The 241,251-nt window shown below is 37.4% G+C and overlaps 2 protein-coding genes and 1 long non-coding RNA gene across 5 annotated transcripts; 1 reads left to right on the top strand and 2 right to left on the bottom strand.

Annotated features, from left to right (window-relative positions):
* Positions 1-22,027: 22,027 nt before the first annotated feature.
* On the bottom strand, positions 22,028-176,263 carry BIRC6 (baculoviral IAP repeat containing 6). Of its 2 annotated transcripts, none has more exons than XM_030448725.1 (74): positions 175,935-176,263; positions 161,757-161,938; positions 158,797-158,934; positions 158,278-158,471; positions 156,245-156,356; positions 154,854-154,936; positions 153,481-153,703; positions 153,218-153,378; positions 152,243-152,301; positions 149,834-151,228; positions 141,174-141,323; positions 138,184-138,409; positions 135,988-136,148; positions 132,918-133,049; positions 131,504-131,635; positions 131,050-131,228; positions 130,545-130,675; positions 129,526-129,687; positions 129,280-129,411; positions 128,923-129,020; positions 127,552-127,699; positions 124,313-124,446; positions 123,030-123,176; positions 122,379-122,566; positions 121,424-121,738; positions 120,906-121,005; positions 120,231-120,445; positions 119,855-120,063; positions 119,182-119,528; positions 118,035-118,254; positions 117,368-117,501; positions 114,779-114,916; positions 113,913-114,040; positions 113,341-113,472; positions 111,843-112,058; positions 111,307-111,490; positions 110,724-110,879; positions 110,397-110,530; positions 108,799-108,952; positions 108,010-108,126; positions 106,921-107,075; positions 105,674-105,800; positions 104,751-104,861; positions 103,301-103,434; positions 102,133-102,260; positions 99,369-99,931; positions 96,823-96,998; positions 96,181-96,277; positions 95,802-95,996; positions 93,966-94,166; positions 93,087-93,366; positions 91,564-91,820; positions 90,251-90,359; positions 89,554-89,775; positions 86,279-87,059; positions 85,239-85,382; positions 83,354-83,483; positions 79,685-79,816; positions 77,375-77,542; positions 75,587-75,760; positions 74,313-74,509; positions 72,237-72,537; positions 69,389-69,606; positions 67,120-67,284; positions 64,308-64,476; positions 37,527-37,737; positions 31,519-31,664; positions 30,563-30,673; positions 29,152-29,369; positions 28,318-28,479; positions 26,422-26,499; positions 25,890-26,078; positions 23,799-23,933; positions 22,028-22,780 (listed from the first exon to the last, which is right to left on the bottom strand). In XM_030448725.1, the coding sequence occupies exons 1-74, from the start codon at positions 176,179-176,181 to the stop codon at positions 22,604-22,606; spliced, it is 14,574 nt and encodes a 4,857-aa protein (XP_030304585.1). In that variant the 5' UTR covers positions 176,182-176,263; the 3' UTR covers positions 22,028-22,603. The 2 variants fall into 2 exon arrangements, with proteins under 2 accessions (XP_030304585.1, XP_030304586.1); XM_030448726.1 differs by having other exon boundaries at positions 123,042-123,176.
* Positions 176,264-177,902: 1,639 nt separating this feature from the next.
* YIPF4 (Yip1 domain family member 4) lies at positions 177,903-192,526 on the bottom strand. 2 transcript variants are annotated; one of them, XM_030447710.1, is made up of 6 exons: positions 192,232-192,526; positions 188,947-189,100; positions 186,148-186,319; positions 183,872-183,949; positions 182,120-182,233; positions 177,903-180,493 (listed from the first exon to the last, which is right to left on the bottom strand). In XM_030447710.1, exons 1-6 carry the CDS (start codon positions 192,320-192,322, stop codon positions 180,356-180,358), a joined length of 747 nt encoding a protein of 248 aa, XP_030303570.1. In that variant the 5' UTR covers positions 192,323-192,526; the 3' UTR covers positions 177,903-180,355. The 2 variants fall into 2 exon arrangements, with proteins under 2 accessions (XP_030303570.1, XP_030303572.1); XM_030447712.1 differs by lacking the exon at positions 183,872-183,949 and having other exon boundaries at positions 192,232-192,426.
* Positions 192,527-201,295: 8,769 nt separating this feature from the next.
* Positions 201,296-204,615, top strand: LOC115598111. Its single transcript, XR_003987391.1, has 2 exons — positions 201,296-201,498; positions 204,226-204,615. It is a non-coding gene; the product is annotated as an uncharacterized LOC115598111 (long non-coding RNA).
* Positions 204,616-241,251: the final 36,636 nt, after the last annotated feature.

The following is a 241,251-nucleotide window of genomic DNA, read 5'->3' as shown; positions in this document are numbered from 1 at the left end:
GAAGGTGTCAGAAACAAGAAGGCCATCACTGCAGAGAGCAAATTTCTGATATGAAAAGACAAATGTTCTGAAGATTACTTTATGGTAAAGATGGTAATTAATTTTGATAGGTGCAGTGTGTAGTGTAATGAACTAGAGTATCAGTCAATCTTCACTGGTTACTCTTCTAAAATTAGCTGTCTTCAACATACTTCCAGATCTAACATAATCATTAAGATTTGAAGAGTACATTTTTTAATTTAAGTGATTGTAATAGGTTATTGCCTGTTTGGGCTTCAATGTACAGGTGGTTAATTTAAAATTTCATTTTAATCTGATTTATAAGACCAAAGTGCTATTAAATAAAAATGTTGCTTTACAACTTGTTTTCTGACCTGAAACAATCTACTCATATCAATTTTTACAAGAATATTGATAGAAATTTATATAAATTAATATTTGCCATCAGCTTGCTGTCAGTTCCAGAAACTGCTAACTAAAAATTAATGTTCATGCTGGAAGTAATGTGTTACAGAAAATCTTAAAACAGATTTTTCCAGGGAAAACTGGTAAAGTATAATTTTCTGGGAATAAATAGTTGGTAAATATAATTACTTAATAATTAACAATTACAAAATATTTCCTATTTTTATTATTTCCCCTTATGTGTCAATTTTTTTACCCTTATAATTCAGTTCTAGAGGCATCTGATCTAGGAACTATAGCAGGTATGTAAGCAGGAATATCACGAGCAGGAATTAGTGTGCTCTTGACTGACAGTAGACTAACTACTGAAGTAAAAGATGTTTTCAATTGTTTATCATTTGGTGTTTGCACAGACCTACTGAAGTCTACTGTTTAAGCTTGCTTCCCTGAATGATTTGAAGAGTATACATTTATTTCTTGAAGAACAGTCAACAGGTTTTGTTGGCTTTTGAGGATTACTTCTGCCAGTTGGTTCAAAGGGAAGCAAGCTTTTTGCAATAGTGTGTAGTGCAGATTCAAGATTTTTAGTGTAGTGTTTCTTGCCATTTCTAAGCAGGGAGCAGATAATTCCCAAAATTTTCAGAGGATAACCTTCATCTTCAGCTTTTTCCAAGAGTGTAAGAAAATTATCCATACAAAGCATTGTGCTACTGTGGTATCTGAACTAGCATGTTTGAAGTCACCTTGCAAGGTACCTGTGCTTCTGTTTTGATGTGGTATTTATCTTCTGTTGCAGGTTTTTTTTTCCTAAAGCCTCTTGGAATAGATGATCTCATTGTGGACTACCAGAAAACTACTACCTGTAAAAAAAGGAGTTGGTGAGTTTAAAATAATTATTATTAGCATAGACATTTATTATGACACTTTTAGCAATGAGCTGCTGCTTGTAAAAGCTGTTTTTACAGAAACTTAATCCTCAATTCTGTGTGCCAGGTCTCTGCTACTGGTGAAGAATGAAGCAATTGTGTTGTATGCTATTTTTGAACAATAGTTAATTTGCCATTTGAGGAATGAGGAAAGGGGAGAAACTGTTAGGGAGAAAACACAGTCATTGGTATAGCAAGATGAAAACTTGCAGGACTGTGCAACCAAATTTCTGCAATTTTAAAGGGAATTTTTGATGTATCTGGTGTGAGGAGGGGAATGCAAGGCTTCTGTTGGGGAATTCTATTGGCTTCTCTTACTTTGGCTCTGTTAGTTCAGGGAAGCTTAGGCCCAGAAACCAGTTAGGTTTTGTGATTCACCGTATTTAGATTACATCATCTTGAGTTACAGCATCAGAAACATACTTGGAGCTTGTTAGAAGCTTAGTGGCCCCGAAAGACATGGGCTAAATATTCAAACTATATTCTTCAGTTTTGCTGAGTTAATGACAGGCCCACCCTCAGAAAGCTTCAAGAAACAGCTTTTCCAGTTTTATTTGGTATGTAAAAATAAATTAAGACTTAGTTTTGACAAAAGGCAAAAGCATGACAATTATTATACAGCTCTTCCCACCTACCAGTAGTATACCTCATAGAATACCTTGGTTTGGAAGTGACCTCAAAAGGTCATCTAGCCCAAGCCCCCTGCAGTAAGCGGGGACACAATCACAGGGACTGATGTTTTGCTTGACATGGATTTGCTTCACTGCGTTCACCAACTTGCATTGATTCTCTCAGGTCTGACCTGACCAGACCCTGAATAACACAATCACTGCTCTGTGAGGTGGAAGAAGAAAAGCTACACTCCTGATCTGCTGAAGTAATAGAAATAAGAATATTTTTTTCTTCCTAACAAGTTTATAAAGCAGTAGCAGGGAATGGCAGCATAGGTCACTGCACAAAAGAAGAAAGGGTGATTAAAACCACTCTTCAAGAATGTACAAGAAAGAACATGGCCAGTTTCAAATAGGCCTAGACAGCTCATCTCTGGTACTGTGGTGACCCTTTTAAAAGAATTGACATTAATTAGATAATTAATAATTAGAAAATATTATATATGAATTTACTGTATCTCTTTTGTATGATAGCCAAGACCAGTAACTCACTAGACAAAGATGAAATAGGTCTGGAGTAAATATATATTTTGTAACACAACATTGTAAGATCTGAGGCGCGGTCTTCCCGTTCTTGACAGGTTAGGATTTCTTAAATTTGTCCATTCCTTTGCTATTGCCTTTCCTCATATCCAGAAATGCATATTAGCTGTTCATTTAGCAAATGTTTCTCTGTTGCTTTTTTCCTTTTTTTCTATCACATCATAACTTACCTCATCTGAACTTTTATGAACTAGTTTTTGTCTGTTAAATTAATTAGTAGAAATTTGTTCTACCTCAACTCCATACTATGTGAGTTTTCAGATGAAGAAATCAAAGCTTACATGAAAAGAATTCAATTTACTTTTCAACAAAAGAAGAATTCAGAAATTACTGTTCCATTAAATAAGCCTGTCATATCATGCCTGAGTTCAGAAATGGTTCGATGCCTTCTCAAGTGAGCTCACATTGAATCATTATCTCATTACATTTTCACTTTTGATTCAGCAACATTGTCTGTATTTCTCTGCTAGCTTCAAAAAGAGAGAGGATTTAAAATGAGAATTTTTTTTTTGTTTTGTTGTTGGGGTTTTTTTATATTAAAGAATTTTAACTGGTTGGATTCGCTTTGTTGGTCTGGAGAAAGAAAGCTGAAATAAATTGGTTTCAATCACTCCACTTCAAACAGAAATTTTAGCTGGAATATATAGAATTTTGTATTTAAGCTGCATGATAACTGTAATCTTTTCTGTGCACTTGGCAATAGGATAATCTTTTTGAACAAAAAGTGTGAAAAGTGCATTGTCAGCTGTACGCAGAAATTTGGTTTTGAGATTACCTCACATTCTAACAAAAGAATGTGATAGCTCTGATTCATAGTATGCATTTGAGTCATAGTGAGTTCAGGGTGGCTACCATGAGAGACAGGAACATTCTGCCTGATGAGAATTATGCTGTCCTGCAAAACTTCCAGCTCCTTACTGTTTTGCGAGACACGGAGCATCACCGAGGCTGATGTTTGTCTTCCAAAGTTTGAGATAGGCCAAACTGACTGCAGATGTCAGAAACTGCAAAGAGGATTCTAGCAAAAGTAACAACTACATTAAAGTGTAGGGAAGTGGACAGGGAGAATATTAATTATTAAAACATCATTAGGTCTGTCTGGCCTTTACAAACCTTAAATCTGCTCTAAAATAAGTGTTTGTATTCTCCATAATGAGTTTCTCCTTAAATCTTTGAAACTGCTGTCTCTTTTGAGGATTGCCTATCCTGGGAAGAACAAAACCAAGATGAATGTTACTTTTCACAACCTGCCTCAAAATACTTGCCAATATTTACTATAAATTTATGACTTGACACAGTGACAGATTGATGAGGTCATTACCAGTGGACTGGGATGACTCATTTCCCTTTCCTTCATGACTGCTTCTGCTGAGCTCTTTACTTCTCCTGGCTGCCCAAAGGAGAAATTCTGACATGTTCTGAGCAGGCTTTCAGAGAGTTGGAGGAAAACAACCCATCCCTTTGAAGTCCCTGAAGAGATCAAAAGATTCTTCTGACAAATTTTCTCTGTACTGCCAGCACCTGTGATGCCCTCAAGAGATTTTTTTGTTAATTTTGCACAGTTATTTATCATTTGATTAACAAACATCAGGAAATCTGTTGGTGTCATTCACAATCCTCTCCACAGGCACAGTATTTCACAATAATTTCCATGGGCAAAACTCAGGCAAAGAGCAGGATTTTACTTTAATGCATCTTCTCTTAGAAGTTCCAAGTAACAGCATTTGGGTTTTTGCTACCTGTGTCTGTCTAATATTCTTAGGTCATCTTGTCCAGGTTTTTGCTTTTTCTCTTACTCTCTCTTCTCTTTTTTCTTTTTAACCTGATGAACCTGTGCCTTGCCTTTTCTTATCCAGGAAATTGAAGCTTAGGTTATTTGATTCAAAATTTTATTTGGAGTTTGCAGTAATTCTGAGACTGAGGGCCAAGTCATCATTCCCATGCGGGATGCTTGCATGCCATTTCTATCTTGAATGCTGTTAAACTTTGTGAAACTGTTTATCTAGGTTTCTACCTTACTGTCTAACAGTTCTTCTTGGAATACATTCACAAATTCTTTTTTCAGCAAGATCTGTTAGGAGTGGTGAAAGTGCATTTATACATCTATGCTTACATTTTAATGAGGTTTTTTTCATTACAGAAATCAAGTATGATAACTTTAATGTTTCCTCATTAAGTAAACATCTCATTCATTGTGTCTCAAATGCTCATACATTCATTACGATTTCTTGAACGTTAGGACCAGTTGTTGTTTGTTTGGGGTTTTTTTTCCCCCTCACAATAGCTAAAGAATTATGGAACTAGAGAGTTTAATTTTAATTTCTTGGCTTTATTTTTCCTATTAGTGGTAATTCTTAATTTCTCTCTGCTTTCTCAAATTCTGCTCTTGTTGAACTAACCTATGCAAAAAGACTTAAGTTGGCATTTAGTAAAAAATAAGAGAAGCTTTTGGAGAGTTCATGATAGTCTTCCCATTTGTAATTGTTGCTATAAAGAGGACATAGAGGATGTGCAGCACACACATTCAGACTTTCTGTGGTCATCTGAGTGTAGGAATTTGCCTAAGTGATCTCCTGACTTCCCTGATGTAGCTTTTCCCTCATGATTTTGTCCTTTATGTTTTTCTTGGAACTTTGAATTTCCTTGATGACAGAAGGCTGCATTCACATTTGGTGGCTATGAAATACACTTTGCAGCTGTGCTGGCATAGACCCAACTTTCATCAGAGTAGAGCTCTGCTGGTTTGCTCTGTTGAAGGTGTGGTCAAGAGAAGAGAGATGAGATCTTTCCATAGATAGTTGTGATCAGATAAATAAGCATGTGTTGTTTGAAACTATTTATTACATTTGCAGTGCTGCTCTATCATACTTTAATACTTTTTAGTCTAGTTATTTTAAACAAATTCAAAGTACTTAATAAAATGCTTCCCAAAAAAAAAAAAAAAAAAAAAAAAAAAAAAAAAAAAATTAAAAAAAGAGCTTTCCCATCTCTTCTTCCTCTTCTCTTTTAGCTAGTTTTCTCAGGCCAGCCAGCCAATGTCTAAGAGTCATTGTGGACATGACATTTGCATGACCTTGGAAAGAATAGTTAGAATTGCAGCTTTGATTGGAAATTGCTGCCACTCTTTTATTAGAGTTTTTTAAAGTTACATATATTTTCAGTAAACTTAGAAAGGTTATCAACAACTGTGTGCTGCTTTCCTTCTTTTCTACAGATATTTTTAATAGCTGAATTTAGATTGTAGAGGCAAGATTGACACTGACTGAGATGGAGATAGATTCAAGTAGCATCACAGTGTGCTATAGGTCAAGACGTAATTTAGTTTGTCATCTAGGTGTGAAAATACTCTCCTCTAATTCATCTCTTTGCACCAGACATAAAATAATAGCTATTGTTCTTTACATTTAATTTTCAAGCCATAAAATTTCTATGTCATTACTAAAAAGGGAAGAAATGTCCTGGAGAGTGAGTGTCCTTGCTATAGCTGAATTGTTTCTGAAAAAATAAGACTGGTGCTGGGGACTTGAGTTTTGTCCTTCTCTCAAAAATGAATAAAGGTAAGATAAGCCTTATATCTTTAAGTCACCTAGTTAGTGTAGCAGTATATATTTATGGTTTATGTTGTGAAGCCCTCCATTTTCTAACTTACATGAATCTGCTGAAGGGATTTAGTATTTGCAGGGACTCTAGGTCCTTGTTACAGAAGTTACACTTATCAGTAATGTTTCTTGAACTTTTTGTTTTAAAATATGTAATAGAGTTACAAACACATTTTTCCATCTTCTAGTTGTTTTATATCTCCTTGCAACAATATACTTCTTACAGTCCCTCTTGACAAAGTATCAAATTTTATTCTCTTTTAAATAAGCCCTACTGTCTTCCATTTTTGGCAAATATCTGGTCTTTCTAGGTTTTCAGTCAGTTATGTGGTTGCTTTGCTGCTGGGTTTTTTTTTGTTTGTTCTTTTTTGTTTGTTTTTTTAGTATTTGTATCATCCTCTTATTGCTTACTGGAATTTGAGTTTTATATGCATGGGATCTTTAATCACCATATTTTGGCATTTTAACATCTTGAATTAATTTAAGCAGATGAAAGAGATCAATAGGTAAGATCTTAAATAATCCTGATAGCCAGATGCTCTTATATTTTGCATGCACAAATCTTCCAGCTGCTGTCAGGTTGACAAATGAACTGAGTTTTGAATGTGTCCCCTGTTTACTTTAATGGCTGAGTGCTCAGGTATTCCAAAGCCCATGTTCTCTCTGCATCAAAGTGCATAGTCTAATAGCAAGGAAGCTTCAAATTCGTTAGTTCAGTATATTTCTGTTTTAGTGCAGTCAGGAATAGTTAATTTTAAATATTTGTGAGTGTTTTCAGACTTAAACTCCAAACATGATCAATTAGTCTTAGATATCTATTAGATTAGATATCTATCTATTAGTCTGAGATATCTATTTCAAGTAGTCTTAGATATTGTTGCATTATTCCAACCATTGCAAACAACCTTAAAAAAAAAAATCTATAGAAGTTACTGTATTCCCTACGAAAACCTTGAGATTGTTGACATATAAGTTGTAAGGTAATGCAGCATACAGGAGCAAAATTTAAAAGACATTATAAACTATGTTATCATCATACTACTAGAACAATTGTTGTAGAATTCCAGACATCAGATACCATAAAGATTTTATTGTTGCTTAATGACTTGGAAATACAAAAAGAGGGAAACCCCAAGGGTCTAAGCACAGACAAAGTCTCTGCCAAGGTGCAATTTGGAAATCTGCCATTTATCCTCCAGAAAAAATGCTGCCAGAATCTTGCACTAATAACGGTGTTCAGACTCATTGTCTAAATAAATAGACTTTAGAGTCTATTGGATGATGAGACATAAAAATGTATTAACAAATACTAATAATGCAATAATACCAACATCTCAGTCCTACATATGACTGAAAATAAACAGAGCAATTAACATAAAGGAACAGGAAGAAATTATATGGCCCCTGTATTACTGTCCTTGCAGCCTAATTTCCTAGGGAAAACAGATCTATGCGGTCTTACTTGCTGACTTTCTTCATTTAATTAATTCAGAACTCTCTGGCCACATTCAGCCAAATTTTAACAGGGACATAACTTGCCTCAAAGATTATTAATTTTTTTCTAGGTTTGTGAAAAATTTGGACAGTTAAGGAGAAGAGAAATGTAACAGCTGTAGTTTGTGTCTCCTGCATGAAAACTTTTATATTATTATGTAATAGAGAACTCAGCCTTGGGGGTGGGAGGTGTGGGCGTGGAAGAGGGACCCACTAAAGTGCCCTGACAGCAGAAAATGGTTCAGTTGCAGCTTGAAGGCAGCTGAAACACAGATCAGTTGGAATGCAGGCTCACTGTGTATGCAGAATTCCTGATTTAGTTGTGTCACCATAATGCTTAGGCTTCTACTTACAGCAAAACAATTTGGAAACTGTTTGCTTTTCCCAGTAAAAATCTCTTAATTTCTCTTTGTAATAACGTAGGTTGTATAATGTCCCATAAAATACCCACAACGCACCTACCCTTGCAAATAGCAGCTGAATGCTGCCATTAGGTTCTGTATACTTCAATGAAATGGAAAGTTGATGTTTTCACCTGCAGCAGCATTGGCTACTTTGGTTTCACATTTAATGCTTTGTCTGGACCCAGGAAAACAGCTATGGTTTTTTTTAGCAGTTTCTTTAAGGAAGGGATTCCTGTTTCTCACTATGGAAGAGGTTATTATTCAGAGGTACAATTCTAGACATGCTGGAGGGGAAGGGTTAGGGCTCTAGATAAGGCCTGAATTTTCTTTTTTTGAAGTTAAATTTATTTTCAGATCACATTTTAATTTTAAAAAAAGTTATTAATTTGCAGTAGTGTTGCCAGATTAAAGTCAATCAAAAATAACCAGTTTTAAAGGAGTTTCCTTTGAACATTTATTTACAAAACTTACTGACAGGCATCAGAGCTATGCTGACAGTGAAAGTCAAGTATAAAACACTGTCTTGTTGCTTTTCTGTAAAAAAACCTAAAGCAAATCAGTACCCGTAAATGTTACTGCTAGTTTATTTATATGCTTAATTTATAGGACTTCATAATCAGTTTGTAACTGGCTTCACATTTTAACCAAAGAGAATGTGAAATCCAGCTTTCAAGTGACTGTGACATTCAGAACTTCTCTTCTGAAGGAACCCACCAAAAGCTTGGAGCCAGCCATGCTGTTATCCTACTTGTCCTTCATAAAGCAAAAAGCATCAGCCATGGCCAAAAGTAACTGCTGAAAATGATATGCTGTGGATACCTCCAAGCTCTTGAGGTTTCATAGAAGAATTAGGTGCTGCATATCACTAGAAGATGAGTTAGCTGTCTTGTTGTTTCTTTAAAAAATAAACAACCAACAGCTATACCTGTTTTAATGCTTTTTTTCATCCTAATGATCTTTAGCTATACACTAGAACTAAAAATCTGTTCCCCAAAATAATTATATCCTAGTACTTGTACAGTCTTCCTAATTTCCCTAGACATGAATAAGTTCACATCTTCTGTAATGTGTAACTTTTTGGAGATGAAAGAAAACAGAATTGAAATTTAAATTAATGCTAAAGCTTACTGCTTTGTGTGCTATTGCAGCAGCAGTCTTTTTTCTTTTTGCAGCACAAACTTCAGTGCTATTGTAGTCAGGTATCTGTCTTTGGAAAATATTACACATTTCTCAAGTGGAATGTCTACTTTTATGTTTTCATATAGTATTTGTAAATGAACCTCATGCCTATTATTCAAATGACTGGGTCAGAAGTGAAATAGATGTCTCATTGATTAATACTGCTGTGTGGTGTGAGGCATTGGTTTTATGTGTAATTCTGGCACCTGGTAAGCTTCAAATGTGAGAAACTAGGCAAATTCAGCACAGGGTAATTTTCAAGCTGCAGGTAGCTTGGATGAAGCTACAGAATGAAGTTAAAAGAAGAATGACTTCTCTTAAAAGCTATTCATCTGCATTCACCAACTGTAAGAAGACAGTGACAGATTTTTATCTGATGGTGACAGTGCAGTTTAGTGACAACAGCTAGAGATTTGCTTACAAATAGAGGGCTTACATAATAGAGCTCTTTCAGTTTTTCCTAGTCATAAATACGGTATTTTAAATAAAGAATATTTCACTAATGGTTTTCAAGCTCACCTAAATGAAGAATGGGGTCCTTTCTTTTTGAATTTCCAAAGTTGTGCTGTTGTTTATCCATACTAGGGTAGCGCCTCACATAGGCCCTGCTGTGACAGTCACTGTACAAACCCAGTTTAAGTAGTTTGTCCATTTCCTGAGAAATAAGTTATTACAGCAATGGAACTGCTTTGCTTACTATAATTTGCTTATTATTTTTAATAAAATGTATTAAAATAGAGCCTAGAAATCTTAATCACAGTAGAAATGGGTAACAGTCCATGTTATAGGGCTGTCAGGATACAGTGAGCGCTAGCTACTTCTCAAGGCCAGCCAGCTGGGGTGAGGGTCACACAGCTGGCAGGGCAGGGTCCCCACCAGCCAGGATACACTGCCCACAGTCCCTTGACCAAGACAAAGTCATAGGTCAGGTTCAACCACAACCAGAGCCCCACACAAACTCACCATGAGGAGTCAGCTCCAAGGTCAAGCCAGTCCAGAGGTTGGGATCAAAAAGGTCCAGAGCTGTGACAGAGCCAGAGATCAACATTGTAACCACCCAAGCTCAAGCAGAGACTGATGGCCCTGGGCTGGGCTGGGTTTATATAGAGCTTCTGGACCTATGGATGTGTGGAGGCCCCAGGTGAGGCTGGTCAGGGCTGTTAAAGCCTATCAGTGCACTAGGGCCCCTGACAAGAACTCTTTCAAGTGTTTAAGATGGGAAGATGTACTTGGAGATTTCATGGAGAGCTTATGTAGTAAAAGGCAGAGAAAATAAAGTTTTCATAAGCCAGCTTTAATAAAGAGATCTGAATGCTATGTAAATAATGAAAATGGCTGCAAACCCTCCATGTAAATGTGATCAGTACATTGCAGGAGCTGTCATGGTAGATTCTGATAAAGAATGAGAAAGAGTGGCGAGAAGTGGCGTTGCAGACAAGCCTGGAAGGTTTTGGGGTTTTTAAAATTTTGTCCATAATGCAGAGTGAAAGCATGAATGTGTGTGTGAAGGAAGGGGTAATAGGCAATGGAAATGGATGTTGCTAGCTGAGTGAGGGATCAGGCTGTACTGATTTACATCCATGTATGTTAGGAGCCCTAGTATCTTGTCGAGGTGATGAATAAGGGCAGTGGGTGGATGTGTAAGAGGTTTGATACATTATTGTTACTGACAAGGAAAATAATTATTAATGGTAGCATTTTATGCTGAGAGTTTTGTTCTGGAAGAACTGCCTGGTAGGTCATGGCAGCATTGCTGGTAGATGTTAAGCATCTGAACAAGAGGCTCAGTGGTTGACTAAGACGGTTTTGAAGTCCACTTTGGTTCTTTGAAGTGCAGCAGATTTTCCAAGCAAATGAAACCTAGTCCATGTTCTTTCCTCCCCCAATGAAATGTACATCTTTCTCTTCAAAAGACCTCTTGGTTGTCAGCAAATAAAAAGCATTTCAGCCTCATAGCTCAAATATAAAGCAGATGGTGCCCTTACAGAATTTAAATAAGATACCAGCATGCTGTCACCTGTAAGTGCAGTGGTTAGACTAGTTCTGCAGTGCAGTCACTGGGATGTCAAAAAAAGAGGACAGATTTTACTTTAGCAAATGTTTTGTACAACCATTTTGCAAATTGGTTCTATTGGTTCTATTCTTTGTCTTGCTGCAGTGCACCTGGCAGAAAATTATTAGAGTGAGACACATAAGCACACTGAAGTACTTTGAATTTAAATAAGAAGGCAGTTGGTTTCAGCATGTAGTAGGTTGAGTGAATTAGAGGGAACTTAACATATCAATAACTGGCAGGCTTAACTTACCTGCTTTTAGCTTGGCTTTAGATGGTAATGGGTCCTAGTATGAACTTTAAGAATATACCACCTTTATCAACATCAAGGACTACAAAAAAAAAGTCATCAGTTTTCTTGAAGTAAAAGGACAAGGCTTTCAGCTGCAGTCTGTTCCTAAGTTAAATGCCATTTGAATGTCTAAGTTGAATAGGGCCAAAGTGTGCATATATTTCCCTTCTCATTTATATTATTATTGTCATTACCATTTTAGCATTACATTAATATATTGCTCAAGTGAATCATCTTTTCAATTACTGAACTCCATTTTAAATTTTCTTCTTAAAAGGGGCAGAAGGGTGAAGAGCTTGAAATATAATTTAAATGAAACAGGATTATTTAGGCTCCATTTAAGGAAAAACTGTAATTTTTACTGTTAACCTAGAAAATACTGTACAAGGTAAGAGAATTAGGCATCCAGGTATGAGGTAAGTACTAAACACTACTTAATGAGAAGGACCTTACAGTACCAGAAGAGACCATCTTTTAAAGAAAGAAGTCAAGCTTTGCATGAGCAAGGAAAATATAGAAGGGAAAGAACAATGCAAACACTGGAAAAGCTTTAATAGTTTTTTCAGTGAGAACGGTAAGTGAATAGAAAAAAAAATCTATAGACTGATAAAGGGAGTCACACAGGGAAATAGCACTCAAGAAGACAAGTGTTTGAGTTTAAAAAGTTTTACTGAGAGGAAGTCATCCTTGTTTTAGTGTTTTTCAGATCTGATTCTGTGTTGCATCTCTTGAGATTCAACAATAAAGATTCCATTTTGGGTTAGACCATCCCAGATTCTGACCGGGTTGTTCTTATTTAAGGTGGCATCCTTCAAGATGCCACTGAACCAATGCACACCTATAGATAGTCCAAAGCACTTGGTATTGCACATTAATTTATTTCCTTCCTCTTCTCCCTTATCAGTATTGACAAATTAATCAGGCTTATCAAACGCATCAGAAAGAAAGAGACCATGTCATCCCTGTCAGAACAAAGCAGAGTATTTTATTTGATTTTGCTTTTCTGTCGTAATCAGTGGGCTTCACATACAGATACAGCTACAGAAATACATGAAAGATAAGAGCAGATGGGGGGGGGGGAAGATTTATTGTCCCTGAGGTGGTTGTTTTTTATTTTGATGTGTCATGTGAAAGGCAGAAGTACAGATGTATGGAAAAAGAAAGATTTCTGTTTGTTTTCTGTGTGTATTCAGGAGGATAGTTTTTTGTTTGTTTGCTGTTTGTTTTTCTTTGTTGTTTTTGTGTTTTTTTCAGTTTTTCTCCTGTGCTATGTATAAGATGTGATATGTCTCACCCTAAAAATATACTTCAGAGCACGTCTAGAGGAATTTTAAAATGGGTGAGCTAATCAAGATGAATAAAAATGAAAAAACATCACTGTAGAAAGGATTAAATTGAATTCACCAGGAAGTTATCCTGTTGTAATGAATCCAGTTACTTTAAGGATCTATTAAAAACTATAAATAGTTTTTTTCAATTGCCTTTTGTCAGAGATGGAACCTGACAGTTATAGGGTAATTTTAAAAATCAGCAAGATAGAAGAGCTGAGGCTATACTTGCATGAGCAGGTGAGCTGGCCAAGCAGCTTACTGCCTCTAAAAATGAGGTCTCCCCACTCTGCTCTCCTGTCTTGCTGCCATCCACACTGCCTTACTCTGTCCTTGAAGGTTGCTCTGATATCTGGGTGCCCTTTCCCTTGGCAGCACCCAGTTCCTAACAAGTTCCTTTTTATCACATTGAGGATGACACTTTCACAGTGATGGCAGTGATCAGTTGAGCACTGGAGCTCAACTCTCAGCTGCATAAGGGCAGCTCTGAAGTGGGAAAAGTGAACCATTCTCGTTCCCCCAGCAGCAATGTTTGATCACATTATGCTGTCCCCCATGGCTGCATACTGCTCTGAAGGGTGAAATAGATAATTAAAGCATTCGTGTTAAATATCAAACCCACTTAACTCTTACACAGAAATAAAATTGCTTCTCCTTTGGAGTCAGGAGTTGGAAGTATAATTTGAACCTGAAAATAAACAAATACTGAACCAATCCATATTTTTAAGTGTTAGTCTCTTTTGGCCCTAGTAGGTGTTCTGCAAGATGGTGTTTGTTTCTTTAGAGTGTCCAATTTGTAAGTGAATATGTAAAAGTCTTATGTGTAAAAAGCTGGCTTTAAAGGAACCGATCAGGAAGAGCTACAGCCCTGCAGCCACAGTGCTCATTAGAGGCTGAGAAACCCATTTTAAAAGCTGGATAAATGCTGAGGGGATATCCACCTTTCCATTTTATTTGTATTTGGAATAGCTGCTTTAAAGGGACTTGCTTCTTTCATTGCAGCTGGTCTGTGTGGGCTGTAGCACACCTCTGACTGGATCAACTGTCTGGAACCAGGACTGCTATGCCTTACCCAGCAGGGCTGTGGTTACTGAGTATACCCAATGCTGCAGTAAGGAGTAGGAATTTAAAGCTATGTGAAGCAGGTTTTGGTCTATTTTCACCAGTTTTCTTGTACCCAAAATGAAAAAAAAGAGTAAATAAAAAAAAAAATCAATTTGAATCAAACCAAAGTCAGTAATTTATTGCAGAGCTTGACATGGAGAGATCTTTCACAAAGAAAGAGGGAGTAACAGCTTTGACTTACAGGTTTTCTCACAGTCCTTCCATTTTTCATGATTCAGTATATGTATTTGTTCTACCTTGCTGCTGTAGGATTTCAGTAAATAGTTACATTTTGGTTAAGCTACAGACTGCACTTCAGACAAGGTTGGTTGCCTGGTTCTGCTGCAGTACTGCTTCATTGTGTGAGAATTCTTACATACCCTGCCAAATTAGATGTTAAGCTAATTTCAGTTAAAAGACTTTATGTACAAGTGATTAACACAAAAAGTGGCCTTAAAAAGAGGAATGCAATGATAAAATTTGGGAAGTTAAATTTTATTTTAATGTTTTATAAATTTCAGAAAATCTCACAATTAGCTGGACTTTTATTCTAGGAAGGTCGTGGGTTCTTACTGCTTGAGTATTGAGTTATCTGTATATTTGCTCATTCTGTAAAAGTCTGTGTCAATACAGTATTTAGTCTATCTTATGAAAAGTAAATCCAAATTTTTCTTACCAGCAGCTGACACCAGTCATGCCCTCACCCCCCCTCCTGTAACCTTTGCTGCTAAACAGTGTTCCAGAAGATTTATTAGATTACCTATTTAGAGTCTCTGACATCATTCTGTCATGGCAATGAAGTGATTTACATGGAAAAATGTATTACCTCTGCTTTAAGACAAAATGAGCTTATGATGATTAATGGTTTTACTGCAAATATGAGATCAATTGGAAAGGACCAGCATTTCTAAATTGAAACAACTAGTGTTCAGTTTTCCTCCTTATTTTCTTCACCTATTGGTTTGGACTAAACTAAAAATGCACAAATTATGTCTTGTAACTGAAATAAGCTATATATGCAGGGTATCCATGGTAACATCACTACATAAATGGAAGTAGAGACAAAAGGGAGAAGATAATTGGAGCACAGAGTCTAAACTATCATGATGGTGGGGGACCAAGATAACATATTCCATGAGGAGTCACAGTTGTAGGCACTGAGGGAGCTGGGTGTTCTGCTTAGGGAAAAGCAGGGGAAAGGTTGATCACCTCCAGCTGTCCCTCTTGGTCAGCATCTCTGCGATTCTGTGATGTAACTGGCTCTGTGCAGAGATCTGAGTATACAGAATGGTCACATGAATGGCAAAATAGTATTTTAACAAGAAAGCAGAAAGCAAATGAATTTTATATGACATCTAAGGAAAAAGACAGCTCTTATGAAGTGAAAGGAAATGTTTCAAGTGTCATTTTAAGGCATGTATCAGAAAACATTAAGTCATACGTGAAGGCCTAAACTAGGAAGATGATGATGAATAAGAACTCTGAAATATTTTCCACAGGTATGCTTACTCAACTAAAACCCAAAGGCCATTAAGGTAAAAGCTGAATACAGAATAATACAGCTGAATACAGAATAATTTCTGTATGACAGATCACAGCTTTGCTGTGGGACCCCAGATATGACCAGTAGGATGCTTAGTGGCAGGCTGTGATGACTGCTGGGGCACAGAGAACTGTTCTGCTGCCTCAGTGGAGCTGTAACAGGATGTGGAGGTCAGTGTGCTGAAATGTAGAAAATGAACTATCAAGAGAAGATGAAAATTGTATGAATTTTGAGTAATGGTTTGTCCTTAGTGACATTTACTGGACGACTGTCTTTTGAGGGCACACATGGCAATTGAAAATCACTTGCTGCTGGATTTTGTGCCTGAAAACACATTTACAAGTAAAAGCAAAAGTATATTTAAAGTAGTAATTAAAAATAGACTTACATGTGTCATACGTACATTTCCAGGAAGCAGCAGTATCCCAGCAAGCATTTTAACTGTGTTATTTTTATTCAGATGATCAATCCATGTCTTGCATTGACACACATTGAATTTAGCATTCTACTGCTGTTCTTTATATGCAATCTTGAAATTCCAGTGCTGTCCTTCATTGATTTCTGGTAGCAGTACAGACTCTTGAGACCTCTTCAAGATAGAACCATCTTTCCTGAATTACAAAATTGTTTATCAGGAACCACGTACTGTTGCTCCCCCATGCTTTGTTTAAATGGCTTGGCTTCTCCTCTGATACAGGTTATTGATGTTCAGTTCCCTGCTGTGTGTCATTTCTTCATCTGGCTACTTGTTTTCTATCAAATTATTTCCTTGGAGGAACAGCTAGAAAAAAGCAGAATAATGTTTAACACATCAGTAGGTAGTGCAGATACAAAAGGATATTTTGTCCTCTGGAGTACCTCTGCTTCAGTCTTCATTTGCTGTCATCAACAGCAATTGTTTGTGATTGAGTGTATATTTCTATTGTTGTTTGGCTGTGGTTTGGGTTTTTTTTCTAAACTAGAGTGAAATCTGTATTGAGTTAAATCATCACTTGGATGTAATTTCCACCCTCATCTTCCCTGTTCTGTCATATGGATCAGATGGTCTCTATTAGACCCTTCATGTTTAAAGCCTCCCAGGGAGCTATATGACAGCAGGTGTTCCAGTGCCTGTGTGACCTGCCTGCATACTCTGTTGCCTTTAGTAACCATCAGGCAGACAGGAGATGTGTTGAATTGAATCTGGAAGAAATTTTTTTCCCTAGGTTTAGGCTTTTGTAATGCTCTGGGACAGAATCTCACATGTTATGGCAAAATTCAGCCAGTCAGATGGTCGCATGATTTGTCTTGCGACTGCTGCTGAGCTGGAGGTCAGCCCCTGTGAATTTCACATATCACACCAAGTTTCACTGGTTGAAACTGCCTCAAAATCCAGTTGAGATTTGCCCAGTGACAACTTGGTAGTTGAGAGGATGAGTCCTGTTGGCAGACATGTAATTTCCTTTCCAGCAATCCTGCTGTTGGCTATTAGTTTTTGATCTGCCATGTCACTTCTGTTTCCTCTTGAGTCATTGCCACAGTATGTTGCCAGCAAACACTTGTAAACTTTTCAGGACAGCCTGAACTGCAGCTATAGCCAGGATGGAAGCTGGGACTGGAATCCCACCAGACAGTTCCCAGTTGGCATACACAGAGATCTGGCATCCTGGCTTTCCTCATGTCAGACTGCTGGTGCTTGGCTGGGCTGTCTGTGCATATGTAATGATGATGATGGCCTTGTTACCTTCTGAATTAACATCAGCTAAGACTGCTGTACAGCTGTGTGGCATCCAGCTCATTGCCACTTCTTTACAAGCTCATAAAAATAATCGTACAAATAAACATTATTATTACCAGAGAAGGTTTTTTGACTGACAAAGACCAGGAAGTTTGCATTAATGTGTTTATTGCTGATTTAGGTATGGGCAAAGTTTTTATGTGGTTGAAAACTTACAGTTTCAAGGTGAGAGAACAGGACTTCTGGAGATATCCAACCCCATTGTTTAGGAGTAGGTAGCAAGAGATTTTCTGTTGGTATTCCTTCTCTGGATGACATTCTTGTTTAATACCTGAAAGAAAACAGAAAAGATGGAAACACCCCCCCCCCACACACACACACATTCTGCTTTTCCCATTTGCTCTCCCAGTAAATGAGAAAATGCTAAACAAAGCAACAGAGGAAATGTTTAGTAATGGCAAATTGGATTTTTTTTATGATGAGATTTTAGATTGCTTTAATTTCTGGTTGTGGGGGTTGCTTTTTTAATTTGTGTTCATATGTTTGCTGTTGGGGGAATTGGATGCAGTTGCTTTCTACCCACCCATCTTTATGAACTACTGAAGACTTTGTCCATGTTTTTGGATGTGGGAGTGTGAGTGATGAACAATGAATTTAAGGGCAGAACAAATAAATGAAATAATAAATGGAGTAAGTGATCAGGCTGGAACTACGTTGCAAATCAGCAGCAAGGTTTTTTAATGCAGTGATGTGGTATTTTTGAGAAGCATGTTCCTCATGTGAAACCCTATCTGACTCATTGCTCTGGCAACATGAGTACATCAGCCTGCTCATTATTTTTCCAAATACATTTGGTTCCAGCATAATTTTGGACATTACTCTGAAGGTTTAATAAGTTGTGTGCAGATCTCACTACTTACCTCATTTCTTTATGTCTTTAAGTGGGACAATAAATTTCTTTTTCTTATTCATAGGAGACTTTCTTAGGGCTCTATCTCCACTGGCTCCCAAAATTAACTTGGCTGTCTTCCCATCAGAAGCAGGGCTGCTAAACACCCTGCATGGTCTCTGATAAAGAAATTGCTTCCTTCCATTCTGGACTTTAACTAAACACCACAAAATACAAAATTTTGCTATCTGGATTACAGAAATTACAGCTATGTTGATACCACTAGACATCTGAGTATGACCCTGTATTTTTCAATAGCAAAGATATAGGCACTCAATGTAAAGTAGCATAGTACAGCTGGAAAACTAAATGGACCGAATTATCGCTTTGTAAGAGCAAAAAAGCTCTGAGGCAAGAAGAGATTGCAGCCTTCAGAGATGACAGGTCACAATATGCAGAACTCTCTCAATCAAGATGAAGCATCGTGGTTTGGGATTTGTTTTCTCTGCTCCTTTATTAAAAATATAGGCAGTGGAGAGATCATCTTAGAGCTATACTACAGTAATTCACTGGGTAAATCTTTTTTCTGCACTCATATTCTAGGAGAATAAAACAGTAGCAAAATCTTAAGAGAATTAAATGTGTTTACCCATGGTTCATTATAGTAACTGTAGAACTTTTAACTCCCATTTGGCCAACTGTATTTGAGAAAGCTCATGTGCCTTTATAAATGCCTGCACCATCCAAATATCTATGGAAAAGGGAAGGAAAATAAAACTCAGAAAACTGTTTTTCAAAGACAAATAACTGCCAGATCTTATGTGTTTATAAATATAAATATGAATGTATGTATGTGTGTATATACAGTAAAGAAAAATTAAAATTTGATACCATACATCTTCCTCACAGGAAGAAAAGTGTAAATCTGTTTCTCCTTTCCATTGAAGAATGCTTCTAATTTCTGTTTCTTAACTACAGAAAGTTGACAGTCAAGCGAGGTGAGTCCACTTGATGGTGACTGGCTTCTGAAGACACAAATAAGGAAACAAGAAAAGAACACTACTAAACCACACTAATACAAAGGCAGCGTGGAGGTAAAAAAATTAAGATGATGTGCCTGAGAAATCCAACTAAAAATCTAAGACTAACTAATTCTGCTTCACAGGGGTCAGACTAATACAGTATATTCCCATCTTAAATGTAGGTCATCTGGATTTGTGTTCAGATATTCATGGATATATAAGATAAATTAGTAATTGTTGTTTGCTTATCAAGATGTTTGCGTCAGGATGTAAAACAGAATGTTTATGTAGCACCAGAAACATTTTTAGGACGAAAAGCTGCCCTAATTAACATTGTATGTGGTTTTTATTAAGAATTCAAGCTCTACTGCTGCTTAACAGGTCATTATCCAACCACAGTAATGATGACAGACCCACAATGAAGTTCTTTAGAGGCTGTCAGTAGTCCAGTGCCTTACCTGTGTTGGCTTAGTTTTACCTGTTGCAAATTTTCTTGAGAGGCCAACAAACATGCACCATCTTGGCCTTAAAAGACTGGGAAAAGAAAAGCCAGTAATAAAACCCAAGCAACAATGCCAAAACAGTCAATCTATAGTCACACATACTTTACTCTGCCAATATCTAAATAGGTAATTACTGGAGTGAAATTTGAGATTATGTTTAAAATTTTCTTTTTTTCCCCTCCCCCTGTATAGTGGTGGTAGGATTACAGAGGAGCATTAATCCATACTTTCATGATACATTCATGCAAATCTTTTACCCAAGAGATTCTGGAAGAAACCAGTAAATCTTGCAGCAGTTATCATTCATGTCTCTATACCAAGAGTACTCTACAACTGCAAAACAGAAGAGTTGCTTATGCATAGGAGCACAAGGTCTCATAGATGGCTGAGCTGTTCCCTCCCCAGTAGGTAGAGCAGACTGAATCAGTCACAGAAAGCTTTGCTGTGAAGCCTCAGCAAACCTGCTGACTGACTGACAGACTGACTGTCTGACAATGTGGTACACTCTTCCTCTGGCAGAGTGACTACAGTGATGCCCAAGGCAGTGTCTCAGTGTCATGGGTTTTGTCAGAACCAGAAATTCCATACTGATCTAATAAATGGTTTGCTGCCCTTTGTGCTTTTGAAAGTAATCTCTATGGACTTCTAAAACATTTTCTACAAAAGCAGCATTTAGAACACAGGACTACAGTGTGATGGTTAGAAACTAATTTATGGAGGGTCCTGTTCAGTTTGATAAAATGGTAAAAGATGGGGGGAATTAGTTAAAAAATACTCAGTCGTCTACATACTTCCTAGAATTTACTGTGATTTTACTGCAAAGTGACAGCTACCTTGTGAATTATGCCTAAAAAACCCTGAAAATACATATCTGTATCTGTTGTAAAGTTCAGTTTCCTTACTAGAGAGTGTAACATAGTTGCAAGTTACTAGGGACTGAATCTCTGCATTAATTTGGTACAATATCATTCTAGCTCAGGTTTGAGCAAAAATAAATAATTGGTACGTGGATACAAATTACAAGTTTAATATCCCATGCAGCCGTTTACATCTGCTTAATTAAGCAGCAGTGACTTCACATTAGCATTGCTATGATACCAAGAATACACACTAGAGAAAAAATACAATTATGTTATTCACCTTGTTAATGTCAAACCAATGCAAGTTACCTACGTTTTTATTTCAGTGGTGTTTGTTAATGTAGAAAGAAATCTTCACATGTAAGGGGGATCTTCAGGTCTGATACATTTGGTTTTGGTACAAGTGCCAGGATTTTATGAAAAAAACTATGCTCCTGTAGGAAGACAGCTTAAGCACTAAGAGCTGTGATGGAAACAGCAAACTTAAATATAGTTGGAAGTCAGCAGGTAATTTTGCTTTTGGAGCATTTACAAGAGTCATTTTGTACAGTAACAGGAGATAAATAAATAGGCATCTAGAAAAATGCAGAGCTGTTTTAACGCTGGTGAAGTTTTAATACTTTGAATACGTGGCATAAACTCCTTGTATTTACCAGCAGCTGTGGCACAGAACTGCTTGCTGTGATTTTTGATTAAGGATTCCCTGATGTAATGCAGGTGTGCCCAAGTGGTTTTTGAGAGGTATATGCACTCAGGACAGGCCTTGGATTCATATAACATACCCATGTAACAGAAAAATTGTCCTTTGGTCAGAACTATTAAAATCCACTAATCATCAGCATAAGAACACAACCTCAGTAGGTGCCATTTTTAATTATTAGAAAGAATACATTGTAAAACAAAAGCTGAAAAAATTCCAGCGTGATACTTATAAACAAAGAACAAATAGAAAACAAAAAAGCTTCAGTTTTGCCTGCTTTATAGTATTTATAATACAATAGATCATTAGTCTGAGGTAATACTAGTAATAAATACCAGTAATTTTTTGTCCTTCAAGGACTGCTCAGAAATTAAGAACACTGACAGTAATGCATGGTACGTTAGAAGCAAGACTTGATTATTAAATCAAGCAAATCCTTTTTAGTTAGGGATCTGTGGTTGCAAGTATAAAATTGGGAAGAAATGTATACAGTAGGAACTACAGAACCTTAGAGTCCTGTGTAGCATTGTCATTAGCCCCTGTCAGTACTTAAGAGCACAGTTGATGTAAAAGTCAGACATTTCAACAGATAAAAGACTTTGTTCTGGAATAGCCCTTAAGAAATTTAGAATACTGTTACTTTTCATGAAAGAGCCAAACAGAAGATTAATTCAGAAGTCCCAAATTTTGGCACGAGGTAAAACCATCTGCATTTATTTAATCCGCATTCTAGAATTAGTAAGGATAAAATTATATATGCTGACTGTAATGAATTCAGTCATACAAGTGCAAGTCTTTAGCTAGAATGTATTTTATGGCAGTTTATTTAAAAAATGTACCAGTAAATCATAAAAGAGGGATCATGTCCATTTAACGTTTATTGAAGTATACAGGAGGTTTTCTTTAGAATCAAATATGAGCATGAATATATGGCCAAACGTAAAATCTATCAAATTCAGTGAAAATTTTCTGACTTTAAATAGTAGCTGTAAGAATGACCAATATATATTCTTTGTTACAACCGCCCTCACTCTACAAGTTAAAAAAACAAAACAAAACAAAAAAACATTCAGTAAACATTCTTTCCTAAGGTAGTTTCCCTTATATAGCAGTGATTTATCCATTTCTTGTATACATAACTTTTTAAACATACCAATCAGTGGTTCTCACAATTGAAAAATAAAAGCACAAAAAAGTTTACACTCTTGTACAGGTAAATAAAAGATCTTGAATTAAACTGTATATCCTTAAGGGCATAGTATAGTTTCAATTTCATTACCTATTACATAATTAGCTTCTTACATACAAATATTGACATATTTGGCTTGTGCTTCAAAGCCTTTGTGTCTAGAAAGTCCATGTCAATGCAACTCATAACTTGAAATCAGTGGGGATATCTTTACTGCTGCTGGGTTTAACCTGTTCGTGCAACATGGTCTCTTCTGAACTTGTGGCACCGCATTTTTCTGTGGAGTCATCGGTGTCTGGATCCAATCCCTCAGGACAGGGAAGCTTCAGGAGCTCTTCCCGCAACTGAGCTGTATGGCGCTGAATATACAAAAAGGAGTCATGGGGACTTTGTGCAAAGTATCATTTTAATTGTGTTCTTAATGTCAGAGAACACAAGGCAAAAAAAAGAGTAAGTAGCAAAGGTCTAAACATACTTTTCCAATGACCAGATAAACTTTTACCCTGAGTTTAAGGATTGTTGCTTTCTTTTACTGATAGAATAATTGGCAAATGCTGCTAGGGACAAATTAAAGGCAGTAAATAGAATGCAGCAAACACATGAATCAATATAAATGCCTATTTGTCTGTATTTGAGTTGTATCTGTGTTCTGTGATACCAGCAGAAGCTGGCTTGGACTAGTTAGGCCTCCAGTCAGAACACAGAAGTATAAAAAGAGTTCACGGATGTCTCAGTGACATCTGTTGCAGTAAGAGATAGATGTTTACACTGACCATAGTGACTAACAGTAACTTCATACTGACTATGTCACAATGACAGAATGCAATTCTAGCCAAAGAAAAAAGAAGCCTTTAAAATTATTTTTTCTTTTTGCTTCTCAGGGAAAGAAAAAAATCGAATATAAAAATAATAGAGGTCTGTTTTCTGTGTAGACACAAAACCCAGAAATTATAATGCTTGGCTAGGAATGAAGAAAACACTATAATGGTTATAACTGTGGATATAAGTTTAACAGAGGACAGAAGTACTTCATTTTCTATTCAAGAAATTTGTTTTCTGTCAAGGAATTGGTTGTGATACAAGTTTATCATAAACCCCCAACCACCCTCAGAAAGAGGTAAATATCTCACAAGTATTTATAGAAAAATTGGCAGGGCAAGCACTAAAGGAAAATGTAACTTGCAGAAAAAAAATCTTGGAAAAAGGGAGTAAACATACATTTTATCTCTTGAGAGCTGTGAAACTTATGTTTCTTTAAATGTGCTAAAGTTGCTGAGTGTTTCTTTTTTGGTATTATAAAACTCAGCTGCTGATCAGTTTTGCTGCCATTTGACATAATTGGGTTCAAGAACATAAAATTATAAAAGCAAATCTCACCTTTAGAGCTGCTGCATGATGGGACATAGTCCTGCCTACCCGTTTGTCACTGCTGTACTGCTGTATGTCAGCTATCCACTCCTCACACTGAGCCATGATCTCCACTCTTTTCAAGTAAAAATGTTTGTGGATAACCTGCAAGAAAATATTCCAAATGAAAGAGCAATGTTCCTCTTTTATAGGAACCACATACTTTAACAATACACAATTTATAAGAACCCTATGAATCCTGTGAGTAACCACTTGCTGCATGATCAGAAAACAGATAAACAGAAATAGTGTCCACAGTGGGAGCACAGGAACATCCCATAAGCAGAGAGAGCACCACTGGGGGCAACTACAATGCCCAGGCAATAGTAATTGAGCTGCCCACAGTTCATGTGGAAACCAGTATTTTATCACAGTAATTTTGGTATTTCTGTACATGAGTTTCAAAAAACCAACCAATCAATCCTCAGACCAAGTTGTGAAACTGCTTAGTGGTGGCTTTGTCCTTAACAAAGAGTTTTAAAACCCTTCCTCATAAAACAAACAATAAAATCAAAGAAATTCTAGTGAGCAGAGTTCTTGGCAATGTTGCATTATAATTAACAAAATCATCCTTCCTTCTAGAGGTAAGAGAATATAGCTTTCTGTCTAAAGAAAATCTGCATATTGAAAGCATAACTGATTTCAATTCTGGATGCATTCCTTATATCCATAGTGGAGCTTGGAAGAACTCCCTAGGAGCAGCAGTTCAGGTCTCCTGAGCCTACCTGACATTTAATAAGACACGGAAGGAAAGACAGTTCATGATTTGTGAAGACAAGAGATTTTAGACCTGAAGGATGTCTGCTTTTAGACCTAAGTTTTCAGGATGCCTTTGAATTTGTGTTACTGAACAAATCATCATTGCTAAAGTTTCTAATACAACCCTACAATAAACCTGAAGGTCTTAACAATGAGCTCCTCTCAGAGAAATGCTCAGATAATCTATGCTAGAGACACATTTCCATTTGGATGGGGCTGCAGATGGAATCTGGCATTCTTCCAAAACTCAGCAATTGCATCAGAGAAAAATGCAGTGTTCTCCATTGCATAATTTCAATGTCTTGATATGTAAAGAAAGATATATGGCATTTTACATAATGAGAGGGAAAGATGCAGAGAGTGCTCATGTTGCACAAATCAATATAAAAAAAAGTATGCTCCTGTAAGAAGGCAGCTTACGCACTAAATGAAGAGCTGTAATGGAAACCACTAACTTAAATATAGTTGGAAGTCAGCAGGTATTTTTGCTTTTGGAGCCTGGGTAGAAGCCCAAGCTTAAGCAACTGTAGTATCTTTTTAACAAAAAAGGAAGCTATCTTAGCATCAGCCTTCTCAAAGAAGCAGGCTGTTGTAGCTTCAAATGTCTCAGAATCTTGAGGATTTCCATCATACTGTCCCCAGTCGGGACTGTCACCCACTGGCGATGCTCAAAGCCCCAACCAACTTGGCCTTGAATACTTTCAGGGATGGGGCACACACAGCTTCCCTGGGCAGCCTGTGTCTCACCAGCCCTAGGGAAGAATTTCTTCCTATTATCTAACCTAAACCTTCCCTCTTCCAGTTTAAAGCCATTAAAGTATTTTAATATATTTTTCAAATTTTCATTGTTTTGCTGTGTACCACGTGTGTCCTAATACTTGCTTCAAATTCACATCTCTTAGAAAAATGCTTCCTACTTGCCCTGCGTGCCCATTTGTAGGGTGGATCAACAGTTTCCACATGGAATGTAAAAGGTACCACCTGGCAGTAAGAAGGAGCCAAGCTGTATGAACCATGCTTTATCAAACTGTGCACCAGGCCTTCTTACAGGTCAGTCCCAATTTGTGCACATTGCCCTCTCCCAGAAAAAAGCCCTGTGAAGTCAGTTGCATCCTATTAATTTCAGTCTGTAGACTCAATTTCTTCAGGGAATGAAGAGACTAAACCAGATACCTCCTGCATGGCATTTCAAAATCTTTGAATTATTCTTAACACTATAATATAAATACAATAAATAATCAAGATAAATAAATAATCAAGATATTTACTGTATTCATATTTATTGTGTTGCACAAAACCTACCTCCTTAAAACATGGTGATGGATTTCTGATTTGTTCAAGCATTGCCCACTTGACCGTTGCCTGCCGGATATTCCCATCATACTCTCGGGAGCTCTGGGTACCACTTGGAGTTCCTCTTGATCGTTCATAACCCGGTTCATTAAAATATGGTTCTGCTACCAGTATTAGAGATTGGACAGACACTAACACCTGTTTAAGGGAAGAAACTACATGTTAAAATTGTGCCACCCACTTGGTTTTATAAATATATATAGTTTTGCTTACCTTATATGCAAAACCACTTCTATGGCAAAGTCCTGTCATTTGTAATAAAAGCTACTTGCAGGTAGGGAATGTCCCCACTTTTAAACTGAAACTGTTACTATCCATAAAACCCTTTTCTGGTGTTCCAAGGAACTTTTCTGGATTTTTGTCTTGTTTATACATTTAAGAAAATTCTGGTTTAAAAGCACTAGAAAAAGAATCCTTAGGACTGACTGATCGCTTACTACTCCTAAATGACATCTGCTGAAGAGAAATAAGAAATGCTCACCTGCAAAAAACTTGATGTTTGCGGATTCCATTTCTCTTCTGGCCTCCCATGCCATGTGTTAAGTATGCTTAAGCACACCTGAAAATATGACATTATTAGAACCACAGACAATAGGAATATACAATTGTAATGCTTGGGCAGAGAAGAACTAACATTATATTTAATTTTTTTTAGCAAACTTTTATATAACTGCTTTCTAAAAGACAAATCTGTTACCTGTGAAACTAATCTGAAATGAAAGCAGATAAAAATAATGTAGATAAGCAAGAATAGCATGCCAAGAAATGAATAAGGCAAGGTAGGTAACTTTTCTTCAATGAAAATCTATGGATTATAGTAGCTCCAGAAAGAAAGTAATTATGAATACTATCTGATTCTTTACTTTCCTCTTTAAATACTGTTCTAACACTAATTATTGTGGTTTTAAAGAGAATCATTCTGGTTAAGCACATCAAAAGTGGTTTCTGCCACACAGACTCTCAAGGAATTAAAAATATTCCTTAGATTTTATGACTGATCTGGACTTCAGGGGTGTGGAGTTATTGAACCTTATCACAAAAATGGAACAGTAAAATACAGGGAACACTTTGGCAAAACTTAATGCTAGACAAAGAAAAAAGGAGATGGAAAGTATGGAAAAAGGAGATGGAAGTCTCCAGTATGAATTATTCTCTATCAATGTTAAGAGAAAATTGTGTCTACTCCTGGAAAGGAGTATTATAGTTTGTGAATACAAGGAGCATGGGGAACCCATAACTAACATTGGGATAAGGGAAAAACATTACCTGTCATGGATTAAATGCTTGCACACACACACACACACACACAGACACAGACACACAAAAAGCTGAAGGAGTGCCATAGTGCTACAGCCAAAGCTATTTTGTGGGTCTGTACTTTGGTGGAGACATACACACAACCATCTCTATAGCTCTGTGGAGAATTTCATGTGTGCCACTTTTTAATATAATCAGAAGCTGCATCTCCCTGATACACACTTAACTTTTTGTTAGGTATTTGGAGCCATTAGAATGAGCCACAATGTACCAAGGGTACATAATATAATCAGAAGCTGCATCTCCCTGATACACACTTAACTTTTTGTTAGGTATTTGGAGCCATTAGAATGAGCCACAATGTACCAAGGGTGTGGATGGAGCATAAAGGGAGAGGTTGCTTGTTTTAATACTACATTCAAAAGATTTGCTCTTTTTGAGAAAACTGTCAGTAGGTCTGTATTTTAGAGGTATGTTTTCTTTTATAAAGGATACCAAGGTTAAGGAAAGTCTTTATCTTCCCTCAAGGAAAAGCCCTTTTGCATGGGAGAGAAAAGGCACTTGGGAAACACATTCAGTTGCAGTTGACATGAAGCCTACTTACTCCATGGCAAGGAGTGTGGGTATTTCAGTTAGACAAAACATTTTTGCATGGTTAAGTGAGCAAAGAAGATGGAAAATAACATTTTTCTAGGTCAGAATTCATACAATCATAGAACAGTTTGCGTTGGATGGGACCTGAAAAGATCATCTAGTTCCAACCCCTGCCTGCCATGGGCAGGGATTACCTTTCACTAGGACCAGGTTGCTCAAAGTGACATCCAGCCTGGCCTTGAACACTTCCATGGAGGGGGCATCCACAACTTCCCTGGAAGTGTTCAAGTGTTCAAAGTACTTGCTTTTAAGTCCAATCCAGCTCATTAAAAAAATATCCATGACTATTCAGAAAGATCATTCCCATTTGAAACTGTTAAGTCACTTCTTTTCAGTCTGAAGAACAGCTTTAATCAAACAGGTTCCTCCCGTATGTTAGCAGCACCCCATCATTTGATTGGCAAAAGAAAGTTTCATCCTTTTCAGTTCTTTGTTACATCTATACACAAGTGCAAAGCTGACCTACCTTGCCGTCATTGTAGAGGTTTGGATTAAATCTCACACTGTGGCCTCCAGTTGTTTCCAGGTTCACAAGTGGAGGGGAATTAGGATAGTCTTGTGGAAAATACACATCAAATTCAAAGCAACCATTTGCATAAGGGGTGTCTGCAGGACCAGTAATTAGAACCTACCATTGTGGGGAAAAAAAAAAAAGACAACAGTTTTAAAAACCCCTTTTATTTATCATGCAGCTGAGATTTTCATATGAAGCAATTTCTTTCCACATACTACTTATCAGAAGATACCACCAGACATCATCATAATATGCAGGCTATTTGTCCGTTCATTGTGATACTTGGGGTAAGAGAAGCCCTCAGCTAATGTTCATTCCTCCAGATCACAAATGGAAAGCTAAACAGAAGGAGCTAAAACTGTTCCCCTACCTGCTGGATGTTATTAACAACAATTTTCTTTAAACTTGAGGTCCAGATCCTCAGGGTACTTCTCTGTACCTATTGCTTTTATTCAACTTAAATGTTTATATGCAATTTGAGCATCACAGAGCAACAAAATTAACTTTTCTCTTCCAAGCAGCTGAAGAAGAGTGAACCTTGCTCTGCAAAGTCTCTTTGGCTAACAGAGCAACACCCCGTAGCTATACGGACAGATTCACCCTGTCCCCCACCAAGTTATCAATAAATCAGGATCAGACTCCAAAATACTACTATTTAAGCTAAAGTTTGGGCAGCAAATAAAGGGTACATTTACTACTTCTGGTTTTAATTAAGATTTAAGCACCTTCTTGAACATTTACATACCAAGCTGAAAGAGGGAAATAAAAATTACTTTGCTTCTTTACCTTCATGATGTCAAGACGCTCCTCATCACAGCGTACGAACACGCTGGATGAAGATGAGAGAGGCAGTGATGTTGACAGAGTCACAGCTTCTTGAGCAAGACGTCGGGCTCTGGCAGCACTGTTGGCGTCACTTGCATTTTTTACCTGAGACATGTAGTGGTAATTTACTTTAAAAACCAATTTTCCATCATCATCTTCAGAAACCATTTCGAACGTATCTAGAAGAGAAGAAAATTTTAATGCATCACAAAAACAGTGAAGTAAATAATAGGTCAGCCCTGGATAAAGAGTCTTGAGTATTAAAAACAGAAGACTTTAGTTTGCATTATACTAAAGCAAAAAATATGTATTTTTTCAGCTAACAGTTATCACAGAAAACAGATTATTGGCAGTCCCAGATCGAATTAATTTCTGCAGCAAATGTACAAGCTTTCATGTATAACTTGTCAGATGGACATAATTTCTTATTTGGAAAGCTACCAGCTACTCCAGACCAGGAATATAACGATACTTATGAATACATAATAATGCTAATAAAGGAACTGGCATGAAGCAAAATGCCAACTGTATTGTGGCGTGGCTGCAATGTTATTAAAGAATCATAAAAAATTACAGTGGATTTGGTTTTCTTCAATCACTCACTATGCAAAATCTGCAGCATGGTCACCAGGCTGAAAAGCTGTCAAGACAAACTTCCCTCCTTCCTAATCTTGGCATGCATGCCATAAACATTTGTAAGGAAAATCTCTTGCAAAAATGACAGCAAAGAATGTGATTGCAAATGCTTTCACTGCAACTCAAAAAAATTCTTACAGAAGATGTTTTTGCAATAATTTTGAAGTGCTTTTTTGATGAGATACTTTTCATTCTTCATGTATTTTTTTATAACACATTCCCTTAGCCAAAATAAGCACAGATTTCCATCGCATTTCTCAAATGCAACACACTGCACTCCATAAAAAGACACAATGAAGGTTATGACAGTTTAATTAAAAAAAAAAAACATATTTTGATCTGAATTCTCTTCCACCTAAAAGTGAATGCTACATTAACAAACATACATCTACAGTCATAGATGAGCTTTAAAAATATCTACTAACACTTCAATATAATTTAAAGACTGAAATACTCAGAAATTGTTAGTGGAATGAAAGCATGAACACCATAATTCAGTTAATCTGGTCCCCTGAATTAATCTAGTGTATGATTAAAATATTTCTTATTAGTTCAAAGAATACATTATTTGGTAATCTGAAAATATGGATTTATATAATTTTCCGTATGTGAAAAGTATCAGTGGTCACACATGAACAAAATTTAACTTTGTAAAATAATCAGGGATTTGGTGCAACAGACTGTATTTCTTAGATATCTGCTTTTAAAGACACAAGTATTCACACTTTCAACCTACCAAACTGGAGTTTTTTCATGACAGCCACATACTTTTCTTCAAGAGACCGTAAAACAGACAAAGGCTTGGGCTTCACAGCAGACTTTCTGGAGTATTCAGCCATCTTCTTTTCTGTTATATAAATTGTGATGGTTATTTGTAGTTAACCATGTAATTTTGAGACAAATACAGCAAGTGCTTGGGAGCTATTTAACTTAAAATGAATTTTAGAGTCACATCATTTGCAGAGAAATCTGAAAACTGAGTATCACTCATTACATACCAGTCTGTTTTTCTCACTACCATTTACTTCATTATCTGAACAACTCAAAGTTAATAAAGATCATTATCTCAGCTGAGAAACAATTCATAATTACTGCTGCTATGAATATTCTTCTATTGTTTCTTCTAATATCTTTTTTAATTATTGAAAGTAGGAAGTATGACATATGCTTGTGAGGATGACATTCACACATGTACTCTTGATGCCCTCTCCAGAATCAGGAGCTGATTAAACACAAATGCCTTTTTAAAATCCACTCCCCTGATTAAGCTGGTTAACCTTTCGTTTTCTGAACTAGTCAACCAAATGGTTCTTGGAATTTCTGCAGGTTCAATCTGCAGATTTTTGTTCTGCATTCATCTAATAAAGACTTAATCTGATTCATAAGATTTAGTTTTAACAGCAAAGGTGTTTTTCTTTTATTAAAGGTCATGTATGTTGTCTTTTGCCAAGAAAATAAGAAGAAGGTACTACATAACAGAGCAGGTCTTATGACTTGCAGCACAAACTTCAATTACTCTGCTTCCAGACTGAACCAATTAGGACTGCCACAAAGTTCCAGCTGCCACTGAAAATGCAAGGAGGCAGGAGGGAAGTCTATTTTCTTTCTTTCAAACTAATCTGTAAGTTACCTGTTAATGACTGTATTACAAGCAAACACTAAATGTTACTTACACAAGTATTTCTATTTTACCTTGGTTTGCTTGGCGCAAACTGGTGGTAGCAGCGTACACAATCTCTGCAGTCTTCTGGATGTCTGGTACCAAGAGTGTCAGTCCCTCTGGTTCCTGATCAGATGCATCTGGTTTCACTCCTGCTTTAGCTTTGTCTTTTTTAGACCTGTTTGGTTGTTGGTTTGTTTTGTTATTGTTTGGTTTTTTTTTTGTCAGAGAAACAGGATATAACAAGAGGAATATTTTTCAATCAGTCAGACAGTAGTCAGCATATTTGTCAACAGGGAAAAATGCCAAAGATAAAACAAGTCTTCTGAAACAGACTGTCTCTATGTATCACTGCATGCAGCAATCAACTGTGACAATCCTGAACATACAGTCTTGACTTGACAAACAGAAACACATCTGACATGAAGATTTAAGATGAACACAGAGCCAGTGACACTGGCATACGAGTTTATGCTTTGACCATTTACTGTGTTTGGTTGCTACACTGCATGCAGACCTCATGTCTGCACTTTCAAAAATATTAGAAAAGTGTAGAGAAACAAGATAAACCAGGTGCCTCGAGTTGCCAAAGAGTGGGTATGAGTCCACCTGTGCCTGGTTAGGACAGGCCCCTATTACCAGGGGGCCAATAAAGGTGGAACACACACCCACAGAGAGAAGCTCACTCTGGTGCGAGGCAATGGAGAGGCCGCAGCTCGTCGAGCCTCAGGAGCAAGAAAGGCTCTTCCCGCTACAGAAAAGCTTCCAAAGTCAGTGGAGAAAGATCACATCATGAATGAGCACTTCATCCCCCTATATAGATCCTGGTGCAAAATCAAGTCCTATGTAGGTATTACAGAACTCTTTTCTATTCCACAACATACAAGTGATTCCTTAAAATACACTAATGGTAAAACCATTTTACCTCTAGTAAAAATTCACAGCATGTCTATGAACTAGAGAGTAGGTCAAAAATGTTTTTCTCTCTCGCCAGTTCTCTTCTGGACTATGAAAGTCAAGATCTTTTCTTTCAAATAACATTTTTGGAGTCTTGCAAATGCATCTATTATACACTGGATGTTTATAACCAATGTATTACGAATGAAAATTTAAATACCTGAAATTTTATAATGAAATAATTTGAAAAGACAATATATACAATGAAAACTATTTGCCTAGTAATTTAAGATATGTTGAAACTTTAATTTTGATTGTGATAACCTTATCTCTACTAGCATGTATGTATATTCAACTGCTGAAATGAAGACATGGTATTTGGTAACACTGTAATCTAAATGTGCATATTTAAAAGCCTCTGTGTTTTAGGAGCTATCATCAATATACACTGTTATCCTGCAAAACCAATGAGATTTTAATGCTAATGGTTCCCAAATTATTTTCCTGCAATTTCTGTAATTTTTTTTCTTTTAATAACACTTGTTCTATGAAGATCCACACAAGTTAATAGACAAGCAGCACTGATTTCCTCCTTCCCACTATCATACCTGGAAGCACAACAGAAGGCTACTGACACAAGAAAAATCAGCAATTTCATGCTTTGATGTCCCAAGCATATTTTAGCAACCACCAAATACTATATCCTTTCTGTATTTTCATCTAGACTGAAATAATGCATAAAGAATGAGTCTCTGAACTATTCAGTAGAGGTAATTACAGTAATACTGAAAGACTTTACACTGTACTTAATCAAATGAGAACATCCCTAGAGTGCATTAATAATGAAATTCATTACTGCAGCATAGTATATTTTCCCTGATCCAAATTTAATCCAAAAGGCCATTAACCTGTTGTTGACTTCAAACAATACTGAGTTTTCAGGTGCTCAAAGCCAGGAAGAAAGTGTCAGAGTTGAACCATTGTTCAGCATTTGAGGTTTTAACAGTTCTTTTTGAACAGTTTTCAAACAAAGAAGCAGCTGCTGTGTCTCCCACTCACACCTCAAAAAAATTTCTCCTCCCTGCCTTTTCCCTTGTGGAAAGCTAAGCCAGTATTTTTAGAATAACCTAAAAATGTGGCTTTAAGCCTACCAAACCTCAGTGACACCTGTTTTAACATCACAGCCATGCTAGCAGCCACAAGTCTCAAGGATGATGTACAGATTCAGAACAGCTTGCTGCTGATGTAGACTGCATAAGCTATTTGCTACAAAATGCATTTAACTAAAATGAAACATTGATGTGTTTATCCAAGACAGATACATGAAAAATAATGAAAATGTGATCGGTGAAGATATGGAAAGTGAAAATAATTCTTACAAATGAATCTTAGTTTCAAGACAGTCATAGAGGCTTTTACCTTCCATGTGGTTTTACAATTTAGATACTACCAGCATTTTCTTCCTACTTGGTCTTAAAGTAAAGTAAAAATTAAAGTGCTTGCTTCATTAGACAACAAGCTTAACCACATGATTAGGACCTCCTTTTAGACATGTAAATGCCTGCATTAAACTGTACATTTCTTTCACCAAGATTCTGCTTGTCAAGCAAAATTTAATGCAGGCCAAACCTTTATCTAAATTTTGAGATTACAATTACAGGCTACAATTTTCAGAGTACAGGAGGAACCAAATATTTAATTTAGACTTAAAAACTTCCCCACTGTTTTTTCAACCACTGAAGAAAAAGCAGACAAATTCATGTCAGCTCCTATTTAAAGGGATGACAGTCACTAATATATTTGCTGGAAGAGACAGCAGTGTACATGCTAATAATTTAAGCCATTAATTTAGCTTGGCTAGAAGATGACAGCCTTCTCTTCACGCTGTGCTAAATGAATAATGAATGATACACTCCCAAGGCAACCTAAATTTTTAAAGCCAATACTAATACTTCCTCATCCGTGCCATACTTAGAAGTAAATGTGATGATGTGGAATGATACCTTTATCAAAGTGTTCACAAAATAAAACCAATGAACCATTCAGCCCCTGTGTACCACTGGGACAGAGATTATAGCAGAATTCTACTCAGTTTTATACTGACATTCGCTGTCTTGGGATAAAACTACCATAGGTTTCTAACCATGGTATCACTCAGCCCCTGTGGTTTCCACAGGTACCGAGTAGAATCTTCCTCCTTCCAGTAATTCACAGATTGTTAAACCAATTTCCTGAAACTATGCAAAACAAGCAAGAGACTGTGTCTTTACAAGTAAATACTGGTGAAAGCTAGAAACAGCCTCCAAGATGACTCCACATCCTCCTCCTTAGGGCTCTGAGCACTGCATTTACAGACACTACACTGAAGCATTCCAAGCCAGCAGGGGCAGCAGCAGCTCTGTTCCCTACAGCCAACCATCAGCTCCCAGTCTGAGCTTGACAGTGCACCAAAAGAAACTGACAGTTGTTTTGTCTTTTGAAGAAAAATGAATTAAACAAATGAAGCCTCTATTCTTGGAACTTGATAATAAGGGAAATCTTATTTTTTAATTTATTTTGGAACCTGATTATAAAGGAAACCTGATTGTAAAGGAAAATTTTTCTGCACCATTTGACATAGAAGTTCTGCAAAGTAACACTGAAGACAATTAAAAGCCATAGCAGGCAATTTGTCTCAGGCCTACCTGGCTGTATCCCAGTATCCCCATTCAACAGAAAAACACCCAGGTCACAACATAATGTGATAGGCAGGATTAAACCTTAGTAGCAGTGTGACAAGCAACAGAAGTAAGAAGATAACAGAATTCAGGTCTTCCTCTAGCAGTTATCATGGGGGCTACCGGGGTGATAGGACAAGGAAGGCATAGTTAGGAATTTTAGACGTGGGCTTGCTGTATTCCACATTACACAAATAAGCCATCAGCTTATTTTGCCAAATTTAACAATTTGCCATGAAGCTCACCTAGCAGATGGTGGTTCAGATGTGCCTGCTTTGCTGCACAGCAGTTCTCTGCAGCAGGGGGCTCAGCCAGCACAGCAAGCAAATCTCTCCAACTCAGCCTTTGTGGCAACCCATTACACCAGACCACTCTCAAATTAGTGATGGCTTACTCACTGTCCAACAAATGGTCTTTAGAAATCATCTCATTGAGCTAAATGTATTCTCCACTCTCCAGAAATTTTCAAATTTTCTAACAGAATATTATGGTATTTGAAAGCAAGTCAAATCAAATGATAACTAGAGTTCAAACCCAAAACTGTTCCCCTTAAATTCTGGATCCAAGTGGACACTCCTGCTCCAACATGAATATGACATCTGGTAGACATGAAAGTAGGACTGCTGGTTCAGATAAAGGAACAGTTCTGTCTTTGAAAGCAGATCCCATAATTATGTTGTTGTTCTGGCATTTGACCTAAAAGGGGCAGCAGATTATACCATTTAAGAAATTCATGCCAACTCTTGCTTATGCTGTTGGCACAGCTTCAACCATAATGCTGAGAATTAAAACCTTCCACCTCAGTGACTCCAGGCTGCTCAGGCTACTGGCGTTTTCATCCTTGTCTCTATACTGCTTTAAAGACAAACAGTATTATGCTTAAAGCAACCAGTGAAAGACAAGACTTATTTTTATGTTAAAACATAACAGTAGGAAAATTGTACAGATAATGTAACTGGATCAAATTTTTATCAAATTTGTCAATTACTAAAGTAATACTGATTGTGCTTCTAAAATTATTCTTTGTTTTCAGATGCTACAATGACCCTGAGGTACCAGTCATACCATATTTTATTTTATTAAATTAAGAATTTAAGAGTAGGAGTCATGTGCACTGTGCCATTCTCACAATGAAACTTTTTGGAGTTCAGCCTGGGGAAATAACCTGAGAAGATAGAGGTTCCTGTGCCTATAAAATCTGAGGCTAACAGTTGACCACACTAGTGGGAAAAAAAAGAAAGAAGAAATGTTGACAAGAATTTGATACATGCATTTATACTGGAAATAGATTACACGGAAGCCAAGTATATTTTCCTTTCTATTTAGGAAGATGATATATACTGTGACCTACATAGTATTGCCAGCAAGTACAAGCTGATCTTTTCAGATGGGTATCCAACATAAAGAACTGTTGTTTGTCCTTCCTACTTCTGTTTCTTTTGCATTAAGCCAGCAGAAAAATCCCACCACAGGCACACTACATGCTTGATATGCAAGACAAGCAATCTCAGTCAAGAAGGACGAGAGAAATTCACAGGTAAAGTCCAGTCCATCAGGAGTTACTAGGAAGAGCTCATAATAATGGGATTCTTGCTCAGAAAATCTCTCACATACTGGCTGGTAAATACTCTCTGTTTATAGTGGGAAGAAGATCATTGTACACACACCTTTTCCTGATGCCTATTCTATACATGCCTGTTTGCCCTCTTCCCATGATGTTTAACCATATGGTGAGTGACAGTATTAAATTTTATAGGGAAGGACAAGCATTATTTCTTAACAAGCTGTTGTTAATTTAGAAGCAAGCAAACATAATCAATAAACCAAATAAACCAACAATGCACTCAGAAGTGCTCTGAGGTGGTTTGATCTTTGGAACATTCACAAATGGCTAAAGAAACATCAGGAAGGCAGAAGTAACTGGTTTTGGCTGCTAAAAAACCATGAAGCAGCATTGTATTTATTAATAACACACCATTCTTCTTTGTCAAAGGAAAATATTTAGAGGGAAAACTAATTTAGCAAGAATGATCCTGCCTTCAGACTGACAGCAGAAATGTAGTCTAGCAAAATAAAGATTCACCTCATCAAAGAGGAAGGTAATTTAAGAAAGATTTGCAGCTCCTAGATACTTGAGCAGCATTCCTCTTTCTGATCAGTGGATGTCAACCAATGAAGCGAAAAGAGTAAGCAAACCTACCAAATTCTTTGTGTTATACAAAACAATTCCTTGTGAACACTACAATAAATCAGAATATAGACATATAAACATGAAACTAGACCAAACAGATGGTACAGTCCAAACTCTGGACTGCAGCACCCATTCGGATAAATATACAGAACTTAATCTTCTTTCACTTCAGTATTCCTAATATTTAAATACAAAATCCAGTTTAAATAAAATTAGTGATGATAAAAGTGATTACCTCAGTCGGTTGGTGTAAGTGTCTACACAAGTCTTCATTTTAGCCAACAAAGTCCCAACAGAAGCTTGTGACTCCAACTGTTCTTCCTCCTCTTCACTGTTTTCTCCCGACAGAGGGAGCAGTAATGGTACCATGGATGTGCAGGAGGCAATAGCACGGAGTAATTCCAGCAGGGCTCGGTAAAGGGGAACATGTCGAGCCATATCCAGAACTAAGAAAGGAAAACAATTTACAAAATTTAGTAAAACTGAATACTCCTGCAGTCTTAGTACAGATGTTTGAAATGTAAAAGCTAAATTTTATTAAAGTATTAATGACATCTAATGACAAAATACAGTATTTTGTAACAGCCATTTACAATTTGTGTTTTAATAGACTTATCCAGAAAAAACCTGACAAGATACCTGGAAAACAAAGGTTAGCAAAAGACAGAAGATTACAGAAGTGGTAAGGAGGTATGGAACAGGGTTACCACGTGCTACGTTAATTTCTAGTAGCTTAACATGATACAATCCTGCCTCAACTTTCTATGGAGGTTTCTATGGAGGAAAAATCGTAACCTATGGTGTAGCAAGGTAGCATCTGCTGATTCTAATAACGTAAGTGTAAAGACAGCTTTACATATCACCCTTTTTATTTATAGTTATGTCCTCCTTTGGCAAAATTTGTCTGCATTATTGCAGGAATATTTATGGTCTCAGGAAATAAATTAATCTATCTACCAAAAAGTGTAGCTTTGCTTTTAATGGAGAAAGTATAATTTGAAAAACCATTATGCATTCTTCAGAGTATGCAAAGGCTGTGAAGAAAATGAAAATTTTATCTGCATACATATGAACCACAAAACAGTAAAGGAGTAAGAATACATATTAGGTAGGAAACCTCACTTAGTGCTGCTCAATGTGATGTATTTGTATTAGAAGTAGCTGTGGGTAAAATACAGGTATCAGCTCCTCTGACTAGGAAACACAGGCAGGGACACAATTCTAATGGACTCACTAGCACCACATAGTTTGTTTATTTTTCTTTTCTACTTGCTTGGATAAATAAGTAATGGATGTCATTTCAACTGACTTTGTATCATTAATAGAAATCCTGAAAATGTAGCAATACACAGATACTTTAACACAGCTGCTTCCTCTGTCCCTAGGACATGCTATTTTTAACCTAACTGAAGAAAAATAGCTATAGTTTAAAGTATTTACAAAGGACTGACTTTATAACAAAGTAAATTTGTTTTTTTCAGCAAAAAACCCTCAACAAACAAAAAGCCTCTGACAACTTGCATTAGGACAGAATAAAGCGTAGAAGAACTCTGTAATGTTTCATTTAGCAAATCACCCTCCAAGCTAAAGCAAATCACAAACTTTCATCTCCCCTCACTAAACCCTTAGCTCTAAATAAAGCATGAAGGGAACAGTATAAATAACCAAGCAAAATTCAACTAGCTGGTTTATCCAAGTTTAGAGATGGATTTCTCTTTACTAAATGTTCTTTGATCAACAGTTATTATTCGTATTTTTGAAATAGTATCATGGCTCTAAAACTGTCCTGTGTCAAAATATTCCATATATTTTAAGCAACCTCCATTAAATTAATACATAAGCATTAACAAAATCTATTTCAATTATGTTGATTCTTACATTTTATTTTTTTTAATATACATGTATCTCCATTCCTTATGCTCAGTCTCTAGAGAATCATAGAATCATAGAATTAGCCGGGTTGGAAGGGACCTCAGAGATCATCGAGTCCAACCCTTGAACCACCGGAGCAGTTGCTAGACCATGGCACTGAGTGCCACATCCAGTCTTTTTTTAAATGTCTCCAGGGACGGAGAATCTACCACCTCTCCGGGCAGTCCATTCCATAGCCTAATCACCCTCTCCGTGAAGAAATTCTTTCTAATATCTAACCTAAACCTCCCCTGGCACAACTTAAGACTGTGTCCTCTTGTCTTGTTGAAGGTCGTCTGTGAAAAGAGTCCAGTTCCCACCTCACTACAGCCTCCTTTCAGGTAGTTGTAGACAGCAATGAGGTCTCCCCTGAGCCTCCTCTTCTTCAGGCTGAACAGCCCCAGCTCTCTCAGCCTCTCCTCATAGGGCCTGTGCTCGAGTCCCTTCACCAGCCTCGTTGCCCTCCTTTGGACCTGTTCCAGGACCTCTACATCCTTCTTAAACTGAGGGGCCCAATGATTTCCAACAGAAAACCCCCCTCAATGGGTAAAATGGCCTTAAAATAAAGATGATACAATGGTGTGTGAATTTAAAAAGAGGGAAAAAAAAAGAAAGAAGAAAAAGAGTGAGAGAAGGAGAGAGGGAAAAAATAAAATTAAAGGGTGGATAAGGAAAGAAGCAAAAGGGCAAAAGAAAAGGAGTAAAGGAGACCACAAAACCCCACGGTGTAGCCCTTTCCAGAAACCACCTATCACCTGTGGTGCTAAAGATTAGGCAGCTCCTCAATTTAATCAATAGCTGTTTATTATGAAGATGGTGAGTGGAGAGGTACAACTTCTTACATAATGACAGCATTGAACTTCTGGAAAGCTGTATTTATTTATTTTAACACTTGAATTTTCATGAGGCCAGAATGTATTTCAAATCCTTCAATGCCTGCTAAATGGATAGTTAAAATTACTATAATGAGGGAAACTGAACTGACATTACATAATGTTTTCCAGAAGGATACAAGAGTATTTCTGGTTTAGCAGACTGAACGCACTTGCAATTGTTCCCATGTGAAACAAATGAAATGCATTCACTTGGTTTCAATGTCAACAATCTTTCACAGAAGAACTACCAATTTCTTTTACCATAAGGCCAGACTTCTAAACTTAATTTCTTGATACCATTATGTCTCTTGCACTACTTTTGTCCAAGATCTTTATTATACTTACTAAGGATTACGATCCATGGAAGTCTATTTGTCTGTCCAAAGTGCCAGAATACCCACCTGACCCAAACAGAATCCTAAAAAATTTATGAATACTGGATATCTGGATAACTATCAGAAAAGCCTGCTATAAAGATCTCAAAACTGGCAAATTACTGTTTGTTGCCTTCCTGTCTGAGGGCATTGGGCACTGCAGGGGTAGTGTTTTACTCAAGTTAAATAAGGTGGCTTCTTAAACAGGAAATAAAATCCAACACATCACAAAATAGAAACAAATACTCTTGCTTATAGCAGAGCTGTAATTTGAATAGCATTAGCACATCTTAGTTATATGAGAAGCTGTGAGGCAGCAGGGACAGCCCAGGGTGAAGGAGTGGGGCCATGAGGTGACAGCAGCAGGGCACCACCACCACGAGGTGGGTGGCAAGACAAGGGCATGAGTGCTCTTGAAGGTTGGAATTGCATTAATATCACAGACAGCTGATTCAAAGGCTTGTAACAGCAGCATCTTTACTACTACCACCTTTGTTTTATTCATTGCAGGAGTTACAACTTCTAGCAGGCCAGTATCTTATTGCCACTGATAACTAGCAAGAAGTTCACTGTAGCCTTCCTGGACACTAGGTTGCATGCATATATACTCAACAATTCACATCAAAGAAGTGTCTCAGCTCTAAATTTATTCTGATGCATTTATGAAAAGCAGAAATCTCAGCACGATCACTGCCATTTACTAGGATAGGTAGGGATGGCAAACATCTGGAAAACATCTCATGGCTTAGTGGGATAACATCCTTCCCTCCCATTTCCTTGTGTAATAAAGGTCAAGTTTTACTGGAATTACTACAGTTCCATTAACATCACTTTGAAATTTAGAAAGACACAGAAGGCTAAATAGGTAGAAAAAAATATAGACATGTCATAAAAGTAAATCTCCCTTACATGCTAATAACAGTCTGCTTTGGGGGTTGGCATGGAGGGAAGAAGAGTTAGACTAAAATTATTTTACGAAGTCTTGACTTCCAGAAACTGTTGACCTTGACCATCCTGTTGTTTGAACTCTGCATTCTTGCATTCTGGCACAAATGCCTAAAGGTTGTGAGATATTAAGGCTCTGATCACGTTTATGAAAACATCCAGACACAGCTTACTGATTCCTGGGAAGCAACTGATTACTATTCAAAGCTTGGGCATGTGATTTCAAAACATTTCAATTGCTCTCCACACATCTCTTTATTCATCACCAATATAGAGCTATCTCTTACAAAGACCTAAGACTGCCCATATGCAATTACAGCCTTAATACAATGAAAGAGGGCAAGTAGTTTCATAGATTCAGGGAGATGGAGTTAGGCTTTTCTCAGTGGTGACCAGTGATAGGACAAGGGGTAATGGGTGTAAATTGGAGCATAGGAGGTTCAAGTTGAATATTCGAAAAAATTTTTTTACTGTAAGGGTGACAGAGCCCTGGAACAGGCTGCCCAGGGAGGTTGTGGAGTCTCCTTCACTGGAGACATTCAAAACCCGTCTGGACACGTTCCTATGTGATGTACTCTAGGTGGCCCTGCTCTGGCAGGGGGGGTTGGACTAGATGATCTTTCGAGGTCCCTTCCAACCCCTAGGATTCTATGATTCTATGATCAAGGTATCATCTCACACTGCATTTAGATCTGTAACAAGATAATGGCCCAACTGAGTCTAATATTCCTTTGCTTTTTTTAATATTATACAATATTCAAACAAAGAACAGCCAGGCCTAATGGCCCATTAAATAGATACTACTGAACAGCAATAAAATTTTTTTGCAATTCGTTTAACATCCTCTGTACAACTTAACTGGCTGAATAAGATTATAAAACTTACTTCTCTTGCAAAGGATATTTAAAACATATCACTAAGAATATTCACATTTAAAATCAAGGAAATACAACATATCCAATATGTAGAAAATCTTTACACTTTATAGAAGATTAAAGAAACAAGTAGAGAAAAATCATTTGGAAGAAAGTGGTGAAAAATTCTGCTTTGCTTGCATCCAATGTGAAGGCCTTCCCATTGGGAGCTCCTGACATGAAATGTGAAACAAAACCAGACACCTCAGTGAAGAAAACAAACACCTTTAGCAGTTTTAAATACACCACACTGCCAGATGCATACCCTCCTTGCTTCTGTGTTATAAGAAAAGCTGTGTGGGTGCATGTACATAGGTGTGTATATACATATATAATATGCTCTCAATCTCCTGTAAATCATTTCTCATTTACTAGACTCATATAATTTAAAGATTGACTGAATAAATTTCAGAGGCCCACTCAAGTATAGCTATTTTTAACTATATACAATTTATTTTTACTTCTGACCAATATACATGACTGACTTTCTGCCTTTATTGAAGGAAAGAAGGGTGTGTTGGTAGCCACAGCAGAAGGCACTATGGGAAACTCTTTCCAAACTACATCCCTTTTATTTGTTTCCTCAAAGAGATCTGCCACTGCAAACATGAGAGGGATGGTCATGAACGGACAATTAAAAGGAAAAAAAAATGAAAAGAAAAAGGTACTAGAGAGTAAGGACATCTAAAACCTGGAAATGTAAATTTAAGCCAAAAAAAATCTTACAAATTGCTACAGGTGTGGCTTACATGTAACAGATTAGAAGAGGGAAAAAACACATTAAAACTTCAAATTAACAAATTGACCCTTATTATAAAATAAATAAATTAAAAAAGGTGAATTCTGATTCTGTAATTATGCTCTCATCTTCCATGCAGAGGCTTTCTTCTTGCACGGGGGTAGAGTTTCCAGTAACCAAGAGACGCTTTCAAGTCTAATTCCTTATTTTGCTTTGGATTTATTTTTCTCCTATTTCAATAAGACTATGTAGCTTCCTGGAAAGGTGAATGATATTATTTTGTTAAATCTTTGTCCTGAAGTAGCCAGTTAATCCTGCCTCCATTTTAAGCAATGTCAAAGAGAACCCCTGAGAGTTATGTGCAGCAGCTATATTAGAAAAATCTTGTATTCACATCATGCACAAATGCTCAAAATTTGCTACAGTGTATCCAAAGCTCCCCTGCAAAAACCCAAGAAAATACCTTTGTATTCCAAGACACCTAGATTTTGTTGTATGGTAACAGCATTTAAAGAATATTGTTCTCATCTATTTAAGAAGCTAAAATGAAAATAAGACACTCATTGCCATGCTGCTTACTAAAAAGCTAAAGTCCAGTGTTAAGATCACAACTGCAGTACCACACAGATCTGCCACTATATTTTTCTATTTTATTGTACCTCTTTTTACCTCTGAAAAACTTAAAAATAAGATCTTAGAGTTCTGTCATTTTTACACAATTTCTATAACATGCTTAGTAATTACTGATGATGTAATTTTGATGTCTCAGAATGTTGTTCACAAACCTAAAACCCATAGCCATGATTAATTTTAAGACTTTGGGATCTCATGATCATATCAGAGACTCACAGTAGCTATAAACACTCCTGTTCAAAAGAGCCACACAAAGCAAACACTCATTTCACAATTTTAATTAAAACCATCAGTCACAGTCTTGAGGCCACAGAGAGTGACAAGCATGAGTGGGACCCACTGTCCAATCGGGCCACACGACCTTTTGCTAAATACTTCAAAACCAGAGCTGTTTCTCAGCCCCCCTTTACTGCACCTTTGCAAACATATGATCTATGAATGCAGTCCATGCTGCAGGCAATAGTGTCAGTTCCAAATACGTCATGCTCTGCTGCCTCTTGATTTTCTGTTTCAGAATCAACCCAGGGCAAGCCTCTTTTATAATAGGCCCAATTAACACCCTGTGTTCTGCTCCATTTTGATAGGAAAAAAAAAAAAAGCCTGCAGAGTACTTAAAAGTCAGATCTTTTCAAGAAAATATTAGCTTCTGGGAATAAATAAAACAAAAGCTTTCTAAATATTTTCCTCTTCTAATGTACTTTTTCTTCCCTTTTTTTTAAATAGGAATAAGACAGGCATTTTCACTGTGCCATTTTGAGTATCAGAAAAAAATGACATCAGAAAACACTAGCCTCTGTGCAGAATGAAGCAAGAAAAGGAGGGGTTAAGCCCCCTTATAGGTCTCGAGTCACAAATCCTGTGATAAAACAGCAAAGCTGCAAGAATTTACTCCCCCTGAATTTAATGTAGCAGTGTCAGGCTCCACGGCGATTATTATTTATTATTATCCAGCTATAGCCTCAAATGTTGCTATTCTCATGTCAGCTCTGAGCCCATTCACAGAAAAAAATTAGATCAAATGCTAGAGAAGTTGATGAGAAACTAGAGATTACTTGATGAGATTGTATTCAATCATTAGTACCACTTGAACACCATGTGCACCCTTTTCCCTTTCTCAAAGAGACAAGACAGAACTAGAAAAGAGATGTGAGCAAAGTGACTAAACAACCCAATGGCACAGAATTAACTCTGCACTGCCTAAAATGAAATAAACTAAGACTCTGCAGCCTCAGGGACTAATGAAGGGTGTCATAAGGTGTTTTTTAAAAATATGAGTGGTAAAAAAAAAGCAAATAGAATTGGACTGACCAATACAATCACAGAAACGGGTGCACCATCAGCAGAAATGGGGACACTTGTAGAAGCACAGACACCACAGAACACATCACTGTTAAAATGTGGAAAAGCTCAGGACTAAATGCTGGGCACTAAATGCTGTAGTGCTCAGAACTAAATATTGTTAGAGTTTCAAAAGTAACCAGGTAAATTCATGGAGAACAGCCATCAAGAGCCAGTAAAGGAGCAGAAATCACCCTTGGCTACATACCAGCATCTGTGTGCCAGCCCCATCCTTATACTCCCCCAAAGGCATGTTATAAACTATTGGTGATAAAGTAATGGGCTAACAACCTTGGTCTGTCTTGGCATTCCTGCTCTTACAAGTGCACTCTAGGAAACATGGAAAAAATAATTGCAATATAAAAGGGAAAGTGTTCAATAATAGAAAGGAAATGCATTGCTCAAGTTATTTGGTCAGTCATCTGGAGTTAGTGTAGCAATGTGGCTCAAGAGAGCAGAGCACTGCTCTGAACTACCGCAGGCTCGCTTACTTTTAAAGAATATTCGACTTCAGTAAAGTTAAGTATTTTCAGGAAAGTTTTGTTGACAAGTCAAACAACACTTAAAAACCTGTCACAAATGTAACCATGAATCCAGAAAAAAAATGCCAAAAAAGCACAAGGCATTATTTCATTAGGTCAGTATGTACAGTTGAGTAAACAGACACAATTCCCCGTATTTCAAAAAAGAAAAAAAAAACAAAAAAAAAGAAAGGAAAAAGAAACCTAAATTATACAAAAGGCATTGCCACAAGAAGTTCATTAATATTACTCTTTACTACGGCACTTACAAAAAGGACTAATAATTTCTATTTGAGGTAGACAAAATAAATATATTATTAAAAGCAAGCAACAGAGATCACATTAATCTCCCATGTAGACAAGAAATTAAGAAAAATACTTTCTCTAGAAAGGAAAAATATTCCAGACAAAACCTTTCTGGAGAAGTAAAAATAAGGCCAAACTGAATTAGATGCAATATTGCCCACCACCTCCTGTTAAGTGTCTCCAGTGCAGGCATTCCACAAGATGAAACAAAAGGTAACACTACACTGAAAAACTGAAAGCAGAATTTTCAGGGCAGTTAATCTGGCGTTCATCATCGCCCGACTGGAGGAGGGAACAGTGATTTCCCTATTTTTGGCAGATGTGTTGGCAAGCAGCCACCTTGAAATGGTCCTCAGTCTGAGTGTTACCACTTCCAGCCCATACAACAGTCACTTGCATTTTAGAATGAGATGGGTATTGAAAATAAGATGGAAACCTGCCATCACATTGCACATGTTGCAGAAATCGATGTGGAAATCCAAAATTAGATAATGAAGTTGTGGGGTGTTTTCAAACCATTACTTCAGCAGATGGAAAAAAGCCAAGACGTGGGTCTTGTTCTAGACTGTCAGCAGAGGACACCAACAATGTTACTGGAATGAAAGGACACGTGGTTCCTGTGCCTTATGTGTGAGCACATCTACAAGATCCTGTCCTCAGGAGACAGAATGGAGATTATTCAGGAATATCCTTCTGCCTTAAATATCTAATAATTTAATTTGGCAAAGACAGGAGAACCCCTGTGCACACAGAAAACAGAACTTTTACAATTTCAATGTATTTTCTAGAGAATACTTTTTTTTTTTTAAGTTTGAAGATGGGCTTTTGGTACATGTGCAGAATGAAGACAGGAGAGAAATTCATGGTTAATAGCCTCTCTAAATTAATGCACACAGTGCATATTCAAAGCACCTTAGGAGTGCAAAAAGCTATGTAGTAAACTTGTCAACTAGTTAACTGAGCAACACTAATGATTGGAAGAATCAAGTCTGTTCCCAGACTTGTGGAATAGAATAATTTGCACCTTCTGTGCAATCTCATGCAAACTCTTGCATTACTTACGAAAATGGATTGTCCTCCATTATGTCACAGTAAAGCAATAAGACTAACTCAAAAAGAAAAAAAATTCTTGTGTTAATGCAGAGTACTATCTTGAAGTCTCTAGAGAGTACAAGAAGTAAAAATACTATTAAGAACAGAATGTGTGTTGGGTAAATCTGCCACAGATTAACTCTTTCTAGACTAACTCCTTCAGCTGCAGAGCTGTTTCCTTTGAGTTGTACTCAGTATTATGAATACCCTCAGAGAACAGAAAAGAAGAAAATACTGTCAATAGGAAGCGTCTGCATAAGAGTATGGGAAATGCCAGATACAATTACAATATTTGTTTTTCAAAACCACAAGAGAAAGCACAACACCAAATAAATAAAAGACAAGTGAGACTGTAACTGCCCAGAATAATGAACAACTATCTATCACTTGCCCAACCAAATGAGACTTTCAGCTGCTGAAAACAAGGGCTGGCACTCACCTCAATGTTCTATTAAGTTCCTCTTCAAATGCTTAAAAGCTGCATTCCTCAGCTGAAAAAACTCTTCCTTGAAAGTACATTCTGCTTGCTTTTAGAAAAGGCAAAGTGAAAATGTCTAGAAGATTGTACATTTCTGTGGTTCAGTTTGTTACTGTAGGGCATTTAATACAGTGTCACATTCTCCTCTGATGTCAATATTCTCTTTTTAGAAAAAACTGAGTGTTGGTAATGAGAAGCATAATTTTCAAAATGAATTCTTACTGCCTCCAGTAAAATCCGTGAATATTTGTAGCACATGGTGCTGCAAAGCAATCTGTTCCTGAGAACCAGCACTTATATTCCCAACCATGATTACAAAGTCTACACAAAACCACTTGAGAGGTACCATCTGACTAAAGTGAAATAAGAAAAAATGTGAGGCCCACTAGTATTTATTCTGGAAATTCTGGAAGATGCAATGTGGTAATAAATTTTAAAGAGCCTTCCAAATGTCTTTACCAACTACTCGCAGAGGGAAAACCAGTCTAGTACTTGTAGATTCCCAATCTTATCCTACAAGCAGGGATATAGCTACCAGTTTTGGCTTCCAACTAATGAAGGGGAAAAAACTCCTGGATGAAATGCTCATGGGCCTTAGTAACAAGATAAATGGACCAAGAAAGGCTAAGGAGAGGTGCCCTCTGCTTTAAACAAGGCAGAAGCTTTACCACCTTGTGCCTTGAACAGTCACATACATGAACTGTACCATTTTCTGGTGACAGACTACTGGCAGAAAGAATTTCATGGAACACTTCTGTCCAAAACCAAACAGTTCTGAAGACAACATCCCCTACCTGTTAATTCTCAATTCTTAATTCAAAATAAACATACAGAAATTAACTCGAGTAATGAACTGAACGCCAGCTGCATCTCATGTTTGATTTCTTAGCTTCTACAAATTCTTGTTTATAAAGAATCAGCATCAAACTACATTTCTCCTGAAAGCTTATTAAAAAAGATAACTAATCTGCAGGAGACAGGAAGGCAAACACCACAGTGTAGTTTCCTTTTCCAGAAAATATATTATGCAGTGGAGTGCAAGGCATCAAGGTCTTTCAAAAGAGTGCCCCTTATCTTAGTACTAGAAGAGTGATGTCTAAGGGGATCCAAAGGGAAGCAGTAAAAAAAAAATTCAAGATAGTTATACTATCCTTTAACTACACAGGTCCAGAACTTCAGAGGAGCCTTTTTTTACTTACACTTTCAGAATCATTTGTAAAGCACCTTGAGTGGCTTAGTCATTATTTGGAAAAAACTCTGTGATTTACGGCTCATAAGAACAAACTGACACACCCTCCCAATTCCATAATAGTGTTTTTCTGAAAAGTGCTCTGCATTGTTAAGGCACAAATAAGTGGGTGAGAAGCAGGAGAAGCAATAAGAAGGTGAGATATGAGAAGCCAAACTGAAATCTAGCCTTCAGCCATCCTGTTTCCTACCTGATAAATTCCTGACAGTCTTTCCCACAGAACTCCCTACCTTCTAGAAAATCCAACATGCACTTTAATTCACTGCCATCCAGTGAGCGGGGCCAGAGGTTGCAAACCAGCCTGAAGTATGCTCTGTACATGCAGCTGGAAAATCCACCACCAGCTGTGTAAATCAATGAAGAGCTCTCCAGTTAATGGTATTATGTTTTAAAGCCATATAAAACAATACACAGTACAGAAACAGATAAAGATTGAAACAGACTTAGAATCTTGCAATGATATTTGCTAAAAGAAAACCATATATTTCCATTAGCTCTTTCAGGTCAGTAAAATTCAGTCCTTGAAGGACTAAGTGCTTTATATGTCAGGCAATCCAGTATCCAGTTACAAACCAAATCTAAGAAGCTTTGCTCTTTGTGACACAGGGCTTTAATTCTCAAAGTTCTCAAAGCTTTGATGTTTTAATATATACTTCATTATTACTTGCTACAACACAGCAGAGCAAGAAGTACAAATTTACAATTTGTTTCTTTCATAAATATTTTGTTAATCTCTCATATATAATTGGTTTTGATATTTAAGAAAAATTAAAATTAAAAGTTCTAGGTCAAAAGCACTATCTACTAGGAAAGTCTGATACTTTAAATGTCTCGAAAAACATAATTAACATATATTCATATTCTTTTGTAAAGAGAAAATGAGATTTCATGATACAGTAATTTCATCTTCTTATTCCAAAACTATTCCCAAGTAAAGAAAACAAATCAGACAAAAATCACCTTCGCAAAAGGTGCTAAGATGATGGTATCTTCTATGCTTGTTTGTTTTGAAGATCAGCCACGCAGAAACTAATATGGACAAGATTTCTTCTCTGTCACAAGTTAAGATGCTTTAAGGGCTTTGGAGAAAGAGAAACTTGTTTTTGTACTATTGTTCTCTGAAAGCCACCCTACTGAATAAGTTTTCATTACTCTGCTTATTATATTCACTTAATGGACTCCTCTGACACAACAAAATTTATGAATATGACAGCTCAAAAACCTGATGCTTGAAAGCCTTAATACTCCTCCAAAGCATGCAGCCTACAGTCAAATCTATGTGAAAAAAAAGTCCTGGATACCTGCTGTCTTTGACAAAAATCCTCTTGAGCTGAAGAGAAAAGCACTGAATTATGACTGAAGCACTGTTAAAGTTACTAACTGCTTTTTAAAGGTGCAATGCCCATACAAGGGATTCTTTTTGAAAACACTGAGGAAGAACAAAATGAGAATTGCCTGATGTCCCATCTCTGACTAGAACACAAAGATGAGAAAAATGCCTGATGTTTAGAAGATCTGGTACTAATTTGTCCAATTGATTTCTTAACACAGAACTACTTTTGGAAACAAACCAGAGGAACTTCTGTAGTTATTTATGAGAGAATTCTGGAATTTTCCAAGGCTACTCTGGGTCAGTAACAAAGTTACAAAATGAGGAAAACCACTCAGACAATAGCCAAAGGCTTTGAAGTTTATCAGTGAGAATGAAACCAAGATGTAGATACATAGCTCAAGTGTCAAAATCCTCCAGTCAGTGCTGAGATAAAACACATGAAAAAAAAATGAATGAGAAGGTTAAAAAAAAATCTAAAAGCAACTTGTGTTGCTACAGATGAAGGCTCTGATTTCTTCCTCTTTTTCAACAGAATAAAAAAATGCTTTTAAACCTGGCTCAACCTGGCCATGCCCATCAATGCTGACTCAAGGGCATCACACATCAATGTATGTAATAAAAAAGGGGCTAACACAGTTCTCTCCTACAAAGGAAACAGTTGCTGTGTTTAGTTCTCAGGAGAGAGAGAGAGAGAAAAAAAAAAACCCAAACCAAACAAAAAAGAGTAAGGTAGAAGAAAGGATTGTGTACATCCCCTTCCTGCTTATGCTAAGTGAACCAGTTCATCTTAATTCGTGCAAGTAATTGTAGCTCAACAGCCATGGATTTGCTCTGTTGTTCTGCAGTTTACCTCAAAGTGTCAGAACTCATGAAGAGAAGTTTGTGGAGCTTGCCAGAGAAGAAAACTAGAACTTATTACCTACAGGATGTATGTGCTGCTGCATTTCAAGTAGTTTCCTGAATCTTAGGGAAAAAATAAAACAACTAGAAGGGAAAACAGTCTTCATGGACAACTGATGTATGAATGATCTTCTGGATTTCATTACAGCATTTTAGCCTGAATATATTTAAGTCTAGACAGCTCTTCATATTTTTCTTTCCATTTCCTCCTTCAAATCTTCCCTTACATTCTGCTTTGACTTGCCATCTTCAGAGCATTTGCTCTCCTATACTGGCAAACAATAACTGACTGCAAACAAGCTATTTTAATGAAAAAATACAGCATATAGAATGATCTTAGAGTACATGAATTTAAAAACTATATAAATCCACTTTGTTGAATAGCACTTGTTCCTTTTGTAAATGTGATGTTATGGGTGTGCTGTATTATTCATAGCAGTAGCATAGAGCAGGATAATGATCAGCTAAGGATCAAGACTGTAAATCACTGAATTTATATCACTGCGTTTTCATAAGGTAGCCTAGCAATTCCCTCTTGAAGTATGAATATCTTTAAAATATGACATATATTTGTATTGCCTAAGGTCTATCCCCGTGCAATACAAATGCTCAAACATCAGCAATAATGAACAGACTGACCTCTAATCAACATCATTTGCTCTGCTCTTGGGATGCTACATAAATCGGACACCAATGAGTTGCCAAAGTCTTACTAAGTGACTGAAAGCTCTGCCTAGATGGAAGTAACAGGATTAAATTTAGAACATTTTGGACTTGTGTCCAAACCCAAATACTATGTAACCATATAATGTTCACATCAAACTGGGTGGTTTTATTACCTATTGTCTAAAAAATAAGCCCAGACTACAATGTTATTTTACACAAAATGTAAAATATCTCCCCATCTTCCCCAGTATCATAAAAAATCACGGATAACTTGAGGCCTTTTCAAATCATGTATTATTCATGTGAGAAATGTGAGAAATCTTGCATGAAATTTTCTCCTCACACTCAAGATGCACTGTAGGTATAAGGAAGTTATTTGTCAATACCAGCTTCCACCCAACATGGATGGATTCCTCAAGTTTCCTATAGCTGAGAAATGTTCTGCCAGAAATAACAACCTTTGCTTTCTTGCCCCTACACCTCTATCAGCCAACACTGGCAACTGAAGCAGCTACTACCCCATCCTTCTCACTGTGCTGTACTACAGGTTTATTTCTGGCTGGGTCTGTTTTCCAAAACAGTTCACAGCACATCCACACACATGCTCATATCAATACAGTGGAAGAAGAGGAGGGAAGAATTCCCATCAAACCAAGGTCCATGGCAAACGCTGAAGCTGAATTGCTTTGCTCCCCCCTGACTGCACAGAGAGAGCCCACAGAAATTTGTTTCCCTGGGTTCACTTTAGCCACTGAAGTGCCAGCTGCATTACAACTATGTCACTGGCAGCTCACCATGAGACTTCAACCCCAGCCATAGCCAGGCCAATAAATATTTTGTTAATCTTTTGTTGCTCTCTGTGGATACAACTTAATTAGCTGCCATTTGCAGTGGAGCTCCTAATTTGGTTTATGGTCACTACTTACACGTGACAATATTGCATGAATATTTTCTACTGACCTTGAGTCTTTATACCTGCTTATACTGAAAAGGTGCCAAATTCCTACCCTCCAAATACATTAATTTGTCTTTAAACAGAAGATGCACGTTGCACATTTTCCCCCCTTCCAGAAGGGAAAGGGTTTGATCTTTAAGAGGTGAGGGTTAACACAGTGCAATGAGCCTTGCCAATTCAGTTTATTGCCAGGTGACCTCAGCAACATCATGGTCAACAATGGTCAGAATACACAGGTGAAAAATTCCCCATCTTTGTATCTCTGAATGGATCCAAGTGAATAGAGAAATACGTTCAAGATGCACAGACAGAAAAGAATTCTAAAGTGAAGTTGCAGCAGTCTTCTCAGAGTAAGGGAAGAAGCCTAAAACAAAGACCATATACACAATCTAGAATGGGTTTTAAGGAAGCTTCGCTAGAGAGACTGAAGCCAATTACTTAAATCTTCTGTAGTCAAAGAATTTAATTGACACAACTCTACTTTCAGGATAAAGGGCAAATCATGTACAAGTACCACACAACTCATGGGACTTCAAACCATTAAATAATATACATTTAAAATATGCAGTTTTCTCCATTACTAACATACTAACAAGTGCACTTAAAGACTTAGGAAAAACAATGAAAAAAGGTCACTGTCCAAGTACATTAATTTAAAATATAAGTATTTATAGTAATTATTTACAGTCTTTTGCTTTCTAACAAAAAGATTATAGAATACTCAGTTTCAAACAATGTCTTCTAATTTCAAATGTGTGCTGCTCTGGAAAGTGATCAACGTTTCCAGTTAGATTCCTACTGTTTGAATCCAATGTAATAAATTGTCTTTAGATTTTTCATATGTGCAAGCTTTATGTACTTCTGAATTCTGTATTCCTTGATATTGCAAATAACATTTAAAAAATGTTTTCCAATATATGCAAAATATTGCTCCTTTACATAAAGGCAACTATGCTATACCAACAGAAACACATTGCTTTGGTAGCCTTCACAGAACAAAGTGACTGAATAAAATTATTTCAAACACAGCTACTTGCAGAGGTTATCAAAACTACAGGTTTTTATGTGAAGAGATCGGGGAGAAGACATTGCAGAGCTCCCCCCTTTCTTTCCAGTAGGGTAGGAAAAAAATACCTCACATCTACCTAGAAAAAAAATGAGTTACTGATTGCTATAAAATCAGAACAGGAATATTTTTCTTTAAGTCTGCATTTTCATTAATTAATTACACACCAACCTGCATTCTTTGGGTGGTGAATAAAAAGAGGAAAAGTGTTACAAGTCGTATTTCCCATAGAAACAATTGCCTGTCAAACAAAGCATAAAAAGACAAAAGGCAGAAACACTGCTTTCAGCTTGAATGCCTTAATGTCCCTATTTGTCATGCAGCACTTCCTCTGAAAATGCCAAAGTACAGTTAACTCCACTCCTCCTTACACCACACACTTTCTCCATTATTGGAACAGGATTAAAATGTGCAGGGCCTGACAATGAAACAGCAGAGCCCTCGCACATTGTTATGCAACTCACTGTCTGCAAGGGTGGCTCGTAGCTCCTTCTTTATTCAGCAAGTGCCAAGTGCATGTTTAATCAATGTCACAGCTCACCACCGTGTGCAGCTATAGCCACTGTCATTCCTTTCTTCAGATTTGCCTGGCTAAGTTATGCAATGCTCCGAAGAATACCTTGGAATTCTTTCCAGAGGCTCTGAATGCAGGTGTGTGACAGCGTTCACACTATTGCCAGTAAAGCAGACTTCTTTTCATCCTTTTTCAGGCTGGACTAAAATTACATAGTGTGGCTGCACGCAGTTCGCTGCATTTGGAATTACAAGACGTCCATGTGAGAAAGCTTCTTCAGATGGCTGCCACAAAGCCTAAATCAAAGCCTGTCTTTTTCTGAAGTCTTAATAAATAACTGAGCATAACTGAATAAAACCAGGAACCGTTAGGTTGGGGTTTTTTTGTTTGTTTGCTTGGCTGGTTGGTTTTGGGTTTTTTTCAGGCAAAACTGAACAGCATGCATTTTGTTGCTCTGCATCATCTAAGGAAAGAAATCCTCAGTTTTAATGAGAATTAACCAACATTGAGGATCTTTACCTGAAGGAGTTTTACTGCTTTTTGACTATACTTGTTTTAGTGGATTACTGAGAGTGAAGGCCAGTCATTTGGAAGATTCTGTAACATTATTATCCTCACCGATAAAACTTCATCAAGGAACCGTTCATGCTCCTATGTGGTCTGTCTGAGTGAGGAGAGCAGCCCCTTCATGAAGATAAAAGCCTGGTTTGCCACTGAATCGACGAGTAAGAAGCATGTCTGATGACATTTTATTCCTGATGCAATGTAGGGTAAGAAACATCTTTTTTTTTTTTTTAACCTTTCTGTGAGAGATGCTCTGAGCTGATGGCTTTAATTAGACTCACAGCAGAAATACATTTATCTCCAATGATTAAAGATGTTTGTGACAGGAGAAAAATACTATTACACTATTAAATATGATTGCAAATTTTCAGTAGATTTGGGTTACCTGAACTAGTAGAAATCCCAAACAGATTTTGGTTTAAAAATTTCTCATTAATAAGGCTAAAGCAGCATAGCAGATTATACGTAACAACACCCTCTCAGCTATCAGTGAACATAATTTTACAGGGATATGTTTCTAGAGGGTATTTTACTGTCAATTAAGAGTACAAGAGCAGCTAAGTAATAGAGAGGACCTGTCAGCCTTACTTTTGCAACAAAAAAGGCAATAAATCATACACACATCTGTAGTTATCTAGCTCGAATCCTTATATTGCCTAGAATGTTATTACTATGAAACTATGACTGTCTTTTGACTTACTGCAGGAATAAGCATATAGCATAATAACAGCCACCTTTTTATTTGAAGAGACATTTTCTGTTAAATGTGTACTGCTGTATGGATGTCCAAAAGCTGATCTATTAAAAACGTAAAAGCATGAGATCTCACCTGTAATTGCCTACTTAGGGCTCACTGGTGAAAAAAGACTGCTACTGCATTAAGCAGGTATATTTTCATGTTCAAAAATAACAGATACGAATATTTTTAACTGGATTTGTACTGTAAATATTTAACAACAGCTGAAAATTCACATAATCTCCCCAGGCATTTCAGAGTATTTGGCAATGCCCACATACCTGCTTTCATCAATCTGATGTTTCGTAAGAAAATGAGTTAGCTTGCTAAAGACAAATTTAAAAACTCTTTTATAATAAAGCATATTAACTGGCTTCAAGCATCAAGCTGTTTTTCACTCCTGTCAAATCACAGAACAATTATTTTAAACATGAAGATGTTCACACAAAAAGAAAACAAAAGATTACTACAGATCAGTAAACATGGCAGTAATATGTGTAAAGCAGTACTGAATTGTTTTGAAGAAGATTAAAGCTTGCATGTTTGTCAGACCAGATTTACCATTTGCTTTCTTTCTTCTAGCTAGCTGCCAGAATACTGGTGAAGGTATTTGCAGGGAAAATGGGGACCTCTGCCATCACAACACTGGAAGACGTAAAAAGGCAAGAAGAGAAAGAGGAAAAGGAAGAATCTATTTTAGCACTGCTTGGGATTATTGGAACTGTGCTCAATTTATTTGTTATTGTTTTTGTGTACATCTACACTACACTTTGATGGCATTTTTGAACATAAATTGCACAGCACATAATGCAAAGACCAGCAATGGTAAGAATGATTTCTGAATTTAAAGCAAAAAAACCCCAACAACCTACTATCTGAAAAGATTATCAGAAGCATTCCAGCAGAAAGTGTTTGGGTAAGGGTGCTGCATCAGTGACTGCTAAATGTACCTGAGAGCCCAGCTAGGGTGCTAAATTACATAAATGAAAGCAGATGATATCCAACTTCTCATTGATAACCCATGAAATTCAGATAGCAGAAACAGAGATGGCACTGTTTTATAGCTCAGACATGCAGCACACAAGATACGTAAGCTAATACTGAAAACAATCAGAACACAGAGAGGTATTAAATATATAGATACATATAAGCAAGCCCTGTTATGCTTTCTATGGTTTTGTGCAATGTCTCTACCAGAAAACAGACATAAGGATTTTATTTTAGATCACCATAATTTAGGCTTGTTACTTACACTAATGTATATAATATGTGTGGAACCAGGAACACTCTTATACCAAAAATTGTAATATTATAAATAAAATTTTAACCATTGACTATATTCTGCAGCATTTTTGTAAGTCTTGTGGAAAGCTGAAAAAGGTTAGCTTTTCTTGCCTTTACTGAATCTGTGTTTGAAATCATCATGCTATACTGACAATGTACTTTTAAAATTAAAAATACTTTAAAGTGGTGTGAAAAAACAAACAGCAGTTTTAGTACTTCTTTTGAGAATTATTAATAATTACAATGACACACTAATACATATTGTCCATATGAAAAATTAACATTTTACATTTTTATATCACCATTTTTAGAATATATTTAGCAAATCTAATGCAACTTTCATGTTTTCATCCTGACGCTTATTTTCAAATAATATAAATAGTGCCATACCAGGATTCATGGTGTTGCATTGAAAATAGGTTTAGTAATCTTTGCCCAGAACAGTGTACTCTCTCTTTCTGGACGAGATAATGAAGACATTTTTCCGTTTTGTACAGTTTATGATTGAGGACAGAATTGCACCTTATGCATACTTTATTGAGTATGCAATTAAACTACTGAAATTGATGAAACTATTCCCACATTCTAAATTAAACCTATGTATGTCTTTGAATTAGACCCAAAGCTTCAGACAGTCTGAGATTATAGAATTTTTTGTATATTAATATATCTTGCATATTTCTTCTAATCTCTAACTACTTCTCAGAGTTTAGGATTAAAAATACAGTAGGAAAACAATATTAAAAAACCCAACAAGATCAATTTTAATAAATACTGTTCTTGGTATTTACATGTGCCATAAGAGGAACAACAGAGGATTTCTAAATTTCTGTATTTCTGAAAATCAGCTCAGTTCCTTCTCCTAGGCTTCAAAGCTCCATCAAGTCCTGGCATAAAGTGACAAGCAAAGAAATACAAACCCTTATATAGGTGATAGTTTATTACTGTATAGAACTTCATAGAACTTGCTAAACCAACTGAGCCTCTGGAAGTCACTTTGAAACAAGCACATGCATAAAATAAGGTCAGGGGTCTAAACCAGACTGCATTTGGCAATGATATTTCAGTCAGTTGCTGAAACTATGCTGTAACACTGACTTATGGATGAATGAAGTGGAAGATGGTATATTCTGGTTTTGCAGCTCTGAGTCAATAGTGGTTCAACCAGAAGAAATGATAAACGGAGCTGAGGTTGCACTGGAAGGAAGCAGGGACAGATGAGAAAACTGATTCACTACCCACAGCCTACATACAGCAAGCCTCTGGGACTGTGTATTCATTTTCAGTATATGAAGCACCAGAGCATTCTGCAAAAATAAACTACATGGTAGAGGAATTATGCAGGTTATTCATGTTAATTCAAGACTATACAATAGAGTGAATATATTACATTTTTCAGCATACTTCTTTTATCTATTATATTGCATTAATCTCATAATACAACAATATCTGAGATATGTCGTAAAATGAGAGGTTAAAGAACCTGAAAACTTAACAAATATGAAATTCAGGTAGAAATTACTGCTGTTTATTTTGATACTGAAGTTATTTAAAATTTGTCAATTTTGTGAAATAAATAAAGTTTTATTTCATGTCATTTCAGTGCATAGCTCTCTTCTTGAAACTGTGAATCAACACCAGCACTGGAGTGAGATACTGCACCTTTTTTGTAAGCACTGCAACAGTAAAAAAAAGATACAAAGCAATCCCAAGGTTATAATCAAATGTGGCAAAGGTTCAGCATCATTATTTTACCAACGAATTAATTCATCTGCAGTAATGAAAACAAGTAGAATTTTAAAATTGGTAATTATATATTATCTAAGCTGCCATTGTATTTCTGATTTCACTTTTAGCAAAAGGCTTTGACTTGCTGAAGGAAGTCACAGGGTAATATTATCATTATAGATTACCCTGGCATACAAGTCAGTTTTTGTTTCAAAACAGAAGCCTAATATCCTTCTCTTAACAGGTAACACTTCTGCTCTATACTCATGCCAGCCTAAGTCTAGCTTTAGTTAAATGAGCTCCAGTATATAACTCTGGTGCTTATACTTTTAATCCAATCCATGTATAAGAATCTAACAACAAACAAACATCTTAACAGCAACTACCTCTTATTTGACATAGTAAAAAGTCAATAACCTAGGAAAAAACAGAATTTCACAATGATTCAACAGTGACACTGCAGCAGTACCTTCACACCTTCAGCAATGGATGAATAAAGATGCTGAGATGCTAAGATACTCTTAGCTGAGTAATCATCAGTGTAGCAACTTCAGATCCATAAGACAACACAAAATTCCTGAAGCACTCAGCCTACACAGTCCAGCAGAACTGGACTCCTTTGCAAAAAGTAAATAAAAAAAAATCAAAACAAACCAAAACTGCACAACACCAAAGCCTTGAAGAGACAATGATCAACAGAAATTAAATACTCGAACTTTAGCAGGCAACCTAGTCTAGTTCAAGCTCTGAGGCAAAAAGACAAGGCCTGGAAAGTATTACTTGAATGAGCTCAACTAACAAATGTACATCAAAACAAGCAGAAAAAAGAATTCATTACGTTCACCTTCAACATTATTTGTCCATACTACTTTATAAATTCACAGCCAGGTATTTGGCTGCTGGATAAAGCAGCACAACTGTTAGTGAATCCACCAGTCCAGGGTCAGACAGTGCCTGGTAAACTAAGGAGGGTGCATTAAAGGCAAATACTGGACTGTTACAAAGTGGAACATGCTGGTAGGTAAACACAATCCTTTTAGTAAAGCCCTTACATAGAAATCTATCATCTCAGCAGTCAAACTCAAGGCAGACAGAGCATATCTAACACCAAAAGCTATGCTGACCACATCACATGGAGTGATGGAGGAGGAATGGTAGCTAAAGGCTGAGCATGCAAGAAAAGCCCAGTATCACCTGCCTCATGTAGGCCTGCAAAGCAAATTCAGGCAGAATTCTGCAGCTTGCTGTGAGGTCTGTCTTCCAAGGCAGAGGTGGTACCAAACCTCTCTCACTTTTCAGCTTTTAACAAGATTAAGTCATCTCAGTATCTCCTAGCTACTAGTGTAGTGACAAACCAGCACAACTTTATTTGTAAACAAGAGGAGTCTACCTAATATTGTGGTATCACTAGTAAACCCCAACTTCACTGGGCTTTTTATTTTCAAAGTTCTTAACAAAATAGACAGTCCCTGCCCTAAAAGTCACTTGATCTTCCTTTTGTTTCATTATTCCCTTCCACTGCCTTCTCTCTGTAAACCTTGTTAGCTACTTAGACTACTATTAGTACTGATTTTTTCTATCCCACTTGTAAAAATTATCTTGTATTAGTCTTCATAAACCTAAGTCTAGCAGCCAAGTAACTCTTACCAGGAAAATCTAGACCTTCAAGATAGTCATGTACTCCAGCTGGAATAAGATTGTTACACTTTGCTGGAAACCTCTTATTGCAGAGTGCAAATTTTATTGTGTATTTTGTTCAAGGAGAGCGTTCACCTATTTGAAAGAGTTCCCACATCGGTAATTCTATCAAATTAAATGCACTGTATACAAGACAAGAGTGAAAATATTTTATGTGACAGTTTTGGTGTGAAATGTGCATAAATGCGCCGCCATGAATACATGCTAGATGCTCCATGATACAGTAGAACAACACCTATTTTACAAATGGAAACATGAATTAATCCTCAGGAGTAAACACAAGTGTAACAAAAAAATCTCACCATGTTATAAAGATAGATTTTTTCATTTATAAAATGAAAGATAATAGAAGCCACAGATAATAAATGCTGTAAAAAGATATGAAACAAACACAGGAAAAAATGATCAAGAAACAGGGTGAGGATTACAGCACCTATTGCTCCTTGTGACTAAAGCTATGATCTAACTGGCAAAATAAGGAAAGTCCTTCATAGACAGATAAACCTTGCTTCTCTAAAAGAAAAAAGCAATTATGGAATTAGTGAAAGTGGTCACTTCGCAATTTTCAAGGACTTCCCAGTCACCTTGCTCTGATGCAGATGAAGCTGCAGAATGTGTCAGAGCAACCTGGTTTGTAATGCTCTGCTTCAAGGAGAGGTTTCGAAAAGAGTAAATGCTATGTAAGCATTCCTTATTTGATCCATATTCCCTGTATCTAAAACAATTCAGATAACAAGCTAGCCCATGCATGTTTTGGGCAAATGAAGCGGGGATGGTAAAACATATTTAAGCAACAAAACTCCCTAGATAATAATCTAAATGTGACATAGGTCAATTTTATATTCTGATAATGTAACTCTTCATTAATTTTGCCAGAACAACTGCAAACAGGATATAACCTGCGGTTAACTGAACATGTCTAAACAATATATGAAATTTTAATCAATAACAAAATACTAGCTCTTCCCACCTCAGTGGTATCAGCCAACTGTGATAAAGGGAAACTGCACATCTGCAGCTTCATTGCATCTATTTGTTTATAAAAAATTTTTCCTGCATAATTGAATGCATATGGCAGATATAGAGACATAGATGTTTGTGTGTAAATCACTGTTACTGTAGCAGTCACATCAATGGTACATCAACAGCAAAACCTAAAATCCAGTAGAACACTTCCACCAGAAGGGTAGCCTTTAACTGGTCTCACCAACATTCCTTCAAGTCTAACAAGTTACAGAGCTGCTGAAAATTGCTGTTTTCTGTCAGCATTGTGATGGGCACAGCCTGTTCCTACTGGGGTGCCAGAACCTGCTAACACTCTCTTCACACATGCAGTGGCCTAATTTCTCAGTCCAGCACGTTACAGCAAGAATACTTTTAGCTGCTTCTTCCACATGGAAGTGACAGTAGAAGGTACACTGGTCTGAAAATTAGAACACTCTGTGTTATTACTAATGCTGCTCCCTTGCCTACTTCCTTTGGGTACATATTCAGCCCTATTGGAGAAGAAGTGGGTATTCAAAGTAGACAAGCCTAAAATCAGATCAGGTCTAACTGGAAAGACTTAAAGCTCTCGACCACACTGCATTATTATTCAACGTTTTAAAAAATAAAATCCAAATAATGTAAAAAAACCACTCCTACATTTGAAATGTTTCAACTATAAAATTGTTTAAGTGAATTTTTCAGTCTTGAGCTTTGTACCAGAGCTTAACATAGCTCCAGAGCTTCTTGATCTCTCTAGTAACAGCCAAGGCTCTGTTAGCTGTCTCCTGACACTATCAGTAGCACTGGGAGTCCCAGAATCACCTGCAACTCACACTTATTAAAGTGAGAATTATCTGTCTGCTTCTGAAAGAAACAGTAATTACTGCATGGGAATTATGCATGACTATCACTAGGACAAAATGTTTTCATGGACTCCACTCAAATATTCATGAAGAGAAGCCATCCTTTCCAGAAGCCATCCTTTTTGCATATTTCCCCCTCATGCTGATTTCAGAGACAAGCTTGACGAATAAAAGCCTGCAAAGGTTTTTTGGTTGGTTGGTGTTTTGTATTTTGGTTTTTTTCTTGTTTTGTTTTGTTTTGCTTTTTAATCCAAAAGAACACTGTTAATTACAGTTTTAGGTATAGACTTTTGAACAAACTCAGCAGGAAGCATTCAAGACTTGCTCAGTTCAATCAAAGCAAAAACCCTTCAGATTTTACAATTTTGAATTGTAATAGAAATAACCTCATCCTTTGAGAATCTCTAAGCAGAAGAGTAGGTAACATCTTTTCTCTGCTTTTCCTTTGCTTTATATAGTGTAGCTGCTAATTAAGAACTATACACCTATTTCTGAATAAGCAGGAAGTACTTGCTTTGCTCATGCTTTACAGATTATTTATTCTATGGCACAATATTTCAACATTCCCTGCCAACTACAAATAACAGTAGTCCAGCAGTGGAAAACATAACTAAAGTGAACATTTCCCACTGTACTTTACCTCTTCTTTGTACTTTGGGAAAACAAATGGTCCCTTAAAGCCAGACTCAACTTCTCACCACATATCTCTTCTATAAGAATGTGACTGTCCTTACCCAGTAAAACTTGAGTTATACAGACAGAAATGTTTTTCTTTTGAAACAACAAGAAGTAATTTCAACAGCTGCAATTGATCTGTAACTCAGAAGCAACATCTTCATCCTTCAAATAATATAGCATTTTTGCCAGGTCTGTCAGTGACTTCTTTCTACTTCAACAAAGAATTTATGACTATCTGTTAGAAAGATTATTTCAATGTTCTACTTTCTTGTTTACTTTATTGTTTTACATTATATTTTCATTTGCAATAATGAGCCTGGTGTATAAGCTACATGGTTCATTTTCCTCACAGTAATATATGCAAAACAGAACCAATAAAACCAACACAAAATTAGGGAGAGAGGTGTCAAACTGCAGACTGGCAACTGAAACATTTTTATATTTATATTTTTACTACAAGGCCCCAGCAGACTTTTTGAACTACTTCCACTCCATTATCCAAGATTATGTAATGCCCTAGTTACTACTGATTAAAAGAGTTCTTGTTTTTGTTCGATGTAGCCTTGTAAATACTTAAGGCTTGGATAATTTCTCCTTTACCTCAAGAGATAAAATACACTGTGTAATTCAGCAAAAAGCTATGACATTGTTTCAAGAAATTTACATCACCACACCCTACACCAGAGCACATTTATCCGTTACACCAAAAACAGGGCAGGCAAAATAAGGTCCAAAATCAAATTATTCAGATTTGGAACAACTTCTTCTACTTAAAAGATTAAATCCATCTTTACAAAGTAACTGCACAAAAATCCAACATAGGCTAAGCCAGTGTTTAAAAACTTGAGGCTGACAATTCTATGAAGATAAAGATGCTTCTCAATATTTTCATACAAAAGCCTGTCATCTAGTGAGACTGAACATAAATCACAAACCTAGTCAGCTGGTTTTGCCATTAGCTACACACAGTCATTTGCTTAACTCATGCTGCTTAAGGCTACCTTGTACAATTGAAATGGCTTTCACAGCAAGGTATAACATGCAGGATAAAACCCACCAAAACACGTTTGTTTTAAAATTATGAGAAGAAATGTCATGACAACACATATCTCATTTGTTTTTCCTTCCATATCTCATTCCTGGTTTTCCCATCAATTGTGCCCATATATTTGAAATATTTTGCAGTTCTGATAGGAGGCTCATTTTTCTATTTCCCAAATACAGCAGAAAAATTCTTCATCAAAGAGACTTGCCCTAGTACAGGTAACATTTACAAACTTCAGGTACATACTTGCTCAATTTTCTTAAAAAATTAACATTTTTCTTCACACTAAGATTTATGGTTTTATGTGCGGTACTCTCCATGTATCTTCTGTAGAAGAACTAAAATGGAACCTTTTCAGATCAAAATGCTGTATTCCTGTTAGCTTCAACAATTTAAGAACTAAATTTCAAATTCAGAGAAGACAAACAACGAAGTTTAAGCTCTTACAACAAATGAGTATTTCAACAACCACTATAACTGTCTAAGCCTCAAGAGAATGTTCCTTTAGTACAATTCTAAACTGGTAAATGTATTCTAGCTAGCCAGAGCTATCTATTGGTTTTTATATAAGAACTTACTTGACAGAAGCCAACTTTGATTTCAAAGGAGCCAGTGGCACGTTACCTGAGTCGTTGCGGAGGTACGATGACATTGCTGGGATGAGGCATGACTGACTGAGCAGTTCTAGGAGAACGGATGGAAGAGCACTGCTGTTTTGTCCTCTACCCTCATGGCTAGTTTGGGTCTCTCCATTTGATGTACTCCCCGCAGGATTTATGTAACTGGCAAGAACCTGGAATATACAATATAACCAAAATTGATTTTTGATGAAAGCTTTGACTTTCCTCCCTTGAGGAAGATGCCATAATACTTCACTAGCTATTTTGCTAATTCAGTCTTTATTTCTGAAGTCCCAAAGATGTCTTCAAAGAAATTCTACAGTTATTAGATCACTATTCTGACTTTAGCTAGTGATAAATTAACTACTATAATTCAGAATTACTTTAATAGCTCAATTAATATGAATTTTGACAAACTCGGAGTTACTCAAAGCAGGAGTTTGCCAGCTTACACCACTGAGAAATGCAGCTGATCAGCCACATTCACTCTAGAACACCAACAAAAAGAGGTATTTTTTCTTTTTTTTAAACTGCAAATGTTTGAAAAAACTCTCTAAGTTTCTTTAGGATAGGACCTCAGGGTTTATAGGGGAAACAACTTAAGGTGAACAAGACAGTTAACTTGGAACAGCCACTTGTGAGCATGACTTTAGTAAACAAAGAGCTTGGGGCTTGGCTTCTACTCAGAGACTTGGAGAAGTCACAAACACAACCTGCCCACTCCAAGGGTGCTTCTGACTGAGTTTACAGATTCTTACCATGTGTTGTGGACATACAACGTAATTCACACTTCTGTGGGTCTGATATGTGCAGTTGTACATTCAAATTAAGTAACTTCAAGACTTGAAAGGCTGTATTATTGGAAGTCAGAGGCTCTATTCACATTTTCAGTCTCTTCTTTCATTTTCTCTCTTTGTTCTAACTCCATTACCTGTTTTATTTTGCTGCAGCATCTTATTGCACTCTGTACAAGAGTTTTTCACAACAACCTTCTTTGAGGTGGGACCATGGGAAGTCTGCTGTACAACTGATTGACATCTTCAACAAAATGCTGAAGGGTTTTCTCTTTTTTCCAATTGCTCACTGTGCAAATGGCTCCTTACCTCATGGCTTACCACAGAGCTAAACCTCTGCATGGCATAATAGAGAATGCTGCCTAAAAGTTTCACCAAGATTAAGCCAGGTGATTTTCCTCTTCCTGCACTTTGGCCACAACAACCCCATGCAGCGCTACAGGCTGGGGACAGAGTGGCTGGAGAGCAGCCAGGCAGAAAAGGACCTGGGAGTCTGGATCGACAAGAAGCTGAACATGAGCCAGCAGTGTGCCCAGGTGGCCAAGAAAGCCAATGGCATCCTGGCCTGTATCCGGAACAGCATTGCCAGCAGGTCCAAGGAAGTGATTCTGCCCCTGTACTCAGCCCTTGTGAGGCCACACCTGGAGTACTGTGTCCAGTTCTGGGCCCCCCAGTTCAGGAAGGATATCGAGGTCCTGGAGCAGGTCCAAAGGAGGGCAACCAGGCTGGTGAAGGGACTCGAGCATAGACCCTACGAGGAGAGGCTGAGAGAACTGGGGTTGTTCAGCCTAAAGAAGAGGCGGCTCAGGGGAGACCTCATCGCTCTCTACAACTACCTGAAAGGAGGGTGTAGCTAGGTGGGGGTTGGGCTCTTTTACCAAACGACCTTCAACAAGACAAGAGGGCATGGACTTAAGTTGTGCCAGGGGAAGTTTAGGTTAGATATTAGAAAGAATTTCTTTACGGAAAGAGTGATCCGTCATTGGAATGGGCTGCCCACTGAAGTGGTGGATTCTCCGTCCCTGGAGATATTTAAAAAAAGACTGGATGTGGCACTCAGTGCCATGGTCTAGCAACCGCAACGGTGGTAAAAGGGTTGGACTCGATGATCTCTGAGGTCCCTTCCAACCCAGCCAATTCTATGATTCTATGATTCTATGAAATTTTTTTCGGATTTTTTGTTTTGCTTTTGCAAGGGGCATGATACTTGTGCTTTGTGATCTAGTGGCTGAAATTACTGATTACAACAAAATGTAGGGCATGGATATTTTCAGAGTTTCATCTCCTTTGCATACTGCCCCTGCAGTGAGGTTAATTAATGCATTTGAGCTGACAGTTCGGTGAATTAAATTTTTGATGACTAAACAGAATCTGATTTTCCCTACACCTACCTAAGATCTTCTCCTTAGCATGAGATACTAGGAGAGCATCAGAGTTTTACTAAGATCTGCATGTTTCTTGGTGATTTGCTATTGTTATTTAATTGACAAACTCATGATTTTATAGCATATTCATACGAGTGTGGTTTTCTTGTTCTGGCATAACAATAACAATTTACTGACACCAGTAACAACGATGGGCATTTCCTTAAAGCAGTGCAAATATATGAGAGAAATTAATAGGTAAGAAAGATTATTTGGCACACAAATCAAAATGCCTATTCCCACATTCTCCTCCTTTAATGGACAGTTTTTACTTCTCATTGAATGCAGCAATGTCAACAGATATGCAACAGCTGCAGGGAAATACATGGGAAAGCTTTGTGGTTCACTGTTGATTAAGAACTGTCACCCAGGCTTACCCAAGCACATCTTCTTATGCAGCAGCCCAGACACGTCTGAAAACAGCCTCACTCAAAGTAAGATCTATACCATGCCTCATGTAGACAGGAGGATGTAAATTATTTTGCCCAAAATACCATAATTAATCTGCCATATGATGAAAAAATACAAGCTCTATTTTCACTACCCAGTCCTCATGTTTCAAGTGCTTATAATTAATTAAAATGTCACTATACCATACCTGTAGAAGGCAGGTCACATGTTCTTCTTCAAGCCTTTGCTTAGTCAAAGCTTGTTCAACATCCCATCCTGAAGCTGTGGAGCCTGTTCCAAAGCCTGTACCTTTAGCCCAGTACAACTGCTGTTCTTCTGTCGATGCACTATTGTGTGTGCTTGTCACCTGTGGCTAAGTTAAAAAAAAACAGGCACAATAATTTCATGGTTTTCATCTTATGAACTTTTATTAAGAAAGCTTTTGTTTTGCAAATGAATGCAATCCCAACTCATCAGCTTTATAAAGACATCCTCAGGATTCCTTTTGATAGGAAAGATTCTGCCACATATATAGAGTTCTAGTACAGCTCAGCACTAAATTCTTACAAGAGATCCTGCAATTTGACTAGGACCATAACCCCAATCTTGTTTCCTTTTAAAATACTACCACTGAAATATCACAGCAATGAAAGGTATTAAAATGCTACTTATTTTCAAGTAGCTTTGTAATTATTACTGTTTAACAGTCAAGTTTAATAACATAATTAGATGAAGAGGATGGGAGTTGACATATTATCAAAAGTAGACCACTGAAGTGCTTATATGACCCAGCATGTGCTGATTTGGAACAAATACTCCAAAACAGCATGAGGTATAATTACACGTACAGCTCTGACATGTAAACTCCGGGCCACTGAAATACACACTATTTCCTCTCCACATAAAAGGAGGAAAACATTTTGTTCATACACTGTTTTGAGAGATAGCATTTTTCCAAATGTGCTTGTACAGCCTTTTCCAAAGGTCTGCTTCACTGCATCTTACTAACTTAACCCCAATATTCTATTGCTCAGCCCTTATGAAACCATTTAAGTACTTTAGTTTTGAAAGTTTACCAGATATTTGATGAACAGGATGTAGAAAAATACTCTGATAAGCATTTTTAACTAATGCTTTCCTAACTATATATTCAGCAAGCTCAAAAAGTGACCTCATTTTTCAAAGCCATGAATACTTGCTACTTTACCATTAGAGTTACAGGAAACCAGGTCATGTGAGGAGCTGGCCAATTTTAATTTCTCATATTTGATTTATGGCTCTGAAGTTTCATTTTCTATTCACATCTTTTTTGATGACTTTGTTAAATATTATACTCGATGGAAAAGAAACTATGTAAGAACACACTTAAACAGTAAAAAAAGTTATGGCCTATGAAGTAGCACACTTAGAGTAGTCTGTAATCACCACTTAGCTTTTACATTGAGAATGCAATGCATCTTGGTGATGAAATACTTGCATGGTTATTCTCCTGTAGATACTGCTCATTACTTCACTCATGAGGATGTTGTGCCTTTAACACTCAAGAGGACTGTCATGAGTATTGACTTAAAGCACTTAAGGGAAAGCCTGGGCCCAGAAATACAAGCTTCAGTGCAGGGCTGATGGATCTCTAGATTCAAGCTAACATCTATCACCTGATAGATATGAATTATGAGAAAGCAAGCTGTTTAAGGGGTTATGGTAACACTGAAGCAGAGATAAGAATTAACAGTTGCCCTTTCTCTCCAAAAGCACAAAAATGCTATGGTGTTAATGTGTCAGCAGCCTGTTAGAGGCAGAATATCTCAGCTTCCCTTTAAATTCACCTATCCATTAAAGTGAATTATTCTTAGGCATGGCTTCATCCCTTCCTTGCTCTACCCCTGATCACTATTGAAACTGCTACAATCCGAAGAGCCCAATATTTTGCAGCTACTTTCCATATTTATCCTCTGCCCACAACAATGCTAAAGAGGGCAATTCATTAATTATGTTTCAACACACTCTTATAGACAACTGGTATGTTACACTGAAATGACATAAAATCACCGCATTAATTCATTAATTTTCACAACTCATTTATGTTTCTGAAGCATTTAAGAGTAAATAATTTGCAGTCAGTAGAGTCTAGATGATGAATGCTAAATAAGGTAATGAGGTCATGCTATCTAATGAGGATTAAAGAACCAGCACCCTCAGCATTATGCCTCTCATGCACTGCAAAAAAAAAAAAGGTCCTATGAAAGAAACTGATTACACCTTAATGCCTCATGTTGGTTAAATTTAATGATTATTATGTTTATTTGCAACAAGTGAGGACAATCACTTTATCAAGTACTTTCTAATTATTTTTTGTCTTCATTCAAATGCCAACTCTGTAGAGATTAGACTATAATGAAAGCAATGAAATTATTTTCTTTTTTATAGTTAAAACTCTCACTACTTCTCAGTGGCAATTATTCTGCTAGGAAACATACCTCTGCCTGGTTGGGACTAGAGTTGGGCACTCTTGGTGCATGGTGGCTTAGAGCAGACAGACAAGCAAGGATCAGATGTATAGCCCCAATCTCCAGAGCCATCCTCCTAAGCAGAACTCCATCATCAGTGGTCAGTGGTGTGGTGCTGAACAAACTACGCAACACGTGGAAGGGCAGGGTTGGAAGCACGTTTGCTGAAGGTGACTGCAGGATATGACCTAGATTGAAAAAACATTTTTTCAATATCACTTGTTAATCTCTGTGATCCAAAACCAACACATACAGAAATTTGCTAAGGTCTTAAGCACTTGCATATAATAAGCCACCAAATATCAGGTTTCTCTTCACTAACAATTTTCAGCAGTAGGAGTGTATAAAAGAAAGAACGTTTCTTTATTTCCCTTACAGATTTGGTAAAGAACCACAGGTAGAAATCTGATCTGCCATTTCCAGGGAGAAAATATAGTTTGTGAGTAATAGTAAGTACACTTCTGTATTGAACTACACTTCAGGTTACATTTCTGAATGATGAAAATGAAGGTGTTTTGGACAAATTTTCTTTATTTTCTTTTAAAGTATTCCAACTACAGTAAGTGATAGAATGCATATGGTCAGATAATAGCAGCTCAGCAGACAAGGGGCTGTAATTAGCTATGAGGTAGGATTTTTTTTCATATTCATGTGCCTAAAGTGGGAATCAAGTCCCTGGCACAATCCAAGCTGTGATGCTGTTCAAGCTGAATACCTGGTGAAATACTAACATAATTTTAATTAGATGAGATCCATGTTAGAATTTTGTATTTAACTCTTCTCCATGATAAGCAAGAATTCTTTTTAAAGCCACATTTGAAATAATAGAGAGACCTATTAATGCAACTTACTCAAGATTTGGGAAATGGTCTCAATTTTTTCTGACTTTAACAATGTGCAGGAATATTCCTTCCCCATGTGTAAATAGAGATATCTGAAAACTGAAAATACTTTAAATGCTGGAAGAATTTAAAATAGCCAGGTCTCTCCAGTAGGTTGTTTCTTATTTTAAATATATTTGTATTATCTCCTCCCTCATTCTTAGAAGATTATCAGCTATATCATCATCCAGAGGTCTAAATTGAACTACCCTACCAATATGTATGTCCATATTTATACGTATCTACCCACACACTTGCATATACAGACAAGTTAATTCATATCTATCTGCTATTCTTTGCACAGACACGATAATGAGAATGAAGTAAAAAACATCCTACAACTGGGGTCTTCATAAATAAAACTGTAAACCTTTGGAAAGAAGCCCATCTGATAGACTTCCAAAATTGCACGTGTAACCAAATGACAAGGATAATCTAAACATTTGTCCCTGATTTCTCTTTGCAGAGAACTGAATCCATGTTTAATACATTAGCAGTGGATTTACAAGTGCAGCTCTTATATTATGTGAGAAAGCAAAGAGATTCTAGGTACACAAAAAAGATGCATTATCAAATGAAAAGGAAAATATTAATGCTTTATACAGAAAACTAATTTTAACTACTGTGTATAACTAAGCCCAAATTTCATAAAGAGCTGAATTCAGACATTGGGCTTAGGGAATTGAGAAACTCACTGTTCAGGGTAAAAAAAACCAAAAAAACCCCCCAAAACATACAAGGGAATACAATTCCTGTCAACAAATGCACCAGAAAGAAAAGCTATTCTTGATGAAAAATGCTGGCACGATGATAAATGGGCAGAAACTGTATATGAATAAATTTAGGCTGAAAATTAAAGCAGCCCCTAATTACCAGGAAAATGATATTCTGGAAGTGTATTCCCATAGCGAGAGTGGATGCACAAACACAGAAACAAAAGTAGCCCAAAATTTAAGGGTTTGGCTTGACCGCTTTATATTAAAAAATTATGTAAAAATTGTTTGCAATTGAACAGGACTGAAACTACTAAAAAGTATGAAAATCTGAATGACTGCATGCAGCCCTTTAGTTAATTACCACTCAAATTAGGGGGAAGTAAGCATCCAGGCTAAATATTTTGTTATCAAGTTTTTTTGCCTACTGCCCTGTACCTAAATACAAGATAAATAAAACCAGAAGACAGAGTTAACAAAGACTGTTTCTCAGCTGGTCTCAATAGACTGCTGAATAAAGACTAACTTCAGTTGATTGCTGCATAGAAAAAACATCATTCTTTTCAAAGACATAATGAAAGTAAATGTGTTAAAAGTACTAAAACATCTCTCTCATACATTCTACCAGTTTTTTAAAAACACTAAGAAATACAAATATTGTAACTCCATGCAGAATTTCAGGCATGACTGCAAAGACAATGACTACAAATTGACTCTATTTCTCACTCTCAACTCACACCAATAAGGTGGAGCTCCTGCTCAGCTAATTTGACCACTATGATCTCATTTTCTAAAACAGTATTATTAAACAGTTTATTCTACAACTGCTGTAGCTGTGCTCCTACTCATATTATTCTGCATTTGGTCTTAGAACTATATGATATTTACTCAGTTAGCTGAGCATACCCAGCTAGTCAGATTGTTCTGTCTGAATACACTGCCATCTTGACACTGTGACTGTAAGTTTTATTTGCAGTTATTTCACAATTACTCTGACAAGTAGATGAGAACACTGGAATACTGGTGATTGGGACAAAACTTTGCCAGAAAGATTTTAGTTTTTATAGTCTATCAAAGATACTAGCAACGCAGTTTTGCACAAAGTGTTTTTAACTTCTTCCTGAAAATATTACAGTGCAAACAAATTTAATTACAATGCAAATAAATTTAATTACAATTATCTAGCCATGGTCTACAAAGAAACATAATAATTGCAGCACATACTTCCTTCACCATCATCTGTAACTCCCAACACCAATCTCAACAGACACTGAGCATGTTTCCGTTCTTTTAGCAGCACCTCAGCATAGCCCGGGAGACGTAGAAATAAACCGAAGGCAGCCAAAGAATGAGCAGGGATGGGAGACATGGTTTGAACTGTTGACTTGATTGGTGGAGGTTCTGCAGCAATTGTTTCTGGTGCTTCATATACCAGCTCCCCTGACTGCTCAATGGTAACCCACTCAAACTGATCACTGTCCTTCTGCTTTTCCTGTGTGGTTGATGTAACCACTGGCGTGCTCACCTTAAGCAACAAAAACAAAAAGTATTTGGTGGTCATTCAGTTAATTATCTAGGCAAAAGTTGTATTAAAGTTAGGATCTAAAGGACATACAATCTTAATAAAGAACACCATTAAAAACTCACATTAAATACACTGCAAATTAGTGATATGGGGATCAGGTTAAATGGCTATAAAGGGCATGGTTTTCAATACAGTTATTGAAAGCCCTGCCTACACAAGCAAGAAACCGTATTTTGCCAACCTAAAATCCTCAGTACCAAGTGTTGCTTGAAATCTAGAGGCATAGAAGATAAATATTACAGTGAAATAAACCATACAAAGAACAGTTTACATATCATTCTGTTAAAAAATGGCCCTTTCACTTTTAAAACTAAACACTGAGTCTGAGTTGAAGTGTTTAATTTTTAATTACATATTGCAAATAGGAGAGCAATTACTCATAATACCTTTAAAAACTAAGAAGAAATTTGGGTATCTTAGCAATCTTGTAGCAACTGATGTGCTCCTTCCAGGCTTGCAGGCTTTATTACCATTATGCTCTAACACTACAGTCTGTTGTTCTGTCTTCTGAACTAATACTGCACAGAAGACCATGCAGGTAGGCACTATGGTGGGAATCGGAATTTAAGGAGATAAAGTTATACAATTACCCAGGAAAGTGTCACACACTCAGTTACAATGAAGGTATGACACCTGGGTCCCTCTCATTATTAAGGAGCAGAGACGTTTCAGGAAGCCCCTCAGATGAACTGATGCAATCATACTTAAAATTTTAGTATTTATCATTCAACTGATCTAAACTAGAAAAGATTAAGCTAAAAAGCCCTTGCAGAATTTACTCAGAATACCAAATGCCTAATTAAAAGTCAAGGCTGTGTTTAGCTGCATTTATTTGAGAACATTAAGAGAATCAGCAGTGTCAGTGACTTTGAGAAATACAAAGTAAAATTAAAGAATGAAGAGCCTGGAGAATTCATCAGTCTTCACTCTGAATCTTCTATTTGGTATTATTGTTCTTAATTTGTTTTTATGGATCATAGATTTCTTAGTATTTGAATTCAAACTTAGTGCGCAAGCTAAAAAATTATGAAAAGAAAATAACTTCTCAGGAGTACTGAGAAAGAAACAAAAGAAGGGATGAAATTTCTCATGGTCAAAAGCAAAAGGAATAACTCTACACTAATGCCACTAACAACACTTGAAACACCTATAAATTCCACCAGAGAAATTACATATGCAACTTTAAATATGCAAATAACATCTATATTATGTATATTGTAAGTTTATTTTAGAAATACTTATTAGCATCAAGACAATTAAGATTATACAGATACTTATAATTTATAATAATAAATCTAAAATATAATCATATGATCTGCTTTGAGAACTGAGTTTCACTTAACCATTAAAAAAAATCTCTGAGAGTATGTTTATATGAGCAATTAAGTGATAAGTACCTCTTTACAGTACATCAGCAACTTTATGTAACTGGACCCACAAAGATATTTTAGGAATTAATAGAAGTTAGGCAAGCAGCAACACTGAATTCATGCACTTATTCCACAAGGACATGGGCTATACATACAGCATATACCATGTATAGGGAAGCAGCACCTGTATCTGGACTAAGCTGTGGAGTTACCTCTTTTAAAGCAGCTTTCCTACACATCTGAGATGTCAAACTGAACCACTCAGAAATATGAGTAAAATACTGTCCTTAAAAAACCAAACAAACCACTCTTAGCATGTTTTTCCACACTGATTTTTTCACTCACTTGCTGAATTACATCAGGATAAAGCATCGGGAGCCTCTCTGCAATAAGGGCCAATCCACCCATTCCTGCAAAAACTTGCAATGGAGACTGAATGGGACAGGTTTCAAGAAGTGATTCATCTAGAACTGCATCCATGCACTCATCCCCAGGACTGATGGCTTCATCTTCAGGGCAAGGTCCCAGTAAATCTGCATGCTCTGAAAAAACACAGAGGTAAGAGACATTAACACTTTATCGTAAATATTGTGTTTATTTCTTCTTCACTTAAAAGTAGACTTCAAAAGCATCATTTTCTTCTTAAGCAAAACCTGATTCGAAAACATGAAGTGAATGAGTACAGAAGTATGAAAAGAAATGTATTTGTGGTACCTTTCATCAGCAATATTAGATACATGTCATAACTTGGGATTACTTGTATTTATATAAAATTCTAATGGAACACGAAATTCTATGCTTTCAAGATTTTTTAACTTTGTAAGTATAACATTTTTATAACATTGTTTTTCATCTAGGAGGTGACTGTTATTCTCCAACCCTTACTGTTTAGAGCTGAAGAAAGGAACGATAGATGACTTTACCTAAATCACACTTTTTCCTAAAAAATGCTAAGTAACAATTTCTCTTTTCCCTTTCCCACATTTAACTCACCATCTATAATGTATTACCTATCACTCACCACACCTATCATTTTCACATCTCCTGTCCGTGATGTAGCAAAATGCTCGTCTGCCAAAGCTGTGAAATTTAATTCTATTCTTCTTCATAAAAAAGATCAATGTGCATTTTTAGCTTTCTATACTCCCAGTTTATGACTAAAAGCCTTAATATATCATCCAAAATACAAAAAAACAAAAAAATTTTTTGCATAGAGGCTGTATATACAATTTCACAGACTTCTTTAACTCATATGGTCTCAAACAGCTACTGCATTACTTTATGTGCCATGGTTATCAGCACAATTACGACTGAGAACTGGTGTACATGTCAACAAATAAAATACCTCATAGCTATACCATCATAATCATTTCCTCTAAAGCACTCCTATGAAGAAAGAAAAGTGAAACCAGAACCAACCAGATATTGGTACATCTTATAGATACAATCTAACAATTTGTTCTTCATGACAAAGTTCAGGACCTCTCTTGTAAAAAATGGATGAGGACCATCACCCAAGAAACAGAGCAAACTGCTGTTTCTAACGAAAACTGAATCCATTTTTGTTCAAAATAAAAACATTTTTAAAACAAAGATACGAAAAAAGTAACAACACTCACCTTTTTCTGTGTGAAGACGTTTAAATGAATCTGTTTTTGATAAGCTTGGATCTGAGATTACTTTGGAACCAAGCTTCACAGTCAAATCTATCGATCGGTATCCTTGAGGGAGTTTACGGTCATAGAGCAGAGTCAGAAGCTGGGCAAGAGTCATCTCAGCTGGCAGGGGTTGGCCTAAACAACAATGGCATAGAGTCAGAAAAGAAAATTATGATCAGTTTACTTTGACATAAATGTTCAGGTGCTGTTCATTACTTGTACCAAAGATGCCAAGTAGACTAAACATTATCTGGCTCCGAACCAAGGCCTTAATTTTACCATTTGTTCCCTTGGGAAAAGGGGTTCCATAAGTTTGGAACCAATCAAAGAACTGTGCCAACATTCCCTAAGGCAGCTCTGCACTGAGAGTCCAAGCACCTGGCATATTTAACAAATGGCTAAGGCTGTCATTTGATATGCATTTTAAGCACGTACAGCCTGTCCCCTACTATTAAACCGACCCCTGCATCACTCTTCAGCTGTGGTGGCAAAATGTGTGTGACCAGAGGCTAAAATGTCAGAAGTGAAAAAGAAAAAGAAAAATGGAGAAATATGCAATTCTTTTTCAGCCCCATTAGTCATCTTACATCTGGACACAACTCAGAAAGAAAAAAATGAATGGCACCTCCAAGACTGCTTTCCTCAGCAGGAACACAGACTTGAAATGCACATACAATGAAGTCCAAACTGGTTACTCAAAACAAGATTTTGACCCCTCTGTTGCCTATGAAGAACAGGTACTTCCCTGAAATGACAAGTTACTCTCAAGGAAGAACATTTTTTTCTGATACCTGGTAGACGTGCCTGTTAAGTCAAATGTCTAGAGTTGGATCATATAATACACTTAGCATGCTCAATTCATCATGACTGTATTTAAACAAGTAACACAAGAAAGGACTTCAGTAGCAACCTATTTCTTCAGTGGAGGTTAGTGTCTTAAGAGATGAAAATTGAAAATGTCTTGCCCCTGTGCAATCAAATGAGTTTTCTACTATTTTCTTCATCACCAATTCTGCTCTCCATGGCTGTTTTATACTACAAAAATGCAAGAAGCTCTTCTGCATAATATTGAAGTGTCTCACCCATGTTCCTGTCTTTTATCACTGAAATAAATTAAGAATTATAGTAACACCATTATCTCTCTCTCTCTCTCTGTAGGAGATAGATCTCTCCCTAGACCCCAATTACAAAATTGCCAACGGCTTTGTCCAGAAAGGTGATAAAATATGAGTACATATCCCCTATTTGTAAAACATGACTAACTGCTTAAGTTACGCTCGTTTTGAAAACACAGCTATTATGGAATTAAGATTACTCCCAAGCTGGGAAATCAACATTCCAGAGAGTACAGCAGGTTGGTTGCTCACTCAGAACATGAAATAACAGGGCACAAATACCAGTTCGGTTCTGCCTTGCAGGTTAAAGAAAATCAGTCACATTACAAACCCATCCCCCTTTTATTTCTGGGTGAAAGTGGAAATACTTTTTTTAGATTTTGTTCAGGACCAAGGAACTTGACGTCATGGAAGATCAGCATAATTATTACTTTTGTCAAGATACTATGATGTTAAAATGCTCCATTTCCAGTTTAAAGCTGTCACCAACCCAGAAGGGCTATACACTTCAGTATGCTAAGCAGAAAGATAAAGATGTCCATAAGCATTACATCTGCTGTCTGATGACATACCAGCCACTGAAAAAGAAACCAACACTGTAATTCTGAAGTTTAAGCCAAATAATTAAAGTTACCTGGTAAAAGTTTATGGTATAGATGAAAAACTGGAACACTAATGGTCTTGCTGGAAGATTCTCCTCCTGAGGAAGAGGCACCGACTTTATCTGCCATCACTCTTCCTCGCCTTGATGGTGGACGTGGAGGGGTGGATGAAACTGCTCTTTTTGACTGAGATTTCAACCCTAGTATAGAAATAAAAAATTCAAAGTAATTCTAGTATTTAATAACTTCAGTTACCAAGATATAATGTACTCAATAACATCAGTGTTAGTAAAATAGTAAATTTTTTCAGTACTGGGTATCTAAATAACAGAATATCATTCAAGTATAAAATATATTTGGACATAATCCTACCATCTTCACAGTTACAAGGCTGCACACTCTCCTGAGCCCCTAACATAAACTAAATCACAGCAGTGCTAGATCATACAATCCATAAAAAAAGCAAAAGCTATTCTGATTTCTTAGATATCTTTCTGATATCTTAGATTTAAAGAGGATGTCTAGCAATGGGCCCGACAATAAAGCTTAAGGTTGTTTTTTCAATAGAAAGTAAATAAGGCAAAATTTCTAAATTGACACATATTTCAGCACAATTATAGATACATCTTCAAAGATGGCTTCACCTCAGTACTGACAGCAGCACATGTGATGAGAGGTGTCTTTAAACATGCTTTTAAAGTTGTGTAGGTCAAAACATTTAAAAGTAAGAACTACATAAAAATTAAAAGTCAGAATAAGAACATAAAAGCTTAGAGAGCTTATATAGCAAGACTGCCATAGTTTTGGACAGCTTAAATTGGCTTAAGGTACATCAAAATTATACTACTATCATGTACCTTTCTACACAGGTGACAGAACAAGTAAAAAAGCCAGCAGGTCAAGATACTAAGATACATACAGCTACTTCCTTATTCTTAGCCAACAGGAGCTGCAGAACTAACAAAACCCACACCTAAATGCTACGATACACTCTGGTTTCTGCCGATGAGGAGGAGCAGCTATAACGTGCAACATATTCACATATTCTCTACTCTTAAATTATTTTACCAACACGGAACAAGTTAAATACTGGCTGAATGAGGCTCTGAGGACACTAAAAAAAGGACAACAAAAGATTTCACAAACAGGCCGTAGAGCCAAATGTAAATTATTTAAGTTTACACTTTCACTGTTTTACTTTGCTGGAAAATAAACAAACAAACAAACAAAAAAAGGTAAAACTTAAGTCTACTTCTTTCTAAATAGGGAATAGGCTATATGAGGCAATATGATCAGAGATGGATCTGGGATGAGACACAGGTGACTATGATATGTCCTGTCTTCAAGCTTTTAAATATATACCCAGATCTATGAAACTACTGTCCTATTCAACTCTTGACTTTAACATCATATCTACATCTAAAAACCTGAAATAAAAAGCTTAAGAAATATTGGTGCCAGAAGTCAAAGGAAATCAGCATGTCTTCTTCATGCTTCATGAAGTGTAAATGAAATTGAGGTACCTCAATGAAGACAGAAAGCTAGATAGGAAAAAACAAGTTTGAAGTTCATTAATTTCTCTCTCACACAGACCAGAACTTCAAACTGAAAGACTAATGATCTCTACAGCCATAATCCGAATTGACATCTTTTTGTATCCCTGCAAAATTACTCTGTTCTATCAACTACCTCATGGTAATTTTTTGTAATTTTACATGAATGATTTCAGAGGATCTACATTCATTTCTAGAATGTGATTTCTTTGGAAGAAAATCCTGTATTTATGGATTCCAAGTGCAGTAATATGGTTTTATGCAGACATTTCCATCTTACAATTTTTAGCAGCATACCACCAGTTCTTATACGAAGTACATGCTATCCTTCTACTTCCAAAGCATGCTGAAGGAGGGAGTAGAGGTGATCAAACTGATGCACCAGGCACTGCAAAAAATTAGAGGTACTAATACCCACACCACAGTAACATATCAGAAATACTAATATATTGCTATGTTACCCAAATTCCAGCTGTGTCTCTACAGAAGTGCAGTAGCAACACCATCCATAACTTATCACTGACACACATATTCAAATTTGTATTTGCATGTGTGTCATATGCAAATAATATATATCTAAATATAGATATATCAGCATATAATTCTGCTACCAGGAACCAACCTTTGCTGCTGAACAGCTGGGTAGATTACTGAGTAGATTAAGTGGGCACTACATTTTTTTTAAGCATTAGTAATAAAAAGAATCATTTGTAGCTATTTCCTCCTCCATACATGGTGTAACATGAGAAAGATCCTTTTTTTTTAAGAAGTTGGAAGAAAAAGACATACCAGAAGCAACAACAACACTATAATTGTCCTGAAAACCGTTTTCTGCTTTAACTTTTTCTTTCTCTTCATAGTTCTTTTTTTCTTTATCTTCCTTCTGTTCATTAATTAGTTTAGCTGTAATACTGGGTGTATCTATACAGGGGAAAAAGAAGGAGAGAAAGGAAATTTCAAGATACCAAGTTGATTTTATTACATTTCCTAGATTATTTGCATGGCTATTGTGAAGTATTTTAGTGGCTTAGACGTCCATACCAGGCAGCAACAGTCTTACAAATCTATGACTTAAAGAGTATATGATAATTCTGTTCCCTTCTTCCCCTGAAAATCCTCTGATTGTAACAGTTCAAAACTGTCACCTGATGACCTAAGTGCATTCATGTTAAAACACCACTGCCATCAACTAAAAAAACAAAACAAAACCATTCAAACTTGAAAAAACACAACAAAACAAAAAAAACCCAGAAAGAGAACAACAACAAAAATTTGTAAAGCTTTTTTTAAGGAAACCTACAGACTGTTGTACCTAGGTCTGGCTATCCACTGTTATACTGATTTAATTTCAGCACTGTCAAGTATGACTGTTCCTTTGAAACCAGAAGATGCCTAAAAGCACTGCACACCAAAAACTTGTGCTGCTTGCTTAAGTGATGATTAGACTATTGCAGTTCAACTGTTTAGGTTCAATCATTAGTGCAGAAAACAAATATCAGATAACTATTAAATTATTGACAGTGGGTCATTTCATACCTTGTAAGGTACAACACTGGCACAAAAATATTTTAAAAAATTTCTAATTACTTCTGAGTAATAACTTGCTTTCTCACAGATGCCTTAACTTATAGCCACAGAAGACCTGGAAGTACCAGCCACCTTTAACACCATGTCACCAGTGGGTGAGCTGCTGAAAACCATATTTGACTGCCTGGAAATATTATGATTTGTGTCTGAAGACATTTGATTATGACTGTACCAGACAGCAGTGCAGAACAGTGTGAAAGCACCGCTACTCAGGACCAAACACTTACACATACACTATATCTATTTATTTATTTATCTATCTACAGGAGTGGGAGTTGGCTTTTTAAAAAATTCTCATTATTATTACTATTGCTAATAAACTTCAGAGCTGCTCTACTTTGGTTCCATAGACTCAATGCCCACTGAATGGTGGAGAATTAAAAGCCCAGTAATAAAATTAGTAAGGAAGCTTAAGCAATGGTATTTTTCTACTTAGGTAATACCCAGATTTGCTGTTCAGTTCTTCTGAACAGCCCACAAACAGTAACTTAAAACTAAGATGAATGAAATACAAAAGCACTGGTACTCATCCCAGACAATCCTACCTGCAATAATACAGCATGTTTTCTTTCTGTAGTGAAAGAATGTGAGTAGCAGATTAAGCCATTTTTTCAGACCTCCCCCTCCCCCTTTTTTATTAAAGGCTGGGAGAAAAAGTATGTAGAGAACATGCTTTCTGTGATTTATTTTTGCAGAAAGAATGACATGATCAATTTGAGATACGAACAGTGTATTTAAGAAAAAAATGAAATTAAGAGACTCTGATAGACTCTGACACAGGTTCTTCATTACTTCCTATTGTTGCAGTGGTGGCAGTCTTTTCCTTCCCATCTCCAGTTCATCCCTTCTCTCCCCTTCTCATCCCAAACACAGTGTTTATTCCTCATATATTCAAGTCTTCTTTACTATGTTCTAACCATAGACTTCATGGAATGATATACAAGTATCACAGATAAATCACATTAGATGCAGGACAGAAACATAAGAGAACCTGAACTTTTCCAGAATTAATTTCAAATTTAAAATAAGAGTTAAGCTACAGAATATGAGTTCCGTAGCAAACCCCAATGCTACAGTGCCCTACAAAGTCAGCATTTGATCAATTTCAATTACAGACATTACAGGATATCACATCATCACATTCCCCTCCCCATTAGCACTGCCTATCAAGCTGAGGGCAGTACACCACTAAGGCAGCTCTTCAGTACAGTTTATGTCACTGCTCAACAACTGATCCCCACCTCATTTGGAGTGACTAACCCACCCATTTTAACAACTCTTACCATGAACTGCACAAGGATCCAAACATCCTTGCACACGTGACTGTGTCTGGACAGTATGTGAATACAGAATTTTATCAGAAATATTAAAGTATTTCCTAGCCAAGAGGCTTCAGCATTTTTCTAGAACTGACTATTTTTTTGAATGCCAAGGCACATCTTGATCCATCTAGTATTCTGCTCAATATTTTTATAGGACTTCTAAATCCTTGTTAGGTAACGTATTTATTGCTGTAGTGAATCTGTTAACACTATCAATGTAGAGGTTTTCAGTAGACATAAAAAAGCAACATTTCCTCTGAACTCCATCCATTTCAGAAATTAAAAGCTGATCTACACTGAATTCCAAAAACTTACACATATTTATATATCTACAGATAAGAAAATACATAGCCAGAAGAATGTGCAAGGAAGTGCACGCACTTCAGTGCATGTCTGCAATATGACAAAAATCATAATTACTGTGATGATCTTTGGCTTTTCTTTGCTATTACTGAGAACCAGAGAACTATGTCTTAAGAGTAAAGAAAAAATGCTGGGTTTTGGGGTTTTTTGTTTTGTTTTAATTAGACACTCTTAAAACCACTTTTTGATGTAACATGACTTAACATTTTTTGCTCTATTTCTTACTGGAGGGGAATCAACTTGCCTGGTTTTACCTAGAGGGCTCTGACACAGACACAACACCTTAAGTATGATTTAGTGTCTTCAACTATATTTTAAAAAAAGATCACTAACTTTATTTTTAACACAGAGTTCTATTTTCTAAAGTATTAAATAAGCACCGAAGTTCAAGGTGGGATTCACTTTTTTAGATTACAGCATCTAGCATGCAAGTGTCAAAACTTGGTCAGTTGAGTCCTCTACAGAGGGGAATCTTTCTTTCCATATATATTCAAGTAGCACAGCTGAAAGTACTGAACTTAAAAGAAAAAAAAATAAATTCATGCCAGAACATTATCTTCTTATTGTGTATAATTTAAAAATTAATCTCTAAATGTTAACTATGGTTTTCATTCTCCATTTAGTAAGCAAATTCAAATGTTTGTACATTAGGCAAATGTATATCCACAGAGATTGGAGTAATTGATGTCTTTTTCATAGCAATTAAAATTTCCTTTCAATATCTGTTAGAGATAAACTTCAAAGTTCCAGGATATTTAAATGCAATAATTTGGGAATATTGAAGAGACTGGATGAAAACAGAGCATTTTAAAGACTGATACGTACAGCATCATGTCTATGGTCTTGCAAATATCCCAAAGATATTTGAGAACACTTTAAATAATGAAAAAGGAACGAAAAAAAACCCAGAACAATCAACTGACCAAACAAAAGAGTAAAACAAAACCTCATTTTTATAGAAGGAAAAAAGAATATCTAACCAGTAAAAGAGCATTTTAGGTTCAAGATCTAAGGCATATGCAAAAGCTTACAACTTAACCATTGTTTCGCATTTGGAAATGACATAGGAACACTGCCAATGTTTATGTCAGACATGCACAGTTTATGCCAGTTTTATGGTTTGGGGGTTTTATTTTTTGAAACCATTCTTAAAAAAAAACAACAATGTGAACTGTTGCAAACTTGCCTGACACACGATCAAGAACCTCTGCTAAAGTTGTTGAGACAGGCAAGTGAAGAGTGCGAAATTTGTGTCCAGCTCCATACATTGGGTGTTGAATTACATGACTGGTAGCATTAATTCTACCTTTGTACAGCTGAAAGGAAAAAAACCAAACATTAGTAGTCAACACGACTTCAAGAACCAGAAATAAGTTAGCACTAGATTCTTATAAACTCACCTGACCAAAATATAGCTAAATCTTTTGTGTGCCAAAATGAAAATGGATATATTCTTCAACTTTGGAGGCATATAGTAAAGATGCAACAATTAGGACAAATTCTATTTTTTAACTCACGAGAATTTGATTTGCAAGCCTTGACTATTTTAGGATAAGAAACAGTATGAAATCTTATTTGCTTTAAAAACCCCAGTTGCTTTGCATAGCTGTATATGAGAGAAAAACTGAGTGCCTGACACATGCAATTATTTATGAAATAAATCTTAATTAGGAAAATCACAATATACTTGGAGTAGAGAAAGATGTCATTTCTCTGTTGCTCTGATTTGAGGATAAAGTTAATTCTAGAATTAATATCTACTTACTTCCAGAATTAATACATATTTTTTGACAGTATGATGGATAACTAAGACAGTACTAGTTAGAACATTTCTCGTGTTACTGGCTGTTCACATTTTGTATCATTCTTTGCTTCCAGTAACTTTACAGATTTTTCTGCAATGAGAGTGACACTTATCTCCTTCCTCCTTCTCATCAGTAGAACTGCTTACTAATATTCAAATAAAGGACTAGTGTATTGTTGTGCAATATTATTAAAAAATTCAATACTTTATGACAATCAGAATTTAGCTTCTCAAAGAGTGTTTTAGCAAGAACTAAGGAGGAAAAAAATAAGGATCAGATCTTTGAATGGTTATGTTGTTGGATATAGTAGTAGTACACATTAAGGTTTAAGTTACTCTCTGGGTATTAAGAGGAAGAATCAGCTCAGTAAGAACAGACTGCCTCCTGGTGTTTTTAATAGAAAAAACTGAATTATATGACAGCTTCTTTGAAAATATTTTTCTGCTTTCTAAAATAAAGTACTAGAAACCTTCAATACCAACAGCCACATTAACAATTAATCTAAGCAGGTGAAAACAAAACACTTAAATATTTGTGCTACAATTTTATTATTCCTCCTCTTCCATTTTATACTATCTGATCCGGTTTCCCTATCACACATCATGTAGTATTTTTCTTCTCAGATGTAGTATGAACAGCAGAAACAAAAGCAGAAAATAATTTTTCCTTGCAAGGCAGTACCAGGTCTTTTAATAATTTTGTTTTTCCTATATTTCCTTAGTGTCAGCCCTTAAACTAGAGCAAAGGATTTCAATCATTAATTTTAATTCCATGTTCTGGTGAAGCATGTGGAAGTATAAAAGCAAACATCTGCTTTGTAAATTAATTCAAGAACTTGTCAGTCAAAAATTTATTCATAGCATTTGACTAATTCTGAAGGGTCTCTGCCAATTCTAAAGCATCAAAACTACAAGTGTTCCCTATTGAAACTGATAATGAAGAACTTCTGGAAGGACTACAGCTTGTATCTATATTTGTTGCCAATGTGTAAGGATACTATTAAGACATCTTCCATAAGATAAATCTGTGAGTTCCTTCAAACTAGTATATTTTCAGCAAGATGGCTTTTTCTTAAAATTGTGCTTTACATTTTCTTTTAAAATGCTGAGTTACAATTTACCAACATACTCCTTTCCAAAATTCTGCAATATGTATAAGTAGAAAAGGCTGCTGTCTGTTATTTCAAAGTTGAATTTATCCAGATTTATTTTTTTTAAAATGTCAAATTTACTCAACATTCACCATGCAGATATAAAAAATTCTTACTGGACACGGGGATTGAAGAAACAAAGTAACTTTCTCATCCTCTAGCATCAATTGCAAAAAAAGCCTCCTAATAAATCCAGAAATATTTCCTGAGGTTGGGAGATTCCCACGCTGAGGAGAAGACTGAAACAATTCACAGAGAACCTGGGAATGCAAAATGACATCATATTTAAAACATTTTTATATTTAGGTCTCTAAAACATAGCTCTACACAGCCATAATAGGCAGTGACTACGATCTACCTTCTAGTTAATATTCAAATTAGAGAAAATGAGCACCAGTGAATACCAGCAGCTAATTAAGGCTTTTTTTTTAGAGAGTTCAAAATGCTGACTACAACATGACAGTAATTATTAACACATATTACTCAAAGAGATGAGAAGTATTTAGAAAAAAAGCTTTTAAATTCCTAACACAAAAGTTGCTCACAGTGTGATGCAGTATTACTGCCAACCATTAGCAGAGAACTGCACTGAATTCTTTACAGCAGTCTACCTGTCCCCAGAGCATTGTCATTCTTAATGTAGAAAAGCTTTTTTTAATTACACTTTTGTTCAACTAGGTCTGCAAGATTAACACAACTGTGAGTAAAATAACTGAATTTGCACTAGAATGCCAAATGCAAAACCATATTCTGCAATAACCTATATTTTCCTGGTCACAGATTGTACGTGGTATATGGACGTACAAGCAAATTTACCACTAAATGTTAAGTTGCTAATATAAGAGATGTGTATGAAGCTTGATTTTCAAATTTTATTTCAGAAGAGTTTACATGTATGAAGTTAAACACAGTATTTTGATATAAAATTTAGTCCTCTAAACAAATAGGAATATAGGTCTATATAAAAGATTGGATGGCCATGTCAATACTTTAATACTTTTCAAATTTAGCCCAGCAAGATAACAGTTTTAATACAAAACTCCTCCAGATAATGACACCTTACAAAAAGTCATTTTAAAGAAAGCTAAAAAAAAAATGGAAAATTGGCTGTAGCTATTAATAAAGTAATTAAAACCTCTCTTTTTTCTCTCCTCACCTGTGCCATAAGTCTCTGGTTATTAGGATGGCAAGAGATGCACTGTAAGAAGAAAGCAACAGTTGCATTTTCAATTGCTGTCCGCTGCTGTGTGGTCAACCCTGCTGTTACAGTTGAAGAAAGCAAGCTAGATCTTGCACTGGTCTGTTGTGCTGTCACATTGTGTCCTCCAGAAGTAGCACCCGAATGGCACAACAGAAATAAAAGTGCTGTCCACAATGGATTCACTTCAGAGCCACCCAACCAATCCTTCATCATATGGCTGTTGCCAACTTCCGTCAAAAACCTGAGAACGGGAGCGACCAGGTCTGCGGTGATTGGCATTTTATTAAAGTGCTGTGGAACATGATGCCTCCTGAGCCTCTCCTGGGTGATGTCTGCTGATTGTGCAGAGCAGTCAGAGCTAGAAGTGTGGTTGAAGCAAAAACTAGCAAGGCTTCTTACAAGCAGTGAAGGCAAACCTGAGTCCAATAATTGCTTGATAGCTTCAGGAGACTGGGATGAGGCAGCAAGAGTAGCCAGGTGAGACTCTGTTAGTGCAAGAGGGGCTTGTGCGTTTTTAGAGTCATCTGTCAAAGATGAACTAAGGTCCTGCTTTTTGCTGTCATCAGTCATGGACAGTCTGTGCTGACACTGCATTGGAGGAGGAGTGATACCCATCCATCCCATGAGTAAAGAAAAGTAATTTGGGTGGATGTGGCACATTGAGCAAAGCAAACTATCAACAGCTTTCTTCAAAACCACGTTGCAGGGAAGAGACATGGACCAGTTAAACAGCGACCTGTAGGAGACAAATAACCATGTCAACACATAGTTTGCCACTCATATCCCCTGATCTTCATTGGGTCATAAAACATCTTTCCACAATTGTGACAAACAACTGTAGAAGCTCAACTCTCAGAGCTCAGCTACTAGGACTGCACACACATTTACATAAAGGTCTCTAAATCCTTTGTAAGAACTGAAAGCATTCTAAGTTTAAAAAAAATTTAATATTTGATTTAGAGAGCTACCTGAAGATGTTGGGGAAAAAAATGAAAGCAACAACAATACTGCTGTTTGAATGATGTTACCCTCACTATCTTTACTCCATCTGAACTTAGACACAAGACAAAAGAATTATTCCTCAGAGACACTAAAATTCACCTAACTTTGAAGTCACTATCTGTTGGAATACTAATCCAAGGCACATGTAAAAGCTCCTTTAGCTCCTATTATTCAGCTTAAATTTCAGAAGTATTTTTAAAATAGTAAAATCATAATTTCTTCATACAGTCTTGGAGTTGGTAAATTATTTAAAAAAAAAAACACAAACAACCATTTTCTGAACTGCATTCACAGTACCTTGATGCCATACATAAGTTACATTATCTGAACCTTTCCATACAGAGGTGAACACACACCTAGAAAAAGTCTGGATGTATCATCATGTATCACATTCACATATGAAGACATGGACTGTGTTCTCTTCTGGATGGAAGTGTTATTCTATGCTTAGTCTAAAAGATTCTACTAGTCTAGAAGAGAACTAGGGTCTAACCAAAAGTTAGCTTTATCACCAGTGTAGTGAACAGCTAATAAGAGCCCTCTCCAAGATAAAACATTAAAAAGTCTTCTCAAGGACTAAACAACCCATAACTTTGGGAAGCTAGTCACAATTTTCCAAGGTCCACATATAACAAAGGTACAGTTAAAACATCATTCAGCCAATCCTTTGTCAAAATGTTCTGGGTAAGTTCATGGCCTACGAAAAATAAGATTTTTTTTCCAAATAGGTATTAAAAATAACTATGGAATAAATTAGTATCCACTGGAAAAAGCAGAAATATAAAAATGGGGATGATGCTCATATACATCCAAGAGAAAATTAAAATACCACATGAATGAGAAATCAGAAGTTAGAGCTAGAATCAATAAAAATATTTCATAAGTTAAAATATCAAAAGAGCATGAAGAATACACATGGGAAGTTATTTTTATTAGAAGAATCATTTACCCAGATAAGTCTGATAACAGTTCTTCTATATTTATTAAAGATTTATTTTATAATTTGCTTCAGATGCTGGTTGATCCAAAGTACTTTATTTGGCAGGAGGCAGAGGTACAGGATTATATTGCAACATAATACATGTATACTCATACATGTACAATAATTTTGTACATTAATTTTATTAGTATTCCTTCATTTTGTCCTGTTTGCTTCCTTCCAAGGACAGGAATTTAGTTGTGAAACCCTCTTTTATGTTAGTTTATATCTTAACAGGACATTCATTTTAGTAAGTCTACTTTTATTAGAGTTATTCCTTTTCAAATGTTCAAATTGTTAAAATGCATCCTGAAAAGTTATTTCTCTTTAAAGGTATTGCTGAAAGGGTTAAGTGAACTACAATTTAAAATAATTAACCTGATTCCCAAAATTATTAAGCTAAGTTTGAATTAAGTTATTTATATGACAGTATCACTGAAGTGTCTTCATGAAAGGTATAGTTTGTAATTATCTAGCTAAAGACCATCAGGTTGAACCTATATAAGAGATTCCCATGCTTGTACCAGTAATTTGTGCATTACCATGTTTGAATGTTTGACTGTGCCTAAAAGCAAAAGTAAAACAGCAGAGATTTAAGAATTTTTCCTAAGGACAACAAAAAATTATGAGCTATCAATGTTCTTTTCATTGAATTATATTCATTGATACAAACGCAAAATGTTTTAGTAGACACAAGAATGTAATATCTATATTTCTATAATACACTTACACAGAGCTATGTGGTTTCTTTTTTGGTTTGTTTTGTTTAAGCAGAAGAGAGGGTTGAGCAACACAACTTGGGAATAACAACTCATATATTTTGACCTGGAGTCAATAGAAGTGTACGTTCAGTTTTTAGGATTAGCTTTTCTTTAGAATCCACCAACATCCAGCAAATTCACAGTTCAAGATCCAGTCAGGATTTTGTGCTTCATTTATTTCAAATCAGACAGGCCAGAACGAAAGTGGTGACTTCAAATAAATTATCTCCCCTACTTCTAGCTCTTAACTATCTGTTTTATATATATTGGATACCATAAATTAATAAAATAATCCTTCTGTAACAGGATATTAATTAAGATCATGATTTATAGGTACTGTGAAAATTACTGCTAACACTCAGCTTCAGGGATAACAACTTTCACTACTAATTCAGAATTAGTGCATGTTGTATAATTTCAATTTTAATAAATTCAAGAAAAGAATCAGGTTATAAAATGTATGTTGTGCAAAATTTTGCTTTACTTACTCAAAAAGCTCTCTGTTCAGCAGGGCTGGTAAATCATATTCAACAAGCAGTTCATAACTATGCCACAAAATTGCTGCTACACAATGCAAATGGGAAGGAGATGGCATCAAAAGACCATACTCTCTTGTTGAGCTATTTGGACATATATAGCTCACACGGCCACCTTTTTTCATAGCTGCAACTCTTGCAGAATCACTGACCCATTTCAGCAATGCTTGAATTCTGGAAGGCAAGAAGATGTAGTACATTAGAAAGGGTCAAAGAAACACAAAGTTTGCTGTTTTCTAGTATTATCTAGATTTACACATTTCTTTGAAGCACAGTTTAAGACTGAGCTCAAACTGTTTCTTCAACAGTTAGATCACTAATACGGGAAAAATAAAAAACCTATCACCTTGGACAGCTAAATGTAAGAGTTCTTTATACAAAGAAGAAAAAATAGCAGGTATCTGAGTTCTGAATACTTGAGAGAAAAGTCACTTGAACACAGTTTCATCACATTCACAAGAGCATCAAAAGATGGGCAGCATTCTCTACAAAGGATGCAAAGAGGTAGGAGGGAAAGCTGGAAAGCTTCTTTTGATTTGTGCACTTTCAGTCAGATTTTTATAAGTCTGGTATTGTGCAGTAGCACAAAGCTGTTATTTAGCATATTACATTTGCCTGTATTTCCACAAAATGATCCAAACAACATTACCTATCTTTTGTTCCAGGGTCTTGAGTTGTTCCAAGCTGATAAAGAATGTCTATTGTGGAGTCAGAAGAAAGACCATTTAATCTTCCAAACAGTAAAGGGCTATTCAGATCTTGCCGCATTCAAGAAAAAAAAAGGGGGGGAGGGGAAATAATAGAAGTACTTACATATACATATTTTTTAGAAGTACTAATTAAAGTATTATAGAATTGTAATATTAACACTGAGTTGAGTTTTGCCATTAAAATATGTTAACAATTATACACACCACTATTTTGAAACTGAGCATTTTTTGTGTTCAATGCAATGTTCAGCCTTACTTTAAGGGGAAAAATTATTGCAAGATTCTTCAGATACAAGACTTTTACTAGCAGGATTTTCTTCAGCATATTTCAAAAAGACATGACTAACTGCAATAGAGCTATCAAGTTTCAGGCTTCACCAAAACAAATACTTAGTTCAAAATTGAAGCATATTTAACTGCGATTTCCATCAATAGGGCTAAGGCTGAGGATTTCCTCATATTATTTCCTATTCATCTCCTCCTGCTCTGTAGGAAGCTTCTCTCTTATCTAACAGTATTCCAGCATAAGACACTACAGGCTACACTGAAACATTAACTCGTGGCTAAATAAGTCATGGAAGCCATATTGAAAAGAGAACTATCTGTTACAATCAGCAACTTCAAAACAGTAAAAATAGGAATTCAGTTTTCTTTCACTTAGAAGCCACAAAAGAGTAGAGCAAAGTGGTATGGAATCAAACACAAAACCTCAAGCGCATTAGCAGAAAAGCTACTGCAAAATTTCACAGTGGGAAACAGTTGCTGAAGTGTCTTCATTATACACCTCCATCTGTAAATATTTCCAATGCTTAGTGCTATTCAAAATTTATACTGCCCTACAAACTATTATTGAAAAAATACTGCTGCATTTGTTTTCCTTAATGTTACTCCTGGATGCTCTTTATTTTGAAACATCTAGATACAGTATCTGCAGTAAGAGACACTTAGGATACATTCCATGTCCTATTCCCATGTCTTCAAAACACTCACCTCAGTATTTGTTCTACACAAAAGTCAAAGCAACTCTGGTTGCACTGCTTTACTGTTGTGGTGCTTTATGTATGTGTGCTTTACTGCTCACATACAAGGCTCACATACAAGGCTGTGATACTTAAAAGCATAACAAAGCATAATGGCAAGTTTTGAAAAGCCCAATTCAGGACCAGAAAGTAACATCTTAACATACTGCATCTGTATATTTACACCAGCAATATTTTTAAGCAACAACTGAAAAGAAAATCATTGCACTCACCTGCAGGATCACTCCCTGATGCTGAGCAGTTTCTTAGAAGAATGTCAATCAATTTTAGGCCTATTCTGGTGGACTGAAGCCCAATTTTTACAAGCACAGCCTCAATGTTTGGAGAATGCATACCACAATAAGGTGACATTAGTAAAGCAGCACATGTCTGCAACAGATTAGCAGTGGGTGCTGCAGCACTAGCCATCATTCCTTCTAAATCACTTATGTGAGTGAGGCAGTGGTGTAATAATCTTAACCATCCAATACTGAAAAAGAAAACATGACAATGAGCTGATATATAATTTTCTTATTATTTTATTTTTAATCTATAACATAACTATCAGTATAAGATTCTAGGACAAGTACTGCAGAAAATGGTTGTGACATGATTAGACATCTCAGAAAAGCAAATTAAAATGACTGAACAACCACAATGTAACATACATTAGTAAAGCTGTTGTAATCACTGGTCTAAGGTTGTAAGAGAGGCAGGGCTTGTGAGCAGGAGTTAAGAGCCTGCAAGTTTTATTACTGAAGTTTCTGAAGCATTTTTTTGATTCAAATATATACTTCCTCAAATAGGGCCAACTTAGTGGAGGGAAGGTGGAGGAAAAGGTGTTAACATTGGGAGATGCTAGAAGGGAAGGTGTTAAAATTAAAAATGTTTTAACCACTACACCCATGTCTCTCATTATTTAACAATACCATTAAGTATGCCTTTTATTAATAAATCTTGACAAGTAAAACTATTGTAATTTGGAAACACTAATTAATAACACATTAATTAAACACTGAAGTTCAAAGATGAAATATTTTGAAGTAATGAATGTTAACAATTCAGTAAATTTCAGAACCAAGAATTCTCAAAAAATCACCCATTAAATTCAAAGTTGGAAAACTTAGAGACTTATTTTCTTTAAATCTTTAATGGTTTATTTATTTTTACATTAAAAATGAGCACAAAAGTCAGGATGCCACCTAACCAAATAAAAGCTGTTGAAAAGAAATCTTGATGTGTGAGAATTACAACAGCATTCAGTTCCTATTTGTCAAATGTTTGCAATCAGAAATATTAGATATGACTTCCACAAAAGATCCTTTTGTCCTATTTCTATCCCTGCTCCAAAACTTACGTAATTCCATTGACTTCTGTAGGGATAAGAAGCATGTTGCTACTTCAGTTTTCTTGACAACTGCCTATCCATTAATAATAAAGAATGTAACTCTGAATGCTTTCCTAATATATTCTTCCATCACTTCAGAGACAAGACACAGCCTTTCAGCCTTCTTATATATGCAGATTAAGCATGCTGCCAAAAAAGTGAGTAGCAGTGCTTATATTACTGGTAAAAAAAAAAAAAGCACACAAGCTTTTAAATTAATTCTGTAAATTTTAAAATTCAATTACCAAAACAGGTACACATGAATACAGTTTATTTATGAAACATCTCAGAGCAGACACACCGTTTTAGAAACCCCGTAAACATCAAGTGGCACAAACATGCCTCTGGCCCATAATGCTAGAAGCTTACCTTGTTTTAGATACCTGATCCTCAGAAGGAAGGAATGGATTATTGACAGTTGCAGATGAGGTGTTTCCAAAGGCTGTGAGGCCCAACAGTTTGATCTGAGAGAGGCCGAGTGTACTGGCGTCCCGAGGACGATGGAGACGGAGGCAGACAGCTGAGGCAACCTCAGCTTTTACCAGCTGGATTTTTATATATGTGAGACCACTTGTGATAACAGGAGTTGACAAAGGTAACATATTGACTCCATCTGCGCTTATTTCAACAGATACTGACGAAGGGCAAGCTATGGAGTAAGATAAGAACTATTTAAAAACCTGTACTGGTTTGAATTTTAAGTCTTAACCATGTATCCCTGTTCAAAACACAGATGACTGAAATGATATGAGGCAAACACAACTTCAGAACTGCAGCTGTGAGATCATGTATGTCAAAATGCATGAGCATTTTGATACCTTGTGTACAGTTGATTTCAAAGGCTTAAGATGAAGAAAAGTCCTGTCAGTGTAAATGCCTCATTTCCCTAGCAAGCCTGTGACAGTAGGAGCTGAAAATCTCATCCTTTATTCCAACTACAGTATAAAACCCTTTTGCCTCAAAACCCCTGACCAATATCACCTTATTTCTAGAGAACTATGACATGGGGTTTTGGTATATTCAACCGTATTAGTATCACAATATATATACTATGCTAGCATAAATCAAACAGAGGCAAGGCCTTCAATTTTCACAGAAAGCAGAACTAGCAAGCTTGTCAACTTATTTTACAAGCATTCTTTAAACAACCAATCAGTTCTAGTTACCTCTGATTATACTCTTTGAAGCACTTCTAAATCCTGCCCTTCAAATTTTCAGACCAGCACCAATCTCAGTGAAACCACTTACTTGCCAGAGAGGCCAGGTGAGGCTGGATGTGGATCTCCTTGAGCAGCACAGCTGCAGGAAGGTGAATTGTGAGGTCACACCAAGCTTCCTCAGGTAAAAATATGTACGACCAGGCTGCAGACCGAGCTCGTCTGTGGGGTGGTGTGGCCTGCAACAAGACTTCAGCAGGCTGGGCAGTGGGACTGCTTGAGGTGATTGAACCTTCAAAACCAGCACCATTAACATTGGTTAATAATGCTTATTAATAAAACCAAGATTAATTTACAACTTGACCTGTGGAAAACACTTTTCCCCCCTTTCTCATCTGTTTTTGTTTTACTGGTAACACCCCATGTCTAATAATGACAACTGCTGAGATACTTTTCTTTTGCCCTTAGACTGTTCTACACAGGCAGTTTACATAACCAAATACACGTGCTTGAAAATTTGCTAGGGGACACTTGCTACCAAAATCCTAAAGTTTTTATCAAGAGTTCATTACAAAAAGAAACCAAAAAGGTGCATGTTTAACAGTATGCTCACAGTTAGAACTCAGTTATTTCATAGTTAATATAATGGAGACTTTGAAGTTTAAATATTACAATGATAACCTAAATGACTGCATAACCAAAATCTGCAAACCTTTTTCTTTAAAAAAGTTTGTTTCACATAAAAACTTATTCCAAAAAGGACCCTGGGATCATAAAAAACCCTGACCACAGCAGCATCTTATTTTTCTATTCCTTACACAACTTAATGAATTACCAAGATCTAGGGTATATCTTATTTATTGAATCAGAGTGTAATAATGAGGACAAACAATTTAATTTCAAAAGCATACTGCTGAATGAAAGTAAAATATTAAGATAGATGCACTTGTAGCAGAACATTTGCAAGGTGGGAAATAAAGAGATGCAAGAACCCACCACCATATACACTAGGATTTTTACTTCTTAAAGTAATTAAGTACCAATACTTGTAGGATTCTTAAATCTACCTTTTAAGAATTTGTGAAGAGGAAGGTAGATTTCTAATGGCCCTCTATTCTGCCAAACAAACGTCCTTTTTCAAAAAAAGTTTATTATTATTGACACTCTCAAATTTGAATGACAGCAATGAATAGATTTCTCTTTTGTCTGACAATTTTCCAGATTTTAAAAAATAATCCTTTCTTTTTCTCCTCTTCATACTGTAAGACACACTGCATGAATTCAGTAATGGGCTATGCTTGGCTAATAGGCAGCAATATTAAGACACCAATAGTGAAGAAGAGTCTCTGTAAAATATTGGAGCATAACCACATCTTAGAACACATGCATATTAGTTAAGTGGTAGCCAGTGCAGTGATCCCAAAGCAGCACTGCATTTCTAACAAATGTTCATAAAGGCAACATCAGAGCAATAGGTGCAGTTATAAGAGCAGCAAAATCAGCCCTCACTCCAGCCTCTGCTGGAGGCTCACACTCATTCTGTTTCACCTAACTTTGCTATGCTTCTGCAATAGCTGTAACAAACCTGTGAAGTCAGTGAGTCTTAGTCTGTCTATAGCAAAAGCTGGGCTGGAACTGGCTATCCCCTGGCCTAAGGGAGGAGGATGGTGTCTACCTTGATGCATGGCTATATCAAACACAGATGACTCCCTCTCCTTCTTTCCCCTATCCACATAAGGTCTTATTACCTGTGGAGGAGGGGCTAGCCTCCTCACCTAACATCTTTTTAAAACAACAGCAATCTCTCTGTTCAGAAGACTTAATAATAGTGCAACATTTGTCACTATCACAAAAATTTTCTTTAAGAACTTGATAAAGATTCAAATGGCCAGTGGATATTAATGTAAAAGAAAGAAGCATCACTTACCCAATGGTGCAAAATTATGAATTCCTTCTGCATTATCAGGCTCAGAAGCCAGCACTCTAGCTTTTAAACTGCTGTCTGTTGCTTTGGTGGGACCAGAATCAAGAAATTTCATAATAGTTGAAACCATACTTCTTGCTGTGTTAACAATAGCTCTTGTGCTTGTTACCATGTTGTTACAAATAAGCTGAACACCACCTATGTAAAATGGAGGCGGGGGGAAAAAACCAACACATACAATAAGCATACAATAAATTCTAGGCAAACAAGGGCCAATTTAGTAAATCACTCCTCCAAACACCTATCTATATTCCTCTTCAAGTGCAGAAAAAAAAAAAATCAACAATAATAATTTGTTTGATGCAACTAAGAGCATTCTTACCCATATCATGAAATGCCTTCAGTGCTTCACTTGTATCCAAAACTCGTAAAATGAACCAAAGCAGTGGCTCTGATAACTGACAAGTGGCAAGAGAACCCTAGAAGAAAAAGTTAAATAGAGTTTCATGCAAAATTATTATTATGACAGAAATACAGTTCAGTTTCCCCTCTTAGTAAGCAAAAATCCCAGAGAAAATGCCACCACAGCTGACCTCACTACAACAAAATAGCATTATCATGCTCCATATGGTTCACTCCTGTGTAGAAGTCTTTGAGGTAACGGAAAAGATCAAACTACCAGGGACAAGCAGCTGAACAGAAATAAGAATATTTAGCATTTAAAATACCCACTAATATGAACACAATAAATGTGTTTCCCACCTGAACATAATGAAACATTGTTAATCTTCAAGCCTTTTAGCCAGGAACTTTTAAAGCAAAATTAAAATTTCCTTAGAGAAACAAGCTCTCTCTCTCTGTCATACACAAGAGGGAGGCTTCTTAACTTCAGGACCAAAGTGAACTGAGGTTGGAAAAATGGTAATGTTTCTTCTACGTATCACTAGCTCAGGTTTAGAAGCTTACTGCAGGTTACAGATTACCTACAATTCCCTTCAAGCACAAGAGACCTAAGGGAACTTACCTGTCTTCCCATGTACCCACAGGCCATGTAGGTAAGAATTGGCTGAAGCATCACTTGCACTGTTGTTGCTTTTTTACTAAGTGTTGTCAGGATAGTGAACAACCCATCTCCAACTGATATTGCATCTAAGCCACCATGAAAGTTTTCATGTTTAGTGAGATGTAAGCCACTTGCACCTTAATGTAAACAGAAACAGTTCAATGGTCAAAAGCTGAGACCTAACCAACCATTGACAGAACATAAGAGAACTCAAGGATATTTAAATTTCTTTTCAGTTAAATGTTCATATGGATTTTACAAACTAGGAATAGGCCGGTTTTTGGGATCACATAGATTGCTATTGGTGTTCCCAGACACATGCTACCTTTACAGTATAAATAGGAAGACTTGACCCTGGAAGTCTAAGGCCATACAAATAACTGTAATTAGTGAAGGAAACAGAATAAAAGCTACAATAATTGGAACCACTCCTAGCCAGAAGCAACTAACAAGTACTTAGTATTTTTTCAGATAACAACAGAAGTGCTATTTTTCAGCCCCAAATACCTCAAAATCATTTAACATTTATACTTCCCTTGGCAATATATCTCCCAGAATTTTCCTTCTCAGTATTACAGCTCAAAATTTATAAACATGGATTTACTGAATATCAATACTCAGCAATATTGATTAAACATTTCAGAAACTGAGGACAGAAAGCAAAAGAACTGTCTTCCTAAGGAAAAGATCACCTCCATAAACATCATCTTGCAAAGTACATGAAATCAGTGCAGAAGAGCTTTTAAAAGTGGTTTTAGACTGCAAGACAATTGACAGCTGTAGTACTTTAATCACCTCCAAACAGTCCAGAGAGAAAATATTGATAAGCAGTGGATGCATGGAAACAGGGAAAGTTTTAAGACATCCTCTGCACAGTCTAGAAAAGTTAATGAAGTGAACGAGCTAATGGCGTTAATGGAACTGAAGCCAGCGAAGGTAGGTTTTCTGTGAAAACTGAGGTGAGGTAGACTGGGAGGGGAATACTGGTGCCTTTATGATTTTCTTAAGTCTGTCAATGGCAGAGCATAAAAACCTAATGAAATAAACAAAGAAAATGGTCCTAAAAGAAAATACAATAAATGTTTTAACTTCATGTGACAAGTGAATTTCTCAAGACCATCCTGCTTCCTGATCAGCTGGTTTGCCAGGTGCAGAAAATTAGCATAAATTTTTACACCAGAGTCACTGTTTATCAGTACACATCTGCAGATGTCTTCCTGTTTATTTTTCCTGTGTAGCTAGCATTTTGCACTACATATTACATAGTTACTACTACATGCTGATAACTTAATTTTTGGATCATACATAGCCCTGGTTGCAGTCTTGGAGATATGTTTTGTTCACTGAAATTATCTGGAGAGATCTTAAAACAGTTTTTCATGATGGTACAAAAACTCCAAATAGCTGTGTTAGATCTTTCCAAAATACACATACAAATTAGTTTCAATAACCTACACGACTTTGGGAGGAATACAGCTGGCCCAGTATCTTGAAATCAGTGAAAAACATTTTGAAACAACACTATTTTTCAAAATAGCCTTTTTAAAACTGCAAAACTGCTGGACAGAAATTGGTGGTTTAGAAAGATGTCAAAGTTCAGGAAAAGAGTATTAGAATTTCAGTCCAAAGTAACACATAGTGAGAACAAGCCATCGTTCTCAGCCTGTGGTTAATTTCTGCAAATAAACTGTCCTGTCCACAAGGAAGTCCTATCCACTCTTCCTTCCACAAAGAAGTTACATAAAGGAAGCCTCTCTGAGAAGACAGACCTTAGGTACATATCTCACAAACAGCAACTTCACTGTAAAGTATAGTCAGCCTCCACACTTATTCATAAAAGTAAGATTTCACTTGCAAATTATATGACCAGAACAGCCAGAATCTGATGTTAAGTGAGACTTCTGGTAAAGCAGAGGAAGAAAAATGTTTACATATTCTGTGCACAGGCCACAACTGTAATTTTTATTTTTCAGAAATTATTTAAAAAATTGAAAGGACTGTAATGTAATACATAGAGAACAACTGAGATAATGTGTCTATAGTACATGCTGAAGACCAATTCTAATCCACACATAAAAGCATGAAATGGAAGCAGACTGAAATACTGCATTTAAACATAAGAAGAAGGTTTTTCCGCTTTAAAAATAATATAACATTGTAACACGTTGCTCAGGGCAGTTGTGGAGTTTCCACCCTTGAGAAATTAAAACCCCAACCAAACAAGGTATTGAATAACCTGGTCTGTGGAGAAGGCTCTGAGTTGACCCTCCTTTGTGAAGTGAGGTGGGACTAGACAATCTCCTGAGGCCCCTTTTATCACTGATAATTGTTAGATTCAGGAAATCCCAACGCATTCTTGTTTTATTTTAATTATTGTCTCCCACCTCATGTTAGTTTTTTTCATATACTTATTCCCCTCTTTTTCTTATCTGTCTCTTTTTGACACATTCTTTCAGTTTTACAGTTTCATCACCCCAAAAGATCTGCTTTATTTTAAAAATACTTACCAATAATCATTGCCATTGCACTGCTGTTACACTGGCCAAGCGCAGACAAAATCTGGCTCATAATTTGTTGGTTGGCTAACACCAAGTCTGCCACATATGCAGTTGATCCTTGAGTATTAGGGTTACTTCCATTGCCATCTTTGCCTCCGGAAACCTTTTCTTCATCAGACACACTGTCTGTAGTACTGCTTGCTACTGGAACTCGAGCACTATATTCTCGGTTACTAGAAAGTGGCAGTTGAACTAAAATGTTGACAAGCTTTAACAAATCAAACATAAGCTGATCTCTTGTCATTTCTCCACAAACTGCTTTGGCATCACCTGGACGGATAATATTGGCAAAGAGCCCTCCAAAACATGCTCGAGCGCCTACGGAGCTGTCTGAGCCGCTGCGAGACATCACCTTGTCCGAACACGTAATGTAATGATGCACAAGGAAGGTTATGGACTCAATTACTGCAGAAATAGTGCTAACTGATACAACTTCAAAATTCTGTTCCAGTGTAAATTCCAAGAGTTTCACTTGTGCATCCAAAGGTCCCTGGCCTGTTTGGAAAGCACCTCTGAAATAATAATTACAAAAGAAAAAAAAGTTATTTTACTTTTCAATATTAACAAGTTAAACAGGTTTGGTTATTTGGGTTTTTTTTCCTTGATTTTTAAGAATCAAAAAGCACACCAGACTTCCAATAAATAAAAATCTGGCCATTTTCAGAAGTACATGTTGACATATAATCTTATCTTCCACCTGAGTCAAGCCTTCATTACCTTTTAATGTATTATTACACTCCCTGTCAAACCTGCTCATGCTACCACTTTCCTGATATTACTAAGGATTAAAGTTTCCTTTGAAAAAGTCTAGGATCCCTGTTTTTTTATTTGTTTGTTTGTTTCTTAATAATTCATTTTATTTTGTAGGTATAGGCTTGATGGTCCTGTTCTGTTGTGGGTGAAAAGTCTCATTTTTGCAGAGAAACTTCATGGGAAGAAGTCATCTCATATTTTAACATCATAAGATCATATGTTTTCTAACAGGAAATTATGATGGAGTTTTTATTCCATTTTTTTCCCCCTAAGGTAGAAAGAAGAATGGCCAGGTTTTAGCTTTCTAAACAGTAACTATACATAAGACCATGAGAAGGTACTCAAACTATCACAGGTTGATAGGAATATGGATAAATTTATTTTCCCAACAGCTTTTACTCTACAAAATAAACCATTTGAGTCAGTATATTTGAAATAAACTACTGCTAATTCCTGAAGTGTGAGTTACTGATTTTTCATGTATTTCCCTGTGTCTCTGGACTTATATAAATCCCATCATAACTTTTAGAATCAAATACAGAACAAAATATTACATAGAAATATCCTTGAAGAAAATATTTAGCATTTAATAGTTTCAACTTTAAAAATACTGCTTTTCTTCACATCCAGTCTTACCACAAAATCACAGAACTGTCATGGTTGGAAAAAACCTCTAAGATCAACAGTCAACACACACAAAAAAATGCTTTTAATGCTTTCATCAGGCTTGGTATACTCCAATAATTACCTGAGGTTTTAGAGATAAACATCTAAATGCCTTTCTGGTGCTATGCTTCCCCTTTATAATATTTCAGTCCCACCTTTCGTATGTTTCCCAAAAGCCCTAGCAAATAAAGAACTAGCCTTTGAGTGGTCCCATTAGATTGTTTCAAATGAAGTATGGCATGCAGGCACTCATACTGATATTCACTGTGAATTAATGATTTTATTGTACTATGGCATTTTTTGTCTAAGTGACTGATCATCAATGTAACCTGGTAAACACCACCTATTCAATTTAAGTTACTATGGGAAAATCTCTTAGAGGAGGCCAAAGATGTTTTCTCTATGATTAAAGAATAGATAACACCAAAGTGCCACCTACTGGGAAGCCAGGATCTGAGGAAGCTCTTCCCTTACTATATGAAGCTTTTGTCTGGGGATGAGCAGAACCAATACAAGAGAGAAATGATAATTCCTAATGTACTTCAGAACAAACAGTTGTCATATTTCCAGTGTGCTGCTGAATATACAATGGTCATGGGCCCTAGCCCTGAGGAAATAGAGCTGTAAAAGATTTCTCCTGTTGCCAGCAGCATTTCTCTACACTAGTGGGGAGATAAGACATCAGTAGGCCCCAAAAAGACACTGGGGCACAGGAGGTTTTCCACTGCTGCGTGAGGAAAAAAGAGACAAAGCAATATATATATATATATATATATATATATATATATATATATATATATATATGCATATTCCATAAACGGGAATATGCATACATATTTCATCCTACCATATTGCCAAAGCCATACATATTATTTCCACAATATACAAATAATTTATAGACTTTTTCACTAATTAAGGCCTCTCGGAATGTTTTTTTCTCTTTGTAATAAGTTAAGGTCATCAACAGTGCCCTTATTAAAATAAGAGATTACTTGATCAAGGCCTACATCTTAGCTGCAGAAAAATTCAGTCTAAACAACTGTTTAGTGCTTCTACTCACTGTTCCTCACACATGAAAGGCTGCATATGGATTCCAGTCTCACTTTTCCAGTGAGAAGTAACTGGAAGTAACCCAGATTCTGCTGATAGTGCTGTTGCAACACCTACAACCTCAACCCAGATATAATTTGACAGCATTACAGGGTGGCACAAACTCATCTTAGTTGTGATTCACACTCATACAGATTTTAAAGATCAAGACTCAGGAAAGGAAGAAAAAATAGTGAAGATTTACCTTTCTGTTGAGAGTATATGTATTAATTTCAGTAAAAATTCACTGAACATCTGAGGACAAGTTGAAGAAAGGTGCACTTGTAATCGAGTAAGAAATTCTTGCATAGCTTGCGTTGCTGTTGGCCCAACCTAGAGAGAAAGGCATTTAATAAGTAGATAAAACTGAAATGTCTACAAGAACATTAAGTAGTATCTAGCACGAACATTTTCTAAGAATAGAAAAGCATTATGTAGCTTCATTTGCTTTCTGAAAATTTTACAGGGTTTTCACAGGAGAACTAGTCCATATAAATTTGTGGTTTTCTACTATTAAACATAAGTTAAAAGCCAACAATTCACTTCATTGCCCAAGACTTGCAACTTGATACTATCTTTTCATTAGTGCAAATTGTATTTCATACATTTCATATGTACCTATGCTAATCTGACTGTCTTTTCACAAAGTACACACATTTGCACGTAAGTGCTTTAACATAATGGCACTGCACAATGTTTAAATTCTGGAAAAGACAATGCAATTTCTGGAAAATCTTCTGAGGGATCCCAGCTTTTTTTCTGTTTCCTAAACTAAGTGTTTCTCAGAGTATTTTTAAATATTACATTCAAGTGAGTTGACTTTGACTTTTTTAATGTCTATTTCCAGATCTTTAAAAAACTGCAAAAAGAAAAAAATGTAAGCTAAAATTAGGAGAAATAGTAGATGCCACAATAATTCCAAAACAAGCAGAAAATAAAATAAAAGCGTAATTTTCAGTTATGGAATTATTAGATTTATACTTAACATTCATTGACATTTTTATCCCAACCCAACAAGCTTTTGAGAACATAACTGAACTCTGTTACTTTTTTCCAGCATGTAACTAAAGAATCCTAACATGTAATGTATTCACAGCTATAACACATGACATTCTCTCCCTATGGCAGGTCTCCAGATACTTGCAAAAATACATGATCACTATTCAGAGTACATCACCAACATGAACTTCCCTGTGGTTTCTCAACAGAACCCACTAAGCCTATAGCAAAAAATCCTGAAACAAGCCTGAAACAATAAAATACATGATGAATATCACGATGAGTAACACAACTGACATCAACTATACTGACATAACCAAGTGTACTGAAATCCTATTACACAGAGTTTTTCTCTTACTTTTGTTGGTAGTTACCTGTGGGCTGTGTTGATTTGTTCCATGAGGATTAGTGCCGGAAAGAAATTTCACTAACACATGAATGAGGTTTGGATCTGACACCAACAATTGGGCAGTACTTTCCTGAGCTCCAATGGCACTGCTTGGACCAGCTAAAAAATAAAGGCAAAAAGTAAATCTGTAATCTTCCATTGAAATCAAACATTTACACTGCATATCCCTGTAATTATTTCCTGATGTGTAAATATTCTTATAAAATTCCAACATGGAACAGTTCCTCAAAAGAATCCAAGTTGTAGCAGTTGCTTCTGAGCATCTTTACATTTACATCAGCACTAAGTGGCAACAGCCAACTGCCTAAGACACTCCCACAAACATGCAGCTGCCTCCAGTGCCAGAACACAACACTGCACCTTGTAACACTTGAGACTGACTTACCTATAGTCTCAGTGATATCCACAGCACAATTTTTGGAAATTGCTAGTCTACAGTTACAAATTGGAGTGTTGAAAATGTACAAGGGTGTTAAACCGCAGGCACTGTCATTCTACAGATCAGATCACATTTTACTGTCAAATACCAGGATTAAGATGTAGGTTGTAGTTTGAGAGTATCACTTAAGTCTCTTCCATTAGTTTATTCAAGGCTCTATGGCTCCAACTAAGAGCAAACATTTCACCAGATTTTTGTGAGACTAATCTCTAAACGACATCAAAGAAAAGGGACAGAAAATGAAAACCTGAAGTAAAAAGTGCATCCCAAAGGCAATGATATAAAATGGCATATATGAAAAAAAGATTCATAAGCATCTTGGAGGAAAACTGTGACCATTAGCTTTATAACCACAGGATCACAAATTGCTTTGTAGCAGGTAGCTCTGTGGTTCCTTCTATAATTACCATCCTTAGGCATATACTTCATATGCTTGGAGTGAAATCCAAATTTAAGAGTTCTGACTTGGTCTAACATACAGAGTTTGCAGTTTCCAAGTCCTTACTATCTGACATCTACTTAAACCTTAAGGACAAGGCCACCAAAGCATTCTGTACAACAGCTGCCCTATGATAATGAGCCATTTAGAAGCTTAATTTGGTAATTTAAAAATTACATCCTTTAATTTCTACCTTGTGGCAAAATCTCATTCACAAAGCAAGATTATTTCCAGTGTGTTACAGAGCAATAAGACAATCTGGTGTGCCCAGGGAAACAGAACTAAATTAAGGGCTGGATTTTTTTCTTCAACAGCTTCTGGGTGCTTATTTTCAGACAGCTAAACATAAGCAAAGAGCAATGCCCTAAATATTCACAAAAATACACCTTTTTTTTAATAACTAGGCTTTCAGTGTTCCATTTGACAAAAGGAAAGTTCCGCTAGTTTTCTGGATGCGAATCAACACTCATTTGTGTATCACTAAAATAAGCAACGTTAAAAAAAAATAAATCTAAACTATGAACACCCAAAACTTACCATTAAGCTGCATATTTGTCATGAGAGTTAGGCTATGAAGCACAAGGCACCATGTCCGCAGTAAAGTATTAGGATACCATGCAAGAACTGACAGGAAGCTGGTTACTGAAGCTGTCAAGAAAAACAAGATTTCCCAAGCATTAATCTTCCGGATATTACCATAAATGTCTTATTTTTAGTCTAAGGTTCTACAGTGATTATCGTCATTATTATTATTATTTGTCACAGTTACTTTGTTTGCACCGTTATTGTTTCAGGAAATTAGGAAAGGAAGCCTCACCAACATTTCACAGAAATTGAGCCACAGAGCTTTCTATAGTGACCAGATCCTGACATCTCAGAGAAACAATGCAAATAAACTGGTTTAAAAATGCACTCGTGGAAGGTTCATCACAGCAGGCATTACTGTTCTGGACTCACATCACAAGATACCATAGATTGTCTAAACTATACAACATAAAATATTAAATAAGAAAAAAAAATTGATATATATTTGTACTAGATTAGTAGTCTGATGCCAAAAAATAATAGGGTTTCCCCCCTTACTGCTGACCTCTTTGATAATAAAGTGATCATAGGACAGTATAAAAGAAGATACTCATCAGAGAAGTGTATGATGTAGACTTCATTTTAGACTAAAAAGTGTACTTTGAAAAGTCCTCTGGAAGGTAATGATGAGTTAAGAACCACAACTTGTACAATTTAGTTTCTAAAGAGATTATACAAATTCAGTCATCTCTGTCATGCACTAGCTACACATTTTTCATGTTAAGAAGATAATAAGCCCAAAGACAAAGAAATTATCCAACACTGACCTTATCAAGACTACTTATTATAATACTTTTTTCTTATTAGCAAAAAATGAATACTTAAAAAACATAAATCTTCCAGAAAACTGATTTCTCATATTTAAAGTATTTTACCTTGGTTCAAGGAAATGACAGGTATTCGGTTAGCATTATAAAGGAAAATATCAGCGCCACTATCTTTACTTCCAGAGGAGCTGGAATTCAGGCTTAATGTGAGCCATAACTGTAAAAGGGATTCAAGCTGAAAAAAAGGGGAAACAAACACTATCAGACCATAGTCAAGTGTTTTTTCCAGAACTTCAAAGCATAAAATGTTATCCATTTTAATTTTAAAAGCCTTATCTACATTTTCAGCTAATACTATTTCACTGATAACAGATACACACAATCTCTCCTTTACTGGATTTGAAGCTTCTGATAAGCACAATAATAAAGGCCAAATCAACATAACTAGCAAACAGTTCCTCTATATATTTGTAACTGATTCCTTTTAAATACAGAAAAAGGAACCTTACACACTGGTCAGAAATGTTTATAATATCATCAGAACACATTTTGGAATGTTTCAATATAGTCAAGTGATATTTATCAGTCAACCAAAATTATTAAAAAGGCCAGTTTAATTACTGGGAAACCTTCCTTAATATCAAGAGACACTGATGCTCACTCTGAATAAATTCCCTTGAGGAAAACAAATATTTCGATATTCTGGGGAATCATCAAGGTCTTTTACAGCAAGGTACTCTTTTGAATGAGATATTTAAAGAACAATTAATGGATGAAGCCAGCCACTCAATTAAAATATAAACAGGAAGGCAGGTACCTAATCACTCATATATAGTAAGCGTGGCATTCCTTTGTAGGCATTAAGGAAAGAATTGCTAAACCAATAATTTTTCCAACAGCATACTTTAAATTTAAACACTTAGGATCATTGGGTAATTCAGGTTGGAAGGGACCTCTGGAGGCTATTCAATCCAATCTTCTGCTCAAAGAAGAGCCAAAGACAATGTCAAACTGGGTTGCTTGGGGCTTTATCTAGCTGGGTTATGAAAACCTCCACAGATGGAGGCTGCACACTTAATGACATTCTTCACTAACAAGCCAAGAATTTTCTTTAAGTGAATATATGAATTGTTTTTTTACATATGAAAATATATATCCACTTTTTTACTATAACTAGAAATGTCCTATATGATACAAGCTTTCAGCAGTTAGTCTATTCCACTATTTGTACTTTTGTTCACGATGGCCTCATAAACAATGAAGCACGTAACATAACTTACCTGCATAAGTGTAAGAAAACAACTTCAAATTTAGAGAAATACTACTAAAACATTTCAAAGTTTGTAATTCTATACCTGAACGTGGTGGACTTGCAGCATGGAAAAGAGTTTGTTGAAGCATGCACTCAGCATAGGTATAGATGACAACTGTACAATCAACTGGGCATTTTGGTTAGCAGCATGTAATCCTCTTAGCAAGGAATCATCTGTTCCACTAGGAGACTGGCTTACTAAAAAACAAAACAAAAAGTATCACCCCATCTTGAATTAATTTATAAAAATTGCTATATGTAATTCCTTTTATTTCCTTGCATTTTAGATTTCAGGGAAAGGCTTATTATATAATTTAGAAACACATGTTCCATGTAGTCTTCACCTGAGTTGGACTACTACCATGCTGTGAAAGGCTTACTTCAAGACATCTCCATCTTAATAAAAAGGGTTTGGAAGGTGAGTCCACACAAATCCATTTTCACAGTTCTTGCTAAACACATACTATAGGAGTGTCCTGATAACACAATGGTAAGATGACCAATTGGTACATCTCTTTCATGCATTATGGTAAAATTATTGCAGTCAATAACAAACATTCAGAGACAAAGGTTGTGGTTGTCACTGAGCCTACTCTATCATCAGATACCCAATTAGTGACAGCATGGATATTAAGGGACCTGGACTGCACATCTTAACAAGATGAGCAGTGCAACCTCATTGACAGTTATCTTCAACAATAAGGAGTGTTTTTATAATACAAAGCTTACTGAATAGCTGACTTTAAAATTCTATTCAAATATTTCCATTTTTGTCACTGAATCAGTGAAACTATCACAGTAGCTTTTAAAGAGCTAAAATATCACAAGGAATGCAAGAATGCACAAAACCAGGAGACTTAAGATTCACTTGAACCTGCATCAGAACACAATCCTCCATTGCAGTAAAAGAAATCCTGCATATTGGAACAATTTCCCAAAATGTCTAAAATATATGCATTCACATAATTTAAAAATCTAAATAAAGTAGTATCTCTAAAGCTCAGCCAAACAAGAAAATTCAAGCGAAATAGAACTATTTCTAACCTGCTAATCGACTGAAGAAAAAATTAGTACAAATTTCAAAGCATCATGGTTGTTATGGCAAGAGAAAGATTTGACAGTCTGTACTTACATGTAGGAGATGTATTTGTTAATGCCTGTAGAATGGAATCAGCCTCCAGGGTGGACATCATCTTCAGCATCAGCTCAGCCTGCTGTTCAAGTCCAACTTCTAGGCGTGCATCTAAAGCTACACAAGGCAACAAGCAGGGTAAAACTGAATTATATCAAAGATATGTATTTACACACAACACAGATTAAACAGAAAAAACCCAACCCTCAGTACCACTAACAGGAAGATTCACTTTATGATAGAATTAGAACTGAATATAATAATCTTAGACATGAAACACGTTGCCATGAAAAACACACATCTTTCTTTCCTCAGCCACTTTAATATCACACATGACTAAACCTGCATATGATTAAGCCTGTTTTTCCTAACAAGAGCCAAAAAGATGAATTTCCCCAGTGTTACAGTAGAAAGATCTGTCAACCCAGTTGGGTAGTAATTCTCCAAAACAAACTAGTGCACCACCTCATTCCTTGGGGTAGAGACAACTATCCAAAATATCAGTCAATTAGAAAAGAGTTTCCAAGAGTTCCTGAGAAAACAGGCATTAGTTAGAACTACCTGCAAGTGTGTGTTCAACAATGTTAGAAAATAAGATTTTCTGCTGTGTTAGTCTGTTTTCAATATATACTTCAAAAAATATTTCTTAGTTATCACAGAAAAAATGTGGCAAATAGAAAATCTAATTCCTTCCACTTAATGTACACATAGATTGTTAACATAATTTGATATACTCAAGTGTCAAATACAGGAGGGAAATCCAGAGCAGAACTTTAGCTCATTGCTTACCTTGAGAGACTGATACGCTTACAGTCTGTGATCCGTTTTTCTCTGTAGTTACTGGTGGTTTTGCAACTGGAATTCCGACGCCTCCGATATAAGGGTTGTAATTGTAGGTGCCATAATCAGCACCCCAGTAATCATACCACGTGCTACTTATAGGCTTTAGAAACAACAACAAAAAAATGAACAGCGACTCTTAATACTGTCAAACTGAAAAAGTAAAACTTGTAATAACTAACAACAAACACTGAAGTTACAAAAAACTAAAACCTGAAGATTGGACGTAATAGCTTAAGAAAATTTTGTTTCAATTTTTACTGCAGTATAAGCTACTAGATTCTTAGTGATTGTTAAAATCCAGCAATGTAGTTAGCTGTCTCAAAAACACAAGAAGACAATTTGAGAATGCTATCATCAGCTTTTAATCACACATTTGTACTATTCTGTAAATTTGGAAGTGGTGTATCACACAGATATTTTGAGAAGTTATTTTTTGAGGCAGAATGCTATATTATTAACTGTACTACCAAAGTACCTTGAAGCCTCAGTGAGGCTCAGGGATTATTTGTACTTGGCTCTGCAAAAGAAAGGTGAATAATCTCTAGCCAAGAGTCACAATTTCAGACACTAAGAAAGCATATGGCACCATATAGGACAAAAAAAAATAAATAAATACAGTAATGTAAGACTGTACGAAGACAATCCAGTATGCCTGTCTTTTAATGGCAAGATCCAGTAGCAAGTGTAATTTTACAGATACAGAAGAAAGATCAAGAATGAAGAAGTGTTTTTCCAGCTGTTTTTTACAGGACACCCAATCAGGTAGTAAGATCATGAGATACCTGATGGATGGCATGAATTAAGCAGTACTGCCACATGAAATTATTGCAGAATGAAGAAAGATGGAAATATCTATAACTAAAATTAAGTGGTAGATGGAATTTTTAGGAGAGTGACATTTAAAATTAAAATCTCAACATGATAGATGAACAGTGGAAAGACGTATGAGGGAGTATAGAAAAGGAAGAAAATTTAGAGTTGAGTGTGAAAGTGGTGAAAAAATAAACTTAGGTTCAGTCAAATGAGACTGAAGATTTAAAACCATAGGAAGAAGAGTGGGAAAACTCCAAATGAGAGTGTCATTCTTATGGACAGAGAAAAGAAACTCAATATTTTCTTATGAACAAAAATATTTTTAATATATCTTGACAACATATTACATCTAAATGTAATTTTACTACTTCTGATATATTTGGCTTCCGTTTTAAGTTTTGTTTTGTTTTTAAAGTTTTCCATTTTAATTATATTTTTTCATTCTGCTTTTGTTGGCTTTCAGATGTACTGAAGTATGAGTAAACTCAGAATCTCTCGTCTATGGATACCTTCATAAAAAGCAAAATAATTTGTGGTCAACTGAGATGTGGATACATCTGAGATTTGAACACAATCTTTACATTCTTTCCTGTTGTTCTACTTTAAATTTTATAAAAAGCTAAGAGCAGGCCTAAGACCTAAAATGCCACTAAAGAAGAAGTGTCAGAGAGAAAGAAAGGATTTTACTGTTGCACATGTAAAGGTCTCCTGAAAACTCAGGTGTGTTATACCTTAAAGACTTTGGCTGCAAGGGGATCTTTTTCCAAATCAATATCCAAAGGATCAATATCAACTTCCATCAGGTCTTGCAGTAATTCAAGGTCAATGTCCTTATCTTTCTCCAAAGATGCCAAAGGTGGAGCACCTTTGAAAGATAGAGTGTTAATACTACCAAGTAAAAATTGTAAGCCATGATTAATGTATCATACACATAATGGCTAATTAATATTACCAAAAATAATTTACAGGTATTTTGATAGATGAGTACAAGCCAACGGGTTTTTGGGGTGGTTTTTTTTCACTATACATATAAACATCAAGATGATGGAATAATTTACCTGTGATGTCATGTGTTAAAGGCTCATCAATTGATTCCACTAACTGAACTGTGGACTGCTGAAGAGAGTCATCAGAATCCCCAGCTGAAGCTCCAGCATCTTCTCCCAAAGCACTTTCTTCCATAGCTTCAGCTGCTATAGGTGCCAACAACTCTCCTATGTATAACATTAAGATAAAACTGTTTGAAGCTTAATTCGTTACAAATTAACATCCCAGTGTCTAAAGCAATATTTTCTTCAGATGTTTTTCTTCATCTAACTCTAAATCCTCCAGGGGCTACTTCTTCAAGTGGAGCAGTTCTGCATCATTTTCAAATTATAAATGTTAAATATAAATATTTAACTTCCCAATGCACAAGTCATTAATTCAAGATTGTCAGCAATCCCAATTTTAGACTGGGTTTTTTACACTAATCTCCATTTTACAGAATTTTTTTTTTTAATTTTTAAAAAATTAAAAAAAAAAAATGTATTCACTGTTAGTAGCGTATGCACATTCTAACATAACAATAAAACCCCCTAAGGCATTACAGGAAGAACATTTTAAATGTAGTGTACATGCTGAAAATTACTAAAAACAAACCTGCCAGAATATCCTGGAGCATACAAGTCAGAGAATACTGAGCCCATGCTCCTCCCCAAGAGATGTCTCCTCTGTTAAAGTCAGTTCCAACGAGAAGCAGCAATAATCTTTCCAACTGAGTCTCATTTACAATCTCACATAAATGAATTGTTGGTCTTGTAGCGTTTGCAATTCTAGCAAGAACCTTTTAAAAAAAGAAAAAAATGTCTATTCATATTTAATACTATAAATATATGTAATAGTTTAAATGCTTACTAGAGTTTGCTTATAAGTAAATCACATAGTTCTATTAGTTTAAATTTTATAATTTTACAATTGCAATTAATTTAAAATATTTTTTTTAAGTTCCTTTTCTACACAATTTTGAAGCCATGATACTGTGTGTTACTCAGAAGGTGATGGATCAGAAAAACTATCTTGCTGGAAATCAATAGAAATCTTAGTGCTACAGCTGATTTTTACCATCAAGCCTGCAAAAAACTAGTTTAATGTGGTCTCCATTGCAACTACAGAGTGATATTCCATATTTTGATTACCTTACAGACAAATAGAAGTAAATCTGCATGACAAGTAAAGTCCATGGACAAGAGAAACAGTGCCAACTTCTGCACTACAGAAATACAACGTTCATGTGCCAGTGTAAATGGAAGTGGTTCAATTTCTGGAGTTTCCTTTGCTGTTGATACTTCTGTATCTAGAGTAGAACGAGGCCATTCTGCAGTCCGACGTAAGCGTATCAAGTCCTTGAAGTGCTGCAGAAAACAGTTAAATTTTAAAACTAACTTTCAAGTGTTTTTCCAGTAAAAATCTGAGACAGCAATAATAGCAGCTATGAAATGTTAGCAAAAAAAAAAAAAAACCAACCAAACTGATGTATGAGAATCTGTAATGGAATTAAGGCATTACTGGTAGAAATTTGTTTTGCAGCATGTCATCTCAGATGACACACTCAACCAAATTATCTACTTCTGCACAAATGCCAATAAAACCTTTGTTTGCCCCAAAACACACTGAGAATATGTATTTTAGAAGTTTCTACCTATTTGCACACCTTCATATAAAACTATTGTTGTCATGAAGCAATCTGCATATAAAAATAGCTACTATGGAAATTTCCCCTTACAAGAATGCTGACTTCTCAGTTCTTCACATTGTATAAATAATTTTTAACTTTCTCAGTAGCTGCAGGGTACAAAGTCTCCATTAACCACAATGAATTGAACTAGTCTGATACTTGATTCGGGCTCTGAACTACAGCCTTTCTGACAGTGTCTACAAATTCAAAAGGGGGAAAAAGGTGCTTTTAATAATTCTTCCCTTCACCCAGGGCACACATTCAGCAGCTCATTTCATTGTTATCAGATACACAAGCAGTCTAAAATTAGGTAATGCAAATGCCTCTAATAACTTTGCTTTAGTAGTAGCCACTGAAGCTACCAGAAAACAAACTATTTACTAACACAAAGGTGTAAGTTTTCTCCTTTGTCATAGCTGAAAGTGATTAGCAGGCAAAGTAGTAAAAACTGCATGAAACGCAACTATCAAGTGCACAGTAATACCATAACTAGATGTTAAGAGACTGCAAGGGGAAAACTCTTTAGTTCAACATGCTTTTTTGAAGCAACATGGCTGCTATAAAGTGAAACTTCAATAGCTGGACAGAATTTTTCAGCCAGTGACTTATTTAAAGGCATCTCCAGGGGGGCCAGCAGTGGAGCAGCCCTCTGATATAACCTGCTGGAATAAAGCAGAAGATAGTGCAGGAAAGAACAGCTCATGACAAGCAGAGTTAGTGAAAACTTATGACTTTCTTTTTATGCTGATGTTTAAATTTTGGTTTCAGTTTGTTGGGCTTTTTTCCATAATCATTAAACTTCCAGATGGCTGCTGTTTTCAGCATCAGTATATACTTGATAGCAGCCATGATGAAACAATTTATTTTTAAAAGATCAACGTAGGACAAAAATGACTTTGCAGGAACAGGTCTTTTCACATAAAGGACAAGAAGTCAGTTACAGGTTCAGAGCATCATACCTTTGAAGTAGCCTGCTTTAGTTTTGCCTGTTCTACTAAAAGTTTGTATGATGATCCTTTGTTGCTTTGTATTTTCTCTTTTTCCATCTGTTCCACCAAAGCCTTCTGTTTTGCTTTTAATAAGTTAAGTTGCTAAAAAGAAAATGTTAATAGGAAAAAATGAAAATTTAAGCAATAAGATGTTAAAAGGATCAGTATGTTCATGTGATAGCAATCTCCAGTTCAACTTGTAACTTGAGCTTTTCAAATACAGTTTAAATATAATTTTAACTGAGACACTGTAAGGGTCTTCTAGCAGATCCAGAACAGATGAAGGTGAACAACAGTATTTTTAAAGAAGCTCAAGACATACATGCCTAAGGTTATTAGGCATTAACAACTGTCATTAATAATTACCAACTTTTTAATGTAAAAGAAGTTAGGCAGCCTTTAGCTACAGAACCAGGCCTATGCAAAAGCAAGGCTGAATGTGTCCCAAGGCCAAAAAAGTTCTTTCAAGAGATGAGATAATGTAATAATTTATAAGTAAGATATACTTCCATGAAAATAGCCACTACCGTGCTGGAAGTCACCTGTTTATGATGCACAAGCTGTTTTCTGATCTTTCGGGAATACAGTCTGTCTAGGCTACTGTTGCCTTTAGTAGATCTGCTCAGGCTCTGAGTGTGAAGGCTATTATTTATAAAACTCCACTGGTTTCCTAATGGAAATAGGAAAAAAAAAAAAAGGAGATATTAATCCATCTTATTCAACCTCACTTAACTCCAGAGAAAAGCATTTAAGCTGCTGTATTGGTTAGTATCTCCATAAACTATATACTACAGAAACAAGAAAAATATAACTCTCTTAGTGTTATGCAACTGCCACCACTGAGCATAACATTTCTATGTAATTTTAAAATGCAGTGGTACCATCTTGTTCACATTATTTTTAAAACATACAAGAAATAAAGCAAGACTGTCTTAACTAAAAATACCTGAACAGCTTCCATAACACAAAAGCTTTACAGTTTTCATATTTAGAAAAGTGATCAAAAAAACCAATAGCTAATCCAATTAAATAATGATAAACGGAAAAAATGTGTTTAGAAATACTGGATACAAATAACATAGCAAATACAAGTAATAAAATAATATTGTTCCCCAATCTCCCAATGCAAATCATCTCAACACAGTGTACTTTCAGCTGCCAGGTCCCTGAGTGACAGGATAGTACACACACATTTTACAAATTAAAATCAGTCCTGTATTTTTCACTTTCAAAAAAGTGACAGTTGTCATATTTCTAAGGGAACATAAAGAAGCAGACAACAGTGCACACAAAATGATCACATGTGTTTTTAAAATCTCATTTTTCAATGGAATTGAAAATAGATTTTAATTATTGAACAGCTCACAAGCCAATACCCACAGAAGCAGGGTTTGCTGGTGTTACAGACCTGTCAAAAATCGTTCCCTCTCTTTTCCATTCAGAGGCTTCTTGGCTGTGGCTGCTTCATCTTCAACTGTAGCTACATAATCCAATAGTCTGGACACCAGCATTACGACCCAGCTGATCATGGGAATGTCTAAAACTCCTTCAAAATAAACAGATTTGAGTACTTTAATAAAGTTTTGAAGCTACAACAAACTAGTGGTTAAAGAAATCATAAAAAATAATCTGCTGGCACACATTTCACTAGGCTACAAGGATTCCATCCTACCCCCACCTTTTTTAACAAACAAATGAGGATAAGAGGCTGAGCACTTACAAATGGGGGAAGAAATCAAGCATTCAGTACAACTCAGGTGCAAGAGGAAACATCACAGTTCTCTTATCACATGAAGTCAGAAGTCAAAAGCTTCACCTCTACTACTAAATCTAAATTTTTTAAGAGTTAAAAAAATCTATATCTAAATTTTCTACACACCAAATGCAGAATGACATATAAATTAGATGTCTCAAATTCCAGTGTGCAATTCCTCCATCAACCAGGGCTCCAACAAGAAAGTTATAACTGCACACAAATACTTTCATTTTTACTCCCTTGTTGGTGTATTTTCCCATAGTCATTTGAACAAGATACAGAAGAAACAAGACTGAATTCAGAGCAGATAAAACATGCTGGTGGCACTAATGACTTGCTACTTCCTATCTCAGTCTCACACATTAAATGCAGTATTTTTGTACAGTCAGAAGGGAAAAAAGATGTATCTTGCGCATCATGCAAGAAAAATCATTGTGTACATGAGCAAATCTAGATGAATAGCTCTAAAGTGAACTCAAGAATACCTGATGAAGACCAGAAACCCACAATTAAGGACTACTTGATCACAATCTTTAGCCAAATGGCATACTTTTATGTAGTATTAATATAGAAGAGTCATTAGTACTAGAGGTTACACGCATACTTTCTGACCTGCATACTGTGCTGAACCACATTTAACTACACTATGCACTGACCTCAAAAAAGCTTTAATTAACTCAAACTATTACTAATTCCAGATCAAACAAGAAAACTAAGGCACAGCAATGACTTGTCCAAAATCACATGTAGATGCTAGCCCAAACAATAGGATGCAGACCGTGTTAACTCCTGTCCATACTGGCAGAAAGTAGCCCACCCCAAGCAAGCAAAGAAACAGGCAGCCTTCCCCTAACAGGGCCTGAACAAGGACTGCAGACTAAATAACAAGAACAGAAATTAGTAGCACTGGTGATCACTACACACCTTTTTGGTTGACAAAATAAAAAAAGGAGTCTGCTGCAAGGTGAAGCACATAATTTTTCAGACTTCTGTTCAAATAAGTGCATTTCTTTCTCTTTTAACTCTTACAAATTAGTATTTTCAGCTTCTCTTCTTCCCTTCAAGTCTATTTTGTTTATTCCTTTTTTCCCCTTCCTCTGCCTCCAAGTTTACAACCTCTCCCTGTCCAAAACACTCACACCTCTTGCTCTGATTGTCCTTTGTTTCTAGACTTTTTCCCTATTACATTTTCACCCCTTTGACTCCTAGTTATGCATTATAGTTCTCATACAGAAATTTCTTCTGCCATACCTGATGCTTCCACCACATGTAATAATGCCCTAGTACTCACCTGTACTGTCCAGAAGGAAGGAAGCTGGAAGACCAGCAAATTAACCTCTGAAGTATCACTTACTTCTGCTTCCTAAAGTCCTCCGTGAGGACAACTAGTAAGGCAAGAGCTATGAAAGGAATTGGCAGCTGTGGGGAGAGTGCAAACAGAGGTAGAGGAGATGTAAGCTTGAGTTTGCCTCAAACTAGTTAGACTACAGCAGGATACCTCCAAGATAGAGAAAGTACATGGCAGACCAATAGGAAGCAATAGGACAGCTTCTGAGAACAGCTCTTGGCTTGGGTACATCAGGAGACAAGGTAAAAAGTAAGGAGAGTTGGCATTTACCAACTTTCAAGACACTAAGAATTATAAACAATACATCTTCTACAATGCTCTGCCACACGTACCCAACAAGTGGGGTACCTTAGAGCTTGATGTTTCCAAAAACAAACATTTCCTAAAACTTAGAGTAGTTAACAAAACAGCCAAAGAGAATAAAGTTTTGAGAATATAAGTTGAGTAATTTTTCCAGGGTTTAAAAAAAACTGAATTCCTTGTGATTACAAAAAACCTCATATACTTTGCAAAAACACAAACTTGTCTTCATAACCACAATTCAACTCAAAGCAACAAGGGAAACTTCTTTCTGAAAATGCTAAATTCCAAGTCATTCACCAGAGCCACTAAGTTGTTAACACTGGATGTTTCCCCCACTCTATTAAAATTTGAAAGCTCCCTAGCTGAACTGAAACCAACCACACAGATTTTACTCAGGTCTAAACAGGGGGGTGAGAAGATGAATCTCTTTTAGCACCTAAGAACAAGAAGTTTCAGCACATTTTAGAAGACACTTGAGTTTTGGAAATACACTCAACAAGCTATTTCTTCTTTTAATACACCAAAATTGTGAGCTAGTCTGTCAATTTTTAAGTTTATACAGAAAATAGTTTCCCAAATCATAGAGCTACCTTCAGTTCTTCTGTGCACAGGTAAATGAGGTTGCAGTGGTGACAGCAGGTTGTCCAGGAGATTAAGTAAACTTTCTAAAACGCCACTGTTGCTAAGCGATCTTTGGCCAATGCAAGAAAGCAACATGAAGACCCTAAAAATGGAATTTACATATTGAGATTTGTTTTTTCAAATCCAGTTATATTCTGAACCACCTCTTACTGAACAATATTCCCCTAAGCTTTCATCTGAGACACAAACAGATTGCTACAGAAAGCAGTACTGTGGCCCACCAAGTGAACTGGCTTTCTTGTTCCATGTTAAGGATAATGCAATATTTTGGGATGAACATTTTCTGTTTCACCCTCAAGAGGTCAGCAGAGCATTCCACTTTGTATATCTGAAATGATACCTCATCTCTTTTATTTCCTATGACACATGATATATTGAATAGCAAGGATAAAGAATCAAATCCATATATTCTTCTATGCCCAAGTTAATTAATTTTAAGACAATATAAATGTTACTGTTCAAAGAAGACAGAATGCCACAGAACAGCAAAAATGCTTGATTAAAATAAAATGTTACTGTTTAGAGTATCAAAGAACTCTATCAGTAATCTGAAGCAATCAACACATCTAACAGTCAGTGCTTAACTTGGTGCTTGGTTATAGACTTATACCTTACCTGTCTTGTGGAAATATGAGAAGCTGCTCTGAATTGTATAATTCCTGCAGTACATTTGAGAGAAATTGGCCCCACCATCTTTCTCCTCCACAGAGTTGAACAAGCAGAAGGCCAGTATGCAGTCGTATCTTTGGGGTTCCACTGATACACAGGTGTTTAAATAATTCTTCACAAGCTTGAGCATGAAAAGTACTTTGCAGAACCACAGGAACTGAGTGACCTTTTGTGAAAAGAGAACAAGGAGCTATGTTTAAGGGGACAATGGCTTGAAAACATAGGAGGAACGTTTGCAAGAAGTTTTAAAAGCTATTTTGGCTAGACTAATTAGCACAGCGGCAAAGAACATAAGCAGAGATGGTAATCTGCAGGTATACCATAAAGATCAGGTCATTTTTGGTGAAAACCACATCAATTTCATGTGAAAGCAAAATAATTTAAGAACGAACTGGCACAGAAACTTACAAGACATACACACCTATCTATCAGCAGAATAATGTTCTACCTTTTTTTTAAAACAAAACAAAACACAACACAACACAACACCACATGACTCCTACTCAGGCTTTTGAATTTTCATTCTCCAAAAACTATTACAAATGGCAAGCTTAAATATCAAGAATTCTAACCAGGTAATTAAAATGACTAATGGAGAAGAAATTGTGGTTTTATGACTTCTTTTTCTCCCCCCACAGAAGCAATTTCTGACTACTTTCCCCACTTCTAAGAGCCTAATCCACCCCCAGTGTTGCATAGGCATCAATGCTCACAGATCCTTCCACAAGCTGATGCTACCTACGAAAACAGGATTAATTCTGTCTGGGCAGTCTTTTGTTGCTTCAGCAAATTGAGTTAGTCCACAGAAGCATGAATATCTGAACAAAGAAATCTGCAGCCAGGACCAGGGAAAAGAGAGAAGGACCTTGATCTTTTCTCCTCGTCTTTTGGGAGCAGGAAGTGTTTAGGTCAGCTTGGTGCCACTGGTGTAATTTTTACACTATTATGTTACCAGCTACTAAAATCATAGTAAAATGTATCTGGAAATAGTTTAAAAGCTTTATAGTGGTAAAATACAGAAAAAGAAACAGAAAGACTTGCCAATTGTTTCTACAAGCATGACAGAAATCTCAAAACCTCCAAAAATACTAACCGTTGGAAGAATGAAGCAAACTAAGCAAAGTATCCAGTAAATATCTAATGATGGTGCGTAACTGTTCTGTGGATGACATCTGAATCAACTCTTTTGGATCGGATTGCTCCTTCAGTGTTTTCCTGCTTGCCCCTAAAGCTACTTTGAGCCTCTGAACAGCATGGTGAGCCAAGTTGAGTTGAAGCTGTAGCTGAATGCAGTCCTGGTAAGCAGAAAATACTCTGCTATCTTCTTCTACTGCCTTGTCTGGCTTTCGTAAAAAGTACTGGGCATTGTTAGCACTATTGAGTGGTGGCAGGTCAATACTCTGCAGAAGGATTTCTAACCGATGACAGGCCAAATTGTACCTAAAGGGAAACATTCCAACATGCAGTTCAATAGACATTAGGAAATGGCAAAACATTTGACAGTCAACCTGCCAGAAGATGATTTCTAGTCCATTTTGAATGCACTGTTAAAACAGATACTGAAAAAAAATATAGCATGGTCTTTGTTATTGCTATTCACTACATTTCTACAACAAACAAAGAGTTTTCTTTGGCCTGAAAAACATCATAGGAAAAAACTCCACATCTATAACATGATGATATCCCAGTGGTTTAAGTTAACATCATGATATCCCAGTGGTTTAAGTTAAAGAAACTACTAAGTACACATATGCTTTTCTTCTAACCTGCATTGTATGTCTTCTTGCAATGCAACCATCATTGCCAAGTGTTGATCAATTTCTGGCTGATTTGCAGCTTCACCTTCTCCTCTGAGGGGATCATGCATTAGTTTCAGCTCATTTTCAAAGGGCAAGATATAGGTATGGCCATAATAAAATCCTAATGGGATTTTCGCTCTGGCATTTGTGCTACCATATCGACCAATAACAGTGATCTGAAAAAGAACACAGCTATACTGTAACACACTTGTACCAAAGCAGGCAAACAAACACCAAGTGAAAAGTTCATAGACAACTAAAGTTTGGTCTGAAGACAAATTCTACATAATAACAAAGATCAAGAGTTTAAAAGATAAAGAGTATGCAGTATATCTCCTTTTACCTTCATAAACCTGCAAACTGGGGGTGGCAACAAGTCATGCAAAATAAGTGAATGTGTGCTAATGTCAGTAGCTACTACAAGTCGCCTTCCATCCACTTCTTCTCCTAAAGTCCAGATGTCAATTGACAAAGAAGCCAAATCTCCACAAGTGGGGATCAATACATCTGTCAGCAATATAGGTCTTCCAAAATCTAAGGTCACAAATCTTCTTGCCCCTAGGGAAAAAACACAGGATTGCCTAAAATACCAGCACCGTTAATCAGAAAAGTAGTGTTACTTTTCAAACAATAAAGCCACTGTTTATACATTGTCTGAAAGGTGCATATTTGAAGTTAAACATAGCTGCACAGTCTCAGAATCTCTCGATAAAACTCTGAAAAAAATTGGCTTAGACTTAATTTATGTTGCTAAGCTTTTTATGTATTATTTCAGAATAGGTGCTCTGTCCAGTGACCAAACATATCCCCCCAGGCCCCTTGACTTTTTCAGCTTTATAAACAAGACCGAATGCTGGGGCATCACATTTTAGATACAACAGAAATGCTAATGGAGAGACATCTTTTCTTTGGAAAGCCAAGTGAGAATGAGCCTAAGCAACTTCACTGAGAACTTGGAAAATATTCCACATCATTTTAGAAAATGTGTCAAAATCATTATTAGGAATTCTGGTTTTACCTGAGTGCATTCGCTCTATAATAATTGACTGATGAGGTGGAGGTTGAAGAAAATGTGAGGCATGAGATATTGCAAGAGCAAGACCGGATCCAAGTGGATTCTGAGGAGTGGGAAAACATCAGTAAAATTAAGTCATTAAAATCTATGCATTTATAAAAAGCTGTTCTTTACAAAAGAGTGTAAGAAGAAGAAGCTTGTGATTTAAATATGTACAATTCTGACAACACCTCACAACATTTATATTTGAGCATGAACCTTCATACTACATTAACTACTAAATTCAAAGGATTAGTAAATCCTTATACAGCTAGATTAGCTCCAATTAGAAGAAACCCTTTGAGGTGCTGGAATGACTATCTTGCTTTTTTAAGTTTTCATTTTCACATTGTCTAAATTACTTCCCACATTTCATCCAAATAAACAGCTATTTGGTAGCACTCAAGAATAAATTAGAATCTGGCAAGGCTTAAAGCATCTTACATACAGTTTCACAACCACCAGCAAACAATAATAATTACCGTTCTAGACTTGCTTGTGTTTTTGTTATGTGCTGCAAGGTTAACTGTTGGGGGATCAATGACGGAACCTGGGAAAAGCTGAGCAAGCTCTGCATTAATAACAGCAGAGACTGCCTCATTAGGTGGAGTCAAAGGCGGAGTCATAAACAGAGGAGTTGTTTTTGGTGTGGGTGGAATGACATCTGAAGGATGGATGAAGAAACCTGGGGCTGCTACTGGATTAGAAGGCACAGAGTTGTGAACAGGACCAACTGCTGATGCTGCTGCTGCTGCTGCCGCTGTCGTCTGATGCAGCTTTGCTTCCAGCTTGGCCTTCTGTGGGGAAAATGAAAGCAGTGTATGTAGCAGATAATACTGCCTGTGAACACAGGAACAGTACTGAACTACAATGTTCAACTTTCATTATAAAACTAGATTTAATAAATCCAAGCTACCTTCACCATAGGCACGTTAGATGTCCAACTATAAGCTGAAAAATGAAACTATTCAATTTTACTTCACTTGCTAAGAAAAATGAGTAATAAAGTAATTAACTGGAGTAATAAAAAAATAATTAAAAAAACTACAACTGAACAGCAAAATATACAGCCAAGCTTCACACTGACAATGGCTTTGTAAATGGTACTTTCCTATGTTAGCAATTGTGCTTTTCATTTCAGTGGGTTTTGTCAATTTTAGACCAATATACCTAAGTATTAAGACTTAGTGTTGATTAGAAACTCCCAACCCACCCTCAAAATACACAAAAAACAAGTTTGAAAGACCAAAGCAGCATGGGAGACACTCTCAGCATTTTGCTTAATAAGAGTGATCCTCAGTCATGAGCTGTTCCTTCCTCAAATACACTGTGGAGGGAAAAAAAAAAGAAAAAAAAAAAAGTGACTAGCTCTGCAACTACTTTCTCAGCTTTTGAAGTTTAGAGACAGCATTAAAAAATAGCTAAATAGCCTCCAACCTGTTGCTGAAGCTTCAAAAGCTGCTGCTGTTTCTCTTGCAGCACCTGGAGCTGTTGCTCGGCTGAGGCCATTGCATGAGAGAGAGACTGCAAAGCTACCTGGGCTGCTGAACTCAGTGCTGTCGAGGCTTCCCCAACCGTTCCAGAAGAGAGGCCACCAACTGCTGGGGTAACCCCAAAGGTACTCACTGGCATCAAACAAACAAACAAAAAACAAACCACATGTATGTAGAAAAGAAATTATAAAAGACACCTTTAATTTAATTCCTTATTAATTGTTAAGAGCAATGTAAAAAGAAGATAGATATCTTTTTTTGACTCAGATCTTGCCACAGCATATGGTTTAAAGACTACACAAACTCATCATACATGCAATGTTTTCGTTACAGAAGAGCCACATAATGCCCCATAATTCCTTTGCCACATAAGGCTGCAAGTTAAAGATGCAAGCTTATATGTTGTGCTCTCTGATAGAAACACGTTGATTCCAACTCACAAAGTTGGAATCGAATTTGTTTTTTAAGTTCTAAGAAGTTTAACTACACATATTTTAAAAATAATACAGGCAAGGTTGTCAAATAGTGCTTATTATGTCCAAATAGAATTATTATATTGTAGAACTAGATAGAAAAAATGAAAAATTGTATATACCAGTAAACGTACTTGCATCGTCCCTTTCTATTCTAGTTCCATCACTTGTTGAAACGCAGGTAAAGTGCAGAGGTTCAACTTCAAGAAGTCCAGTAAGGGAAGTAAAACTGCCTTCAGCAGCTGCACAGCTACTTATTTTCCCATTTCCTGAAAGAGAATAAATATCTGCACAATCATGTTTTCTTGGTAGTGACATTTCCAGCTCTGAAAAGTCAAAAGGGACACCTAAATATAATAAATAATCTACATATTTTATTACTTCAGTGTGGAACAAATACCATTACATTATCAGATCCACAATATAAATGGAACTATATTTTTAAATGTATAATGCTGCCAAAACTCAACATAGTATCTTAAGTCAAACTATCAAATGTGACAGCAGACACATAGTGTAATCTTCTTAATTGCATAAATAAATTATACATGGATACTGGATTCTTCTATTCTACACAGTGAGAAAAGTAATTTGCAAAAATACACTTATCTTACCAAAAAGGAAGAGAAAGAAACAGACTGACTAAAATCAAATCCCAAGCTAGTATAAAAACTAGACTACTATTCAATATACCAACCAGTTCAGAATTGCATAGAAGGAGGGATAGGAAGGAGATGGACAAGTACATTCAAAAAAGGAAAGGAATGACTAACTGATGAGTATGCTTGCTATGAAAAGAATCTTCAGACAGGTAAAAAATGTCTCAATCTTAGAGCATGCCCTGGCCTTAAGATTCACTTCCGAACTAATCTGATAAGACAGATACAAATATGCTTTTAGGATATTTTAATGACCGAAACAGGAAAATATATCTCATTTAATCTGTAATATTTAAGTAGAAGAGCACCATATGGCAGCTTCCCAACTTCAAAAAATCCATTTAGGTTTCTCTGCCATTGAGATGGTTGCTAGTCTAAATGAGTAATAACATATCTCAAGAACACTGGTCAACAAAAGTGACAGACGCTTCCTAGATGACTGACCTAGGGAATAACAGCAGTCTTTCTAGTCAATCTCTAGCCTTTTCTTAGATCTTCTACAGTACTTCCAAACAAACAAAACAAAACACAAAAATCCCCAATGACAGATTCTAGAAATATGCTTTTTTCTTGCTGTAAGGGATTCAGGAAATGTGAAAAAACTCATGAAGCATGAAAATACCTTCAACTTCGTCATGTACAGCTATAAAGCATATGGAATGTATAAAACCACATCTTCACTAAAGAAAAACAGTATAACAGAATTACCAATTATTCCTAAGAAGTTTACTGGTAAAGATACATACCTGACAGAACATCAGACAAATCAATTTCATCTGACTGTACTCCAATGCTGCTGTTGTACACATTTTTACAAGAAGAGCCACTTATTTCCAAATCAAAAAGAACTGGATCAAAAGGAGAACTATATAATCCATATCTGCAAATGGAATAGGAAAAACAGAACTATTCAAACAGTAAGAATTTACATAAAATTATTCACAGAAAAAGACCAAGTATTTACTTACCAGAATTGTCTATGTTTCAAATAACTCATTTTATTTGATTGACATATCTTAAAAATTACCATTTACTTTACTATAAATTTATTAGGTAAAAACAGCTTATGATGCTAAGTAACTAACTGTTACAAAACAGTTGAGAAGATGTAAAACTATTCTGGAAACATGACACATAATCACAGTCAGACATGGAAGCTAAAAGTACAAGCCTGAGAGAATTAGCCACAGCAATACACATGCCTGCACATGGTAAACCAGACATTTATCTCAAGTCCATAAAAACACAGTATTGATTTGCAAAAGAGCAAAAGAAGTTCCACCTCAGCTTGTTCTCCCATCTGAAGTAAGAAGAAAAAAAAACTGCTAGGGACAACAATCAACACTTACCAGTACTTCAAATATCTGAACAGAAGAAAATCTCATTACTCCTACTCTAGCAGTGTTGCAGGGGAAAAAACCATAATACAATCACTGAAGCAACAAAGTGATGCCAAATCAATTAGGGTTTTATAAGTTGAGAAAATGTAAAAATTGAAGCAATAGCAAAATAAGTGGCTTTATTTTTTTTGTACCAATACCTATTATCAGCAATTGACAAGAGAAAAAAATAGAAATCAGGCCAAATTATTAAGCAGGAATAAAAAGAAAGAACACATCAATGAAGGTACAAAAGTAACAAACAAGTAACACTTCACACTTTTGACTATTGGCAAGAGCCAGAACAAATCGTGACAGGATGTTCCTCCACACCTTTTCCCTGTGATCCTGATCAACTATTTATCATACAATCCCTAACAAAGTTACTTAAAAGGACCTACAAGATAGCCTTATACTATGAACAACACATATTAGATTAAACTAGGTTGCTCTCTACATGCTACATGAAAACATGTACATGGAAACAGTGCAGACTGCCTATCTAGCAAGACTGAGGTGTTTCCTGGATGACCTTTTTTTATAAACAAAGATAACATCTTACTGTAAAATGGTTACTAAAACACACAGAAATTCTCACAGCCTGTTTTAGACCTCAGATATACAAACTCAATAAATTAGATCAGCTCAATATTAACACTGATTACTTGAACAATTTCAGGGAAGAGTTTGATTTATTAAGTAAGTAGGTGATAAAAACTAAAAAACTAAACATTTTCTGTCCAGCCCATATTCATATTAAAAAGCACAGTGCCTTCTGCCGATCCTTCAGAAGGAATGGTCATGTTTGCAGTTTTAAGATGCATTAGCAACACCTTTCAGAAAAGAATACAGAAGTTACAACAACAGAAAATCCTCCAAGCAGACATCTGCTTGTATTTGTTTACCAAATGCTAGGTTATTGTACCTGATAACAGTACCCAAGCAATGGCAAAGAAGAAAAAAGCAAATCACAAATAAAATAAAACATGACTCCAGGAGAGGGAAGGGGAAAAAGGTTAAGCCATACTTGCTTTGCTTAATCTTAATACTTAGCTTCTACACAAAAAAGAGTATCTTACAGTAGTATCTTGATCTGCAGACACCAAAATGAAGTGTCAGCCGATTTTGCTCAAATAAGTAAATTAAGTCAAGAAATAGTCCTTGTTAAAGAGATACCGTATTCGAAATGAGATTAGAAAGATGTGTCTGTTATTATTCTTATCCTAACTGTGGGGATACTGAGTTAAAACAAAAGGAAAATTAGTTTCCAGATTGACTGATGGCAAGAAGAGGGGTCACTTCAGAAAGCTTCCCTTGAGATCCAGACATCTGTGTTCACCATGAGATGATGTAAAATTGTCACATGTGCCCAACTCAAAAGTGGGCAACTGGAAAGGAAAAAACCTTTCAGATACTCAGTTTAAGGGATGTACTTGGAAGCACTCTATATGAAGGAAATGTGTCATTTTCATGTCAGGTGGAACTTTCATGTTTTTCTCCTCTATTTGGTTTCTAAAGAAAATGTAACATGAAAATTAAAAACCTTTTGTTTTTCCAGTTTCCTTTGTGTATTTTTCAAAAATCTCCAGTGACCACTTCAATTGCTAGTATAAGTCTTCTAATCAACTGCAAGGATCTTTGAATTAGATGACCCTTAAAGATCCCTTCCAACTCAAACTAGTCTATTATTACATATGGTGAAATGAAATAACTGAGATGAGGAATTTAGTAGAGAGCATAATAAGGATTCAAGTGTTAACACCTGATGTTTTTATCAAGTACTTTGGGATTACAGACTTTAAAAATAAAAAAAACCCCACAAAAAAACCCCAAGATACATCCCACCCAGTAAAAAACTATCTTCCTACGTCCAAACTTAAGAGTACTACATTTTCACTTTGATCTGAAGACTTGGAACTAGCCTTTACTAAGTCTCTTCTACCTTGATCTTTCTTGACTTGGAGGAAAACTCTCGCCCACAAATCACAGCTGAAAGAGCTGTCTAAAAGCAGCAGGCTCCCATAATCCTAACACAGCTTTGGAAACTGCTACAAAACAAACCACTAGATATTTCCTTTAATTATCATGTAAATTCAAATTTAAATGGACAAGCAGTTCAACATGTAAAAGATGCAACATCACAGTCTGAAATTACACTGATACGTGACTTATAATAAGAACCTGCATTCCCAATAAATTACTCCAGGTCTCTACACTTAAGAATCTGGCCTTTAGTAGCAATCATTAAATAGACAGAGATACTATAATTTCATTTATTATTATTCAGAACTGAAGCGATTTAATATATTTAATTCCCTTCCATACTCAAAATAAAACATACCTTGTTAATCCTTACACTAAAAATCAAAAACATTAGGTTACGGGCTGCACAGACTTCAAATATTAAATACACATTTGCTGAGTTAAAGTGTGCTTTAAAGTGCAAGATAGCTACTAAATTCACTTTTTATGTTGCAGAATTCAAAACTATTTTACAGGAGAAAAAGCACCTTTTGTTTTTAAACAGCTGAACTTTTCCAGCAGACCATGGAATGTCATTAGACAGTTTTTGTTATTAAGTTTACAACAGCCACATTTCTTAGTACCTTGTTTGAAGTAGTGCTTCCATAGGTGTCAGGCGATCCTGCAGCTGTCGGGACACAGCAGTCAGCAATGATGCACAAGCTGTACTACATCCTGCCAAATCTTCATCCTTTACATAATTCAGCAATACAAAATACCAATACACAGATCCTGAATTAAAAAAAATAAAATAAAATTAGGTAAAACATGATGTGAATTTTCCACCCAGAAAATATACTTTTAAGTATAATCAATGGAAGTGACAAGTGAAGTTTCCAGTGTTCACTGAAAACAGCCTAGGAAGCATTCTCTCCTCTATTTGAGAAACTTAAATTTAGATTTATTCTGCAATCGTTAGTCTCCAGAAGTACTTTAAATTGTCTTATCAAATAATTCCTCATTGAAGAAAAAAGGTTCCCAAGAGAAAGCTTTCCACATACTTCTTTTGTAGCTTCTGCCCACTGCTCCTAAGCACAACATTTTATATGTTCTTGATGCATGTTCTAAGGTGCTAAGCTAGGAGTTCCAATTCCTTCAGACCCAGCCATTCTAAATTTACTTCCTCCTCTCCCCTTATCCTCTGTGTTTGGTTGCTCTCTCCTTCTGTATTTGCTGGAGGCATTCTTTCCTTACAGATCAGTTCTGAGAGCAGAGCACAGTGGCTTGGTACAAAAACCCAAACTTAAGCTTCTATGCATTCCATATCCTCAATAGCAGCATGTCAAATGTTTCTATCTGGGTGGTAGCACAACAATCATTTTAGACTGCAAACTACTTTTCCTGCAAGAGTCCTTGGTGATGCCAAGATAGATGCAGTTCAACGTCATACTGTGAAAAACACTAAAGCAGGTCCTCCTAAACATGAGTGCTTAAAGTCATCTTCCCCTTCTGCATGGCAATCAAAAGGTTCCAGCAAGATGCTATGCTATCCTTTCTCTGCAACATAAGTGAGGAAGGAATTTGATTTCCTTAAAAATATCCTTTTGGTGCAAAAGTAACACAGGGTTGGTTAGCTGGACATCATTTGAATAGTCAGGCTGCCTGGAATAAAAACCCTAACTTTGAGAATAACAATCTTGACTCTGACTTATACCAATAGAATCTGTGGCTGTCCAACACCTTTAACAATGCTTAAAACTTTACTTTAGCTCTCCCCAAAGTGTCAGTATCTTAGCATTCTGCTTTAAGCAAGCTAATTTGCTTATAATTCCATCATCTACAAATGCGTACTTCATACTTGCATACTACCTGACCAGACTTCTCCAAGAAGCACTTTGTACAAAATGAAAAATTACCTTATTATTACCTTAAAAATTCTTATTTTACAAGAGACTCCAACAAATCATGTCAAACAACAAATGTGTCATTTATGTCAACAAACATTGTATACATACCACCTGTTGCAGCAGCAGGCAAAAGAGGCATATTGTCAAGTAAAGCTTTTAGAAGAACTGATCCAAACCCCTGCTGACTCGGGTCACATCTGCCATTGCTACAAAGAAAATCAATGACACTTTAACACTAATGAATAAAGAAGGAAACAAGAAATCTCCTCCAGAAGATGGATGTTTAAAGATTGATATTCTTTGCAGTCATAATCTATTACATTTTTCCTCAACAACAGATCTTTCTAGATCTTGTTGCTTCATAAACTCAACAACAAACAACAACAAACACACATACAATTCAAACTGCATGAAAAACCCCAAAATATATATGCAAAAGAAGAACACTATATAATTAGCACTGACCTGATGCATAGTGCAAGAAATCGTGCACACTTGTGAGCTATGCTCCGCCCAGCTTCAAAGAAGCAAACGCGAATTACATCAGAGACACATTTACGTGTTTTAGAAAGCAAACTGTCATTTCCTTCCTTTGAGCTGTAAAAACAAGTTGCGTACTTTTGAGAATCATATAAAAACTTACTCTTTTTTTTTAACAGAGCTGGTAACTGAGAAACATACACACGACTTTAAACACAGTTTCTCTCTTACCTGCCAGGTCCATTTGAATACACTCCTGCTAGCCAACAAAGTGTGTCTAGCACAAGACTCTGAGCATGCTCTGTAGTGAGACCATCATCTGTCTTCTTGCAAAGAGTGCTAAGTAGCTTCTCATGGAACTCTGAAAACTGTAACATGGCACACCTTTGAACTCTAGGGAGGAGGGGAGAGAAATAAACACCAGAATTAAACAATATGGCCCTTTCTGCCATTAAATTATCCCTCTGGCTTTGTATTTGGGCTTGTAAGTGGTGGAAAAAAAAAAAAAAGCCTAGATGACGGTAAAACCAGTACATAAGCACAGGTTATACTTTCCACACAAACATTCACAATCTTCCTATTTTCTGCTCACAGAACTTCCTAGGTTACTGTATATTACACTGGAGGTTTTTTTCTTATTAACTAGAAACCTCTAAACCTAAACAAACTTTCATCATCTACAATACTCTTTGTCAACCACTGGCAAACAACTTTCTGCAGCCTCTTTGACCTCTTTAAGCTCATTACAGCTAGTGTCACTGTTGTGGAGTGGAAGTTAAAGAAATTAAGTTCTAAATATAATTATTTGCATTTAGGTCTGTAGTACAAATCCAGATACCTTAACCATTTTTTTAAAAATAACAATTTGTTAAACAAATTTGATTCTAAACTTTTTGTAAAACAGTGAACTCCCCACTGTAGAAAACAAGAAAATATGTGAAACAGGAAGAAGATCCTTCTGTATAAAAAAATAAAAATCTGTCCAAATAATTTATCTTATCAATAGAAGCTATTTATATTTGCCTTTTCAAGTCAGGCAATTAGAATTTCATGCACATTCTGAGACTCTGCCACAATCTGCACAACACAGTGCCTTCAAACTCGCACTTTCCAGGATTTTCCATTAAAAAAAATTTAGAAAACAACAACTTGAAACTGTGGTATTACCCGAATTGTTTTTAAAACTAAATATTTTATAAGAAGTGTAATTGAAACTGGTACATTTTTAGAATTAAAAAACATCTACTGACCTTTCTTTTGAAATTGAAGTTTTTTTAAATCGTCGAATTGTTACAGAGACTTCTTGAAGTAAGTCACAGCCTCTCAGATTATCTGATTTTCTTGAAGAATTCGTGGCTTCAATTTTGCTAGATGGCTTTTCCTGTTTTTTTGAGGTGGTAAAAAAAATTTCATAAATCACATTGGTTTTTAATTGCTTCATTTGTATACCTTGTTCACTGAAATGCATATAGTTCAGTAAAATCTCAGCTTGACTATTGTACTAAAATACACTACTTTAATTCATTGATTGCTTTAATAAAGAACATAACATTTAACAACATTCTGCAATTTATTGTGTTGCAAACATTCTAACAATGTCCCCAAGATGTTAACTATATCATCCAATTTTAGTTACAACAATTAAAAGACACACACACACACAAATCTTCATAGGAGGATGAGGTTTATCAGCTACTGAAAACACCCATGCCAATTCTACAACTTTAACATAAATCTTTCTTGGTTATTAATTACCTTGCCTGCTGCCACTTTTGCCAACAATGAAGCAAGGGAATGGCCCTTGTTAGTCTGAGGTTTTAGAGATGGTATTCTAACAACTGGTCTAATGCCACCATTGCAGATTTCTTCTGTTCCTCTGTCATTCACTGCTTTAACATGGATTAAAAATGAGCGGTACTTGCCACCAGCCATGCCTAAAAGTGGGGAGAAAAAGAAAAGGTTGGGAGGGGGGGTTGCAGAACTTGAATAGTTTACTACAGGAAGTTGTAAAAACATTGCAACTTCACAGATACAGAGTACGAGCAGAGCTCAACCACATCACTGACAGCACTTCCACATCATGTTGTGTTGCAGAGCAAAATTTGTCAGTGAGAAAATAAAGAAACACAAAACAAAGTCTCACTACAGAAGTATGAGATGCCCTTCAGTCATACATACTTCGTAGGAATAGCATAATAAACTGTTTTACCTTTAACAAGCTTTGGACTTGTTAGTGTCAACATTCCAGCATGTCCTGATAGATCAAGTCCAGTAGCCAGCCATACTGGACCACAAAGTATATCTTCCTTGTGTTCCTCCAGAAATGGACACAATCTAAGACCTTAAAAAATATGAGTAATATGTATCTGAATTACTTACAATTAAGTCACAAAATCCATATCATTTACATGAATAAAAAATACACCATATCAATTTCTTAATTACTAAATAAATATAATCTCTACATTGAAAATATAACAATGTGTCTACCTTTAGCCATTTCCCAGCGAAACATAAGTGACAGTTTTCAAGGTATTTTCAGTCACTGAATATGGACAATATGTATGTTGTCCATACAACATCTGATTTGTTCATCAGAGCCACAAATACTGATAAAAGGATGAACTAATATATTTTGATCTGTAACTCTGACTTCACTGAGTGTTTTCTAAAGCAGGACAGAGGAGTTTTAAAAAAAAAAGAAAAAAAATTTAAAGAAGGGAGAAGAAAAAAAAAAGATAAGAGCAAAAAAGGAAAGAAAAAAGAGAAAGAAATGAAAAAAAATGAAAGAGAAGACTCATTTGTTTCACCTGTGGTATACTGAAGCTACTGAAATTACCACTCATCTTCTATTTCTTTCTCACTATGAGAAACCTCCTTCCAGAACTTTTTATCACCCCTTTCATGCCATCCATCCATCCCCATCCTTTGCAGCACTTTCCTTAGATTCACAGCATGTTTTGGGTTGGAATGGACCTTTAAAGTCATGTTCTAAATAGGCCTGATCACACAAAAGGTAGGAAGGTGTAAAGACTATTGAAAGGCCCAAGAAGGACAGATATCATTCTGAAACTGATTCACTCCAACTATAAATTTTTTGTCTGTAGCCTTCCACATTCAGATCCAATCTGACTGCCTTTCAGATTCTAATGGATCTTTTAGAAGAGTAGTGATTAACAAAAAATAATAAAACTAGGCACAGCAAATCTGATACAGCTGAAAATTAACATGACTGGTTATTAATTCTTTACCAGCTGTTTATATTTCTTTGTTTGCAGCAGCAGTCTCTAAAAAAGCAAGGCATGCAAAGAAAAATTCTACTGAAACTAGCTAGGAAGAACAAAATACTTCTGGAACAGGGTAAGAGTTTAAATTAGAAACATGCCCTATCAATCAACTTTATTTCTAAATTCAAATAAATACCAACTCTCCAGTTTTATTTTTGGTGTGTGTTTGTTTGTGTTAAACTTTCGACTCATACAGTGAACAGACAGTGAGAGAGGCAACATTGAGCAGTGCTGAGAAATCAGTCTATTTTTGCAGAGAAATTCCAGTACATCATTAAAAAAATAAAAGCAAAGCAAGTTCATATTTTAAGGAAGAAAAAAATAAATGCAACTTACATTGTGGTTCCTCTATGTCCATATACTGCATTTCTTCATTGAGTTCAACTAGTCCTGGTTTTCCATTTCTCTCCACTTCAATATTATGAGCTGGAGATAAAGGAAATGTGATCTGTCTATCTACTGCTGCTTCTGGAAATAAAAATATTAGCAAGATTTCATAAACACTGCTTAGGTCTCACAGAAAACAGACCCAGTAGTTTTCACAGCAAGTTTATCACCTTTCTGCCCAAAACACTATTTCTAATATAGGCATGGGGTTTTTTATATTAAGACTGCAACTGAACTTGCAGCAAATAGTTAAAAACTTTCTTTTATTTACCTGCTCAAATTATTTTCTACTAATAATCAACTGCAAATTAGTCCTAAGTAATTAGATCACAGTATTGAAAATTTGATAATTTAGGATGAAAATAACTGGAGCACTCCTGCTGAACACCAGACATTATTTTGCTAACACTTAAGTACAGCTCTTTTTTAAATTAAATGGTTCTCATGAATCACAGATGAAGAAGACATGCAAGCAAATCTACAATGAACATACAGTCAATTAACTGCCAGATCAAAAACACCAGTTCCAAACTGGAAGATACATGCCTCTGGCCTTCCTGTTACTACACTATAGAGATTTAACCAGTTCCAGGATTTCGTTCAAACAGAAAAGAAGTGACATGTATTCCTTAGGTCTCACTACCATAAAACTTCACTTCTTTTCTTGCCCTATGGAGGTAGAGATGGAAGGGGGGAGGAAATCAACTGAATTTCAGTCTGAAGATTTTATACATTTTTCAAATACATCAAACAACCCCAAATATTACTTTTCCCGGGAATAAGGGCATTTTAACTAATATCCAACACACACATAAATTATCTAGGTTTACCATCCCTTAAAATAGGATCATTAGTGCTCTATTACTTCACTTGGAGGTGCATAGAAACAAAGGCAGATGTCATTAAGATCCTTTTCCAAAAGCCAATAAACTGAAAAATGGTAAGAAACAACTGCAATGAATAACACTTTTGAGGACAGTGGTTAGTTAAGGCTCCTCAATCCCAATGAATCAAAAAGAAAAAAGATTTTGCCAAGGTCACCTCACAGGCACTCCCACATCCCCCAGTCCTTTCCAGACTGCCTGGAAAGTCAGGCAGTGTGTATACACTCTGGCTCTCCTCTCCATGCTTTTTACACCCTGTCCATAACAGAAAAAATCAAATTCCACAACACTGCACACCAGGAGGTGAAATGTCACTTTCTGGAAGAGCTCTGTGATGTCTTACGTTTGGTATGCTGGACTGTAAAGCATCCACAAAAAGCTCTAGCAATTTATTTCACTGCCAAATCAAATTCCTTCAAAGAAGCAATCTGATCCAGTTGAAGGTGTCCCTGCTCAGTGCAGAGGGGTTGGACTAGATGACCTTTAAAGGTCCCTTCCAACCCAAACTACTCTTTGATTCTAGAAATTACTGATTCACAGGATAGTTTCCTCAGTAATGTAATGTTTCTGTAAGTAATGTTTCTGTAAACAGAAACATTAAGGAAAAATGTTCAGCATTTCTTCTACTTTGTTTCACAGGTGTAGATTTTCAGATTAACTTCAACATCCAGATCTGCAAATGGACTGAATCCAATAAATCATACTGAAAACAAAGCAGGTTTGGTTCAGACAGGCAGCATGGACTATTTGCCTTATTTTTTCATTTGACAGAACAAAATTCTGCTGCATCTTAAAATTAAAGTTTTACTTCAAGAATTAAACAAAGAAACTGCAAGAACATCTGTTGACTTCTGTCCTGCACTCACAGCTAGAACTGCTGCTAAAACTGTTAAACCTTTTTGTACCCTAAAAAGATCCTATACACTGTTCTCCAAGAATATTGCTATGCTAGAACATTTTATTCTTAGGTTTCTCTAGGAGCAGCTACAGTTCACTTTTTTCCTTTTAAACACTGGGAGTGAGAAGTTGTACGAAACCATGTCAATGATCTTTGGTATGCCTGTATTGTTCTTTAAAATTTACAGCTCTGCTGCCCTTATTTAACTGGGGTGTTCTTACTTGACATTACAAAAAAAAAAAAAAAAAAAAAAAAAAAAAAAAAAAAAAAAAAAAAAAAAAAAAGGTTTTAAAATCATGCTTCCTCTATTTTCCCCAGCACATTTTAAATCCATCAGCCAATTTCATAATATCCATCACTAAGATTTCTCTTAAATACCATGGTCCTAGAAGTTTTTTGAAAAGAGGTGGCCAGATAAAGATAACCAATTAATATCTCAATGAAAGGAAGTGCTGCATGTTATACCTTCCATCCCTAGCAGACAAGACAGCAGAACATGCATGGGAACACTCTCACCACAGGAAAATCCCAGTGGAAGCACAAACTCTTCCACATCAAAGAACTGATTTTCAATTTGTGCTACCCCCTCATAGGTCCCCTGATTGCTAGTAAGATGCAGAGTCCAGTTCAAATCTTCCCAAGGCAAGAGCACTCATAACTTTGGTCTACCCTGTCAGAGCTGCAGGGAACAAAAGGTGAAATCTTACTGCAGCTTTCACATAGCTTGGCTAATGAACCAGATGACGAGAGAATTTCCATGGAAACCAGGTTTTATCTACTATAAAAAAAAAAAAAAAAAAAAAAAAAAAAGCCTTGCTATATTCTCTTATGCATCCAAGAGACATGAACAAAATTTCATTCTGTGACTTGGAATAACATTTTTTAAAAATACATAAAGATGTTAAAAGAGCACCATTTGTTTCAGTCAATCTTGAGGATGATTTACAAATGACAATGTATTTTTTAATGACTGCAGGATTCAAGCAGTACAGAATAATAATTGATTTCAACCTTTTTGAGCTATGCACTATTATGTGTATAAAATCCAGGATTTTGAAAAATTTACCCTATTTGTTACTCTAATTTGTATGTGAAAACAGACCATGATGTTGAGAAAGACTTAGGTTTAAAAAGAAAATTCACATGATCACAAGCAATCATTGTAATGCAATCTCAGAGAATAATGAGTCTGAGAAAATAAATAATAGTCTGAAAGATGCTTTAAGTTCTTTCTTACCATTGACTTTCCCTAAGCCTGGAGCTTTATTTTTCAGTAAAGTCACTTGAATCTGGGGAATGTTTGTGATGTTTGAATTCAGAACAAACTTGAAGTCCACATGTCCAACCATACAGGCTTTTGGTAGAACCAGTTCAAAGACATGCTCATCCCAGCTGTTGCTATCAGGAAAAGAGAAGACAATGACCCAGTGTCAAAAGAAAACTCAGATCAAGGAAGCAGCATTACCCAGTATGTTCTCCATCTATGCATACTTTCCTTATTAAGAAGAAAAACTTATTTTGTGTTAGTTGACATCTGCATAATTTTCTGAAGTAAGTCTTTCAAACTGTAGTTAATCACATTCATTTTGTGAAGAACATGTTAAAAACCAATTGGTAAGAGAGGGAAGATCAATGTTCAGATGAAAGCAGCAGTGAAATGATTCCCTATTACCTTCATTACAGTTCAGTTTCCATATTCCTGCAAAACCAGTTAGACATTTCTAAAGAAAAAAGGAATTATGGAAAAAAAAAATCACTAAAAAGGGAGCTGCTAAACAGTGAAGTGTATGAAAGCATGATAGTAACTATCTTGTGTTCCCTTAACTCAGCCTTCACAACTGTGTGTGAAGGTGTTAAGCAATGTTGCTTTCCAGTGGTATAACAGCCACGTCTAGGAGACTCAAAATACTAGTTTCAAAATTTTTTTTTAAATACATTTAGTAACTTATAAAGAACGAGAAGGGCTTCTTACCAGGTGCACACTCAGAAGCCTGTGCTGTGCAAAATGTGTGCAGCTTTCTTTAATGAGTCATATTTTCCTTTTAAAAGAAACTTCTCTTTACATTTTGAGTGTAAACTTCTGGGAACAAGCACCCCTCAATAATCAGTTCCATAGATACATACACTAAGGTTTGCAAAAACTCAAACCAAAGAGAAAATAAAGTTAATCATGCGTCAATTGCAACATTTCTATCTATTTTTAGAATAGCTGCACTTCCTGATCTTCTCAATTTACCAGTAAATATTTTTTTAATGCAGTAACATTGAGAGACTGATTACTTAATTGTATAACTGAGAACACTATGAAACTGAGTATATGGCTATAAATATTGGTTAGATGTTTTTCTAAATTACAAAAAAAAAAGAAAAGTTTGAAATCAAATAATATGCTACACTAAGCACTGTGCAGAAAACCATTTAAAAATAGATTACAGACTGGTGCAAATATATTTACTTCTCTGCATTTTTTACAGTAATATTCCTGATCGCCATATCTTCCTCAAGAAAATAAAATACACTTTCAATAGATTCCAGATCCACATAAAAAAATAGCCTGCTTTTCAGAAAAAGCAACATGGGAAAACTGATCTTTGGAGGAAAGGCAGAAAGAAACAAAAGATGAAATGGAAAGAGCTTGTGGTTATCGTTTAAGCAGCAACAGTGAACAGTGAACAGGTGAACTACTGGAATTTAGATAATTCATAAGGCAGACCACATTCTGCCTTTTTTCTTTTTTTGTTACACAGCCTTTGAAAAAAACCAAAGACTGAAAAAGAATGCATGTAACATAATGCCATTTTTTAAAACACATTAACAGGATTATCTCCTTCTATCTACTTGAGAAACAAAAGAATTAACATATAAAATTGCATTACTCATCCATCTAACCCCATAATCCCACATCTTGACAGGAATCAGTATGAGACACTCGAAAAGGAGAAGTTAAAAGGAAAGGAGATCTTAAGGACCAACAAAATCACCAGAATTCAGTAATTTTCTTCCAATATAACTTTTAGTTAAGAGCTAATGTTGCTCTCAATTTTAAGATTGTATATTCTACCCTATTAACAAAGGGATTGTGATTTAATCATCTTCACCATGACTCATTTATTAGCTGTCAAAGTTTTTCAGTACTAAAAACTTCTAATTTTATCTCTTTACATTCCTCTTTCATATAAGGACTTAACTTGACATGAACAGCCATAAATCCAGATTCTATCAGATTCAAAACTTGACTTTTCAATCTGTTTCATGGTCAACTAACACAAATCTGACACACTCACAAAGAGTCATGTATAGGGATTATTACTTTTGAAAGTACACATTCTTAAGCTTGCATACTACACAAAAACAATTCAATTGCATATCATTTCTGATTGTACCAACTATACAACAATGCACATGATCCTTTTTGCACCATTACCCTGCCTACCTGTCTGTTTGTAGCTTCCAAGTTCGAGTATGCTGAGCTGCATCCCCATGATGCTGCTGATGCAGATGCTGAGGATGTCGCCTTTGCTGCTGCTCTTGCTGGACTTCTACCCAACAGGGAGGGACTGTGGCTGAAAACCTTGGTGTCAAGGTCTCAAAACGGGTCAGTTCCACCAAGGATGTCAGAGTTTCCAGGGAAAATGGCTGATCCACCAAAAGATCAACTCCTGAATAATCACAGAACATACACAAATTACTACTCAGGTATTTTTTTCCACAACACTATAAACAGTTTGAAATGTATCCAAACTGTTATAGGTAAAACTAATAACATAATATATGATTTTTCTAAAAAAACCAAAACCAAGACAAAAGCCCCAAAAACAGCCCCAAAACAAAACCAAACCCACACACAGGAGAGAAAAAAAAAAAAAACAAAAAACCAAACAACCTTAGCCTTGAAGCCAGTATCCTTTGAAGACAGGTCATGTGGAATAAATTTCCTAACTACTGTGAGCTCTGAACATGCTGTCTGGGATTCAACCAGAAGCATTAGGCAGAAGTAATTAAGCCGATTAAAACATTTTAATATCTCTGTTGACTCAGAGAAAAAAAAATAAAGGAAAGTTTTACATTTACATTTCAAGACATGGATTTACTACGCAGTTGTAACATTCTTATCACTGTTTAAAACATTACTTTGGCACCTGCTTATCCATATAAACTTGTTTTTATGGTGGATTACTAGAAAGTTTTGAAAGGCTCCCAATTTATCTTTAAAGAGGGGCAAGGGAAAAACAAATGAGCTTTACATAATGCACCTAAAAGACATTAGCTGTAGACAAGTATTGTATTTTCTTGTTTTCATATTCAAGTTTTGTCCTGAGGAAACAAGGATATTGAGGAAGCACTGAAATTAAAGGAAAACTTGATGGAAAATAAGACATGCATTATGTTAATTTACTTAACATTCTAAGTGTTTTCTCTTAAAGATGCACTTTGGAGAAAATCTGTTATTTGTCAAGAAATTATGTGTTTCAAAAGGAGAAAATTAAGTCTGAACTAGAGACTATCTTGCAAAGGAAGCCAGGATGAAAACAGGATAGGAAGAAGCTAACATCCTCCAGCTTGAAATTAGAGAGGAATATGTGATTCTTCCCAAAGAGTAGAGAGGCTCAACATGAAATACCCAGTCAGGCAGAAAATTCCTTCTCATTGCAACAACTCCTACTTTTCAGTCTAGGAGGCATGAAAATGCTGAGGAAAAGAGAAATGCTTTAGAAATTTAATTTCAATAATACTGCAAATGCCATAACTTTTTTTACTTCCTAATGTGAATCTCATTAGCTAGATGGCACTGCAATAAGAATTAAGATCATAGCTCAAACTATGCAACAATTCCAGCTTTGAGTAGACAATACTTTCTTTGCTTTATTCTCTCACTCCCCCTCCAAAAGAAACAATTATGAATTCAGAGCAGTCACATGTAATGTGGAATCAAACCCTAAACTGAATGAAGGACTTAATTTTCCAGTGCTGTCAAGTATACTTGGTTTCTTTTACAGAATTACATGATTTTTTTCTACTAAAAGTGAAAACCTGAAAAAAGTTTTAAACTGGTTAGAAAAGTAACAGCCTTTTTCAATTTGCTTTTAAGAAAAAAAACCCCTTTTGCATACTCTGCAGCTGCAGGCAGACACTCCCCACCACACACAAAAAATAAACATGACTTTTCTTAAGTCATGGCTACATGAATGGTTCATTTCCATTGGATCACTGCTTAATCTTCATGCTTTATGTAATTTATTCTTACATTTTATATTGCTGATCATCTATTCCCAGTATATCCTTATTTCTGGCCCAACAGACATGACCAAAGCCTCTAATTTCCAACCCAAATAAAATAAACCAAACAAACTGTTTCTATCTTCAACAATTTCTGGTTAAAACAAAAGGAAAAAAGTAATGGTTTCACAGCTCCCTCACAAACAATATCCTTTAAAGCACAAAATAAAGACTATATAAATATACACACTTTAAAAATCAACAAAATCTACAAGACTCAAACGTTCCTCAAGCTTAACCAGCAAAATTAGATTTGTAGAAAGTTATGTACACTAAACATCTTTGATGGGGGCTCAAAAAAGATGGAGAGGTCCATGCAAGATCTTACATAACCTGCATACTCCCTGCTCCCCTTTCCAAGCAGGAGGAATACCTCACATTTTTCCCCTTCTGTCTCACTACAAAAGGGAACAACCCTCTCACCCAACTCTTTAGTCTACCCAAGTGGACCAGGATACTACAAAAGGCAGCACTCTGGTGCCAGAACTGGTATATGAGAAGTGCAATGAAGATAAAATCTAAATACTCTGAACAATTATTTCTTGCTGTCCTAAGGCAGACTACCTTTGCAAGAAGGAATCTATTAAGCAACTGACAGCAGTATTTGGACATGGCTCAATCCAGACAAAATGCTAAAAACAAAAATCCAAGAGTTCACTTTGTAAACTTAATTTATCAACAGCAACTGCACTGCCTGAATAGAGAGAGCATCAATTTTACCATGTGCAACAATACTTGCTGAACACATTTTGTAGTTTTATTAAGTAGGCCAGTACAACTTCATCACGAAACTTTATTTGCAATTTTACGTAATGAAAATATTATTTTAATTACAAATAAAGAGCTCATGCTTATTTAAACTATACACAATTATCAGGTTTTCTCTGTCTGCCACACTTAAAATAACATGTACAGATAGCAAAAACAATCAGTGATATAAAAGCTTCCTTTAAAAAAAAAATCAGAAGCTGCTGAAGTGTTATGCTTATACATAATCAGCTATAGACATATGGTAACTACAGAAATTCCATTTCAGGCATCAAAGAAGTATAAAGGAACATACTGCTAAATATATCAGTCATACTAACATGCAATTTCCAGAAATTACAAACGCATTATTCTGATACATTTAAACATGCAATTTACCTGTAATGCCTGGGCTAGAAGGATTAGATAAGGGCTTGGTGCCTTCTGATGACTGTTCTACACTTTTGGAAAGGGATCCATCTACAAGTATATCAGCTTCATCTATGTCATCACAGGTCCCTCCAATCTGAAGGAAATGAAGTTCTCCACCTAAAATCATCACAGACAACAAAAGAAGGAAATTTAGACAGGCATACACCTAAATTCAACTCAGACAGCAGGCCTGCAGTTACAGTACTACACAACTATGACAATAATCACGCAGGACATCAGTAAGATTATAGAGCAATACTCGTTTTGCTTCACTACTACAAAAATGTTCAGGGTTAATGCAAAACAGAACTACAAAAATAATGATGCCAAATGTGAATTTTATGAAAGGAAAATAAGTATTAGGGAAGAGAAGGATTAAAGCTTAATTGAGGAAAACTCAACTGAAATGCAAAATAATAACCATTATGACACTTCCCATAATGCAAACAGAGTGGTCCATTGTGTCAACTGAAGGCCTACACAACCTCATTTGTACAGGCTGCATAAATTTCCTTTTAAAGTTCAACATTTGGGATTTGAAAAAACAATATTTCCTCACCAAACTCTCAAACTAAGGGGCTCTTCACGTTATTTCATTAGATCCAGAGTAACAACAATGATCAGGTCAACAAATGTGATTTCAAGTCCAAAATTTTCAGTGGACACATCTTTCCAACAGAAGCTTGAAAACATTTAAAGTTACCCCTTATTCATCACCACAGACACACAGATTAATTTTGTCATTTACAGTGAAGTCACTGAGAGGGAATGCTTAATTTCAAAGAGGGTTGGGGGGAGCAGAAGGGGCTACTAGCAGTCTTAGAAGCTACAAACATCCTAATCATATGATCTCAATAGAGAGGAAAGGGTCGGCCTTCAGCAGTTTTTCTGGAAACTGACTACAGTCTTTCAGCACCCTGACTAATGTTATGACAAACCCTGTTATGCAAATTATCCAGGTAATTAGAAACAAACCTGAGATAATACACATAGTAAAAACCCAAGACAGAAACATAATCAGAAGGTGCATGTTCTCCACTGTGAGGGGTGATGGGAGCAAACCAGTCAGTGACAGAGGTGCAGGGAGGCAGAGCATGAACATGTTAAAGGCACAGAGCTGGTACAGGGTTTTTTTCTGGATCTCTGTAAGAAAGACCTGACAACAAACAGCTTAACAAAACAGCTGTTTTAATAAGACAAAATAAAATCAGGAAACTAATAGCTCAAGTGACCTCTCGCTTGAGGTCAAAAAGAAGAACCTCTCCATAGACAGGTTCTGTGTAATGTGCTGTGGAAAAATCCACCCAGGGTCTGTGTGATGCCGCCCAAAAGAACAGCTCCCGGCATCTGAAGGGATGTGAGATTCCCTTGCTACCTATGTTTCGCTTTTTAATCTGTCTTACTTAAACAGCTATTTCATTAAGCCATTTCTGGTGAGGCATTTATCACTGAGATCCAGTAAGAAGCCTGTAGTGTCCCCTTCCCAGCCCCAATCCACCCAGTGTATAACAGTACATCCCAAGAGTGGAGGGCATAAAAAGTATTTCTAGCAAATAACACTTATTAGTAATGTGTTTCCTTGAAAAAGAGCAGCTCACAACTGAGCATTTTCCCTCAAAGAAAGAGAATTAGGGACCCATTTGATAACACAGACCTTAACAGCTTCATCTGGTAAAAAGCCAAACCTCAGTTTGTTTCACATTATGTTTACAGCTCAAAGATCAGGACGATCTCAACAACCAATACCAGATAGTCTCCTGTCCTGGAAAGAAAACATACCCTCATGCAATGGAAGTTTAACTTATTTCCATTATCTGACAGTTTTATGGCTCACAGCAAGAGAAATGCTAAAGAACTTCAGAACTTGTTAGGAATTTTTAAGGGAAAGTTATGCCAAGGTCTCACTTATTCTCCAGATGGTTGGTTTGGGTTTGGTCTTAAAGAAACAAAACTTTGGTTTTCAGCCAAGTTTGAGTTTCTGTCACTAAATAACAGCAGCAAAAAACATCCTCACCATTTTCATCCACACTACAACAGAGTCACAATCTCTGCATTCCTGAAAGATCCCAGCGCTTTTCCAAGAAAAATTCTACATTAAAGTTGAGACATCTCACATCCTCATATTTGTTTTTAAAAAGCTTCTGTGAAGAAGTTTATCATGAATTTCAGTTATACAGTACTAGACTATAAAACTATTACTGATTGTGCACACGTCCAAAACCCTCTATACACCTTTGCTTCTGTACCGCAAAGGAGACATTTGCTCTCATAGAATATCCAAAGATGACCTTCTGATGAAGCCTGCTTAATTGTTTCAAAGATACCATAGTTTCTATAGTCAAATGCCAGGAAAATATAAAAATGTTAAAAAAAAAATGCTGCTGCCTTTTTGGTGGTGTTTTTTTTCATTACTATTGGCTCAGGGCATGCACTACTATGCTGAAACAGTGACTCATTCACTCTTCTAATTCTAGCCAGGTAGCAAACACCATAAGCAGTGGCTTCTCTGTAGACTTCTCTGCTTGCATCACTTTGACAGCAGTGATAAATGCTTTTGTTGAACCACCAAGATGATACAAGAACTGACACTCAGTGATCACAAAGGAGAATAATTGGAAATCAGCATCATTATATTTCTTCAAAATAACAGCTAACACATGCAAAAGACAGTTCTGAATTGTATTTAAAGTCTGCAATTTGCTTAAACTCAAGAACATGGTGGGTTACACAGACCACAAGAATCATAAATCCATCCAAATAAATCCCAAGCTTCACCCTGGCAAAACAGTTATAATTTCCAGGAATGCAGCACTGGCACAAGTTAGAGAAATGCCAAAGATTAGGCCACCACAGTCAAAGCCAATCTGGTGAAACGTTCAGTATCCTGAAAACATCCTGCACTCTGACAGAAGCCTGGAAGAGCAACACAACTGTTGATAGCAAATCAAAACACGAGAACATACTTGAGCAATACCTGAGTGGCTAAAGGAATTAAGAAAAAAAAAAGGCCAACAAAAACCCTCATACCACACATAAGTATCCACTAAACAACTTTACAGCTCTCCTCATCGCACCACTGGGTTGCAGAGAAGGGCTTAGCTCTAACCATATTAGTTCAGAACACTTGAAAAATGTCCTCGAGAAAGCTTCCCCAAAACCTCACTTCAGCAGGATTTACACTATTCTTGGAGATTTCAGCTGTGAAAATCCATCCTAGCTTATGTAAAAATAGAATGCAATTGAATAGGGATAAGTGAAAGTTACTACGCCTAGCAAAAAGTAATTAAATGCACTATTATGGGATGAAGAAAAATCAGCTAGCCAGCAGTTCTGTAAGAGCAGCTCTTGTGAGTCAGAGGATAAACTGGATTCAATTTCCTGCTCAAAAGAGCAAATATCCCACTATGTATATTCACACATGGTATGTACAGACTGCAGAGCTCCTATGGAATTCTGTTCCATTCCAAGACATCTGTAGGATCACTCTGCCTGGTTTTGAGTATCTCATCAAGAACCACGTGGACTGACTTGCGCAGCTCTTTAGGAAGGGAGAGCAAGGTTGTTTTTTTTTCTTTCAAGGGCCCTGAGAAAAGTTTAGAAGGGAGATATACAGCTTCAGTAAAAAAGTAGTTGGAGAAGGACAGTACTAAATAAGCTCTGTCTTCCCTTCCGTTTGAAGCAATTTCTTTGCTACGTTCATAAGAGACAGTAGAGCAATAATGACTCCAAAGCAACATAGATTATACAGGCTAATCTCTAAGGGAAGAAGAAAAAAAAAATCATCACCAAGGACAACATTCCCCATGTTGAAGAACTTTGAAAACAGGCTTATCAGTTCTGTTCTTCTGAATAGGTAAGTCAAATTGATTATGACTTGAAGATGATCTCTTAGCACCACTTCCAACACTAATTCCAACATGAAATAAACTTGGTTTCTCCCCAACTCTATTAGACCCCATTGTCAATGAAGGCAGAAAACAGGAAACACTGATTTGATTCCTGAACTTCAAAAACACAAAATGCAAGGCTTACCAAGTCTAATGACATAGAAGGCAAAACAAAACAACAACAAAAACCCCCAAACCCACAAAAACAAAACCAGAAACAAAAACCCCAACACAAAACAACCAAAACAAAACAACAGAAAAGAGAGAAAAAGTTCATAGAGTAATAAAAATAAATATACTACATACAACTCAAGAGCAAGAAAGGAAAGTGCCATCCAGTTCTGCCTGGCCTGCAACTAGAAATATTAAAAAAAAAAAAAATCACTAAGATACATGATGTACATGATGGGTTACATTCAATGTTCATGGACTTCTTACAGCTTCCAACTCTGGCTTACTCAAGACAATATCCAAAAGAACTGGCACAATGCTAGGAATTGCTGCCAGTTAGAAGGTGATCATGGAACTTCATTTGGGGCTGTTTGGTTTTGTCTGTGGGCTCTGAAGCAACATAGGCAGAAAAGAGAACTGCTAGGGAAAAAGAAAGCGCCCTAAAGCTCTTCTTTCTTAAAATAAAAAGAAATACAAACTTTCAAATAATAATTACACTGAAAACGTAAGTAAATTAATTTAAGGAAATATTGAAGAACCACTTCATGTTTATCTTCTGTTGAGAGATTTTCTACTAGATGTAAAGCAAAGACAAATACCAGAATATTTGATAGGACTCAATGGGGAAATGATTTACAGCAAAATCTTCACTCAACACAGACATTCAAAAACTAGATCTGGGAAAAAATTAGACTGCAAATTTCAGGTGAGCACAATCCAGGAATGCTTCACTCACTTGAGGGAACAACAGCAGTCCGATTGTGCACATTTTAACACCTACTTGACCACCCAGTCTGGGTGGAAAGTACCCCAACAACTTGCACATTTCAATGCTACACTTTGAGTGGGATTTGCAAGAAATGCCACCTCATTTTCTGACTTGATAATATTTCTTCAGAGAGCTACACCCACTGAAGTTCACAATTTGAAAAGGGAGAACATCAGTAACAGTGAAAGGCAGAAGGCTTACAACTCTTAATGCTGTTTTTAAACATACTCTGAGAAAAAAAATATGTACAATTTTTAAAACTGCCAAAAGAAAACACAGCAGAGATTTGCACCCTTATGTTAGATAAAAAAGGAACTTATCAGATATGCCTATTTTTTCACCTCATTCCATATTCTAAAGCAAAGTCCAACAAAAATGTATTAATGGCAAACACTGAGCTTAGCAGCTAAATTAAGGAAACAATCCAAACCAAATCAAACAAAAGAAAAAAGCAGAATGCATATTGCATATAATTTTCTTAGGCAATTTTTTGTAGGACTGCAATTTAAATAACATATAATAATGACATGGACATTGAGATATAAATAAGGTGGTGACAACCGTAGTTTTGGAAATCTACACATCCAGAACAAACTATATCTGATCCTCTAAGAAGCCAGGTAACAGGCTTCAAATATCATTAAACGACTACCCTACAGCTGCCACCCTATTATAAAAACAATACGTGTCAGCTTAATGCAAAGTGGTATAGTAAAGAATTTATTTATTCTGGGTGCTATAAAAGCAGATTTTAAGCTGTTTTATATTAACAACACAAGACAAAACAATAAACTCCCCATATGATAACACAAAGCACTACTAAGGGGATATTAACTATAATCTACTTTAGCCAAGGGGATGAGAAAAAAGCAAAGTACAAAGAAATTTAGGTCCACTATGTTTACTTAACTTAGGTCCACTATGTTTACTTTACTGGACACAAGACCACACTTGCACACTTCCCTCTGCAGTAAACCCTGTTGAAACAGCAAAGCACCTGAACATGATGCCAAGAGATAATGTTTGGAAGCTCTATAAGAAGAGTAATGATTCTCAGCTCACAAAGATGGATGATGTCAAATACAGGTCTGAAACGTCTTTACTTAAAACCACTCAAAAACCTGAAACACCCCTTTACACAGAGATTGCTCTTCAGTTATATCTTTAATTGGCTGGTCTGGGAGAGCATAATCTACCAATGAAAATAACATCAACAAGCAGGAGCAGCAGAAAAAAATAGGCTATTCTGCATTCAAAACTGTCACTCATTATGGTATCCATTTGCCTACTCCTACCATCCAAGCACGTGAACAGGAAAGACTCTACAGCTTATACTTGAATAGTTTTCCAATAACTTCAAAGCATTTCAAGTGCTTATAGGTGCCAAATCTTCTGCTTAGCACTTTCACTTAAGTCCCAGCACTAGAAGGTACTTGCTAGAAGGATTAACTTTAAGCACATCACTGGATGTGGCTATTCTGCCTTCAGTATGTCTCGTCTTAATGCTGTCAGGCTTCAGGCACCAACCCATGTGTGATAGTAAGCACAGAGGAGCCTCAAAATTATTTTGGATGAAGCCTAAAGAAAACTGCATTAAAAGAAAAAAACCCTAATCTGCTGCTGCCTGACAGATAGCAAGCAATTTTACCTACTTACAGCAGAACAGTTGAAAGATGGTTATGAATCAACACAACAAAAATTACGTAAAATCCATTGCTTACAGTAAGTTATTCAAATGTACAATAAGACATGGGATTAAAAAAATACTAATAGTTGAGGGGGGTTGTTTGCCTTTTCTTATAGTATTCCTCAGTTTTATGTGGTACAGTTTATAAACATGTAAGATCAATTCATTCATTCTTTATAAAGTTTCATAAATTCTGGCATAAACATTAGGACTCAGGCTTCAGATGTCTCTAGTATTACGACTCTGCAACCCAGACTGCTAATGGACATTGATGCCTTGGTATTTATGATGGCTTGGAAACCTAATTTCTCAAAAGTGAGAAAAATGACACTAGGAGGTTACGGATATGTGAAAAAAAGGAATAGAAATTGAAGCCTTCTAGAGACATTTAACAATGAAAATAATGAATTCTCAAGTTCATTCTAGTTTTGTTGCAGAGCATAAAATCAAGTTCTAAATGGGAGTGCAGCCAGTGTAAATGAAAATAAGAATAACCAATCGATTAAAAAAATATTTATCAAAGTACTATACTCAAAAAGGAAACTTGAGGGCAGAGGGATATCTGTGGCATACAGGATTACAGAAGAAAAAAACCCAAATTCTTCATTTTAAAGGCAGCAAGAACAAAATAAGTCACAGCAAAGCTATTTATAAATTACTAGATGGATATTATAGCACTCTCAGAGGGAAAAAATACAGAGATATTTACAGAGAAAGCTGACTGATGTGCTTGTCTATTATAAGGAAGATGAAGTATCCTCCAGTCAGTAACAGAGGTGGTGGCTATCTAGGCAGAAGAGATAAATACTGCTATGCACACAGAATAAATGCTCCCAACTCAACAGACCTTTTTATCTTACACTCAAGGCCCCAAAACAGGTTTAGATAATACCGAACACTGCAAGAATATAATTACCACACACACTATCATGGGATGGGAAAGAACTGTGCAAAGTTCAGTAACTAGCCCTTTAACTTTTATCATTAATCTTAAAACACAAGAAAGACAGAATATATTTAATGTAAGAAATAAATAATAGCACAATTTTGTAAGGGAAATAAAACCAAACACCACCACTGCAGGAAGATTCAGGTGTTATTTTAAAGGAGACTGCAGTTTGATCCACAAAGTGTAGGCAAAAACATTTTGACAAGGATATGATATACTAACATTTTTCAAAGGCCATTAACCTTTCAGAGTTTCATTTTAACTAGGGAAAACCATACGTTATTAAATAAAGCTAAAACAGTCTAATAGACATTTCTTCAAAAGCAGCTACCAAAAAAGAACAATCTAGTACTCATGAATGTTTCTACTGGGAATTTGCAAACTTCAATACTAATTTACACATTCCTCCTAAGAGCAGTTGTTAATACGACAAGACTATGAAATGAGGAAATGTGTCCATTTAAATTCTTCTAGTAACATTCAACACAATATCAGTCAGATTTCATCTAAACTGTGTGAACCATTCCACCAGCTCAGTCCCTCTGACAGGCTAAGCTTTTCCACCTGAGCTGCATTCAAATGCAAGAGAAGCAGATGGGACATGGGAGCACAGAGGAACTCAGCTGGATGACAGCCAGAGCTGCTCCCACTGCCCCAGTACAACACAAAGCAGCAGAGAGGTGTGTGGCAGTTTAAGGATATCTATGAAGTAGCAATTGCCTGGACTCCAGTTACATTCCACTCCTGCCTCCCCCCTTCCCTCAAAATGCCATATTCAGACTGAAAAAGATGTTGCATTTAAGGCATTGTCATTTCTACATTCTTTATATTGCAAATTACAGACATGGTACATATTCCTGAAACATCAATCTGCAGCACAGAAATAATTACACACAAGAATTACTTCTATTTGTTTTTGATTTAAGAAAATCTGTGTCTCTACAAAAACAAATTTACCAGTACCCTGGATATACCCACAAGATATTCCCATTATGAAGGTTAAAATCTATATTTAAAATGGAGGAATTAATTAGTTTGTCTCTCTAGAACACAAGTAAACGGTAGATGAATTAAGTGGAGCTCAACTTAGATTCTAACATTCTACAACATAATCCAAATACAATCAAAACAAGCATGAAAAAAAAACTTTTAAAAAAGTCTTACCTTTGGTACATGCACATAATCTGTCTGTGCCCGAACAGTATATCACAGAGACAAACATATCTGGTTCCTCAGTGCCCTCTTTTTTAGGTGGCTCCACTTTGGCCAGAATTTCAAAGTTTGAAAGATCTAGTATTTTTACATATCCACCCTGAGTAGTTATTACCAGGTGCCCAAGAGTAGAGATCTCAGATCTTCTCTCTCTCCCATTGCCATTTTTAGAAGTTAATTGTATTTCCTCTACAGGCTCCTCACAGTCATCCTCTCGATTATCCAATATATCTGGTGGGAGCAAAATCATTGAGGTAATTGTGTCTTGGGGGTCTTTGATATGCTGGATTTTTACTGGTTCCTCCTCTAAAGTAACTATTCTAGTGGCATAATTCATCTTATAAAGCACTAGGTATCCACCACTAACACTTCTCTGTTCAGGTTGAATTATTAAAGGAGTTGGTACATCTGCTGGTGACTCATGCTGGATTACATCAATACTTGTGCCATTCACTACAGCAAGACTTGATTCTAGTTCTGCCTTCCTTCTATTACATAGCGCCGAGTTTAATTTATTTAAATTATTCAAGGCCTCTACTTGATTTATTGCACTCAGAGATTCAACAGGACAAGTCCGCAGTCCTACTAACAAATGAACTCCATCTGCACAGGGAGTGATTGAATCTACACACAGGTTCTCCTCCTCTGCAAACTTTGGCAGACGCAGGCACTGAACCAAAGTCCCAGGCTTGGGGACCATAGAGCTCCACTTGTCCGAGTCCGGAGAAGTCAGGTTGGCTGCAGCATCTGCAAACTGCTGAATGTAAGTCACAGGGGGATCCTGTAACAGCAACTGCTCCTGACTGTCCAGCTCCATTTCAATGATCTGCGGAACCGTGAAGCCATCATCATGTATACTTTTACTCATAATATTGTTCATCTGTGAAAAGAGTTTTCCTGCTTTTTCATCAGACTCCTTTATGCTGTATAGCAGCAATACAGGTAAAGTCCTCCTTACCAGAGGGGAATTCAGTTCTGAATTAGTGCAGGATTCGTTGTCGGTTGATCCCTGTTCCGAGACACTCTCACCTCGAGTCCTACTTAAGCCATCCAGTGACCTCTGAGAGTTACTGCTAACAGGAGAGGTAGCAGGTGATTTGTATGTTAATAGACCTCCAGCTAACAAACAAGGAAAGGGAATGTTGTGTTGTTCTAGATGTTTTTCCTTCATCTTTTCACTTTTACAGTTGGCTAAACAAGGATTTGCCCCAAGTTCTTCTAGATCCTTAACCGTGTCCTCCAGAACATTTGCAACAATTTCCCACTGAAGTTTTTCAGGTTGCTGAAGAATGCTGAGAGCTGTTATATCCAGGCTGACTTCCATAGTTTCTTTTTGTGATGTATGCCCTTGAAAACAAAAATGTTTAACATATGTTCAAGTAAAAGGAATAATATCTGCATATATTATGGATTTATCATAATTAACAAAAAGTAAATTAAATTAACAACAAAAGTGAAAGTAAGGAGAACAGGACATGAGCCTTTGTCACCAGTCTCCCAGGAAACAGCATTATCTTTCTACCAATTATTCCGCTTAGGCTCGACCATCACACTGAAATCCAACTGATCTAATCAACTCAACTCATGTTCTGCCATATCCTGCTCCCCCTTTGCTCCTTAACAATCCAGTACCAAGAATTCTGCAGCTTCATTTTCCAATCTTAGTTGAAAACCATGTCATTACACTCTAAAACTTGATACTTCCCAAGATCTTTGTTAACATTTTTGCTGAAAAAAAAAAATCTATCAAGTCTATTTCCTTATTTCTATGCGCATGTTCTTTTTTCACCACTTCCTGATCCTCAAAGATGTTAAACTAGATTATAGAAAACAAGTAATCATTTCTCCCATCAAAATTGCTAATTCAAACTCTAAGAAACTTATACACCACCACCATGCATAGTATTGTTCTTTAATCAGGAACAGAAATAACTCTGAAAGTGCAAACCCACAGGGAAGCAATCAAGATACAGAAATTCTCTCTGGCAATTTCCTGAATTTAAAGAGTTTTGTACAGATACACTTTGTTTCTGGTTCCAAGTAAGCTCTCTTAATTTGGTTTGTGTGTTTTATTGACAGCAAGATAAGCAATGCTTGTTGTCAAATTAGACATTTATTAACCAAAGTAAAGTATTTCTTTTCTCCCATATGTAATCTCTCCACCACAGAGTGACTTAAATTTTGGCAATACTTTCAAGGTCAATCTTTTTTTCCTAATACAGTGAATATATTAATATTTTTCTTTTTTCTAAATCAGTGACTATAATCTCCTTTGCTTTTGACAGAGCCTGTTTTCATAGCCTGAGAAGAAAAATTTTCTTCCTCACCTCTAAACTATTACGTGGATCAGATAGAACCTACCTGTCACAGATTCTGATCTGGAATGCTCTTCACTGTCTGAATCCTCCAGCAGATCATCACTGAAAAAAATTAAATGAATGTACCAATGACACCATGTACAGTGTAGCTGCATTCCTATTTTTATTTAAATCAAAGAAGAAAAATCTGGCAAAAAATGCAGTGTGTATTATAATCTGGCATTTCTTTTAGTCAGTATTTTACATCCATTGATGCGTTGGTCTAATTAATAAAAGTTTTTTTTTTTTCCATCATCAAAGCAGTAGACCAGCTTCCCATTTGCCTCATTCTACTATTGTATTCCCAACAATTCAGAAAAATGGAATTGAAATAAAAGTCAGTTCTTAGGAATCTTTACAAGAAAAACAAAACCAACCAAAAAAAAGCTCCAAAACTTGATAACATGCTCTTTTAATTTCCTAAAATAGTTGCTGAAAAGTGATGCTACCAGACTGGTCTTCAGTTCTACCATGGCGATTCAGTAGCTGGTACAAAAAGAGTGTATGAACAGTGTGTTGCTTTTAAAAATATTAACAGATTAATAATTTAATAAAAGTGGATTCTGTTCAAGATACGTCTTCAAAAAAACTAGCATGTTCCAGAAGTCTGAGTAGCCTGTACTCTCAAAACTTGAAATGCATCATCCACAATTAAAATGAAAAGTTGTTCCAAAACTTATATTCCTGTCTACTTTTCCTCAACCTCTGGAACATCAACAAAGGGCACCAACAAGATCTAGTGTATCTCTCTTAGCAGAGTGTAAAAACTGAAATAACAGGAATAAAATGGACGTGGCTGCAAAGATAGGGGTTTAGATTATTTGGTTTTTAAGTACTGCATTGTGAACAGATTGTGAACAGTGATTAAAAAAATTATTTCCATGAAAAAAAATATGTTTCACAAAGCATGACTTAATTGAACAGCATTTACTACTTACACAGCAGCATTTCATATTTCTTATTTTGTAGGTTGGCCTACCTGTCTCCTTCTAATTTTGGTATATCTGAGCAGCTAGATGAATCTTCTAGCCATGCTAATGTTGGTCTCCTTGAGTCAACCCCTGAGCTCTGTTCTCCTGATAACATAAGTTGCTGCACAATAGCTGGATCATATGCATTGATCTCAAATTTTAAGTGGACCTGAGAAATAAAAATAAAAAAAACAGAAGATGTACTCAATTTAAATCAAAATATGCTTATTTGGTAATTAGTTAATAAAAACTGGTTGTCCATATTGTATACCTTCATAAGTTTGGAAACATCCCATATGCAGATCTTTCCTCGTTTTGTTGCAGCAGCTAGAAAATGAGGGCAACTTCCAGATCCAAAGCAGGCTATTCTGTCAGTGCCATCTGTGCAGGGAAATTGTGCTGGACTTGTTGCCAGTGTCACCGAAAGAGGTACATTCTGAGTGTGCTCACCCTTCACAAATGGGCAGTTTGGGGAATGTCTCTCATGTTCAGACCTTTTCATATTAAAAACAAACAGAACAAACATTGGTTTCCTACTGCAAAAAATATACACAGCACACACAAAGTCAGCCCTTGAACTGAAGCTGAAACTTAACTGTTTGAACTGTATTGCAACCATACAACAGAGTTTGGAAATTACTAATGCAAGTTTCCCTGCTGTTTCTCAATAGCAGACTGTATTAAAACCTCTGATCATTTAATGGATATTCATGTTCAAATGGAGGAATCTACACACCATGCTCTTAATATTACTAGTCCATTTTTAAAAAAAACTGTTCTACAGGCAGTAGACCATGATGTTCTCATGAAGAAAAGCGTGGACTGAATTATACAGAACATACATTGGAATTCCAATGTTATGAGATATTACTGTAAGTAACCTTAACATGAAGCAACATTCTGGTTTTAGTTCTACATTCATACTTAGGAAACTCAAATACATTGATCAAGAATCATGAAAAAAAACAACCTTCTAATCTCAATACATACTTAAGGCAGAGATGTGGCAAAGAGAAATCACAGTATTACAGAAAGTTTGGAAACTAAGAAAGCAAAGGAGGAGACAAGAACTCTGAAGATAATATTACAAAGGAAAGTTTCCAGCAACTCAGAGATCTGATCGTTCAAATAAGGATTATAAATTATCATATAATCATGACAAAAATTACATTGAAAATCCTTTTAAAATCAACATAAGGTCCCGCACTTCTGTCACTATGCACAATTTTTGCTGATTCAGCACATTAGTAATGGATATTGCCATTTCAGGCAACAGGCAAATACACACTGCATGGACACTGTAAAATAAGAACTAAAAAAAAAAGTCAATTACACAGACATTGAGTTTAGATGCCTGCAAAGCAAAGCAATGTTGGGTGCCATCTTTGCAATAGAACAACTTGAAATGAAACAGACAAACTAAACGAACAAATAAGACCAACTACAATTTATTGGGTATTTTGTTTATGCAGAAACTTTAATTCTATGTCTTTTCCATGGAATCTTTCTAGAAATCCATTCTTGTCAGTGATACTCCCTAAACTCATCAGAAATCCCACTGAAATCATGTTGATCTTTTTATTTCAAAGATTTCTAACCTCTCCAATACAAAATTAAGTCTACTCTAAAGATCATTAAACTTACCAAGGTTCATCTGTAGGCTCCCAACATACCAGACACACACTACAGGTAAAACACATGGCTCTGTCATCTCCTGATGAAGCAGGCTATGAAAATAAGAAGAAACACTAGAAATTTGTACAGTAATATACTACAAAACACTTGAACTAGGTGATCAAGTCCTCTCCCTTCTAGTGGCACAGCAAAGCTCCACATCAAATGTATAAAAAGCCACAAATTATATCCTATAAAGTTGCAGCATTTCACATTAAAAAAACCATACAAACACCACCACCAAAAAAACCAAAACAAGCCCCCCCAAAACCCAAAGGGGTATACCACATTAGTATAGAAAAGATTCAGAACCGAAACTGGTTAAAAACCACACAGGCAGAGAACAGAACTCAGCATTGATCTTAAAATACATTTTTTTCTTTTGAAAAATGTTCACAAGGTTCAAAAATTTTAGAACCTCAGTAGAATAGCTGTACATCTCCATGCCTTGAAAACCCAGGTTAAACAAAAATTTTTTATTATGCCTTCAATCTGGTGGAATATAAAGCATTCTACATCACTCCTTTGCAAAGAACAGTTGTTAACAGCTAAAGTAACAGAGAAAAAAGAACAGACATTTCCATTCACTAAAAATTTTGCATTCTCGCGGCCACATTTCAAATCATTGAGATATGCCTGGAAATACACAGATCCAATTCTAACATACAAATTCCCCACCTTTCTCCTTCTGAACAAGCTTAGAAAGTCCTCAAAAACTTAATCACTTGCATCTATCAGGCTTTGTAGCTGACATAATGAGGCAGACAGTATTGATGATATGCTGAGCCACTGCTATGTAAATCCATAGCATTAATGACTTTTTTAATAGTAGAAATAATTTCAAGGAATGAAAACCAGAAATAAACAAAAGTAGTGGAGTAAAACCAAAAGGTTACATTTATTTTCTAAACTTAATTATTTAGTAATGTCATCTACGACACCTGTTTGTTACAATACAGTTTAAGTCCCACTGGTATGATGAGAAAACTCCAATGTCAAGCTCAGTGCTTTTTTTGCTTTACGTAAAACATAAAAGAACATCTACTGAACAATCTAATGAGAGAGACTCTGCTACAACCAACTCCATCTTTATTATTTTCATTTAATTCAGATCAATTTGCTACTAAAGGTATTTATGTGCTGAAGTTCAGAACAGTATTTTCTGTGATCAAAAAAGAAGCAACCTCAGGACACAGAAAAAAACCTTAAACTCAGAAAAAGAAAGAGCTGAATGACAAACTTTTTCACTATGGCTTCTGCATCACTGAAAGAAACAATGAGATAAATAATCCCCCCCAGCAAGTTTTTTTCCTGCTCCCCAAACCTTCAAATATGGAACAAATGCCAAGAACAACTTTTACCTGGTGATAGAAGCCAGCTTGAGCCATAGGATCTGGCTGTGCCCACCTATAACCTACATGAGGCCATGAAGTGAATGTCTCCCGTCTGTTAGCTTCACTATACATCAAAGACCTAGGAAGGTGGAAAATTCTACATTAACCAAAATTGCCACTTAGAATTTAAAAAGTAAACTATGAGATATTTCATATGTTTTTTTAGCCATTAGAAATACCACAGAAAATTATCTATAATTTATACCTAAAATTATCATTACTAATCATTGAAAAGTTACTAAGTTCTCTCTCTTGGGTGCCTAAAGTACGTTGCCAACAAATATCCAAAAGCATTACAAAAACCTATAGACCTTAAAACAAACTTTAATAAAATAGGCTTCCATGTAGCCTATTTGATCAAACTGCAGAAAAGAATCAGATCTCTAAGGTTACTCTGTATTTAAGGAAGATGCAGAATCTAGCCCAACAGAAGTGCTACAGAGTTGCACTTAATAGGACAACTACAGAAAAAGATTTGGTTTAATAGCTGAACAGATATGAATATGCACCTTTAAAAATACTCTAAAGTGATATTTTAGGCTTAACTTCATACATGGCACAAATCCCCCAGCATTCATCACACACTACATACTATTATACTTAAAAATTATAAACTATTAGGTCACAAAATATCAAGTCCTCTGCAACTCAACATCTACAAGGAAAGAAGATGCTGTCTTTTCCACCTCCACTCCGTGTGTGTCCCTCATCTGAAATAGTACATAAGAAACAACTATCAGATTTTTCTTTGTTTATCCTCCATTATCACCCCAAGAACTAGTGCTGCTAGATGGAAAAGTGCATCACTTCGTTCCTGCCCCTCAGTTTCAAATTTTACTGTCTTATAGGACAGTTTCAGTATTTCCTACCAAGGAAGTAAACTATTCTTGGAACATGCAGAGAAGGGCTGTATTAACCTGAAATTACGTCATCTTGAGAGACAGATGCCAGAGCACTTAAATTGAAAATACAATATGGTGAGATACAGGTAGACATGGTGTCTTGAGGAAGGGAAGTAACGAATAAAGTAATTGAATAAAATCAATTTTAGTAAATTATTTGAGCTGTAAAAAATGACAGTATGTTTGCAAAACAACACTTATAAAAACTTTCAAGAAGAAATTCATTTATAGACTTAGAAGATTCATCAGTATTTTAACTGGTCTTGGCTTATGAAGGTTAAAATAATGGGTTACTCACTTGAGTACACATTATCACTTGGATCAGAAAGAAATGAAGCAATAGTTTGAGGTAAAGTTTCCTCTGACTTCAAACACATAAGAGGTGACTACAGAGTTTAGAAACAGCACATATGTATTCTGCAAAGGTAACAACTTCCTAAACTTTGAAAACACAAAACATGGGCATAACTCTCTCATATGAAGGAAAAGGAAATGATTTTGTGATGCAGCATAGTATCTATGCTTCCTCTTTGCTAGAAAAATGAGTGCTCCCTTTGCATTCAACAGAGGCATCCAAACACTCTTAAAGCTGTGCAGTTTCTGAATATCTTAACACTGCAGTCTTAGTAAAGTTTCAGTCTTAGTTTGAGTAAAGCCAGTAATTTAAGTAATTAGTCATACACGCATGACTTTTCAGAAAACCCCAAAATCCAACATGATGAAGAGTAAAGCCTAGGTGAACACATCACATTAGCATGTTCAAATACCACCTAGGGACCTATATTTAGGGCTGCAATAGTTACCTTTCTTAAAGTGTACATCAGTAGTAACAGAAAAGTTAATTAAATTTATCTGGCATTAAAAAAAGAACCCAAATAAAAGAGTCCTGTGGCACCCATAAAGGTTCCTCTAAGTTTAGTAGTATGGATGGTGCATTGTGCATTAAAAAACTAATTAGCAGTATGTGTAAGACCAAGAAAGTATAGAATAGGACTAGTTCCTTTGGCAAATACATTCAAATACATACAAATACTACCAAACAGCTTACATTGGTATAACAAAGGCATCAAATTGATCACTTATTTTGTCTTAATATACCTGTCCACAGATCGACCAGGTCCCACACCAAGTTCTGGTCGTGCGCTGGGCAAGAGGTAAGATAACCTATCCATCACAGAGGATGCTACAGGTAAGGCAGCAATATTTTGATTTATCTTCTTGAGTTCATTTACAATGGCACTGGCGACGGACTTCAAAACGTGATGAGGAAGGTGGAACGTAACCGTTGCCCACTAAATTAAGAAAGAAAGTGCCTAGTTTATATTCTTAAAATTTTAACATCTGAATAACAAATAGACCACAAAGGTGTCAAAGGCAAAAACAAATGCATATTTTGGCCTACTCTTGATTTCAAGAAATAACACAATAATGGACACACAAAACCAACATAAACATAATGCAAGTCAATTTCTTGCTCATTTGCCTTTTTTAGTGGGATTTATAAGCAAGAAACTAACTTATTTTGTTCCCTTAGCAAATTAAACTTCACACAGGGGAGCTAAGGAACACATAATACACATTGGGAATCCACGCTGGACAACAGAGACAAATTCTTACCTTTGCAACTTTATGATTTGCTGCTGTTTCATGTGAGGTATTTTTTAAACCATCCTTCAGTTGTGTAATGAATAAGTCATATCCCTCTGTGCTAGAAACATCTACTTTTTCTATGCAAGCAGATAGCAGCTGCTGAGCCTAAAATGCAGATGTACAGGAGAAGTTAGCATCCATGCTGAGTAACTACAGATAAGAAGTTTGTTTCATTACTCTGAGTAATGTAATTGGTCAAATACTTCTTGATCATATACCAGCATAATTCCCATGAAAGACCCAGAGTTGAGTAAGTAGTTTCCAATTTTACTATGTAGGCCAATCAATGGATAAACTTTTACTTCGGTGACAGTAACTACTACAAGTTCCCTCAAGGACAATATTACCAAATGTTAAACAAGTCAGTGAAACAACAGTTAGAACATACATTAAAGTTGAGCAAAAAGGAGACCCCTACTGCCTAATGCTTTCCCTTTTTCCCTGAAAAAAAATTCAGCTTAAGGACAAAAGTGAAATTAAGAACAATGTCTTGTCATTTTTCTGAGTAGCTTTGTATTCTTTAAATAATCAGAAAAACAACACTGCAACAAAATTAGAGATAAATTACTTACAATTGCAGCATAATGAAGATGGAAAATGAGGCAGAAAAAAATGGATAGTTTTGAATCTAGAAATTCTCAAGCCTCAGAAATAACATTATCTAGAAAAGAATACCACCAATATCCACTTATAGTTTTGGGGTTTTTTATTTCCATGTCTCATCTGCTTCTACGTTGTCCCTTTGTCTGATAACTTTTAGATTCACAGATATTTGAGATTTACAGGTATGCTTTATATGCAAAGCACTGAGTATTCTGTATCTTTTGTTGGTGGCCTAGCATCTGAAAAACATTATATGAAATCTTTCAAGCCACAAATACAGGGAAATATTCCCCAAAGGCAACATCCACCCAGTCCTTTGAAACTAGCCACAAACTGCTCCAGAATGGGCCAAATGGCCACTTGGCTATAACTGTGAGGAATTCAAGGGAAGCAAGACAGAAATGAAGCAAATCAGTCCCCTAACTAATGCTGTATCTCTTTCTCAGATTTCAATAAAAAGACAGTTACAATTCTTAGTGTTCTACAAGGAAGTAAAAACAGGCTGTATCATAACTTACTAATGCTGCTGATGAGCAATGCGTACTGAACTACCAGCAGATCAATCATACAAAAAGACACTTAAATTAAGTGCAAAATTTTGCAGACAAGTTCTGAAGACTAACAAAATATCAAGGTTCTTGCTTGGACAAAGGTTTGTGACATTCCTATGATGAAAGAGGTGGACTGATGTGTTTGTGTGATATTTGCTGATTGTCTCCTAAAATTTTCTGGGGTCTAGGTATCTCTACTTTCAAACTAACAGTAAGAGCTGAAGACTGTTAATGTTTTTCCTCCCACATCACTTACTTGGCTATGAACTCTCCAAATCTGTTCCTACTGAACTATATATAGTATTTTCTACAGGAAGTAATGCTATATTTTAACCTTGAAATAAGGGTCTGTAAACTCTTCAGAACCCAAGAATCACTTGGGTTCTAAACTTTCTAGAGTTTCTAAAGAAACTCTTTAGAACCCAAGAATCACAAATCTAGAACTAGTATTGGACCATGTGAGACTGCAAACCAGTAACAGCAAAACTTACGAAAGGAAATGCTGACCTATGTCAGTCTCTTTACACATACCAAGACTAGGGTTACCAAAAAGGGTGTAAAAATTAAACTCAGGAAACCCAGAAAGCTCTCTTCAGAGACCTCTATGGAACAACATTTTATAGCTATTACCCCTACTCAAGACAAGTAGTTGAAAACCCCTTATGTGACAGACATTCTTGGTTCATAATTCAGTCCAATTCATGGTAATTCAATACTATTATTCAATACTTCAAGAGCACAAAAGTATTTTAAATGAATGCTTAGGATAAGTTCTTGTTGGTGATACATCGTTCAATGTAAGTTTATTTACCACAGAGATGTATGGGAAGAGCTTGTTTATAGAGTGGTTTAAAGATTTGGAATTTGGATCTAGTTTTGGTTTTTTTGACTGTAAGCACAATTCTAAGTAATTGGTTGCAGATGCTTGATGCTTTTCCCAAACAAAGAATTAATCTCAGTTGTAATTAAAATTGCTGTAGAGATTTAGTACCCCAGTTCATTACTTTATGACTTCTAAAAAGGTGAAAGCTTCTTTCCTTATCACCAATATCTTAGAATAGAAGCTATCTTGTATTAAGCGACATTTGAAAATAAGAATGTACATGCTACCTCACCTAATAAATGCTGTGCTAGCTGAAGGTAAACCAATACAACAAAATCCTTATACTCTAAGCAAAAATGTATACATTATATTCTCTTAAAGTTATACTAAATGCTTGGCTATAGTCCCAAACCAGAAGGAATGATGTTAACAGCTGCAGCAGTCCAAACATAAAGGGAAGCCTCAAAAAGTGTCAGCAAGGAAAAGTGGCCAACCAACCCAGCTAGAAAAGTTAGATTCCAGCATTAATTCTTCACATGTAGCAACACCACAGTAGCCAATTTTAATTGGTTTGGGTTTTGTTTGTTTTTATTTCTCCTCATGAAAGCCTATAACAAAAAAATTCAAGGATGTCTAGAAGCCCAGACTGACTTCTAAAAGTGCTTGTAGATTCCATACATAAGTACTGGCAAAGTTCTGCAAATGAGTCCTCATTTCTAGTCACCATAAAGTCTGTCCATCTGAAATAACATGCTTTTGATCAAGCAAACTCTTAGTTTTTTAAGATACAGGTAACTGCAAAAAGCTACTGCCCTGTGACAGCTAATAACTAAGAAGCTTTTTCATTTCATGCTGTTTATATCACATTAGATACTTGGGGTCAAACATCTGGTTTCAGTATTTTCAACAGAGTTGTTTACATACTTTTTTTTTTTCTCTCCACCTCTTACCTCTGTAACCGGCAATTCAAGCTGAACCACGTCATCTTGTTTTGAAACAGGTGTTTGCAAGGCTGTGTCTAACAGTAAGATGCCATTGAGATCTTTCCTACATCCTACTGCATAATCATCGACAAAGATCACTTTATCCACAGCAGAAATATACTGACATTTCACCCGTCCACCTGGTTTAGCTAAAAAGTGAAAGACAAAAAGCAAGATCTGATTAGAAAACAGCTTTTATAAAAGTTCTCTAGTACTTGTTCCAGAAAGTCATCCAACACTTCAGCAAAATCTTTACTTCTTGAGATGATAAAAAGCTAGCATTTAGGTAGTACAGCTTTCAAACATTTATATTTCCTACGTTAAAAAACCAAACTAAATCCATACATCACATCAACAACTACATTTTATGCCTACAATGGACACCATCATTCAACTCTTGCTCCTATCAGAAGACCTGGTGTTCTCACACCTAATGTAAATGCCTGATGTACTTGATGCTAGCAAAGAATCAATAGTAACAATTGTACAGATCAGCATGAAAATTATGGCAAAATTGCTCAACTAACACTAAGCCACCTCATCAAGCAAAATCACACTCAAACTTCTAAAAATTAAGTACAATATATAACATGTGCCTCTGCCACATGTGCTCCTTGAAACACCAGGATAGCTCACCTCTGCTCATGTGGAATCAGTAACTGGTTAGAGTAGTTTGGTGGGGGTGGAGAAAGAAGGTCAGCAGATTAATAAGGAAAGGCTGTGGCAATGGATATTATACCCAGAAATGTTTAATGTTACTCGACATTATTACATGTCTAAGGCCGGATGGATTGTAAACTAAATCCATGTAATATCCTACCTGTGTGGAAGGCAAATTGTTCCATTTCACAGAAGGTGTGAGGTGCTGCTACAGAAGTGGACTGTGTGCCTGTTACAAGTATATTGACATAATCTCAAGGGCAAGGGTGAAATCACTGGATCATCAACACAGAACATAGTCTTCTTGTTGCACAGGAACAGGAGTTTCATTAAGGTTTTGCATTATCAAGTCCCTCTTCTCTTTCCTCAGACACTGGATACTGTTTTTATTATGAATAATTAAAAATTACCATTTAGGTAGCTAGCTAGCATACAGATTAAGCATCCAGGTAAAGACAGCTACATAATTCTGTTGCCTTCACACTATGATGCCGTTAAACAGATATTAAAACCTCTCCAAATATAGGGCACATCAACCTCACCACAATGCATTTGTAGTATCTTCTCTTTAAAACTCCAGTCAAGAATAGTTATCAGTTGGCCTTTTCACAAAAATTTTAGAAAGGATGACTCATACACTCTGCAAATATAGGCCATACGCCTCTGCATGCACAAGTGTACTGCAACTGTAATTACTGATGTAACAGTCAGAAACCAGACTTCAAGAGCCCTGGAACCACTGGATAGCTGTGAAGTTATCAGTCCTAGCTCAACAGAAAAGGGACCTCTGATTGGCAAATCTTGCAGTTTCAATCTGTATTTTTGCCAATACACTGGAGTTCCACAAACAAGATGCAGGCAAGAAAGTAAATAATTCTACAGAAAATAATAGTTTTGACAACAATTCAAACACAAGTTTTAATGTCTTTAAAGGTATTAGTTTCAATAATGTGGTGGAAACTACTATGTAACTGAAAGGTATCTGATGCCCTAAACTGGGGACCTCAGTAGATTCACCTGCTGTTTGAAGTCTATTCAGTGTGATCCAAGCTATGGACCACTGCAGGACACTTTCTTCAACCCATCACTTCTCTCCTCCTTCCCAAAAGCAGCTCACCTTTTCTGTCAGTGCCAACGCCAAGAATACTTTCTCTTGTACTTTCCTTATTTCCCATCAAGAACAGGAGTACGCTCATGCCCTAGGACTAGGAGTTCAGCAGCCTAAAAAAGCCCTAACCTTTGTGGTTTTCCAGGCTAAAAAACTCCTATTTCTTCATTTCTGTAGTGCAGTTAGTGAAATCTCATGTCTAAACCACCAGACAGCTAACTAATATCCTCTACATAACCAGTCCAAATTTCTAGAAGCTGATGAAGATTACTGATGAGGTGAATAACATCCCTCATCAACTTATCTTTTCTCCATTAAGAAACAAAGCAGAAAGTTTTTACTACGGCACAAGAAAAGCAATGCCTAAAAGCTGTGATTCTCACCATTAATATTTTGGTTGATTACACTGACAGAAAGACTTTGGGCAAACTACCTCTAGAAAGTTATTTACAGTTACTGATTATATTTTACTTGAAGACCATAAAACCAAAACAAACTCCCTTTGCCTATGTTAATGGAGGTTCAAGGAAATGATTCTATCAGTATTTAGTGTTTCTAAATTTCACCTGGGGAAACATTCTGCAACTGGCTGGTTTACCCTTTAAAAAGTCTCTGAAGTGTTGACAAGCTATTTTGCAAACTTAGGAGTTTAATTTTTGAAGTTCAGAAACACATCTGAAGATGTCTCTACTACTAGTCACAAACTATATCACAGTTCCCATATGGCTGGCCATATCACTAAAACAGTAGGTTGAGAACAAGGTAACTAAAGAATTTGTAAGTTACCACTATAGGAAAAGACACCATCATAGAAGAGATGCCTAGAAAATTTTAAACTTCCTCAATGCATTGGCAGAAGGGTCCTTTCTAACTCAGGATCAACATTTTACAATGTGCCACAGGACTCTGACCAATATTCTCTGGCAAACCTACTGGTGGCACTACAACATTATCTCCAGTCTGTCCACCCTGGCTAAGTTTACTAGCACTAAGTAGTGATCTGCCTTTTCACAAATCAGAGTTCAAAAGTTGCACATGAACTGACTAAATGACTTAAGCCATGTTATTCCCATCTTAGCCCTTATTTCTTCAGCCATAAGTCATCCTGGATGGTGGAAGGCAAAACAATTATTCTGAATTTTTAACAATTTTGCTTTTCAGTCTTGGCACAAGTGGATTACAGCTTTTCCCAATATCTCTGGCTTATCTGTCTAGGATTCAAAACCAAAGCAGCTCAGAAAACAGCCATTTATGGCTTTTGTCAGTTCCTGTAAGGAAACCTGGCAGGCTGCTAGCATGTTAGAAATGCGAGCCCAACAGCATACTACATTATGGTGTGTCATTTATAACAACCATAGAAGTAGCAACCTGAAAACTTGAAACAAAAGTAAACAAACATCAGATTGCAGAAATGAAGAACTTGAGAAAAAGAACATTCCACACCCGCCTTCTTTGTTTCAAACAATACACAACAGAGATCAGCTATTTCCTGCGATCAAAATCTGACTTACAAAAAAATCTTACAGAAAATAAACTTGTTTTGAGAATATGCAACAGTCTAAGCAGCAGGTATTGCGATCTCTGGTCTGCAGGCATTAAGATGAACCAAACTAACTAGAGAACTAGACTTGTGTTTCAAGAAGTAGAAAATGGAAAGGCTTGTCACCATTTTGCTGGCTATTGACAGCTTTAGTCTCAAAGCTTTAGAGCTCAATAAAAAGTGCCTGTCATCTGAATACACATAACTACAATCATGAAGAGATGTAGGTTTAAATGTTCATAGTAACACCTTTGATTTATTTTCCAATGTTGAAAAAATAGCAGTTACCTTGAAACCTGCCAACAGGAAATGGCACTAAAACATATAACAAAGTCATTCCTTCACAAGAAGCTTTCAGTGCCCAGCAGGTAAAAAAACTACAGTAAACTAACACAGTCATCTGCAGCTATAAAGTGAAACGTGGTAAACACATACATCATAACACTAATTCCATCATGCAAAGACCAATCAAACATTTACAGGAACATCTTCAATTTTCATATATGACTGCAACTAAGTCTTCAGATCAAGAGCTAAAGTAAGATTTTCTGATAAACAGAAATCCCATTAGTTCTGCAAAACACACACATTACTTGCCCGATACTAATTTTTGCACTTCCAATTTACACTACAATATCCAAACACTGTATCAGTACTCATTTCAAAACACTGCCATGGAAAGCTAAATGGATAAAGTTCCAGCAGATCAAAAGGGGTATCCTATTAAGTTAGTAAAATTAAATTTCATCATCAAGCTATTTAAAGGCAAAAACCCCCAAACTTTCGAGAGAATGAAACGGTAGAATTACAGAAATCCTTAAAAATCATTGTTAAGAATTAAAAATAGAATTTTATTTTTCTCCTTCAAGTTTAGGAGATACTATCACTCATGATAATATGTTGTGTGAAATTCTCCCTCTAGAAGCCAGGTTAACAGACAGCAAACAATCCTTTCCATTAGAGACAGAAATGCTTCTTGACAGAACATTGGTCAGCTACGTCTCACACATTTTTCACAATTATCTGGGATTAAAAAGAACCACAGGCATGAGTTGTCATAGTTTGTTGTGAAGCAGGTGCCATTGCTATTGCTAAAACTTCACATAATCATAAAGCCAATTTTAAAATCCAGCCTTCTGTTAGCAAATACATTTCGTTATATGCTACCTAAGTAACTCAAGTTTGCCAAGGCAAGCATATCAGAACACTTGGTGTTTGAGGAAGTTCTACAGTACAAAAACAAACAAAAAAACCAAACAAAACCCCCCAAAAAAATACCCTGTCTTGAAGTATAACTTGCTTTGTTAATTTGCTATATTTGCAAGAAACTATTATTATGTAAATCACAATTATAGATCAGTTGCAAATAGTAACACACCAAAGAGGACAAAAAGCAAGACTGCAAGTCTGGTTTAAAAAGGACAAAGTTGTCTCTAAATTGTTTTACATCAGTGGCTCCCAAAGGAAATGACAATGTTATTACAAACATCTGGGAACACAGTAAGAGAAGATGGCTGTCTAAGGCATGGCCAAACCAGGCCACTACTGCTCATCATTACTGAGTTTATCATTTACAGAGTCCCTCTTGTTCTTCCTCTTCTGCTTACCTACATTTTCAGCAGAAATTTCAGCAGTGCAGTCTTATCTTCCAGGTCCAGACCCAACCCCCTACTTGCTCTAAGTACAACCCCAGAAAAGCACACTGCTGCCACCATGAAATCACTCCACAGGTCCCTCCTTTCTCTGAGCAAAAGCATTCTCAGACTTGAGGAAAGGATGGAAAGCAATATATGGGATGGAAACAAGTTCAAGTTGCTATTTGAAGTATGAGGTAGATGGGCTTAAAACAGCTACACACAAGAAACATTTTCTCTTTTAGATTTCACTATATGCACACACCTGCATCTGCAGCATCACCTAGAAGAGCAACCCAAAACGAATCAATAAAGGAAAAACACATTCAGAGCAGAAACAGGAAAAAAACCTAAAAACATTTTCCAAACAGCAAAAATGCTTCAGGAGGGAGAAATTCTCAGCTTAGTATCACAAAGTGCCTTCAAACTACCTTATTTGCCCAAACTGAATTTAGTTAATCAAGAACAAAATGCGATCTACAGTTTATCTTTTCCTTCAGCAGCAAACAGGACTGTTTCAGTGTCAGTTTAATTATATGATAACTGGTTTTAATAATCCTTCATAGAGTAGAGCAGGAAGACATTATCTGGGCCAAAGCATTGGAGACTGCCACATGAATATTAAGTAGATGTGTTTGATCAAGCAACTACTAACAGACACCAACATTAACACTTAAAAGGCTTCACAGCATAAACAAAACCCCACTGGGATCAAGGCAGTTTATATCTCACTGGCATTGCAGGCACAGGATCCCCTTCCACTCTACAGAATTAAACTGAGACTGAATCAGCAGGAAGACACTGGTGAGCTCTTTGTGCTCACTCTTCATTCTTGTTTCAGACCTCCATGTATCAAACACTACTATGGTCTTGCATGCCATGCACAATGCAATTGCTCACAGAAAATTATAACATTATCCTCAATAAAAAATTACAAAAGATTTCACAAGGTATCCTACAGTCTTTCCCACAAAGTCAAGTAAATTTTGAAAAGTTAAGTCCCTGCAATTCTCCTGTAAAGCCGTCACTGAAAACAGTGTCTTCTTCAAAATTCTTCTCAAAGCAAAAAACTATGTTTAAAAACATCCAGGAAAGAGGTCTTTCACAAACTGCAGACAGACGCAGCATCCACCCAGAACTAGAGACAATCAAGGAATACTTCACAGCTCACTAACATGAAGTTCCTGTTCTTCAAGAGTAATTCCCATTGTAGCATTTCACAACAAAGAACCTTTGTCAGATAAAATTTTACTACCAGTTCCTCTTTCTGTCCCTCAAGTGGCTAAAGCATCTGCAGTCAACCATTATACATCCTGCAGTCTCTAACAGGAGAAAACACCTCCAGTTACGCCACTTTTAAAACTCCAACACTGTCTGGCAGAAAATTTCCACTCCCCCAAGCCCTAAGGTTGTAAGAAGAGTCCAAGATGGAAGAAGCAGCAAGTTCACAAAAGCAGATGATTGTGCTACAAGGCAAGTGAAAAACTGGGCAGACTATCATACACAGAATTAGCATCTAATGATTCAACACCTACTTGGCAGCCAGTTAAGAGTGGCATTCAGTAAAGTTTCAAAAGGTTTACTATCTTCATCAATGGCCCAGATGCTAGGACAGACTGCACCTTTAGGAAGACTGTGGATGACGCTAAATGGGAGGCAACCCAAGGCAACAGAGGCATTAAATGGCAGGCCTGACATTTAAAATTATCTCAAAAAGCAAGTGAATTGGCTTAACACAAATCTCCTGAAGTTCAATGAAGACAAATACAAGGTTATACACCTTGTGTGGAATATAATCCCATACATCAACAGAAACTGGGGATCAACTGTGTAGATGGCAAACCTGTAGGAAGAATCTGGGGATCTTGATGGACAAGGCTGAATAAGAGGCAGCAATGCATCACTGTAGTGACAAACTGTTACCACACAGGGAATTGAAGGGGCAGCAGATTAAGGGAAAAGATTCGTCTCCTCTGGTCAGCAACTTTGAGACCACATCCAGAATACCATGTCCAACTTCTGTCCTACATTTGAGATAGCAGCACCTAGGAATGCCAGAGTCCCATGAAGGTGTACTAAGACAGGCAAAGGAGTAGAGCATACAATACAGGAATAATGACTAAGATAAAAGAAAGGTGAAGAAAAAAGGTCTTAGGAGGAAATCTAACAGCAGTCTTCCATTAATGCAGCAGTTCAGCAGCTATGTTAGACTGTTGAGTTACTATTTTCCCCTTTTTGACATTACTTTTAAGGAAATACAACACCTAACATGGAAATAACCATACTGCATAATAAGAAAATGCGTATAACCTCACATTTCTCCAAGACAGTGATCTAAACCAAGTCATTAGTGAAGAATTTAAGAAAGGGTACGTACTCAACGGTATGCTCCTGTAACAGTCCCTGATAATTTGTGATCTTTGATAGGTTGTTCTTCCATCAGTTTGCCCAATGCTGTTGTAAAACCACAAACAATTAGCACCCATGTTCTGTAGCCAGCAGCTACATATTTTACTATTTCTCACAGTTACTTCTTTTGATACCCTCAGCTGTTGTACTAGAAGAGACAATCAACTTCCAAATTGTATTTTCAGCTTCAACGCTATCTCACAAACATAAACCATCCCATCCCCTAAGCTTATAGTTCTCTTAAAACTCTTCTTTTGTGATGAAAATATCAAAATTGCATGCATACATGCATTGAAATAGACTTCTATTCTCAGCTCAGTTCTTGAGAACTTCTCTACTAATTGCTTATATGATAACTAATGAGTGCTTAGCTGGTATTTCATATTTCTAGCACAACCCCAAGATCTCAACTCCACCAAATTCTTGTAATTCAAATTAAATTCATTCCCACATTCTCCTAATTACTCCTTCTACATAGAAGAGATAAAACAGACCAGACAAGACCCATTCATGCTTAAGTCATAGTAAAAAGTGAAACTATTCTTTGGGATGCTCTTTCAAATTCTTTTGAGAAGTTGGCAAACTTGAGGAATCGTATACATTTAAGACACTTATTTGCAGCACAGGAATATTTATATATTTAACATGAGGAGTATATATATTTGATTTAGTTCTGTCACTAAAAAGACATATTAAGAGAAGCTAACCTAAGGCCAGTAAGATTGGTCTTGTCAGGCTCCTGCTGTAACAGGAAGCAAGTTCCTCCAAAAGTTCAGAGTAAGAACTTTTCTTTTCTCTGTAATGAGTGAAGAGGTAACCTACAATAATTTGTTGAAAAATCCTAATCTTGTTAATTCTGTTCTCCCAAAATACAGAAAACTGAACAGAAAAAAATCTGCTATCAAGTCTATTGAACAGAACTATAGGTCTTCACCTACATCACAACATGAATGCAGTAGGATCCTGCAGAACACAATCTATCACAATATTTCTCCACAATAACCACAGTGCCTTCTTGCTCTCCAATAAAACACTCCCTGTCTTCTCAGTCTTCACTGCCATCTGCCCAGCTTTCTATTTCCTTAATCTTTTTTAACCCTTTCCCCATTTTCATCCAGCCACTCCATCATAATTCTGGAAAAACTGAGGGCAATAGCTGTTCTTTCCTGCAGCATCCACTCAGTGATAAGAACTCATCTGGTGACCACAAGCAGTCACTGCAATTAAGAGAACATTAACTATTTAAAGGACAGCTTTCTAATTGCAGAGAGCAATACTGTGGCATCACTTAAGAACCATCACAGAAGTGAACTGATCCACATGTAAATTTTTTAGTTAAAAATAACAAAACGGTGAGCAGTTACTAATCCCAGAGGAACACACAATAAGCTATCTCATAACATGATCTATGTCAGATTGATTGGTTGACTCAATCAAAAGTTGACCAAGAGTTCACATGGTTGTAAACCTTATCTCCATCTCCAGGACAGCCTAAGAAGCATTTCTGAAGGATGTCATGCTCTTCTGGGAGAATTAAAGAAGCCTCGTAACAGCAAGAACGGTCAGTTTTATTTCCTGATTAGAAGGTGACTTGGAAAGAAAACCTAAAATAATTGATCAACATCATATGAAAAAACCAGTATGTGACATGATCAGGAGCTGAAATGAAGGGTTTGTATTAAAAGCTGTCTTGGTGAAAGCTGGACCACAATCAGTAATGAGTTTGAAAAACAGTATTTTCCCCAGGACTCTTTGTATCAATGAGAAATACCTTAACCACCTGTGGGATTGAAAAGGGCGTGAAGTCAAAGTTCAAATCCATTATAGACAGCACAGTGTTTCCTCTGAGTCAGTAGAAGGGCTTGAAGATACATCTTCCATCAGGAGACCTTTTTCAAAGCCCATTTGCAGAGAGCTAAGAAATTTGTGATTATTTGACATTAAAGCATTCTGCAACCTTTACCAATGCAGTGCTAATATAGCCAGGAATCCATAAATCCAGATATTAATAATCTGTCAACAACATAAAAACATTGTGCTATCCTGTCTGATAACATAACATGCCTGCATTACTGTCTGTTGGTACTTCTGGACCCCTGCAATAAACATAGTAATGCAAACACCCCTTTAAAGGCATGTGAAAGGATCCCTATTTTTAATTTATTTTAGCTCTGCAGAAGATCACCCAGATGTGCTTCCACAGGGCCTGGAAATATCAGTTATCAACATCTAAGATAAGATGCGTGGCAAGTAAGGAGGGGTATCTGACATGCTCTGATTAAGTCAGCAGATAAATGGAGAACACAGTGGTCTAGAATCATTATCAATATAAAACACAGAACTCAAATCTAACAATTCTCCTATTCTGCTTTTCTAAGTGCTTAAGGCTCTCCACGAATGACCTTAGGATAACAATCCACTGGAATGATCTTTTTGAGAAGCTTTTACCCAGACTACCATTGTCACATATATGTCAAGTATATTCAAATGTAAGGTGGGCTGTATCAAATCACTATGTATTTCACAATACTCTCCACACAATGTGAAAATAAAGCAGAAAATTCTGTATTAACAGCAGCAGCCTTCATCAATATATTTTTGTCTCATAATTGAACAGATAAATATAAGAGCCAAGGTGAAGAATCTTGCCTCAGTTTTGACGAATGAAGAAGAAAACTTGAGTAGTATTGCCACTGACAGCTTGAAACAGGTGAAACTGCTGATGTTTTCAAATGAGATGGCAGAGTATCACAACAGTTTCTTCCTAAAGATTATAAGTGTACACTTCCTTTGTGACTTCCAAGCTGCAAAAGAGAATGTTTTCTTCTTGTTTTACCTCCTACATCACATGGGAAGGAATAAAAAAGAAATAGAACTGGATATCCCTTGATGGATTTCCAAGGCCAAATGATTCAAAGTGATCCAGATGAAGACAAACAGGACTTCCCAAAAGGGAATGCAGACAGGTAGTTAACAGTGATAAACTTGCTGCCACAAGTGAGCCTCCTGGGCTGGGACCCATTTTCTTCTTAATTCTTCTATTGGAGAAAATGCAATTTAGGGCCTCAGGTAACAATACAAAGATTCTGTTTCCTCTACAGGAAAAGGTACATACATACAATGAATAAATTCTTCCCTCTATAGATTCAGAAGTCTGTATTTTGATTACTGCTATGGACTCTATAGTAATTTAGAAGGCTTTAGCTATGAAACACTGTGCATTCTAGTGAACAAGACTCTGAAGCTACTGCTACATCAGATTAATCTAGAAACACCTACAGTAACATTCAAGATGGTCACTGCCCATCTGACAGCACACTTCAGTTTTATTGTGTTACTGGTCAAATTTCTCTGGGAATTATGGCACTCTCCCAGTTCAAATTCTATTAATTTACCTGTAAATGGAAGGAACTGATAAATCAATCACCAGCAAAGCTAAGAGAGTCACTCAAGATAACTCTTTAAGTTTGCTTTGATTCTACATGGGGTTTTTTGCATGGTTGATTTTTGTTTTGTTTTATGGGGCAGAGAAAAAGGTTCATACTTAGTGTTGAATTTGGAGACTGATCATTCATGCTCTTTGGCTACCAGTATTCAACTTGAAACTGTAAGTGCACATATTGAAACACCCAAAAGAGAAAATAAAGTACCTGACAGACTTACATGACAGACTCAAAACTAGTCCTGACTGGCCACCACTAGCAAACATAGAGAAAAGTGTAATATCCAGAAGTCACAAGAATTCTCACTGCATTTCCAGCCCAGCTCTCTGAAATGCACGCATCAGCCTTGGCAGAATATAAAAGGACACCCTGTGACCTGAAAACACAAGGATTAATGTTAAAGGATCCCCTGATTCTCCCCTTACGAATGGTACTCTGATTCACCACCACGCTCTAGGCTGCTTCAAATGATCACCTGGCCCTCTTGAAAAGGTCTACAGTGCCCACACAGGAAACTGATGAAAGTGTGTGATCATCTTTAAAGCAGTAAATCTGACTAAGGTTCAGTGTGGTATAATAATCATAATGCTCACTGGATTCGTACAGTTTGGGCTCAGAAGAACAATCCCTGGATCCTCTTTAGACCAATGATGTTCTAGTCTAATGGTTGGACCTGATCTATAACTGAGCTGCCTTTGACTGTGAATCTTTTGTCTTGCTCTTTTACAGACCAAAGAGTACATTTACTTTCTAACCAAAGCAGCTTTCACTTCTCTACCCAATTCAATATTCCACAGGTTCAATCTTTCCACTGAGAATGGGCTCAAAGCTAAAGTACTGCTGCAGTGAACTGCAACTGCAAATAAAATCAACACTGAGGCCTGGTGGTGTTTCCTTTTCCCCCTCCCCTCCCTTAATGGGGGTTCCTTTTTCTTGCTCTGATTTCTGCTATGTTTTGCCTTTCCTTGGTTAATAAGCAGCTGCATTTCTATCCAATATAAATCTTTTGGCAGGGCAAAAGACCTGCAGCCCCAATTACCAAGGAGGACAAGCAGTCTCCCAGGAGAAGGAGTTTTGATTCCTGGGGAATCTATTTTTAGTTACAGCACCACAAGTCCCTGAAGCAACAATATCCTTTGACCTGTCATTTATGGCAGGGGAGGGAGCAGGGACAGAGTTGGTCTACAGGTCTCAGTGTCCAACTAGTACTACCCTATATGAAAAAAATCTCATGCTGTACAGAATGGGCAGACATCAGGGAACAGCTGAATTCCCCGTTTCATCATCTTCTCAAAGAAGGGCTGAAGAGGAACAGGAACAACCATGAACACGGTCACTAGCAGCCCAAACAGGTACTAACTGCCAAGGTGAAACAGATTACTAACAGGCACACCAGTCTGAATCTTTAAGGATATTCGTTGAAAGTCATTAAATTAAGGTCATAATTTTTTTTTCCAGTACCACAATCATCAGCCATGATACTCAGATAAAACTTGGGTACACTGCAAGCAATTCAGGTTTTCATGCGAGAAGCAGAATCCACATTCTACTGTCATGCTGTCACATAGAGGGCCGACAGTAAAGGAAGTATATCTGATTGAATATATGCTACAGAAACAAAGCAATAAGTTATTTTAAAATAGCTACTACTTAGGGGAAAATTGCCATTAACATTTTGAATACTAAAATCAAATCCCTTGTAAGGATTCCATCACAGAAAGTATAAAACAACAGCTTTACAGTTCAACTCTTTATCTGTTACTGAGAATTAAACATCTACACAGATAACCAGTCACAAACTATCTCCTTGATTTATGCCCTCTTCTCCCACAGCTTAAAAGCAATCTCAAATTCTGGCAATAGTTTGAAGAAGTGTAAGAAATAAAGCTACTAATAAAATAAAAGTGCATTAGGATAAAGCATGGTAGAAGAGTGGCAATTACAGAAGCAGAGTGATCTGAATTCTGAACAAAGTGGGAAACACCACACAAGAGCCTTATTTTCAGTATAAGCGATCAACAACAAAAGGAGCTGACAGCTTAGTAATTCCACACAGAAATTTTTGTCATTGCCCCAAACACTTAACCTTTACTTTACCATGTACTGACTTCAGCTTCCGAAAGGAAATCACTGATTTTTGTCCCTCTATCCAGTCTGACATTATAATAGAACTGCTGGTTTTCAAGGTGAAATTACACCCAGACTGTGGTATCTCCACACAACTCTTGACATTACTGTACCATGTTCAGGTGGAAAACATCAGCTTTTCACTAAAAATAAAATAAAATAAAGCTAAAAGCTAAATCTTACTAGCCACACACAACTGTAGTGAGAACCTGAACATGGAAAAACACAACTAGTAACTTGCTATGCCAAGGGCTGGTCTCACAACATACCAAAATAACATACCTTCCCATCACACCAATATTCTGACAAGTACCACAGTTTAAGTGCCATTAACGAACCAGAAACAAAAGCTGATAGCTGGCATATGGCTCATTTTCTGCAGTGCTAGTCTGTTAATAGTGTGAAAACACTAATGGGCAACAAAGAAAGTAGCTTCATAGTTACAGAAATGTTACAGCTTAAACTTTACAAAGTCCAAGTACCTCAGTACCTCCTTAACATAATAGCAGAGATAAAGTTACAAGCACCAGATACAGTCAGGATACAACAACAGCCTGAAGAACTATGGAAATATATATGAAAATGTACTATCAAATAACTCCATGAAGGATTCTGACCTTAATTAATTCTGAGCTGTAAGACAAAAGACACTTTTAAGAAGCAAGCTCTCCTAAAGTAAGCAGGTTAAGACTCAATAAATAAATTACTACAGTAAGAACCAGAACTCTGCCTATCCTGCATAACATGCTTCTTCCCCTCTTTGCAAGGTTCAACGTTATGTCATTCACAAGCACCCTTGAAAAACTAAAATAAAACCCACAGCACCATACATCACAGCCTTCCATCCCCATGTAATCTTTTAACAACCACGCCAATACATATTTCAGCAGAGAAACGCCTTGGTGCTGCCTACACGAGTATCTCTGCCCCGAAGAGCTGGAACTGTTCAGGCCTGAAAAACGAGAAGGGGTGAAAAAGAGCCGGGGGAACCCCCTCGGCAGCGAGGGCCTGAATAAACCCCGGCTTTTCCCCGCTCCCAGCCTTCCCATGCGGAATCCCCTCGCCCGCCACGACACCTGTTTCCAGCCTCCGGCCCGGCTCCCCGCCGCTCCACAGCGCCGCGGATCGTGCCCCGCAGCCGACACGGGGACTGCCCCGGCCCATTCCCCCCGCCGCCCGGGCCGCGGCCGAGGGCCAGGCAGGCCGCGGGGGCCCCGCGCTCACCGTTGAGAGCCGACGCCTGCAGCGTGGCCCCCGAGGTGCCGTCGATGACTTTGATGGCGCCGCGGGCGGTCACGGCCAGGATGGCGTTCAGCGCCGGGTGGTAGCACAAGCTGCAGAGACCGTCGGCGTCGCAGCGCAGGCAGCCGTCCCGCAGCAGCAGCCACTCGCAGGAGCCCGGCCCGGCCGACACGGGCCCGGGCCCGAGCCCAGCCGGCGCCGCCGAAGAGCAGGAGGCCGCCGCAGCCATCTTCGCGGCCGCTGCCGCCGCCGCCCTCAGGACAAGAAGCCCGGGGGGAGCCGCTCACTGACAGTCCCTGGAGCCGCCGCCGCCAGTCACCATCCGGGTCCGGGGAGAGGGGGAAAGGGAGAGCGCCAGCGTGAGCAGGAAGTGACACAACCGCGCCGGATGCGGAACCGACCGCCGGCCCGGCAGGAAGGGGGGAAGGGAGCGCTAACGGCCGCGGGGCAGGAGGAGGGGCGGGGAGGACGGGGCCGGAAGGGAGGGACGAGGCGGGGACGGGTGGTGGTGGGGACGGAACCCTCCGGCTCCCGATCCCCTTCGAGCTCGCGCTGCAGGGAGGGGGCCGCGCGCCCTCTCGGGTGTCCCCGCGAGCGCCTCGGGGCGGGAACTTCCCCAGCGGGGAGAGCCCGAACCGGAACCGGCGGGGAGGAGGGAGAGAAGGAGGCGGCGGTCCTGGCACCGCTTCCCCCAGGGCCGGAGCGCGGTCAGGTGGCCGTCGCCTGTCCGTGTCGCTCATGGCTGCCGTGTCGTTACCGCTCCGGACAAAACCGGGCGAGCGCGTTTGCCGCCTTCCGCCTCGGGGCAACCGAGTGGCGAGTGATTGTTCACAGCGTGTGGCTCAGACTCGTTTTCTCTTTGTACTTGAAGAGGGATGTGAGGGGACCCCTGGCTGAGCTGCCAACAGCTTTGGCACCCAGTGACAAAGTCCAAAGTCCGGCCTGCTGCGGCTGCCGGTCGGAACAAAGCCCGGCAGGAGGTGTCCCGGGGCGGGCAGAGCTCCGGCCGCTTGGTGTGGGCGGGGTTGCTGCGGGGACACGGGTGTCCTGTGCGGTGACTCCAGCCTCAGTCCTTCAGTAATACACCCCCAAAAAGTAGGGAGGGAGTTGCCCTACTCAGGAAAGCGCTTTGTTCTGAAACGGCGCACAGATGTATGCAAAATGGCATAATAAAACATTTCCTATTGTTGAGATTTTCCCTTTTCAGCCCTGAAATCCCACTGCCGCTGGTATAGCTAAGCCTACCTGTGGGCGTTCTTCTATGTAAGGATCGTGTCCTGCTGAAAGAATTGAGAAAGCTTTTAGGCTACTGCTGGTCTTTCAATATAATGAAGTTCCAAATATAATGTGGTTTTCTACAGCACATTTTTATTAAAAGGACCCAAATCGACAGGCTGTCGTTGCAGGAAAATTAAGAAATATAACGTCTGTGTAAAGAAAGGCAACAAAAAACCCAACAAAAAGCACCCGGGCATGTAATGTCACCGAGGCTAATCACATTTTTCCTGAGAGCAAAATAAGCAGCATTTAAGCTCATTTCACTACTTCCAGCAAAACATTAAAGACCAGTAAGGATAACAATAAAACAAAGCAGATCTGAAGCTGTACATTGTCTCCACATGGAAGCAAATGATTTTGTGTACTTTAAGTAGTTATTTTTCTGATAAAGAGCAGAGAAGAGGGAGAAAGCCATGTACACACATACACCTGTAGCTACTCTATACAGAAAATTGTCCAAAGAGCATGATACCCATGTCTCTACCTTGAAATGAGGTATTGCATCTTAGAAAGGGAACTTCTTGCTGGATGGATGTCCTCTAGGTTTCTAATTTTGACAAACAGAAGTAGGATATATATTAACACAAAAACTTACCTATGGTCTCAAATCTCAACACTGATAATCTGTATAGGAAAATGTCTTAAATCAGTAAATATAAATGAGCTTCATACATTCTGTAAACAAGTTTAATTCAAAATTTTAACAAAACATCTTGTATTTACACACGTACCTCATCTAAAAATATGAGTTTGTTGAATGGAAAGTTAATACAAACTATCAGAGCCATTTGAGAGCTGTGTGTACATATTGCACACCATATGCAAAAGGTGGCCCTAGAGGTACTAAGATTAAAAGGTGCAAATCTGCAACTGTGTACAAAATATGTACTATGGTAAGTGCATACCTACATTGCATATTACAAATGTGCCAAGTCTGTAGAAAGACTGTTAAATTGCAACTCTAAATTTCCCAGAACATAAAGAATATTAAGATATTTGGAAATTAAATAGAACATTCTTGCATCCTCTGAATATTCAGTCATTTCAGATGCACAGAATCCATTATGGACATTTAATGAACAAATATGAAAAGAGGAACTAAGCTTAAAGTTCTCTGATAGCCTCGTAACCTAAATGTTTGTGGTGGTAGTTAAAAGTGTATTTGCAGGTCCAGATTTAATCTTCTAATACTACTTGGATAGTTCTGTTAAAAAAGAAATGAAGATCATGAAAAAAGGAGGTAAAATCAGATTATCATGCAAGATTTCAGAGCTAACATTGTTTGATTGATGTTTTTTTTCCAAATATACTGTAATTCACATATATATTTTTTTCCAGAATGTGGTATGCAGGCTTACAAAACACTTGTAGGATCAGAACTAAGCTGCTGATATAATTAGTTTGACATCACTCTGCAGTAATTCCACCAGAACTTCTGCAGAAGTCAAAAATTAGGTGAGGCATGGATCACAGAACCCTTTTTTTTCTCATGTATTACAAGCTAGAGTATTACATTACAAACTTTTGTCCACCATCTACTTATAGTTCTGTTTGCAGCCACCAAAAGCATCAGCCAGAAAAGCAGCCTGGAGGTTTGTGGTAGAGTTGGAGTTCAAATATATATTTTGCATCAGTTACAAGTGGTAAAAATAAGTTACTAAAATGCCAAATTACACAGTCTAAAAAGCTGAAAAACTACAGTTCTGATATGCAGTATGTCCATCAGTGATGAAAGACAGCCCTTGCTATGACCTTGTCATGGTTGATTTTTATTTGCAGCATTAAAAAAAAATTATTTTCTGTTATTCCAAGGGAAAAAAAAAACAAAAACCCCAAATCAAAAGCATTAAGAAACTTAAAATCTATTTGGCAATACACTAAATACTGAAGATTGCAAATGCCTAAGTTAGTACCATGCAGAGTGAACTTCAGGGGACTTTTCTTGTGAAGAAACATTAACAGAAGGACATTACATAAGCAATCAACACAGTACACAGGAAATATTTAACATATCATCACGTTATTACATAATCCTTGGAGAGTCAAAATTAGCAAGACTGTAACTATGGCTGTCATTATGCCTCATTTAATGTAGTGAGAACTTGGCCTTACAAACAATTTTAATTTCTCTTTAGATGGTACTGATAGTACTGGGGGGAAGAAAATGAATGTGTGTTAAATACCATGCTATTAACAGCAAGACAGAGCAAGATGTTGTAAAACAGTTAGAGAAGCATTATTTTTATTTTGTCATAATAAAATAACATTGTTATGGTCACACAAATTGGATAAATCATTTTTTTTTCTGACATTAGCCAGTGCTGCAGCTGAGAAAGGTGTTCCCCTCTTTCTCTGTAAATTTATACTTAAGTAAAATAATTTGATTCTCTAAATATGCAATTTAATTCATGTCACACAGTAAATATCTCGCTCCTTTGGTCAGAGATAATAAACAAAGACTTCAAATACTTTTATCTTCTATTTTTAAAACCCCAATATACATCCTCAGCCAAGGAGTATTTATGCTACACACAAGCCATTGATACAAAATACACAGTATATACATGTTTTGGAAACAAATTGGAATTTATAAAAACTCAATAGCCAAATCAAGGTGTAACTGAGGCACTAAATTAATAGTAGTATCTTCATATCTTGATTATACAGACTATTCTGTGAACAATCAGAACTGTTTCATAAATATATATTATCTACAGAATTTGCTGTGCCCAAAAAGCCAGCTCTGTTTAAGCTCAAAAGAAAAATTGCACTTTGAGATTGTTACAGTTAACTTCTCATTTTTCTTCTCAAATATAGTAATCTGGTCCTAGTGCTTTTGGCACAGGTACTGAGTTGTGGTTTTGCTATAATTTCTTATAAAACACAAGGTTCTTTTATTTTGTTCAGTAAAATCTGAAGTTTTAAACAAACCTAGAACTTTGATACAAATCTATATAGCTACAATTGCTTCATTAAATAATATACACAAGTATGCTCTTGAATCTTAAAACATCTTGACACCTGGATACAAAACAGTCACGTGTTTACGTTCAGCCTCCTTAATCTTATGCATTATCAGCCTGAAAGTGAATAAAATATGGTTTCTGGTCACATCTTGCACTAGATCACACCCCAGTGTACAATGACAGAAAATAAATGTATAATAAAAATATTGGATAAATAAGAAGCGGTTTCTTGGTCTTGAATTCTTCTCCGACTAGTAATGACGCAGCACTGTATGCAGCCCAAAAGACTCCAAACAACTGAAAAAGAAGATGAACAGCCTTAGCTGACACCACCAGAAAAATCTCTTCAACTACCAAGAAAATCTCTTCAACTCTGGGGGAAGAATTTCCCTTACACACACACACACACTGAAAGAATAAACTATGCATTTTCATTCATTTTAGAGGAATACTTCATAATCAGACATGCTGGTTTTGTTTGAGACATTTTTACTCAAGTGAGCAGCTAAGGATGCCGAGTAAACTTTCTCTAATGTAACACATATGGATACCATCAAGCAAGCCCTATGCTTACATACACCAATAATTTGAAACTTCACTGGATTAACAACTTTTAAATTTACTTATCCTCAACTATTAACCTCTCCTTTCTTTAAGCAACTATTCTTGACTCTTTCTACTACACTATATACCACAGCATCATATTACCAGTTTTTATTTTAGGATGCGTTTGGCTCATAAGCTTTCCCTTAACTATGGTGTCCTCACCTCAAGGTAACTGAACCTCAGAAACCTATTTTTCAGGTACAGTGAAAGGCCTGCCAAAGTACAATCTGTATCAGAAGCTTGTCACAGCACCAGTAGTTTGGGCCATACAGGGTTTGTCCTGCATTTTCATTCTAACAAGGCAAAGGTTAGGTTAGGCCTTGCACAGGTTTACCCTGAAGTTCATATCTTAGTAGTGATAAAGTTAACAGTTTTCATTAACATATATTAATTTTTTAAGTATATTAGTTAACTGTTAAGTTAATAATTTTCTTTCTGACTGCATCACGTAGTAGTAATGGCAAGTTATCAAATAAACCCAGCAATTTTGTTATTTATAATACACTTCGGCTGTACTTCAATTAGACTGTTCACAAGCAAGCTAAAAGGGCATAAATCAATCAAACCAACAGACAAGAAACTCAAAATGCATAAAGCTTAGCTAGGAACAGAATTTTTTCAGCCAACCATTTCAAAACTTCAGCAACAACTTCAGAGGCTTCTGAAGTTCATAGAGTACTTTATGAAATACTCCAAGTGTTCCAAGAACTTATATAGTTCTGGCATCTATCAGAGAATGTTGCTAGGTTCATAGAAGGTGTCCAACAGCAGGTGGTATCACAGGCAAGTTGTTCTTGCTTTGTGCCTTACATTTCACATCTATAAAACGAGAACAGTTCTTACTTTCTCTGCAAAACCTTTTGAGAGCTTTGTTCTGCTACCACTATGGAAGGTCTCAGAACAACGACTAATGTCATGTTCATACTGCAGTAACTAAAAATAAACTGTATGATGGGGGAAGGGATAGAACAGCTTATTTTCGCATTCTTCATTTTGAAGTTTAATTTTTCTTAAAATTATCCTACTTCAGTGTAACTATTACAGTACAACAAAACACTTAGGCAGAAGCTAACCTGGTAGCAAGAGGTTTTGTTACAGCAACAGCACTGTACATTCCCTAGTACTCAAAAGAAACATTTTAAACAGAAGTCGTTTAGGAGTCATAACTACTATGCTAACCAAAAGGATCAGAGAGCTCACATTGAAGTTCTGAATATTTTGACATATTTTGTCTTGAACAGATTAATACTTCAAATATTAGGTAAAGTGACTTAAAAATAGGTGTAAGCAGTTCTCAGTAGATGATACTGAACTTACTTTTATCAGGGTCGAAACAACTTCAAATGATCCAACCACCAAAAGTGCAGGTGCTATGACAATGAGGGGGAGCAGGGAATATCCTATCACACCAAGAACTTGGCCATAAGCAACCTGAAATTTTCAACCACACAAACCCAAGAATTTTAGTACTCAGTTTTTGACACCAAACACGATTTAATTTTGTTATGACAACATAATAGCAATAATAATAATGTGTTAGGTATTCATAATATTTCAGCTAAAGGAAGCTTGCTATTATGAGAATTGGTTTTAACTGCCACTCCCTAGACTTCTGTAATTAATCATTCAGTTCCTTTGGAAATAAGTTATGGTTTTCAGGAGCATAGAAATAGAACATACCTCTTAGTCACAAGCTGTAGTCCTGGCTGTCATAAGCAGCAAAGTCTATAATTTTCTGAATTAACATACTCAAATCCATTACACATAAATAAATGCATGAAGTACCTAAAGGCTTTTGGCATCAGTGGAACACCTAGAACCTGATCCCCCTAATTTTCTGATTTTCAGTTTAAATTTATCATGACTTTCTTAAACAAGTATGTTCAAAGTATTTTCATAACTATTTTTAGCTTAATGAGGATTAAAATGTTTGGTTTTCCCTCACTGTAGTTTGAAATACTCCTGAGCTCAGATAGTCTTGGATTTAACATGATAAAACAATGGCAAGACAAGTCACCACATTGCAAGCAATGTCTTGTGGCTGTAGATCCTTCACAGTGAACTGTGCAGACCTAGACCTTTCTTCTCACTTTACACATTCTGATAATTGCACATTTTAAAACACAAAACAGGGACTTGCGGGCATCTGGATTGCACTGGTATGCAAAAATACTATGTAATCACATTTATAAAAAGATTTTCTTTCAAAACAGTGTTCACACGAGAAGCCTCTAGCAATACTGATTAAAACAAAAATCTAAAAAACTAAAATAAAGGTAAATAATGTAGGAAGTCTGCAACACTAGTTCACCATTAATGCAAGAAGCACAGCAAAATACAAAAATCAACTATCACAATATTTAGTTCACAATATTTAGTTCTTCATGACACAGACTATTGCTGCAGAGCCATTTTAAGAAGTTTCTACACTTCTGTATATTCCACTGTAGCTGTCTGTGAGCCTTGCTCCAAGTAATTTTGTTTTTACACCTGAATTGCTGAGTGACTCAATTTGTAAACAACTCAAACAGCTCTTCCAAACCTACTGGTGCAAGCAGCTGGAGAGAGGGATGTAGGCCAGAGTTTTAATTGGCTTTGCAGTTGAAGAACATGCACTGACTTTCATCCTTTAATGGGTCTGAACTGCATCAGGCCAAGGACAAAACCAAACACTGCTAGGTGCTCTGCAAGGGCATTATACAACTGCTGCTAGTACCAGTTAAAAAAAAAAAATTAACAAAGGGCAGTGCAAGATCAGTGCAAAGGAGGAAAAAGGGTCCCATCTAGTTCAGTGACCAAAAAATTGAAAGCACTTCTCTCAAGAACAGACTTCAGTTCTGGGTCACAGGCACCTGTTAAAATTTCTGAGATTCACAGTACCATTTCTGCATTTTATATTTTATTTTGGAGACCAAGAACCTGAAATGTAGATGTTACACTTACCAACTACATTCATTCGTAGTTGGAAACAAGATCCAAAGCCAGCCTCCAAGAAAACCCAATTACTACTAAAATTTGTAGCCATGAGACTTTACATTATCTCCTTCTGTGTCCTTTTTGCATACTTACTTCTCCTCCAAGAACCCTGGCCAGTAAAAAAATTGTCAAGGATCCAAATATCCAAATAGTTATAATCCAAGAAACAACCTTAAGAAAAAAAGAAAAATTCAATTATACTAATAATTTTAATTGTGGGAAAGGAAAACTCATTTCTGTTCATCACTTCCACAGTAGTCAAGGTTCTTATTACTCACAGCTGAATTCTGACTTTGGCAAGAATCTTACTTAGCATCACCATGCAACTTCAGATAAAATTCTGAGGTTCCATTTACAGACTCATATTAATTGTAAATTTGGTGAACATGGAATGCACTGCAGTGTGTTTTTTAAGTATTATAATATCATATAGAGTAGGAAGAGCTTAACTGAAACTAAAGCTAAGACCACTCTGGCTAAATGTGTAATGTAAATGTGTACAACCTGCCTATTACAAAAGGCAGGCTCAGCTTTCAAAAGTCAGCCCAGCAAATATAAGGAGATGGCATTCTGCTTCTACCAGCCATAAAGGCATCATTTTATTCTTCCCTCAAACTGAGAAAACTCAGAAGACATAGTACTTTAACTCTCAGTAGAACTTGATGGTGATTGACAACCTAAGAAACAGCCCCAGAGTCCTTGGAGCAAAGTCTGGAATTATATTTTCTTGCTTCTTTCATTAGTCTGCTCTTAAACTGAAGAAGAAATCTTAAAATTATTCTCTGGCTTAACAGAACCTTCAAAGTAACTTAGCTATTCCTGAAGTTGAGCCACTGGGAGGATTAAAAGTGAAGCTGTTCTTTTTGAAATATCTTTTTAGAGAGAAACAGTATCAGTCCAGTCTCTGCATTTCTATATGTACAACAGCTGCTCTTAAAAACAAAGTTAAGACTCGATACTAATTTTTGTTTAATTAGAAGTTCCAGATTCACAGAGGAATCAAATAGGTTATGATTTTTCTTTGCATTTAAAACCAGATAAAAATCACATCACCACTTAAAAAAATTAAAGACAAAGATAATGGATTTATGCTGTATGTGAAAACAGTATACGGCCTCTATTTACCTCCTCCTTTCTCCCACTGTGTAAAAGAAGAGTACCAGAATAAAGTCTTTGAGCAGGAACACTCGTCTTTCTCTAGCTTACAGCTCACCATTCACTCCACCTGGTCTAGCTGGTATCACTCAACCTGGATACTAACTTTCCCTCCTCACACATGTACAATACTCTTCCATTTGTATGGTAAATCCACTGTTCCTAAGAAACATTAGACCCACTGTTCAAGTGGAGTAGATACACAAACTGCAGAAGATAGTTTATGTGTCATGGGATCAAGAAATGGTCCTTGCTTCAATTAGGAGACAGCTAAGTAGTCTGCCCAGAAGACTTGAATAATACAGTGGTTTAGTTCACTTACTTTGTCTCATAGAAACAAGGCACTGAAAATTAATTCTTAGTCATTATTTGATACAACATCTGGAAAGCAGAGGTTGCAGAAGGAGCAACTTTACCTCACCATTCACAAAATATCCTTGCATAAGCCCATTCTGCTAATCTACATATTGCTTACTGCTATACTACATTGTATATACAATGTAGTACAGTACAATAAACAACTATAAAAATAAAGTCATAAGAATTTCCAAAGCAGGATCACCTAGGCTTACATTAATCTGTGACTAATGATGATACCACTGCTCTATTTCAATCTGAATATAAAGGAAAAAAGCTAACTCTGTTTAAGTAGGACAAACAAATCTGTACAATGCTATTTACCTGAGAGTTCAAAAGGAATTATGGGAAAAGTCTGTAAACAGAGCAGGGAGGACAAAACAGCAAATTGCATGAATGAAGATTAAATACACCAGGTAACAGTGGTGTTACAGTATGAATTAAACAAGTAGTTTTATTTGTCAGGCAATAAAAATTCATGGCACCCAAACAAATGTTCTTCAGTAACACTTTTTAGTAATGAAAAGCAAGTTAAGAAAAGGTTACAAATAAAATTCTATGATTCACTAATATGACTATAAACCCATTAGTAACAATCTGTTTTCTCCAGAAACCACATCTTTCTTTGTTCTACATATAAAAATAAACCTGACATTTCATCATGATTGACTTACCCACAGGCTATTTCATACCTTTCTTACTACTTTCTGCATGTTAACTTGAGAAGCAGCGTTTGAAGTGCCCTGAATTAGTATGTGATGAAAAGACTTTCCATCTATGTTACAGTGCAAATTGTTTAGCAATCATGTCCCCAAATTTAGTTTAGATTTCTTTCTAGATAGAAGTTTTATACCTACCTTAAACTGTCCATATAATGAAATCATTGAGAAGAAGAGGACAACTGCCAGAGGACCCCAGAAGTCTGGATTATCTCTCACTACCTGCCTATTAAACCCAAGAGATGGCATAGGCATCAACACACATCGAATTTTGTAGTAAATATCCTTCAGATCAATGTCAAGTTCTTCCCTGAAATTGTAAAGGAAGAGAACATTACTATACATCTCAGTAAAGAAACAGAGCATAAAAAAATTAAGTTGGGAGGATTAAGTAGCATTACAGGGCAAGTCTTCTGCTACCCGTAAGGCTTTCTGAAGCCGTGACTAGCAAAGAAAACAGTTTGTCCACAGGAGAGCAACACTGTGCCTTCATCCTGTACTCAATAACTGTTGTGACACAGCCACATATATTTAGTTATTCAAAAATCAATTACCTGACTGAACAGAAAACATATACAATGAAGCCTAACATTTTATATTAAGACAGCAGATCTATTTTCTAACATGCAGCAACACAGGACACTTTCATACCACTGTAACAACTTACGAGAGACATGTACACACAGAAGTATGATGTCAAGAAAGAAAATCTTCACATTCAGTAATCTTAAACCATTCAAAATACACAAGGTAAAAATAATTTTTAAAAATCAAATGGGGCTTAGCTTGCCTTGAAAACAATGCCAATAGTTTAATTACTAGCTTGTTTCCAGTCTAGGCAAAAATAAACAAAATCCAGTTAAACTCGCAATAAATTCTAACAACACCTCTCGATCTTCTCTAATTGCCTTTTCCACACCTTGCTACAAATTTCTGTAAGCAGCTACAAATTGACCAGAAGATTCTTCTGCATAGGAAGCTCTTAACTGGTATGTCTTATCCCGATTATCCTAGGTTAAGGGGAAGGAAGTGAACATTCCAAGTAATAGGCAATTATACTTTAAGTTACGTGTGGAACCTTAAGAGAAAACCATACAGTAGTGTTTTCCCTACACACTTATGACTGAGGAGCTCTGAAGGAGGTGCAAGAGACTTTCTGGCAGATATTCGTCTGCTCTACACTTAAGAACACAGTGAGGAGGAAAAAAAAAAAAAAAAAAGCCCAGAATCATATCTTAAGTCTATTAATGAAAGTTTTGTACAAGGCTTGGCTTTATGATTTTTCCCTGAGAAAAGCTGTAACAAGAAATAAACACAAAGACATGATTCACCACAATTTCTTTTAAATAGATAAATGAGTGTCTCAAACCAGTTTCAGGATTACTGAAGTTATTTCAGAATTGGTATTACTAACCTGTGACCAAGTAATAAAAATTTCCTTTAAAACACCCCTAAAACTAAGGAGTAGACTAGAAGCCTCTACTTCACTCCATTTACCTAAACATAATGGACTATTCCTGTATTTTACCCTAAAGACTCCATACCAAATATTTCCTGTCCGGAAGGAATTCTTTGTAATCATCTAGGGCTTCTGATAGTTTCATGCATATAAACTGCCTTTGGCACGAGGCTGACAGCTCACCTGAGAAGTCATAGTAGCTGTAACAGATAACCAGGGTCCGGAGTATACATCTCTCTACTGAACAAACAGATTGCACAGCAGCACTACCTTCCCTTAGCTGACTGCTGTTCTTTAAATCCTTAGCACAAAACTTCATGACAGCACATATTCTGGGAATAATCAGAATTGCTAAAAACTGCTCCATCAAAGTCAGATTAAGGTCTTCCCTACTAGGAATGAATATATTCATCCTGTTTGCCACAAAATGACCATTTGCTTGGCATGTTCTCCCTGCTTCCAGCAATCAGCAGCTTAGAACACCAAGCTTGATTCAGAAACTTGTTTTTTTTGTGGTATAAAAAGTTAAAGAAAATGGACTTAAGTTTTCACCTCAGCACACCATTCTGTTCCTTTATTAAAAGTCAGAGGTTTACAGAACAGATGTATTCACTCAGGGAGCTATTTCTACATGCTTAATTTAAAGTATTTTTCAAGTAGCAGTTTCCTTAGCTCTCCAGATACCCATTCTCTCCCAACACTCTCATTTGAGTTCTCCAGAATACTCTCCTGCTCAATCTTTTTAAAGTGTTATCATCTTTAATTCACATTAGAAAACATTGAAACACAGAGAATAAAGTCACTTAGGTGCAGGACAAGGGGAAAACTTTCTCCAGCCTACCATGTTTGGTGAACAGAACAAGGGATGTTGATATTTTCAGTTTTAAGGATCTTTTTTTCCTTTAATCTAGCTTTATATATATGACAGCATCAAAGATTATAAAGTTTGTGCTACCTTGCTTCTAGCATCCCTACTGAATAAAGTAAATGTACTATCAACCAAGAGTAACAGACAGTATTTACTTGGAATTACTTAACACAAATCTTTCCAAAGGATTGTCTTAGCCTTTGATTTCTTGATAGCATAAAGAAACTTGAAACATTGGTGCAGAGGACATAAAGAACATAGTCTAATTTTTTAACCATTACAAGATCAACAGACAACATAAGAAAAAGCCACAAAAGCTTTGTATTTCTAGAGATGAATAAAACTGGATTTACACCCTCCCTCCTTCCTCCCCCACAATGAATAATAAACCCCTCTTTTACATTAAAAATAAAACCCGTAATAAGAAACATAATCGTGTCATTCCTGCATCAGAGAAAACTAATTGCTCAAGTAATTTTATCAATAAGTAATTTATCAATTAATTTATCAAATACTCGAAGCAAAAGACTGTAGGATTATTTGAGAGCCTACAAGTTGTTTTCCCTACACATCTAATAAAGAGAAATACCCCAAAATAATTATGACATACAGTAGAGGCTTGTTATCTTCTGGGTCATCATCTTCTACTTCCAGAAGCCAGCCATAACCTCTCTGTCTTAGGAATGTAGATGCAGTAGATTCTTTGACGAATTCTCCTCCAAGATTTAGTTTAACATCTGGAGCTGCTATGGAGCCACTAAGATCTTGGAGGAAAAGGGAGAAAAAGATACACCTTTTTATGTCTTAACAAAGGCCATTTAATTTCAAAAGACTGGAAGATAAGACATATAACGCTACATGTGCTGGTCATCACCATGAAATATGCACAGTAATAGAATAGGATTATATGTCAACAGATTCATTTGAAAGGATATTTCTTGTTTTAATGCAGCAGTAACATTGCTTTATGTCTTAAAAACAAAATTATAGCTTCTCCATGGAAATCCTGTTTTGACGACACAGTGGTACGGTATGACAGAAAGGCTTCAATTCGTGCCTTATCATGAAGCATTTAAAGGCATAAAAGGAGTTAACTAATGAAAGTCCATTGATAGTGTGGATTTACCATTTTTTTGCTGACCATCCTATACCTCTTCTGGAGTACAATCCTGTACAGTGACACTGTTTCAGCCAAAATCATTCTCTGCTTTTATGTCTAACTTTTCACAGGAGGAAAACATTTGTAGATGTTCTCCTTTGTAGCCTGCCTTTTAATACAGATGAAACTGTCAGAAAAAGAATACTGTCAGAGATCCTTAGGCTCCAGCCCATAAAAAGCGATACAAAGAGTACTCTTCAAAAATACTGTGATCTTGCTCTTCCTCAGTACTGAACAAAACAAAACTAAGAGCAATTTACATATGTTCTGGCTATGTCAAAATCACAATAAATACTGATTTTATTGTCTCATATTAATTTATATATAGATGAAAAAAACCAGTAACTGAAATTATATGAAGTAACTTGAAGAAATTAAAAACATAGAAGAGGGGAATAATTATTCCTTCAGGAAATCATAGATTCCATTACTTGCTAAAAAGGACAAGTCCAAGTAGAAACATGCAAGCCTTTTGTACAAACCTTATTACAAACATATTGAGAAACAAAAACTCCCTTCTCATCCAACACCTTTTCACTTCACCAAATAAAATCTTATCTTGCCTTTCCATCACTGTGTGTCCTTCACACAGAAAGATATTCTAGAAATGTATCTCCCAAACACTTGGCTATAGCAAGTTCTTCTGAAACCCATACTCACAGAGGCAACTCAGGCTCACAGATCACATTTGTGACATCAAAATGTAGCTTCATAGAAACAAAATTTTCAGTGACAGAATATCAGTCGTCAGTCAGCATGTCTGTTCACTGATCACCCTGAATTTAACAGAATTTTCCTTCCCAAATCATCTTACTAGGCCACTCAACTTTAAATTTAAGCTTTGCCATAAATGCTTCTCAATCATTTCATAATCATGAGAGCTAATGATCCACAGCTTTGATTCACCATCTTTGAAACACCATCTGTGCAGGATCCTTGTAAAAATCACTGTAACTTAAAAGAATTTGTCTTTCCTACTGTAAGTATGGTCACACATCCACAGTTGTCACCAGACACAAGCAAAGCCTTCCTCTGCTGTTTACAGAGGGAGGAAAAAATAAATACATATTCTTAATGCCAGGGCATCAAGGTAGAAAGCCTCAGAGGTTTTATATTGTTACTATGACCCTTTTGTGATTTAAAAATATTTGTTTATTCCACAATATAATACTACTTTGCAAGGAGAGGTTCGTGCTGTTTCTGTACAGATGTGGCTGTCAAAATAATTAAATATAACAGTCCATAGCTCTCTTATGAAGTCAGTGATTGATGAATACCAAATGATGGTTCTGATACTCACAAGAGAGATTTAATCTGCCTTCCCTGCTACTGTCTTAGGCAGACCACCACAGAAGCAGAAAGGAGGTCTCACAGGCCTCATTTCAAACAGGCATTGTGGAAGAACAGTTTTCAAGACAGTCTTTGTTCTCAATTTTGAAAAAGCAGTACAAGACATGAAAAAAAGTTTGGGTTTATACTGTATCTGTCCACTTCATGGAGAAGAAGCAGCTCCTACCTCTCATAGAAATAAGATGGGAAATTAAAACAGCTTATACAGTTTTTCATAAAGATCAAGATTTGGGGAAAAACTAGAAAATAGAGTGCAATATGTAGTATTTTGATTTAGAAATATGAAGCTGTTTTAATTTTGCTTATGCTTTTGTTTGTTAGGGTAGGTCCATGCAGCTCTTGGCAGACAGGAGATCATGCCTTGCTTGTTTTCATAAAGAACACAGAGCTGAGTCCAATATTCAACACTTCCTGCTGGAAAGGCAGTTGTATTGGACTGGGTACAGCATTGCTCAACAAATACTTTAAGCAGGAATCCAGATAATTTCCACTCTGAAGCACATGAATTCCCGTTTGGGCTGAAGTGGAGAAATAAAAACCAAAACACCAGCACCAAAAAAAAAAAAAAGCAAAAAAAAAAGCACCAAGACTCCCTAGGACTGGCATTCTATAGTCATTTTTCCACTTCGATAATTCTTTCCCAGGGTGGGGCACATCAGTCGAGATTTATCCAATTCCCTACCACTATACTCAATTACAGCAGCAACTAAATACATAGCTAAAGTGGATTACTTGTTGTTAAAGTCGGTAGAGCACAAAAAGTCCCTTCTCCATCAAAATAAGCACCGTGTTGACTCTTGCACATTAATTCTTGCAGTCTTACAGCAGATTTTCATGGCACACCGGCACATCACATCCATTTGTGCAGCAGTTACACAGTGGGCCCTAAGCTACCTGCGGGGATTCTTTTCCCCATCTCATTACCGTGCTGAAATGAGAAACGGCACTGAGGCTTTGGCACAGCACTACAGTGAATATGAACACACGGTTCACAGACACCAAACTGCGTTTCGAGCGACGCGGGACCCAGGACCGCTCTCTGACAGTGGATGTCACGGCTATGCCAGCTCGCAGGGCACAGCCTCGGTTACGGCTCTACCGGAGCACCGCGGCCGGCCCTGCCGCCCAGGCGCTTCCGCCAGGCGGGTAAGGCAGCCGCGGGCACCTGCCGGAGTCCCAGGGCCGCGGCCCGAGGGGATCGGGGACCGCGGCCACCTCCACCACCCCGCTCCGCCTCCAGCCACGCCACCAACCTCCCCAACCGGGGGGAGGCGGGCAAGGAAAGCGGCTCTCGCCTCGGCGGCGCGGGAGCTGCCGGCTGCCCCCGGGCCTGGCCTGGCTCTCTCGGGAGAGCGAGAGCGGCCCCAACCGCGGCCCCGCGCTCACCTTCGGCGTCTGCCGAGGAGACGAAGGTGAAGTCCCCGTTGCTGGGGGGGTACAGCGGCGGCTGCTGCTGCTGAGGGCCCGGGGGCTGCATCTCCCCGCCCTCCGCAGGGGCGGCGGGGCCGGTGGGGGCGGCGAGAGACGAGCGGACCTGAGGCCTCCCGGGATCCCTCCTGCGGCGCCGGCAGTGGTGGCGGTGGCAGCCGGTACCTGACGCCTACCGCGCAGCCGCCTCGCACGGCAACAACAAGCGAGCCCGCCCCGCCGATTGGCCGCTTGCAAGGCGCGCCCCGATTGCTCTGCGCAGGGCGAACGCTTCCCCGCTCCGCCTCGGGGAGTGAGGTCACTTCCACTCCGGTATAAAGCCCTTCCTGATTGGCCAAGCGCAGTGACGCGGCGGCGGGCGGCGGGCGGCGGGCGGCGGGCGGCGGGCGGCGGGCGGCGGGCGGCGGGCGGCGGGCGGCGGGCATCCCGCATCCCGGCATCCCTCCTCTCTCGCCGGGCGTGCTGGCGTCGTTGTCAGGCCAAGGGCTTCCGACTTCTTCCTCTTCCTTCTGAGGGAATCCTCTCTGGTGGTTGTTGGAGAGTTTTTGAAAGAAAATGGACATGTGCGCAATCCTGACTACTTAGCTTTAGCCAGAGTGAGCTACGGGCTTTGAGGCCCAGCTGCAAGGTTATTAAAAGATCAACTACGGGCAAAAGATACGGGAGTTGGCAGCAAAAAAGAATAGCAGGGTGGGAAAGCATCGCATAGACAGCACATAAACAGTTGTATTTAACCAGTTAGTGCCCTGGGGCATATGAAGAATGTATTGTGCCAATCAGCAATATGCTTATGTTATCAGCCTGACTGTGCATAAAAGGGCTACAGCTACTCTCAATAAACGGCAATACTTTGATTATATTAATCTGCGTGTTGACCACTGCTCTCTTCCCAACAGGTCGTGAGCTTGCCTCCAATGCTGCTCGCATCCCCACCCAGGGATGCATGCTTGAAGACTCGAGGAAGGATGTTTCAGTCCAGTCTGAGCTCCCAGAGCCGACCTGAAGCCTGGCAGCAGAAATTCGGCATCTGCAGCACCCTGGGACGGCGGCTTCATGCCCTCGCTGCCATCTGCAACAGTTTTCCTGGTTTTCTTCCACAAGTTGTTCATTCACGAAGCCAGTGCCCTCTGCCTGCCCCCATCTGCCTCTTACCATGTTTAATTGTAAATCTGCTTCCCGTTTCATAGTGAGGTAATTCATGAATTTGTGCTGCTTGACTCACGTAATCTGCTTCCTGGATGCAGCTAAAAATAGTATTCTGAACTTTTATATTTCAAAAGATCTGCTGGCAAGTACTCAGCCTTTCAGATATAACTGTGGACTTTTAATTTCTTTGTTGAAAAAAGCATCATCCTAAATATTTTCCTTCAGTGATGGATTTGAAAAAAATTAATCCTTTGTGCTGGTGTCTGTTGTGGCTGGAATATATTGGAAGCTTCTGAAAGGTGTGCCCTCTGTTAGATGCAAGACATCCCTGGGGTTGGACAAATTCAGAACCATGGAATCATAGAAACATTGATTCATTTAGGTCAGAAAAGACTCAACACCAAAAACAAAAGGCCCATCAAGTCCAACCCTTAGACCCAGCGCTGCTAAGTCCACTGCATGTCCCTAAGCACCACGTCTGCACATCCTTTAAATACCTCCAGGTATGGTGACTCCACCAGTCCTTGGGAAGCCTGTTCCAGTGCCTGATAACCTTTCCAGTAAAGAAGTTTTCCTAATATCCAATCTGCACTTCCCCTGGTGCCATTTACTCTTGTTCTATGACATGTTGCTAGGGAGAAGAGACAGACCCCCACCTCACTACAGCCTCCTTTCAGGTGGTTGTAGAGAGCAGTCACTTCTGTTGTGCTGGCCACATGTGTCTGATACAAGCCAGGGTGCTGCTGGCCTTGGCCACCTGGGCACACTGCTGGCTTATGTTCAGCCAGCTCTTGACACCCCCAGGTCCTTTTCCTCAGGGAAGCTTTCCAGCTCTTCCTCAAGCATAAAGCATTGCATGGGATTGTTGTGACCCAAGTGCAGGACCCAGCCCTTGGTCTTGTTGACTCTTGTACAAGGGCCTCAGTGCATGGATCCAGCCTGCCAAGGTCACTCAGCAGAGCCTAGCCTCCCTTAGGCTCCTTTCTTTGTGGGTTTTTTTTTTCTTTGGTTGGTTGGTTTGGTTTGTTTTTTTGTTTGTTTCTTGGTTTATTTGCTTGGTTTTGTTTTCCTTTTTATTTAACTACATATATAGATTACAACAAAGAATGCCATCTCAAGGAATCACTTGCACTTAAAGGAAACCTATTGCTTTTTTGTCATTCTCATTTATTTGGCCTCAAAATCTTTAAGGAGTTAGGTACCTGTCTCCTAACACAACCAGCATCATCAACTGCTAGAACAGGACTTGGAGATGATGGGACCAAAGGAGTGTACATCTGGATAAAAGTAAGAAATAGTTCTCAGGGCACTGTAAAAGTGTGGGAAGAGAAGGAGGTGAAGTCTCACACTGGATCTGCCTTGAGGAAACTTGAGGCAATGATAATTAATAAGAGAACATTATGCAGTGAGTCACAAATGCATATTTTCTTAATGTGCTGAAGAGGAGCAGTGACAAATCAAATGGCATGGTAGGCTGTGTGAATAGTTCTTTCTCTTCTTGTTTCATGCCTTCATGCACCAGACCCAATGCTGTGCACATGCTGTAAGATTTTCTATGTGTGACTAAAATACACATAGGTTGATGTGAAGCAGAAGACAATCGAGTGACACTGCTGGCCTTGCCTAGCAAAGAAGAGATCTTGTTCACTATTTGGAAATATTTTCTGTATTTTTTCATTTTCTGTGATTCTGACTATGATCTTTGTATGAACATGGGCAAGTAAATAGTTCTATTTTTCTGCTTTCAAAAGACTTTTTAAAGACGTTTAAAGAATTCACAATCTTCTTTTTTAAACATGATTTTGATAATAGAAACTTAATATTGTTTTTCCTAAGGTCTTCACAAGCTGAGATCCAAATGGAAGTTGATGTGGAAGAGACACCGAAGGATACCGAGGAAAGAGATTCTGTTCTACACTTACCTAAAGTAAGATCAGGGAGTAGATTTTCAAGAGTTTCTCCTCCCAATGCCCTGCCACACAAGAGCCATGAAGAAATGAGAAGCATGCCTGATCCAGGCACTCTGGATTTTTCTTAGCAGTTGCTAAGAAACTGCTTAAGCAGTTTCTAAGCAGTTGCTGCTTCTTTATGCCCTGTTCCCTTCCTCTGCAGACTGCAGCCGAGCAGCAGCACGTTTGTCCCCTACATGTGCTGTGCCAGCGGAGGGCACTCTGATACTACTTTTGGTAGATCAGACCTCATCCAGGGTTTCGGTTCAGGGTCGGATTCTGGAAAAAAGTGTTCAAAACCAGTTGAGTAACCTGTTTCATCCAGATGTTGCTACTAGGGTTCTCAGCATTTTATTCATTTTCCGTTTCTGTGCACCTTAGAAATTACCTTCATTGATTATGGAACAAACAAGGTGTACAAATGTGAGCAATCATAAATGTTTCTATTGGTTTGCTGATGTTTAGGTTGTCTTGTAGCTCTTTGCCCATAACCATCCTTCCATGTATCTTCACTGTCTGCAAGTGCTGGCTTCACTCCTGCCAGCAGTGGGACAATTTGCTTGCACTCTTGCTGTACAGAAGTCAGGAAAAGAAGGAAAGAGGAGAAGGAAGTATTTAAATAGGCTGTAGAAAGCTTTGCTGCATGCAAATGTCTTGTCAGGTAGCCACAGATACAAATCAATCTGCAAATGTTTATCTTAGGAAGGGCTTCAGTCTACTTTTAATTTTACAAATACAAGAATCATGCAGCATGTGAATTTACTGGAACGTTTTGTAATATTTACTGTGTGAAAAGGAAGTCAGCATCATTGATGTCAAGATGTTAATTGATGTTAATCCATTGCCCCTCATCCTATCACAGGGCACAAGTGAGAAGAGGTTGTCCCTTCCTTCTTGACACCCAGCTCTCACATATTTATACACATTTATTAGATTAAAAAAAATTAGGTCCCCCAGAAAACATAACAGAAAAGGAAGATTTAAATAAAACTGACAAGGATAATTTTCTGGACTTTGTGATTAAGTTTTTTTATTGAAGTTATTAAAAATCAGCATTGAGCAGAGATTTTGAAGGGTTTTTTAATTATTTTTGTGATAAAAGTATTTACAATAATACTCAAAATATCCCAGTTTCTTTCTCTCATTTTTTGTTGATACTTAGCAAACTGTGTTATTGTACCAGGACTCATTAAGTTAGATTTTTTTTTTAAATTACTCACCAAGTACTTAGCAGGGGGGTGATAAAACATTGCAGCAGGGATCTGAAGGTCATTTAATCACTATCCTTGGAGATTTTCAAAACTTGACTGGGCAGGGCTCTGAGCAACTTCATCTGACTTGAAAATCAGCCCTGCTTTAAGCAGGCAAACTAGAGGACCTCAGAATTTTTCTATCATTCCATGACATATAATTCTCTGGAACTACTTTATTGAATTGGAAAAAAAATATCTATTGTGTACACACATATGCCAAGATTGTTAGGGAGAACAGCACAAGAATATATTAAAAAGAGCCATACTGATTCAGAGGAAGGGTCCTTCTACCTTGGTTCATTGTCTCCAATAGCAGCATCCAATAGGAAGAAACTTAGGGAGCAAACCAGGAGCTCAGACAAGATACTGAGAAATTAGAATGACCAAGAAAATACAGTTTTGTTACCAGTTGTCATTTATGACATATCAGGAACAAGCTGGAAACCTGAGCAGGCAGATTTGGGTAAGGGGGAAGTAAGAGCCAGATGAAGGCTTAGATCTGAAGATATGCCCAAAACCAAAGTGCTGAGGCTATCACCTTTCTAGACCTAAAAATGGGATATGTAGAGTTTCTCGATGGAGAAAGGGAAAGGAGAAAACTGAAAATCAAGTTCATAAAGTCACATAAATGAAAAAATGAAATTTCTCAGATACTTGGGAACAAATCTGTACAAATGTGATTTGACAGTGCTGTCAAATTGAACGCTGACTTTGCTTGTTTTTAGATTCTCATGTAATTCAGCCTTATTCTTCCAGTCTGAAGACCCTGCTCTTTTGTATGAAGAAGTTAACAAAACCATGCATAATTTAATTACTTTAATTAAAAGACCATTCTCTTCTTCCCAATGTGTTGCGTTGTCTTTTATCCCAGTGTGTCAAGTTTCCAGAGAGAGTGGTTTGCAATGACAGCCTTTTGCCCTTGCTTTGTGCTGAGGTAAGTACATACATACAGTGCATAGCAATGGAAAATCAGGCACTAGAAATGTGGAAAATTGTTGTATAGAGAACTGGAGTGTATGTCTTGTGAGAGCAGAAACAAGTGCCATTAATACTAGTCCCTAGAGGAAAACTTTTCCTGGAGTAAGTAGTGGGTAAGTCTTGATTAGGGCTGTTGACAGTGAGGAAAAAGCAAGCAGCCAAAGCACAGTGTTATAACAGCTTCCAAGAATGGGTAACTGAGCCTTTGGAAATCAATTTTAAAGAGGAGAAAATTGTTGCTTGTGGATGGTCTCATTCCTTCTAGACAAAAAGCGTAAGACCAGACCCCAGTTGTTTTTGTGGTGGAGTCAGTGAATAAGCCTACATTTTGGTGTGGTGTTTTCTTCATGAAATCAGCACACTTCAGTACTTGTACAAAATATTTTTAAAGTGAAAAGTAAACCAGCAGTGTCCTCCCTCCCCTATAAAGTAAAGGAGCCTGAGATCTATATAAAGCTTTTTTTTAAAGATTTTTTACAATCTCTTGGTTGCTTTTCCCGATTTTCCTCCACGATATCTTGGATTGTATTCTTTTATATCTTTTATCCTTTGTACATGCTTGTAGTAAGCAGAGTAGCTGTAATAATGAACAATTTTAGGTTTGTTTTTACAGTCTATCCTCTTCCTTCCTAAAAGTCTGATGATTAACAAGCAGAATTATAATGCTATTGCTACACATTCACATCTTAAGGATGAAAAGATGCTGATGAGATACTTAAAATGTCAAAACATAGATGTATAGAAAGCAGGAAACTGCACCCTACAGAAGATCATTGTTTGTTGTTACAATACTGTATAGTGTATGCTTTCTATGATTTATGAACGATCATTTAATCTGCCTTCCCAGACCTCTGGACTTGAATTAGTCTCTTGATAGCTCTGATTAACTTGGCTCCCTTCAGCCACATAATGGTTTTTTTTGCTTGTAGATAAGCAGCTTTTGGTTCGTTGTATTTGGACTGTTTCCCACAAGTGGTATAAATGTGTCCTTAATGCTTCTTACCAGTTTGTTAATAAGCTTACAAGGATGACTGTAATATTTGTTGATTACTATCCAGTATCCTGCTAATCCATTATGGTGGTGAGGAAAGGGAAGTGCACAGCATGGATTGGAACATAAATCTCAAACAGTAGCACTTGTTAACTTTCAGCAGCTTATGTATTTTATTGTGCTCATTGCTAATTAAAATTCTTACACAGAAATCTTGCTTCACCCTAAGCTTAACCTGCCTCATATGATGCACTAAGGTGGCAGTTTCCTTGAATTAGGGTAGTTTGGGCATGTGACAAGTATTCTCTGATCACCTTCCTTATTTTCAGTGTAGCACGCAAGAAGAACATAAGTGTCCTTGTGTTAGTTCTCTTGTGTGACAACATAATAGGTTCCAGTGGAAAGGAAGTAAGATCAGAACTATTTCTAACCATAAAGATTCCTTTACATACAGAAAGCAACCCTTTAAAATTACTCCTCTACATTTCCTTTCATTTTCTCCTTTACTGCTTTCTACTCCCTTTCCTCTTTACCTGTGAAAGATGAGTCTAAGAAAGATCTTAACAACCCCTGTTCTGAACAATATATTAGATGAGAGTGAATGTGTGTGGTTGGTAAGTTGCAAAACTATTTCAGCACTACATGAAAAGAAATAAGGGTGACCAATGTTTTGGGGTTTTTTCCACAGACTTTAGGAAAAAAACGAGTATTTCATGGAAGCCACAGCCTGGAAAATGAGCTAGGGTACTCCTATACCACAACAGTCAGGGTTACACTGTTGTAGCATGTTAGGCAACTCATAAGCATACATATTCTCCAGCCTGGAGGGATTTTCAATGGCTTGAAACAGCATGAATCACCTGGGCCAACACTCTGCACAGTTATGCTCCACTGATATCACTGGAAGTTTCTCTGGCATCTTCACAACTCCTGAGCTCTGCTGTTCCTTTGGTTCCTCTCACCTCTCACATGCACATTCTTGTCTTTTGCAGTGCACTGATGCCAGTCTGTGCCTGGCACAGAATCATCCTTAAACTGGTTTACTCCTTTGCTGATCAAAAGATTTTAAGAAAAACCTCTGTCAATCTTTAGCAAAGATTCAACAAAAAATTGAGATCAAAGGCAACTGCATTACTGAACTGCTGCTCTACATAAACAGTCAATGATTCTCTTGCTAGATTAGAAATAAAAAATAACTCATCAATATTCACTGCATTTCAAGCAAGAAACTTTTTATTTATGTCAAAGTGATGCAAGAGCAATTTGTGTTTTAACTAAACCTGGCACCGATTTTCCGTTTGAAGCCTGACCTGTCTCCTGAAAAAATTACACAATAAAATTTCAATCTGTATTTCAGAGGTAGTAAGAAATATCTTTGTTCTTGAAAAGATGAAATGGTCTTCACTACTTGACAACTGCAAGAGCAAATTTGCTAGCCAAAATGCTACAATAAAGATGGAATAACAAACTGAATGTGTACCATCCTGTCTCCTGCCCTAAAGCCAAAGCAGACACTAGTTCCCCTACAAATTTGATTAGCAGAAGTTTTGTGACAAATGAGAACAGCTGATTGTTTGAATTGTACTTGAGCCAATATTATTATATTTAGAAAGGGCTCTAAGAAAACATATTAACTTTGTTACTGTGGGAAGCTGAAAGAATCCAGAGGTAAAGGGTTTTCTTAAGATTTTTTTCAGAAGTACAAAATGTAACTTGAAAAGATGGAGACATGACATTCTTGCTATTCTTTGCATATCATAATTTGTGTTTTCTACTTAGTTTGGGGGATTTTTTTTCTTTTTAGTTTAGGAGCTTCAATAAAATATATAAACCAGAAACAGATTCGCAATCACTTTTTTTTTTTTTTTTTAATTTTTTTCAATGAATAGCATAAGCTGAAACTTTTCTGACCCTGGAATGCAAATGGGGTAGTTAATGATCTTAGCCAGTGTGCAAATAAATTATGGGTCAGTCTCTTATGTTTATTAGCAACCACGGGGTGTCACTGTGTCTTTACAAATACAGCTACAATAAGCTCGATCCTGTATTAAGGCAAAAAATGTTGCATATAATGCATAACATTATTATGACTTTTTATGGAACTGTTGGGTTGCTTATTCTCCCGTGTATACAAGCACTTTTAAAAAAATGAAGTAATGAGCAGCCAATGATCAGAAAAACAGCAGCCAACCAGGAGGTTGCAGTAGGAAAAAGATACTCCTTCAGTTGCTTTTTATGCAATTTGTAATTGTGATTGCTGGCATCAGGATGGGTGTAGTTCATTTTATATTGCATTGTTTGCTATGCATGGGGGAAAAAAAATATGGCTACCATACATTTTGTCCAACCTCTGCATGTATTGTATTACTAAAGCCTCATCATACCTTATTGCAGCTAAGAGGCCATTCTCCTTTAAAACATTAATTGTAGCTATAAATACCAACTTCAGCATGGAATTCAGCCTGTAAACAGCATGTGCTCCAGAAGGAAGTTCTTTCTTCAGTAAATATTTTTAAAAGATTGATTGTGGCCCAGAACAGCTCAAAACTGTTTTCCAACACTCTGTTTTAACCAAAAGCTTTCACTCTGATGGAGGAAGCAAAGGCCAGGATGACTTAGGGTCTGAACAGACCTTTGTACATATTATGCCCTGCAGCTACTTCTCTGCCTATTTAGGTTTCACAAGGCAGAGTGGATTTGTCAGTGGGGGTTACTGTGCCCTGCCTGCAGGGATGGCAATGCTAACCTTGCCAGCACCAGCCCAGCCTGGAGCTGAGCTCCTGCCAGCAAAGGCTGAGGGGTCATTGCAGGACTGACAGCAGACAGAGCAGGAGCAGACAGAAGTGCTGCTGACAGAGGAAGAAAGAGTCTGGATCCTGCTCACCATGAGACTTTAAAGTCCAAGAATGTGAGTGGCTTCTCAGTTGATTTTTTTTGTTTGTCTTCTTTTGGTTTGTTTTGTTTTTTTTATTCTGCCATGTATTGTTATTTGCAAAGCTCAGAAGAACTACCGGGTGATACTCATGGCATGCATGGACTTAGCACTATCATGAGAATTAAGACTGTCAGGTTCTCCTGCAGATACAAGAGGCAACATTTCTTTAGCCTTGTTTCTATGGTTACCACAGAGCAAGGACTGAAAGTGCTTTATATTTAGGGTCAAATTTGTGTGATACGTTCAGCCATATCTGAAGCATTTATAACAGAGACAGACCTCTGTAGGTATCAATGACAATATTCTGACAGTCACAATGTGACAGTGTCCTGAAGAAAATAAGAGAGGGAGTACTGGCTTAGTGTGAGACATATGTGTTTTGTCTTCTAAAATCTGAATATACATTAGAAACATTCCCCAATGAAGGGCTGGAGCAAGGATGCCATTAGCTCTGCCTCTGTGAGCCTGTAGATGCCTAAGCAGTTGCATAGATGGAAGCCCTGAGACTGCAGCTACAATTGCCTAAAACTTAGTTGCTCTTACTCTGAAACATGGAAGATTTCCCCTCTGATCTGGAATGGTAACTAGAGTCATTGTCATCCCCCACAAATGTCTCTGGTCTTCTTGTTTTGTTATTTTTTTCAAAAGGGGACGAAGCTGCCTTACCTCCTGGGGGCTCCCTGGCGTGTTCACTGTGCAGCCCTGTGGCCTGGCCCAGCTCCCCCCTGCCTGGCAGAGAGCCCAGGACAATTAAAAGTCCCCGTCTGTGTCCTGGCTTCCCAGCTTCTAACCTCAGCTCAGGCAGGCTAAAAACTGCAGTGTTTACATTTGGCACCCAGTCCTCCAGTGGGGAGCAGAGGGAAAGTCTTGTGAGCCCCCGTGTGAACTGAGGCTCCCAGTGCTCCTGTGACTGGTGCTGCAGCGAGAAGGGACTGAGGGGGCTTCAAATCCTGTGCATCTCTGACCATCAGCTGGCCTGGAGAGTAGGCACCCCTGCTTTGCACGCTCTGTAACCACCACCAAGCCACCCCATGATTCCATCCCCAGTCCAAAAATTAATTCTCTCTCTCAAGCCCCTAATCAGGCCTTTACCTGTGGAAGATTTATGAAGAACTGCTCTCTGAGGTGCTGCTTCTCTCCTCCCAAGTCTGTCATGGCAATGTCCTCATCCTCCTCCCCAGCACAGGACAGAGACAGGTGCTTCACAGTGAGGTTTTGCAGGGACAGAAATGAGAGGAGCAGTCATGTTGCTGCCAGGATGGATCTTGAGGTGCTGAATTATTTCTGCTCTGGTATCCTGTCATAAAGGCTGAGCAATGGACCTTGCTTGCTCTCTGCAGAAACCATCATCAGCTGCTGGAGCCCAGAGGCAGAACTGTGAAGCCAGCAACCAGGGATTTCTTCTGAGTATTTTGTGAAGTGCTCTAATCTGCAAACCACCTCTCTGTTCTGAAGACTCAAACTAAACTTCGGGTCTTCAGCTCCTTCCAACTCAACCTACTTTAAGACTGGCCAGAGCTTTAGACCTCAGAAACACAATCTCCTGAACAGTCCATTACATGAATTATCAGAAAACTGGGCAAGTTTTAAAAAGAAATATGCCTGTGATTTGGGAAAACTTTGTTGAAAATAAACTATTTCCAAAGAATATGCTATTTTAGACAGATCAGCATTTTCCAATGACACTACATTTTGTCCTCCCTTCCTGAACAGCTCCAGTCTGGTCTTCATTCTGGTTCAGTGAGAGCAATCAGATCATCATCCAGTCACACCAGACAGCAAACCCAGTTTTGTAAAAAGACCTTTCTCAAGCTGTGAGTTTCTACTTTGCAAAGGGTCTCACCACTACTATAAATTGCTATTTACACTTCAAATTTCCGCTTCTTGAAGGAAAAATCACGGAATGATGAGAAAGTGGAACACCAAAGGCATATATTTGTTGTGAGATCATTTGTTCAAATGCAACCAAATGCTACTATTAATGACAGTTTTGGAAAGGAAGGTTAAGATGATTACCTTGAGCCAAGTAAGATGAAATCAGGGTGTTTACAACCTCCCCCCCCCTTCTGCAAATGTAAAAGCAATGGCTGTGGATGTATGTTTCTTGGTTCAAGGCAAATAGGGGCAGTAAGTTAGGAAATGACAGAACTAGAGAAATTTGTTGAATTTCAGCTCACAGGCTGTGATGAAAATTATGTCTTCAAATATCCATCAGTTAGAGACAATTGCAATAGTGCTATGGGGGTCTCCACCAGGAGCATCTCTCTTCAAATATTTCGAATCCCTTTGGGCAGGATTACCTCTCAGGTCTTATTGGCTTACCATGTTACACCTGGTTTTATCAGCTATGTTTATTTGCTTTCCCACTGCTGCAACTCTGAATTATATGGCATGGCATATATCCAGTTTCCTACCCCTAATTGCTTTTTTTCATAAGTAATGCCAGAGTGCTAATACTTTTTTTTTAAAAAAAATACATTTTTTCAACAATATTGTTGTGATACCAGACAGATACTATAATTTTTAACACTGCAGTTGTTAGTGGTAAAATCACCACCAAGAGGGTGCATGCAGAGGTTGTCCAATTTTGTTGGTTTACACTGAAGAGAGTCTAAAAATGTTCCATTTCAAAAAGGTCATTAGATTATATTGATGGGTCACCAAGCTCCAGTAATAAGATTTTAATTATTTAAATTTCAGATTCAAAGATTGTGATCCAAGTTGGCCTCAGAAGTTTTTCATTCAAGGCAAATCAACATGCAATGGGACTTGCTTTTCAAGGCTATTTCTGATTGGCCTCCTTGCTAAAAAAGTAAGAAGTTCACCAGAAGGGTAAAGACAAAGCATCCTGGGAATATGAAACAAGAATGAGCTACCATCAAACTTCACCTCATTACTGCTTAGATTTGTTTTCAAAGTGAGATGGAATGCAAACTAGCCATAATGCAGATTCTGTCCCAAAACTTTCCACTCCACTCCACTCTTAAGTCACATTAAACACAGTGATGGCCATAAAAGTCCACTGTGAGACTTGTTAAAGCATGCATACTTTTGATCACTCAAGACAATAAATAATCAGAATAACAAGCACTCCTGTAGTTGTGTCTTTAGGTGAGTCCAAATGAAAATACTTATATTTGCTGACCTTAAAGCAAACTTTACTATTAGTGGGCCGACAGGGTTACCTTGCACCATTTGTAAGGCATAGTAGTGGCACAACTGCTGAAGGATCAGGCACTTCCAGGCCCATTCCTCAGTCAGAATTGAAAGCAGCAACTGAGAATTAAATGTTTTTCTTTGGCTTTTTGTACACAGACATAAGATTTGTTCTGAGCTTCATGGCTACACTTGGGCCCACTGGCCCAGTTCTGTGATACAGCATTTACCACAAACTTCTTTACGAGTCACATGAGACCATCTAAAGTATATAGCATGTGGAGAGATTATTGCTTAAGTTTTATAGGACTCATGCAAATAAAACTGTGTAATAACAATATCTCTTAAACTCAATAAACCTGAAAGACCTTCATATACAGTTAAAATGGCATACAAGCCAGAAGTATTATTAAAACTGATTCATCTCAATGCTGGTTTAGCCTGAGAAGCTCACAGCTGGTTTATGTCAAGGTTACTGTGGCTGCAGCATCCTGATGTTACCAATTTAAACCTCCCTTACTCATTTTTCTACTGTGCTGTAGCTGTCATCAGTGTATAGACCCAATTCTAACCTCAAGGATATCTTTGAAAAATAAAGGTAAACTTGAGCTAATAGGGTTTGGTTAAGCAGATTTTTTTATACTGTAAATTATCAGGGGCTCTCTAGATCTTCAGCTCAGTGTATATTCAGAGAATTATGATAGAAATTAATGCATTTTTTTCATACTGGAAGAAACTAATGAATTGCAGCTGTGAGTTAAATAATTTAGAAGCTCAGTATGGATCACTGCTCAAGTAGCAAGCTTGTTCTATTTATAGCATAGTTGCCATTTTTTCTCCTTTCTGTATGCATTTTAATAATTTACTTACTAATAAATTATTAAGTGAGGTGAGGAAGCCCACTGCCCTGTTTTATAGCATCACATAGGAAATGTGAGTTTAGGAGACTTGCTTCTGAGGTCAGATGAAGAGGGTGTGCAGAGAAGATGATCAGCTTGAGGGCAGAGGTAGTGATGCTGATGTGTTGGCAAATATGAAGAGCCCTGGGACTGATCTATCAAATGCAGTGTGATGGTGCTGTTGTGTGGCCGGCAGTTTTATTTCTGAGTCTGGGATGACACTACATAATTATCCTTCTGCCTAGACATAGGAGAGTTGAATGTTGATCCAGTTAAATAGCTCCAGGAAGGGAATCTTTCACTGGAAGAAAGTACAGTTGCAATGAAGAGAGAATTAGAGAATGCATGACTGGCTGTATGACCTCTTCGCTGAATGGACATGGGAGGAATCACTCATCATGTTTGAAAGAAGCACATAAAGACAAAACTGTTGTGTCCAGGTATTCAGAAAAATGGGAAGGAAGCAGCAACGTCCCAAAGGTAATGACAGAGGCTCTGGAATGGAAAATAAAGAAACAGGTGCTCAGGAGGCCAAGCAGCACTGTGATACGTGTTCGCCTTGATACCAATGAGAGTTTTATCAGTGTTGGAGATATCAGTGTTGGGTAAAAATGAGCATTTTGATCTCCATACCCATTTTAATGTTTTTGCTGCTAGTCATTCAAATTCTCATCAGCCAAAAGGTGGACTAGGCAAATGCTACTTAGCAAAGAGGAGACCAAGGAACTCCAAACTCTAATATATGCAGCTTTTGCCACAGGAAAAGATAGAGAGAGGCAGGCAGACAAGACAGTACCTGGCAGTGTCATGGAAAAAAACCTGTCAGGATGAGTCTCCCTGGGTGTGAAAATGAACAACTGACTATTATGCACCTAGATTTAAAATCTAGGAAACCAAAATTTTGGTGAGGAGCACATCTTCAAAATCTACTTCAGTAGTGGTTGCCTAAAAAAAAAGGAGACTTATTGAAAGAAAAGGCATAAGAATGGCAACTAAACTAGTAAAAGTTAGCAGCTACCATGAAGAGTATTTATAGCCAAGATACCTAGGACTTAGAAGAATGTCAGACTTCAGATAGATCAGTGCACTCTACCCACTGCAATAAACTGACATGATTTAATATCAGATTAATGGAAGGTGTCTGAAGGAAAAAAAAAGACAGCTTTCAAATATCTCAGGCTATGTTGAGAGGAGAAAATGGGAAATCATATTAAAACTGTCAGGTTAAATATAAATGCATAAATAAGACAGGTTGGGGAAGAGTTTGAGGAACAACTTGAAGAAGACATAAAATGTCATATAAATTCTTTTTCAAATTGATGAGGAATAAAGAGCCAGCCAGAAAGTTCACAGGGCAATCAATGGCCAAGCATAAAAAGGAGTAACGAGAGACCATAAGATGACACCAGAAACAGAGAACTATTTCTTTTGTAGTTGTGCTCTCTTTGGAGGCTCTAGGAACGTTTCCCTGTCAGGCACCTTCTTCCTGGTGGCTGAATCTGAGGCTGTGTCACAAATTTTTAGTGGAACTGGAACCAGCAACGGAGTGAACAGTAACAAGTCACTGTATCCAGATGTTTTTCAGAGCAGAATTATAAAGGAACACAAGTCTGAAATAGCTGAACTGTTAGCTGTTACATGTAATTCCTTGTTTAAAACCACCTCAGTGCCAGCTGCATGGAATGTCATAAATTTGTCAGAAATAAGAATTCAAAATTATTGATAACTCCAGCTAAACCAGTAAAACCAGTGGTAGAGAGTGCACTATAAAAGGGGCTAAACAGAGAAGTGGCAGAATTTGCTGATAATACTGTACTGTTCAGGGTAATCAAAATGAAAGCTGACTGTGAAGATTTGCAGGAGATCCTTATGATGTTAAGGGAGTAATAAAACAACAAATGAAACAGAATGCATAAATGTAAAGTAATGCCTGTGGGAGAAACAAACCTATATCTCTCACTCCAGAGAGATTTTGAAATTTAAATCTTTACTAATGAACAATTAAGCTGTTAAAATGCAGGGAATTATTTGAAGAAGAGTAGGTCATGAATTCATAGTGGACCCAGAACCTGAAAACTGCATGTACTTCCAGTGCCCTCATCTCAAGAAGTTTATAGTAAAAATAGAAAAGATAAAGAGAAGGAGAAGATGGACTGCTGAAGCTAAACAACAGCTTCCCTGCAAGGAATGGCATGCAGCCCAGAACACAATGGAGGGATCCTGTGATAAGACTTCTGTAAAAAAGAGAGCAGCAAAGAAAAGGTGAATAGCAGTGAACTGTCTACTGTCTTTTCTAATATAAGAACTATGGATATCAAACACAGCTAACAGATGACAAATCCAAAGCTTATAGAAAAGAGACACTTCTCAAAATGCATCACAAGCTCTTAAAACCCTGAGCTGAGTATGTACCAGGGAAGCACCACAAGATACCCTCCCTATTCTTACGCTTGTTTTTGTCCAAGTATAAGAATAGGGACTCTCCTAAGACTTGGACTCTAAGAGGTAGAATGCTATTCTCATGTCTAAGGAGAAAGCTGCTATTCCCATGCCATAAGACAAATTAATGTCATGCCTCTTCTTTCCATTTTCCGGGTTTATTTGTTAAAGGCTCTTATCATGTCAGCAAAATATACAAGGACCTGGAATCGAACCACTCTAGCAAAAGCTTCCCAAGAAAGCTGGGGATAGACAGATAAGTTTAGTTCTGTTGAACTTCAAGCAGAAGTCATTTTGGTTAAACACATATCTCCACAGAGAAAACATGCCTTTTAAGGCAGAACAATATTAGATTACAGGGTATGTGACACCATTTTTCCACATTCCATTTTAACATCCACACAAGCTCTTCCTTACAGATGTGACATTTCACCTGACACTTACTGCATGTCATGCACTGGCCTGAAGGCAGTAGGTGAAAGTGACACGACATTTAAAGAAAATGTTCCCAGCAGCATTGTCACAGTCTGCAATCACATGAAAATCACTACTGTTTATTTACAGTGGCTTGGTTAAAGATCTCTACCCAACCTAAGGGCATAAAGCAGTGACCTAAAGTCTTAAATAGAATTCCACTTGAAATAAAATAAAACAGAGGAAATATGGCACAGTAATAATATTTGAAAGATTTGCTGAGTTGTAAAATAAACATTGCCTCTATTTATCTGGCTATCAGTCGATGGAGAACGTGAAGAAATGTGTCACCATGGAATGGTGAGACTGGTAAGCATCTCTGGGGTCACTTAGCTCACATCCATGAAAACTTGGAGAGAAGACATAAGATCAAAAACTTTCTTTTTTTAACTTGATGCTACAGCCAGCACTGAGTAAATAATAATTTTTCTTTCTTTTTCCCAGTGGTCATCAGTCTTATTCACCTCAGGAATTCCAGCTATGCTCAATTTTAATATAGTATCTGAAGCAATCTTGTAATATGCACTAAGAAAACATTTTTGTATATTTGCATGTTTTAAAACCGGATTTACAAATAAGCTGGATTTGTTTAAAGAACTGTATTTTACAGCACACATGATGTTCTATAAGGGTAGTTGGGAGACAGGGTATTTCCCTCTGCAGATGTGATGGAAAGGCTTGGGAACCACATACATGTCCCCATGGGAAGTACCCTGTAGAGGTCTGCAGGGCAGAGGAGAAGCTGGTGCATGGCACGTGCTCACACCTGCAGTGCCTTGCTGGGCCCACCAGCTTTATCCCTACAGCCCAGGGGGAAGCACAGGGTTGTCCTTTTCAGCTTGATAGAAGAATGGTGCCCACCAGGCAGAGCAAAGTCTCATGGAGAAGGCTGCTTGGTCCAGGGTATTCCCATACTGTCCTCTAGTATGTGCTTGACCCCACTGCCAAGTCAGGCCTTCCTACAAGGAAAAGGAGCAGGTCTGGGTTCAAATGTGGCCTAATGAACAACACAGATGCACCCATGATTCTTGGAAATTTTCTACCTAGTTCTCCTTCTGGGTCATGTTTTTGACTGCCTAGTAGATGGGTGTGAAGACTAACTCTTTTGCACAAGAGGAAAAGAAGTAGCAGCCATTGCAAGAACATACAGTCAGAATTAACAAGGCTATAATTTCATTCTGTGTAACCTTTGTGCTGCATTTTCCACACGTTTCTGTATTTTCAGAAAATAAGGCTGATGTGCTACAGTCTCAGCCATGACAAGGCTGCATCCCTAGCCATGTACACCACTGAACGTTGACCAGAAATGTTGCTGGACAAAGCAATAGATAAAACTCTCAAAGATTTAGTGCATTTCTTAGCAGCAATGAAAAAGACAAAGCTATAATATATAAATAGAAACACTGCCTATAATCTGGCAGAAATAATTTTAGAATTATTTCAAGTGGACAGCACTATGCAAACATGAAAAACATGCAGAGATGGATAGTCCAGGACTAGCATGAGGGGGAAAAGCAACTGGAGTAGTGTCTGAGTACATATTCTAGGGCTACAGAGAGGGTAATGGAGCAAACGGCCGCATGAGGAGTTCAGTTTTCACATCTATGTAGAAACAAAAGAAAATTATCCAGAAACAAAGGCTAATCTATTTAGCACTGAAACTCTGATGCCATCAACTTTTATTGTAAATTTAGAGGGGTTTTGATGAAGTCCCTAGATATCCAGAGCAGGGAAAAGAAAAAGAAATGACTAGGAGAAATATTCTGAAACGTGGCATAGTGATCTGTTTTGGGGATTTAAAGAAATGGCAAGGAAAAAGAAAGGAATGAGCCCAGAGCAATGACACTGCTGAATGTCTTGCCATCTTTAGATTTTGCATCTCCTTAGGCTTCCCATTAGAACTATATCTTCAGTCTGAAACAGTAGGAGTCAGCAGGATAAATGTACTGTAAGAAACACATTTTCATCCAACAGTTCAAAAGCCTCAGTAAAAATGGTGAAGCTTAATCTGTCTGTGGTGGGCTGTAGCAGCAGACAGCATGGGTGGGGCCTCAGTGCAAGTTTTGGCTGCCTGTTTTTTTAGGGAGCTTGAATAAAGTTATTTATTCTTGGAAGAAAATAGGTCAATTATTTTCTATGGCAACTGAAAAATAAACACACAAACTGGCAGCAAAACATCTATCCCCTGTTAAAAAAAAAAACACCAAGTAAAAGGTTACTTTGTAATGTTCACTGCTAGACTATTTATTCAGTTAAATTCCACTTTGGCTTTTTGCTGCAGAACACAGTCTGCCCTGCTGGGAGCTGGTGGGAAGAGCTGCAAGAACTGCTGTGGAAGCTGAGCCTGAGCCCGGCCCAGAGACCACTGCTGACACTGAGCTGGGAGAAATTTCACCTGGTTGCTCCTGCAGCAGGAAATCATGAGCACTGTCTCACTTCCAGGAGGATTTGTGTGTGTGCATCATTTGTATATAAATGAAACTTACATCTTAATAGATGTCCACACTACCGGCTTGTTGAGGTCAGAGGGAAGGTACTTCCCTTGTCTCTGCAGAAGCCAGCACTACTTGCTTTCAACAGGGCAGCCAGCCTGCAGTTTATTCACTTTTAAAGCTTAAGCTGCATTGTTCCTGTAGATAGGTTCTTCCTTCCAAAAGTTAGAGTTTTCTCAGAGGGAGGAAAAGAGCTTCCTGACTCCTTTAAAAAATAAACTGACTGACTTCCCCCCACTATCTTTACTCTCTTTGAGAAAAGGGAACCCTAGCTTCTCCCAGACCATTTAAGACTTTCAGGTGTACATCTCCCTGGTCAGCCTCTCATCCTCTTTGTTGACAGCAGGTGGTGAGGCCTGGCCACTGATTGTGAGAAAAGGCAGGTAGCATACACCATTCTGTTCTAGATTTGTCAACTGAGACTCAAATTCTGATTTCTTATATAAAGTTGGAGAAATTCAATGGATCTGAGTTGCAGTATTCACTTCAAACTTAGAGACAATCGATGAAGCTTTAGAGCACACCTAAAATGGGAAGCCAACCTATCTTCTTGGGAGAGCAGGAGAACTCAGAGTTATTTATTTCAAAACAGAAGGATCAAAATGATAGACAATAAAAGTCTGTTTTTATAAAATATAGTGTCTTTGAATACCATGAGAAAAGGGACAGCAGTACTGAGGTAGCAGGCATAGCTCCAAATATAAAGGTCTGAGAATTCTTAAACATATTTTCACATTCCCCATGAGTGGAGCAGAAATTAAGCTACCACTATTAGCTACTGCTATTTGATCTAAGCAGCTTTTAGATCGGGCTCTTCTAAGATCTGCCAGCTGGGAAGAAAATTTAGATTCAATCACGTATCTTTTATGCATCTTGACTTACAGGAATGTACAAATCCCACTTCTTTGACCGTAGAAAAAAAATCCAACAAGCTATAACAGCTTCTTCACTTACCCCTTCAAGACTCTTTCCGCCAAAACCTTAATCCAAGAGTCACCACTCCAGGCTTCCCACAAGCCTGCACAGCAGAGTTATTCAGACTGCTGAAGCAGCTTTTTCTCTTTCTTCCAGAGTGTGCTCTCACTCCTGGTCTCCCCAAGCCCTACCACACACACGCATGCACATAGGCATGCACTCACATGCATGCACACTCACACACTTGTTGCAAGTAGCGAAAGTAAATAGAAATTACAAGTAGGAAAAAGAAAAAGAAATAGAGATTTCAAAGTAGTTAGGCTAAGATTTGAACTGGTCAGGCAGGCCGGAAAGTCAAACCCTGGGAACAAGTCTTGGGGGAACCGGCAAGGAATGTGCTAATTCCAGTGATTCATGATCAAAGGGGTCAGTAGGGCATGTGAAACGTGTGGAAAGAGTTAAACTGACACTTTGTACGAAAAGATAAGAGATGTTTGTCTATTGTTATCTACATGATTTATGTAGTTGTTTGTGACCTGAACATATGTAATTCTGCACGTAGCCTCACAATGTAAAGAGTATAAAAGCTAAACCAAAAATGAGGGTCTTTGGAATCCTGACTTGGGACGCTAGTCCTCAGGTTTCCCGGGCCCTGAATAAAGCACCGCATAAACTGACTCTGTTGGTTTGTGTCTTGACTACGGGCAACAGTTTTCTGGCGACCCAGATGGGACTCCGGGGGCGGCTGGGGCGGTTCACGTGCTGATCCACTCCAAGCCGGCACCAGGTGATTCCTGGAGGAGACATCAACCCGTGCCCGACCCCGCGCCCGACGGACGACCATGAGGTAAGCCCAAAGGTGCTTTATTCCTTATAGAAATAAGTTAGTATTAGGATTGGTTGGTTGGAAGCCTAGGCGCTGGTCGTAAGACACAGCAAGTAGAAAGCTGTGCAGATCCAGCACTTGCCACTCGCGGCGACGAGTATAGGCAAGTTTGGTATTTGGTATTGGGCGCTGGTCATAAGACACAGCAAGTAGAAAGCTGTGCAGACCCAGCACTTGCCACTCGCGGCGACGAGTATAGGCAAGTTTGGTATTTGGTATTTGGCGCTGGTCATAAGACACAGCAAGTAGAAAGCTGTGCAGACCCAGCACTTGCCACTCGCGGCGACGAGTATAGGCAAGTTTGGTATTTGGTATTGGTAATCGGCCGTATATTGGTTTTGTATGTGTGTGTGTGTGAGTGCGCGCAAGTATAAGTGTCAGCATGCTGCTGTTTAAAACTTTCAGAGCTCTGTCTTGTAATGACAATGATGTTCCTGAGGATTCGCCTCTCGGCTGTTAACAAAAAAAAAAAAAACAAAAAAACCCCCAAAAAAACCAAATTGGAAAGAAGGTAATTTTGGGCAGGAATTGCGGAGGAAAACCTTGACTGATTATTGTAATCATGTGTGGCCTGAATATGAAACGGGGGGAATGCAGTGGCCACGGAATGGTACAATAACCCCTGAAATATTAAGTCTTATGATGAGTTTCTTGCGGGAAACTGAGAAATGGGATTGGATTTGTTCTATTATCTGAAAGGAAAACCTGAGTGGCAAAAGGCTTGTGGATTGTTGGTGTTAAAAACCATGAAAGTAGAATGTGATAAATGCCCTGGTTGTAAAGAGCGTAAAATACGGTTCTCGGAGGAGGAGGAGGATGTGTCTCTGTTGGTCTCCCCGAGTGCGCCGCCGCTTCCACCTCCTGAGGCTCCCCCGGTAAATACGGCTAGGGTCCCTCTTCCTTCCCCATCCGAGGAGGGGATAGAGCAGGAGGATTGGGTTGATCAGCCGAGAACGCCGCTTGCGGAGCGGACTCGGAGAGGGAGGCTGGAGAAAGGAGGCGGTTTTTCGCAGCCTCAGTTGATGGCTCCGCTGCGAGGGGTAGTGGAAGCGGATGGAGGGAAGGTGATGATAAAGGTTCCTTTTTCACCGAATGATTTAATAATATGGAAACAATCGGCGGGGGCGTACAGGGAAAATCCTGAGAAAGTGGCTCGGGTTGTGAAAATGGTAATAAAAACTCAGAATCCTGATTGGAATGATTTGCAGATGTTGCTGGACACTATTATGGATTCTACAGAGAAGGAGAAAGGGCGCCGGCGGCGTCAGGGGGGGGGGGGGGGGGGGCGGGCCTCTCCCCCGGTCACCTCGCACGGGCGGGCGGCTGTCTGCGGGATCAATCGCCGGCCGGGCCGCCGTGTCCCCGCCCGGCGGCGGAGGCAACGGTCCGCGGGGCCGGCGCGGCTGGGGTGCCTCGCAGGCCGCGGCGGGTAGATGCCAGAAAGCCTGCCCGGGCCTTCGTCCCCCTAAATGGAGACTCGGGGAGCGCTCCGAAGCTCCCCGCTCCCGGAGCGCCCGCTCGGGCAGAGCTCGTCCCGCTCGGGTCGCCAGGGTTGACGTCGGGGCCGGTGGGGCCCGGCGCGGCGGCCGGGGAGGTCCCTGAAGGAGAGGTGGTGCTGGATTGAGGAAAGGCTTCGGGGGCTTTGGGAACCAGGGTACAGGGGGACGCGGAAGGTTAGGACCTAACCAGTGTGCCTTTTGTAAGGGACAGGGACATTGGAAAAATGAATGCCCACTTAATCAGGGAACCCCGATGGGCGGAAGCCTCCCGGGCAATGGAGCAAACGGAATGAATCCGTTCGCGGGAAGGCTAGTTACTCGGCAATGAATAAATTAAAGGGACCTCTAAGCGACTCTACAGTATTGGTTGTTGGGGTATCTGGGGAAGTTGAAGAAAGAACATTCCTGCGGCCACTCGATATAAAATTTAGGGGAAGGGAATTTGATCATCAATTTCTGTATATGCCAAACAGCCCGGAGTCTCTGCACGGGAGAGACTTGCTCTCAGTATTGCAGGCAAGAATAATTTTTGAAAAGGGTAGGGTAAAACTAGAAATACCAGAGGAAAACCTGGCAAAATTGTTTGTAATTAAAGAAGTAGGGAAGGGAGAGATACCACAGGAAATTGAACAAGCAGTCACGTCATGGGTGTGGGAAACAGGGACCCCAGGTAAATCAAAAGCGGCAGTACCAGTGGTAGTGGAATTAAAAGAAGGGGCTCAACCGGTGAGGGTACGGCAGTATCCCATCAGTCTAGAAGCTAGGAAAGGAATAGCCCCCATGATAACTCAATTCTTAGGTTTAGGAATTTTGCAGGAGTGTGAATCTGAATTCAACACTCCTATCTTCCCGGTCAAAAAGCCTAACGACAGTTACAGGTTAGTACAGGACCTCAGGGCAATCAACTCTATCACCAAAGATATACATCCCATGGTGGCAAATCCGTACACATTGTTAACATCTGTTTCTGAGAAATTTCAGTGGTTTACAGTAATCGATTTAAAGGATGCCTTCTTCTGCATACCCCTGGCGCCTGAAAGCAGGAACATCTTTGCATTCGAGTGGGAGAACCCCGACACGGGACGGAAGCGCCAACTCACATGGACCAGGCTTCCTCAAGGATTTAAATCCTCGCCCACCATATTCAGTAACCAGCTGGCCAAGGAACCTGAGGAATGGAAGACTACCCAGGTAAAAGATTCACCTTTCTCTTATGTGGTGTTGCAGTATGTGGACGATATTTTCCTGGGTACCACAGAACAGGGTCTCTGCCTCAAATTAATCATTGCATTACTGAATATGCTGGGACAGGCTGGATACTGGGTATCCAGAGAAAAGGCACAGCTGGTCAAACAAAAGGTCATCTATTTAGGATGTGAGATTTCACAGGGAGTTCGTCGTTTGGGAGTAAATCGCATACAGGCCATATGTGCAATTCCAGTACCCCGCAATAATCAGGAACTAAGATCTTTTCTAGGAATGATTGGCTGGTGTCGACTGTGGATCCCCGACTTTGGGCTGACAGCCAAACCACTGTATGAGGTTGTGAAGGAACCGAGATTTAAGTGGGGACCCAGGGAAGATAAAGCGTTTCGGGAATTAAAACAGGCCCTCAAGGAAGCACCTGCCCTGGGCCTGCCGGATCTAACCAAGGACTTTCAACTGTATGTACATGAAAGGCAAAAGTTAGCCTTGGGGGTGCTCACTCAAAAATTGGGGTCTTGGAAAAGGCCGGTTGGGTACTTTTCTAAACAATTGGACTCAGTAAGTGGAGGATGGCCAGGATGCCTAAGAGCAGTGGCAGCCACAGTGATCCTGATCCAAGAAGCACGTAAGCTAACATTGGGCAAGCACATGACAGTTTATGTACCTCACATGGTCATAACAGTATTGGAACAAAAGGGGGGCCATTGGCTCTCATCAAGCAGAATGCTCCAATACCAGGCCCAATGGAGGGAACAGGATGATGTGGAGCTGAAAATAACAAATCATCTTAACCCAGCAGAATTCCTCAGGTCCACCCAGGAAGAAGGAGAGCTGGAACATGACTGCGTGGAGGTAATCGAACAAGTGTACGCCAGCCGGAAGGACCTGAAGGATGAGCCACTGCCGGACCCTGATTGGGAACTGTTCACGGACGGGTCCAGCTTTGTGGAAAAAGGTACCAGGTATGCAGGGTATGCAGTGGTCACCTTGCAGCAGATAGTGGAAGCAAGGGCATTGCCCCCGGGCACGTCAGCGCAGAAGGCAGAAATTTGGGCTCTGGTAAGAGCCCTGTTGTTGAGCCAAGGGAAGAAAGTCAACATATGGACTGATTCCAAATATGCATTTGGAGTAGTACATGTGCATGGGGCTCTGTGGAAGGAGCGGGGACTTCTTAATTCACAGGGGTTGTCAATCAAGCACAGGGAAGAGATAATTATGTTACTGGAAGCGATTTACAAACCATCGGCAGTTGCAGTGATGCACGTCAAAGGACATCGGAACGATCCAGGAAAAGAATTCCAGGGAAATCGACAAGCGGACCAAGTGGCAAAGCAGGTTGCCAGAGAGATATGGACCCAATTAGCTTTGCTACCGGCTCGGGGCAACCCTGCCGCTGCACACATGGAGGACAAACCACATTACTCGCCAGAGGACGAGAAGCTGGCTCGGATGTTGCAGGCACGAAAGAACATCAAGGGTTGGTATGTGACCCCAACAGGACAGGTGATCCTGCCGGTAAGGATCATGAGGATAGTACTGGAAACTGAACACAATAAGTGTCACTGGGGTGCGGAGGCAATGGTAAAATTTTTGAAAAAACGAAATATTCTCAAACCAGATGTTAACATTGGCAAAAAGAGTAAACGCAATATGCCCGGTGTGTATCAAAAACAACCCAGTGGTAAGAAGGCAGGTACAAATGGGTAAGTTGCAGGTAGGTCCCCAACCAGGAGATTATTGGCAAATAGACTTCTCTGAGCTACCAAAGGCTCAGGCATACAAATATCTGTTGGTGTATGTGTGTACATTTTCGGGATGGCCAGAAGCTTTCCCTTGCAGGACCAATCAGGCAAAAGAAGTGGTAAAAACACTTTTGAAAGAAATTATCCCTAGATTTGGAGTGCCATTAGGGCTATCATCTGATAGGGGTCCTCATTTCACTGCAGGGATCGTGCAGGAGATTTCTGTAATGTTAGGAATAACTTGGAATCTGCACACGCCCTGGAGACCCCAATCAAGTGGTAAGGTAGAGCGGATGAATCAAACATTGAAAAATCAAATTAAGAAAATTTGCCAAGAAGCAAAAATCCAGTGGCCGCAGGCGTTGCCTTTAGCTCTGTTAATAGTTAGGATTAAACCAAGGGAAAGGATAGGAGTAAGTCCGTACGAAATTTTGTACGGCAAACCATACCATGCTGCTACTTACCAGGGGGACCCTCATTTGGTAGGGGATCAGGTGATACTAAATTATGTATTGTCTCTGAGTAAGACTCTTACAGCACTCCGAGGAGCGTTGCAGTGGAACCGACCGTTACCCCTGGAAAATCTGGCCCACGACATCCTTCCAGGAGACCAAGTCTACATAAGGAACTGGTCAGTGGAACCACTGAAGGAGACATGGGACGGTCCTCACCAGGCGATCATGACCTCCTACACGGCCGTCAAGGTCGACGGAGTCGACAACTGGATTCACTACACCAGGGTCAAGAAGGTCCCCACGCAATGGTCGGTAGAGCCCTTGTCTCCAACAAAATTAGTGTTCAGAGGCAAACCATGAGAATATTGGTCTTTCTCAATTTAATTATAATCGCAGAAACTTTAGTAAAAATTAATGTACCTGAACCTTACCTGTCAATAGTAGAAGGAGCTGATGCTAATTTGACTTGTCTATTTACTGATAATCAGAAAGCTGGATCCACTGAGGTAATAGCAAGATGGAAATGGGTAACAGGAGATAAGGTAATCATGGAAGGGGTAAAGACTACTTGGGATGAGTCACGCCAGGAAGGGACAACTATCCTGCAGATACCTAAAATAGCTAAGGAAAAAGAAGGAGAATATATATGTATAGTGTTAATTCAGGAGAATTTTGGATATGCGGATGTACATATGAGCATTAAGCCTTCCACTAAACAGGAAAGGAGAGTAACTAGGCAAGCGATTGATGCCGAGGAATTAACAAAGGCTAGAAGTCAGGAAAATCTGGTAGTTGGTTTAATTAGGGACTTTGGTCTTATGCAAAATGTGACGGAAATCACAGCCTGTTTACCCCTACCCCAAGCAGCAGGTGACCCTATACCATGGGGAATAATACCAGTGACAGAGATGCCAGAATCTTTAAGAAATGTTTCCTGGACGTGTCAGTTGGTCCCCAAAATAGTAATGAAAGAAAAGGATGTGTGTAAAACGACTCGAACAATGACAGAGGTGGATTGTAAAGGAAAACCTAATTATTTTGGGTGGACACAAAATACTAGAAAGTGTATAGTCGATTTCCCTGGAGATGAGGCGTGTGAAAAATTTACTATAACAACCAAATCCACAGAAAATGAAATGAGTAGTCAAAATGTTACCCAAAATTTAGATGCCTGGAAAGATTGGAAGACGGTATGGGGACCTAGTATTTTGGAACGTTATACCTATCTCGGAAAGATAAATTGGTGTATTCAATGGTCAGGGAATAGAAACCAATCGTACTACAGGGCATATATTACATCTACCTCCTCCAGACAGTTACATGCTCAAACGGAGGAATGGAAGTGTACAAAAGTATTTACATGTGACACCCCGGAAGAACAAATAGGGCTAGCACCAGTAAAAATGGCACTAAAGTGGGGATGTGAATGTAGGGGATACAATCATACCATAAGTATAAAACAAGGGATGGAACCCATAGATTGTAGGCACACAACGGTTCACAGTCCTGGGAATTTAGTATGGGTTTTGGGACATGGCCAATGGACATCTCACCTACCATTAGATGGACTAACCACGCAAATTACTTTGGGTGTACCGACCCTGTGTCCATTTTGGAAAGAATCAAAATCAACATCAAGAGATAAGAAAGAGACAGAGAAGAGATAGCAGTAGGGACCTGAATACTATAGGATTGGATGAAGATGGGTGGCATGAACCCTCGTCAGGGGTCAAATTTGGGTGGGTATTGGAGTCCTTATTTGCACCTATTTCCACTTATCGGAACAGGGAAATGTTGTACAAATTATTAGGACAAACAGAGCGGCTGGCGGCAGTGACAAAGAAAGGATTTAGGGATCTAAATCTACAACTACAAGCTACTACGAGGATGACTATACAAAATAGAATGGCCTTGGATATGATGTTATTAAAAGAACATGGTGTTTGTGGGTATCTGCATAACAAAGATGGACACTGTTGTGTACACATCCCAAATGTCACCCAGGAGGTAGAAAAGGATATTAGTCAATTGGAACAAATCGAGGACGAGGTTCACGATATTCAAAAGGAGGCAGAACACAATTGGGTTGGAGCAGTATTTAGTGCATTAGGGATCCAGGTTTCTGGTTGGATATCATCAATGGTACAATACGGAATTATGATAATAATAATTGTCGTAGTTGCTTTAGTAGTATATAAATGTTTGTTAGGAATGATTGCCAGAGAAACTCAACACACTCGAAGGGTAATGAAGGCAATAACTTGAAAAGAAGTAATATTACCAGAAGATATATTGCCTCCACCTGCCTACCAAGAAGCCTAAGGGTTGAGCATCCTTGTGAAAAAGTCAAAGAATGCTCAAAAGGGGGGACTTGTTGCAAGTAGCGAAAGTAAATAGAAATTACAAGTAGGAAAAAGAAAAAGAAATAGAGATTTCAAAGTAGTTAGGCTAAGATTTGAACTGGTCAGGCAGGCCGGAAAGTCAAACCCTGGGAACAAGTCTTGGGGGAACCGGCAAGGAATGTGCTAATTCCAGTGATTCATGATCAAAGGGGTCAGTAGGGCATGTGAAACGTGTGGAAAGAGTTAAACTGACACTTTGTACGAAAAGATAAGAGATGTTTGTCTATTGTTATCTACATGATTTATGTAGTTGTTTGTGACCTGAACATATGTAATTCTGCACGTAGCCTCACAATGTAAAGAGTATAAAAGCTAAACCAAAAGTGAGGGTCTTTGGAATCCTGACTTGGGACGCTAGTCCTCAGGTTTCCCGGGCCCTGAATAAAGCACCGCATAAACTGACTCTGTTGGTTTGTGTCTTGACTACGGGCAACACACTCACAGATACACTTCCTAGCACCTTATGCAGCTGAAGGATCTCTGTTCAAGTAATTCAGATTCCTGAGTAGCTCTGTCTTGCTTTTGTTTTGTGTTGAGTATCTAAGAACGCATGAGTGGCTAGAGAGAGAACCAGAAAAATACAACCTTAATCTGGATGCTATAGTATTAGAGGTCCTCAGCTCTCAAAGAGGGCAGAGATAGGCTCTAGTGACAGCTTTCTTGAATTATTTATCTTTCATCCAATAAATAATGTGCATTGTGAATTACATCCTCTCCGGGGCATAGACTCTTCTTACATCTGAGTGCCTTAACCAAGGATGCAAAATCGACACCTTGAATCCTTGCTTGCTCTAAGCAAGTGGGCACTATTGCTCCCCAAATTCCCAGCATGGCCCAGCTGCTCAGCCCTCTCCTTAGGAACTGAATATGTAGGAGATGTCTTTTGAACATATCTTTCAGATAAGATCCATTGAGGGTGATAGGTAACAAGGCATGAAGAGCTTGAAAAGAACAAAGATAAATTCCCAGGTAAGGTTGCTCCTATGTATGGTATCTACCTTTAGGTGACTACCTTACTTCTGATCTCTAAGCACTTTTAAAATTAAATAATTTGAGGCAATAGGCTTTCTGGACCTCCTTCTTGAAATTTCTGCCTATATACAACAGTTTAAGTTTACATTCATACAATGCCTTCAGTTCTGATACTCTTTTTCAGGCAAAATAGTGCTGTTTACCTTAGTGATATTAATCTTCATTTTTTCCATTGCAAATGAATCAGCATTGGGCCCAGAAGCTGTAAGCCCCTGGAACATAATGCCAATAGGCTCTTACTGTTGGGTAAGTAAATATGCCAAAAGGTACTTGGGTTTGGAGAGCAGGACTGTTTACATAATTTCTATCCACTGTAAATACTGCATGAAATTCTACTGGTACAAAACACCTCTGTTAGAAGACACCAGGCGTGAAACTTTTTTTCTCAACATCTCCTCCTTTACTGACAAATCCTTGGGAAAAGGAATTTTTTCAAACCACAAATTTCACTCTTCTCCTTTCTCATTTTTACCATCAAAGTTTCCATATACCCCTGTTTCTTATTTTCCACTTGTGGAAGATGCCAGAACCAATGCCATTCCCAGAGGCTATACACAGACTTGCTTGAATTAGAGTTAAGTGGGGAGAGACAAAAAAAAAAGACAACCTAACTAACTCTTCCAGTTTCTAATGGCTGTATTCCATTTAAGACATGGCCACTTTACACTTTGCAGGGATAAATTTCTTGGGCAAGAGAGGAAATATAGGGTTTTGGGTTTTTTTGCTCTTCCTGTCAGTTTTCATTCTTTGCTCTCCTGTCACAGCTTCACCACTGTTCCTTTTCCTGAATAGCAATTTGGTGGCATCTCTGCGGAGTCTGAGAGGAGATGGTAAAAATGTGCCAGAAAATAGCAGGAATGGCTGATAGGAAATAATGGAAAAAAAGAGGAGTTAGGCCCTGTGGCTACATCTGGCTGTCACAGTCATGCAGTGCCAGAGGTAATCCAGTGACCTGTGTCCAGACCATTCCAGAGTAGACTGTGGGCTGGGGATGGAGGGGCGAGCCCTGTTCTCCCCATTTTAGAGATACAAAATGGCCTTCAAATAAAGATTAAATTACCCTTGAGAGATAATATTTCATACCAAACAACCAGCGATCTGGGGTTTTCACATGCAAATTGTGGGTTTTAATGTGAAGAAGTACCCTTCAAATTCATGAAGATCTGAGTACTGGAAAGTGAATTAGTTACTCATCATGATTGAAATTCTCTCTGCAGACTGGTGTGAATAGTAGTAATAAACATCTACATGTATTGCCTTACAACATACAGACTTTTTTCCCAAAATATGAAGAACATTGAATGTTATTTATTACTCACTCTGATGAGTAATTACAACACAATGGTAACAAAAGGCATTTGAGGAAGACAATGTGAGTGACCACTAAACCTATTTTTGGTGAGTATATCTACACTATTGAGTAAATGACTCCATTTGGTTTGATTTGCTGGCAACCTACACTGCTAAATGATAGGTTTTTTCCCATCAGTTCATTAGTTTCTTCTAAAAACAACCTGAGCTGTGGGGTTGGGCATTATGATGCCAAGTGAAAACCCAGGGCCAACTGCTCTGTTCTGTGCTTCTCAGGAGTCTGCTTTCATCTCCAAACCAACTGATGAAAAGAGGTGCTGACACTGATGTATCAACAAGATACTAATCAGTATTTGGAACTGGACACAGAGGTCAGAGGGGGAAGACACGGTGGAACTTGTGGTGATGCTCAGTTGTCTATCATCTGCCATAACTGACTTCCTGAGTACAGTGTTACAGGGTTATGTTTTAGGTTTCCATTCATTTGGATTCCATAAGACTTCAGCGAGATGCTAGAAGCCACAGGAAATTAAACTGTCTCAATATTTTTAGACCAAGCAATATCTTTTATTTAGCCCTTCTACCAACTTGTCCCCAAGCTGCTGAGCGAAGGAACAGGCTGAACAGCTGGCCAAGAGGGTTACTGAGCTTCAGGTGTTTTTTACACACAATGGCCTGTCTTGGAGAAAGCAAGAACATCAGAGTCTACCATTAAAAGAGTAACAAAATGAAGTTCCAAGGCTCATTAAATTCCAATCCTAAAAAGACAGGAGGGAGGAAAGCCATTTTGCTGGTAAATGGGTCCACATTTATTCACATGCTCATATAGCTTAAATCTAAAATTCCAAACTTTGGAAACTTTCTAATAGCTGGTGCAGCACTGACAGACAAGCAAGGAATTCCTCATGCAGAAGGAAAAGAAGCAGTAAGAGATAAAACTGGAATATTTGAGAAAGCAGTAAATTTAGGTAAAAGTAAGATGCTTAAACCCTGTTAATGGAATACAATAAGTCTTTCTTCAAGGAATTGGAGTGTTAACCTATTTACAGGTAATGTGACATTTTTCAAAATAAATTCTTCCATGTGTGAAAGCATTGAGTTGGTGAGAAGATTAATCTCTTATCAATGCCTTGTTTATTTTGAACATTTACTTCTTTATGAGACTGACAGAATGATTTATCAGTGGCTCTGAAATACTGTAAACATGTCATCCAGACTGTCTATGTGGACTTTTGCTTTGGGATCTCTAGGATAAATTCTAAAACTGGCTTAATATTCACATTTTCTAGGACAGAGAATACTGATGTGATTCACATTTCAAGGATTGTTACTTTGTGCATGAGGCAAAGAGGGAATATTAAAGAAAGAACTAAAAGAATCAGCCTTAAATAGTACTCAAAGTACCTTATGAGGTGTTATCAGCCTAATTAGAGATTGCTTTAATTAGCAACAGGAGACTGAAACCACACAAGAAAATAGCTGAATCATAAGCTTGAAGCATTTTGGAAAAGTAGACAAAATTCTTCAGTGTGTGTAATTTGTTTCCTCAAAATGGTGGGAAATTGCAGTATTTAATTAGAGGAAACAGAAGCACAAAATGCTTTTGGCAGGACTGAATTCCTGTTCAGAGTCACAACTGCTTTTACAATCTTTTGGCTGATTTCATTGAAACTTCTTACAATGTCCAGCACAGAAAAACAGGAAAATAATTGACAAGAACCAATATTATGGAAGAATATGTATTAGCAAGTTCTAACTTGTTAGTGGAATAGGAGACCATACTGTGTTCTGTTGTTATAGAGAGACAATCCCACAAGTTTTCATAACTTGAATGACTGTGAGCTTTAATATACTAGAGGTACAGAGCACATACTCAGATGTTTCATTTGATAAACAGCCAATGGATTTCTCATTGTCCAGTTCTTTGATAGGGAAGAGTAAAGTATGCATGTGGGCAGGAAAAGTAACAACCCTGATACAGCTGCACTCAAACTTGCATCCCTAGAAGTGCTGACTGTAAGTAAATTCATCTGTATTCTTGATACTTTCTTGTCCATATCAGTCATCAGGCCCATCATTCATGATGAAAAGGCATTCTTTAAAAATGAAGTAACGCAAAACATCTGAGACCCAGGGGGCTTTAAAGGAGCCTAGGTGGTCTACCTACCTCTCCTGCATCACTTACTGCTCTATTTGTTTGTAATGTGGGAGGAAGTTTCTGGTTTCTGGCAACGTGATAGAGCAGACATAAGCTAGTACTTACACAGCATTAACAGGGCTAGGAAAGTTCAGAAACACTGTCTTGGGAAGAAGATAATATGTAGTCTATCAGAAAGAGAACAACTATGTAGCTGAACGACACCCTTGGAGTTTGTTCTTTTTTGCTGTGATTACTGACAAATTTAAATGCTCCTCATCCACACAGTCCCTCTGAATTGCTGTAAAGCTGCCTATGAAGAGTTAGTTCTGATGAGCTTAAAACTTTACTCCAGAGTTACAATGTTTAAATAATAATTAAAATTTATTCAAACATCAAACATGAGTTTGTTTTGATATTTTTGTCAGTTTATAATCAATCCTACAGTTTTACTCTGCCACTCACATATATGATTGAGTGGGGAATAATTAAATAATCATTATGAACGGATGCAAGCTAACAATAAAAAAGACAAAACTTCTCTAGTGTAACTTATAGTTTCACATCCACATTGATAGAACAGTTATTAGTCTAAAGATATTTTACTACACAGAACTGTAACAAATCTATGAACATTATATAAAAGAAAATTGAGGTTTCACTGTGGCAGCTTCAAACAAAAGGAATAACCTTTTTGTCCACAAACCATTAATTCCATCTGTTCATATACATACAGTACCAATAATTAGAAGACCACATATGATTTTTTTCCTGCAGGACTTCTATTTCATTCAGCATGGTGTATCATTACATTTGTCAGTGACTTCTCTAAAAGTCTCATTAGATCCTTACTGGCCCTGCAAGACCCAAACCTATTGAAAAGAATCTCACTTTTCACAGAAGCAGTCTGCAAAACCCTGGGTGAGCTCAGCTTCTGAAGCCCAGGGTGGGGTCAAAATCTTTGTTGGGAACTTTCAATTTACATCTAATTAAGTTTATGAATAAGCAAACCTTGCTTTTTGCCTTCCATAAATTCCGTGCTCTCTGAGACTTTCAATTGTCACAAATTCAGTGTTGAAACCACTGCTGAGATATTAAGATAATCTTCAATAAAAAATACCTCGTAAAATCTACTAGTAAAGTGCATATAGCAGTTTCAGCACTGATTATAGCTGCTATGCTGTAAGACATTCTCAGCACTAAAGTTTTCCCATTGTTGGGGCTTCATTTCTGCTGATGCTTTACTGCTTTGATTATACAGCAGTAGTGCTAGAATTATTTATGTTCAGATTTTACACTAATGCTTATCACCATACTGGGAACGTGCCACTCATTTATATGCAAATTTAGAGGCTTCTATTCTTGCCCCTGTTTGAAAATCTAATTGTAGGGTTTCAGCACTAATAAAATTATTATAATTAGCAGTGCTCTCAGTTCTTACTGGTTTTTTAACAGTCCTGGTAGTTGTTATTCTCAATGGCTACAATAAGGATGCTTAAAGACTGCAGAGCTTTTTATTACAGGGAAAAATAAAATGAAGGAAAAATCCAGTTTTGAGAAAAAAAATCTCAATGCAAATTTTAAATGTTAACAGCACAAAACATTTAGAGAGAACCAGAAATGCATTCATTCTTCTGTATTGTAGTTGTATTTTAAAGCAAGTCTCAGTTTTGGGGGATCTGCCTCACATTTCACATTTTATAAGAATGTTTGATATAGAACTTTTTAGTGTGAAACATGAAGCTCTATATAGTAGAAATTTAGTTTAAAAGCAGAAGAGAAAACTTAGCTAAAAGACAGCAGGAAGAGCTTGAAAATGTTACTGCAAGTTAGGAAAAGCATTCATCCTAGAAGAAAGGGGGAAAACCCTTTCATTACATTACTTAGGAAGCAGTATCTGCATTACTGTAACATCTGATGTGGGCTCACACTGATTTCAATCCCAAATAAACTCTTCTGTGCAATTATATCAGACAGGAGCAAGCTACAGCCTGGTAGGCAGCAGGTTTTGAAAATGGCAAGAAGATTTTTGCTCATTGCTTTCACATTTATCACAGTTTCATTCTTTGCAACATCATCAAATGAAATGATAAATGGTAGCTACTTATATCCTACATTTAACTTCCTGTCTTAAATCTATTGACAGTGTGAGTCACCTTAACAGATATTAGACACTCAAAGATTGTTATTCAACTATTTGATTTTTTCCTGATCCTAATTTTGCCGTCCATCCAAGAACTAATTTTGCAGCTTAGTGCTGTCAGAGAAGAGTTTGCTGCTGACCTCTTGATCCTTAATCTTGTCACCAGCTTGATTAGCTGACACCCGAATCTTGTGGGTATCTTGTAAGACCAGAGACCTTGAATTTTCTTAGGATATCTGCTTCCTGACTTTCTCAACAAATGAAGTACAATGAAAGATTGAGAAGAAATCTCTAGTTTGCACAGTCACCAAGCCAAAACTAGCTGGGACAATTTTACCTCCCTGTACCTTTGAGGACTGTCACAGCAATGTTTGGGCAGTGCTTTTAGAAGCCCGCAGACTGAACCCAAACACCACTCAGCTAATGAAGGGGTTAGGTCAAAACCCTCTTGCCAGAAGCTCCCTGGACTTCAGTAGGAAAAGACTCCATAAATAAACATTTTTGACAACTCAAAATCCAAAGAAAAAGAAGCAATCTGGAGGGATCTACTGGTTCACGATCATGACAGAAGAAGCAACTTTACAGAAATACTGCCCAAAGCCAAGATCACAGGAACATCCATCTGACCCAAACCATAAATAAATTGGATTGGATTGAAATACTATAACAGAGATGTGTATTTTTTATCTTGCCTGAAAAAGAAAAGAAATTTCATCTTTTCTGACAATAAAACTTTATTAATAATAAACCTGTGAAATTTCCTCTTAAAAATATTATTATTATTATTATTATTATTATTATTATTATTATTATTATTAACCTTGTGTGTGCTCTCAGTTCTGATGGTGTTCATGCACAGACACATGGAGGGCCTGGCAGCTGCTTTACCACAATTTTTAAAGATAGATTTTCAGGCACACATCTGCATAACAGCACAGTTCTCTCTTCAGGTATTATGTATGATAGAAGCAGAACCAGTTAGTGCTTTGTCACTGTGTTTATTTCCTAAATTCCTTTCCATTATAGTAGCCTGTGGCAGCCAGAGCATGTACTCTTTGTTATGTATTTACTAGAGGCTCTCAGAAACATGGTACTGTTTGTATAGCAAAGTCAGAGCAACAATGGTAGGGGCATGGACCTCTCCTCCAAGTAATTTCTCTTCTTTGCAGCCTCACAGACACAACTTGTTAAAGGCTGTTGCTGGAGCAACTGAAACCTCTCCCCAAACAGCATTTCTGATATGAGACAGCTGTGCCCCAGAAAACTACAAAAGCAACGAATTTCAGATGGCTAGTGTTGAAGTAACTTGTTATGAAAATGCCATAATATGATAAACACTCTTAGGAAATTACAGTTGCATGGCTGGTGGGATCATCTCTTGTAATTCTGTTTCCTGATAAATAGAAAAATAATCTACAAAACAGTGTTTATGAGGAGGATTTTAGGTTAAATTCAGCCCTCTTCTCCATCAATAAAAAAAAAGCTCTTGATATTATAAGCCCAGTGACTCAACTATGGGATAATTTCAAAGGACTGGCTGAAAAGGATGATGATATCCTCATCAATTCCCCATCTGTCAGTCCAGGGAGCAATAAGAGGAAAGAAACCAAGCTGTGCAGAGTCTGAAAAACAGCGAGAGAAAAGAGGCTTTTGAATGTTATGGCTATGCTTTACTGCTGTACTATAGATGCTAAAAATAACTTTTCCATGCAGTTTTCTCTTCTTGTTTGACTTGACATGCAGAGCAAATCATCAGTGAGGAAGCATTTCCCTTTCAGCTTTTAGTTACAAGAGGCCCATTTAGCCTAAAGTTTGGTTTTGGTATTTTTTTTTAAAGTAAGTGAGAATTGTCTGAAAACAGAGAGTCTCTCATTCATAGCAATTTATCCTTCATGTAGTCATTTATTTATTTTTATTTGGGCTCAACTTCAGGTTGAAATTTGTGAAGAAAATGTTGATTAAGAGAAGGTAGGAGACAAAGAATGTATGTAACCTAAGTTGTGGAGTATACAACAAGTTAAGTGGCATCAAGTTATGTGAGCAGGCTATTTTCCATCCTCAGACCATACAAATTCTCCATAGCTTATGCTGAAAAGTACATGAAGGCATCCACTAGCACTGGACACTCTAATAGATTACATCCACAAAAATGGGTTTGCATTGGAAACTGGCTGTGACTGAAGAGAATTTCTAGGGCAGCAAATAATTTCTCAGGCTTCTTGGAGCTGGAAACAGTAACTAAAAAAAAATAGATGTGTTGCTTATGGATGTCACTCACACCTATAGCCACCTCATCTCCAATACAGAAAACAATGAAGGGAAGAGTAGTGGGACTGGAAAGTGAACACTGACTTCTCTGTTTGTATTTCTCCCTGGGGATATCAAACTGCAAGGTGCAGTAGAGTAGCCCTGTTGATTTCAGTGACTCGAGTAATTTATTTAAGTCAATCTCTGAAGATTTTGCTGAATTAGGCTGACAATGATATTTTCCAGAATCAATTTCAGAGCTCTCACTGGCGTATTTTTAGTAAGAAAACATAACAGACATGAAACTCATTTCAAATGTGTTCAGGTTTGGTTGTTTCAAGATCTCCTGACACCATTTGTCACAGTAGTTATGTCATCTGAAGAAAACTCTTCATAGGTATATCTGCAGGGTTTTTTTAAGAGTTTAGAACTCTACTATGCTATCATTTGTCAAACTAATAGAAAAGCAGTTTCGTATTTTTTCTTCTTCACCTTGTAATATCACCAGTACTCAGATGCATAAGTACAGAGAGATGGATTTTAGTGTTATATGTGTTAACCTGGAGTCAGTCTATGAGAGTTAATCGATTATATTAGCCTCAAACTGAATAAGCACTGTTGGCTTAAAGAAATGAGTGCATCCCTCTCGAAAATTATCACAGAAGAGCTTCTGGGAACATTTTTCTTTATAAGATTAGTCCATCTATATGGACCATATTATATGCTTTTCAACTTTGTTTCCTATCCATCTTCCAAGTGGAAAATGTTTGTTTCCTTTAAAAGAGAAGGTAATTAATATTTGCATTGCCTGCATAAGGTGTACCTTTGCTGATATCCTATTTACTATCCTCAAGAATTAAGAAAAGAAATATGCCATTTAGCATAAAATGTAGTTCACTACAATCCATTGAAGAATAGAGCTCTAAAGTGGTGATTTCATTATGGGGTTCTGAGGCATTTCCATTTGACTTATCTTAATCTTACACAGTTTATACATCTTTTAAAAAACAGTGTTAGCAATATTTGGACATAAATGTAAGTACAGAACAGATTACATATCAAAATGTATGAAATAAAGCTATGAGTATTTTTCTAAATGATGTATCAGCTGCCCACCTTCCAATTGTTCCAGGACTGGAACACTTAAGTTGGAGCACTTGTATTTAGTGATCATTTCTAGAAATCTATCTGAAGAATTGTTGTGTCATTAATGCTGTTTCTGTACTGTTGAATCTTAAGATTGGAACTTTAATCAATTCATTGCTTGTTCATATGATAGCATGAAAAGTCACATGCTTATTACATAATATTCAGTAAAGGACACGCTGTGCCTATCCTCATTTTCTGAATTTCTTCCATTTCTAACAAATGAAAATCTATCCACTGTTAATAAGCTTGCACAGATTGAAAACTTAATTTAATTTCAAAAATAACTACTCTTATCCGCAGGTGTTTATTTTGCTTTTTCCTCTGCAGCTGTCTCAGCTAAGAAAAAATGAGGTAAAGATGCGGAGGCACCTTCTAAATGATGAAAAAGTATGTCTGCCCTTTGATTTTATCCTCTCTGTAGATCCAGTGCAGCTATTTATTCACATAGTATCTCCTTACCTCAGACAGGAAGATTCAGATTTCCACATATGCAAAGGCCAGGAATGAGAATACAGTCAGTAGGTATGTGGAGCTCCAGTGGCATTTCATAAGTCTTCATTATCAAAGGGGAGATATGCACATCTACTGAGACAGTTCTGAGAATAAATGCTGAGACAAGAAGTAAGACTTTGCAGTCTGAATGGAAACCTTGTGTGCCTACCAAATATCTTGAGATAAACTCTTGAAGTACCTTTGATAATGTCAGAGGATTAAATGGGTATTTGACTTGAGTGCAAACATGGTTTTGCTTTTGTGTTAATAAGTTGAGACACTTTGATAGATGTCAGGGAGAGCAAGGTCCCCCAAAAAAGGGCTTCTGAACAATTTCCTCTGTCTTCAAGAGCTCCTTCAGACAACCTGACTGTGTGGAGAGGGCAGAAAATGCAGGCTTGCTTCATTTCACACATTTTTCTCATAGTAGAATTGAAATAAAGGATCTTCTTTTTGAGCCCCTAATTATTAAAACTCTTTAAGTCCTCCTCTCTGTTCTGTCATGACTCTCCTTCCTTCAACCTGAAATTCCCTTTCCACTTTGAAATCACTTTCGACAATAAGGATCTGAGCATGGCTCAAAACTGTTCCCTTCCCAGCAGGTCATGGAGTCCTGTTTGCAGTTATTGGCTATTTTCTCCTGGATGGTTTTTAACTTTAAACAGTCTATGTGGAAGTGTTGTAACATTTTGTCTTTGAAAACAAGAGGGGTTTTTTTGTTGTTGGTTGGGGTTTTTTTGGTTTTGGGGGGTTTTTTGGATTTTTTTTGTGTGTGTGTGTGTGTGTGTGTGTGTGTGAGATATGAATCCTAATTTGGTTCCTTGGACAGGAATATTCACTTGGCATTAAGCAACAATAAGGGTCTTTGCTTTCACTTCAGGCTACTTTAGAACATTTCAAATGCTACAGGAAATATTCTTGCTATGATTTATGCTATGATTTAACTTAATTGAGCTGCAGTATTTCCAAAACAATATTGAAGGATGTTCTTTTGTGGCTAGCTAGGAACAAAAATATCTTGTTTAACTTTTGAGCTATGTATACTTTATTGGCCAAGATTAATTTGAGAGCTGGATAAAAGTTTTTTAGCTCCAAGGAAGGATTTCACTCTAGCAGGCTGAATTTGTTACTGGTGCAAAAATCTTTTACAGATTGGGTTCAATTACAGGCACTTCAGCTAAAAGAACTGACATTTCTCTGTCCGTTTCCAGATAATTTTGGCTTGACAGTGTTTTCATGAGTCTTTGTCATACACAGAATCTGAATATTTGTCCTCTATTTCTCATTTTTGGAAAGGAAACCAGTCTCAAGGTCTAATACAGTTCAGCATGGAAAAGGTGGGGAGTGAAGATGAAAGACTTCTGTTGAGCCTCTCTTCTCCAGGCATGTCTGCTGTTTTTTCTTCTCTTTTAATGTACTAGTACAACCCTGCATATGGGAATAAAAACATAAGACTTCTTCTAGAAGCCTTGTGAAAGGATAAAGATCATCTAGAACAACCCCTCCATCATACCCAATGCAATTTGTGTGCAGAACCCTGGCAGGGAGGAGCTCTGGTGTGGAGACAGAAGGGAGACTTTAATACAATGTTGTGCTACAAGAGTCAGTAGCTCCAGCCCTCATTGAGTAGAAGTATTTTATGTCAATTCATTCTACTTCTGGAGTAGCTTTCAAGATGCAGATTTTTGGTTACAAGGTCATGGCAACAGTGGCATGTGGTTTTATTTGTTTGGATTTTTTGTTTGGGGTTTTTTTGTATGCTTGTTTGTTAAGAATGCAATAACATCTAGATTTATCCAAATGGATGCTTTCTTTTCTCTATTGCAGTCACTGAGTGTGGCAGTTTAGTTCAATTTTATTGGATAGCTGGATTCATTTAATAGGAGTCATGTGGTATTTCCTCTATGCTAAGGGTTTAACTTTCCTACTGTTATGTAAAATATTTGCCTTATTGCTACTTTCTGAGATCTTTTGGAGAGATTATATACTGAGCTGAAGTGTAAGTTTACTGAAAATTAAAGCCAACAAATTATATACTGTAAAAGTTTGCGAGTTTACACTGCAGAGCCCATTCAAATTTTAATGGGTAATTTTTGGATTAAAATTCTATCACTTCCTAGTGTCTGCCTGTCAGTTACATTAAACAAAATAAATTGAGGTGGAGTTCCTATTATAATGACCTCTCAGTCATGTGACGGTCACTGTATCCTGCCCAGCTCTGTTTCCCACTCACTGACAATCACACTTGTCCCCACAGGTATGAGAGAACATCCTGTTGGCAACAGGATGACTTTTATTCCAGAAGAAGTTGGCTTCTTTGTTTCCTGCTCCCAAAATGTGCAAAATGACTTGGGTCATGTGCAATGTCTCACCACTTTTGTGTTAACAAGAGACCCTGACTCACACACCTCTTTGTGGCATGTGAAAGGACATCTCTAACTATCTGTGGACCCTTCTATGTGCCCCTTTTGAAATATGCTTTCCCTCAGTATTTGCAAAGCACTTAACACAGAAGTTGATACTGATCTACCCATGAATGCAGCTGGGACCACAGTGACAAGCTGGTAGTTGCTTTCATATATTTGTTTGCAAAATTGCTGGGTTTCTTCCTCAAAAGCTGAGCTGTAGCTGCTTTACACAAATCTGTGAGCTTCTGGCACTCCCTGAAACTTTAATGCTGATGGGGTGGCCATCAGGCAGAATACAGGGTAATATGCAATATATAAGAAACAAATACATATTTCTAAACCTATTGAACATGTCACATAGTCTCACTTCAAATGAATTTTATAAAGCAGAATTGCTAGCATATTTGTGTGCCTGGGAAATGTATAGCTAAGGAAGACTCATTTTCCTTCCTCTTTTTCCCTCTGATAAGAAAAATAGGCTGTATTTTAAAGTGTGGTGGTTAGAACTGAAATGTGGGCTTGTGCTCGCAAACACATTAAAAGAGGTGTCAAATTGTGTACACTTATTTAACTGCAAATTTCTGTCTAAAGAAGAATTTAAATGTTTTCAGTTAAGGTCAGGTTTCCTAGCCTAGACAAGTTGGAAACATTGTCCTCTCCAAAACAAACTTATTTTTTTCTAAATTTGACCTACCTTTAAGAATTTCCAAATAAGCAGCTATTTGTCCTGTTTCTGGTTTCAATCAAAACCAAACCCAACAGTTTTGTATTTCATAAAGCTGTAACCGATGTTCCTACATTTGCTTTTTCTGTATTAAGTTGAACACAACACACTAATTTAAGTTGCAGGGATACAAACCAAAACCAGAGTACCCAGAAATTGTTGGTGCCCTTATGAATCAAACCTAGCTTTTGGGTTTGCTCCAAACCTTTTAATATAGCCAAACAGATTTAGCTAGAAATCCTAAAGATGCTCAGAGAATTAAACATTTAGAGAAAGAAAAGGCAGTACAAATATTTACTTATGATTATTATTGTGGGACTTTCAGATCCAGGCCTCCAAACACTTAATAGATGTACTTAACTGTAGTGGGAGTACTTCCACTGAGTTAGTAGAAATATTCATCGGCTTTAAGTTAGACACAAATGTGTTTACAGGACAGGAACTTTATATTTTATGTGACTAGCATTAAATTCACCTTCCAACTGTAGCTTTAAAGTTCATTTCATAATGGGACTCATGGGGAAACAAGCTTAGAAACAATGTATGGTCCTGGAAAAATATTTTGAGTTCATAAATAATATGACATAGGATATTTTCAAATTTTGGAATAACTTCTCCATCGAGGCAGGTTTAAGGACTATTTAAAAGAAACATGAAGCTTGATCTAAACATCGAAATATATTGGCAGAGGGAAGAGAGTATACATTTCCATTTTTATGAATTAAGTTTTGCAAAATTACCTTATTTACTGCCATCCCATTTGCATTTGCAAGGGGTTTATTGTACAAATCATGAGAAGAGAAAGAACATTTAATGCCTTCTTGAATCTGAAGCTTGTGCTCCCATGCAGTGTAATAAGAGAATTCAGTATTCTGGTGTGTAATTTATGCTTGATTTTTGCCCTTTGCATTGTTAGTAATACTCATAAAAAGTCTGTAAAACTCCATCAGGTCACAGTGCCACCTGCCCTGACAGAAATGACCAAATGTGGTGCAGAGCAGCAGTGCACAGGGACCAGAACACTTCTCTATGGAAACAAAGCACTGTTCATAAAACTGGAGCAAATAGAAAAGGGAGAGGGAGGGTTATAATCTCCTCTCTGTGCTAGATGTGAAGTCAGATCTGATCTGTACCTTGCAATGCAGTGCTGAAAGCTGAAGAAGGTGTCTGAGAAAGATAAAAAACATGGGAAAATGACAGCAAAACCCTCTTGTACAGGGCAGAGAATCATCAGACAGCTGAGAAGCACAGCAGAGCACTGGGTTACAGAAGCATTTGAGAAGAAAGGATATAGTACAAACAGTCATTTGTCTTTTTAGGTAAAGTTGGGACTTTTTCAGATTATTCCTAATTTTAGACCACAATTAAATTGAACTTTTAGGACTTTTCTATGGAACATCCTTGTGTAGTTCCACCTGTTACTAACAAATCTGAAAACTGACATCCAAGAAAAATTTTTCGACCACTTGAGGAAGTACTTGTGGTAAAGCAATAAAATATAAGGAGCCAGAAAACTGATAGGAGTTTACAAAGACTATTACAGAAATAAGAGAAAAATTATGACCAAAAAATATTTTTCTCCATATGCTTCATTAAACAACCCTGGGAATGCTGTGTAAACAGATGCTCATTCTCTGTCACATCCTCTGAGACTGCACCTCTGGCATGTGCATTATAGTCAAAGCACTCAAGGTCTTTTAATGTGGTCAGTACCTTATGTTTAGGAGATAAGGCTTTCTAATGCAAGATTCAGAACAAACAAAAGTTTCAGATGGTATAAGCAGGCTAAATTTTTTCTATTTGTCTAGGGGAGGACTGCTTGAGCAATGCAAAGAGGCAATCATAAAACTTTTCCTCTAGGACTGCTTCCCAAACTCAAGAAGCACTTGGTCAGGAGGAATAAGTTCACAGGGGGTTAAATGCTATGCAATACCTAGGAAATTACAGACAGCACTGTCTAAATTAAACCAAACACTTCTCCAGCCTCTGGGGTGTCACTAAAAGGTGAGAAGATTGTTTAAAGCTACCTTCCTTGCCAAGATGCCAAATGCTTTACTGCTAGTTTCCTACGGTGTGGAGTTTTTCTTGGCCACAAATCTGCGAGACAAAGGAGCTGGACTCTGCACTGACGCAGATCTACTGTACATGCCCCTGTGGTCCTCCAAGCCACTTCACTGAAGAATTCAAATTTCCTCTAAATCTGCTCCAAATCCAGCCATGTGGTCAATCAAACCTCTGCATGCTGCATTCAGGATCTTTCTGGTAGAGAACGAGTAATGTCATGACCAGGATCTCTAAAACTGACATCTAAACATCATTTCTTTTTTAGTAAACATGTTCATTTTAACAGTAAATTGGGGTCTCCCATAAAAGAGTTTGTAAGATTTATTTTCTTTCTGTGTGACAGAGATAAATATATATGTGCCTGAATTCACAAGAACTTTGTAGTTTCTACTAGTTAATATATTATTTCTGGAGGATACTTATTTCACATTCTTGAGCTGATATATAACTGAATAGTTATAATTTTATATTAGCTTTGCCTATATAAATGATTTGATCAAAGTTCACACATTTTATGATGCCATTGGTTAATTATCATCCCAGGTATAATGCCAGTGAAATCTGTGGGGTTCCAACAATGACAAAGTCATTCCCATATTGTGTTGTTTTAATGTATTTGCAGTACCAAGCCCACCCAAATTAGGGAGCAAGTATATTTTTAACTATGTTTACATCAGCAATCAGTGCAATAGAATTGGATCTACAGAATGTAACACGCCGCAGAGGATCCAGTCTACTGGTCTCATCCCATGGACTGAATACTCATTAGCAGTTCAAATCTAGAGAATTGAACTTTAGAAAAAAAAAACAAAAAAAGAGAAAAGAGCAAAGTCTCTGATGAAAACTTTACTACCTTCACAAGGTGTGTTTATGGGGAAGATCTGCTGATCTGCCTACCAAATTAAGAAGGGATATAAGCAGCCTAAATGAAAGACTGGAAAACTCCAGGGCTAAATTGTCTTCACCTTATTCCTAAGTAGCCTTTTAAAATCAACAAGACAAATACTGTGAGCACATCACACACAGTGAGGCCTTCAAGAAGTATTTGTATGTGAAACGCATTTTCTTCAGGCAATGTGTTTCACTGAGTTACTGAGCTGGGACTCAGAGATCCTATTGATAATGATAATATTTCCAACTCCTTGGCTACAGAATCTTGAATAACTAATTTCTCTGCATACTTTCATTCATTTTTTTCTTATTTATTTAGTCTGGCAACCCTTTGAGGCAGAAACTTATTCTCTCTGTGCAAACACACTTAGCCAAGGACATATTTTTGAAGGGAATTTCTAGGTACGGTTATCACACATCAATACATTCCAACTTACCTCACGTCATCAGTCAGGTCTTATCTCCAGTCCTGTTACTTTGGCTTTTTTTGGTTTTGTCATATAAATACATTTTGAGAAGGGTTATTTTCATCTGATAGGGAGATCTTTGAATCATCTGGGTTTGAGTAAAACTTTGTAAATGCCGTACGTAGCCACAGCTGTAGCTTTCCACTGTAGTTTTGTTCAATTTTATAAGTAAAATAGTATGTTGACACTACTCCTTTACAGATAATGAGACAGAAAGCAAACCTACCCAGGAAGTCTGAGATTCCATTATGAATGCATTTAAAATATTTTGCTAATGTAAGTAAATTAATTTTTTTTTAAAACCAGAATTACCATGTGAACAGCTGTGGTTAGCACTAAGCAGTATAAAATACTGAATCCTGAAGGAAAAGATTGCTTCCTCTGCCAAATGTGCAAAGGACAAATTCCCAAAGAGGCTCAACCATGTATGGGATAATGGCAGATTAATCTTTCAGAACACCAAGTTGACATATGTGACATGCACTCTGAGCACTGAGAAAGGAAAGAATTTCTTCAAGACCCTATGTCTTCTTCTGAAAATACTATTTCTGTCATAAAATTTTTTTCCAGCTTTTCTATCAAACAAGCTCATGAAACATAATGTGATTGAACTTTATAATTTACCCTATCATATTGTGGATGTTTGGAGATGCTTTTATTAAATGTTTTAAGCCAGATCTAAATGTGCATTTGGGCAATGACACAAAATTAGAAAAGTCCTGATCTTTTTGTTATATTTGCAGTTTCAGTGAGTTCCTCTGGTAGCTGCATAACTAACAAGCATAGTGAGACAATGATTCTCCTTACTTGGAGCCATGGTGGGACTCACACTCTACTAAAACCTCATTTGGTTTTAGGTCCATTTTCTCCTCTGCCTCTGAGTGACACCATCTGCTCACACCACCTCATCCTTCTGGAAAAAACTTTCCTCTTACCCAGCTCTCTCTATCTAATCCAAAAGATGAGCTTTTGTCCACACTTTGCCTTCTACCTTTTCTTACTTACACAAAAAAATTCCTAAACTGAACAGATGGGGAAGAGTTCTTCATGCCATGCACAAAGGTTGGAAGGACATCAAAGGGCCCTCAAGTATTGTATCTGGTAAGAGACCTATGGCAGTTCCTATTTCCTGTTAATTGAGAGTCCTTCCCCCCTTTGCTGCAGTTTAAGCACATTCTATTTTCTCTTGATCTCCAATAAAAATGAAGAACAATTTGTTTCTATTCTTTCCACAGCAGTCTATGTAGTTGAAGACTGCTCTCCCATCTCTCCTCAGTTCTCTGTTCCCTAGACTAAAGAAACCTCATCCTTTCAGTCTCAGGGTTCATATTTTCCAAGCTTTTGATCATCTTTGCTGCTTCTCTCTGGTTCATAGATTGCTTAAAATGGGCTGCCCAAGCCTGAGCATAAATGCTCCAGATGAGGTCTTGATGGAGCTAACTAGGAAAGTTATGATACATACTCTTACAGCATGTGTTACACATTTTTATGCATCCTTCATTGTATTCAGATTATGCTCTGCTAAACCTCCTTGCTGTTTTGCCCAGAAATGCCATTTAGCTGTTTGATTTCCATCTTTCAGTCGTGCAAATAATTACTTAAAAGTGTTTATGCTTTGAAATATATACTATTTATTATTTATTTAGTATTGCAATATATTGTATTTCAATATATTCAGAATATTGAAATACAATTTTTCTCCATTAAAGTCACTAGTGGCAATGTTTATTCATTTAGGAAAAGACTTTTTAAAATGTACTTAATACAATCATCTATTTTGACAGAGTAACATTAGTAAATGTTCTTTGAGTACAGTTTTCTAACCAGCTTTCCCTTCACCATGTTATTAGATTTACTTTATCATCCCTGAGTTGCCTGTATCATCTAAGATCAAATTAAGAGAGACCATTTAATACTTCTTTGTTACCCACATGGCCAATCACTGTGCTAGAGATGGAAATAAGATTAGTTCTATATCACTTTTTCTTTATAAGTTCATCCTGCTATTTTACCTATTACCCTGCAGCCTTCTATTAACTACAAATACATTGTTTAAATAACTGGTTTTATATTTTTCCAAGAACTGAAGTTCAGTTAACCTATCTCCTTTTTAAAGAGGTTTTTCTGTGAAACCAGGGAGAATGGCACAGGGCTGCCTTTGAAGAATCCCCTCAGCTTGCCTTGGTACAAGCCGTGGCAGGACCAACACTTGAGGTGGTGACAGAAGGGCACAGATGGACCAGGTGGTCATCTCAGGTTCAGATAACACTGCTGCATCTTGAGACACATAGAAAATACTTCATAGAAAATACATTTCACTCTTAGTCTGCAAAGCCAAGGCTGAACATGCTTGATAAAGCTGAACTCCCCTATCACTTACTATCTCCTTTATAACATTAACCTCGATAAGGGCCATTTTAAGAGAGACTTTACAGAGTCTGAGTGCCTGTCTTAATGGAAGCCTAATGAACTGGCACCTCCCAGTCCATACACCAGACACTGAGACAAGTGCAAGGCATTCTGCCATGTACAGATGCTCAGTGTCTCTTAACATAGTGAGTTTTATAACTCCCCAGCTGGCCTCATGCTGATTCCCCCTTTTCATCACAACAGAACACAGGTGCTATGTGTTTATGTCTTTATCTATTCATGTTTCCTTATCATTCTGATAATATCAGTTTCATTCTTCATGCTACCCACTTGCTCCCCTCATCCTCACCACCTGACAGTGTGTCAATGATAAACTCAACAAGGAATCACCCCTAGCAGCTATGTTTGTACCTCTTCTAAAAAGCAGTTTGGGGAGTGGCTCTGAACAGGCATCAGCCTGCCTGGTTAATGAGAGGGGGGGCCTGTGGACACCTGCAGACAGCCAGCAGAAAGCCTGCCTGGATGGTGCTCAGGTACTTGTGAGCTTGTGTGCCCCATGAGGCACTGTCCCTTTGTACCTTGAGCCAGGTACTGTCTGCACACACAGTGAATCTGGTCTTGAAGACAGCCTCAGTGCTCTGCCCCACAGACAGCATGGGGAGGTCTAATGGTTTCCTGGTGGAATTTGAACATGTAGCTGTAACTCCTTTGGAAGTTTATGAGTGTAAGGATGCAGACCCAGTTCACCTCAAATTATTGATGTTAAGGGTTAAGTAACCACAGAATCAAAAAGCCATACACATCAATTAAAGTGTGGATCAAATACATATTGTGACTTCTAAAAAAATCATTAATGATCACTTTATTTTGTCTTCTACCTACATTTTTTTTGCTTGAAAGTTTTCCAAATAATAATCCTTTTCTCTGAAGACTTTTTAAGGGGGGACAGAGACCAGTTCCTGATATTTTTAAGAGGATGATATTAAACACATCTTCATACTCATGGAGGATGCTGCAGTAGAATGAGTTACATTGAGCTGAAGACAGGAGAGTAATAACAGCTTATATGATATTGGCAGGAGAAAAGAAGCAGAACTCTCATAATAAAATCAAAGCAATTTCTTAAATGGTAACAAAATAAAAAAGTTGCCAGGAACATATTGCTGATTTTAATGAGCTCTCAGCCATATTAAAAAATTGAATGACATACAACTTCATTATTCTACATACCACCAGAAGTCTTACTATGAAACTTGCAGGGGAATCTTTTAGACTTGCCTGTGCAATCAATTCAAATTTGTGTAGAAATAAGATGTAGAGATTTAACATTAAACCTGGTGTGTTTTGCTTTTCTCCAGATGTAACAAAAATTGCTCTACCATGTATTTTCTAACAAGCATGTCAGAATTCACCTTTTACTGTAGCTTTGTGGCTACACTGAGATGCTCATCTCAATGCAAAGATAACCTAGAGAGCCTATAGTGAGGCAGACTTAGATAGTTAATTACTTTTCCTCCTTTGTCCCTTCACAAATCCTCATAGCGAACAGAATGGTCTCTGCCTTGAGTTAAAATTTTCCCTCTTCAGTTTTGCATCATAACACAGAGGATTTTCCAGTTCTTTTTGTGTTTTTTTGACTTTCATCCCAGGCTTTTCTGATCAAAGTTTACTGAAGTCTCCAGTAAGGGGAATAAAATTTCAGATACATGAGAAACCTATTAGTATG

The sequence above is a fragment of the Calypte anna genome, chromosome 3 (genome assembly GCF_003957555.1).
Source record: "Calypte anna isolate BGI_N300 chromosome 3, bCalAnn1_v1.p, whole genome shotgun sequence".
NCBI classification, from domain to species: Eukaryota; Metazoa; Chordata; class Aves; order Apodiformes; family Trochilidae; genus Calypte; species Calypte anna.
The sequence above is the reverse complement of the archived record's forward strand: the minus strand, read 5'-3'. Positions and strand labels throughout refer to the sequence as shown.

What these genes read in the sequence shown, in the direction of transcription:
- BIRC6 (XM_030448725.1), bottom strand. Translation starts at nt 176,181, where the DNA reads ATGGCTGCGGCGGCCTCCTGCTCTTCGGCGGCGCCGGCTGGGCTCGGG. An exon ending in TGGAAGCTACAAACAGACAG is followed by an intron (nt 136,149 to 138,183) that starts GTAGGCAGGGTA and finishes TTTTCCTGATAG; the next exon opens with CAACAGCTGGGATGAGCATG. An exon ending in AGCGTCTTGACATCATGAAG is followed by an intron (nt 28,480 to 29,151) that starts GTAAAGAAGCAA and finishes CCACAATGGTAG; the next exon opens with GTTCTAATTACTGGTCCTGC.
- YIPF4 (XM_030447710.1), bottom strand. Translation starts at nt 192,322, where the DNA reads ATGCAGCCCCCGGGCCCTCAGCAGCAGCAGCCGCCGCTGTACCCCCCC. An exon ending in CTCCTCGGCAGACGCCGAAG is followed by an intron (nt 189,101 to 192,231) that starts GTGAGCGCGGGG and finishes TTTTCCTCCAAG; the next exon opens with ATCTTAGTGGCTCCATAGCA. An exon ending in CATTATATGGACAGTTTAAG is followed by an intron (nt 183,950 to 186,147) that starts GTAGGTATAAAA and finishes TTTTTTCTTAAG; the next exon opens with GTTGTTTCTTGGATTATAAC.